The sequence below is a fragment of the Gadus chalcogrammus genome, chromosome 7 (genome assembly GCF_026213295.1).
Source record: "Gadus chalcogrammus isolate NIFS_2021 chromosome 7, NIFS_Gcha_1.0, whole genome shotgun sequence".
Lineage (NCBI taxonomy): Eukaryota > Metazoa > Chordata > Actinopteri > Gadiformes > Gadidae > Gadus > Gadus chalcogrammus.
Window position 1 is genome coordinate 17,369,682 of NC_079418.1, and position 288,358 is coordinate 17,658,039.

At 44.1% G+C, this 288,358-nt stretch overlaps 14 protein-coding genes across 25 annotated transcripts in view; 5 read left to right on the plus strand and 9 right to left on the minus strand.

Annotated features, from left to right (window-relative positions):
* Window positions 1–5,674: 5,674 nt before the first annotated feature.
* pitx1 (paired-like homeodomain 1) lies at window positions 5,675–14,344 on the plus strand. 2 transcript variants are annotated; one of them, XM_056593800.1, is made up of 5 exons: window positions 5,675–5,791; window positions 6,647–6,701; window positions 10,330–10,485; window positions 11,563–11,765; window positions 13,037–14,344. In XM_056593800.1, exons 2-5 carry the CDS (start codon window positions 6,656–6,658, stop codon window positions 13,583–13,585), a joined length of 954 nt encoding a protein of 317 aa, XP_056449775.1. In that variant the 5' UTR covers window positions 5,675–5,791; window positions 6,647–6,655; the 3' UTR covers window positions 13,586–14,344. The 2 variants fall into 2 exon arrangements, with proteins under 2 accessions (XP_056449775.1, XP_056449776.1); XM_056593801.1 differs by lacking the exon at window positions 10,330–10,485.
* Window positions 14,345–21,560: 7,216 nt separating this feature from the next.
* On the minus strand, window positions 21,561–33,945 carry LOC130385336 (pterin-4-alpha-carbinolamine dehydratase 2-like). Its single transcript, XM_056593804.1, has 4 exons — window positions 33,773–33,945; window positions 32,980–33,111; window positions 25,079–25,159; window positions 21,561–22,028 (listed from the first exon to the last, which is right to left on the minus strand). Exons 1-4 carry the CDS (start codon window positions 33,857–33,859, stop codon window positions 21,933–21,935), a joined length of 396 nt encoding a protein of 131 aa, XP_056449779.1. The 5' UTR covers window positions 33,860–33,945; the 3' UTR covers window positions 21,561–21,932.
* A 120-nt stretch (window positions 33,946–34,065) lies between these two features.
* On the minus strand, window positions 34,066–37,665 carry txndc15 (thioredoxin domain containing 15). Of its 2 annotated transcripts, none has more exons than XM_056593799.1 (6): window positions 37,424–37,665; window positions 36,650–36,963; window positions 36,244–36,390; window positions 35,801–35,964; window positions 35,250–35,380; window positions 34,066–34,497 (listed from the first exon to the last, which is right to left on the minus strand). In XM_056593799.1, the coding sequence occupies exons 1-6, from the start codon at window positions 37,512–37,514 to the stop codon at window positions 34,301–34,303; spliced, it is 1,044 nt and encodes a 347-aa protein (XP_056449774.1). In that variant the 5' UTR covers window positions 37,515–37,665; the 3' UTR covers window positions 34,066–34,300. The 2 variants fall into 2 exon arrangements, with proteins under 2 accessions (XP_056449774.1, XP_056449773.1); XM_056593798.1 differs by having other exon boundaries at window positions 36,644–36,963; window positions 37,424–37,659.
* A 670-nt stretch (window positions 37,666–38,335) lies between these two features.
* c7h5orf24 (chromosome 7 C5orf24 homolog) lies at window positions 38,336–43,212 on the minus strand. Its single transcript, XM_056593802.1, has 2 exons — window positions 43,005–43,212; window positions 38,336–41,757 (listed from the first exon to the last, which is right to left on the minus strand). Exon 2 carries the CDS (start codon window positions 41,752–41,754, stop codon window positions 41,113–41,115), a length of 642 nt encoding a protein of 213 aa, XP_056449777.1. The 5' UTR covers window positions 41,755–41,757; window positions 43,005–43,212; the 3' UTR covers window positions 38,336–41,112.
* Window positions 43,213–43,549: 337 nt separating this feature from the next.
* On the minus strand, window positions 43,550–57,330 carry ddx46 (DEAD (Asp-Glu-Ala-Asp) box polypeptide 46). 2 transcript variants are annotated; one of them, XM_056593796.1, is made up of 24 exons: window positions 57,162–57,330; window positions 56,752–56,934; window positions 56,490–56,612; window positions 56,305–56,328; window positions 56,004–56,085; window positions 55,630–55,798; window positions 55,136–55,455; window positions 54,939–55,043; window positions 54,372–54,537; window positions 53,938–54,058; window positions 53,483–53,658; window positions 52,785–52,906; window positions 51,795–51,873; window positions 50,800–50,882; window positions 50,272–50,436; window positions 49,893–50,055; window positions 49,221–49,414; window positions 47,899–48,036; window positions 47,510–47,659; window positions 46,559–46,774; window positions 45,886–46,104; window positions 45,169–45,313; window positions 44,736–44,809; window positions 43,550–44,080 (listed from the first exon to the last, which is right to left on the minus strand). In XM_056593796.1, exons 1-24 carry the CDS (start codon window positions 57,188–57,190, stop codon window positions 44,033–44,035), a joined length of 3,294 nt encoding a protein of 1,097 aa, XP_056449771.1. In that variant the 5' UTR covers window positions 57,191–57,330; the 3' UTR covers window positions 43,550–44,032. The 2 variants fall into 2 exon arrangements, with proteins under 2 accessions (XP_056449771.1, XP_056449772.1); XM_056593797.1 differs by lacking the exon at window positions 56,305–56,328.
* A 1,766-nt stretch (window positions 57,331–59,096) lies between these two features.
* Window positions 59,097–62,333, minus strand: camlg (calcium modulating ligand). Its single transcript, XM_056593474.1, has 4 exons — window positions 61,999–62,333; window positions 61,320–61,783; window positions 60,917–60,982; window positions 59,097–60,685 (listed from the first exon to the last, which is right to left on the minus strand). Exons 1-4 carry the CDS (start codon window positions 62,153–62,155, stop codon window positions 60,494–60,496), a joined length of 879 nt encoding a protein of 292 aa, XP_056449449.1. The 5' UTR covers window positions 62,156–62,333; the 3' UTR covers window positions 59,097–60,493.
* A 1,291-nt stretch (window positions 62,334–63,624) lies between these two features.
* On the minus strand, window positions 63,625–83,821 carry sec24a (SEC24 homolog A, COPII coat complex component). 2 transcript variants are annotated; one of them, XM_056593476.1, is made up of 23 exons: window positions 83,438–83,821; window positions 81,003–81,683; window positions 79,830–79,976; window positions 77,772–77,834; window positions 77,164–77,330; window positions 76,317–76,504; window positions 75,873–75,975; window positions 75,216–75,342; window positions 74,488–74,597; window positions 74,188–74,300; window positions 72,820–72,938; window positions 71,739–71,794; window positions 71,364–71,570; window positions 69,786–69,909; window positions 69,244–69,402; window positions 68,509–68,682; window positions 67,938–68,048; window positions 66,649–66,824; window positions 65,693–65,830; window positions 65,248–65,352; window positions 64,862–64,954; window positions 64,399–64,502; window positions 63,625–64,119 (listed from the first exon to the last, which is right to left on the minus strand). In XM_056593476.1, exons 1-23 carry the CDS (start codon window positions 83,490–83,492, stop codon window positions 64,005–64,007), a joined length of 3,435 nt encoding a protein of 1,144 aa, XP_056449451.1. In that variant the 5' UTR covers window positions 83,493–83,821; the 3' UTR covers window positions 63,625–64,004. The 2 variants fall into 2 exon arrangements, with proteins under 2 accessions (XP_056449451.1, XP_056449450.1); XM_056593475.1 differs by having other exon boundaries at window positions 75,864–75,975.
* A 415-nt stretch (window positions 83,822–84,236) lies between these two features.
* On the plus strand, window positions 84,237–93,241 carry sar1b (secretion associated, Ras related GTPase 1B). 2 transcript variants are annotated; one of them, XM_056593480.1, is made up of 7 exons: window positions 84,237–84,429; window positions 86,780–86,855; window positions 88,852–88,971; window positions 90,193–90,258; window positions 90,440–90,543; window positions 91,880–92,011; window positions 92,616–93,241. In XM_056593480.1, the coding sequence occupies exons 2-7, from the start codon at window positions 86,798–86,800 to the stop codon at window positions 92,730–92,732; spliced, it is 597 nt and encodes a 198-aa protein (XP_056449455.1). In that variant the 5' UTR covers window positions 84,237–84,429; window positions 86,780–86,797; the 3' UTR covers window positions 92,733–93,241. The 2 variants fall into 2 exon arrangements, with proteins under 2 accessions (XP_056449455.1, XP_056449456.1); XM_056593481.1 differs by lacking the exon at window positions 84,237–84,429 and adding an exon at window positions 84,436–86,687.
* Window positions 93,242–103,574: 10,333 nt separating this feature from the next.
* Window positions 103,575–224,196, minus strand: jade2 (jade family PHD finger 2). Its single transcript, XM_056594812.1, has 14 exons — window positions 223,380–224,196; window positions 202,465–202,528; window positions 198,566–198,651; window positions 177,639–177,790; window positions 157,724–157,986; window positions 154,129–154,340; window positions 152,247–152,414; window positions 148,640–148,756; window positions 145,908–146,405; window positions 145,392–145,556; window positions 129,387–129,504; window positions 118,530–118,661; window positions 111,135–111,280; window positions 103,575–110,612 (listed from the first exon to the last, which is right to left on the minus strand). The coding sequence occupies exons 1-14, from the start codon at window positions 223,383–223,385 to the stop codon at window positions 109,779–109,781; spliced, it is 2,961 nt and encodes a 986-aa protein (XP_056450787.1). The 5' UTR covers window positions 223,386–224,196; the 3' UTR covers window positions 103,575–109,778.
* A 15,034-nt stretch (window positions 224,197–239,230) lies between these two features.
* cdkn2aipnl (CDKN2A interacting protein N-terminal like) lies at window positions 239,231–240,540 on the plus strand. Its single transcript, XM_056594706.1, has 3 exons — window positions 239,231–239,509; window positions 239,886–239,988; window positions 240,077–240,540. The coding sequence occupies exons 1-3, from the start codon at window positions 239,298–239,300 to the stop codon at window positions 240,083–240,085; spliced, it is 324 nt and encodes a 107-aa protein (XP_056450681.1). The 5' UTR covers window positions 239,231–239,297; the 3' UTR covers window positions 240,086–240,540.
* Window positions 239,881–247,603, minus strand: ube2b (ubiquitin-conjugating enzyme E2B (RAD6 homolog)). Its single transcript, XM_056594705.1, has 6 exons — window positions 247,337–247,603; window positions 246,227–246,307; window positions 245,012–245,037; window positions 243,214–243,303; window positions 241,989–242,077; window positions 239,881–241,753 (listed from the first exon to the last, which is right to left on the minus strand). The coding sequence occupies exons 1-6, from the start codon at window positions 247,378–247,380 to the stop codon at window positions 241,625–241,627; spliced, it is 459 nt and encodes a 152-aa protein (XP_056450680.1). The 5' UTR covers window positions 247,381–247,603; the 3' UTR covers window positions 239,881–241,624.
* Window positions 247,604–252,741: 5,138 nt separating this feature from the next.
* ppp2cab (protein phosphatase 2 catalytic subunit alpha b) lies at window positions 252,742–262,733 on the plus strand. Its single transcript, XM_056594068.1, has 7 exons — window positions 252,742–253,096; window positions 257,932–258,141; window positions 259,138–259,311; window positions 260,463–260,552; window positions 260,867–261,028; window positions 261,438–261,556; window positions 261,866–262,733. Exons 1-7 carry the CDS (start codon window positions 252,995–252,997, stop codon window positions 261,936–261,938), a joined length of 930 nt encoding a protein of 309 aa, XP_056450043.1. The 5' UTR covers window positions 252,742–252,994; the 3' UTR covers window positions 261,939–262,733.
* Window positions 262,734–263,276: 543 nt separating this feature from the next.
* On the plus strand, window positions 263,277–269,152 carry skp1 (S-phase kinase-associated protein 1). The gene is made up of 6 exons (XM_056594069.1): window positions 263,277–263,387; window positions 264,032–264,131; window positions 264,281–264,354; window positions 265,345–265,488; window positions 268,133–268,273; window positions 268,414–269,152. The coding sequence occupies exons 2-6, from the start codon at window positions 264,035–264,037 to the stop codon at window positions 268,447–268,449; spliced, it is 492 nt and encodes a 163-aa protein (XP_056450044.1). The 5' UTR covers window positions 263,277–263,387; window positions 264,032–264,034; the 3' UTR covers window positions 268,450–269,152.
* A 1,948-nt stretch (window positions 269,153–271,100) lies between these two features.
* Window positions 271,101–288,358, minus strand: part of tcf7 (transcription factor 7) — a 44,859-nt gene continuing 27,601 nt past the window's right edge. The window contains exons 5-12 of one of the 7 annotated variants that reach the window (XM_056594603.1): window positions 285,800–285,887; window positions 281,645–281,734; window positions 278,856–278,975; window positions 278,444–278,606; window positions 278,090–278,197; window positions 276,810–276,854; window positions 274,341–274,389; window positions 271,101–271,201 (exon numbers count right to left, since the gene is read on the minus strand). In XM_056594603.1, coding sequence (XP_056450578.1) covers window positions 271,179–271,201; window positions 274,341–274,389; window positions 276,810–276,854; window positions 278,090–278,197; window positions 278,444–278,606; window positions 278,856–278,975; window positions 281,645–281,734; window positions 285,800–285,887 — 686 coding nt within the window. In that variant the 3' untranslated portion in view covers window positions 271,101–271,178. Of the gene's footprint in view, window positions 271,202–274,011; window positions 274,390–276,809; window positions 276,855–278,089; window positions 278,198–278,443; window positions 278,607–278,855; window positions 278,976–281,644; window positions 281,735–285,799; window positions 285,888–288,358 lie in introns of those variants that run through there. The other 6 variants (XM_056594604.1, XM_056594599.1, XM_056594605.1 and 3 more) reach the window with 6 other exon arrangements.

The window sequence follows — 288,358 nt, forward strand, 5'->3', positions numbered from 1 at the left end:
GCATCAGGCCTGGACAGTCTGGGTCTGGAGGAACCCCCACCCCTCCGGCTTGTTACCTTTCTCTTGGCCTTAGTAGCTGCAAGGGGCTGAGAATCAGCAGAGACAAACAATACATCGAAAAAATATGTACTCTGCATACATAGATCTTTTTTTTATTTTATTTTTTCATTATTGAATAGACTTTGCCTTTGAAAAAAGATAAACACTCACTGATCACTCCATACAATTTGATTAAATAAAGAGATGGTTTGCACGCCCCCCTTCTATAGAAATCTCATTCTTAGATGGGATATTTAGACATATTGGTGACTGGTAAGTTATAATTGATCCAATGGCCACAATTCATGTCCCTCACCCCAAAATATGTCATTAAATTGATCCCCATTTTATTGATACGTTTCGACATTCTCTTCCCATAACTCTTCTCAGCAATTGACATTGTGATCCCTGTTGTCCTCAATGGGACACCGTAGGTGACGTAAGGAAGCTGAGAGGGGAAGGGGTGGGGGGCAGGAGGGGGGGGGGACATTATTTTTCCCTGAGCCAAACTGGATTAAACTGGGAGTAGTGGAAGTGGAGTATGGTGACCTGAGTGCAGAAACACAAGGCCTACCCTCCCCTCCCCCCCCCCCCCCCACCCCCCACCCCCACCCCCAAAAGAGATCAGTAAGCCTGCGCAGTAAATCTCCGAGCAGGAGGGCTCTGTGCAGCGGTGCAGTGTGAATGGCGGGGCCAGTGACCAGATGTTGTAGGGAGTAGGAGTAACGAGAACAAACCATCACGAGTGTGTTATGCTCATCTGCCGAGGGAGAACAGAAAGACCCGAAACATTTGAATATGAAGATACCTATCTGTGTTTCTGCCGTCGGCCACGTCAAGGGAGAGAAGTAGCACCCCACCCTTAGCCTCTCTAAGTGACTGCCGAGGCCCATGCTGAACGTGAAACTGAGTCCCTCAGTACTGGTCCTCCACTTCAATGTTTCCTGCGTCGGTGGAATCAGTGCTTTATGGTGATGGGCAGCAGTGCTGCAGATGTTAGCGCTGTGGTGTACGTCGCGGTGTAGCGAGGCGTTCCAGAATACAGCACAGGGCCCGTTCCCCCAGATTAGCTTTTAGCATGTACAGAGTCCGCTGGATTTAAGGGATAACCAGATATGGGAGTATGGTTGGGAGGCGCGGCGGGCTAGCGAGTGCTAGCAGGTAAACATTGCTCATCGCATGCACCGGGTGCAACTTAAGATGGGGGAGGGTGACAACGGTTGCTGGTGCCAACGGGTTCCTTAATCCAGATCCTGATTGAATGTTGGAGAATTGATCTAACAGAAAGGTACTTGAGCAAATATTTTTAGCAAAAATATGATTTAGTTAAATCATACTTATTTTTGCATAGACATGTGGTACTGGCTCTGTGTAAGCAGAGCTCTCTGTTTCGGTGGCTTGTCATATCTTAACAGCGGACCAAAGGACATATCAATTTAACCAAAAATTTGGTTTACGCTCAAATGAAAAAGTGGAAGCTGGACGTCCGCCTGGCATCATCCCTTAAGCCGCGGAGGCCGGCAGAGTTTGGAAAAAGGGGATGACGGCTCCGCCTGAGACCAGGACTCCTCCAGGAGAGCTGTTTACGTAGGTTAATCTCTGGGCCCAGCGTAATCAAAACACGGCTAATTTCACTGCCGATTGGAAACTGTGACATCTGTGTTTTCAGCACACTTCAAGGGGAGAGCCTTTTCAAGAACAAGGAAGCCTCCGTTTCTCCTAATCGCCCCATGGATGAGATGTTGGTGACTTCATCCCCCCCCCCCCCCCCCTTTCCCCCCGTCCCCGTGCCTCTTCACTCATTTGAAGCCCATAGATATCCATATTGGAAACATTATGAAATGCATATCCCCCTCTGCATTGCGATAGGAAAAGTGGAGGGGGTGGGGGAATGGGGGGGGGATTTGAGTGTGAGGCGCTCGTGTTTTTTGGCCTGCTGACAGACACATGGATGGATGGAAGGACAGACGACAGACAGGCAGAGGGACAGACAGGCAGAGGGACCTTCCCCTCTCTCTTCTCTGTGTGATGTTACAGTGGGCTTCCCATCCTAAGGATCTGCCTGGTGTCAGAGGACCCTGATGGATTCTACAGAGAGGACGGGGGACAATCACGGGGGACGTGATTGTCCCTATATATACCTATATATAAGTTATATATATATATATATATATATATATATATATATATATATATATATACCTTTTAACACATGACCTTGTGTTTTGGTCAAAGCGACTGACGCACTTTTCTATTCACACACTTAAACGTGCAACCATTTTGCAGACCAGCACTCAAGCAAACCAACACACAGCCAAAAATGCCAACACACAGGCATCACAGATTGTTTCGCACACAGACACAGAGTGCAAGAAAACTTGCACAACTAAAACACACATACACACATGCATACAAAAGAGCTGCGGTAAGTTACACACACACACACACACAAACACACACACACACACACACACACACACACACACACACACACACACACACACACACACACCTTCGTCTTTCAGGCACGCAACCCTTGCGGTGGGGTGTGACCTGTTTTGCACCTATTGAGTATATGCATCAGCCATTATGTTGTGGAGAATGACTATTTACTCTGCGGAGGTGACCACCTGAAGTCAGACAGGCCCCGGCCACAGACAGGCAGGCAGTGTGGGGCCCCCACACCAACCTTGCTAAATCCCTCCACCTATTTGCACAGGAGAGATGGGGCCACTGCCTCACCTTCAGGGTAATATTTACCTCCCAGTCACTCGTTGGGTAATCACAGCATTTACTTACCTCCTAATTATAGTTTGTGCATGCGTGTGTGTGCACGTCTGTGTGTGTGTGTGTGTGTGTGTGTGTGTATGTGTGTTGTGTGGGTGGGTGGGTGGGTGTGTGTGTGTGGGATTGAGTGGGTGTATTTGGGTGCAGGCATGTATCTGTGTGCGTGTTTGGGTGCGTTGGCGTTTGCTAGCATCTGTTTGTGTGTGTGTGTGTGTGTGTGTGTGTGTGTGTGTGTGTGTGTGTGTGTGTGTGTGTGTGTGTGTGTGTGCGTGCGTGCGTGCGTGCGTGCGTGCGTGCGTGCGTGCGTGCGTGTGTGCGTGTGTGCGTGTGTGTGTGTGTGTGTGTGCGTGTTTGTAAGTGACAGGTAGACAATTACAAAGACCAACACTGCCTATATTATTACTATTTCTGTGGACACAGTTGCCTGCTCACTGGGTCAGTATTGTCACATAGGTCCTTATTAGGTTGTTTTTTAAGGAGTGTCTTTTTGTTTACGCCCTCAGCAATTAATAGAGGTAATTAGTTTGCCACTGCTTATAAAAAAGGATAGCCGACTTTTAAATCCCATTTCTGAAAGGTCATGTTTCCAAGTTAATTTCACACCATGTCACAATAAACAACATATCGGGGAAATTATATTTATCGTAAACATAAAGTAATCTATTCAGGAGGACAAACCATAAGATCATTTCGAAGGCCTTTGAAATAGTCGACCTGAGGTGCCTAAGTAACATTAAGGGGGCCTCTTATATAACATTAAGATAAATAATAATAAATAATAATAAATAATAAATTAACCATTATACAACAGTCCTGTGTGTGTATGGAGCAAATATTGACGCTTCCATTTTGATTTGGGGTAGCCGACGTGTGAACAGAATAGAGACTTTATGGACTTTATGGACTTTATGGACTTTATGTACTTGATGGACCCGCAGCCCTCAAACTCGAGGCGCGGGAGCTTCGCTGCGGGCCGTCTCAATTCCCGCGCGGCCCACGAGCTCTGTTCTAATCCTCCTTCAATCCATTTACAGAGCCGCGATGTGGTTCATGAAGGCTCTTGGCGGGGTTCAAAAGAAGAATGGGATGCTGGGACAAGTTTCACACTTTCTACCACGTCCGAAGCTAAAGATCATCCTAACCGTAGAGTACCCAGGATGTGGTTCCGCTGAATGCGCCCGCCGCCTCACGCACCGCTCCCGGGTCCTGCATGCTCCCGGCTCCGGCTCCCGGCTCCTGCTCGGGCCCAGGTCATAATGACCGCGTCTCATCGTGCCCATACAAATGCACCAAGCTTACAATTCTAGAGAACATTTTCTCACTAGGATTGGGCTTATAGTCCTACTGCGCTACATACAACCTATACCAGGCTGTAGGCTATGAGCGCCTGATGCTGTGTGAGGGTTTTACTCCCGAGACAGCCGCTAGAAATGTTGGTCTTATTTATAAATGTTGACTACTTAAGTAGGCTTTTAAAAGTCGCTTTGAATCCCCTACACAGCGGGCACTGTGGACTGACTCAGTAAGGCCTCATGACCTCTCGGCCTGTCAGTTTGATGGAGCTTTTATCACATTTAACTATTCATAATATTAGATATGTTCCCTTTATTTAAACTACTTTTTAAATATGTTGTAGCAAATAAAATCGAATATAAACTCACAATCTAGCATAGATGGTTTGCTATTAATTGCTAGGCAAGTAGGCTAACACCTTTGTAGTTTCCTTTTTTCTACATGAAGTTATGGCTGCGGCGATAAGCCTATGTTATCTGATCACAGGCTATAGAACCTGTATGCAAACATATTCTACATTACAGATAACGGAATGGTTGTATGCTATGGGCAAACATACCACGACTTTAAAATAGGAAAATAGGAAAAAGATTAAGATTAAATTAAAATAAACATCATTTTTGATGTAGACACGTGTCGAAATGTAGGCTTCACATGCCCAGATCAAGGCAACGTTTATTTAAAGGACCTATACCGACGGTATGAATTTATTAAGGCCTGTAAGATATGCAAAGTGAGAAACAGCTATGTTCTGTATATATCATTTAGGGCTAATAAGTCGACATCAGGCTATTGCGATTATTAGTTGAGATAAAGTTTATACCGCATGTCTAATTGTTGCCACAATCCGTTTTTCGTGTAACCGACCGTAGAGATCCATTGGGGTGTTTTTAAAACGATATTGAGGTAGGCCTACTGACAGAGGTCATGGAGGGCCCCGTAACCGTTGTTCTTTTATAAGGTAAGTTTGTTTGAGTAGATTGTGAATAGTCTTCACACGCCTCGTCTTTTATGAGCTGTTGTTTAAGGAAATATAAGGCCGTAACATGCTCCCAGTTAAACAATTCCGCCTTTACTAACACTAAAACTAGGCCCGGTCCAAAGACAGGCTATGAAATGAGAGAATAACCGAAACTTAAAAATAATATAAAAACAAAAACACCTATTTGCTCCAAAATAGTTTTGCCATATTTTTTTCATATTAAAAATATGCATTCACCGCTTCATGATTTGGAGCCAATATCCACGGTTAGGGTTGAGGAAATGTGTAGGTATCATTATTATTTAATTTAGTGTAACCGATCACGTAATGCAACTTGTTTACCAATCCATTTCTATTTCTACACGAACTCTTGTCTGGTCCAAACGGCCCAGTATCAGCCGTCCCCCGCTGCGCGTGATGCTGCAGCGCGGGGAGGCTGAGCCGCTCTTCCTCGCTTCCTCGAGAGCTTGAGGACGAGGATGGGCCGAGTGGTGACGTCACCACGAGGTGAGCAGGAGCCTGCAGAAGAAAAGCGAGGCAGCGCTGCGCAGAGGCGAACACTGCAGCCTCCATTATCGGGTGGACACAGCACATGAAGCCGACGCCAAACGTGGATTTATTCAACAGCACCTGCATGGGGATACTCTGAGACTTTACTCATTATCAGGCCTGTACGCTGGGGACCGACCGGTGAGTGTTAACGCGGACCTGGATCCTTTTCTTTGGACATGTTCTGCGATTTTAAGTGCAATCTGACTGACGCGTCGTCAGGACGACCGTCTGTAGGCTCCTTCACTGTGATGCTTTTGTTTCATAACCAAAGCTTGGCTAAGCATTTATAATAGGCCTACCTCGATTTAGATCTTTGTATGGATCGCGGGTCGGTTATTTTATTTTCTGTGCTTGTTCCACATCACAGTCGCGTCCACAGCGCGTTGGACATAACCCACAGACATCATAAAGTTAAGACCACCTGTATTCACCAGTTGATGGGCTGTGTGTGGCGGTGTATCACACATAGAGGGGCAAAAACACAAATTCATGCGTGATTTCTTTCCGTCGAATGAAAGGTGGTCGTGTGTCTCCGTGATGTCTGGGTTCTGCCGGACACTCTTATTCAAGGGCCAAATGAGAAGGTGGAGGAAGGTCAATGTTTTAGTGCCTGGACTCTTGTGATCGGCCTACAAACCAGCGAAATTATGTCCAAATGTATTGTGGACAAAGTGAGGTCGATTCCTGCAGGACGCGGGGTTATGTAGGTTATGTGTGTAATCTGCATTATGCATGGCCAAATATACACTGCTGGCATGGTTTATACTGACGGGGAAAGAGGCTCGCAGGCTGGGGGTTAAAAGATCATATCCGTAAGAATGAGGAAACCATTTGGGAGGCTCTGTCAAGGAATCAGGCGAGGTTATTGATGGATCGGGCTATACTGATCAGAAGTCAACACTGACCTGAATAGCCATTTTACCTCACGCAAACCATAGTGTGTTCAAATATTACAAATGTTTTCTAATGCAGATTGTTTCATTTTATTCATAGTCAACTGGAATGGAACTGAATCTGACGAAGAATGCAGTCTCTTGCGGAGACCCAGGTAGGCATTTTTATTATATTGATTCTGTATTACTGCCCGAACATTTAGCCTGCATCAAAGACTGTGTGTTACAATCATATAATTTGTAAATGAGCTACATGATTCAAGGAAACACATTTTATTTAGCCATTAAAGTTTAATGAATGCGTTATTTATTTCAATAAATTAACAATAGACAAGATGGCAACCACCAATTTCCCATTAGATAGGCTATTTTCAACAATTTGAATGACTGGGTTAAAGGATAACTTTTCGTTAACTTTTCTTATACTTTTTTCAGCATAACATATAAGTATTGCATCCCTCGTGTGCATTCATGCGATAAGGCCATGTTGCAATTCATAGTGATGCCTATGAAAGCACAGATAAATTAAAATAAAAGTATTTGAATCTGTAGACTTAAAGGAACTGAACCTTAAATAAATAGGCCTACAATCCACAAGAACGCATTTGTTTTGCTCTTTTTTTTAAGCGCTTTCCTAAGTCTGAAAGCTTGATGGTGAAGTTTATAACATTGAGGTTCAAATTAAAGCCCTAAAAGGTTGATTGAAATTCATGTTCTCCAATTCAAAGCGTTTTTTATCATCGGGAGATAGGAAACGGTCCAAATAGTTTCTAAGGGCCTACGTTTGTGGTTGGGGGTCATTTGAAGGCAGCCTGACTTATGTTTTTATTCATATAGGCCTAGGCCTACCAGTGCCCGTGAAAAAATTGTCCAACGTGTCCCTCTCTATTAATTGTATTGCCAGCCCATTTGATGGCAATTCTGGATCCGTTTTAATTGTTTAGGGGGAAATTGTTATTTGGATGTTGTTGTTGCTTAGTTGTTGTTTTTTTTAAACTGAGCATTGCAGGCCTTTGACCAAGTATCCACTATAGAGCAGCAAAGGAATCACCAAGGCAATAACGCTATTATCCCTGTCCTTCTCCAGTTACCACATATCCACTTACATCTATATGCCCACGTCTTTCGTTTCTTTGGAGGCCTATGTGCAGACCAGCTTTAATTTTCGATGTTTTTGTGGCTTTCTAAAGGCTTTGAGGTTCAATTGGCCACCGTGGGTGTCAGTGGGAAAACACGACAGGGCTGCACCGGTCTGTGTGTGTTTCCTTTATAGCAAAATAAGGCCGAGGAGTTTATTTTCAGGTTTAAATAAGTGTTTGTGTTGCCACTGGCCTTTCAGCCATCCTGCCGGATGAAAAGGCTTTTGGATCATCCGTCACACGCGAAACCTGTGGCCCCACGATTGCAGTATGACATGCAGGCCCATGTTTTAGCAAAGGACGCCTCGTCGTTCAGCTTCATTACGAGGTCTACTACAATATACACCAAACCGCGAATTAGCCTCGAGTTGTAAGTTTAACTACAACAAACTCGATTTATTTTGAAGCCAAACACCTTGTTGACCCCATCTTGTTGACACGGCCTTGAATGATTCACCAAGTAGGCCTACTCCCAAACAGCGACCCTTCACCGGTCTGTCATCCGCCCAGCAGCACCATCAGCTTGGGCGGGTCAGGTCCTCCACCTGCTGACCACGCTCGATGACCCCTGAGGACCGTGTCCTTCAGTTTACTCATTAGCCCTCATACATGTCACCATAAAGCGAGGCTGGCGCTGTGGAGTCGTGGAGTTACTCAGGTAGATGTCTGAGCCATCCAGATTGAGAAGTGGTGGTGTAATGAACTCCTCTGCGCCAAACTCGGAGAAAGCTCCAGCATCAGGGTTTTCTTGGTGCGTGTCAGTGTTAGGCTAGTCGAACTTAATTATGCCATAATTAAGCCGGTGTCGTTAGATCTCTTTATACGGAATTAGAGGAAGACATATCCTTGAAGGTTATACTATATTATAATATTTATCTGGCGCCTGTGAACGCGCTCGGTTCCCTCAAGAACCTAAATGTTCAGAGATGGCACACTATTTCTCCGATCGCTGGGAGAGGAATCGCTCTGAGGAAAAGGGGCAAGCAAATAATTGCTTAGAGGCTGCACAGAATGCGTTCGGAAAGGGCCTTCGGGGAGCTTTCCGGTCGGACGGGGTCTCCTGTCAAAAGTACCCGTCATACAAAGACTACTGAGCACTGGCGCCTGTGACCGGCTTAAGTCAGACGGCACAAAGGCCCGAGTCCGAGGCGCGTTACAGTGGCCGAGCAGGTCTACACATGCCTCAGGTTTATAACAGCACCCCGTGTAAATACAACTCCATATATATATAGTAGCACGGGAATCCGTATAACAGTAGCACGGGAATGTTCGATCATTCTAATTTAAATAATTTCAACAACGAAAACTAATAATAGGCTGAGCCTGTTATAGTAAAAATAACGTACAGCTATTTCTTTACAAGGAGCCGCTGGGTTTCAGGCTTTAGTAGCCTTGTGTTTGAACAAAGCTCATTTGAGGAATTTAAGAAGAAAGATTTTGAAACATAAAGACCTTTCTTCAGATGGTTAGAGCAAAGCGCCCCAATGACGCTGATAGCGGCTGACGTCACCCTCAGCGCATTCGTTTATCTAAAGTATTGTAACTATCTAGACCAATGACAGGTTTCAGATATATCAATTAAACTATAATGTATAACAGCATCACCGTATGTCATAACATAAGCCATCAATTAAATGGCTTATCCGTCAAAGAAGACTATCTGATTTGGTTATTCAACCAAAATTCAACAACGCGTGGATGAGTGAGTTCAGTCCAAACAGCAGGAATTCCATTCAAAACACTCAGAGTATATCTATATCTATATCTATATCTATATCTATATCTATATCTATCTATATATATATATCTATATATATATATATATATATATATATATATATATATATATATATATATATATATATATATATATATATATATATATAGGCTATATATCCTAATACTGTGGGCCGACGTCGGAGAAAACCATGGAGTGAGCATTTACAATGCCTTTCATTCATACAAATAGCCATAATAGCGCTAATATCATGCGCAGTGATGGAAAAAGAAACTGCGCCTGAATGGCAAATGTTTATTCAGCTCAGCAGACCCATCCGAGACACACACATTGTGTACCAGTGTTTATAGAAGCGCGCAGCTGGCCGCTGCGTCGCACTGCACGAAACCAATGTTGAACATACCTGCACGGAGAAGTGACCCCCCCTCCTGCACGGAGAAGTGACCCCCTCCACGGAGAAGTGACCCCTCGCTTTCCTCTTAAACGCGAGTCCAACGCTGCCTTGCACGCTCCCGTGAGGCACCATTCGCCGCGCCCCCAAATTGCGCTTTTCTCCTCTCGACTCCCGAACCCCCATGGTGGGCGGGTCCTGCTCTCATGTCAGGGAGGTGAACCCAACCGGAGGGGTGTGTCTTCTCTCTAGGAGAGAGAGCGAGAGCAGCTTTGTTCACACTGGTCATATTTCTCTGAGCGGACACTAGGAGCACACGGGCCTCCCTTATCCAACCAGAGGGGCTGTTCTTCTTCTTCCGAGGACGTTACATTCTTGTCGAGAACCGCCGACCTCCTTTATTTTTGCTCATGAATCGGCTCACACTCGCCAGCCCTTTGAATTACCACAGCGTCGCCGCTACGCGAAGCCTGACACACTCCCTTTCCTTTTTTATGCGCACCATTTCCCTCAAGGTGGAATGAATTTGGACAGAATCGCCGAGGCCGCGAGACCCCCGCCGGCGCGCGACGCGGCCTCCACCTTTCTAATGCCGCCGAGAGGTTCGAGCAGCGCGCGGGCGATCTTAGAGAACTCCAGCAGCGAGTCGTCAGACACCGAGCTGGCAGCAGGTATACTGAGCCGCATCGGAGCTTCACCGTCCCCCGCTCTCTCCTCTGTATTCATTTGGGTGTTGGTATCTTTCCTGTGTCAGAAGAGAGGCTTCCCCGGGGTTTAAAAGTGTAGCTCGAGAGTGGCACCTAAATGAGACCGTGAGCAATGGGCTGCACATGGCAGGCCGACCCCCGGGTCCCAGGGACCCTCAGACCCACTTCATAGCCCACTTAATGACCCACTTATGTAAATGTTGGATTTGTGCGTACGTGAAGTAACTTGGCAGAGTACCCGGGTCTGTCAACCAGAGCGGAAGTAGTTGTTGTTTTCTGTCAGCTGATGAGTAAACATCTAGAGAAGACCTAGATGTTGATCTGAGGAGAACCTTTCATTCATCATCTGCCTTTCCAGGGAAATACGGAGGGCCGTTTTTATTCTGCAAGCCTACGCATCGGCCGTGATCTCAGGCTGTTTGTCACACATAGGGCCTGCATGTGTTATTCTCTGGACGGACTGACAGCTGGATGGGTTACGGTCTGGATGGTCAGACAGCTGGATGTGTGTTAGTCTGGATGGACAGACAGCTTACTTATTGCATTATCACGGGCTGGTTGTATGTAATCTGTGACTATATAAAGATTTTGGCAAACGCAAAAATATAAGCTTTTGTTTTATATGGTTGAGGATATTGAGACGAAAGGAATGTCTGAAATGTTTCAAATGACAAAGCAGAATATTATGAGTATGCTGGGTTTGGCTTAGAAGGCCTTCGTTTAATTAGAGCTTAACAACTCAGATCTGAGAATGGCATGCTTATTCTAAAACGAGGAGAGGGACCTGAAGGCCTTATTTTAGGTCGGATTATTTTCCCTTAAGGTCTCCTGACCCCTCATACGTTTAGTCTGCATATATATATATATATATATATATATATATATATATATATATATATATATATATATATATATATATATATCCATGTATCCATATATCCATATATATACATCTACATCCATATATAAACCGATCATTTTGTTCCAACTTGTTCCTCATCTGTGTTTTCATGCGTTCCTCTTTTCCTAACGCCTCGACAGAGAAAGAGAGGATCGTGGAGCACCGCAGCGACGACGGGACCACCGATGACCCCAAGAAGAAGAAGCAGCGGCGGCAGCGGACGCACTTCACGAGCCAGCAGCTGCAGGAGTTGGAGGCCACCTTCCAGAGGAACCGCTACCCGGACATGAGCACCCGGGAGGAGATCGCCGTGTGGACCAACCTCACCGAGGCCCGGGTCCGGGTAAGGCTCCTAAAACACATTCATAAATCTATTGATTTAAATATATTCATATTTAAATCAATAGATTTATCGAAATTAATTACTTTTTTACTTATCACATCAAAGAGAGCAGAAGAGAGCAGAAGTGAACAGGTACACTAATGTATGTCCCTTGGAATTTATTGAGAATAACGAGATTTAATTGGGGGATTAATTGGTAAAATTTATCGCGCTATTCTATCAGCACAATGAGATTATATCGGCATTAATTTAAACTTAGATTGTTAAATGTGTTATTGCAATCGTCGTGAATTGGCTGTGACCTCGGGGCTTGAGACCAAAGATGATAAGCAATAAAACTCATGTTATATGAGGTCTGGGGTCGTGTTGTGACACTGCGTAGCCTATCTGCTAATGAAGGATGTTTTCCCTTCAACTATTCATTTTTTCTAGTTTAAATAAACAAGACATAAAAAACTGTTGCTGCTGGCCTACTCAAACCTGTTCTTAACATGACGGAAACTCTTAGTTTCTTGTCACTACAACACAGTGGTATTTTACACTGGTAAAAAACAGTGGTATATTACCATGGTATATTACAGTTGTATATTACAGTGGTAGGCCTATATTACAGTGGTAAATTACAGTGGTATATTTCCTATAACCAATTAACAATAAGCCTAATTCTTTATTTCCCAGAGATCATATAACATGCGTTTCAGTTCATTTTGAAATAAGACATAATTAATTAATAAATGAAGGAGATTTTTTTCTAAATAAATGCCTAATTTACAACAACCCTCCATTATTAAGCTGCAATAAGGTGTGAAATTCCTCTTTGAGTCAAACTGGTTTACTATGATTAAGAACAATAATATGCAGTGAGTCTGGATTGGTTACAGCTATGATTTGACTGCATTATTGTTCTTTATGTAAAACAGTGCGAAGCAGATCATTATAAAAGTCTTAGTTTGAGTCTTAGTTTGAGAGCACGATGTTTAGTCCACAATTGCAAAATAATTCGTTTGTAAAACGCTCTACATTAAATCCTTCCAAAAATGCGATTTAATTTGTTTAGCTGTAGCCTGTAGCTGGAATAAAAAAATACAAATGTATTATTTCTTTATTTTTTTTCTGTTGCTCGAAATAGGCCTATTTTCAAGCCACACATATAAGCCGTAATATAATTCGGCCTTGAGAAACGCTGATACAAGCGACAAAACAATCCATAGATTTATTTTGTCTATTCTGATTCTCACCGTTAAACTTTATCTTTATCTATTTATCCTCAGGTTTGGTTTAAAAACCGAAGAGCGAAATGGCGCAAGCGGGAGCGCAACCAGCAGATGGACCTGTGCAAAAACAGTTATCTGCCGCAGTTCAGCGGTCTCATGCAGCCTTACGACGACATGTACCCGGCCTACACCTACAACAACTGGACCAACAAGGGGCTCACCCCGGCGCCCCTGTCCACCAAGAACTTCACCTTTTTCAACTCCATGAGCCCCCTGACCACGCAGTCCATGTTCTCAGCGCCCAACTCCATCTCATCCATGACGATGGCATCCGGCATGGGCCACTCGGGGGTCCCGGGGATGCCCACCGCCGGCCTGAACAACATCAGCAATCTCAATGGCATCGGCACGTCCACGATCAACACGGCCATGTCCTCGTCGGCGTGCCCGTATGGGCCCCCCGGGTCCCCGTACAGTGTGTACAGAGACACGTGTAACTCCAGCCTGGCGACCCTGAGACTGAAATCCAAGCAGCATCCGACCTTCGGATACAGCGGGTTACAAAGCCCGGGCTCTAGTCTGAACGCCTGTCAATACAACAGTTGACGGGTCAACAGGCCCGGTGAAAACCCCACGATGAGCGGACACGACGTAAGCCTACTTTTGGATTGGGAAAAAAAATTCAGCTAAACTGGATTAGTTGCAATCCTAAATTTTTCAAAATGGATTATGCGGGTTGTATGTGTTTACCAGTAATTTGCACAGCAATTTAAATGCCCATTTTTTTTTAAGTGATGAAGACGTGTTACATTGTACATACGTGGCATAACAAAAAATCAGACAAAGGGATGTCTGTGCTAATATTCGATTGCGCGCTTTGGAGACGCGCCGCCATGTGAACATGTTGTGGCGCATCACTCGGATTAGGAAGAGAAAACTTTAAAGTTTAACGCAAACACAACACCAATCTGGACCCGGTCAAAGAAGAAAGCTCTATATTGTACATAGTGAAATGACTCTTATTATACCGCTTTATGTGTTTTAGGCCTGCCGATCTTCTATGCAGGGGTGCCAGGGGCCCGTTTAATCCTTTGCGTCCCGTTCAAGACTTTCATGTGTATTGCCTAGTTGTTGTTGTTGTTGTTGTTGTTGTTGTTGTTTCGCTGAAGAAATTTCGTTCTCCTTGTTTATTGAAATAGAAAAACCACGCATGTTTAAATTGAGTGCAACGTGTTTATGTACAAATTGTTAATAATGTAAAACTTGCAGAAGTAATTTCTTTAGTCTATAGCCTACTAGCCTCCAAAGGTGATGCAAAGTCTCCGCGTGTTTATGGTTATGTTTGTTTGAATAAACTAAAAAAATATGGGTTTATTCTGAAGCATATTTTCTCACTGATTTCGAATTAGGCCCGTTTCGTAGGCCATGATCATGAACATCAGTTCCTTTATAGAGGCCTGATATACGTTATTCACGCGACTTTCTGTAAAGAAACAGAAGCCTCGGGCTAAATCTAACCGCGTAAAGTTTGGATTATCTCTGGGACTACGTATTTAATAGGCCTATGACAATATTGTTTGTTATTTGCATGCTTGCCTGCCGACGGAACGGCGATTCAACCCCATTCGGGTTTGATCCATCCTGATCCATGATCCATCCACAAAGAGTTATTAGAGGCGGTTCATCTCAATTAGAGACGGTTCATATAAATTAGGGACGGTTATTAGGGAAGGTTCATATCAATTAGAGACGGTTCATATCAATAAGGGACGGGTCATATCAATTAGGGAATTGGTTAATATCAATTAAAGACGGTTAATATAAATTAGGTTACAATTTCGCTTGGCCAATACAATTCCCTAAATGAGAGAGATATTCGGGGTCGCAGTACCAGCACGCACCTAAATTGACTAAAATAGCGAGCCATTTATGTTGTTATTGCATAGGCCTATAGAAGACACCTTTTATACAATTTAGATCATATGGAAAATTAGAATTTAAACCTTCAATTTATTTACCTTTTTGTTATAACAGTATCGCACTTGTCGTGAAAGTAATCCCATATCTAGTGAGGCTGTTTGCCCTGCGCTGCTAATCAGTTAAGAAGCAGATCAAAAGGCAATCAGCTCCTGGATCATTTTGATCCACAGCTTATATGTACTGCTAAACAGCTCATATACTGTACTGGTGAACAGCTCACTGTACTGGTGAATATTTCAGATACTGTACTGCTAAATAGCTCATATTCTGTAGGCCTACTGGTAAAAACCTCGTAGCTACTGCTATAGGCCTACAGGTCCCTGACCGGGGGCGGGGGGGATGGGCGGCGGGGATCACAAATGCAGAATCACAAAATTATATATAAAAGGTAAAGTTTACATATATTTAGTGGTTAACAGAATAGATCATAATAATAACTTGTTTAGAAGCCTAAAAAAGACAATAGAGCGAAAACGCATCGATCTAGTTAATCAACAGCTCTGTCTAAACTAATTAGACAAAGACCACTTTGGGTACGTTATAAGTGGAACCAAACGTACCAGGTTGGTTTCAAGCCCGAATCCAAACTCTCACACGAACGCACACGCAATCCCACAGACACGTAGCCTACAACACTAGGATATAATTCACAGAAAAACTCATGTTATTCACTCAAACATTATTAATGAATAAACACAATCTCAATAAAAGCTCGAATAGTTAAGACCCAGACAGAAGAAGAGTAAGACATATTACGGAAAAATCTGCCAAACTGCCAAACTTTCCCAACTTGAGTTAAAACAGACTTTCAACCTGCTGGTGTCCTCTCGCGAGACAAATCAGCAACATTTATCCGCAATAAGCAATTGGCGTAAGAGAGAAATTATCCAGACCTTCCAAAAGTGAAGAACCGACAGACCATATCCTCATTGACATTGATATATTTAATTATCTAATTTGTTTATTTATCTTGAAAAGATAGGCCTACATCAATTCACTCGGAAAATCGAAAAAATATAATCTAAAAGAAAATGCCTCCCAGCCTGAACCATGGAGGGACATAATATTTGAAAAAGCTACGAATAGGTAGACGTATTTTTATGTCAATGAATTTTTTATAATGAATAAAACTATGGGATTGCCCCATTGGCAAAGCATTTGGAATTTGTGGATGTACATTCATATTCTGAGCTTTAGAAAACATAAAATAAAATAGTAATAATCATAATATTTATAATAGTGATAGTAATATTAGCAATTATAATATTATATATATATATATATTATTATTTATATTATAATAACTGATTCATGAATCTATGAACAATATCCCAAAATATGTGTGTGTCTGTGTGTGTGTGTGTGTGTGTGTGTGTGTGTGTGTGTGTGTGTGTGTGTGTGTGTGTGTGTGTGTGTGTGTGTGTGTGTGTGTGTGTGTGTGTGCGTGCATTTGGGTGTGTAAATACAATGAAGCATTCAGCAAGACCCTGTAATAATAACCATAAAAACTAGAATTGGGTTATAACTTTACATGATCACTATAATATGCAACTGTTATTCACTGACTGTATATGCAGGGCTAGTTTTAAAGTGATACCCAAGATGGCAGAAGGTCTCGTAAATCCTGTCTTATCTATTGCTGCTCCTAATATGCATAGTATACAAGTTCTCACCTCCTAAAAAGGTTGCCCTTTAGTCCAAAGCAAATATTTAGTCTTTTTCTTGAACTCCTTGATAGCAAAAGCGATGCTCCTCTTGGCTGTTAGTAAAACCTTGGAGAGGTTCAAGAATAAGATTAAGAAATTGACAATGTTTTTAATCATACAGTATAATGGATGACCAAAATAATGAATGCGAAGACAACTGCAAATGTTATGGTTTTGAAGTAGCCTGGTTACGGTAGCCTGATTAAGGTAGCCTGGTTATGGTATCCTAGTGACGGTAGCCTAGTTACTGCAGCTAGCTGCTGATGGTGGATTGTGAGTAGCCCAATGAGCACTTGTTGGGCCGCTTCATGCATGCTGATGCAGGTCCGAATTCAACGGTATAAATTACTGTAATGATGTATACACGTCCTGAGCAAACGGTCATTTTAGGATTAGCGGCCATGTTGAATCTAGCATCATGGCACTTTCAGAAGTACCAAAGGATTGTATGCTCAAGGAGTACAGTACCAGCAACGGTCAACTGTAGTATTGCATGTCATACTTATTTTAATATAGAAGGCGACTTCTTTCATACGTAATATTTAAACCCATAGCATGTACCCTAGCGACTTATGCAATAATACGGTTTATGGAGATTTGCATTTTGGTTGAATATTTAATCAAATACTAACCAAACTAACCGGTATGATGATGTAGTTCCAAACTACCAGTTAGGCGTCTTAACAAATCTCCTCCCACTTTATTTAAACCCTCTCTTTTTTCCTATCTGTCCAAGAAGCTTTTTCTAGCAAATGTTTATTTATTATCGAATGAGCGATAAGATGGGAAGGGATTTGCTTTCAAATTAAATGTACCCTAATGGTGACCTCATCAGCCTCGACTGGACACTGCACTTTTTTATCAGCAGCTTGCTACTGACCATAGCATGAGTCTTGCTGCTTACCCAACATGCTACTTAGTACTAACCCTTACATGCTACTTGCTATGGGTCCTAACGTGCTACTTGCTACTACCCCGAGCATGCTTCTTGCTGGCCTACATGCTACTTTTCTAGTGATCCTAACATGCTACTTTCTATTTACCCTTACATGCTACCTGCATATACCCCTAACATGCTGTTTGCTATTAACCCAAAATGCTACTTGCTACTATCCCTAACAGGCTACTAGCCCTACATGGTACTAGCTACCAACCATAACATGCTTGCTACTGACCCTAACATACTACTTTCTACTTGCCCTAACATGCTACCCGCTACTACCCCTAACATGCTACTTGCTTCTTAGCCTAACATGCTACTTGCTACTATCCCTAACATGCTACTTGCCACTAACCCTAACATGCTAATACTTGCCAATAACCCTAAGATGCTACTTGCTTGTTACTATCCCTAACATGATACATTCCACAAACTACAATGCTACCTGCTACTATCTATCTCACTAACCTGCATGTATTTGGGCGAGCTAGGAGGAAAACCTAAAATGCCTGACCCTGAGAAGATTATGCTAACTCCCTATGCAGGGGATTTGAACCAAGGACCTTCTTGCTGTGCTACCTACAACATGGTATTCTCTCGCTGGATCTCCTGGACCCTGCGTGAAACCACATATGACTACACAGAGAAAATCCTGGTGGAAAGAAAGGATGAAGAAAAAAGCCTTCTTCTTATTACTGGTACCTATTTGACTTTAATACTCCTTGTTCTATGATACTTCTGAAAACCTCCATATGCATCAATGCCCTATATGCTTCACTTTTATAAACCTCTTTAAATGCCCTGTATGGTTTACTTATAGAAGGACATACAAATAATAATTAGAATGAGGTTTGTTAACGTTGTAGGCTTCTGTAGTCTGTGTGATTATTTTGTACTTAATCAGCATTTCACTTGGCCTGGCTATTACCAGACCAAGCCAATCGTAGATTGCACGTTGGTCTGGGGAAGCTGCCGTCATTTTCTTCAGCACAAGAAGAGTGATCAATGGGCCTAGTTCAACTGACTCAGTACGCTTGCCGTCTCTTCCCTGTCATCATTGTGTTAAACCAGCCAATAGCGCACCAAGGGGAAAAGCCAGCCTGGCGATAGGCTCCCTTAAAAACGTATCGGAAGCAGAAATAAATGTATTGCTCTTCTCCAGACCCTTGTGCGGGGCGAACTCAATTCGCCGGAAGAATGGGCAGGGCTACCCAGGCATTTCACTATTCATTTATTATTCATGCCCTTCAAAACAGCGAGCCTGCATTAATTATACTCATATTATAGATTATTATTATTATCTAGATCCAACATTCACCGGTACACACTGCATATACACCCTGGCCTAGACGCACACACACACACACACACACACACACACACACACACACACACACACACACACACACACACACACACACACACACACACACACACACACACACACACACACACACTCACACACACACACACACACACACACACACACACACACACACACACACACACACACATTCATCATAACGCACTGACTTCTTTGACCTTCTTATCTTGTATTTACTATCATCAGCTGGTATCAAGTGGTTCTCCCCTGCACGCGAGGGGAGTGGAACTACTGTTAGCACGCTACAGGAGAAATATCGCTGGCTATCACGCACACTCAGCAGTCACAGAGGAGGGAAAAAACTCAAACAGAAAGACTGCATCTCCCTCTACATGCCGTTCTCTTGTCTCTGAAATGAACGCCTGTCCTTGTACTATGTGTGTGCGTGTGTGTGTGTGTGTGTGTCTGTGTGTTTCTCTCTCTCTCTCAATCTCTCTCTCTCTCGTTCCCCTTCTGTCACTCTCAGAAGCGGCAGGAGAGTTATTATTGTTCCATCTCAAGGTATAAATATATATATATATATATATACATACACACACACACACACACACACATAAAGGGGAAAGCCATTGTGAACTCCCCCAGCTGCCCTCTGTCTCGCCTGTCTCTCCCCTCATCCATTCTCCACTCTCTTCCTCTCCACCATTTGCTCCTGGTTTATCTTGGAGATGCCCCCCCCAAGCACTCACGTTTCCTATTCAACATGTCCTCATTTATTGCTCTCGCTCTTGCTTCTCTCTCTCTCTCTCTCTCTCTCTCTCTCTCTCTCTCTCTCCATCTCTCTCACTCTCTCTCTCTCTCTCTCTCTCTCTCTCTCTCTCTCTCTCTCTCTCTCTCTCTCTCTCTCTCTCTCATCTCTCTCACTCTCTCTCTCTCCTCTCTCTCTCTCTCTCTCTCTCTCTCTCTCTCTCTCTCTCTCTCTCTCTCTCTCTCTCCTCCACCCCCCCCCCCCCCCCACCCTACTACTCATGGGCCAGGCGTGGAATGCCTGCGATGCAGATATGGCAGGTAGAGTTGGAAACAGATTAGGGAGCCAGGGGTCCACAGCACAGAGTGCTGTAGCTTAACGGGAGGGCAGGGCACATTGTGTCTGCAACCTCTGGTCATCAGCTGAGCCCAATTACCTCCAGGAAGGGTACACATCTGGCCGGGCCCTGCTGGCTCTCATTCAGGAACTGTGTACACCAAGACATCACGGCAGGCAGAGGAAGGTCGGGACGGAGATGTGGTGGTCGTGTCTGATCAAAACATAATGATCCAAACAGCATAACATAAGCCTCAGGCCAGTCAGTTGGTTGATTGTAGTTTGTAATTATCTTTCTATAGGCAGTACCACAGGGAGACATGGTCATGGCGAAGGCGTCCGGACACATAGTCCATGTAGACAGGACATCAGTGAAGCATGTGACAGACGGGCCACCATTAAGACAGACACTCACACGCTGAACGATAGAGCGGAATTATCTAGTTCTAAATCCCAGCCTTGGGTTAAATGTTGGAGAAGAAAGACCCAGGGCTTGTCTGAGTACTATCTAATAGAGAACAGATCCAACAACTGTCTCATTTGGTTCATGACGTTCCCAGAAAGACAGATAGATAAGGGGGTCAAAGGTTCAAGGATCCTCCATGTTCTCTGACATATATCAACATTAGCTTCTATGCTTCGTATGACTGTTTGTGTTTCACATGTTCCGTGAAAGTGAAGTCTGCTGCTCATCTCCACATTTGTCCTTGATCTTTCCGTTCGGCTGTATTTCAGGAGCTATTCCGCCACCAAACCTAGTAGCGCTTGGTAAAAATCTATTCCAGAAACTGCTGTTTTATACCAGATATACAATGGGGCAGGATCACACACTATTCAGAACAAATATGTTTTGTTATCCCCTACAAGCATTTTTTTAAATTTAATTTAAGTGTCCAATATGTAAATAGTATCACAGAGTTTCACCTCATGCATCAGTTTCATAAAAACTGCTACAGCCACATCTGTCTCCCCCCTGGACCAGACCGTAAATCTGAAGAACCACCTCCCTCTCTCTGACCCCGTCCCTGCTGGGTTTGATCCAAAGTTGTCAGAAGGAAGACGAGGGGTCTGCTGAATCACTTTGGAGCTAGGTCTTAACTTCTGAACCAGTCGACATCAGGAGCTTCATATGCATCGCGGCATCGTCGTTAATACTTTTTTCTGATTACACATTTTAAATTAAACATTAGAGAATGCTGAGTATGACGAACGCATAATAAAAAGCAATGTCACCGGTGCAAATAGAAGGAACTTGTCTGGACGAAGTTCCCAGAATGCCTTGCTTTCCCAACCCCACCTTCTTATTGACCGGATCCTTACCCTTATATTTGAAAGCTGATATCTATCTCTGATATCTAAGTCCAATTTACAACCAAATGTTTTTTATGTTCACGTGTGTTTTATGTTAAAAACAAATTACAAATGAAAAGGATTATAAATAATTATTTATAAAACACAACGTTATCTCCAAGTCGTTCTTTTCCAAATTCCTTTGCACGAAAATGTTGTTTTTCTTTCACCACAATAAGCAGAAACCCATCATATTTAGTGAGACAATGGAATTTGAATTGCAGAAAGTATTTAATTTTTTAATTCCATAACAAAAACAGTATTCAACAAATGCAATGAAAATATTTCAAATATTTTTTATCGAATAAATCATATAGCAGAATCTTACAAAAAGACCCACAACATTTTTCAAAACCTGCGCTATTGATGTTTTCAACTTCAATTAAGTTATTTTATTCAAAACAATGAACTTCTAGGTGTCTGAAGATTAAACCCAGGCAACCCAGGGACATTTGTTTCTCTAAATCAACTGGTTTTGTTAAGATAAAGGTCTTCAGTGATAAAGATATATAGTTTAGTTTGTCAATTACTAACAATAAGATAACCATGTAATACAAATAGCAACTTTATTAGCAATTTATACTGGTTTTGTCAATAAACTTGGCCATTTTGATATCGCGTTTAGAAAGCCCTCCGCAGTCATGGGTCGTCAGCGTGATCTGGACCTGCGGGAGAACGTTGAGACCCAACGTTGGAAGCAAATGATAATCAGAGGAGCTTGTACTTCTTTTTGTAGCTATACATCAAAGCTACTGCTTATCCACAATTTATATCTGCAACTTGAATTTTATCACCAACCCATTGAACTTGAATCATTCATTAGCCTTTGAATTATTCACTGATCGCAATACTGTAGTTGTTTCGTAATATTTCTAGAAGTTATGTATCTCCCGCAGCGTCACATTGTATTGAAAACCCAATCTCCCGTTTGGTTCTGAAATCTCCATTTAAATGGTCTGTTTATTGTTGCCGTCTGCTGTCGTCGGTTCAGTTTGACCTTTTGAAGAGCTCTAGGCTGCTGCTGATTAGGAGACATACAGCTAAACGTCCCTGGGAATCACAAACCAGACTATCTTTAATCATATGTACATGTATCACATATACGTAGAAGCTGTACCTAATATGCATTCCGTTCAAGCCAAGTACAGCAGAGTTAGAATACAAAGTAGCAAAGAAGAACAACACAGAACAGAAAGAACGAACCAAGCCCCACAGGAGAGGAGCTCTTCAGCTCATTTAGAGACCGTTGGGGTGTCAGAGAGAGAAGGAGAGAGCAAGAGAGAGAGCCAGAGAGAGAGCCAGAGAGAGAGGGCCAGAGAGAGTGAGCCATAGAGAGAACCAGAGAGAGAGGGCCAGAGAGAGTGAGCAAGAGAGAGAGAGCCAGAGAGAGAGCCAGAGAGAGGGCCAGAGAGAGGGCCAGAGAGAGGGCCAGAGAGAGAGCCAGAGAGAGTGAGCCAGAGAGAGAGCCAACGGGGGCACCCTCCTCATTCAGTGTGTTAATGAAGGATTAGGCAGAGCATTCTTCCAGCAGCAGAAGCCCTACCGCACCCCTCGGCAGCCCAGAGGCGACCGCCTTGTGCATGTCGGCTGGGTTTCCGACAGCAGTTCTCAGATCTGCCAACGTTTCACTGCTGAGGTGGGAACTGTGTTCCAGTCTGAGTTGGATCCATGTCCGTGCCATGCGTGCTAACATGTGGGTTGTGTGTGAATGTATGTGTAGGCGTGTGTGGGTGTGGGTGTCCGGGGGGGGGGGGGGGCATATTTTGCAGAGCTTTTCACAAGCAATATGATGGGATTAATTGTTTAAGCTACTGCTCTTCAGCAGTTGCTACGTTTTGGTCGGTCCGCCAGCTGTAAGCCTCCTTCTCTCTCCGTATTTCACACGGAAGATCCTTCTGTCCTCACTGTCTCTGTGTGTGTTGTGTGTCTGTATGTTGTGTGTCTGTTCTCAGTGTCTGTGTATCAGTGTCTGTCCTCAGTGTGTCTGTGTATCTGTGTGTCTGTCCTCTTTGTCTCTGTGTCTGTCCTCTTTGTCTCTGTGTGTCTGTCCTCAGTGTGTCTGTGTGTCTGTCCTCTTGTCTCTGTGTGTCTGTCCTCAGTGTGTGTCTGTCTTTCTTCTCTGTGTGTCTGTGTGTCTGTGTCTGTGTGGTGGTTTTTAGACTTTAGAGTCTGCCTCTGTAACTATACTAACTAGAATATAATCCGTATAGAGCACCTTCGTTTTCAATGTGTAATTATAATACATATTGTTATTTAATCTCTACAATTACATGTACAAATAATAATAAATTATATGTATGATATATAATATAGGCTAACATTTCATGTTCCATTTCTGAATACACATTCATAAATATTACATAGAACTGCAAGAGATAAGCTTATGGACCAGCCTACATCCTTACCTTATTATAAACATTAAACAAGCCTACATCCTTACCTTATTATAGAGTTAAACCAGCCTACATCCTTACCTTATTATAGAGTTAAACCATCCTACATCCCTACCTTATTATAGAGTTAAACCAGCCTACATCCCTACCTTATTATAGAGTTAAACCATCCTACATCCCTACCTTATTATAGAGTTAAACCATTCTACATCCTTACCTTATTATAGAGTTAAACCAGCCTACATCCCTACCTTATTATAGAGTTAAACCATCCTACATCCATACCATATTATAGACGTTAAACCAGCCTACATCCTTACCTTATTATAAACGTTAAACCAGCCTACATCCCTACCTTATTATAGAGTTAAACCATCCTACATCCTTACCTTATTATAGAAGTTAAACCAGCCTACATCCTTACCTTATTATAAACGTTAAACCAGCCTACATCCTTACCTTATTATAGACGTTAAACCAGCCTACATCCTTACCTTATTATAGACGTTAAACCAGCCTACATCCCTACCTTATTATAGAGTTAAACCATTCTACATCCTTACCTTATTATAGAGTTAAACCAGCCTACATCCCTACCTTATTATAGAGTTAAACCATCCTACATCCTTACCTTATTATAGAAGTTAAACCAGCCTACATCCTTACCTTATTATAAACGTTAAACCAGCCTACATCCTTACCTTATTATAGACGTTAAACCAGCCTACATCCCTACCTTATTATAGAGTTAAACCAGCCTACATCCCTACCTTATTATAGAGTTAAACCATCCTACATCCTTACCTTATTATAGAAGTTAAACCAGCCTACATCCTTACCTTATTATAGACGTTAAACCAGCCTACATCCTTACCTTATTATAGACGTTAAACCAGCCTACATCCATACCTTATTATAGACGTTAAACCAGCCTACATCCCTACCTTATTATAGACGTTAAACCAGCCTACATCCCTACCTTATTATAGACGTTAAACCAGCCTACATCCCTACCTTATTATAGAGTTAAACCAGCCTACATACCTTATTATAGACATTAAACCAGCCTACATCCCTACCTTATTATAGAGTTGAACCAGCCTACATCCTTACCTTATTATAGACGTTAAACCAGCCTACATCCTTACCTTATTATAGACGTTAAACCAGCCTACATCCTTACCTTATTATAGACATTAAACCAGCCTACATCCTTACCTTATTATAGACGTTAAACCAGCCTACATCCCTACCTTATTATAGACGTTAAACCAGCCTACATCCCTACCTTATTATAGAGTTAAACCAGCCTACATCCATACCTTATTATAGACGTTAAACCACTCAGGGTGATGGTTCATCTTCTCAGCTTGGAGGGCCACTCTCGTCATGAAACCAAACGCCTGTTAGAAAGAAGAATTCATTTGAATTAAATACGCACACAATAATGACATTTATATAAAAAATATTGATATAACGAGCTAATAAGGAAGGCATCAAGGGTACATTTCGATATTAAAAGTTAAAAATAATGAAGCACATTTCTGACGGTTCCATTAATGTACAAATCAACCAAATGGAGTGAGATTTAGCGACGCGCGCCACGTGCACCACGCGCATTATTGTAGTCATCTAAAGCGGAGGCTTCAACTCCCTCGTCATGCGCACGGGGGGGGGGGGGGGACTGCAGCGAGCGAGTAGGTCGAGTAATTCCAGGGCAATTTCCCACTGCAATCTCAATTAAGCCTCTGAATACATCCTCTCTACCTAATTAAATCAATTGAACCGCCATTGTTTACAGGCTGTCACTGCCCATGCGCTCAACCCGTTCCTGGAACTTTCTCCAACAGAATTAGTCTGCAGGAGGAAATTGCGTGGCGTCCTTTAAGCGTGTTGTTACATGGTTGTAACCAATTTTCTGGGGACCTCCCGTTTGGTCGGAAACCCTCGCGTGTAACACGATCGTGGGCTGCGATCAAATTGGTTATCAAGGAAACGAGCACCTGATCAATTTAAGTAATTGTCATATTCCTGCAACTTGACCTCCACTGGCACCAATTTGAGGGCCGCGGCAGCCTGCTTATTCTCAACTCCCATTGGCTCTAATGAGGGCTGCAATAAGCTGCTTGTCATGTCAGGTGTAGGCGTAGACTCTCGCTCTCTCTCTCGCTCTCTCTCTCTCGGTTTATTTGTGCAAGGTTTTTGAGCGCGTGCCAGATAATGGGTGCCGTTAATGACAGGTTTAGGTTTTAGGGAGCGTACTAGAGGTGCTGATCATTTGTCTCATTATTGACATTATTGATGGTTGTTTAAACCATCATGTTTTACAGAATAGCGTAGGCCATTCATGTAGAATAAATTCAGAATGTACTCCGTCACTTTCAAGAGAATAATATTTTTTCTCACCCCCGAATAGCCTGCCCTTTGTGATTCTCTATTGGTTTCTTTACCTTTACCTTTATAAAATGTCATGAGGAATATTACTATTTTATATTCCATTGGAAGAATAAATGGATTCCTAATGCCAAAATATGCAGTTGTGTTTGACTGTTGAGTTCATTACTGCCTTGGCCTACACTATTCATTACTGCCTTGGCCTACACTATTAGTCCGCTATTATTCCAATCTTGCGGAAAGAAAAAACACGAAGCGTCACATTCACCTTCCGTTTATAGAAGCTCTCCCCGAGCCGTCCGGGCCGGCCGGGAGATGTTTAAACGGAGCGACGCACGGAGTGTAAACTGGACGGGAATGGAATGTGAAACACAAGACACACGGTTCAGCCTACACGGAGGCACGCACGCACACACACACACACACACACACACACACACACACACACACACACACACACACACACACACACACACACACACACACACACACACACACACACTAACAAAATGTATATTAAATATATATAAATACAGAAAACCAATAAGGAACTAATCAAAGAATACATTTATAGCAAAAACAAATGTTTTCGTTATTTAGATGGTTCCATAAATTAACCGCTCGACAAACTAAGTTTTAGCGACGTTCCGCGCGCAGACGTTCCGCGCGCAGCCGTTCCGCGCGCACCACGCTCATAAAGACACGCCGACACCATTTCCCCACCCAAAAGGCGGAGGTCTATGCATGTGTAACCAAGCATTGGTTTCTGATTTGAAAGCCTTTTAAACCCCTGTTTCCGGGGAGTGGACCCGGGTCAAAGTCCTGCCTGGATGAGGGTGTCACCTGCAGGTCAGCTGCCCTCCACTTGGGACATCGGAGGAAATAAAGCAGCCTGAAGTCAGCAGGGGTCAAGGACTCTTATCAAGCCTCTTTGTTTACACGGCTGTATTGTGAGGCTCACACCTCCCAGGCCACAGGTCAGACAAGCCTGCCTTATTCACCAAGTCAGCCAGCCTCCTCAGGTGAACAGCCAGCCAGCCTCTTCAAGTATACAGCCAGCAAACCAACAATCCTCCTCAGATATATAGTCAGCCATCCACCCTCCTCAGTTATACACCCAGGCAGCAAACCAGCCTCCTCAGTTATAAACTCAAGATTCTCAAAAAGTCAGTCAACCCCTCAGTCAGCCAGGAAACCGACTTGTCTGCTAAATGTCCAGCCAGCGAAAGAGCAAGTCAGCTCGACACCCAATCAGCACAACAGCCTGTCAAATCAATTCCAAACCGGAAAAAGAGACAAATAGTCAAATAAATGCAGAGCCAACCAGACAACCAGACAACCAGTCAGTCAGCTACCCTCGGCCGGCCCGCTTTATGCCATGTCAGCCTTACCATCCTGCCTGACTGGCCCGAGTTGCTTTAGCTGTCAAAGTGGGTTAATTTGACTTGACGTTTCACAGAGCCCCATCTCAAATAATCACAAACACCCGCCTGGAGACCACTGATACACCCCCCCCCCCCCCCCCCCCCCGCCCCCCCCGCCCCACACACGCTGCTTTCACAGGGGCCATTTTCTGCTATTATGGAATGATTGTCATATAACTTTGGACGGGACTATTTAGACGTCTCTCTCTCTGCTTGTGGCGCAGGGCTGGAGCCCAGGCCTTGGTCTGAAATACATGTGTGTGTTATTTACAGATCGCCTTTCCACCGCCGCGCAGGCCGGGGGCTTACAGACGCCTACTCCGCCTTGCCAGAGCTAAGTGCATGCAGATTGTGTCTACTCGGACTAGCCTCTGGCACGCACGCACACACACGCACGCACGCACGCACGCACGCACGCCATACGCATGCACGCCATACACGCGCACGCATTTCACACCAACCGCCCACACGTACCCAAGCACGCCATGACACACACGCACAGGTACGCATAAACGCACGCACACCATACGCACGCACGCACGCACACCAACCGCACACGCACACATGCACGTGCAACTGAATTCCTTCACAGATACAATAACAAATTGCGCTAGCATGCGCACGCACAGACACACCAAAGAAACGCACAGCATCAGTCAGAAGATGCACCTGCATCCGTGCACTCGCACACACTCCCCCCCCAACCGGGCGCCCGCCGCAGCTCTGCGCTCCACGCCACCGCAGCGCGCTCGCCAGCGAGTTATCCTGCGAGAGCCGTCATCCCGGGCAAAGCGGTTGGCTGCTGTCTGCACTGAAAGGCAAGACGGCCCGAATCCCACTGTGGTGGCAATCAGGAGGGTGATGGAGATGGTGATGGAGATGGTGATGGAGATGGTGATGATGATGGTGATGATGATGGCGTCCACACCTCTTACATTTCATATCGCTCGTGCTGCCAAGGCGGCACTCCAGATGTCTTCAGCTGGCTGATGATTCCCCCCCCCCCCCCCCCCCCACACACAGACACACACACTCACCCCCAAAACACCCCTCCACCCCCGACAAGCCACAACCCCTCTACCCGCCACAGAGCAAGCCAACATGTAACTGGAGGCCCGAGATCACATGTCTGGGGGGGCTGCTGCTCACTTATTCCATGGAGCCGACGGAGTGTGTCACAATTGCGTGTTCGCAATGTATGCATGCCTTCTCCGCTCGCTGGCTCACATCTCCCCCCCCCCCCCCACCCCCGTTTACATTTCCAACTTGGATCCGAGGTGAAAAACAACCCCAAACGGTTCACTTTGATGCTCAGACCCCGACTCGTGTCGGTGACGGAGGCCACCCGGGGTGTGTTGTTCTCGGCCTCGACTGGTTGGGGACGCGGGGGCTTTGGCTGCCGCACGGGTCCTTTATGAGTGCCATGAATTCATTCATTAGCTGGTTCTGTGATAACGGGGGTCAAAGGACCCTGAAGGTTTGGCTCAGACGGAGGTGCAGGGAGGACCTTGCAGTCTAACAGGCACCTTGTGGACAATGACGATGAGGACATGCCACCGCCACCAGCAAACCACCGCAGGGGGAGACACCAGGGGCTTAACAAGACACGGGGGGAGTTAAAAAGGAGAGGCTTTGACATCTCCCAGATTGTGTGAGCAGCCGTCCTGGCTGGCTAGCCCTCGGCGGCGGCCCGGGACCACGTCATTGGTGGGACGACCGGGGGTTCTCAGGGAACGGCCCAGTCAGAGGACAGCGAGGAACCAAACACCGCTGATCCGATTAACTGCGCACTCTGCTGATGGGATAAGGTGTGTGTGTGTGTGTGTTTGTGTGTGTGTGCGAGCGTGTGTACATGAACATGCATGCATGGAAGTCCTTGGCATGCAAGTGTCTGGATGTCCTTTGAGCTCCGACAAGCACAGTAGTAGCGTGTAATTCTGTAAGTGCCGACAGTGTGTGTGTGTGTGTGTGTGTGTGTGTGTGTGTGTGTGTGTGTGTGTGTGTGTGTGTGTGTGTGTGTGTGTGTGTGTGTGTGTGTGTGTGTGTGTGTGTGCACGCGGGCGAGTCCTAGTGTCTGTGTGCAGATGTGTGTATTGGTGTGCCTGTGTGCATATGGGGAAACAAAGATGGCCTTTAAGAGGTTAGTTTATCCAGGGGCTCAGTTTTTACTTGTAAAACAACGTGTCGAACAAAAGCAGGGCACAGCGTATAACGAGAGGGAACGAGCAGGGCTTGAGAGCCAGGCTGTGTCTGCTGAACGAGGAAGGAGAGCCATGACAACATGGGAGGGGTGTCAGCCTAGACCAATGGACCGTAGGTACACCAGGGAAGGTGGGTTATATGTAAACAGAGCAGTTATAAAGCTTCCCCCTGGGGAAAAGGGCGGGTATTACATCATTGACCATTATTTGGTGACATAAGTAAAGAACTAAAATACAAAGATAGTTTTAGTAATGCATCCAATAATACGCAGACAACCAAACGGACGTCACGTGCCATTTGATGAGGAAAAACCTTTTTAAAGATTGTTTTAATTAATTCAGTGTTTATTATGTTTATTTTATTTTACAATGGTGTGAAAGTCAGTGAAGAAAAAAGCGTAGAATAGAAGCCCAATTTGATCCGAAAGCCACGTCTCTAAGAGAGCAGCGTTCACACCGTGCTCCCTGCGGCGGGCCCCCAGGGCGCTTTAAACCCCCCCAGCACGACGGACCCTGGTTCCAATCCAGTTCAAGACATGATGTCCGACACATGCAGCACCATTTCTAACAACACACACTTCTATTTGTACTCTCTCATCTTAAACACGAGGGTAGGAGTTAGCAATGAGCTGTAGGCCATTATCTTCATTATCATTATTTTGCACAATTCCGACTATGGACGTTTATTGAACGTGACAACGTCATTCATCTGCATCCCGGCCATGCAGACAGCTGTATTATGTTGATGCACAGCATTCACCCAGATATAGGCCGTAGTGTACGTTCAGAAGAGGGGCAACGTCTGAATGATCAAACGTGGCCCCTATTTAAGTAGATCAGTAAGGACAGGTGACTGGAAGACAAAGGCATCTGACATGGTCCATGACAGTTACATGTGGAGTCCCACTCAAGAAACGGTTATATAACCTTTCCCAAGAGACTACCCTCTGACCAGATCTGGCCGAGTGACTGTTATTTGTATGTTTGATTTGAACTTGACATCTGGTTAATATCTTGCGCCTGAGCCTCTTATGAAGACAACTGGGTAACCCGTGGTTGAAAACTTTATTTAAATGTTACGTTAAGCGGAGTTGAACCGTGGGGGAGGATGGCTTGACACTCAGGAGTCCATTTTGGTATATATTTGCCGGGGGGGTAACATTGGAAGTCTTAATGGTGGGGGGGGGGAGTCATTGAGTCATCGAGCTCAGCAAGCGTTGCAAAAGCTGTGGTGGTGCAGCGAGCAGCTAACCTCTGAGCAGCACACACCATCTTTAGTCTTGACGCTTCGTGCCACACGAGAATTTGTGCTCCTCTCTGCGAAACGTGAAGCAGATGGTTGGCATCCTAATAACCGAGACATTAAGGTTTGTGCGTAAACAGCATCAAAAAAAAAATTCTCCCCTTTTATTGTTTATATGACACCAACACCGAGACATAGGGAGGTGAAACCAAATAAAATAGAAATCAAAGCATTAGAACCAGAGGAAATAGTCTGTACAGCAGGCTCGTTTGCACATGTGATTGCCGGAATTCTGATGGACCAAAGGGGCTCCGGAGAAGGGATTGAACCCTTCAAACCCGATTTAGTATCCGCGTTGTTGATGAGGAACCATGGCGCTCCCGGACGGCTCAGACAGGGACACAGTGTGTGCCCGTACTGCCACAGATCAATTACTGTGTTGGATGTTACAACATTACAACATCACAACACTTTCCACTTGCAGTGCTCAAAGAAATGAAGTAAACTAAAAAAATGTGTATGAAACTATCATGTTCTCCTTCTGGCCCACTGGCATCTTTAACTGGGGGGCCCTTGTGTAGCTGTGCCATAGAATGTAAAAAAACATTTTTTTATATATATATAAATAATATTCCACTGAGGCCTTTGGCCATCCATGAGTGCAGTTCTTCCACCCCCTGCAGGTCACAATTGAGAATGCACCCCTAAACAAAACCCAAATTAGTCCAATTAGGGAATTAAGATTAAATCTCTCCAAAGCCAATCGCTGATAAGTACTAAAACCAGCAGGCCACTGCTAATGTTTTCCCTCTAGTAAGGGCATTTAAATCAAAATATGAAAGGAATGGATTAACAATTTGCTAAACAGCTTAAAAACAAATGTGTGTGCACACAAAAAAAGTCTAATATAGAGAGACAGCCAGAAAGACAGACACACACACAGACAGACATGAGCAGTAAGAAGGAACACTGCAACGTGAGCCCCACATTGGGCCACAAGATCAGAAAAAAGAACGGGATTGACAAGTACACAGCGACGGAGAGAGAGAGAGAAACAAAGAGAAGCAGAGGACAGGGTAAAGGAGAGTGGCAAATACACATAAAAAACCCAACCCTAATGACGAGGTGGTTAGTGGTTTCTGTCAACCAGATGAAACATTTTAACCAATTTCATTGTTTGCAAAAGAAATCATTTTGATCGAAACCCCAATTGCTGCCAACTGGGGGCCTGGCATTCCTCAGCCTAATAGGGCCTGACACGGTGGGTAAGAGGAGAGGGGCTGGGGCCGGGGGACCACATGGAGCCCGTCGCAGCGCCGCCCACCTCTTCAAACAGAGGGAAAGTGTAAAAACAGAGTTTGTTGGGGTCTAAAACAACTAGAGGGGCCGCTAAGCAGCCTTGGGAAGGTGCAGTCTACGCAGACCCCTGAGCACGCTGCTTACTGGTTCCATGTGAATGGGTTGCTTCGTTTCACAGAAACCAGACTCTCTCCGCTTTGAAGCTCAAGAGGGATCTCCAGAACAAACTTCAATTACTTTAATAATAGCTACAAACGGGAATAAATTAATAAATACGTTATACAAATACTATGACATACGTTACCAAGGGAATGTTGCCTGTGTTAGGCTTGTTGCTCTTAAATTTTCAAATTAAAGTACGAGCAATTTGATTTCCTTGACTGCCTTTTATAAAAGCAAGTAAGTTTGCAGATAAAATAAATTAAACCAGACTAAAATAAAAATAATCTAAAGGAATTTTAGCAGCTTGTAAATAAATACTGGTGCACGTGTATTTTGTTTGTGTGAACAGTGGTGGATGCAGTATCAGATTCTAAAGGATAGAACACACACACACACACACACACACACACACACACACACACACACACACACACACACACACACACACACACACACACACACACACACACACACACACACACACACGAACACGAACACACCTGGTTGAAGCTCTTGAATCTGAGCTCTTTGTAGATGGCGTCCCGGGTCTCCACCTCCGCCCAGCCGGTTGCCCTCAGCTCCATCACCGACTGCACTCGGTCTGCTGGCGTGAGCCAGTGGGACTCCGAGGCCTGGCGACATAGTACGAGAATGCATAAATGTAATTATTATGAACAACTGTCTTACACTGGTTATAACATGGTGTTGACACAACAGGCAGTAGTAATTATAATAACCATAACATATTACGACACTATTGACTCACATTGTTTTATCTTGGAACAGTTCGGTCTAAATTGTATGTGTGAACTACACATTTGACTACAATGATAATAATAGAAGATGCTTTTTTTATTTAGACTTCAATCTATTATTTATTTCTTCACCGTATATTCACGTTGTTATTGTAGGAGGTTGAAGCAGGCATGCTACATTCCACTCAGTCTATATGTTGTGCGTGTGTGTGTTAAATGTGTGTTCTTATAATACATCCCGGGTGCGTGCAGCAGAATGCCATAACATTCTACCAGATGTCCGCAGGGGGGCAGTGTCTCACTAACAAGATGTCGTCTAAGTCGTTCTGGTTCATGGTTCAATTTAACATACGGTAGGTATACAGTAATGCGCCGGTAACGTCTTCACTTTACCAAAGGTAAATCATAATCGTTCATAACCGTCGAGCTATGGGCCGAGGTTTACGCAATGAAATATGGACATGTGTTGTAGTATGCGCCACTGCAACAGATAAGAGTTGGACGCTACCAACGCACGGTAACCCGAGTTCTCTCTCACCATGTTAGAATGTCTTGATATCGTTGGTAGGAGGCTCCCCAGTCTAGAAACCCTCCAGGACACACTCTTAATGCCAAAGGTAAACATGAGCCCTTCAAACGCTGTGGTGGTCAACAGTTCTGGTTGTAGCGTATGCTTGAGATCATAGGCGTTCAGGATATTGCCTGATTAAAATACGCTTTGGAAAGTAGGGTCTCTTTTAATTAATTTAGGAAAATCCATAACGTCTCCAATACCTGTTAAAGATGTGATATTATATATTTTTCATATCCAAATAACTGAGATTAAGAATCAAATATTGCCTATTGCAAATTTGACAACCAATGTTCAGGAGGACACATCTTTATTTCAACAAATGTACATTCATTTACAATCACAGCAAAACAGTTTTTATAAAATTTCATAGATGGCACGTCATCTCTTCACACAATTTGTAATTTAGTGTCACCATCACCCCCCCCAGCCATCTTTAACTGTAAAATAACTTAGCATCATTATATTTTTTACTACAGATCTAATTGATCTAAATCAGTCCTGGTGCTCGTGCTCCTGTCCTGGTATGAGCCACCGGATGCTGTCGGTCCGCAGGATGGCATAGAACGTAAAACCTGTGATGAACAGGACTGAAAACACAAGCAGCCAATCGATGCTCTTCACCGGCACCCCGGGCAGGGGCCCCAATTGGTCGGAGTCCGTCACTTCTCTGTCAGGGCCCGCCTCGAATCCTGGATGGAGAGAATTCAAGGGGACATCATTTTGCATTGCTTGGATCAAGCATTTACTTTAGACTCATGTGGGGGATATTAAGAAAGAGTGAGTTTTAGTGCCAATATCTGAGATAGGCCAGGGCGGTATAACTGTATACCAGGTTACTTAGAAATACCGTAGGTACTATTCATACCGTCCAAATTACAGACGCTCCTCTTTCTATTTTTCATCTGACATCTTATTGATGCACCTTTTCATTATGTTGACATAGATCTGTCTCTGTTTTGTAGCAGGAGCATTTGCATTGTGGTTGAGACTGAAAAAGGTTTGTTCGCCAATGAAGAGCGTCTGTCCCGCGTAGGCGGTAAGTTTTACAATAATGACCGCCTGTCCCGAAAGTCCAGATATTAAAAACTGAAAGTGACATTTATAGCAGCATAATCACACATCTTAATAGCTTTATGTAGTTTGAAATAATATAATGTTGAAGTTAGAAATAAACTGAGTATGTATTTATACAATCCATAAGTATTTATAACCAGAAAGACTTGACTTAATTTTAGACACACAGCATTGTAGGCTAGACAACATAATAATAAGTTACATTCCTAACTCAACCTTTTAAGTATTATACTAATTTTACAAAAATACGGTCACATACCATATACCTCTGTGAAATGATAGGAAGCTATGAAGGAAAGAAAACATAAATACCGACCACACCCAATCTGAGATTAAATCAAAGTGTATATTTGTTCATGGTGCACACCTGTCTGGTTTGCTATGAAGAAGGTGAGTGCCTCCAGGGTGCGGTCGGTGTGGTTGAAGCGGGCCATGGGTTTCACCCCCTGGAAGAGCAGTATGTTGGGCACTGCCACCGTCCCAAACCGGGTGGACAGGCTGGACAAATGGATCAAATCAGTCATACCACATACACAGGCTTAGAGGTCATGTTGTTCTAACAATTAATAAAAAGCTACTTTGTGGGCAGAATAATTCCAACATAACCTCAGGAACTAAGGACCCCAAAAGGTGTGTAGGCTGTAAACATAATACCAACAACAAAGTTCTACATAGCCTTACATGCCGAATAACATAACATTCGATGTACCCAAGACATGCGTAATTACATAAACAGCTATGAAGCCTGACATGCTATGTACTCTGGCATGCTAAATTAGCTAACTTGTAGGCATGAAGAAAAACACATGAAAAAGTACTTGCTTTTAGGTATTATGCTACCAACCGGGCAACCAACTCGTATGTTTCCTTCTGAATGTGTGTCCACAGGACGTAGTTCTACTACAAGCAATCATGTACCTGCTATGCTGAGAGGCATCCAGTGCTAGGAAATGCATGCTGGGAAAAACCCTTGGCAGGGCGTTGAAGTGAGGGGCGAGGCTGGCGGAGAACTGGCACCAGGTGGTGAAGAAGAGCACCACGGAGCACTCGGTCCCGTTGGCGTTCAGGAACTCCATCAGGTCCTGCAGCACATCGGCAGCAAGCAGGGTTTGACCAGCGCAGACATGACTGCATGATGTTACCGGTGCCAACAGGGCTTACATGGTAACAGTGGCAGGAAGAGGTTTGCATCGCAATAGGTCGCCCAAAGTTGAGAAATCTATGCACTCATTGTTCTGAATAGATGAATAGATCATTATCTGATAAAAACGTTAATAGATGTAGCATTTATGTGTGAAACTACCCTTTGAGTACCCATAGTGCATCAACAAGTCCATTCCTCACAGGAAGACAGGAATTACCTGTGAAGCATTCAGGACCTGCACAGTAAAGTCCTCCATCCCGGTGATATTCCTCCTATCACAGTTGACCTTGTGCGTCTTCGTGGTCTCCGTTGTGTTCTGCTCCTCCGTCACCATGGCGTCCACGTGCACCATATCCAGAGTAACCTTGGAACAGGGAAGAGAGGGCACCGAATGTGAGACCACCCTATACATATCGTTTGGAAATCAAACAACGGAAAATAGAAAGTAGGTAGTGAATACATTTTCAAACCAATATCGATTTAGGGTTATGCCCAGGGAGATGAAAGTTTGCATATGATAAGGTAGGCAGAAGCCACATATAATGGCTGTTGGTACACCGAATCCCCAAATCTTTCAATCTTTATAGACTATTAATATGTAAAGAGGCTTTGTTTACAGTCACCTGCTCTGTTTCCGGGCTGTTCTTCAAAAGTACTCCATAAGGAGCCTGAGAGGGTGCAGCACACTCTGCATCATCCTCAGCACAAGGTGGCAAGAAGCCACTCTGGAAGTCTTTCACATTTTTGGGATACAGGGACTCTATGTCCGATGGATCGATGGGGGTTTCAGTCCCCATAAGGGCATCTGCAATCTCAGCAGTTTTGAACTGCCGTTTCGGGTGAGACTCAAAGTTGTCCGTCTCAACGAATTTAGGGCTGTTCTCCAGGTCGGAGAGGGCATCCTCACTCCATTTTGTCTCTGAAGACTCACTGCTCTCTGTGAACGTGATCAAACAATAGCAATGCATATCAACTATACTAGAAACGTTAGTCATTGATAAAAACCTCCTTAAATATCCAAGCATACATCTGATAGAAAAAGAAAAAAAACAGCTAGTTTGCCATGATATTACCATCGTTTCTACATTTAGCTTGAATTTAACTCAAATGTGTTAAAGCTTTGGTGCAAACATCCCATTGAATAGTGTTAGGTTAATATGTACAGAACTTAACAACAGACGAGGTCAAAATTCTGTCAGAATACCAAAATAACCCATTTATGTTGATTAATAGGGATCGGTGTGCTTCAGATAAAACTACATCTATAGGGCCCTCAGCCTGATTAGATATCCTGCACACAACACTTTCCACAATGTGCTTAACATGCTCATTAACTATATTACAATAATGTTAATTCAGTTAACGTTATGCTAGCAATGCTACGGTCCAAAACTTACCCTGTGCGACCACTGATGAACTGACACTAAAATACAAATTAATGCTTAAGAAAACCAACCAAATATAATTAATACCTATTACCACCGTCATATTGAATTTATATACTGAAGGTATAAAATACGACAAATATTCAAACTAGGAAACCATTCTCTCATAATTTTCAAAACTGTGTAGCGTATCGGATACAGTAGCTTGGCGGACCACACAAACATTATATCCGGTGTTCCGACTCCTGACTTCCGTTCTTCCATGGTTCCGTTCTGGTATTTCTGTGTTTATGTCGGACAAACCTACCAAAAATGTATTTCTCTTTCTTCATATATATATTACATATATAGATATAGATATAGATATAGAAATAGATATAGATATAGAAATTATATATATATATATATATATATATATATATAGAGAGAGAGAGAGAGAGAGAGAGAGAGAGAGAGAGAGAGAGAGAGAGAGAGAGAGAGAGATGTAGATATATTCTTGTATTTTTGTTAATAATTACATTCCAACATGTAAAAAAAATTCATACTTCAGCAAAGTCATTACAATATGCAATATATGTTTGCCTTTATAAATGAAGCTGCCAGACATATTTCATTGCATAAACAACTAGCAGCACATCAATACATGAATACACATATAAATATATTTAATTAAACATGGAATTAAATATTTATTTGTGGCCACGTTTATTTATTTATAGTGACATTTACCAAGTAAATAATTAATATGATTAATTATTTACCTTATGAGGGCTGAATAATTTCCCATACAAATGACGTTATAAATGTATATTAACTTAAAATAGTTTGATCTATACTGCCTTTCTCGATGGACAAATAATTTAAATAATGTAAATGGCTAAGAGTTGGATTTAAAAGTTAAAGTCAATACCAGTTAGTCTTAATTCAGAATTTATTACACAACCTTTAGACATTTCACAACAACCATGCAAGAAATGAAGAAATGCAAAAAAACGTGGGAATATACAAATAATTAAATGTGAGCGTGTTACACAATATATTAATCACAGGGCTTTGCTTCTCCGGATAATACTCAATAGTGTGAGGTAACATCTTAATCAAAATCACTTTAAAACCTGCTGTTTTAAAGTGTAGAAATTGCTGAAGGGTGAGTGAATCAATGAAACATTTCATAATTTAAACAATAATTACCCTTGATTGTGTTGGATTAAAATTGTAAAGGCATATCAAAAAACGTTGCCATTAACTGCAGTCCCTCTTTGATATCGCACCTTGAAAAACTACCAAATATATGGGCTTTCTATTAAACTTAGTTACTCACAGAATATGTGTGAGGTGTATGGTCATTCAACATAAGAGATCAACAAAAGTTGGACGCAACAAAATATATTCACAAAAGCACTTATGTCTTGTAACCAAATTTGGAGATCCTTTGAAACAAGTCAACCCACTGAGGAATAACACTAGACGTGTCAGGGTTCTCCAGAAGTATGATGGGGAGATGGAATCCCATAATTCACAATGTCATGAACAAGGAAGATACTGGGAATTGGAAGTTTTGGAACGGATTTAAGTCTTATAATCCACTATCGTTTGAGTTATAGGCCTACTTTATCCTTGAAAAAAGTAAAAGGGAAAAAAGGATATATATGTATATATGCTGTACAGCACAGACACCATATAAAACCAAACCAGTGTCCCGCCAAGGTCAGTGACATGTAATGTGAACAGGAGCAACTTCCATCAGTGTAAATAACATAAAGCTACATATTGGTTACATAAAAAAAAGGGATGTTATTGTGTCCGTAAGTAAAAACGTTTGAATATAAAATTGTGATTTGATTGTGGAAGCATACATTGCTCCTAGGTATGGATTTATAATGCATTAACAACACTATTTAAACAAGCTATTTATTCATGGTACAACGAAGCGTCTTCATTCGCAGTATGGCATACACAAGTTCCTTGGTCAGATTCAGTTTCGTTCAACAGAGGCCGGAAAACCCTTTTCATCGTGTGGGGAAGGGAGTGCGAAGGAGGTTGGGAGGAGATCAGATCCTGGCTGATAGCTCCTGGGTTTGATAGCCAGCTGTTCCCAGACTACTTTTGCAAACATCCTTGGAAAAGATGAAACCTCCCACACATGCTCCTTAATGACCTGCGTTTGTATTCGCCACATGGGTATCCCCCGAATCACACGATTATAATACAGTAGATGAGTAGTAGTTATCAAAACACTCTAGCAGAGAATTTATAGAAGCTTGTAGAAAAGATACAAATCTTTGGTAGAGGTGGATGACAATGGTGTTTTGGGTCGTAATCGGTTAAAAGCATGTCTACAGATTTCAACCTAAGCAGTTGACAGCTTTGTATACACACACACACACACACACACAAACTAGAGCCATAGAGCCAACCATACACATATTTGCTTCCACTTTACCAACTTTAAATCTCTTATCTGTTCTCCTTAAATGAGCGTTTGAAGAAGGGTTGAGCCATAACTTAGTGAAAACATGTTTCAAACCTGACAATGACGTTTGCCAGAAAATGCTTCAGGGTAGATAATTAATATACAGCAATTTCCAACCTTAGAATAGATAGGGTGGCAGAATGTGAGACATGCCTTCATAATACTCTATGAAATATTATACAAAAATTTAAAACAAAAAACATCAGAATTATAATATTGCAATTGTCTAGAAACAAAAGTAAAAAGAAACAATTAAATATTTACAAATGATGGGGATGGGGTTTCGTGTTTAGGGCTTCTCTTAAAGCAGAATGCTGCCATTTGTCTCCTCAATGATTCATGAAAATGTTTGGCATAGTCCTTTTCTCCAACAAAAGGGTTGGGAAGAAGGGGTTAAATACCTGGTTAAGTATACCCCTAGCCAAACTGCATTTCATGATGAAGTCATGCTTGTTATTTTCACACTTTTTTTGATTTTTGTATAAATTAATGTGATGCAAAACTGCATACGGAACAATAAATATAGTGGGACCATTGTTGAAAAGTTAGGTAATTGAAAATAGAACCCCTATAGAATGTGGAAGTCTATTTATATTCAGGTTCAGGTAATGAATGCATGTTGCTGTATTCAGACCTACAGAAACAACACCTAGAATCAGAAGGCCGTTTGGAAACAACATTAACAACGACAACATGGAAAATACTTGCTTAAACTGGACTGGTTGCTGAGTAGCAGCATGCTCAGCAGAGCCAGCCACTGACAGATGGTGTCACACAGCAGTGGATGTCATATCAACCGACCAAATTAAGTTTTAATGGCTGCACGATCAGATATTAAAATATTTCCCAGGTGAATTTAAAACCAATCGTCTTTTGACGCTGATAGATTCAACGGTGAAATGAGATCCTGATGGTCACATGACCAGAGCACACACACATATGACGACACAAATACAGTTATAAAAAAACACAACAGCAACGGCACACTTCCTTTTCTCAGACTGGAACAAATGTACAATCATGGCCCGTTTCTGACAGCAGAACTATAGCATGCATCTCTCAAAATAGAGCCGATGAGAAGGGCTCACTGACTGGACTGCCCCCCCGAGGAGGTGAGGGGCCGGGGGAGAAGGGCTCACTGACGGGACTGCCCCCCGAGGAGGTGAGGGGCCGGGGGAGAAGGGCTCTCTGACGGGACAAAGCCCAGGTGGGGTGAGGGGCCGGGGGGTTAATCATTAGCTACCTTGTCCTTGCAGGAGGGTTCACACAGGCTGTCCTTATGGGGCAGCGGGTAGGGGAAGGCGGCGCCGCTGCACGTGCCGTAGGCTAGTTTGTTGAGGCGCGACAGGCTCTTGATGCTGCCGGGGGGCCGCCCGGGGCTCACCTTGTACCCCGCCGCCTTGGTGGTGCCCAGCGGCCGGCCCGGGCTGGTCTTGAAGCCCGCCGCCCGCGTGGTCCCCAGGGGCCGCCCCGTGCTGGTCCGGTACCCCGCCAGCTTGGTGGTCCCGGCGGGCCGCCCGCGCCGGCCCGACTTCCCCCCGGGGGGCTTCTTCTTCTTCAGGTCCTGCGGCTGCGGCTCGGCGCCGGCCTTGCCCATGCCCATGCCCGAGCCCTGCGGGGGTCCCGGCGAGCGGGGGTCTCCCAGGGCGTCCTGCCTGTGGCAGGCGAGGGGTTTGTGTGAGCTCTGGGGGGCCAGCGGCGGCATGGGCCCCAGGCCCATCTGCAGCGAGGGCGGGTGCGGGGAGGGGTAGAACTTGTTGGACTGGGAGGCGCAGAGCTCAAAGTGGGAGGCGGGGTGGTGGGAGTCCTCCGCCAGGCAGGACGGCCGGCCGCTCATGCAGAAGTCACTGGTGGTCACCTGCCGCATCATCGTCTGGAGGAGGAGAGGAGCCGTCAGCTGCTGCACACGGACATGGAGGACCTGGGCGTGTGGTGCGGCGTAACCCCAGCCTCCAATCAGGTGGGATTTGAGGGGCTCAAGCAAGCCCCAAAAGTCCCAATTTGTATGTGTGTGTGTGTGTGTGTGTGTGTGTGTGTGTGTGTGTGTGTGTGTGTGTGTGTGTGTGTGTGTGTGTGTGTGTGTGTGTGTTTGTGTGTAATGTCTCTGTAATGCCTCTGTTATTTCTGCTATACATAATGTACGTTAACATAATAGTAAAGTCAATCCTAACTCAAATCAGGGTAAAGATAGGCTTTGTTAGTGGGGGGCAGCCAGATGTATTATTGGCTTTTGTTTATTAGGCAAGCAGCAAATTTGAATGATATAATTAAATGTGTGTACCAGTACACAATGTGTGTACAGTTTGAGCACTACTAGACAGGCCGTGTGAGACTGGGCTGATTACATTGGAGAAACATAAAATCATTAGAAGTGGTAAGCCCATAAACGTCCTGCTATCTTACAACCAAGATCTACACAGTCTTCTGGCCCAAACTCTTCAGACAGCATTAAGGGGGCAGAAGCTGCAAGTCAAATACCACCCTGTTGGCAAAGTTACCGTTCACTACAACTAGACCTATTTCATCTGTAACAGTTATAGGAACCAGCAGCACCTGCTCCTGCACAATAATAAACCAAGCAGGTTTAATGCAATTATTGAAACAACTCATTTTAATAATCTATGGTTTTAAGAATACGTAATAATTAAGCATGGTGGTCTTTGATTAAATGACTAGGCAACGACTAATGTACAACGCAAATACTCCCAAATAACAATATCCTGTTGAAGCACAGAGCAACACTGGGTACCGATAAGGTTACTCATAAAAACAGATTAAACACATGTACAAAAGCCAGGGGGACAGCCCGGTCTGCATCTTGTCTGTCACTCAGACAGGACCAAACAGGGCAGAGGACTTATGGCAGACAGTAGATAACGTTTTAAATATCAGAACGGCTATAATGAACTGCGTCTCTAATAAATAACAATATATGAATATCCCGATTTATTTGGGCTCTGGTTAGTGCCTTCTTGGGATCATCGGACATCTTCTGACACTTCAACACTCTAAGGGTTCCGAGGACATAAAAACTACATTAAACTATGAATTAGTTACTCAAAGGAAGATGGGATAATGAAACGCACACCACTAGTCCACTTATATTCGCACTTACTGTACCTCGATTGTTTGTGGATCACGGGAAGCAGAGGGTTAAAAACAAAAAGGACAGATCTTTCATCCTTCAAAGCATGACTCCATTCATTACTCACAAAGGAACCCGATTCACCTTCCCGGATTGAATTATTACAATATCGGTTTGCTGTATACTGAAATGAAAGGCGTATATATGTGGGATTTCCATGCAGCGGAGATCTGGATAAGGAACGCAGCCATTTCCCATTAAAATTTAATAAGATGGGAAGACCTTCTGAGCATGCGCAGATGAACAGATGCAATTTAACACTTTCCTCCAAAACCACTTTCACATCGGAGCCGTAATCATTTGTTCATATCAAATTAACAAATATCAGATATTTGACAACGAGTCAAAAGTGATTATTGTTCCTCAATGCCGAAACCGATCGAGCTTTATAACAACTGATTTGGTGTGTTTCCACCCTGCCCTTTAAACATTAATACCTATTCCCGTCATACAAAAAGGAAATCTTATAAATAATTTATTTTAGAAAACCAGAATGAATCATATTTTCAGGATTTCTTTGTTATTCAACAGATAGAGGCTTGGTTGAACTAGGAATAGATTATTTTTTTTAAATCACTTTTATTTTTGGGGAAAGTAAAAACATTGGATTTTCACCATACATTGACAATGTTGCATGACCAGTAAAATGTAGCCTACGGAAGACAGCAAACTTCTATTATACAGGAAATTAAAAAAAATATCTTACATTCAGCAAAGAATTGCAGACAATTACATTGACCTGAACTTATTGCAATTTGAGAAATTGCAAAGTAAAATGTTAAATTTAATCAATATATGGTTGGATAAAACATCACTGAACACAAAAGTTAAACAGCCTCAAGACAAGAAAAAAAGCAAACGGGACAATTTTAACAATATACTGCAATTGAAGGGATCATTATAAAAATGTGTAAAATGTGCCGAAACAAATGCAACATCGAATTGAAGTGAAGTGGTGGAAGATGAAGCCGCGTTGCTGAACTCCCGGGCGATACGTTGTTCTTTACAACACCTTGTATCTCCCTTTGCTCGTCGGCTGGTAAGAATTTTGCTGTAATGAAGAAATGAAAAATAGACAAAAGCAACATTAGCAGAAGGCTTGTACTGTTGATCTCTTCCTTTAGAATAAAAAAATAACGTTTTTAAGTAGACAGAGTACGTGTGTACATAAAGCAATGGCTCCAAGAACGCTGATTGTTGCTTCTTGGGCAAAACAACCCCCTTCTTTGCACACCTTTATAGTGGTTAAGAATAGAATAGTTCATATAAACGGCGAGAAATTGTGGTTTTAAATCAGTCCACTCTTAAGATTTTTAATTTCTTTTTTACAACCATACAAATCGGTTGATTAGATTGTAAAACAATAATTCATAGACTTGGGTTATCTATTGGGCAAAATCCATTTGTTTTAAAGATCAAGAAGCTTTGCTATAATTTCTTTAACTAAATAATAAAACATGCAAAAAAGGGGTTGTGCACTCAAATGTTTGCTTCATTTTTAATATCATTCATAATTCAGCCCCTCCCTCCGTCTGGAACTGTGTTATGTCAATCACTCGGGAGAACTGCAGTATTCCACAATGCAAAACCTCTCTCGGCCAATCATCTTTCACATTTAGAGCCATAAAATAGAATAGCGCGGTAGTTGAGACTTTCCAATTTGTAATAATGTGTATTATTATTATTGTGTAATTAATAGCACTTACTAGTCTGATGAGCTCTTCCTTGATCAACCTGGTGATTTCTGCCTTGGCTTTCGTCACAGCCAGTTCATTTGCACCTTGAGACAAACACAAAATGACGATTACACACAGACTGACCACCTGGTCCATATCTAAAACACACCTCATTGGGAGTTTATAAATTATAAAAAATCAAAACCTGTTATTTAAACTACCCTGCCCCCCCCAAAAATAACACCTTCATTCTGCAGTTTAATTTAATTGTATTATTGTTTGTCATAACACAATACGATTACATTTTTTAAGCAAAACCTTGCCTACGTCACCGTCTCCAAACGTACAAGAGTTCCAATAGTAAGGTGTTCCCCTCCATACGAGACCACCCATGCACTGACGGTATTAAAGAGATCAAAGTGGACAGAACATGGTGACTGATGCGTGCGTTCCCATCGCCTACTTTCAATAGCAAGGTAGATCTTGCGCTCCCCCTCCTTGGGTTCCTTCCCAGGAGGAAAGTAGGTTCCCCGGATGGTGATGGCGGCCTCAGAGTATTCCCCGATCCTCTGGAGAGCCTCCTTGGACGTCACCTTCCACCTCGCCGTCTGCAACGCAAGACCCAACCATCAGCAACAGACTCAGATTATATCAAGGGCACAATTCTGACTACATTTCCCATAAGCCAACAGGAACCACGTTATCTTTCAAGGATCCATGCGCCAGACAATGGTACAGAAGTTCTGACCTGGAGGAACATACCGAGTATATATACACACAACGATACTGTGTAATTCGCCCTGAGCCTGGATGAGCTTCGAAATAAAGCAACAATTGTGCTCCTTGCGTCTTTTAAACTTGTTTAAATCTATGGTTTTATTGTTGCAAGTGTGTGATGTGGCCAATTAGCTCTCTTGGAAAAGAGGTGCTTTTCCTCAAGGAGATATAAATAATCTATATATTCATCTATGAATAAGAAAGGCCAAGTACACAGCATGTGTGCAGTTGTGTGTAAATTAGTGCGTGCAGGGGGCTACCTGACCTTGGGAAGTCGTTGGTCTCCTAAGATGCGTCTCGTACCATTGGTTAGTATATCATAGCATTGTGTAGCGCGGCGGTGTCTATCATAGCATCGTGTAGCACAGCATAGCATTAGCATGCGTTGGGGGCCACCACCGACCTGGGGGAAGTCGTTGATCTCCAGCTCCTCCTCGTATCTCTTGACCGTCTCGGCCTGCTCCGCCGCCTGCCGCTCCTCCTCCAGCTTCTCCACCGGCGTGTAGTTCAGCTTGGCGTTGATCTTCTCCGCCAGCTGCTCCGCGATGGTCTTGGCCGACACCGAGGGCGCCATGATGGTGCCGCCGCGCAGGATGGCGTTGGTGGCCTGCTGCATCACGTCCTGAGGGGAAGACACGGAGCATGTGTGAGGGGACAACAGCGACAGGTCTGGGTGTGTGTGGGCGGCCATGGGGATGTTTGATAGATCAGGAGGAGAACAGCAGAGATCGGGACTAACACACACACACACACACACACGACTAATAACAGGACTATGAAAAAGGACTTATAATATTAATATAAATAAGAATTGAAATTGAAATAATAGCACTTTAAAAAGGGAATAACAGGACAATTAGTAGTCTATAAATACTACAACAATTAGACTTTAACTAGTCCAACATCAGCACTATAACAAGTCCAACAACAGGCAGGACTAACTAGTTTAATTACAGGGCTAGAACTAGTCTGATAACAGGGCTATAACTAGGACTAGATGAAGTCCGAGCCCCCAGGATGGGTTCCCGTTCAGAGAGCCGACATGGGGGGGCTCGTCGCCGGACGCTGGGCCCTACCTGAGCCTCGGCCCCCAGGTTCTTCTGGGCGTTGATGCGGAGCGCCAGCCGCTTGGCCATCTCCAGCTTCTGGATGTTCCCTGCGGAGGGCGGGCCCAGGCTGGTCACCCCCCCAGAGGAGGACATGGACCCGCCCGAGCTTCCGGAGGATCCCGGCGCCGAGAGGTCCTTCACCCGCTTCTTGGAGTTGAACATGCTCTCGATCTGCTCGTCAATCTGAGGAGGGGCAGGGTCGACAGGCAGGTTGTCATGGGGACCGATAGTGGGGTTGTTTTGAGGACTGAGCCATAGGAATATAAAGGGGGGCCCTGTGTTTCCCCGAGGTGTACTGGTATCGTTTTGAAATTATTTGACAGACTGCCATGTCAACAATTAATGGCACTGACGAATCAATTAGCATAAAACAAAAATGATACAAAGAAACACCGTTCACACATAAACCCTATAGCAGAGATAGACATTTTCGGGCCCAACACCAAAGTCATGATCTGCTGATTGCTGATCACAGGATGGCAGGGGAATGGGATCTTGGACCGTATATTTTATCTATACACTGGATAGGCGGCAAGAACCAGTTTCTGTTCCAATAAACTATTTTATTATTTTCCCATGTCTGAAACATGCCGCTAAATGTTTGCCAAAGCCTCCGCAAAACATGCCTCCGCAGAACATGTTTACCAAAGCCTCCTAACATATACGGTACTGAAGTGGGCCTGTGCGCATACCCGCAGTATGTGGGAGTGTTCAGCCAAAGGAATGACCGACCGCTCCATCTACCAGCTCAACTAGTGGACTGTACCACTAGCTGAGACTGTTCCATTAGACTTGTAGGCTGATCTATCAGTCACTCGTGGGGGTGGCCCCTCCAACCTGATGCCAGTCACTCTGGTGGTATAATAGGGGTAACCTCTAGCTCTCCTCTCTGGGGGTGGGGAGGTGGTCCATACTCACATCCAGGGGCCCGTCCTCGTCATCAGAGTCCTGCAGGCCGAGCGCGTGCTTCTGGAGCTTCTTCCTCTCGTTGGCCAGGGCGTGCTCCGTCTCGTCGAACTTGAAGCCCTTCCCCGAGAAGCCGCTGCTGCTCTTGATACTCTTCCCTTCCTGGCGGCGTGGGAAGGAGAGAGAGAGAGAGAGATTCAAGTTTGGAGCATAGAAGACAGCTGGCTAGTTTTCGGCTGTCGGAGAATATTGTGTATGAGCATGTAGATAACTATTTAATACACACAAAAATGTATTAATGTTTCATTTATCATCCAGGAACCACAATGGTATCCGGTTTCTAAACCAGCGTCTCCCAGCCATGTTGTGCTGCCTCATTGCGTTCCACAGTGGGTTCTTACAGCCTTCTGCTGGTCTTTGAAGGAGGACCAGAGCTTCTCCAGCTCAGGGGGCACCGGGGACCCAGAGAGCTCCAGGGCCTTGACGATCTCCCCTCCGTAGCGGGCCTGGTCGTCGGTGATGAAGGTGTAGGCGAAGCCCTGGGGAAACGGAGCGACAAGGTTCAACACGGGACCGCGTCTACTCTGCACACACCGTACGAGCCATCATGGCTCAAAAGGGTGGCATAAGGAAACGTATACAAACCAAGGTTAGCCGAGTACGACAAAAACAAAGAAGTTTAAATAAAACCGTAAGAAAAGAAACGTCTGATAAATTCCTATTGTATGTTTCAATGCACCCACTCGTTGGTGGGTGCAGTATAAGAACCACAGGCTTGAGGTAAAACTACTGAAAGTTAACCCTTAAGACCTGTACACCTTTAAAAAAGAAGGGTCCAGGTTTCCCATCGGTTGTCTAACATCAACTAGTAGTACTGCTAAACTCAGAGAGCGACCAAGGGCGTCATGTGACCCGACAGCCAGTTCTGAGTGGCATGCAAAAGTGTACTGTAGGTGTATTGATTAGGTTAACTAATAAGACCAATAAAATCTAATAATTCTCTCATCTAAATCAAGTAACTTGCCCCCCCCCCCCGAAAAACACTCTGTTGCCCTGTTACTATTACTACATTCCATACAGACTGAAATGGCTGCTATTTTACCGACTGATCTTTTTGCACTATTTGCATTATTAGTGTTTACAAATACATCTTACAGAGTTTTTGATGCCGTTATTATTATTATTATTATTATTATTATTATTATTATTATTATTATTATTATTATTATTATTATTATTATTATTAGGGACTGCCTTTCTTGCACTAGCACAACTTAACTTATACAGAAACATATACTGCTACTTCCTGCTTATGCTACTAATATACATAGCAGACACTTATATTTAAACGTCCATCTTTTTAATATTAGTAAATTGCCTTATCTGCGGTGCACTATACTTTCAGTTTTAGGAATTGTTTTGTCTTATCTGTTGTGCCTGTGCACTTTATCTGTTCACCGTGGGATAGTGAGAAACGTCTTCTCGATTCCTTTACATTTCTGGTACATTTGAAGTAATTGACTATAAAGCCGACTTTGACTGACTTCTTATAGATATTGTTGATCTTTGTAACTAACTCACGTTCTGCGTGTGAAAAATCACGAAGGTTATGTGAAGAGTCCCAGCAATAGATCTCCTATAATCCAATCTAGTCGAGAGGTGCTAGAATGTCGCCGGCCCTCACATGCCGCCCCCCCCCCCCCCCCCCGTTCCGGAGCCTCACCTTGTTCCCGGCGCGGCCCGTGCGCCCGGCGCGGTGCACGTAGTCCTCGTAGTGGTTGGGGCAGTTGTAGTTCACCACCAGGATGAGCTGCTTGACGTCCAGCCCCCGGGCCGCCACCGAGGTGGCCACCATCAGGCGGCACGCGCCGTTCTTGAAGTCGTTGATGATGCTGTCGCGGTCGTACTGGTCGATGCCTGAGCGGTCAGACACAACAGACGGGTCAACTGACTGAGATTATTCGTCATGGACGTTTATCTGGGCTAAGAAACTACGTTTTAAAGGACGTAGAACGACCTCAACCATCCTGAGGCACTGTGTCGCAATGAAGAACACATTTTATATAATCCGCGTACATTACATCTGATTATTAATCTCAGCCAAAAGGTCACAAAAAAAGAGCATTGGTTAAAAAGTTGCCGCTGCCATCGCTGATGGGCTGCAGCCGCCATGAGACTTAAGGATGACCCACATGCATGAAGGTATTGACAGGCCGAAGCCCTGACAGAACACGGGCCCCACCCACTACCACTCCTGGAGGCAAGGGCCCTGAGGGGAACATAAAGACTACAGCACAGGCCCCGCCCCCGACAACCCGTGGAGGCAGGGGCCCCCCTACCACTCCTGGAGGTAGGGGCCCTGAGAGGGAACATAAGGAAGACACCACGGGCTGACCTCCGTGCAGGGACATGCAGGGGTAGGAGGCCTTCATCAGGTCCTTGAGGAGCGCGTCGGCGTGCTCCTGCTTGTCCACAAAGATGATGACGGAGCCTTTCTCCTGGTAGTGGCCCAGGATCTCCAGTAGCTTCAGGAACTTCTTGTCCTCCTCGATCACCAGCTGCACATCATGGAGCAGACGTAGAGAGAGAGAGAGGGAGGAAATGTAGAGAGAGAGAGCGAGAGCGAGAGAGAGGGGGTCCACACGGTGGAGGTTAATATGCTTTACGTATCATGAGGTCCCTGACCATTACGTCTCCATAATAACGTGTTGCGTCAGGCTTCAGGGAAGACCCCCCCCCCGGGGATCCCTAGTGACCCACACAGGGACCCTCACCACGTGTTGCTGCACGTCCGAGCAGACCACGCTGCGGCCGCCCACCAGCACCTCGATGGGCTTGGCCAGGATGCGGCGGGCCAGCGCCTCCATGGCCCGGGGGAAGGTGGCGGAGAACATCACCGTCTGGCGGTCCGGCCGCACGTTGTCCACGATGCGCATCACCTGTCGCACACGAGCGTCAGGCTCAAGGTTAGCGGGCACTTTTTCAAACGGTGTCCTTGTGTTGGGTCCTTGTGGTTGTGGATTGCGATGAGGTTGCGGTTTTGGACGTGTTTAGCGTTTGTTTTGGAATGTACTGGTGTTATCATTTAATATGTACACTCTGATCTGTAAATCTTTTTTTTTAATACGATAAAAAAATTACGTTTTGTGACTTCAACTCTAGTCTAAATCCTGAGTTTGGCGTCCCTGCTCTCTCTTCCTACTCTCCCCAAACCCTGCCCCCCCAGCATAGGGTCCCTTTAACACAGGTTGAAGTACATTATCCACCCCCATCCCCCTCCCCCCCCCATGTCCGCGGCTGACCTGCGGCTCAAAGCCCATGTCGAACATCCGGTCGGCCTCGTCCACCACCACGTAGGTGGTCCTCCTCAGGTTAGTGACGCGTCCTGGAGGGAAGGGCAGAGGCACCAGCCGTCAGCCAAAGACACCCCGGATACAGAGCCACACGTCTACATTATACGTCAGGTCAACAGGCATGCAATCTAAACAATAGTCTTAAAATACTTGGATCAACCAAATCTGATAATATATACAGTACATTTAATACTTGGCTAAAATACTTCAAAACCAATGCATTTCCTTCCAGCACAGTATATTAATTGCACACAAAATGACAATTGACAAATAGCAGATGTTTTGCATTGCTTATCCTCTAAAATGCCTTTGCTTTGGGTATCTGTGGTCTTGCGTACCATCTCAGCGGCCTGAGGGAACTTTAAGAGTCAGACAAACAGCCTCAAGACACAATACAAGGAGCCACCAACCATTATGTGGCCAAGCACCCTGTCACCTACAAGGGAAACATATTAGAGATTACCCCGCATGTGTGGAAGATACAAAACCGATTTCCCTTTCTCTTGTTTTGCTTGCTGCAATTCAAGGTTCTAGACACAGGGAAGACTCCCATATTGCAGATGCAAGACGCGGACCTTTGTGGGATTTCTGTATGCAAGACCTACGTTTGCACTAGTCAATGGGCTTCACAAACAGACAACACTGCAGCGTAGCATTAAGGAGCTCACGGTGGGATAATACGGTATACTGCCTGTGAAAGTACCAGAGGATACATTGGCAGGCAGTGTACATTCAGCTTGATGCTGGCCTATCTTCAGTTACTAGGCAAAACAAGATGCACCTACCTGTCCTGGCCCTTATCTTCCGGTAGGGCGTTGAGAAACGTAAACAGTTTAGTAGTGGGAACTTACGCAGGGCAACATGTGATTGGTTCACACGTCCTGCATTGGTATTTTGTGTTTACAAAGATAAAAGGGTCGGAGGGGAGAAGGTCTCTCACTCACCGCTGTTGGCTCCCAACATGTCAATCATTCTTCCAGGTGTGCAGACAATAATCTCAGCTCCTCTCTTCAGCTCAGCGATCTAGAGCACAGGAAGGAAAGGAACAATACACGAGTCTTCATCAAACGTAATCTGGACTTTCTGTGTTGGGCTATGCTTAAGAAAATAGGATTAGAAATAGCACCCTTACGTTGACACACACCTCTAAAAGAGGAGTGTAACGGTTCCATAAAATAATATAAATAATACCAGCCAATACAACAGCATTCCTATGGGTTACAGAGGACCAGTGATGCCAGTAACGCGTTACTTAGTAACGCGTTACCACTTTTTTCAGTAACGAGTAATCTAACGCGTTACTATTTCCAAACCAGTAATCAGATAAAATTACTCAGTCACTGTGCGTTACAATTTTTTTTACCGGATCATCGATTGCCGTTGACAGCGATGGAGTGGTGTGTGTCTGTCTGTCTGTTTGTGTGAGAGTGCATTTGAAGCGTAAGTCTCCAAAGACATAAATCTATCAGAGGCGAGTGTCGACCTTGACTCTCCAGAGTCTGCACCGCCAGTTGTTAATAGCGGCGGAATTAGTCGCGCGGTGCTGCGTGCGTGTGTGTGTTGCGCTGGAGCAACGGCAGCAGAGAGAGCGTGTGGGAGCATCTACGTTAGCGCCAGAGAACTAAACCCATGGGGAGGTCCGAGCAGCTCGAGCGCTAGAACGCGCTGTTTACGTCACGCACGTGGAGATGCGTACAAAAGGTACTGTTGGTACTGGTTCTTAACAGGGTTTCTTTTGGATTACGTACTAAATAACTCTGAATAAAATTAAGTATAAGAAACTTATTAAAAATAAATCTGAAACCAGGCGGACCAGGAGCCGGACGCGGTCCGCTCCGCCCCTACTCTACTAGGATGATAGAAGCACACATGATGGCTTCACCCCACAGCGCAAAGCCCTCCTCCGTGTGATGAACAGCCAGCCAGCGTTGTACCTGCTCGCTGATGCCAGTGCCCCCGTACACGCACACCACCCGGAGGTTCAGCGTCTTGGAGAACTTCTTGCACTCCTTGGCAATCTGCAGCGCCAGCTCCCTGGTGGGGGTCATGATCAACGCTGGGGGAGGAACAACGCATTAGCCAATCACACAGGAGGCTTCACACATGCTCTAAGAAACGTTAGGAGGACTTTTTGAGTGGCATTTGTTAGAAATGCTAACTGTCAGAATTCGTTGGTGAAGAGCACTGTGCGATTATCCGTTTCCTAGGGGCAGTGCCTGCCTCTGTATTAGCCTATTTTGATTGTAGAATGCTCCTATCCCATGTGGGGAAATATTTTCTTACGTTTAACCTGAGTGGTCAGAAATAAGATAGCCTTTCCCCCCCCCCCCCCCCCAACGAGCCCTTTAATCACAGGCTGGTGAATGCAACCCTGCATGGTGGGGGAACAAATAGGGAATAGATGCTTTTCGGTTGTTTAAATGAAGTTAATCTCAAATCGTACCTTCAGCAGAAGTTCAGCCAAACTATTATGGGAAAACGATTCAAGCAGGTTATCCTACAATTCAGATTTCTATAATAAATGTATTGTACCGTTTACTGTCAATTCAACTTAAATCTATTTGACATGACGGATCAAAACACACCCGGTTGAGCCGCACTTTAACATTGTGAATCCAGAAGAGGCCCTTACCAATGGGGCCCTCGCTCTCCTCCAAGGGCCTCTGGTCCATGATGTGTCGGAACATGGGCAGCAGGAAGGCGATGGTCTTGCCGCTGCCGGTCTTGGCGATGCCGATGAGGTCACGCCCAGACATGATGGCAGGGATGGCCTGTGTCTGGATGGGGGTGGGCTTCTCGTAGCTGTGCCTGGACACCATGAGAGAAAGACAGAGGTAGAACATATATTACAACACAAGCGGTACTCTTAATAGAATGGATCAGTGGGCTCTAATAAAAGCACATTCATATGCATTATGATCCAGGGCGGTCCGAATAAATACATTTGAGATTATTGAGTCATCAACACCAATGAAAATATGCACGCTATACACCAAAAAGCCTGCATTGGAAGAGCACTACCCTTTATTATTTGGGGAGTACTTTTTGGACACAAACGGAGGTGGGATGCAATTCATCCAGACTGACCGTTTGAGGGCGTTGAGGATCTTCATGGAGGTGCCACACTGCACCCACGTCTTTATGGGCTTAGGACAGCCCTTCCCTTTGACCGTGATGCCTTCCAGCTCCAGCCTGTAGCAGTGCACATCTGAGCACAGCCAAAGGGCACATCAGCGTTAGAGCAGGAACCATTTCTAAGCTTTACATCAGCACAGTAAGGTCAAAGCTATTATTACTATTTAGTGTTTATTTGATATGGACACAGCAATAGGACAGACCAGATGCATTGTTTAAGTGCTTTAGCACAAGTGCTAATTCGCAACACTTGTCCATAGGCAGCTTAATGAAGAGGGTTTCCCTTCAAGATGGTTTAAGAGTTAATGACGAGTGATGTACAAACTCTACCCTTTACACTATGAGGGGCCTTTGCTGGGACTTTTATTTAAGTCAACGGCACCAACCTTCTGGAGTCATCCTGGCCAGCTCGGGGACCTCCACGTAGAAGTTCTTGCGGTAAGGCTCGTACTGGATTTTCTGGTGGTCCACTGGCTCCAGCACCTTCCTCTGCTTGGTTTGGTAGCCTGTCAGAGCCGTCTGCAGGTCCACTTCCTCTTCCTCAGAGGAGTACTGCAAGCACACACATGCACACGCATCTTAACACCAGGCCAAAGAGTTGGTTGAGTGATCTTACAACTATGGATGGTCTTATAGCAATGCTGATTAGAAATTGCAATCCAATAAAAAAAAAAAAACTCTTGGACAAAATGGATGTTTATGTAACATAAAACAAAAAAACGTATCCATATCCACCGGAGAGCAAACAATCAGTGGAACTATTGATCATTCATGGCGAATAATAACCAAAACTTGTTTAATGTAAAATTAGATTTAGTTCAAAAGGAGTAATCTCTCTTAGGGTCCTACAAATTCTGAGTGTGCAGGTGCACTGCCAAGACAGAATTGGCATCTTCAATCAGAGATAATGATATGCCGGTCCTTAGCTTGTTTTAGTACTCAGGAGCGCTCACCTCCATGGCATCCTGGTCATTGATCATCAGCTCGCCCTTCTTCTTGTGGGTAAGAGACCCCTTCTTGGATTTTACCACCGTGACGTTGGTCACCATCATGCCTCTCTGTACAAAAATGAATGGAATTTTTTTTTTATTGCAAATTAAACCATGCAGAGAATTTAAGATTTCCAAATCATACGTCCTTCCGAGCTCACCTTGTCGTTTCCCCGCATGCCTCCCATGTTGAACTTCTTCACCTCCTCCTTCACGCCTTCCATGTAAGCATCCAAGGGGTCCACATCATCCTCCTCCTCCTCTTCCTCCTCCATCGCCTCCTCCTCCAGCTCCATGGGAGTCTCCTTCTTCTCCTCCTCCACCTCTTCCTCGGGCTTCTCCTGCTTTACATCGCTCTCCTTCTTAATTTCGCTCTCTTTCTTCATCTCGCTCTCCTTCTTCTCCTCCTTGCCCTCACCCTCCTCCTCCTCATCCTCCTCATCTCCTTCCATGGGAATGAGACCTCCTTCCTCATCGTCATCTTAGGAGGAAGGTTTTAAAGAAACAATCAATTTTCAGAATGTTTCTTGTTTTGACGCAGCTCGGGCATTGTCCCGGACTCAGGTCATTGGTTTGCTAGGATAGATGCCTGTACCAGGAACAGCAGAGACCTATCGGTTAATGAGATGGATGGATGCATGGTGCGTTTGCCTACCTTCATCGTCCTCCAGACTCCACTTCTTGCCCTGCTTCCTCTCCTCCAGCTCCCTCTTGATCTCGCCAATGTTCTCGATGGCCTTCTTCCTCTGCTCCTCCCTCCACATCTCCACACGCTCCTTCCTCTTCCTCATCTCCTCCTCCAGCTTATTCTGGTCAAAGTCTTGCTGCGAACACATGCACAAAACACAAATAGATCAGTGGTCTGTGAGTTCATAATTATATAGATATGATGGCTCACAATGGCACCTTCAGGTACTCATTGGAAGAGCCTACCCTATTACTTAACATCATTTATTTTTGTCTAAAATGTTGCCCTTCTTTAGAAATACACTTACAAAACTAGAATGAAAACATTGCTTTCCAACTTACATCTTCAACTTTTTCGTCCTCTTTCTCTTCCTTTGTCTTTTTCTTTTCGGAGACATCGATTTCTTTCTCTTTGCTCTTAGACCTGGCAAAGACATCACAAGAACATAACAAGTCAGCGTCACAAGTTAAAGTTTGGATGACTTATGAAATATCTTAATCAAATGAAACCAAGGCCGAACAAAACCAAAAGGAAAACATGAATTATGCATTGTAAGTACATGCATGGGTGGTCAAACAGCCTGTGAAATCTATATGCTCTGGGTGATGGATGGATGGGTGATCTGCTTTCCTAGATACTCACAAACCATTATCTCCACCTTCCAACCTGCACAGAGCAATTTCAGCATGCAAAGTCAACATTAGTCTTGACTCTGCTACAGTTTGAATCGTTATTGATGCGTCACAGAACCACTGTCGAACAACCACATGGAATAGTAATGGACATTGAGGTTGAGTCGCACCAGATCTGATTACAACAAATCTTACTTTTCATCAGTCTTCCTGCTTTTGCTTGGACTGTTGCTTCGAGACCTACGACCCCGGTTCCGACTGGTTGACCTCTTCCGCTCTCTGCTTCTAGACCGTCTCCTTTCCCTGCTCCTAGAGCGCCTGTTTAAGACAAAAGTTAAATGAGAATAAAGCATACAATGCCTAAAGTTACACGAACGGGGTGCTGGGCAGTGGTAAACCATATTATTGTTACAATACATTACTTTTGTCACCACCACACTTCACTCCGAATACAGACCTGGGCCGCTTTCTGTCTCTGGACCTCGACCTGCGCCGGTCCCGGCTGCGGGAACGCTCCTTGCGGTTACGGTCCTTGTCTCGGTTCCCGGAGCGGTCTTCCTTCTTGGATCGTTTGTCCGGAGAGCGGCTCTTGGACCGACTACCCGACCGACCTCTGGAGGACGACCGTTTTCTGTAATGCCTGCGGATCAAATAAGATCCTTCTGTTAGAACACGTGCGCAATGACATAGACAAATTACATACGTTACACGCGCTCTGTTGATAGGTTGTCAGCTTTAGCTCCTCGTCCGTTTAGAAGTGTCTGCTAGCATGCATGTTAGCCATTCAAACGCACTTTATAATATATATCTCAGCGTTGACTAAAACCACAATAACATAAGAAAACGGGCTGCGCAATTCAGCCATACCGTGATTCTCGTCCCATAGTGGTTTTCATGAGGAAACGATGATAGAACGCAGTTTATTGACAAACTTCCACGGATGTTCTCTCCAAGAGACTGCTTCTGCGTGTAATTCATGCGACGAGTCCAAGTTGTTTGGACGGCATTGTGCGCCACGTGTGGCGGGAGGCCTCAAGCACACAGAGGAGTGGTGTCGTCACCTGGCTGGCCACGTGGTGCTCGCTGCAGAGACAAGTGGGCGGAACTTGACCTTGATCAGCTGATTGGGTTTCAAGTTATGGTTAGGGTTATGTTTAGGGTTATGTTGAGGCTAAGGCCCTAAGGGTGCGGTGAGGTTTGGCGTGCATACTTCTTAATATTACTTACACTGCTGCAACCAGGGCAAGTTCTGTTCACTTGCATATTTCTTAATACTTGCCCTGAAGTATGCAAGAGAACCGTACTCGCCCTGCTAGCCGGCCTGTCCTCCCACCTAAACGACGGCCCATATCTACTGTTTGAAGACCCAAGGATGACATTTATTATTCTTTATGACAGATTAGGAGGACGTGTTTTAGTGGGACAAAACAGAGGTCTATGGGCGCGCGCTTTGCTTCCGCCGAAAGAAATCCATTCCAACGGTTCCATGTATGTGGGGCCACAGAATTATTTAGGAGATAGAGCCATCTCTTTCATATGAATCGGGGCATTAAGGTTTAAATAAATGAGTAGATAATATACTATAAATCCTAAAGGAAGTTATGGACACTTGGGAATGAGCTATAGACCTGGGGATATATATGATGTTCGGTGCCTCTAGCCCGACTGAAAGGGCTAGAGGCACTGGAAGGGATTCACAAAGTATCACAAGAGTGCCAAGGTTCGGTCTGGGGGTCCCAGTCAGGCCCTGGAACAAGGTTATCAAGTCTCGGGGCAGTGTACCTCCTATCTCAAAGATGGCCTTTTACACCCCATTCTGATGGACTAGGTCTCGCGGGCCACACCACTGGGAGGCTCCGTCAAAAAGATGTGGATTGTGGCATTGACATTTGCTACACTGGGCCATCCAGGAGATCTCCTTGAGTTTGTGTGGTGATGGCAAGTATAACCTGTGCTGATCAGTCAATGTGCAATAGGTTTTCAGCCTCAACAATCACAGAGGCCAATCAGACTGTGAATTTAAGTGTATTTATGTTTATTAGCATTTCCTCAGCTCAACTGCCAACCAAAAAATCCTATGATACATTCTAAAGTACAAGCCCTTTTGGGATATCATTAGTTTTGACACAAACTATTTTGAAGAGATAAAGGGATCTCTGTGGTCCCTTCCCTCCAGCCAAGAGTGCCACAGGCTCAAAGGATCCATACCACGCCGCATTTAGGCAGTAATTCATGCAAAAGGGGCCAAAATCAAGTACTGAGTACATATCGCATGATTATACTTTTCAGAAGGCCAACATTTCTGTATTTAAAATCCTTTTTTTATTGATTTCATGCAATATTCTAATTTTGAGATTTTAAATTTGGGGTTTGAATAAACTGTAATGGTTTTCTGCACAACTGGCAGGTCGGCAGTCTTCCCCATGATTGCGAATTCTACTGAACCACACTGATGGACCATTTAAAAGCTCAGGAACCCGTTGCAGGTGTTTTGGATTAATAAGCTGATTAGATGTGACACTGAGCCTACAAAATTTAACCTTTCACATTATTCAAGTTTTCTGAGAATTAGAATTTTGGGTTTTCATAAACTAAGCCATAATCATAAGAATTATAACAAATAAATAAAGGCTCACATGCCAGGCTCATATGGCATGTAATGAGTCTATACAATATATTAGTTTCACCTTTTAAGTTGAATTAATGAAATAAACAAACTTTTGCACGATATTCTAATTTTTGTATTTTACCTCTAATGTTCTCTGTGACGCTTCTGGTCTCCAACCTTAATTGCCTAACATGGTAAAACAAACAACATGAGAGCTGATGGCGCCAGCCACATCTTTATTTGGTTGCCTTCATTTAAATTGTTTTAAAGCAAACTGTACGATAGTTCTTAAAACGATTACGGTTGTTCACAATTATACACATTATCAAAAACAGTCAGAAGTAATTGACTGGAATATCACACAAATATATGAGCCAGGCTGGTTTAGAGCAACAAACTACATTAACTTTTATTACCAGATAGATGAGCATACCTAATCCGCCTCACACTGAATATGATATATACTGAACGGCCACACACAGAAAAGCAAAACATACGTACATACATTCACCCAAAACATTGAACATTCCAGTATGCTACATGAATATATGTATGGTCATTAATTGTATATGTAAGCATTCATCAGTTAAATAAATACATCCCACACACGACCCTTTGTCGTCAAGATTAACCTACTGCCATGATAGCATTTTGGAGAGGTTTGTCTGAACTAATCCCAGACAGGAATGTTTTTGGACGAAGCAGTAGGACTACCTAGCCAGAACTGTTACTTTGGGTTTAGTCAGGGAAGATTATATATAGAATCCAAATGTAGGTAAGATCAGTCAAAGCGATAACCAATGCCATACAGTATAGCATAGATATCTTCTTTGGAAAAGAAGTCCCATCAGTCAGATAAATAAAATGTGAACGCTTGTTCCTTGTTGTTCTTAAAAGTTCCGATTCAGACCTACTGCTGAGTCAGCAGTGCTGATCAAGGTGGCCAGAGCCCTTGGCCAAGTGACCCATCTATGAAACAAGAAAGTAGTTACAGAACGATTAAATAAATAAATTAAATACGGTTGTTAAAGGCGATTGTTCCATGTTGGTGGTTAATTAAGAATGAACCTAGTTAAAAGGTGCTGTAGGTCAGTTGTAAGAGCAATTATTTTACTGTAATTTAAGAAATTCCAAACCCATATATTACACACAACCTCAACCTTTTGTTGGACCTTGAAATAGGAAACAAAATATTACTCATGGTGGTATGGCAAGTATAAAGACTGCAGTGTTTCGAGCAAAGTCCAAATTATCTACCAAGATTGGTTTGAAGAGCAAAGTTGTGTGGAGAAGTATTGCATGTGCCTAGTCAATGGTAAGACCAAATGTGTTATGTGAATGCATCCAGTTTTATCTATGAAACAGACATCCCACTGGAGCTTCCAAGGAACATTCATGAAGCAGTAGCTCACTTTCCAGTTTATTTACATCTTAACTAGTTGGTTTGGCTTGTGCCCACACACAGGATGCTGCCACTCCACCCTGATTATAACACTAGTAGCCAGGCGCAAAATAGCATGTTCCAATATAAATCAGGAAAGGGGAGGGGGAAGTAGACAGGAGGCTGGAACTAAGCTTGCCCCCCCGCCAATCACGGAGTCTCTGAGCCAACGATGAGGAGAATCTCGTGAGACAAGACGAAAGTGAAGAAGTAGAGGCAGAGGTCGGCGAAGACGTCGCCCATCCTCCTGTAGGTGTCCATGGAGCGGTTGATGACCTCCGCCGGGATCCCCGACAGAAGCAGGGCGGCCGTCAGTACCGTGGACTGGGGCTTCCGTTCCACCTGTGGGAAAGGTTAAAGGTCAGGTAGGTCAGACTCAATAACATACAATTTGGTCAAACCCATGGTCAAGTGTCCCTCAAAGGGGTTCCTAGCTGCCGAGTGTATTTTCGTCGTACGAAAATACCAAGATTCTTGCAAACAAATATTTGACAAGCAATCACGTATGTACATAACTTGAGGTATGTACGAAAACAACACAAAAGGAGTGACGTTTATAAGATGGCAACTCACCTTTGGAAAGTATTTGTATAAGCCCATGTAGGCAAGTTCCAGGGTAAGAAAGGGAGCGAAAATTGACTAGAAAGTAGAAAGAAAAAAAAGTGATTAGTAAAATTAACAATGTAGCAGCCAATGCATGCACCCATCTAACCAACAAGTATTATAAAATGACCAAAACACAGACTACATAATTATACTTGTTTTAAAAGGGTAGGGTAGGCATTTTGGGCAGAATGCAGCGATTGTAAGGGCTTATTACCTCTGTAATCGTATTCTCTAATGGGTATTTTGCTAGTGTAATTTTTGTACGAGTATTTCATTAAATTATTTTCTGTTTACAGATTGTAATACAATAAATTCATCACTGATGGGAACAGCCCATGGAACCTGTGCACTCGCAGTGGCCCAGACTCACCAGGTACTGGCAGACAGAGACCCTAACAAACACAGCCAGGAGTAGGCTGCCGATCAGCCTGAACATCCTAAAGACATCGAACTCCTCCGGCTCTGAATCCCCTTCCTCGGCTGCTTTCTCACTGGCTACTGCCAGCTGTCCACGCAGCTTCATGGCATCATCAAACCGAGACAGGTACGTCTGTAGACCTCTTCGTGGGGAGCCACTTGGATCGTCTGAAGGCCTCTCTCCCCTGGGTCTCTGTCGTACCCCTGCTGCTACTCCTCTCAAATCCTCAAGGCTCCCTCCCACGGGATCCCCCAGGTCTGGCAGCGGGGAGCCTCTCCTCTCTGGGGTGGAACTACGGGAGTGGGCGGATTCCTGGAGGAAGGGAGAAGGCCTTGGGGAGGAGTTGGCCGGCCACGGATCTGTCCGTTCTAGATCCAGGTGAAACCTGGGCTCTGCTGGACGTCGGGGGGTGCCAGCTGCGTAGACCACAGGATGGGGACATCAGGTATGGCAGGAGTACAAATAAATACATATATTCTCACGTGGGGGACAAAACCGAGAGCCAATAAGCAGCTCAAATGATTTAAACGTCAGTGTGACAGTTCTTGGCGATGAAAGCGAAACACAAATATTGCTTTTATATTATAATAGCAATAACCAAATATACGTTAGAGTATCAATCATGACATACCGCTCTCTGGTTCAATTTTTGTGTAACCAACTATCCGGTTCATTCTGTCCTCAGAATTCATGAGCAGTTTCCTCCTGCGGATCTCAGCTCTCCTTTGGGCTGCAGATAAAGTCTTCTCTTCGGTGCTTGTTTGTCCGTTATCTTCGGTCGACTCCATCGTTGAATGAATCAAAGGATGTCTTCCACACAGTGCTTAGAAAACAATAATTGGCAATGCAGGCTACGATCAACAGCAGACGAAGCCTATCCTTCGTCGGCTGAGCCAGGGCGCACAATGATGACGCCAACTAGATGCGCGCCACCGAGGATTTTCGATACACGCGCATGAAGAAAGTGCGACGTCAGACACAGGAGCCCTCATGAATAAATGAATTGTACATTTCAGTCAAAAGGAATTATTTAATTATACAAATGTTAAATATTTACTGGTTTAATCGTAACACATCAATGCCATCTGTCAACTAATATGTTTTTATTATAAAATAGGTTCTGATTAGGAAATGCTTTGTAAATTCCTTTTTGAGGAATGGAATTATTCTGAGGTTGAATAACTCATTGCAGTCCGATACAACCTTTAACACAAAATAAATCTACAACCCCACGTTGTAAAAATTTATAGATTTAAGTATTTCATCCTGAAAAGCACTTGCATTCACATTCCTTATGAAATGTAGTCATTGATGTTGAACAAAAAATGTGTATGCAGATTAGAAAACATTTTTGCATCTGTTTTTACCAACAATACAAACTACATTTAAAAAGTCCCAAATGTTTTATTTCCTTAGTATCATTTCACCTTGTTCATATTAAAATCACCAGCAATGTATTACTTTTATATAGTCTTTAATATACAAGTATCAATAAGTATGATTAAAAGATAACAATGGCTTTGTTATGTCTGTGTTAAAGAATTTCCCATATCCTATTATATTAAAATATTTCTTATATACGGACTGTTTTCAAACAGAGGCTTGATAATAAAATGTGACTTCCCATACAAGGCAATTACAGAATTTAATCACATTGGGAGTCTCATAAATTAAACAAAAACAAGACATCATCCGAGGCGATCTGAATCTCTAGAGAGAAAGAATGCACGTGTTTGAGACAGAAAAGGACAGATCTAAACCAAGTGCTGGGAGACAACTTTCCATTGCTTAATCAAACAATCAAGGCAGCGAAGACGGCTGTTTACATCTGTACGTACTTGGTCTCATCCCTCTCCTCCCCCAAACCTAACAAAGATTCCTTGAACACACGATTATAATGAGGAAATAAAAAGCACACTTGCCCTCCTTACAGGTAGAACCAGGGTGTACCACTCACAGACAAACAAGCACACTTGTGTCATAACAGTCTTTGAACGCCCAAATACTCTTTTATCATCCTCCTCCTCCTCCTCTTCTTCTTCTTCCACCTAGCTGCATTAGTCTGTATTAAGGAAAGACAACTGTGCTTCTGGAACAAAGTTACATCACACACCAACTGCTTTTTGAACAACGCCGGTACACAAGATTGTTCTTAGAGCATGAACACTGATTCACTTGACCATTTACAACCGGAGCCGTAATCATTATAATTATTATTTTTGATTTTAATTCTTGTCCCCACCCCACCCACCCCTTCTCCACAATTCATTATTCCAATGAGTGCGATGCGTTATGATCCACGTTATTCATCTCTCTGTAGGTGCTCAATCCATTAAACGTTATTTGGTTTCTTTGAATGAATGCTTGCGTTGGATCAGGTTGTTGAGTCACGTAGGAACGGTTGTCGTTGTGGTTGCTGAGCATTTTCATGGATCGGAGGAAAAGAAAGATGTGAGACTACAACTGGAGGTGGCGCAGGAGCTTACCCTGGAAACGAGCGCAGCCCTCGCCCTGCCAACGCACACGCACACACATACCACACACACGCACGCACGCACGCTCATGACACTCACACCACACATACGCAAGCACACACACACAGCCTCCGTGTCTTCCTGTGGCTCCGGCGAGAGTCTATTACTTGGAGATCTGCTGTTGGATGTGCAGCAGGAACTCGTAGTAGGACAGAGCCGACTCGGTCCGGTCCTCGATCATGTTTTGCATGAAGTCCCCCTTCTGCGGGCTGTCGTCCCTGAAGCCAGAGGAAACACAACCACAACTCAACAGACCCGCAGAGGGAAATAAGCGTATATTAACATCTCCTGTTGTATGGTGTTGCACTGAATTCCCCTTGGATGATTCATTTTTTTTTTTTTAAACAAAATTAACATTTTAACGTATTCTTCTTTCAGACACCCTTTCATAGAAGCATCTTCCTTATCAGTGCACTACAGTTACGATCTGCTTAGCACAGTAGTTCCCCTTTGAGGCGAACCGGCCAGCCGCCATGTGGATGGTCAACAGAACCTACCTGATGATATGGAGGCTCGGGTAGAAGGGCCTCTGCTCCCGGAGCCAGCCGATGAATGCCCTGGTTCTCTGTGACTCTGCCGTCTCCAGCTCGGGGAGCTGGTACTGGTGGGGGGAAAACAGAAGGAGAGGTGGGATGTGGGGAGAGTGGGTGTGTTATTTAGTGGTGCCTTTACGGAGGGCTTTCGAATACGAGTGCGTTGTTGTACCCTGAGGGAGGCTTTCTGCTGTGCAAGTATTGGTAGTAGCATATCTACTGAACCCACTCTCCTCCTTATACACGTTAATCAGAAAACGACCAACCACCAAAACAGAACCATTAAAACAGAGACTCTACAGCAGAAAAAACTGCTACAGAAGGGGAGAGTCATAAGAAGGGCTTGTAAATTATGTTGTTTACGTTAGTCAGTTAAGATTACTCAAGCAGGAAGACTTTTTTTAGAATGAATTGCAAATTTTCGTACCATGTTCTGAGGCAAGGCAGCATAGTCCGGTACGCCCAAGACCTGAGTGAGGAAGGAGGGGTTGCAGCTCCTTCCTACCCATAGATGCATCACCTATAAAGGACAGGGAATGGTCCGAAAGTCAAAACATTTACAGTAAAAACATCTCATATAATGGATCGGAGAACGTCTTGGGCTATCGGTTGACAGGAGGACATGGACCTGTAGTCTGGGGGGAATCAGAATAAATCATGTGTATATCTCAACCATATTGATGAGAAATTCAGTTTTAGAGACGTTTGGTGTACATCTTCATTGACGGAGGCACCCCATGTTAACCTGAATAAATATCCACATCAGCCCAAGGCCTGATGTGTCTGGAGGCTGGGGAGCGGGCCTCTACTCACCGATCCAGCGTCCATGAGGAAGGCCCCTTCCCGACACAGCTTCTCCACAGAGAGCTGCAGCTCCCGGGGCTGTGGGATGGTGCGCTCGCTGATGTTCAGAGCACCCTGGCCGCAATAAAGAGAGGGCGAGAGACAGGGGAGGCGGAGAGAGAGAAAATTAAGCCGGTGAGATGGCCGTGACATTAAGATAACAAGGGGCATTGGATTCCGTCTGAAGGAAATCAAGACCCTGGCCCCGAGGAAATGTATATATTCTTGAAAACACAGTATTTTACCCTCTCTCCAGAAGGTTTTCAGTCACTATAATAACAGCAAGCGGTTTTGTTCAAACACCTTCTGAAATTCTGGTGGTCGTGTTGCCATCACACCAAGTGTTTTATGTTTGAGGACGAATGCTGTGGCTTCCTCACAGGCCAGGGATCCTTTGTGCAGATGGAGGGCTCACCTGGTCTGAGAGGTCATCCACGCGGTAGAGGGTGGGATGGATCATCAGCATGGCGTACACCAGGGGCTGGAACTTGAGCTGACACATGGAGAACACCCGGTCATCCAGCCTGGTGCTGGTGCCTGTCCTGAAGGCTTTCTGGAACACACACACACACACACACACACACACACACACACACACACACACACACACACACACACACACACACACACACACACACACACACACACACACACACACACACACACACACACACACACACACACACACACACACACACAGCCTTGTGAATTGATGTTTGTATTAAATATATACATGATGGGGAAACCAATGAATAGATTTGCTGACTCTGTGTTTGCATTTGTCAAACAAAGAGTAACACGGTGCCACTCTTCTAAATCCACCAGCCTTCTGCTGCATTCACATGGATTCAGGCAGCAAACATCCCCTTCTGGACCAAGGAAACAACACTAGATGGTCTGACGTAACGCCACGACGCGGCACGATAAGTTGCTATGGTGATGTAGTATATATATAGTAATATTACAACTTAGAGGGAATGCCGTCTATCCTTAATGTTAACAGAATTTTCTGTCGGCCTCTCCTTTTTCTACCGTCCTGCACTCGTCTATTAAAATGGTATCCAATTTCAAGTCTACCGCCCGTCTGAATCCATGAGAAAGGAGCATTAAGTCAAATCTTTTAAACCCATTCCCCCCCCCCCCCATCTAGGTTCCTTGTAATTTCCTCCTTTATTATTAGGGCTTATATGGTGCTGGGGTGGACATCAATTATGAAGTCCAACTTCAACCTCTATCGGGGAATGAAGTGCCACTATGATGTGGGGTGCATCCGAGAAGGCATGCTTCTGGATGTCTCTTCAAATCAAGAGCGTCGCTGTCAGCCTCTTCCTGGGTGAGGGGCTACCGGGGGGTGAGAGGCAGGGCAGCTACCTGTTTGAGCAGCGCGAGGACGTAGAGGGGGAAGAGGCGCAGGCAGGCGGGGGCCAGCAGGCCGGGCTGCTGGATGGTCAACGCGGCGTGGCGGTACGACGCCAGCGAGTCGATGGCCGCGTTGGTCATGGCGTCCCGGGCGTCGCCCAGACTCGCCGACACGGAGCGGTCCACAGCTAGAGCACAGAGCGATAGTATGGGGGAGGGGGGGAAAAAGAAAAAGAAGGAGAAAGAGAGAGAGAGCACAGAGAGACAGTAAGGAGAAAGCACGGAGAGAGTGAGTGAGAGAGAGAAAGGAGAGACAGTATGGAGAGACAGTATGGAGAGACAGTAAGGAGAAGGCACAGAGAGACATTAAGCAGAGAGCACAGGAGAATGGAGAGAGAGTATGGAGACAGTAAGGAGAGAGAGAGCACAGAGAGAGAGATTAATAAGAGGGAGAGAGAGTGCGGAGAGGACGAGAGAGTATGGAGGGGGAGAAGGAGTATAGATGTTAAACCCAGCTACAATAATAGTCCGCAGTCAACTCGTGTTACAGCCATTTAATTCCTCTCTCCACAGCATTAACATATCACGCCGCCACACCGGCGGTCAACTCCCACGGCACGCGCAAAAGTACATGCTGGCTGCGCGCTCACGAGTCACACCTTAAAAGCAATACAACTAAAAGAATACAGGCGCCAACAAATTAAACTTAACATAGAGAGAGAGATCTAGCGAGAGTATAGAGACAGGATATTGTCTCATTGACCCTTAATAACCGAGAAAAACAGGAAATCTATTTTCATCAAGGTTAATTTATCCCCCAAGAGGTTCCCAGGCATTGGATTGGCCTGTGGGGGCGGTTACTAGGCGACCTGAGCCAATCGCTGCCGACTATTAAAGGTAATGAAGGTCTTGGGAGTACTATGAAAAAACTTCAGTCATTATAGCATTAAGCCCAAGAACGTCTTCATAATAGATAGCTGGATCAACAGTAGATTGATCAACAGTTTGAATAGGCACTGAGGAAATGGTTCTATGAAGGAAAGGATTTAACCCCGTAAAGCACTGTGAGCACAACCCCGGTGGATACTCTTCTCCTTCAGACCAATAGGAGCTTCATGGAGGGAAAGGGGATTTCAAACTGGGCTTCTGCCACTGAGACACCACCAGCTATTTCCCCAAGCTTAAGTCACTCTTAACATTACGTCAGCATTAAGGGTCAGATTAAGGACTGGAGGCTAATACTATAATCCATAGAGTCACTGGTCTATCCGTCCAGCCCCTTCATGTGGTGTGCTACGTACCCATGCTAGCCAACAACCCGGTGACAGCCTGAACGTCCGCTCCAGCGAAGACATCGGTCAGGGAGTTGACCACGGGGAGACAGAGGGTGTGGACGCGGATCCTGCGCTCTCCTGGGGAGAAGGGAAGGGCCGTCAGATACAAGTCGTCTTTGGTCTTTCCTAAAAAACATTCTGTCTTTAAGATTTAGGGTCTATCATTTCTGTGTAATTGGTTAGAGATGCCTAAGCCATCTGTCAGCTATTAGGGAGTGAAATGCTCTGTGGGGACATCTGTTTTGAGTTGACAGCATTAGGCAATTTTAATTTTAGACCGCACAGGGCCTGTTTGTGACCAACTAGGGCAACACCTCCCTGATTGGTCCATCTGCCTGTCAATCACATGTGTTTGAACGCAACACTTCATGGTGGAGATAGATAAGGATAGAGGGAAGTAGTGGGCAGAGAGGGAGGAAGTGGGCAGAGAGGGAGGAAGTGGGCAGAGAGGGATAAGGTATCGCCCCCGTATGTGTAAACATACATAATCTTTCTGATCATAGTACAGTTCAACGATGGTCCTCTTTTGATCCCTCACCTTTGCTTGAGGTGTAGAGCAGCGCGGCCTGGAAGGACACCACCTGCATGTCCACCAGGTTCTCCTCGATGGACATCTGCACCGCGAAGCCCGCGTCCGGGTTCACGTTGGGCAGGGACAGCAGGTCCGTGGAACGCACAAAGAAGTTCCCATGGAAGGTGTGAATGGACAGACCTGGGAGAGAGAGGAGGGGACTTTACTTATTCATGGGAAATAAAGACAATATATCCCAAAAAGAGACTTATCCGAAGGGCGAATACACAAGACTGCACCGCAACACGTCTAGGATTAGGGCTTTGACTCTGAACTTCGTTATTCTAATATAATTAGAATATCAAAAAATAAATCAAAATTCGAACGAATATTAGGTAGCCCTTAATAATCGAACCTGTTATGGGCAGGCCAAGAGGGAGAGATGTCGGAGAACCCGACGCAGTCTATTCATAATATTGTAATGACCACGGAAGAGGCAGTGAATGAAGTATTGATTGATTGAAAAGTCAAAGCCCTATCTAGGATCTCAACAATTATAAAGGACGCAAAGTGTGAAGGCTGGAGATATGCAGCTTTTGGTGACCTGCAAATCTCTAGTACACTAAAACACTATTGGAATTCTTGAATTCTTCGCAAACCTATCCACCAATTAAAAGACAATAATGAACCAAGTGACTGGGAACACAGCTCTGCTGAAGACTAGGGGCAGGGTTTTGGTGGTGAAGAGGACCCCAGGCTGACCTTTGGTGCAGCGTATCCTCATCACGGCCTCGAAGCCGATCTTGCGGGTGAGGTACCGCTTGAGGTCCTTCTCGAAGCGCTCCACCTGGGCGGGGTTATGCTGGTGGTGGTAGGAGGGGTAGTAGTACACGCTTCCTGCAGAGTACCTGGATATGCATCCTGTAGGGAGGAGGGGAGCGTACGGGAGTTATATCATGATATCTGCTCAGATAATAACTTCATGTATTTGTATGGGCTGTTGTGCCTTTATGGACACGGTAAGCCAAGAGATGGGAAGGATAGGAAAGTGGGTTGAAGGAGACATGACATGTAGCATGAGACCGCGATGGGAACTGAAAGTCAGGTTGCTACCAGGTTAACACACTTCATACACAAGGACGTTTCTGTGGTGTATTGGTGCAGAATAACAAGACAACACACTGTAGCTGCACAGGATATACAGGACGGAAAATGACGATACATAAAAAAGAGACGTTATACAATACGAATCAATATGTTAACCAAAAAGATACAATATCTGTGAGTGTATGCATGAGGCTCACCTAGCGATGCCAGGTCACAATACTGAGCACTGAGGAGGAACAGGTCCACGGCCACCTGCTGGCCCGAGCAGTCCAGAGCCAGCTTCTTGTAGAAGTCTGTGGCGGGGGCTAAGTGCTGAATATCCTGTTCATACCGATGACAACACACAGCACAACTTTCTTTAAACCGTTTTAAAAGGTTCCACTGGTTAAAAGGGGCAAAGCTAATAAGAATAACGGCTTTACATTGGGTTTTTCCTCAGAAGCATTCTATAGGAACATGCATAATGTCCTTGCATGCGTGCGTTAACCTTCAATCAGTGCATATTGCATTTCAAAGCTTCTCTGTCCAGTGAGAGACCAAATAATTAGCAGTCTATCTTTTAATAGGGAAAAAAATTCTGCGAATCCCGTTAAATATGCAAGGTCTAGGAACTGTGGAATTTTAAGAAAAGTACAGCACGACAACATTTCAGATAATGAGCACATGACTCCCCATGCTCTATATTGGTTGACGAGCTGAACTCGACAACGCTGTCTCTAGAGGTTCGGTCTAGAAGACAACCTATCCCTCGTCGGTCTCGAATGAATGCAGTGCACATCTACGAGGTTGTCAACATCTGTCATACAACCGCTCCTGCCTGTGTAGAACATCTCTCTTTGCCTCATAACCCTCCACACCACCAGAACATCATACGATTCGAAGAGAATATCTTGCACACACAAGGCCTCAACTCCATGCTTGATGGGACATGCGCTACCAATGAATAGGCTAGAGCTGGCTCTAGGATGGCTCTTCTAGGCCTACAGCCATCTTCTGTAATACAGTAATATCTGTATGCCTCCAACAGCCAATCAGCACGACCACAAGGGCTCTGAGCCAATGCGAGCCTGCCATGTAAGCGGTAATGAGGTGGAAATATTCTGGTTTTTTTCAGAGCATGTTGCGTATCTAATATGCCTTTAGGCACAAATTGACTTATTCTTTCAGAAAGGTTACATATATTATAGCTCTAAAGGAGAGAATGCTAATAAAAAATGATCTACATTTTCTCTTGTGAAATAAATAACATACTAATAAAGTTGTATACACGGCAGACTTTGCTTTTAAGGCCACAATATTAGTGATGAGCTCTGGATTCAAACGCCAGCAGCAGAGAGACAGCATTTCAATCTCTGAAGGACAGCCACAGAATCATCACATGATGTACGCCCTATGTATCAGCTCTAGTTCTAGCTCTTTTTTACTTATAGAACTAGTTCAAAGAGAACTAATAACCTTGGACATCACTGCATTTATTGCAGAATAATTACCCTTTCAGTGAAAAGTACATCCTTCTCCATTATTGTAACATTTTGTGCAAAAACAATATGTTTTTATAATTCATATTATCACTTAGATGATAAATTACTTTATTGTATTTACTACTTAGTAGCTCCACTGTCGAGGAGCGCCTGGAGCACTTAAATTTCAGTGACTGCTACTCCATGTTTGTTGTGCATTTGGCTTTGAAAGAACTTTCCTTCGCTCCCTCTGCCATGAGCTGATTGGGTTCAGTGCTAGTGCAGGAGGGAAGTGCCCCGGCCCCACTCCCGTACCTTGGCAGAGGCTCGCTGGTTGGGGTCTTCCCTGGACTTGAGCGCCCCCACGCCCATGCTTGGTAGCTGGGTCTGGAAGACGGACACGCGGCCGCCGGTGGGCGACAGCAGCTTGAAGGCCGCCTGCAGCGCGGGGCCCAGGGCCGACTGGGTCTCCATGGTCTTCTCAAATATGTGGGGCAGACTCTTGAGCAGGTCCTGCACCAGCTGGGAACACAAGGGGGGAGTATGGTCCATTGGATGCGTTTCAATGAGGAGGAAAGGTTTCCTAATGGACATCGATGCTGACGAGGCTGCCAACACATCCACTCACAGTAACAATACTGGGGGGGATGGGGAATTTTTAACAGTCCACGTATCAAAGATGTTTCTTACCTCTTTGCATTCATTGAGGTTCACTAGAAGGCTGTCTGGCGTTGGTAAAAATATTTCTATTGGAAAGAGAAGGGTTATGTTCCCATTATGCGTTAAATTAAGATGAATGAACTGTGCAAAGGTAAAAATCATAAATAATATATTCCACAAATGTCAATAATAATATAGGATTCAGATTGCTGCAAGGGAAAACCTTATTGCATCCTCTTGATATTCTGAGCCCAGGTGAGGGTCCTAGGGACGTTCAAATGAGCTCTACTTTTGGCTAGGGATGGGCATTTGAAGGCATATCAATATTTGAATAATCAATAAAAAAAAAGAAATCGAGTAACCGTTTAAACGAACTATGAAAAAAAGAAAGAAAAGTGTAGCGCACTCATAATGTAGCCTGAAGGCTTCCGTGATCTGGTCTTCACTAAATAAATGAATTAGTTTTCCATATATTAGTCAAATAAATAAGGAAATCAAATCCAATTTCTTCAATTCATTGCGCATTTTAGAAGGAAAAAAACAAAATCAGTATGCTGAATCGAAACGAGTTGAAACGAAACCATACTTTTTTGACAAGAATATGAATGAACAGTATTGCACACCTAAGGCACAAACTGAAATTAGATTCAAGTAAATTTAAGCACAACAGCAAAAAGTATAAGTACTGGTGGGTTTGGATTTCAACAGAACTCCACTTGCAGCGCATGGGCTTGCCTCGCATTACCAATCTGGTCAAAATATTTCCACACTTCGCTTCTTTTGGTCGCCAATTCTTTTAGTGTGCGCACTGCCTGCAAGTTTAAACTATGTAATGCGCAAAGGCACAAAAATGTATCTAATGTATTGCAATTGTGTTTTTTCTTTCTTTCTACTTTACATATTTTAAATGGCGTTAGTATACACGTTTAACGAAAAATATAATATATATAGCTAATGAATAATATTTAAATAACTTCAGGCAAAAATTTAAAAATCTGCTTAAGTCGAATACCCACGTCATTTCGAATAATCGAATATTCGAATAACCCATCCCTACTTTTGGCACGGCAATAATTTGCCTTTGCTTTGCTAGCCTTAGCCTCTGCCTCACCTTCGATATCCGACACGATGAGCATCTGTGGCTGGGACAGCCCCTCCTGGAGGTTGTAGAAGTGGATGGTGCTGTCGAAGGTGATGAAGCCAACCTTAGTGCGCGTGTCGCCGGGGAGCCTGTGGCACAGAACATGTGGGCAGTGAACACAAGGGACACGAAATACAGAGCGAAGCCATCTCAGCTGGGAGGCTGGGAGCACTTTGAGCTTCAGCAAATAATCAATGGGGTCAGGGGGTTCTGCTTCTGATTTGAACACATATCAGCCCTCATTGTGCTTTAGGTAACCCCTTCTGGTGTTGTTGATTAAATTTACTTTGCGTTTCCTTTAACCCATTTAGGCCTAAAAAGCCTGCTAAAAAAGGCCTTTTTATGCCTAAGAACTTTTCTGCAAACCCCTTCTCAAAACCTGAGGGTTTTCAGAGCAATATTCAAAATTTGTCAACGCCTACTAAAACCTTAATTTCTCAGGCTCTATAGCAGATAAAAACATGAGGTAAAAGGCATTTGAGAGATTAATTCTTTGGCTGTCAAGTTGACTGACTTGCTCGGCCATAAACTTCAACTGCATATTTTAAAAAAATCATTAATCATTAAAAACATCAAGAACATTTTGAAAATCAATACAGATCTGCTTTTATTTCATACTTTTGAGGTACCAAAGTGACAAATGATAGACACTGAAACACAGATATAGAACAAAACCAAAACAAACCAGAGGGTTACTTCTTCTTTACCTAATAATTTCAATTTTAATCAATGTTAATTTTCTTTGTTGTATTATTTTGATGGATTAAAGCGTCTTGAGAAACCATATAATCATAACTTGGTGGTGAGTGTACAGATTAACAGAACAGTACAGTCTCAAGTCTAAACACAACTCATAATTTACTGTTGAGTGCTGCGGTAATGCTTTCCAAAGCATTACCGATATATCATTTAGGATATCATTTAAATCTGGTCCTGTGTCATCCTGCATAATTTCATTAAAATCCGAATTAATTACTTCGTCAATATCACTTTCCTCACTTGAATCAGCCATGACGGATCGCTTGCAGTGTTTCGAACCGAGACATTCTCCGCGTGTATGCTTATTTCGACCAATCACAGAGCATTTTATTAGTCGGTCAAAAATCCCTAATCATCTCGGTCACTCACCCCAAGAGTATTTCAGCCAATCACAGTGCATATTATTGGCCACGTGCCTCGGAAAAGACGACACCGCTCCATATGACACAGACGCGTTTGCCGGCATTAATGGTAAATACGCATTGATGCGTGATCCGGTCTTAAAGGTAAACACGCACACATGCATGATCCAGTCTGAATGGGTTAAAGGGCGCCACAGCGCATTGGGGCGGTACGTACGCGCTGATGTTGTCCAGCAGCGATTGGCAGACCACGTTGAGGTAGCCCGTCTCCACTGCGTTGTGGGACACATCCAGCACGAAGAGGTAAACGGCAGGCTGGGGGGGCCGCAGCTGGGAAGCAAATGCAAATCGATTACAAACAGCAAAACAACACAGTCCGAATCTTGGACTTCAGGTTTGAAGTCCCTTTTTATACTTCAGACACAGAATAATCTTTTAGACTCCAAGGTGGGACTTCACCAGTACTAAAATATAGTATTGATGATAATATAATACAATAAGAAACAGTTGGTGGTACCATGTATTCAGAGGGCGCTATGAACTCGATGGTGGCATTTTGGACCTCGGGTCGTTTCTGAGGCTCGCCGTAAGACCTGCTGATGGGGTTGTACATGAACTCCTCCGGCACTGACGACCAGACCAGAGGGAAAGGGAGAGACAGAGAGACATAGAGGATTAGCATGCACTGCTCTCCATTCACAGAGCTACCACACTATCCATTCTGAAACCGGCCCCGAGGCCATCATGACACTCATGGCTGATCATGTCATGTTAACATTAGATTAACAAAAAAATGATGTGAAACATCATTTGTATAATAATCTATTGTAACAGGCAGTTACAAATATAATTCAAGATTTATTAATCTACAAAACATAAATTATTTTTTTATTAAACAACGATTTAGATATTCTGGAAATTTACTTAAAATGATAAAGACAAAAAACTGAGTCAAAAGCAGACAGCCGTGTTCGGAGAGACTCAAAATAAATAAACGTTTCCACCTCCCAAAGAGAGTTCAGTCAGAAAAAAGCCAGAGGCACAGTGCATTCACCCTGGGTGTATTTTACACTGTTATTAATATTATTCTAGTTCTACAAATACAAGGCTTAATTCCCAATCAGTATGCTTTGGCTTTCAGTTTGAAACAAGGTAAAGGGGACTGTCGAGTAGGAGAGCTTTCCCCTCTTCCTGGCCGTTTGGTCTGTCACTAGGAGCCCTTCCCTCCAAGCCAGCCCTCCTCACCGTCATTGACCCGGAAGCAGAGGTTACACTTCCACCTCCTCTGGTCCAGGAAGGACACGAAGGGGTTGATGTAGGTCCTGCAGGAGCGGCAGCGCACGATGGTGCTGGACGTCACCACGGGGAGTTGCTTTAAGGGAGAGACGGACAACGTTAGAAATCAGCCCCTGGGTTGGCACTGATTTATTCAACAGGAACAATGGACAGTGGTTGACTGTCCCAGGGTTAGCTAGGTAGAAGCTAGACGGCAAATGGCACGGTTATACATCTTCAGACAAGCCATCAAAAACACTGGGGCTAATAATGAAGAGGGTTAGGCAACATTAGTACATTTCTTTTCTATTTAATCCTGCTGAGGAAGTAGTTAGATTCTACGTATATCCATTTCACTAGCAAGGGGGGGGAGAGATTGAGTGACCATGCAAAGTCTGAAGAATCCCTTCTCAAAGCACCTGACAGCCTGACATTAAACATTGATCATTTCTTAAATCTTGGTTTACAATAACTTTGTGTTCATATGAAACAACAGTCCCAGAAGTCTCCTACATTAAATGAAGCCAGATAGATGGGTTTTTATTGAAGCCACCACCGACTGAGACCCTGTGGATAGGGTTAGGTCACAGGCTATCCGGATTAGAAAGAACCAGAGACCAGAGTTACCGAGAGGTCTTTGAACGGGTGGAGGAGCAGACCCAGGGGCAGCTTGGCTTTGTTCAACAGGCTCTGCGTCTGAGGGATGCTGGACAAGGTGCATCGGAAAACTCTGTGAAACGGAGGGGAGGAGGGAGACGGGAAGGAAGGAGAGGGAGAGAAGTCGTTAACTCTTCGGTTTGCCTTCATTTCAGATATCTGCCGTTATATATACTCTAACTGGCATGTCACAAGGCTTTCCTAACCACATCGCAACTAAAAACATAATACAGTATGTGTAGTAGTTTATAAAAGTGAATCTTAAGTTGGTAAATTACGATTTTAAAACACTAACAGGTTCCATGTTTAACAATAATGAACGAAGTCATGAATAAAACATGTGCTTGCACTGAAGCAAAATAGCCTAAGAGGTGAAGTTGGGGTGCTGTGAATGTAACCAGCAGGGGGTCTTACTCTGGGTTACAGTTGACCTTCTGCAGGTCCTGGGGCAGGGGGGGCGTGGGGGCGGGGATGGGTCCGGCGGGCAGCAGGTTCCTCTCCTGCAGGAGGTTGACCACCCTCAGGGCCTCGGGCGTGTTGCCCTGCAGGCTCAGAGAGGCCAGGGAGGAGCTCATCTGTGCCGGGCCGGGCCCACCTGGTGGCTGCAACACACACACACACACACACACACACACACACACACACACACACACACACACACACACACACACACACACACACACACACACACACACACACACACACACACACACACACACACACACACACACAGAGAGAAAGATTAGCGAGCTACAGCAAGTGTGGAACGGATATAAAAGAGTCACACCTGCGTGAACCTCAAATGAGGCAATCTCGGGCCTTGATTTAAAAGTAGAAATTTTTCCTTAAATCCATCACATATGATGGAACGCTTCTCAATGCTGGTGAATATATGGATGGAGGGGCGTTTTCTTGTTTCTTGCTCCAATCAAAGCTCCGCCAGCTTTACCCAGCAGTGGATGGGTGAACCTCAACCACAGCGTTATGTAAAAGATCAGAGACGGAAATAAAGAGCATTGGTTCAGTGAGCGTTGGTTTCAGTGAGGAAGTCCTCAGACAGACCATAACTCATAAGTCTACAGTAGTAAGTACTACATGACCATGCAGTCTGCACTTTTGAAACTCACACACTTTTGTGAAACCTTAAAATCATTTAAAAAGCAGCAAATCAAAGACCTATAGGGCTCATCTTTGACGGTAAAGAAAAGCCTTTGGGTCATTGAGACATAACGACCACATCCTGACGGGAGGCTCCGGTCACCTGCTGGTAGAGCTGGGGCTGCGGGGGGTATTGCGACGGGGCCGTCTGCATGGGAGGGTGCATTGGGGGCGCGGCGCCCTGGGACGCGGGCGTGTTATTGTACCCTGGAGGGAGGGACGGGTAGTGGCCCAGGTGTCTGCCGGGGGGGCCGGACTGAGGAGCGCCGGCTGGGACAGGGAGAGAGAAGAGGGAGCTCCGGCTCATTTACATGGTTCCATTTTGTGTCATAATACACCTTTACTAAAAAAGACAACGCTCAGAGCCAAACCACGAAGAAAATATGACCAGTTAATCTGGCCTTTTTCTTATGCTTTTCATCAATAACAAAAAATTATGTAAGAAATGATAGATATTTAATGTTATTTCATAAGATGCATTGCCATATGCATGTCTGTAAATGTACAGACATGCAACGTCAGTAGGACAACATTAATCTGGAGGATTGGAGATACGTGTTCTGCCATTAGTTCATGTAACCTGACACAATCCGATATTTTAATTCAGACAAACAAATAACAAACATGGAACACAGAACAACAATACTTGTTTCTGTTGGCACTACAACTTCCGAACAAAGCCTTGTATCACTGTCTGGCGGCAACACTTACCCATTTTGTTCTCCAGATGATTAAAGGCGTATGGAGCCTGGTGGCCATTGCCGGCTGAAGGGCCTGCGACAACGACACAACAACACTGTGAAATAACCATCTCTGACACACCATCGCTACCACAGCAGCTAGCCACAACACACCAGAGGGGACGTCAGCAACAAGGGAGACTGGGTTATATATTCGGAATGAACATCAGATGACGTAGGAAATGAATGACACCACATTCTGACACAGGATGACTGGGATGGGTTTGTCTTTGGAGCGCTTTCTTGGATGTGCGTCTTGTCATCACATGGTACGTGACTGGCCAATCCTGGTTCCAAAGCAAAGGCTCCGAACCCTTTCACGTTTCGAGTTGTACACTAGAGTTATCCAATATAGATCAGTTGTTGATCATTTCAAATCAATGTTTGAATGACTGGCTGGTAGGCGAGCTATGCTCAAAGCGTGTTGACCTTGCAGCTAGTGATGAACGGATCAGGTTTTTAAAGATGAAAATGATCGCAGATAAAGGTTATTATTATTATTCACATATTCCATTATAACTTACCCTTCATTAAACCTATTAACATATTATGGTAGATAATCAAAATTATTTAATAATAATGAGATAAATAGTTTTGTATTTATTATTATAATTAAGCTTTTCATATCAATTTGATTTGCATTCTAGGAACAAAAATAGCAAATTGAGAGATCAATTAACTGTTAATAAACAAAGTTTGGAGCAAAGATTATTACTTTCTGTATCCCTGAGTATTTAAATTGACTCCCAGGTGTGAAAATAGTGTAAGCATTGAAACAATGTGTTTAAATAAAGCTGATACAATATTTGTACATAATTACGCTAATTATTCTATAACAGCCTGAGGTGGTCAATAGTCAATAATTATCCACAGAACAACAATAGTGTGGCTTACTTTCCAACCATATTAATAATTAAGCCAAAGAATAGCAATTGTTGAGCGCTGAATGCAGCACTCAACTAATCACCAGCATGCAAAGGAAGCGATGGATATATTCTGCATATTTAAGAACTAAGAAATTATAATGGAGCTACTTTCAAGCAACATACTGACTCTCTGTGAAATCCGTGCCTATGAAAGAACCTGGGTCCAAGGCTTCACTCTCTCGTTGAATTATATATTTTATCACTGGGATATTCAGACGACATTTTAACTAGCCTTCTACCCACAGTCACCTAATAGGCATAGAGGTTAAAAAGAAATCCCTTAAAATAATTAAAACTTTAGAATACACTACAAACAAATATCCGGATGATCGAATATTCGGGCCCTGCCCTACCTGAATGGGTTAGCCAACACAAGTGGGGACTTTACCGATGGAGATGTGGAGATCTGCCTCAATACCCCATGATACTTGAATTAATCTGTGGGGCTAAGCCCATGAACCACAACAAAGACGACAAACAAATGTACCTTTAGAAAGAGGAATACAGAATGATAATGAAAATATGCATTCCGAGGTACATGGAAGGGTAGCATGCAAAGGGGAGGGTTCGACTACACCAGGACCACTACGAATGCTAGTGAGTGACGGACTGAGACGGACTACACCAGACCTGGACACTCAATGTCCCCCTGCTCGCTGGGGGGCTCAGTGCTCGCTGCACTCCCCTCGCACTGAGCTGGCATGGAAAGGAAGGAGAGGAGGCAGCAGTCAGAACCAGAGACGGGAGGCAGGTCAGGCCACACACTGCTCCTCACCCCCAACTGACCCCATTGCATGGTGGGTGAGGTTGAGGCCATGCGACAGAGTGCCGGTAGAAATGCATGTGTGCAGTCTGCACTCACACTTTCCCAATGGGTGTAATAAAGTTTCAAGTTGTATGACGTGAAAATATTTCAGTTTTAGCATTACATAATTCAGAGCAATTATGACGAATACAATTACATACATACATTGTTTTTGGTACAACTACAACAACCAATTAAGACCTCAACATTGGATCACTTTCCTGTAATCAATACAGATGGAAAACGTTGACAAATTATAACACAGATATATTAAAACTCGAAAGGGGTACACACTTACCCTCGGCCTTGGGGGGTGGAGGGGTAGCATTGCCCATAGGTGGGGGTCCCATAGGAGGCATGGCGTGTCCAGTGGGCAGGGCCCTGTAGGGGGCACTGGCTGGTTGATATGGATGGGGGGCCATGGGGGGGGGAGTTGAAGCATTTCCTGGTAATGAACAAATATATATATTCAATTCCTTCCTTATACAGTGCCCCACCCACCCACCACCACACACCCACACATGGCCGGTTTGCGTTTTGAATCGGGTGAAAGAAGGGCTAGGCCATAAAAGCTGGATCTGAACACAAAAAGCATCTTGTCAAAATAACGGCAAGACGGTAATTTAGATCAGCTGGTTTAACAGGGCGGTTGTGTATCGTGGTGACATCGTAATTAGGAGGCCGTGTTGTAACATGAATCTGAACTTGAGATTCTGTGAACTGGTGTCAGCAGCATGCGGTGTTGACACCTCTTGGTATGAGAGGAGTGGTCCTTCCTTCTTTAAAGACTACACCAGCAATGGCAGGACTCCAGCTGCTTATCTCTGCTGAGGGCAAAAGGCCCTTTAAAAAAGGAAGCATGGAGCTTGTAAAACACTTGATTCACAACTTTCCCAGTATGCAAATTGGTTGTTGGCTCCGAGGAAAAAACAAAACAAGGCCAAATATTTGTGAATTTGGTCATTCTAAGCAGTTCTTCCGTGGTTGGATTTCCATCAGTCTTCCATGGATAGAAATGCATAGGGAGAATATCAGTATTTTGCCCAAAAGAAAGATAGCCGATACAGCAATCACCACATACAATCAAGATAGGGCATGAGAGAGTTTAAGGCCCGCTCAGCCACTCTGGAGGCACAAAGGTCAATGTCCAGGGCCAACAGGAAAGCAATCAGGCTGCTGGACCTCAATCGGCAGCATGACGTGGCAAGTAGACTGCCGCACCAAAAGCAGATGACCTTGAAAGTGTAGTACTACAACTGATATTGCCACAACGCTCAGTTAAAACATACATGCATGTGTGTACATGTAAATAATACAACATGCTGCTAGTAAGGAGCCACGCAAGTAGCTAGCGCTGCTTAGCTGCTTTCGTGTTACCAGAAAGAGTATCCAAAGTTGACTCTGGGATACATAGAGGATTACTCATAAGCAGCATTACCCCCCCCCCCCCCACCCCTGGCTTTTACATTACCTGGCTGAGTGTATCCGTGGAGGGGGACAGGCCCCGGTCCGGAGCCAGGCGCAGTGCTGTGCGGGACGGGAGCTAGTGGTGTGGGTGCATACCCCGCCGATGAGGAGGGCGACGGCTGGGGAGGGGGTAGTGTAGCCGCTGGGTTCATCGGCCCAACGTGGTTACCCACCGGGCCGGACGGGGGTGCCCTCATGGCTCCGTGTGGTGCTGCGGCCGGGGGGGCAGCGGCGCCGTACTGCCAGGCAGGGGACGGCGACTGCTGCGGCGGCTGGTTTGGGTAGTAGTTGTGCGACATGGCAGCAGGAGGTGGAGGAGTAGCCTGCGCGTGGGGCATCCTGGGAGCGGGGCTGCTGGACTGCGGGGGGGTGAGCGTTGGTGGCGGACCTCCCATTGGGGGTCTGGTCAACGGGGGCTGGCCTGGAGGAGGATGGTATGAACTGACGGGTGCAGCCGGCTGGTAGGGACCCGCTTGGGGGCCAGGCTGGAAGGCCCCAGCAGGGGGCCCGGGCTGGTAGGCACCAGCAGGGGGCCCGGGCTGGTAAGGGCCTGCTGGGGGGCCTGGCTGGTAAGGACCAGAATTGTAGAGTCCAGCTCCAGGGGCCACTGGGCCCTTGGTCGGCATTGGACTGTATGGCGCTTGGGAACCGATGTTGAAGCCCATTCCTGGGTTCTGGGAAGGACCTTTAAAATAGAGGGAAACAATAGAGGCTGGTTAGAAGAACTAGCATCAACTACTTTACGTGAAATCGACTAGACACGTCAACAACTCTCAATCTAACTAATAGATGGAACGTTTTCCCAACTGTGGGCAGAGAGACAAATGATTTTTCCAAGAAAAGAAAATAAGAGTAACGGAATAGTTTAATATTCTTTTAAGAGCCATTACCTATGTAAAAAAATGGATATGCAGGAATAATCTAGACGTTATTGCTTTCCAGGGAAGGAAAATGGCTAGGAAAACCTCTTCATGGTCTAGTTGTCCAGTACTAAACAGTACTAAACTACAGTGCTGCTACACGGGATGCATTGAATGTTTTCTGTATGTTTTGTATGAAAAGCAAAGAATCAATCAGATGCCAATACATGCCAATAAAATATAAAGATCTGCTGAAGCTAGACTTATGTGAGAAAGCTATGTTGTTGGGTGCTGTATGAGGGTTTGATATCGGACCCGTGTTTTCAACTACAGGTCCACATGAGCTGGTTCCTGATGTCAACATGCATGTATTTTGCATGGAAAATAGGTAGAAAAAAGGTATTAGAGTGGGAGAAAAAATTGGGCCTATGATTTAATTATTCCAAGTAATTTAAAGGGAAGCATGAAGTTATATAAAAAAACAATTAATACTTACAGGAAATAATTTCAAAGATAACCACATATGGTAGCGTATTGGTGGTGGATGTTATATGATAGCTTCTTTAATAAGGCTAAAGACGCCTTTTTCAACTTAACCTCAAGTCGTTGGTTTTGAGAGTTAGTTTCTACTCTGACGTGTTTGATTTAAATTGATCAGAGTACAAAGGACAGCAATAACGCAGCTGTTTAATAGACTTATGTGTGGCGGAGAGATAAGAATATAAGTGATATGAGTGGCTAATTGCGAGATGATTAGTCAACAGAGACTCTGGTTAAATTACAAATAGTCTCAAACTGCTAACTGTTATAGAAATGCCAACATTCCTGCCGGCATTGCTTGAAAACACCGAAAAGCAATGATTTAGACATTGACCCTAAAGTCGTTCGTGATATCAATTAAAAAAATATATAGAACCAAATAGGGATGTGGCAGGAGCTCCGAAATGAACAAGGTTATGGTTGAGTAACGATAACGTTATTTGGCATACAACACATCTGGATCTCCCCAATGTGCCACATATACAGTGAAAAGTTAAATTGAATCCCGCCCAGGGAGTTATATTCCAATTATATCTGTAAGAAATTAGTGGAACTCACGGCATAATTATTAAATGGATTTGATGTTTTTAACTTAGGGAAGTGTCATTAATAAAAGAAGGGCTATTATCTCAATCTCATTATCTTTATTAAACGAAATAACGTACAGAAACAAATTAGTATGGGTGTACGTATCGATTGCTTCCTAAGAAAATTTACAATGGAATGTGTCGCTGACAGTCCTAATCAAGTAGATAAGCCCCACCATCACTAACAACAACCACAAACTAGGCAACGTTAACACTGATTCAATATTTTCTGACATCGGGTAGTTAAACATCAACATTAACCCAACATGTTCCGTATTGCCAACTTCAGTAAAAGAAGCTTACGGACCACAAGAAAAAACATTAAATTAGGAAGTCACGTCAAGTTTGACACACTTCATACTAAGGTTAGCGGAGTTAGCTTGCCCCCATAAGCGACCCGACTAGCTAACAGAGGGGCAGATGTGCTTCATATGTTCACCATCACCACTTACCGTTTGCATAGGTCTGCCCTGTCCCGTTACGAGAGTTGAACCCCGTACTTGACATCTTGAAATAGACACCGGGATCACAATTAGAGAATCTTAATGCGAACGACTAGCGTTAGCTTGCGCCTCCGGCTAACAGTGTAGCCGAATTAACGCAAACCGGGTGACAGCAGGACGTCTAATTAAAGTGCTGGCTTTGTTGACGTCCTGTGATAACTTACTAAATAAACTCCCTGACTAGTTAGACATCACAGGGTGACGAGGAGAGCCATTGCCCGTTAGAGTATAAACGTAGGCCTCGGATAGATAATCGTGTAAAACACTTCTCTCCTTCCACAGGAAGTCGGGATGGTCTGGCAGGATCAACGTATTCCCCGGGCATGCGCAGTACTTACACGTGGCACTTCCTCTGGTGTCTCTGTGTTTTCAGTGTACTGGAAACCAAAAAACAGAACCACAGTCACAAGTGTTCTTTTTCAAATGTGGGGACCCGTTTGATGTTACTGAATTCAGCTGACATTTCAATGCTGAAGTATGAACCATTAGCTGAACCAAGCCCACAGGTGATGAACACGGCTGGTTATAGAAGAAAAAGGTACAGGTGTGACGGTGAAGCCACTTTACGTCTGGCTTTATAGCTAATGATATCACCTCTTATGTAACAAAAGTGATAGATGTATTAAAACGTGACGCAGTTAAAATTGATTCAAGCTCATCAAACTTCATTTCTGTGTCTTATATATTTTGGAAGAGATTATTGTCATAGTTTCTGGTCAACTTGTTGTGTTCCTACCGGAGAGGTGAGTGTGGAACACAGACCGGAAGCGGCTGGGCAAAACGGGGAGTTGTTGAACAGCCATTGCAGTGTCGTGGCTTAGTAACAAAACACGAAAGAACGAAGAAGACCGACACTTAAAGCTTTCTTTTGTCTTCAGGACCAATTTTAATGGTTATAAAAGTGTACAGACTAGGTGAATTTATCTACACATAGCGAGCGGGTAAGTCTGTCCATGTATTTGCAACGATGGGATCTACGCCTTAACCCTCGGTGTGAGAGCTGACGCTCAAAAGCTCTCACAGCTAGCGAGTTGTCATGGGGGCTAATGGAGGGACGCTAGCGCTGCTAACCCTGAGCTGTACGGCGTAATATACGACCCCGGATAACCATACAGCTGAATAACGTCACATGTAATATACATTTAGAACAGAATCTCACCGTTTGATTAATCCAAATGTATGTAGTATTCCAGTGTGTATTTTAACCAAAGGGTTAGCTACCGTAGCATCGCTAGCAGTGCTACGTAGTATCGGGACGTGACACGTAGCTAGAAGGTTCAAGTTAGCGACCCTGTTAGACGGCCTCACCTTAATGTTTGAGGATAATTGATCTACACGGGCTTTATTATAGAATTCGAATGTGTTTCAGAGTTCACGAAAGCTCCCTTTATGTGCAGTAAAGGGAACTAGCGATGACAACGCGACTACCGGCTGTAATGTCACTGGTTTGACAGTAGAATCATCTGGTATATGCATAGCTGTCCCCATATGTGGCCTTTAGCATTTTGTGTATTTAAATATGTCGACTTTTACTGCACACGTTTAGTTTTTAATACAGCTCTACGAATAAACCCTATACATAAGAAATTATTTAAGAAAAAAAAAAAACTGGACTACAAGGGCTGTTGTCCTTTTATTTATAGTTATATCTTTGATTATATAAGCCTATTGTGTAGATTGACTGGGGCATCATATGATGTGGATGGGAGATCATTCTTTCTCAGAATATAGACCCTGACCCTATTTTCAGTTTAATAATGACTGAAAATCGTAATATTACTCGTTGGAACCTACCTATGTCTAAGTCACTGGACCATGAAAACTATTTTGCTCTCTACACTCTGTTGGTAACCGGTTTGTTGTGTTGAATATCTGTTCTCTTGAATTCTTATTACAATTCCCACCTTTTGACAATTTAAAACGTCTATGATCATCTCACTTGTGAGTCAATAGTTATGGAAGGCACAATCAAACCATAATCTTCTTGTTTATTGTGCTCCCAATACCCAGGCCAGTTGGGCAACTTTAAAGTAATATGTTGACATAAGGTGCTATGTCCGGTGCCGTAGTCTAGTGCGAGCGCCTGTTGGTAGACAAGAGACTGGTTGAACGTGGATGTCGGTGCCCATCTCGCCAGCATATGCAGCTGACTTGGCTGCTTCACAAGTTCATATGTTTGAGTCTCAGCCTCTTATGCCGGCCCACTCTTTCACAGCAGTCATTCTGGGAAGGAGGGGGGAAGCGATGGGAGACAGGAGCCTATCTCCTGCTGACGTGTAGCTCAGCTGGGTTTTGCATGGCTTTCACCTTTGCCTGCTGTACTCTTTAGTCCCTGACTTGTTTGCATGTTACTCAACATGACCCCACACTGCTCTTCACTTGTGGGTTTCAGATGTCAGTATGTAAGGAAAGAATAGAGGAAGCTTACATACAATTAGGCAGGGGACTGGTTGGTTGTCCCTTGTTACAAACATATTTTTGTTTGGCAGCCAAATGTTTTTGTGGATTAAAAGTTTTTTTTATAATCTTTCACAGATAAACAGTGATTATCAAACTGTATCAATGAATTAGTTGTCAAATTCTGAAATGTTTAAGCCCTAGTGCTAAGAGTTGTGAATGGTTTTATTTTAAATGGTGTTGAAAACACAGATCTCTGATTGCTTATGGGAGGTATGTGAAGCCTATCTGATAATCATCCTTGCTCTGAAACTCCTGTCCAAAGAGCCACACTGATGCAAGATAATCACTGGCTGCATGTTCTTGTAGAATTCCATTGTTTTTATCACAAGTTGATTGAAATTCACTCATGGTTCTTATGGTAGAGCATTATCTCTTGTCAGAACTCCTTGATTGGCGTTAACTAGTCCTGGGGAGATGGTCCCAGTTTGGGACATTAAAATAGAGTATACCTCTAGACCCTCCAGTCATCTTGTTCTGTCAATCTCAAGGTGTTAACCTCCCATGTTGTGTAGGCAACACAGAATTTCTAATCTTCCAATCAGACCCCAGTTATATTATGACCCACCTTGTTGTGTAAAGTGATCCTGACTAATGTTCAAATGATGAGTCACAACCCAAGCACTTATCTATAGAGCTGCATATCATTTTATTTGGTTGGTAATCTGGTAACAAGTACTCCTGACAGTACTACTCACTGAGTTGCTGTACTGAGACTGTTTTTGTAGTGGCCCAGACCATTGTAAGTTCTAGCTTTATGTACTACAATTTATTCCTACGATTGTTTTTGATAGTATTTTTGTGATTCATTTAGTTTTTTCTTCTCCCCTGCAGGATTCGACAGCTTTGGATATGTCATTCATATTTGATTGGATTTATAGTGGTTTCAGCAGTGTACTGCAGTTTCTAGGTGAGTACAGACACACACACACTTGTCCTGTTCCTCTGGGTGGCAATGTATTCACGTTTAAAAGCATTTTGGTTGATTAATTGTCTTTTGTTTTAGCAACTGCAATGTCATAAGGTCAAACGATCGTTTGGCCAGAAACTTATAGTATACAGCCATGGTTCATGGCACAATTCATTTGCAGCATTTCTCCTTATGACGCTCCTGCGCAATGAGGGTTCTAAGAACGTATCCCAAAAGGGTTGTGGCCATTGGGAAACCTTTTCAACTTTTAGTAGAACGATTTTTTTGATCCGGCAGAGCAGTGAATGAGTTTTAAATTCACTTCAGTAACCCGAGACGTTCTAAAGGGGGCTGTCCCTGTGAAGAGCTTTGTATGAGGTTTTCCAAGATTTCTTTGTTGCAAAGATTCTGCAAGTGTTTTGCTTTTGCCCTCCTGCCAGGAATCGTAACAATGACAATATAGCTCTTTGGTCTTTCAATGTGCGTCAGAGGGTACAGAGTTATGGTCAAAATAGCAGGATATTGCCAAACAAAATGTCTGATCACAAAGAGCGATGTGCTATAATGCTATGATTCCTATGAGTGACAGGGGCACTCTTTGGTAGAACACGATGAAGTGATTTGGACATTAGATTGGTTAGAGATGTTTTTGTGAAGCTTGTTTAGTATGGTCTATTAACTTTTACGGCTTCATCTCTGAAGCGTCTCCACCAAAAAAGTTTAGCTTTTAAATGTAGCATTTTTTTTGGCTACTTTCTAAAGAGACAAACCTAATTCCACATGAAGATGGAAGGACTGGCGGCCCTGGGCCCCGAATCGCCTGTTGAGTCTGTTCTTTGTATGTTTTTATCTAGAACACTAAGTTTACGTGTGCTCGCATTACTCTTGCCCGGCCCGTCGATAAAATGGCACACCTGACCTAACGATGCGTTGATCAAAAAAAGCCTAAACCACATTGAATGTGTCAGGAATTTGAAAACTCCCCAATCTAAGCCATGACATCCCGGTTCTCTCATGTTACCGCATGGCCATAGACCTCTCTCTGCCTCAGGAAACGGGTGTTTTGTGCATACATGTCGATGAGAGTGCAGAGCCGCTTCTCCGGCTCTCCCTGTCCGACGGGTCGCTGCCTTGTTATCCAGTGAGCCGTCATCGCCGGCAATCCCTGAGTCAGCCAACTTGTGTCATACGTGGACTGCTGCAGTTTCACATGAGAGCAAAGGGCGTCTGGGTGGCATCGCTTCCTCTTTTGAAGCACTTGCTAAGGCTCATTATTTGACTTCCTCACATAACTGTATTAAGAGGGGATGACTTTAAGATTATCAAATAAGATACCTCACTCCAAATGTCCATATTCTTCAACATAACGATCCTCTATTAGACAGTTTGGATTTTGAATTCATAAGTACACTTGATATGAATTGCTGTTGTTTAAAAATGCTCATAATCATGTATATTTCCCAGATGGCTCAGTCCTAGTTCGGTACTAAGCCTTTTGGCTAGCTAACAATTCAATAAAGAAATAAAGTCAAAGTCAGAGCGAAATATACAAGTTATTATTTTTCTATTGAAGCTGCCTCTGCAGTATAACTATTAAATGCCACTATGCTTCAAGGTTTTTGTGTTAGAATGATCACGTTATTCTGTAAACTGAACCCTATCACAATGTTGAAAGCATATATCTAGTGACGAGGTGTCCCGAAAGCAAAACATCTCATTCTTATGTCTTGAATTTCTCTTTGTTTGCCAAGAATATGTTTCTGCCAAAACTGTAGCATGGCTTCGTCAAGGACATCACTGTCACAATTTTAATTTTATTGATGGATAAGCCAGTCTTTCTAGCGCTTACTGCCTTGAGCGTAATTGTGTTTTCTTTCGAACCCTTAAACACTGTTCCTGGGAACGTTCTTTTGGAACTGGTTTCAATCTGGATCTAAAACCCTTTTTGTTTTTTTATAACACTGCCATGTAATGCACATTTCATTTTTTTTTATAGGACTGTATAAGAAATCTGGCAAGTTAGTATTTCTTGGCCTGGACAATGCTGGCAAGACAACGCTCCTGCACATGCTCAAAGATGACCGACTGGGACAACATGTGCCAACCTTGCATCCAAGTGAGTACATAATCACACGCGCAGGCTCTTAGACTGATGTTTTTCTTGTTTATGGCCAATCTTCTATTGTGGTGATCCAATACGATATGGACTCATGGTTACGCCACAAGTACACTGCACCAACGCTCTGTTCTGCCTGACGATAACCGATGAGCTGAGAAATATATATTTGGTTTGGTATGGGGACATCTCTACTCTAATGTTGAATCCCTAAAATAATTATTTGACTGTTATCCCCCGACCCCCCCCTTCCATTAATCTCCATGAGAGGTCATCAAAGTGTACTCCTCTTTAGAGGTTTGAGGGTATAAGTCAGTCTTCCTTTGATGGTTAGCTCCATATTCAAGTAAACCCGCCACATAAATGTCCAGGGTTAGAGCCTTTTCCCAGGGGTGTAACAATGTACAGTTCCATACCAACCTGAGTGGTAGGTGGGGTGTCAGGCCAAGGGTCAAGCTGTGTATTCTCATCACGGACGGATACATACAAGCTAAGCTGTCGGTGCTCGTGTGTGTGGGTGATGTGACGAACGATGTGACGATCTGATGGTATTATTTAATAGTCCCTGTCCCTCCAGCACCTTGACAGCCAGTTATTGTATACCACAGCTACGGTCAATACATGTGTCATCGTAATAACATCATGGAATGGACCGGAATGTAATTAGGGAATTGTTTTAAGAAATTGGTGATTGTTGAACAGGCGAATGGAGTTTGTGTTCTTATTGGCTCTTGTGAACCAGCTGGCAGAGGCAGCTGCAGACTGCTGCTCTCTACGCTAATGTCTGTCCACCAAAAAATAAGGTCTGATGAAATCTCACCATGCACCAATACAAGGATGCCTTGCCCGCTAGACCCTGGTTGCTTTTCGTTTTGGTCAATATATTTTCTAGCACCCTTACCATTTATTTGTCAACATCGATCATCTGTCTTAAAAATGCATTTGATTAGTTTTTTACATTATGGAATATGCTTTCTTTTTGTGACCATTCGTTATTCAATCGTACACATGCTCTCATAGCCATCCCCTGACAGGGATGTATCTTGGATATTGTTTCTTATCGTTACTTTTTTTTTTACTCAAGCTTGACGAAGTTCCCTGTTGTGATTGTGATAAAGGGCTATGCAAATACACTTGACATGGCAGCTTCAAGTATTTCATAACACCTGATCATCACCAAGTTTGAACTAAAGTAACCATGCTCCCGTGTTTTCCCATCAGCGTCTGAAGAGCTGACGATCGCTGGCATGACCTTCACCACCTTCGACCTGGGAGGCCATGCACAAGGTGGGTGTCTGTGAAAGCAGGACAATTTAATTTGTGAGATGATTTTGGATGCTGTACAGAGACTTCCACCTGTTTATGATAAATAAGTATCTGTATTCATGTCATCATGTGTAATCTGCATACATAAAAAAATGTAACTAACATGAGGTGATTCACCTGCTCGGCCTTTTTGTGTCCCCAGCTCGCAGAGTGTGGAAGAACTACCTTCCCGCCATCAACGGCATCGTGTTCCTCGTGGACTGTGCAGACTTGCCAAGATTGGGTGAATCCAAAACAGAATTAGACGTGAGTACCTGCTATACTGACCGACACACTTTCTTAGGATGGTTTCAGGACATCACGTAGAGAAAGAAATGGTAAAAAATAAAAGTTATAAAACGTGAGTCTTTTCTCTATAATAATTAGATAAGATACATTCATTAGGCTATATTAAAGGGGACATATTACACCAGGTGTGAGTGTGATTAGCCATTTCAAGACGGATAGATGAGCAACGTTTGCCACAGTCCACTGGGTAGTCTGGTAGACTGATCTATCCAGCACACATCTAGGTGGACACGCCCACCTGTGTTGTCTGAAGCTGCACAATTTCACAACGGCTTGTAATGGCTAATCACACTCACACCTGGTGGTATAATATGTCCCCTTTAAACATAAGTATGCTACCATTTATTGACCCTTTTACGAGGGCACTTGACTGAGAGTGTGTGTGTAAAGTTCTCAAATGATTTCATCCTGTGTGCGAACACAGTTCTTGTTGTAACGTGATTCTTGCTTTCACACGAGTAAGTGATGATCTGATGGAATTGAAACCGTTATGTTGGTTTTAATATGGGTAGTTTAATATTGGTCATAGGAAAACTGTTGTCGGAATGTGATGCTTGAAACAGTGTGGTTCCTCCAGGTCATCTCGGAGTCGTGATGCACTGATTGATTGGCCAGCATTACATGCCCATATATGGCTTGAACATGTGATCAGGGATTAGCTGATTAAGCGGTTTTTTGTTTTTTATTTATGTTTGCGCTAAAAAGAGTAGGCTAACACTTTAAATTTTACATTATTACCACATCTCCATGTCAGTTGAAACTATTGAAATATAACCTCATGGGTCAAGGCTTCTCCCCATGAATTCCTTCTGCTTCATGTGAAGCTAGCTGGCTTCCACATTGTTTTAATGGGAGACGAGTGACTCTTTGGAGACGCCATAGGGAAAGAAGAATGCAGCCATAGTGCTTGCAAGTTCCACATATTTGCTCCAACGTGAAGCCATGGCCTCCTTGAACCCTACACTATGTAACAGTGTTCAGCCCCAGGGCTGAGCTCGTGAGTGAAGCCGTGGACAGCGCTCCTAATGGGCGCGGATGGCACAAAGACTCTGTGTTTCACCATGCAGTCTGTCCTCATCAGGAGGCTCAGGCCTGGTTAGGCTGTGTTTCTAAATGAGAAACTCTATACGCTTCCTTTGCATAATGGTAACTACGTTTAATACTTGAACTGTAGTTTTGGCAAAATGCATTCGTCCTATTTGGTGTTATTTGCCGCTCGATTGTCAGTAGTCCCAAACGAGCGCGGTCCTTTTACAGTGTGGTCATGTAACACACTGCCCTTCCGTACCCCCAGGCACTTATGACGGACGAGACCATTGGAAACGTGCCTATCCTGATCCTGGGCAACAAGATTGACAGACAAGAAGCCGTCAGTGAGGAGAAGCTGAGGGAGCTGTTTGGACTGTATGGACAGACAACGGGCAAGGTGAGTTAGAGGGGCCGCAGCGGGGGGGGGGGGGGGGTAGCCCTCTGATTCAGTTTGTGAGCGATGGGCTCGGATTGTGGAGATGGGAGTGCACCCCACTGTGCACCCACCCGCTCCAAAGGGGTCCGTTACTACGCTGGCTGTCATCCAGCGAAGCGGTTTAGATGTCAGTTCAGTTTTGTGGAAAAACTGGAAGAATTCCACGTTAGCGGGGCTGGCTGTTGGCTAGAGCACTAGCACCCATGGGTCACATCTTGGGTTTAACCGCCGGGTGTCCGAACGTATAGACCTTGAAATAACCCCAGCCAACGACATCAACAGTAACAGCTGCTCAGATCCAGCTGCTTTGAGTAGAGGGATCTAGCTTTTGCTTTGCCGGTTCACCCCCATGTTGGCTGCCGTCATGTGAATTAAGAAATGAATCCATGCATTCATATAATTGTCTTAATGTATGACGAAAATATGACTATATTGAGGTAATGCTTTTCAAAAATACTTCTGATAACCTATTAAACTGGACCGAAAAGCTTCAGAGGGATGCAAAGTAAATCTTCCATTACAGTGACGGTGACGATGTGTGTGTGTGTGTGTGTGTGTCTCGCAGGGCAACGTCCCCATGAAGGAGCTGAACACGAGACCACTGGAGGTGTTCATGTGCAGCGTGCTGAAGCGCCAGGGCTACGGAGAGGGCTTCCGCTGGCTCTCCCAGTACATCGACTAAAGGGCCCCCCCCCCCCCCCCCCCAACAACACGACCAAGGACCGCCCGCTGCTGCAGCCACCCCCCCACCACTACGGGGAGGGGGAGGGGGAGGCGCCTGACCCACCAGCCGCCCCTGCCGTTGCCACCAAGTACCATAGCCAGCCCACCACCCCGACCCCCCTCAACCACGCCCATGTTCGGTTAGAAACATCTGCCTCCAGCTGCCGAGAGAACGCAGTACAACCTGAACCCAATAGACTTTTATTGGTCGAACATTTGGTTACACACACACACACACACACACACACATACACACAGGTACAGACACACAATCACACACACAGACTGACACGCATACACCCACAAACACCAACTCACACATTCTCGCACTTGCGCACGCACACGTTTACTTATTTATCTCTCGTTAATCTCCTGTTCATATTTTTTTTTTTTCTCTTTTCAAAGCGGTCAAATTAATATGGATTGTGCAGCAGAGGCGTTTCCATTCACAGGCTTGAAATCTTTATACTAATCCATTCCCAGTTTCTTTCTGCCTTGTCCCATTCCGCTATCCGTTGAGTGTGTTGATGAAATGCATCAGACCCTGTCAATCAATTCCATGGCTCCATTGGTAAAGCAGTGTTCCCTCCCACCTTCCGTCTCATGGCCCCGGCTCCCCACCATCAGTTTGAGCAGCGAGGAAGAGCAGTGTCGTTGTATACATCGCAATACACTTTTTTAAACCGGAAAGAAATATGTGCAGATACTTGACCCAGTATTTAATTGTCGGTCCTAAATCTTTTTTTTTATTTTTTTTTTTGCAGAACATTTTTTTTATTTTGTATCACCTGTTCAATAAACATAAAAAAAACTTTATGTGGCCACCTCTATAGCTTGCACCCTAAAGATGTGTATGTGTGGCTGTTATTTTACTGAAATAGAGGCGTCCATTTATCTCAATGTATTGAAAATAAGGACTTTAGGGTTTTCTTGTCAGGGTAGCTGAAGGTTGGGTATTTTCATTATGTTAAAGTTTTCTATACTTTTAGGCACAGGGCATTGAGTGGCTCCAAGCATCTTGATGGCCTTCATATTTGCTTAGACTGTATGCATTTACGTAAGAGATTTTAAATACAAAAAACTATCATTGGCTATCACAATTTTTTTACCTTTTTCAAGGTTTAAAATTGAATATTTATACAGCACAAACTGTGATCAGGCTAAAATATAAGGAGCTGGCAACTTGATTATGATGACATGCAGTAAGATACAGTGAAGAACAAGTCAGTCCTTAGCTCCCCCTAGAGGTGAGTATTGGACAGCACCAACGACTTCCCCAGAGCAGCCTCTACCGCTGGGCCAGAGACACGCTACGAAGGGACCACATTATATATATATGAAGTGTACTGAAATAACGTACATGGATATTATATAGATAGACATATATTTTTTTCTTTAATAAGCGATATCCCTTAATCTATGTGCATTACCAGAATCTATTATGCATGCCTTCTGTAGGGTTTTGAATACCAATATTCCAGTACAACACAAGGAGAGCAGATGCCAAAATATGTTAAACAATGTTAACTAATTGGAGATGTGTCCGTCTTTTGTTTTAAGATTTTTAAAGGAAACATAATGGAATGACGATTAAGAAATACACTTTTTTTTGCTTTTTGTTCCCATCCCTGTGTCTCTATTAGTCCCCTATGACATCTTAATGAGCTGTTCCAACAGAAGGGGACTTGCTGTTTGCATCATTAAAACAATATTGTAATAAATGTTTGCAATGAATATCAGGCTGGACACGAACGTGAATGGTTTGCTTCTTTTCTTTCTTTTCTTCTTGCAGTCGTCACATTAAGACCTACATGGTGACCATTTAGCATGGATTGTGTAACTTGTAAACCATTGATACATTTAATCCACCAAGGGAACAAATGCATCCAAAGCAGGAATGTCATCCACGAGCAGATGCCCAATATCAGTGATCAATAAAATAACGTGGGTTATGGTCATCTTAGGAATCCGGTTGATGGGTAATTTTAATTTTCGCTCTAAGACAAAGTAGACATCAACACATGTTTACTGGGTACCTTGCTCATTTGGTTTGCCTACATAACTACAACCAAATTGTATTTCAGTCTGGTCGAGACACAAAGAGGAAAAATTACCTAACTCATCAATGTATTTGGGGTTGAACCACTGCTCTCCACTTATCTCTTTCCCACTTTGGCAGTGGGACGTTTGTTTTCCATCTCCGTTTTGCGTACCTTGTAACCCATATAATTTGCATACACACTAGGCTACAACCAAATGAAGATCCAAATGATCTATTCAAAGCCAGGTCACTGACTACCTGGCTGAAAAAAAAGCAGAAAGATAATCAGATCATGTTATTGTGGTCCTCACCAATAGATTTGTTTACTTAAAAAAAGGTGAGGCTGGGTGAGGCTGCACACCTGCTGTGCATTGAGTGATCAGGTTAAACCAGCCCTAACCACACACACTAGGTTCCTAAATGGCAGCTTGGATCACCTTCACCATCATGTGCTTTTACATGGGACAGCTAGATCGGAATAGGCCTTATACCGATTTTACTACTCGAACGGACCGTGTCAATTATCCTAACATACATGGTTATAGAGCCACTTCTGGTTGACCTCTATGTCCCAGCAACAACAAACTCAGGGAGCATTCGAGAAAGGTGTTTTCAGTAGACAGCTTTCAGTTCTCTTCGGGTCCCGAATCTTATTTAAAAAAAAAAAAGAATTAATAATCAACTTCTTTTTTTTTTGTGCTTGCTTTAGAAACAAACATGGGGAGTCCAGGGGCATCTCAAAGTAGCCTAGTCCTTCTGATAGTCCTTCCGGCGAGAGAATAAATGATTCAAAAACATAACCAGACTGTTTAACACCTCAAGTGAATTAACCTATTCTATCTCCAGTCATGTATATATATATATATATACATATATATATATATATATATATATATATGTAAGGTCTGTCTCACTTGTATTCATTTTACTCTTCAATGGAACTTTAGATGTCTGGGGATAAGCAGCACAGCAGTCTGGAAGCTATTTATTAAAGCTATAATAAACTGTGTATTTTGTATATTTATGCAAAGCATTCTGAAAAAAAAATTGGCCTTTTTCCTTTCCCTATGGGCTAAGCCCCGGATATTTCAGAAAACTCCCCTGACATGGACCCGAGATGAACTGAGCTGTCCCGCATATGGCAACAGTCCCTTTCTCCTCCATGTAGCGTTTCAATCTGGACTTCAGAGGGTCAAAGCCAAAGTTCCTTTCCCCCCAATTCCTTATCCACCATGACCGAGATAACCCCCACTACAAGTCTTTGTTGTGGAAGTACCAGGGAGTTGGAGAACCCGACGCAGTCTTTAAGATTCATGGATAATATCAGAAAGTATCCCGTAGGGATCGGACTATCATCGAGTTATCTAGGTGTTCTTATCCGATCTCGCGTTTCCGTTCGGTCCGAGTTAGATCGGGTAAAGGTGTCTAGGCCTACATGCATTTTAAAAGTCTGCTTAAGGTCTTATTCAAATTCTTTATCCGAAAATGACTGCATGTAAACGCACAGTTTGTCTTTCAAACTCTATAATAAATGGGTTTCCAAAACTCACCACCCTGCGTCCTTGTTCTGGAGGAGCCCAAAAGAAGCCACAGAGGTGTGTGGGTTCAGCAGCCACTTGGCTGATGTGAAGCATGGTCATTGTGGCACCTGCATTAACACTGCAGACATGGCCGTCTTTAGAAAGCCGAAACTAAACATTTAATATACCCCTGTAAACATTTCAAAATGCACAAGGCCAAAAATATAACGTGTTGACACAACATATTGCTTTTATAGTCAATTCCTTTGGATGGCAGCAGAGTCTTCCTCTAAGAAGTATTCATATATATGGTTGACATATTGTGATAAATTAAGCCAAATGAAAATGTATGTCCACTAGGTGGCAAATACTTTAAATTGAAAATCCACATTCACACCCTTAGTCAAATAGGAATGTGAGGCAAACAATGTTACCGTCTCTTGCATTGAAGTTCCTCATTCGGGATGAGGCCAGTGTGTAGGCCTATGGGGTGCCGTTTGTAAACATTTGCTCTCAAAAACGTGCTTCACTTCAAGATTTAGTTTTACTACATTTTTACTATTTTTCCCTGATTCAGCAATTAAACACCCCTGGAAGCGCTTTAACAATTGTTGGTATTGATTTTATTAGCCTAGGTAAATTATTAATGCCTTTTGGTGAAACAGCCACACTGAACATCGAGAAGAATAGATGTGGCCTACAATAACACAAAATTACATTTACATTGAACATGATCGAAGAAGGCGGAAATATACTCTGAGAATTAAAGCGAGACTAAACGTTGATTAATGACGTGAACATGGGTTAAACACCCCGTAGGCAAAGTGAAGTGAATCCACAGCATGGACGTTAAAAGGATCAGCAATGGCCTAGTGAGGTATGTGTTTGGTTATGGCTGATTGGGTGAAGATGGTTCAAAAACTCAGCATTGAATGCGCTGTTTAATGAGTTAAATAGGAAATTAAAATTCCCCTAATATCGGCTTCTTTTATGACATTTCAGAGTAGTGTTTTATGAAAGTTAGAAAAACAAATTTTACACTAAATGATGATTACAATTATTTTAAATTAGAATCCATACACGTCTACAGTAAGGCAAAGTTGTGACCCTTTTGGCTTCCATAGCCTACATTCCTCCCTGTTAACAGGTATTTTAAAAACGTCTATAAATTACCTGGGCCCCGTTTCTTGATAACGATGGATCCACGCTCGTACGATCATTCTCACGATGGATCTTGCAAACCATCGTAAATTTCTTTGGAGCGTTTCCCGAAACTCCTCTTAACATGAACGCACGTTCACTGCACTCAAGACGTTCGTAGGATTGTAACTGTCTACTGACACGGTGCTGAAATGGGCTCTGTAGGAGTGGGAGGCACAGGAATGTCACAGGAAAATGGGGTTGAAAAGCGTTAAAATATCTCCCCATCAAGGCCAACAGCAGAATAGCATACGAAAAGAATAGACTGCAATAATATGAATGCTAAAGACATTAAAACACAATTGATTAGGCCTAGGCCGATATGTATCACTCCTAATCCTGAATGCAATGTGCATACATTTTTTCACGGCATTTCCCCCCCTGAAATAATTCCATAGGTATTAACAGAAATCTAAAATAGCTTGTGTGACAACAACTACATTTTATCTTAATGTGCTGACTTCTGAAACATGCTTTGCGCAGCAAAGAGAGCCGACTTTATCTGATTCACGGAGAAGGCTTTCTTGGTTCACTGGAGAAGGCGGGGCAGCGCACGGAATGACCTCTTTAGAATAATGTGTATTATTGCATACTCCCGAATGTTTTCATTTTTTTACGAATGAAGACACCCGCATGCAATAGTGAGTTCACGTCTGAGTGTAGACCACACACGCGATTGACTGTCTATGGTCAGGGATGTTCGTTACTGTCTAGACACGGACCAATAAATAGTGAACTTCATCACAGCCTCACCGAAGCGCCTACAGTGCTTGAAGCAAACAATCGCAACAGAAAACGCCTGCAGAAATTCTCCGACACCCGCTGGTCTTAGCATGATGCATGTCTAGTAGCCTATGTCTTCTGTCATTGATCAATATGAGGACATTTTAACCACGATGTTTTATTCTTTTAGGTTTATTATTTGTGTGTGATTGGTTGGAACTGGCATGGCCGTTTGTCATCTATTACTTGAGGTCTGACTTTGACTTGAGACCGCTCCTGGCTAATTTTTGGTCAATGGAATCCAACTTTTTTGTCCATCCCATGTATAGGGGGGGAGGGGTTGTTGAGTCTCTCTCTCTCTCTCTCTCTCTCTCTCTCTCTCTCTCTCTCTCTCTCTCTCTCTCTCTCTCTCTCTCTCTCTCTCCTCTCTCTCTCTCTCTCTCTCTCTCCTCTCTCTCTCTCTCTCTCTCTCTCTCTCTCTCTCTCTCTCTCTCTCTCTCTCTCTCTCTCTCTCTCTCTCTCTCTCTCTCTCTCTCTCTCTCTCTCTCTCTCTCTCTCTCTCTCTCTCTCTCGTGGTGCATAAAGTTTATGCACCACTAGCCTAAGTGGAGTGATCCTTTTGTGGCAGTCATGGTTTCCTCCTCCTTTGGGTTTTTGCAACGGTTCTTGTTCAGGGTGGGGCTGTTATATCTCTTGAATGGAAGTTTGTGGAGCCTTTTGAGACAACAGTAATTTTGCCAAGAAAGGCAAGACACTTGCCTGAAACTACATATATTTGTTATCCTTAGCCTCTGTTCTATAGCCACAGAATATCTGCCACGCACTCAAATTGCAACCAGGAGCAAAGGGTAATTACAAACACACACGTCATTGGGGATGAGCACCCAGCATTACTGCACTGCATTGTTCAATCCAACCCCTCTCTCATTAAGTCTCTGAATAGCTCTCTTCTCAGACCATTCCGACGCTATTATTTCTCTCATATTGCTCACTTTGTGGACCCCCTTAAATCTCTCGCCCTCCTCAAGCATCTCTCACACACCGACGGGAGCAGAGCCAACTGCAGCAGCACAGGCTGCTAGTCGTGGTGTCAGAGAAGAGCGGGCATCTGCTGCTGCGGAGAAATCATGATATCTGCAGCACACACTCATGGAAGTTTGAACAGACACATGAACCTACGCACACAGATACACAAACACATGAATATATCTACAAAAGGGAACAATAACCTTGTTTGTGCACGATATGTCCATGATGCAGACGCATATGTACCACACACACAATTCACAAAATCCTTCATGTACGCAAAAACGGACACCCTTGACTGTTGGTCTGCTTGGCCTACATTTTCCTCTCTAGCAGAAGACACTTAGAATATAAACGTAAACCAGTGAAGAGCTCTGCCAGCAGAAACAAAGAACTACACAACAAGGCAATGTAAGTCAATGGCATAAAATAGTATAATCCAGTTTTATAATACGACGACAATATAAACTGCAAGTGCACCTTGGTGACGTGTACACAACCTCAGACCATTAGCTTAAGTATCATTCCACCAGGGGGCAGGAGAGGAGGGCATTTGACTTGGATGGTCACCTACACTTCTGTTGTACGCCAATCACGAATAAGAGACCTGTGAGTGAGCGTTGTAGTGACGGGATATATTAACCTTCTTTGGCTGATAATGGGTTATTTAAAGCCCTGATTATAAAAAGAAGAACAATTATGAAGCACCCCTATCCCACCACTCTTATTTTGTCAGGTTTAATTAATATGCTCCCTGAGTCGCCCCACCTCATCAGGCTGTATTCAAGGTGTATAGTACGGGACACACAACGGCGAGGCCGATTGCCTGACCCAAGCAGTAACGGGGTTGTGTGGATGACCCGAGGACAGGAAAGTGACGAATGCCTCCTCCCTTCTATAGCAGATGAGGGTTTCACAGCAAATACGCTAAATGCCTCTGATCAGAACACACGGCATTTATCTCCATCTGGAGGCCATGTGGTGCAACTGCGATGTGCAATTGTGTCATTTGCCGTGACCGGTCAATAGAAGGGTCGAATGTCTTGATCAATGGCTTCTCGAGATGTCAACCGGTTTGTGTCATCACGTTCATTTTGTAATTTTTAAGTTGGATTTACTGTTTTTATTTGGAGACTGCCAAACCTCTGACACTAAAACCTGTCATGTTTTGCTTTACTTTATTGGGATCAACTAGTAGGCCTACTCATAAGATGTTGTCCTTTGGCCTTCAGTAGTATAGGGCTCCTCACCGACAATGCAACAGGTCGTATTCACTTTAAAAATCCACTCTTCATTTATGCATTGTAGGCTACCAGGTTCATGGACAAGAACTGTCACAGGTCTCATCTTTATGTTGCTACAAAGAGAACATTCGACTCCTTTTAGATAGGAAATATGTGTACTCAACTTACTTTGGGTATGTTATCTACCAAAAACACCCAAGAAAGAGGCCTAGTCAAAAAATTGTATCAAAAGTAACTATCAAGCCAATAGGCTTCTTCATTATAAGTAAGTGATCATAAGGTAGGCTTTCAGATGAAAAGATACACAGAACAAGACCGTTTGGTACACAGAAAGCACTGCTTTATTGACTGCACTGGGCTGGATTGAACTGGATTGGACACCACCAGATGAGGGCGGGACTTCAGGGGATGAGACAAAGTTTGGGGAGGAAGGGGAGGGAGGATGCAGCCGTCGTTAAGGCAACACAAACAGCATGCAGATACAGTCACAGGAAACATCATTTGTCGTCAGCATCATCATATTGCTCTTTAAAGTTTCGCTTAAACATTGAATTTGTACAAAAAGGAAGAAAATAGGTTTTTCGCACTAATGAAAAATACACTTTTAGTTTTTCCCTCCTACAAAGAAGATTCTAATACAAGAAAATAAATATAGCAAAAAAAGCCCAAAAAATAATTTAAAATAGCTCTTTTTAATATATGTTCGATATTTCTCTTAGCTATTAACAAATGGCACAACATTCTTCGAAACAAAGAATACAGAAGGATGGCCTCCTGCAACATTCATATTATCGTGTTGAAGAAGTGATGCAGAGGGGGGAGGGTCCGGAACACCTTACTGAAGAACGCCTTATCGAAGAACGTCTTACTGAAGAACGCCTAACTAAAGAACGCCTTACCGAAGAACACCTTACCGAAAAACGCCTTACCGAAGAACGCCTTACTGAAGAACGTCTTACTGAAGACCGCTGGAGGCGGAGCCTGTGCCAAGCTTGCTTTTACTCCCAAAAGGAAGCTGATTGATATTGATAAATAGCTCGTAAATAGGACCAATGATATTGAAAATGCATGATTATGACCAAGGATAATGGAAATAGTGCATGAATATGACCAATAGGATAACGAAAAGCAAATACGGTACACTTACAAAAATAAGAGACCTGCTGATAAGAAAACTAGAACAGAATGCAAACTAGCTAAACACGAGCAGTGCATGGTTGTTAAAACAGTTCTAAAGATAGGATCACTACCTAAAACAGGCCACTCCCAGCCTGCAACACTAATAAGATGATCATTCAAGTGCTTACACTCAATCCAACTGAGGAGATCAACAAAATCCAAACGAACAAAACCAATAAAAACGTTTTGGAAGCCAGAACTTCTGGGAACTCTTTAAACCTGAGGAGAGGGACTTGGCAACCGCAGGTCGAGGGAGACATGTCAGAGAGTTTCCTATTAAACGGGACAAACAGCCAGCTCCTCACTGGCCTGACTGGGCCTGGAGGTACTGCAGAGGGAGAGGGAGAGGTGTGTGGTGGTGGAGGGTGGGGGGGGGGGGGGATGGAAAAAGCAGTTGACAACTAGGAAGAAGCAAGATAGAAATGCATGAGAGAGAGAGAGAGAAAGAGAAAAAGAGAGAGACAGACAGAGAGAGGAAGAGATTATGGTGCAGTGTGAGGGAGAATAAATAGTTTGAAAGAATGTTCCAGATCTCTGAAAGAGGGGAGGGAGATTATCTCAGGGAGACGAGAACGCAAGCTGAACACGTTTTAACCGCAATTAGCCATGGAATGGACACAGCGCGCACACACACACACACACACACACACACACACACACACACACACACACACACACACACACACACACACACACACACACACACACACACACACACACACACACACACACACACACACACACACACTGCAGTTTTCCCGATTTATGTAATCAAAGCCTATATTTCCTGGCTGTGCTTGTGAGGTTTGGACACTGGAGTCCGATAAATAAACGGACTCGGAGGAAACAGACACATGTTTGTTCTCCAGTTGAAGGCAGGGAGAGGAAAACAGAGGGGGGCGAACAAGAGGAGGAGGCTCGGGGGAGAAGCAGATGCCAAGGAGAGATCAGTACAGGGGAGAGCAATCAAGCAGAGTGGGAAGGGCAGAGAGAGAGAGAGGGGGACCAATGGGGAGCAGGCTTTACTTCTAATGAACCAACAGGCTAGACGACCCAAGGCCCGGGAAGCTGCTGACCGCCACCACATGTTCACACACACACACACACACACACACACAATGATCACACACACACACACAGACACACACACACACACACAGTACGTGGTCTGCCTCTGGAAGGCAGATTCCAGCAGGCCCTCCCCCTCCGTCTCTCGGCGTGTCTCAACATTAGCATGCTGCGGTTGTTGTTTCTGGACAGATGGTCGCGTGAAGTGGCACAGCAATTAATGCCAATTTCATAAGACACTTCATTTGACTGTTCAAAACACTGGAAGGGGGCCGTCTTCGAGAGGAGAGAGTCTGCACGACTCATGCAATTACAATAACTCTCATTGGCCTTCAACCAAGAGGAACCTCCAGGGTGTGGATGCTGATTGTCGTGATTGGTTGAACCAGCATGGATGGGCGGGGCTCCGGGGGAACTCTTGATGGTTGAGACACCTCTCCACCACCCCCCCGCCCCCCCCCCCCAAATAATGCAAATATGAAGGGAGAGGAAAGGGAGGGAAGTGCCGAACAGAGAACATCTGAAAGCGATAAAGAGCCCAGAGAATGGCACGGAGGGAGCAAAGAAGAGCCTGGTGGAGTTTATATTAGCTTCTTGTTAACTCGACAGTATGGACGGGCTACAAACAGAACACAGGGGAAAGAACAAGCTGTCCTCTCTTCTCTCTCTCTGGCTGCGGTACAGCACCCGCCTCCCCCTCTCTCTGCATCTGTCCTTTCTTAACGCCCTCTCCCTCCTCTTCTTCTGGATGTCTCCTTTCCTCCTCACCCCGTCCCCCCCCTCCCTCCCTCACCCCAGCGCTCACTACCTCACTCTCTCTTTTTGAGTTGAGCAGAGAAGTGTCTCACACACACACACACACACACACACACACACACACACACACACACACACCCTCTCAGTCAACACACAAGTCTATTATTTTTCCTTAAAGCAACAGAGTTCCTTTTCCCCACCGATTGTCCTTCACTTTAATATCAAAAGAGGATGGAGGGAAACGGCAGCAGTGTGAGGAAGGAGAGGGAGAGGAGAGGGGGAGATAAGTGGGTGAGGGGCGAGAGGGAAGGGAGGGGAATCACATGAAACGAGGGTGGCGGGGTGGAGTGGTACTTACAGGGAGGGTCAAATCAAGGGCAACAATGGTGACAAGGTTATGCAAGAGGAGGGAGAGGCAGAGGGGGAGATGATCTGAACGGGGAGGGGAGCTGACGGGTGTCTGGGTTAGGGTGCGGAAGAGGTGAAGCCAGGGGAGTGGAACGATCATGATATCACGCTGTGACGTAACCGGGCTGAAGCAAAGCAAAACAAACTCAAAGGGTTGTGGGTGGATCACCACTCTGCCATCATACCAGCCTCTGCGGCCAGCTAAAGCACCGGCCACAAACAGAGGCGGAGAGCAGCTTGCTTTCCACAACACGGCTATTCAAAAGAACTGTACGCCTCTAGTAGTAGCAGTAGTAATAGTAGCAAGCAGTGCAGTCGTGCAGTATTAAACGTTATTGAAGGTGTGTAGAAAGTCCAGCTAAACGGCGGAGTGTGTGTGTGTGTGTGTGTGTGTGTGTGTGTGTGGAGGGGGGGGGGGGGTGTTGGGGCTGGCGTTGGACAATAGAGTAAGGAGAGGACAATGATGGCAGACAGGAAGCAGACCCGTTCTGTGTCGAGTCAGCGGTCCTCAGCGTCTTGTATTGGATGACTAAGCTTTTTTTTTTTGCATCCTGGCTAACCAAACATTAGCTGGATACTAAACAAATGAGTCTTGTGGCTGTGTTATCTAGTGTGAAGCTGATTGAGGCATAAACTTTGAAGCCCAGCCAACTTGAAAAGTGCATTATCTGATAAATCGTTTTTATATCAATCCTTAAGCTACTTATACAGTGCATCAAATCCATGGTTTAAAAGAGTTATCATTTGGCCAGAACATATCTATAATAAATGATAACAGCTAGTTTAACTTGCCAATATTGGGTTTCTTTGCTACGTTTATGTGTTGCTTTTTGTTAAAGGTGAATGTTTTGGTCCACAAAAGTGCCATTGAGTCAATCTTTAAAGACAGGGAAAACGTTAAATCGGAAAGAAAGAATGCTTGGCATTGTTTCCTATTTATTCAAGACAAGAGAGTCTGCAGCATTGGCCAATCAAAACTCTATTTACAAGACCTGAACCAGTCTCTACTGAATAAGCCAGCTAGCACATAGGAAAAAGTACCAGACAGAATCCAAACGATCTCCAGGTGCCTCCAGAAATCAGGCCAACGCATCACTCTGTTTCTCATTGCCTTGGACCAGGGGACCAAGGTAAACGAAAGGCCACTGCATCCCCAGGGTTCCCCAGTAGACACGGTGGCCTTCTAGCATGTCAAGCTGTCAGACTGACCAACAAGCCCAGCTGTCCGCTGATGGGCATTAGAAGGCGGTTAGGGGAGAAGAGTCTGAAACTGGCCGAGGGACGGCCTTCATGACATCATCTTTTCCCAGGCCAGCCTAACATCTTCTACGGCATCTTCTGTCCAAGGACAGATACTGTACTGAGATTTCCTTCCTCCGTATAAAGAACGTACACAGAGCCCTTGACAATTACAGAAACAACTTGTGTGCTGGGCTTCACCGCACAGAAACTGGTTCAGGAGAAAACACTTTCAGACGTGGGCGTGCAACGTGAGAGCACCAAGTTACCAAACCTGAAAGCCTCAGCTCACACCAAGCGGTGTCGTCCATACGCCCACACCAGCACTTTAACATGACCCACCCCTCCCTGGACACTAGATGAAGGTGGTTCGCTTGGAGATATTCTGAGAGTCTCAGCGGTGAACTATGAAGCAGAAGGAGAGGGCATTGAAGCCACACTGTAAATATAATATCATATCATATAATCTATGTGTATTTACTAGGGCTGCACAATGTCCCAGAAATACTCTGAAAACATTGCAGTACTCTCATGTAGATATCATAGAGGTTGTTCATAATGTTCACACACTTATGGGGTATAAAAAGTCTCGGGGGAACATCAACAAAGTCCTCTGGTGCTCGGTGCTATTCCTAGAACACAGGCTACAAAACCAGAAGCGTTTGCTATGTTCAAATACAAAGCTGGAATCCCCACCCGAAAACTAGCGAACAACCTTTGTGAAGAATGGCAACCTGTTTCAAAAGGGCTTTCCTTCATCCATGGCGATAAATCAGCTACATGAAAGAGTTTAAAAGTTTCCTTCAACATTGTGCATCCCTAGTTTTGCTACTAAAAAGGTAAAGGCTGTATATGAAACACCTTTTTCTAATAACACCGTCTACAAAGTCAGGCTACTCTGAACATTGAATATTGAAACCAGGTTTACATATCACTGTCTAAGCAACACCGAAACAAAAAATCTAAACTACTAAACCACACGGTGGAGTATTCTGTTGGGGGATTGACTCCCACCAACTCCACCTTAAATCTGTCTCCAAACCACGAGTATAAGTATTATTGTTGTGGTGTGTGTGTGTGTGTGTGTGTGTGTGTGTGTGTGTGTGTGTGTGTGTGTGTGTGTGTGTGTGTGTGTGTGTGTGTGTGTGTGTGTGTGTGTGTGTGTGTGTCTTATGATGGTTTCCATTCATATGGGGTGGAACCGCTGAAGTAAACCCAGTAAGCTGTCCACTTCCTATATCAGGTCTTCATCCTCGGAGGAGAAAGGAAGACGTAAACTGTGACGAGCTCATCGTGTGATTGGCCCCTGTCGGTAAGCTCAGACTAGGTGTCTGCGGTGGGACAGGACAGTTGTGTTCCGTGTTCTTCTGCTGCAGAGCGGACCGGCACCCACTGGTCAACAAAGGTGCAACGTTTTTTTAATAAATAATCTTCTACATGACAACCCTGTTATCCAGCTCTGTGTGCATGTGTGTGTCATTGAGTCATAAGCGGTGGCATTTTATGTCCGTAAAGTTGTATTATTGTGTGTATGTCTGCAGTGTGATTAATTAATAGTTCAGTGAAGCTCTGGGCCAGTGTGTGGCCCACTGGGGGAGGGTGGTCTGGAAGAGTCCAGGATGGGGGAATGACGATGGTGGAGTGGACATTATAGTGGAGCAGCACCCCCTAAAGGTTAGGAGGGCACACCGATCACCAAGTACGACCAATGCCCGAGCTTCTGACGGAACATGAGCCGACGTTGGATCAATGAGTAGTGAACCGGTCTAAACAGGTTTCAAGGAGAAGTGAACCGGTCTAAACGGGTTTCAATGAGAAGTGAACCGGTCTAAACAGGTTTCAATGGCAAAGGTTTGGACAGCACGAGCAGTTGCAGTCGCCCAATTAAACTTTGTGAAAATAAGAAAAAGTGTTTTTGTGAATTGTGCTGCCTTATCCCGCAGATCTGTACTATGTGGAGGTTGTTTCTGAACACAACCAAACAGGGAAGCCACCACTCCAGATGATTAGAGGAAGAAGACTGTGTCTACGATACACTTTGGTCTACAGACCTGAATCAAATGGCAGTTTTTTCTGCTTGATTTAGCTGAATCCGGTATCAGGTGAGGGGGGTTGGATGTTAAAATACACATCAGCTATCACTATACTTAACAAAGTAACAGCTAATGTCAAGCCAGTGCTGATTTTGTTCACCACCACCTCGCAGACAAAATTCATTTGGCGGTTCTTGTTAACCCCGCCCGCCTGGAACGCAGCGCAGAGTAAAACATCACCGGTTCTTCAAGAAGACTGTTTAAGGGCTGACAGTTGTCAGGATTGTACTAAGAGAATTGACATGCTCAGTAGTAGTTGTGTTGGAATTCAAAGTGAAGTGTGCCAAATTAGTAAAGTTTAAACACACGCACACATTGATTTATTTATATATATATATATATATATATATATATATATATATATATATATATATATATATTTATATATATATATATATATATATAAATATATATAGTATAAAATATGTATATATGTATCATCTTTATCTTTCTATTTTCAATAAACTCTTCCACCATTTATTAATTTTAAAACAAGTTCAACCCCTGAGAAGATACCTTAGACTGCTTAAGTACAAAATACACCTCTTTAAGAAAACAAAAACACAACTAATCGGAAATTCAAAAAAATGTACAAGCAACTGAAGTTCAGAAGGTAAGCTCAGGCCTCTGTGGATGATATGGGGTACTGGGGTTGGTTCTCGGATAGGACATTCAAAGATAGAACGGTTCACTACCAGGCCATGCAGTTTCCAAACCTACTGGTTCCAAAATCCTGCACCATGGCTGTTGCTAAGTAACTGGTGACTGGTGCCAGCGGCACATTGAGTGTGTATTGGCCTACTGGATTACAATCTTATGACGGCCATAGATACACTCGTGTGTCCTTTCTCCGTCTCTCATCTAGCCTTTAAGACGTGATGTATTGAGATATAGATCTACCCTTGATGAAGTCCATCTGATCGTGCTCAAGACCCTACAGGCTGTTTTGGGTTGACTCCGTTTGACAGCATTGTTTCTGTGGTCGCTGCCGACACGTCGAGTTCGAGGAAATGTGAATCGATGCGGCCATTGTAGTGCAAACGCTCTCTTCCAAAGGCTCTGGATGCCAGTAACCTACTTGCAATGGGGCGGGGGAGACCAAAAAAAAAGAAGGCAGCACTTTGCACTTATAGAGAGGTGTGTGTGTGTGTGTGTGTGTGTGTGTGTGTGTGTGTGTGTGTGTGTGTGTGTGTGTGTGTGTGTGTGTGTGTGTGTGTGTGCGCTGATCAATGACGAACGCTGCTCTAACTCCCTTATTTTAGGCACTAAACAATCATTAAGGAGACTGTCGCCGCGGCGACCCGTCAGGGCTCCTACCAGTTTGATTGGAGCGAATCAGATTGAATAAGGACTGATTGACTCACGTGAAGATTGATTGTTTGATTGATTGAAAAGGTTGCTTTGTTTTGTGTGTTGGGGCGTGGGGGGCTGTGGGGACTCGCGGCGACGAAAGGCACAGAGTTTGAATGTGTGTTCCCCCCCGTGATTCAGGAGGACAAAGCATGAATCCCTGGAACCCCAGCCGAGGGGATGGGGACTGAGTGCATAAGAAACATAACTGCTGGAAAAGAGAGCAAAGGGGCTGGCTCATGGGAGTATCTGGGTCAAGTGTGTGTGTGTCTGTGTGTGTGTGTCTGTGTGTGTGTTTCTGTGTGTGTGTGTGTGTGTGTGTGTGTGTGTGTGTGTGTGTGTGTGTGTGTGTGTGTGTGTGTGTGTGTGTGTGTGTGTGTGTGTGTGTGTGTGTGTGTGTGTGTGTGTGTGTGTGTTTCTGTGTGTGTGAGACGGTTTTAATTGACAACAGGATTGGGGCCAAGCCAGTTTTCTACCCAGTTGATTTGGGGATGGGAGTTATTTTCCAAGTTGATTTTGCCATAAAGGACTTTGGATAATAAATATTGAAGGTCCTCTGCGTCTATTGAGAATAAAGGCTACATAGCAATCACCACGAGTAGCAAACAGGTCCATCACTGAATGAGTCTAGATGATAAGTTGGGGTTTTGTTCAAGCTAAAAGGCCCGGTAAACGCCGCTGTCTCTCACAGATCCTCTCAGCGGAGCTCAGCTCTGAACCCACACGCCGTCAGGATCAACACATCCAAGAAGACAAAGATTCCACAAAGGTAAGAAAAAAAAGGCCAGCTTAAGGAACACTTAGTCCCCCCCCGAAAGTGTTCAGATCCAAACTCAGTTACCAGGTAACATAGGAGGCTTCTAGAAAGATGCATACTTTAGACACTGGGAAAGGTAAAAAGGGGGCAAAAGTTGAAATAATAAAAATGAACAAAGTCACCATTTCCTATTTGTCTGAAACGTAGCTTCTCATGAACGGCTTAGAACAGGCTGGAAAGAAAGAAAGAAGGTATGGATCATCGAAGGTTTCCCCTCGGTCGTATGCCTGTGGCCGGGGGATAAGATCGAGGGTCTAAACCTGGACTCCTTGATGTGTCAGCGTCCGGCTGCTGCCCAGTGTGAATGTGTGTCCAGGTCGGTACGGGAGTGTCTCTGTCCCTTATGACGCCAGCACGCTCCTTCTCAGCAGGTCTTCGCTCCCAGAATGCAACTTGGCCAGCTGGAGCTTGCGGTCGGCGGGTCGCGTCTCCGAGTCGCTCTGATCGCCGTCAGAGAAGAACCCGTCGGTCTCGGCAGAGTTCAACCGGGACGACTCCTTCGCTGGGAGGGGCGCTGCCTTCTCCCTGGACCCCACCCTCGCCACGAACACCGCCCCGCCCCCCCTCCCCCTGGATTTACTCTGGCGGGAGAGGCGGAGCCGCAGGGCCCCCGCGCGCGGCGGGAGGGAGACCGCGCCGGGCCCCGGGGTCCCGGCGCTGGAGGACTTGGACGGGGTGAAGGCGGAGGTGAGGCCGGGGGCCGGCGCGGCGGCGGTGGCCCCGGGCCCGGTCCCGTCGCTGGCCTGCAGGCCCTCCCGCGGCCCCCGCTCGAGCTCCTCCGAGATGTGACACGAGTCCATCTTGGAGATGGGGGGCTGCGGCGGGGGGTCCCTCTGGGGCTCCACGCTCCGGCTCTGCTGGGGGTGGGGGTGATGGGGCGTCTTGGAGGACGCGCTGCGGGACCTCTCCCCCCTCCGGGCGGGGCTGGGCTTCTCCTCGCCCAGGGCGGCGCCCCGGGGGCTCTCGGCGGCGGGGAGGCCGGTGGCGCCCGTGGGGCCGGCCGTGGCGGTGGCGGTGGCGGCGGCGGCGGAGCGCGGGCTGTGGGGCAGGGTGGGCGCGGCGGGGCGGGGCAGGCTGCGGGAGCGGGGCTTGCGGCCCAGCTGGGGGGTCTTCCAGGCAGAGTGCATGGAGTTCTCCATCATCAGGTTCAGCAGGCTCTCCTCGCCCTGCAGGAGCTTGGAGAGGGGGAGAGGGGGAGAGGGGGAGAGGGAGGGAGAGAGAGAGAGAGAGAGGGGGAGAGAGAGAGGGGGAGAGCGAGAGAGAGAGCGAGGGAGAAGTGCGGGTGAAGATCAGACGAGGGGAGGAGCAGAGGTGGGAGGTGGCAGGGGGGGGAGGAGAACAAAGAGACCAAACCCAAAGGAAGGATTGGGAAAAAAATAAAGAGTATAAGGAGCATTAAAGGGGTTAAAATCAGCGGAGGAAAGAGAACATCTCCTAAGGGGGAAGAAAGGCTGGCACGTTCAACAAAAACTAATTGTCACTGTCGTTCTAGTTGAACAAGTTTTTACCAGTCTATAACCAGAAGTATATTGGATGCACTTTAGTTTTAAATTCAGACAGACGCTCGATACGTTATTTCCTTGCAATCAATAGACCGCCAGAGTACATTCCAGAGGGGACAGCGAGGGCCGGCCAAGAGGGGCTCTTAACATTGGAATTTGCAGTTTGTTTTGAGTTCATCGTTCATCGGTCCATACCTGGTCAGAGAGCAGGCTGGCGCTCTTGTCTTGGTGCTGGGAGCTCAGGGCCCACCCGCTGAGCATGTCGTCCGCTGTGATCTGAACCGATTGGGCCAGCCAGCTGTCAAACAGAGAGTTGTCCAATGGGAAGGACTTTGGCAAACCTGCATCAGTGAAGTGGAGCAAAACGGAGGAATAAAAGAGAGTTACGTGATGGAAGGAAGAAGTGGAGGAAGAACGTTAATACAATTAAAGGCCTGCACGTCAGTATTTTACCAGAATCGTATGCAGAGTAGCCACCATTTACATTTACATTTTATAATTAAAACAATAGATCGAATTCTATCTAAGGGTCAGAAACAGAACATTATATAACACACATACTTTGTACTTAGTTAAAGAATACTGAGGTTCTACCGTACAATCTGCTCTGCTGTGCAAAGGAAAATAGAACATGCTTCATACTGAATGATAAAATGCTTTTTTATTTCAAGATACAGATCAAATCAACCAACCATCCAACCATATTTCATTATATGGCTAAATGTAGGCTAAAATCATCAGCAGATTTCTTACATCTGGACCCTGAAGACCTTCAGGCCTACCACTGCTGGACGTTATGCCCATTGCTCCCATGTCTACCAGAAATAAAATATACATCAACATTCTGGACAGCCAGGGTTCAAACACCATGACATTTACATTACAAAGACAACCAGACATCACTTTCCAGACACCTCATCCATAATGAACTACTGAGAATGAAATGTTATTTTTACAGTTGAAATATCTGTCACTCTCTTTCTCAACTCTCTCTCACACATTTCTCTTCCACTTGAGCTTTCCTTTCAAGCCCTCCCACACACACACACACACACACACACACACACACACACACACACACACACACACACACACACACACACACACACACACACACACACACACACACACACACACACACACACACACACACACAGAAACACACGCGCACACACGCACAAGCTTTGTACAGAAGACGATGATTCAAAATGACAGCTGACAGGCTCAGTGTGTGTATGTAAGAATGTATGTGTGCGTTTAAAAGACAGATCAGAGAGCGCTCCACAACTCGCATGTTCTTATAATCTCTCAGACCATTATTAAACCGCTCACTTTGAGTTCAAGTTCAAGTTCATCTTCAAGATATATTCAAACAAAGCAAGCGGAGGTCAGCGATACAAAACATTATGAACATGGCTAGAATATTGGAATAAGCCCATGATACTATTAACTCATCTGTGAGGCATATTGTGGTTATTCCCATATGTAATATTGCAATAATAGTATGATTGGGACAAGCTTTCTCTACCACTCTCTATATCTTTAGGTTAGTTCTGGGAAATTGGCCTACACGACTAGACAGTTGGACAACCATACCACAAACTTAGACCGCTAATAACTTGTAGCTCTAAGACTAAAGAGGCTATAGACTGAAAGTGCTCATACACACACGCACACACACACACGCTGCTATTTCCATGACGCACCAGGTCACTGCTGGACTACTGAGAACACAGCAGGAAATATGTGTGAGTGAAAAAAAGAAGGAGAAGGAACAAGAGTACCAGCAAGAACGAGAGTGAGAGTGCGATAAAACGAAAGAAAATGATAGAGAGAGCGAGAGCGAGAGCGAGAGAGAGAGAGAGAGAGAGAGAGAGAGAAAGAGAAAGGATAACCAAGAGAGAGAAAGAGTGAGAGAACGAGAGTGAGACGAGAATGAGAGAGGGGAAATGGAAGGGGAATTAATTTCTTGGACGCAAAAGAGTTGAGTTAATAAATAAATACAATTTGTAAATGATGGCTGTCCAACAACGACAGTGGTGCATCACCAAGGTGCACGGTTCACTAACTCTCATGAATAGAGTTTTAATACGCCACAGGGCGGACTGCAGAGTCAATATCCCAGCAGTGATTATTATTAGACAGCCTCAGGACTCCAACCGCATGTAACTAGCTTTGGGGGAAAGCTTCCTCCTCTGTTTGGAGGAAAGATAGATTTAACCATTGAGAAGCAATAGAGTTGTGTTTTTTATGCTAGATATATCACCAGCGTACAACTGGTGCAATCGTTTTGTGATAGTTAGCATTGGACAGAGATGCAAATTGCTAACCCTCTGATGAGCTAATTCCCCGATACATTAAACGCTACACAAGGTTCAACCGAGTGAAAGCAATAGGTTGGATTTTGCCCCAGCCTGGTTTCGTTGTGCTGCTATGACTACAAGTTGGGACCAGATAGCTGAGAATGACACCGGCACCGCTAACCTAGGCTAGGCAGCTCGCAAGCTAGCGCTGCTAAGGTGCTGCAGGCAAAGGAATGCGCTGGCAGCAAGGAAGGGCACTGCCCAGACCGAGTCTGTGTGTGTGCGCATGTGTGTGTGTGTGTGTGTGTGTGTGTGTGTGTGTGTGTGTGTGTGTGTGTGTGTGTGTGTGTGTGTGTGTGTGTGTGTGTGTGTGTGTGTGTGTGTGTGCCAGCGAGCGAGAGAAAGTATGTGTGTGCTGTTGCTAGGTTAGAAACCCTCACCAAAGTCTCACAATTGTTGTCAAGTGCCAACCATCTCCTTAGCAACCCCACTGAAGGGAGAGGATAATATAAGGGGGTAAAAGATGGCGCAGAGGACGAGAGGAGAGGAGAAATAGATAAGGTAGAATAAGACATCACCCTGAAAAATAATGATATCCACCAGACAGAAAAAATAAGACTCAAAATCCGAAAGAGAGATATACTGAACCAGACAACTTGACAAGTCCAATAATGATGGCCACTCAATAGAATAACAGATCAGCAAACCAGCCACAAAAAAGCTCTCTGGAATCTATCTGGAGTAAGTAGGTTTTGTAACTCAAATATAATAAAACAGTGTTGTATACGTGTATGTGTCTGCCGCTGTTATATAGCAGGGTACTGGGGTAATGACTTTTGAGTAGTAAATAATGCTATTCTATTAAAACAGAAATACATTGCGTTATATTCCTCTGTAATATGATGAAAGGTCTCCAACATTGAACATGGAAAATAAGTATCCTATATTGTAAATCTTATGGATCTAACAATGTGCCATTCTGCATGACATACATGACATAACTGTCAGTTAAATAATGGGAATCAAACTAATCTCAGAGTCAAGGAGTTCTAGAACCGTTCTCCAGGCCATAACCCCCAGGGATTAAGGATGACATGACAATATTAATATTGCTACATGAGACGAGGGGTTGGGGTGTTTATTATTCGCAATACACACGAGACTCCCAGGTATGTTGGAAGTGGAATGGGTGGTAGTGAGTAGCTCAGTGTGTTTATGTTGAGTTGTCCTAGGATGCTACCTCAAAAACCAAAGTATTTGGCAGCTATTTCAATCTTGAAACCAAGCGAAAAAAAAAAAAAGGTTGACCTTCTAATAATAAAAGGTTGGTAAAACAGGTAGCAATGTTTCTTCCTTTTATGAACGTCACCCACAATAGAGCCTCAGTGATTTCTCTTAGGGTTGATCAATGCTTTGTCCTGTCGTGCGGTTTTTAGAAGCAGGTCTACTCTCCGACTATGGAAGCTGGGGTCCTCAGAAAGTCCTGCTGCAACTGAGTCGGCCTAGTGCCAACTTAGGGAAAGTGCCTTCACCACTGGAGGAGGCGGGCCGACCAAAATTCATGGCTGATTTCCTCTGGACATAGACAATATAAACATTAACCCGGGGTCTTAAAAAACACAGAACATTGTGTCCTGAACACCAGATGTGTGGCTCCTGTCGTGCTACAGACGTGGTGGGTGGAGGAGGTCGATAGGCTACGCTGCGCTGCACAACGCAATGCTTGGACGCTCAGTGTAGCTCCAGGGTAAGTGTTGGGGTGAGGAGGACATGTCAAGGAGCAACAACAGCTCATGACCAAAGCGGGAGGTCACACCAACGCCCAGAATGAGACATTGCTGAACTGCATAATATAATCTCCTTTCCTTGGTTGCAACACACATGCTGTTCCCTGGATGGTGATGAATCACTATCTTGCGTTCAGATAGACGGGCCTGGGCTTGGTGCGGGTCAGGAGAGCACTATCTTGCAGTCTGATGGACGGGCCTGGGTTTAGCGGGGGTCAGGAGAGCACTAGCTGTCGGAATGCAGAGGGCCCAGTGAAGTTCTAGCGTAAGCCCTACATTTTTTTAATAAATTCCTATTGGAGTTCTGGGATTGGTTCTTGCTGTTTGCTCTGAGACCGTCCGACGGATGGAGAAAGATCCTGGAAGCACACGGGCAGGGAGTACAACTCCACATTTAAACCCCCGCTTCTGGTCGCAGCCATAACATCCGTTGCTGAAGGGACACTTCAGGGACTAACATTAAGTGAATAACATCGATCATCTCGTAAAATGGCCTCTGTCAAGGGCTTAGATATATTAGGTAGCAGGTGAGCAGTCGGTTCTTCAAGCAGGAAAAATGAGTGTAAGGATCTGAGCGACTTTGACAAGGGCCAAATTGTTGTGGCTGGACGCGTTGGTCAGAGCATCTCTTAAACGGCCAGTCTTGTGGTGTTTTCAGTGCAGCGGTTAGTACCTGCCAAACGCTGTCCAAGGAAGGACAACCGGTGATTGGGCGACAGGCTGACGGGCCAAGGCCTATTGATGCACATGTGGAGCAAAGACGAGCACGTCTGGTCCATCCCGAGGAAGAGCTACTGTGGCACAAATCTCTATAAAGAAAGACTGAATGCTGGCTATGACCAACAGGTTCTAAAAACACACAGTGCAGGGTGAAGGTATATACAACCTTCATATTAGTAACCTCCAGCTCATGATTTTAACTGAGTCTGAGGTAGGTCGCCTGTGTAGCTACAGAGCGGTCGGAGGTGCTGAAGTAAAGGTGTGTGTCAAGACCGGGCCCATGGCAGGGCCTCCGGTATTGCAGTTTGCAGCTTTCTCGAGAAATCCCTTATCCAAACATCTTTTCACTCGTCACGTCAATGCATGTCCTTGGGTCCTCAGCAAAACACCCGCCAGTGCAGTGCCTGTTCATTGCCTGCTCAGAACGTCACACTCAACACTGCAGTCCCTCGGGTCCTCAGCAATACACCCGCCAGTGCAGCGCCCGTTCAGACTGTCTGGAACGATCGCTTGGTCTCTGCTGTTGCTGCCTTCCACATTCTGGAGAACAACTCTTCCAAACTTCAATGGGGTGAACGGTTGTTTAGACGGTCGAAGGACATGCATGCAGACAGACACACAGAGACTCATCTTATTAAAGACAGACGGTAACGCCTTCACCAACATCCCCCCTATATGAACTGTAGAAGAAAAGATTAAAATTAACTGCCAATAAATCTTTTCATTTCAGGTAATAAAGAAATAGCTTGCGTCACTTGTTTACAAGCGGGTCTGGTGTACCGTTGTCCACCCTGGGCCCCTGTCCTCCCTGCGAACCATGCAGGAACACACCTCACGCTACAATTCATTCAGTCACAGGGCTAGCCAAAGGGAGTGGTGGAAGCACTCGACGTTGCTGACATGAACCCATGACCTCCCCTGGGACGGACAGGCTGCGACGCCTGCCAACCAGACCCCTTCATCCACCAGCTCGTCCGCGAGGAACACTGGAGCGAAACGCACAGAATGAGTCATAGAAAAGGGGAATTTGGTGTTTTCCATTATGAAACTTTCAAAGAGATGACAACAGCGATAAAAGTCCCTGTTAGGCATCTTTAAATCACCCATGTAACGGGTTCCTCCAGGACCTGATGAGCAGAAGAACATACTTCTCTGATTCAACATGGAGACCCAAGCCTCAGGGTCAGTAGCAGACCTGACAGGGAACAGATGGCTGCACGCACACCTTCACACACACACACACACACACACACACACACACACACACACACACACACACACACACACACACACACACACACACACACACACACACACACACACACACACACACACACACACACAATGAGCCCATTCCGTCAGACCCTTTTCATTAGCCCTACGAGTGAACAAGGCATGTCTCTGAGCAGCCCACAGCGTGTTGGCGGCCCGGTGCAGTATGAATATTCATCAGCCCCCAGATATAGATGCACGTGGAGATCAGACCAGACCGTGTTTCCGCCCACGCACCAGCCTGGGTCTACAAGGCAAGCCATCATGAAAGCCCTTTCCTGAGCGGAGCCACAAACACCTTGTGGCGCTGGAGGTACGGCGCTGTGTTCAAACCCTCATCCCGGGTCCACACGCACCCTCGGAGGTCGTCTCGATGTCTGATGCAACCACACAGAACCACAACGCATAATCTCACTTCAGGCTACACAGAAACTCTCATTTTCTCCTTTAATGTTTTCACTGTCTTGTGTTTTTCTTGTCTGTTTTTATTGTTTGCATCAATCTACATGATTTTTCTTTTGCGCTCACTAACCCGTACCACATGCTATCGCTTAGGACAAAAGCAGGATTACAGAGTTCCAGGGAGAAGGAAGCTTTTTGGAAAAGACAAATCTTATGAGGGAAATTAGTTTATACAATCTATTTTGTCTTATCAAAAGGCTGTTGCGCCCCTCCCCACACACACAAACACACACACACACACACACACACACACACACACACACACACACACACACACACACACACACACACACACACACACACACACACACACACACACACACACACACACACACACACACACACACAGTAATGGCCATGGCTTCGGAGGCTCCTAAAACATATTTAACACTCCCCTTCAGCCTTTATGTTGAATAAATGTTTGTGCTGCCAGCACAACCCCCAAAGTGTGTGCTCCATCTCTCTCAATTTTGTCATCACAGTTGTCGACCTCGCTCGCGTTGACAGTGAGAGCATCTCCTCCTCTTCACTTCTCGTCTATCCATCACTCCCTCCCGTCATGTCTGCATGTCAACCGTTTCATCACCTTATCTGGCTTCCTCTACATCTTTCAATCCTCCCTAAACGTTCCTACCCCGTCAACTCCCCCTTTCTGTAAAGCCCTCTCTATGTATCTCCATCTGTCACCCCTCTTGCCTTCATCTCTGCATCTGTCCCCTATAGCGCCCCTTTCACTCTCTCTCTCTTTCCAGAGCCTGGCTGGGTCCCCTCGGTGCGTGTCCATCTCCTCATCTTGGTTTTATCTCTCATGTTTAACTTTGCTTTATGTCCCTTAGTGTGTGTTTCGGTCCTCTCTGCGCTGGTGGACTCCCTCTGTATGTAGTTGTGATATACACTAATGGGAGGGCCAACATGTGTCACATCCAGCCACTGGTCCAGGCATCTGCTGGGAGCACACACACGCGCACACGCACGCGCACACACACACACACACACACACACACACACACACACACACACACACACACACACACAAAGAACGCTACCTAGCTCTTTGAGTAGGGTGCTGTTGCCAGACTTCCATCTCTCCTTCTTCTTCTCAGGACTCCTCCTCCTCCTCTCCTTTCCTTTCTCCTTCACTCCGACTGGTCTCCTCTTCTCCCCCTTTGGGTTTTTCTCTGCAACACAGAAGATGTGGTCAGGATGTTGGACCAGCACAGAAAACCCACCCTGTGTGTGTGCACATGCACACAGACACACACAGAAACACACACACAACTATGTGGCAGACCACTGCTCCTAGTGAGTAAGGAAGGATTAAATGCAGAATGTGAATAGATTATTGTTTGACGAGGTTGATAGAGGATCCATGTGCATGATATCTTGGAAGGTTAACACTTTCCTGAATGCACACAAACATACAAAATAAAGAAGAAATGCACACAGAAAGGCTAATCAAACAACCGTATTGTACTTTTGTCATTGCGTTGAATGTGTAGAAATCCAGATAAACATTCATGTTCCCGTTTGCTCTCCCACTGCATAAGGTCTCTAAGAGCCGAGTAATAAGTAGTGGTACTTTATTTAAATAACAGAACCTTCTCCATCAACGTCAGCTTCAGTGACGCTAAGCTATTGTCCTTCTACTGTGAGGCTGTGTACTTGCCAGACTGGGCCATACAGCCTCTACAGGAAGTTCACTGGAGCTTTGAACCATACTGTGTCATTTAATGACATACAACTATCATTGCAATTTTCCCTTTGATCAGAGACACTTGATTAAACTAATTATACACCACTGTAACCTTATCAGAACACCTTATGATGATAGTTTAACACTACCCACACGGTTCCCCCTACTGACCACATGATTAGCGTTAGCATCTCCCCTTTGACAAGCAACAGAGTTAGAAGAAGGAGAGCGGACAGCTCAATATTATCTCACGCTCCCTAGTTCTACTCTGATGCACTAGGAATAATTACATACGAAGGCCATACATAATGTGGCTTTGGTGTCACATTGCATGGTTATTAAAAAAAAAGATGACTTAAAAAGTGATTGATTTAGTGACAAATATTGTGCATACTGGAGACCAATGAACTATGTTGAAGGCTTAGAGAAAAGGGGGATGAATAAGTGATTTATTATTTTACTTAACCCCTTTTCAGAGACAATGGGTGAGGGGTTGATTGGTTTGTGTTCATCAATGATTCACAGGAATCCTAGAAGTCATAATAACTTTAAAAACTATAGAAATATTCTACCTATATCTAGACTATTATTATGTCCCACCAAGTATGAAACATGCCTAACATTGTATTCAGTGCAACAGGTTGTTGTTACAACGGTGTTGTAGTGCGGAAACACAACCTAATTCAAGGTTTAACCCAGAGATCAAACAAGGCTTTGATCTCGGCTTTGAGGATTTGGTGTGTGTTTGTTTTCATACAACATTGTCAGTCACTCTGTCTTTCAGCAAGTAGACCTGCACATACAAAGGCATTGTAAATCAATGTAACTGTAAATATAGGCACACACATGTATGCAAACACACACACACACACACACACACACACACACACACACACACACACACACACACACACACACACACACACACACACACACACACACACACACACACACACACACACACACACAGTGATGTCAACGCATAACTTGCACTTATCCATGCAATATTGACAAAAGTATCTGCGATTGTATTACAGAATTCAATACAAACACTGCGTGACTTGGGCTTTGGAAGAGGATGCCAGAGCCAACATACACACACACACACACACACACACAAACACACATAGTGCCCCCTATGAGAACATTCCTGTATATGTAAACCCACACACACACTATGGGAACATCTCATGCAAACACACACAAACACAGCCAACATGAGAACATATCATATACCCACACCCACAAGCTTTTGCTCCGTCCTCTCACCAAAATATCCTATGTATTCAGAGGTTTTAATTATACTGGAGTTTAACTTCTTGATCCAATAGTTAAATATTTGAGTGGCTGTTTTGAGATGAGGGGAATGATGAGTGGGTGTGTTTTGGACACGTTTGTTTCCCTGTTCAATAACTAAATAGGCTATCACCCTTTTCGTAGAAAGTCGACAACATGAACTAAACTGTCGCGATACAACTACACATCTTCATGTTATCAAAAGCAAACTATGTACCAGGGTGCAAGTAAACATTGGCTTGAAGAACCAACTCGAGATTAATGATCAATAAATATAACAGATAGTGATAATTGTGATAAACTGTGTGGATAACAAGTCGAAATACATTTGAACAGAAATATGACCAGGCCACACCAATATGCCATCTCACCACCGCCTCGTCCGTTTAAGGTTCATGGGAAACAGTGCAGGGTCGCGCGCTGCCCGAACGGACATGCACGGGCACCTTGGTGTGTTTGGGGGTTTGGGGGGGTGGTGAGCAGAGTGATGGCTCACACCCTGGGGTGAGCGAGTGCGACATGGGGCATGACCTTGGTGCCGGTGGGTAAGTGATCCAAGCTGTTGTGCAGTCATGCGTTTATGTGTGTACATACATTAATCCATGCGGGAGTCATGTTTAACTGTGCATGCATGCAAGTGCTTCTTTGGTTAATGCATGGACCCATTTGAAAGTCGAGTTGCATGTGTATGTGTGTGTGTGTGTGTGTGTGTACCTGCTGTGTGAGTGAGTGATTGAGTGAGTATATTGATGTGCGACTATGTGTGTATCTATTGATATGCGACTGTGTTTGTATGTATGGCTATAAGACTCTTTGTGCATAAGTAATTTGTTTGTGTCCGTCTGGGTATTTGAATGTTCCTGAGTGTTTAGGGGGATCTGTCATAGCTTGTATTTTTATGTTTGCAAATGCATAAATTCATGCATAAATTATGGTAAACTGTGCATAAACAAAGTATGCGTTTTGGACCATGTGTGTGTGTGAGGTAGAAAATAAGTGTGTGTGCATGCAGGGTGCATATGCGTGTGGTTCAGAGTACGTGTGTATGTGTGTCAGACTGCCTGTATGTATGTCGGAGTGTTTGTGTCTGTCTTATAGTGAGTGTGTGCATGTGTGTTTTGTGTTAGAGTGTGGTGTGTCAGAATGCATGTTTGTGGTGTGACAGTGTGCTTGTGTCAGTGTATTTGCTTGTGTGTCAGTGTGTTTGCGTCAGTGTGCGTGCTTTTCAGTGTGCTTGAGTGTGTGTTTTGTGTTAGAGTTTCTGCGAGTGTGTGCGTGTGTGTCAGTTTGCATGCGTGTGTGTCAGAATGCGTGTGTATCAGAGTGTGACTGTGTGTCAGTGTGTGTGCGAATGGCTAGGGAGATCTGCAATAGCCGACAGTAAAATGTACTCATACTCGCTTTAGCATGGAGTAGGACATGCTTGACTGGAACTTAAAGAGACCTGACACTTATACACACTCAGTCACAGTGTTGGTGGGCGTGCATGCGTATGGAAGGCCTCTCAGAGTTTACTCATTGGGATCGAGCTGATATTAAATCTTCAATGCATTGTATATACATTATAATATGTTCATAGGAATGAAATATGTCTCATCTTACGCAGGCTATGAAAGCATGATCTTGTGATGATGCTATTGATGCAATTGCTAATCAAACAACCTATTCAGTCCAATTGGAAAAGCTTCTTAGATTGTCAGCCCCTCCCTGAGCAGGTGGCCAAAGCTAAGGAGCCCTGTTCTAGTATTTGACCCCTCAGAATACGGCTTTAACCCACCTTTCATGCACATCAGACTGAATGCAAGTTTTGGAATGCAGTCGTCTAGTACAGTGAGACCGCCTTGACTTTTTTAAAACATTGGTAAACATTCGGGGGTATTGATCTGATGAGGTAAATTATGAGTCGGCCATAGGTAAAACTGCCGCACCGAGCATCATGAAGAGAAGATGTAGGCCTACAGTTATACACAATACATTCGGAATTTGAACACGGTCAGAGAGCGCGGAGATATGGATCCATACGCTGCTTACTGAGACCTAAAGAGTGTCAAGACCTGGCGATCGCAGTGAAAATAATGGATGGCTGGATTGAACATGGACTAAACACCTGATGGAGACCACGTCTGCATGGTGAAGTGATTTGACCCTCCACACATGCGTATGTGTGTCCTTACACACGCACGCTTTGCTATGTTGTCTATTGGCATAAGTAAGAGTATTTTGACTACAAGCTGTTTTTCAATTAAAGGCACATAAACTCAAATGTGCAGAAACTAGGCCCTAGCATACCAACTTAGGGGAAACTGCCTTATTTGTCAACCTGGACCCTATGCTGCATTTATTTTGGCTGCAACGGCAAATGCAGACAACAATTTTTGAGATTGGTACAGCATTGATCAAGAACGCAACAGCACTAATCTGTGAAAACAGCCTGCAATATAATCATGTTGGGTAATAGCTGCCCGTTAGGGTTAGGGTTAGGTGTGCAGAAGACCCGTAAGTCTTCTAAAAGTGCTTGTTTATGCCACTGACAGGCTCAGATTATATTCAGTAATAAAGTCATTATTAAAAGGATCCCTACAGTGACGTAAACTTGTGTATTCAGCTTTAGCTCGATCCGGTCTGATTCTCGCCCCTGAACCATGTTGTTGCGGGGTATTTCCATGTCATTAGAATTGAACTAGCCTTTACCCGAACGTTTATAAAACACTGAACTACGCTTACTGTAGTCAAACAACAAACTCTCAGACTCTCCTCTCTGCTGCTCTCACTCACGTTCCCACTGTTCTCTTCCTGCAACAACTCCCCCCTGGGGGGACTTCTCATTGAGCGAGACACGATCACAGACAGACAGTGATGAAGCGGAATCGAAAGAAACAAGTTGATTTTCTCTGTAGGGATTCCTTCCATCAATGAGGAAAATCCCGAGGTTTTCCTTTAATGAGGGTACATCGCGATGCATCAGGGACTCCTTAAGATGGTGAGTCAAGACTGTGAGAAGATCAGAGTGTCCCATCACTCTGACTGAGAGGGTTCTGAAGGGACGTCCGCCACAGTTAAATTGGCTTACATTAGTAGACCCATCAGTCATCAGGGACACCAGCTGTCTCTTGGGGTGCACACAGTACCTGTGAACCCGAGACGTAGGTCCAGGTCCTTAAGGCCATCCACAGTTCATAGAGCCGCAGTGGCAGGTGTAACACATGTGTGTGAACATTAGCTTGCCGTTTTGAGGTCTTAATGGGGCCTCGCACTGGATATATTCACAGATAACTTATTATGTCTAATAACTAAATCATTCTAAATCATTGTGTTTCCCAAGAAAATCTGTTCCCCATGCTGCCACCGAGGGCCCACAGCTATTACTGAGTGCATCTTCGCACATAAACGTTTCCGATATTAAACCCAGAACCAGAGCCTGAAATGAACTTCATATTAGATAGCTGCGCATTAGTGGTTTTAGTTATGCCTTAACGCACTGCACTTCTGCAGCAATGTATATTTGGTACTGCTATGTACCCTCTGCATTAACCAAGTACCCATTCACTGAATAACATACATTTTTATCTAAAATATGATTCACTAAACTAAATCAACAATATGAGATCATAATGTTGTATAATTCTAACTATTGTAATCTGAATCTTCATCTGAAATGATCGAACAGTTCAAATATTTGTATGGAAGTTAGCGGAATTGTTGCTCTCACTTGTAGTAGAATGGGAGCAGAGAGAGTGACACTTTAACAGCTGAAGTGCTATGAAAACATCTTAATCAATTGGGATAGTGCATAACTGTTTACCCTCAGAAGTACAGTCTACCCGTAGAAGTGTCCCACCTACTTACTGAATGACAAGGTCAGGTCAGAGGGAACAGTGTCCAGGTGAACAGTGTCAGAGTGAACAGTGTCGGAGTGAACAGTGTCGGATTGAACAGTGTCGGAGTGAACAGTGTCCAGGTGAACAGTGTCAGAGTGAACAGTGTCCAGGTGAACAGTGTCAGAGTGAACAGTGTCCAGGGGAACAGTGTCCAGGTGAACAGTGTCCAGGTGAACAGTGTCCAGGTGAACAGTGTCAGAGTGAACAGTGTCCAGGTGAACAGTGTCCAGGTGAACAGTGTCAGAGTGAACAGTGTCAGAGTGACAGTGTCAGAGTGAACAATGTCCAGGTGAACAGCGTCCAGGTGAACGGCTTGCAGGTGAACAGTGTCCAGGTGAACAGAGTGCAGGTGAACAGAGTGCAGGTGAACAGCGTCCAGATGAACAGCGTCCAGGTGAACAGCGTCCAGGTGAACAGCGTCCAGGTGAACAGCGTCCAGGTGAACAGCGTGCAGGTGAACAGTGTCAGAGTGAATGATAAACACAGAACCCCACTTCCGTTGCACTAGCCTGCCTGGGCACCGTTTGTCTCCTCCCATCAAACGTCTTCTAACAGGACATATGTGCACAATAAACACAGAGGGAAGTCTGGTTTGATGCTATGGCATGTGCGATTGGGGAGGGCAAGAATGTTTTCTGGAGGTTGTGCAGTGGTTTCTGCCGTCACCCAATAAAAGGTTTTGACAGTCAATTCCTTATTATTCCTCTTCAACAACATGTTGAACTAAACACACAGCTGAAACCGATTTGGTTCAAATATAAAATGAGTTGAAACATAATAAAGTATATGTGTCATTGTTGTGGTTATGACATGGATATGACCGGTAGAGCTTTGATGACTTGTCCCATTGTGGTAAGGATATGGGGTCAGGCTACGGGCTAGCTCTCTGGCTAGCTCTCTGGCTAGCTCTCTGGCTAGCTCTCTGGCTAGCTCTCTGGCTAGCTCTCTCCTGCATAACCTGAAGCACCACAACTTATAGCAAAGTATTTCCGGTACAGGTAAGACAGACTAAAATACCCCCGCCCCAAACCGCTCTCCTCTGCTGTCAAATTTCCAGCATCTCTGCGGTGCTGAGTGCCTGGTACTGCCCTCAGCCCCCCATCCCATCCCTCGTTTAGAGCTGCCAGTGCCTGGGGATTAGTCTGTTTGAAGTGGGTGATTAATTCCCACACTTTTGGGAGCAGCGAACTGTGAGGGATGTTTGTGTGTGGACATCAATGTGTGTGTGTGTGTGTGTATATGTGTGTGTGTGACTGTAAATATATGTGTGCACAAGTGTGTGCGTGTCTGCATCGTTCGCACAAATACACAGTGTCCCCATTCTCTTACCTGTGCTTGTTGGTGAAGCATGAGAAAGCTTTTCTCTCAGCCCCTCTCCTTCAACATACCCTTGACTCCATCTTTTGACTCTCTTTACCTCCACTCACCCATTTCCCCACCCTTCCCGTTTATCTTTCACTTTCCCTTCTTTCTTTCACTTGTCTGCTCCCTACTTTACTTTCTTTCTCACTTTGAAGTCACTTCCCGACCCATTACCCCTACATGTCCCCTAGTTCACACACACACACACACACACACACACACACACACACACACACACACACACACACACACACACACACACACACACACACACACACACACACACACACACACACACACACACACACACACACACACACACACACACACAGACGAGCTTAGCACTAACCATTGTCAGGTTGGCACACATGGATTGGAGCCAGAATGTAAATGAAGACCTCTGCTGGAACAATAGAAGTCATTCATTCTCCCCTTTTCCCCCTTCTCCTCCCATATCTGTGCTTGTGTATGTGTGTCCAACGTTGTTTAGCTCAATCTAAACACATGCTAAACAAAAGGATTGAGAAGCTAGTGTTTCATATTGCTTACACACAACACTCTAAGAAGTTCACTTTTAGCACTAGGGAGGATCCCGATGACTAAATTCCCTGACGGTTAAATGGAAATGTTGCAAACAACTACTAAAATATTTTTTATAACGCAGAGAAATCTGTTTTATATTATAATAAGAGTCATTTGACATGCTACATCAACTTTCAGCCCTGGGGAAGATACTTAGAATAGGATTTTTTTTTTAAATAGCAAAATCCTATTTTAAATGAGCCCAGAAAAAGTGAGACTTTCTGCAAAGCCGCCAGACTACTTTAGAAACTTTTGTGAGATTTCCTAAACAGATTAATTAGGGGCAAATCTGCTTGGTAAATTCAAGCCTCTCTCAGTAATTTGTGACTAGTCTCATTGGCGTGATGGTGGTAGCTAACAGTTAGCCCACTCATGATGTCAAGTCATATCTTGTTTTCATAATAGTAATCACTTCTATTCGTTACTTGAAAATTCTTAAGATTGCACATCTTCATTTTCTTGCACTTTAGTGCCTTTTGAATCCGACAATCACAGAGGCCTTTGAACAAGTGCACTACCTCAAGAAGAATATTGTTTCCATTGATGAAAAGAATATGTAATTATAACGTTTACTGCAGTCATTCTGCTGCAGACCCTCGTAAACATGTTATTGACTTTTTATATTTATCTTTAAATAAATCTATAATAAAAAAATAATGTTAAGCCCTGTTGGGCCCAATGTGTCAATTTGTCACTGTTGAATCAAAATTACATAAATTGCAAACGTGAAATGATAATTATTGAAGCAACCGGCTTGAACTAAATCTTAAAATTGATTGAGAAGTGCAAGTAATCTTTGATCTGTACTTAAGTAATGGGGCATTTAGTGGACCAATGTACTTCTTGAAATGAGTGTTTCTTGAGATTGTTTTTTGGTCTTGGGTGTGCCATGAGTTGTGATTTGAACATATTGGTAAATGCTTCAGCTGTATTGGTCCCTGGATTCTTTCAGTCAGTTGTTTGGTGTTAATGGAGGAAAGGTTTACACTTCATGCTGTTACGTTTGCCTAAAGCAGGCATATTTTTTCCACTCCCATGTTGACAAGAGTATTAAAAACGTGTGATCTATTTGCGATTAACTGGACAATCATGTGATCGCTAATATATATTTGGATACTTTCTTGACAGAATGTGTTGGTGTGTGTGGTCACAAACCTCTGTGATATGTTGGTGTGTATGGTCACATCCTTCTGTGATATGTTGGTGTGTGTGGTCACATCCTTCCGTGGTATGTTGGTGTGTGTGTGGTCACATCCTTCTGTGATATGTTGGTGTGTGTGGTCACATCCTTCTGTGTTATGTTTATGTGTGTGGTCACATCCTTCTGTGATATGTTGGTGTGTGTATGTGTGGTCACATCCTTTTGTGATATGTTGATGTGTGTGGTCACATCCTTCTGTGATATGTTGGTGTGTGTGTGGTCACATCCTTCTGTGATATGTTGATGTGTGTGGTCACATCCTTCTGTGATATGTTGGTGTGTGTGTGGTCACATCCTTCTGTGATATGTTGGTTCATGTGGTTACATCCTTCTGTGATATGTTGGTTTGTTTGGTCGGATCCCTCTGTGATCTGTTTTTGTGTCTGGACACATTCCTCTGATATGTTGGTTTGTGTGGTCACTGGTCACATCCCTCTGTGATCTGGTGTGTGTGGTCACAATTGATCTGTTGGTGTGTGTGGACACATCCCTCTGATATGTCGGTCTTTGGATACATGTGATCTGTTGGTGTGTGTGTGAACACATGTGATCTGTTGGTGTGTGTGTGTGGAAACATGTGATATGTTGGTGTGTGTGGATACATGTGATCTGTTGGTGTGTGTTGACAAATGTGATCTGTTGGCCTGTGTGTGTGTGTATGGACACATGTGATGTGTTGGTGTGTGTGGACACATGTGATATGTTGGTGTGTGTGTGTGTGTGTGTGTGTGTGTGTGTGTGTGAACACATGTGATCTGTTGGTGTGTGTGTGGACATGTGATCTGTTGGTGGGATTTCCAATGGTTGATCCTGTTGTCCATTACTTTAAGTATTGTGTGAAGTACCTGATAAAAGTGGATTTGAACTACAGAATACACTTCTTTAGATGAATGATGGATACAATGTCATCTACAAGGGAAAGAGGGATAAGGAGGAGGACAGAATACGATGGGGATTCAGAGAGAAAAAGAGAGAAAGGGACAAGAAAAGATGGTAAGGGGGGTTGAAAGAGAAATGTATACGATTTGAAAAATGTGACTGGTCATTAAAGCGGACAGCCTCATTCCTCACACTCAGCATGCATGTACACACACACACACACACACACACACACACACACACACACACACACACACACACACACACACACACACACACACACACACACACACACACACACACACACACACACACACACACACACACCCTAATCCAACTCCTGTGAGAGTGTGAATAGATATGGCTGTTTAGTCCCTGCTTCAGCGCCCACTACCTGATAGCAGCAAACTGCCGAGTCAGAGGCTGTGTGTGTGTGTGTGTCCGCCTGAGTGTGTACGCCTGAGTGTGTGTGTATGTGCCTGAGTGTGTGTGTACGTGTGCGCCTGAGGGTTTGTGCCTGAGTGTGTGTGTGTGTGTGCCTATGTGTGTGTGTGCCTGTGTGTGTGCCTGTGTGTGTGCCTGTGTGTGTGTGTGTGTGTGTGTGTGTGTGTGTGTGTGTGTGTGTGTGGGTAGGTACACTAGGCTGTGAAGATTCAGCTTCAGAAGTGATGAACACGGCAAATTGAACACCAGCTGGGGATGGCACACACACACAGACGCCCACACTCAGTCGCACCAACCTGCCTGCTCCGTTATATATACACATCCGTAGCTAAACAAAAGGCTAAGCAATTAACTTTATGGAATTAGCCCTGCAAAATTACCTGCAAAAGATAAACAAGTGTGGCCGACTTACAAATGGGCTCACAAACGATTGTTTGCTAGATACATTTGCAAACGATTGTTTGCAAATTTGTCTTCAGCCCGCTTGCGTACATGCAACCACACAACAAGGTAACCATACATAACAAGGTAACACATCCAGCCATGCACACAGCCTCTCCTGGCCTACCTCCGGCCACCTCGTCCTCCAGCAGCTGGATGTGCAGGTGCAGGATCTTCTCCTGCAGGTCACACAGGCTGTGCTTCATCTTCTCCCGCCGGCTCACCATGTAGCACAGGTTCCTCACCTGAACGGGCCCGGCAGGGAGAAACACACACTGGGTCAGCATGAACACTTACGCTCGGACCCACACACGCAGGTGGGGGGGGGGGGGGGGATCTAGAAGCCCCGTATTAACCCGTGCTTCGGCTCAGATTAAGCTCTTCATCACCGTCTGGAAGAGCCCCCCCTTGACCTGCCTTAGGTGACTAAGCCCCAAACCCTTCTTCTGCCACCCAGGAGCAACCAAACAGCTGCAGAGCGAGAACACCTCTGAGAGAAGTATTAGGATTTGATGAGGATAAATATTCATCTTAAAATACATTTATTTTTGAATTACAAAAGTGTTGTTAGATATCTTCAACCCCGGACAGGAACTATTCATTATATCGAACAAAAACTTTTTAGCATGCACTGAGAAGTAAGGACACACCTTTAATATATATCAAAATCTCTGAAGTTGAAGCCAAGTTGCGCATAATCACATGTTTTGATGTCCGTCTCCGTCATTTGAATTGCTATGATAATGACTATTCATAAGAACTATTCATTAGTGCATTTGTTCAGAAGAGTGATGATGGGCCACAGCATTGGCGGCAGTGGCTGGAGAGATGGAAAGGGTTCAGTCTTGTTCAATGCCCCCCGGGACCTTGATAATGGTGTATCGAGGTCTGGATAATTATATTCTTAAATTTTTTTAACCAGTATTGAGCCCTGCAGACATACAGATGGGCAATTGCGGCGCAAACAGCGATGATGGGAAGCATGAGAGACGAAGCAGAAGGTGGAAAGACCACAGAAATACAGACTCAGATAGACACAAGGGGACAACAGTGGGAAAAATAGAAAGGATAAGACATTAATAATAACCTAGAGGACGTACCCCATTCCAGGGTGTTGTGCACACATGTGCACAACACATGTGCACAACACATGTGCACGCCCGCCCACATACACCTTCCTTTTAAGAGGATCAATAAAAATTGAATCCTACACTGTACTTTAATAGTGATGAACACAAGCAGACATCATAAACCCAGTCCTGCCCCTCCTATTAAAAGTGTGTGTAAATATGGCTTTTATGTTGAAACAGGATGAGCAGCAAGAACACACAGAGTTGTGCTGCATAAATCAATAGTTAAAAAGCACATAATACTGCACACACAATGATTTAAAAATCGGTGAAATAGTAAATAGAACAAGTAGCAATGTAATAGTTTATTTATTGAGCAGTGTTTGAAAAAAAGTGCATGGGGGAAAGAATGTGCAGGAAAATGCTCAATAAACGATACGCTTACATTGCTACTTTTCTAGTACAATTAATTTCTTAGAGAAAAATGCATTAAATAAAATGTGGATGAGGAGACATTGTGCATTTCTGTGATTATTAATGTGTTTATCCTATGGGCTTGCTACCTATCTGGTGGCAGGTAGACTTTGCTCCTGTAACAAGTCAAATTTTTTCTACCTCATCTTAAAGAGACACAGGTTTACCAACCCCACTGGAACAGTGTGATAAATCTTTGAGTTTGTGTCATTTGTTTTGTGCCGGAAGTCCATTGTGTTTAAGCAGTTTATTTTCAACACACACACACACACACACACACACACACACACACACACACACACACACACACACACACACACACACACACACACACACACACACACACACACACACACACACACACACACACACACACACGGATCAGCCAGTTTTCTTTAACCCTCTAGAATCCATCTAGAATCTGGCCCTCAGAATGTTATTTTATCATCATCTACAGATAGTTCTATTTAAAATCATCTTAATCTATGAACAGTGACTAACGCTATTCATAGATTGATTCAAATCATATTACAAATCACACTCCTCCCCTTAATAGTCTTCATCATTTCCACTGTTACTGAGCCATTTACTCATCCATCCATCAGTAATTGCTCTTATAATCAAACCATCCATCCAGCCATCAACGCATATTGAAACATGCTGCTGACATATGGTCAATAAATAGTCAGTTAGTTAGTACATATCCATCGATTGATTTATATTGTCCCTTATTCAGTCAATGACATCAATTGCTTTTTTTTGCAAAAGATCATTGCATCCATTGACCCATACATCTAAATGGCTTCATGAGGTTTTGTCTATTCACGGATAAACCCAGACACACTCACACAGACACCAGCAGACACACAGAGACACAACTCTTGTGCCAGACACCTGTGCTAATTAGTTGTTGATGACAGCAGATGCTCCTCTGACCGCTCAAGGCGTGCGTGAGTGTGTCACCGCTGAGAAAAGCCTTCTGTGCAGATCTCTTCATCTTTTAAAATCGTTATCCAGTCAATTTTGGATAGAAAAACTTTGGTCGCCGCCATTTTGTTAGCTTATTCTGTGGGCTGTGGCGCTCCTCGCTACGTCATGGACTGAACCTCCCTCACCAGAGCTGATTGGTCCTAACCCTTTGACACTTTTGGAAAGGCTTTCAACGGGTCGAAGCCAGGCTGACCTACAGATAGAAACACAACGGGAACTCGAAACATCAAGAAGGTCTCCCCAGGCTGGATCTTTTTTCTAACCCTAACAAAATGATCAAGATCATAGAAGACCCACACGGTTAAAGAAACCAAAACTGATTTTTGCTTGAGGTTCCTCCTCCATAACGTGCACATCTGTTAGAATACCAAATGCAAGAGTATCAACAAAGGGACTTTAGGTGAAGGGAGATCTTTAGGTACCTTTTACCAGTGACTGTATCGTGACTTTGCCTGAAACAAATGACTTGGTGAAAGATCAGGTGGTTAAAGATGTTTCATAATTAACTGAATATATTACTATGGGGACTTTGTGATAATACCATAGTCTAGTCTGCAAGGAAAAAACAACAGACCAGACCTGGGCCATGATCAGACATCTAATTAAGACCACAGTACAGCAGTACTGCACTGAATGAAAGCAATAAGCTGGGCTTTATGGTTAAATCAGGAGGCTTTCCAGGCTAAGAGATGAAGAGTGCATACATGGCTCAGACAATAACAAAGAGCTCCAGCGAGAAAAGACATCCAAAATGTAGACCTAGACAGGCTTGTGATTCATAAAGCATTGAATATAAAACATAGACCTACAAACTTTTGGCTACTAGATGAGACATTTCTTTGGAATAACTAAGCTATGGAGACTGACCGATAAACTGTACACTGGTATGTAGACATAAAGATCTAACGCAGACAATAAAACAAACAAACAGAAAACGGATCAGAAAGGACAAAGACGATGGATAACATGGGGATGAGACAGAGACAAAAGGGGGGAGGGCAGGGAGTGACGAAGGGAGGTTGGCCATAAAAAGAACAAAACGGGGGATAAAAAAATAAGAGAAATTTGCCTGAGGGAGCAGGGAGAGATGCCATGGCTGTCAACTGACAACATCAGCCTGCCAAAGGAGCCCTGCCCAGCCAATCAAAAGAAGCACAGGGGACAACCAGGAAGAGAAAGGGGGAAGGAGACATGGGAGATAAAAGGAGAGAGAGAGGGTGTTGAGGGGGGGTTGAAAGTGGGTCAGACAGACATGCAGGCAGACGGTGGTCTGTGTCTCCAGCAGCTGGAAACGCTGGAGTTAAGCTTCCAGGTCCCCAACTGGGAATCACATCCACCAGCACACACACACACACACACACACACACACACACACACACACACACACACAAACCAAACACACACACTCTCTCACATCCACACGCTCTCACACACACACACGGCAATTCAAATGTGCACACACACCATGGTAGTCATCACATAGTATACTGTAAAAAGCACAAAGTGGTTCAACTCAGCCAACCCCCCACCCCCCCCCCCCCCGCACTTTATGATTTATTAGTTTGTATATTTGTGTGCCACTGACATCCCCAGCACCCGCTAGGATACCATGGCAACATTACTATCCAATCAGAGCTCCCACATTAGGGCTTTGGGCTGATGTGGTTGGTTGTGTTGTGTGTGTGTGGGGGGGGGTTTGTGTGGAAGACAGAACCTAAGAGAGAAAGAGGAAAATAGAGATAAAGAGAGACTAATTTAAGAGCCAAAAAAAAAAAGGGACATGGACACACATGGACACACACACACAATTTAATTAAAATAAGAGGCAGTATGTATACCGTGCAAGATAGCAAATATTTTAAGATCAAATCCAGGTTATCAAAATCCTATTACTCCTAAGCCCCCTGGCCTGCTACGGCCTCAGGTTTTATTGGACAAAGTGTTTCATGTCAGCAAACACAACAGGACTCTGGGAAAGGGATTAAATTGTCTGCGCCTCTGCTATTGACAGTGTGTTAACCACGGTGCGGTGAATAGAGCCAGGCCTGCATGCAGCACCCATGTCTCCTGGCATGCTTCACAACATACACACACATCTGAGCTGTGGGTGAATGATGTGCTCATTAGATTCACACTGCTTATCCAGCAACATGGCTGCCTTCATATTTAATAAGCAACTCTTTCTTCATGAAGGCACTCCTCTTCACATCCCAGTTAGCTGCCCAGTAGAACAATATTGTTCTAGTGGTAAACATTGGCAACAGCCCAGAAGAGCCCCAGTGCTCTGAAGACGTCCACTGGGCACTGCTTGCAGCACCATAAAAGATGATGCAGTGATGTGATTCTAGCTGTTCACAACCACAAAATAGCTTCAAAAAGCCTGACCAACTCTGCATTGCCCGCTTTACCTTACCTTTCCTGTGTGTGGGGGTTTGAGTTTGTTTTAAAGCCGTTGTCTTTGCAATGTGGGAGTGTAGGCTTAATTTGTACTTACAACTCCTTATTGAAGGTCAACGCTGGATATATATACTGCATTTACTCCATCGTTAGTCGCGATTAATCACCCATTTTTTTATCTGTTCAAAATGCACCGTAGGACAGTTTTTAATACTCTCATCAACAAGGGAGTGGATAAAATAATAATAATAATAATTGATCTGTTTTTTATAGCGCTTTTCTAAGTACTCAAAGACGCTTAAATAGGCTAGCTTTCTGCAAATGTATTTTATTGGAAGTGCCACAAGTAACACAATGTACAGTAGTATGTCCAACCTTCTTTCCAACATTGACAGAAAACAACAGACAAAAAACCAATCCAGGGAACCACACAAGTTACGCATGTACCAACATGCTCAAATCACATCTCAGGGTAATTAAAACGATGATTAGAAAGACATTTGGTGATTTAAAATCCAGCTGCTTCCCACATCCTGATTTTATTTCCAAAAAAAGCTCACAAATGTCAGTGTACAGCTCAAGCCCATGCAACTGTTAGTCAAAGGTTGCATTCACTCTTCATTCAATATTTTGGAGGATTGATTTAAGGAGTTTGGCCAATACGGAAACAAGTGGATCAATGCATCTTTGGGACGAATCAATTGAGCCAAAACGACAATTAAACTATTAAACAACATAAAGAACCAAGTAGGGAAGGAAGCATGTACAGCTTCAAGTCTCCCCTCACGCAGCCTCAAAACTAAAACCCACAGACGAGGTGATTGAAGCCCGCTCTCAAGAGAGATGCATGCTGGTTAATCCTATAACCCAGTTTAATGAAACAGGCTGTATGTTAATGGTTCAGTGTAGCCTACCTCTATTGATTTAAAGAGGAATTACCTTAAATGCAGGACGGGCATTAATTGCCTCAGTGACTGAACTTAATGACGGCGCGTCTCGTCCACAAGTCTTCCTGTGCACAATAGTTTGAGACACATGATTGGCTCCTGTAATTGCTAGTTGCCATCCAACAAAAAGTTGCTGCTCCTTCACGCCCTCATGGAGAATGAATGTATATACATGTACATATACAGTCACAAAAACACACACACACACACACACACACACACACGCACGCATGTCTTCATATAATCGTCCCTGTGACTCTTAAAGGTGATAATGTAGCTTAGTGGCTATGATTGCAGTTCAGTAGATGTTTTACAGATGACTTCCCTCAGTGTCTGGTCTGGCTTTGGTCTGCTTTGGAGAGCTCTTACCATTAAATATTAAGGCCCCGGTCAACCCAGGGCCTCATAACGCTGCTGCCATTACTTATTGAAAAGCCATATCACTGGGCAACCCAGTAACTGTTGGTCTGGTGTGTGTGTGTGTGTGTGTGTGTGTGTGTGTGTGTGTGTGTGTGTGTGTGTGTGTGTGTGTGTGTGTGTGTGTGTGTGTGTGTGTGTGTGTGTGTGTGTGTGTGTGTGTGTGTGTGTGTGTGTGTGTGTGTGTTCTCTCCGTGTGTGTGTTTGTGTGTTCGTTCTCTGTGTGTGTGCGTGTGTGTTCGTTCTGTGTGTGTGTGCTCGTTCTGTGTGTGTGTGTGTGTGTGCGCATGTGTGTGTGTGCATGTGTGTGTGTGCGCATGTGTGTGTGTGCGCATGTGTGTGTGTGTGTGTGTGTGTGTGTGTGTGTGCAACTACCGTGCTGGCAGGTGGTAGACAATTGTATGAAAATATATACAAGTCGACACAGATGGGGCAAAAGCCCCCCTCCGTCCCCACCCACTGCATACAGTAGTAGAGTGATGTGGATCATCTTACTGTCAGGTACAGTTAAGATGGAAGGAGAGATACACACTCAGAGCTGCCTTTTATTTTAACATCAAACCTTCTAGCATGCTTAAAAGTGACATTGAGATTGATCAACTATCGTTCTTTATACAAGAGACCTCATGCACTTCTTAATGCCTGCTGTATGTGATCTACACACATGAAGGTCAAAGTATAATTATATAATACCAAGCCAACATGTGAGGGTTCATACATACACATAAGCAATGTGTTTGGATGTGAATAGGTGTGCACAAGTGTGTGTTGGCTATGCAGAGGTCCAGCAGTGCCATCATTGGCACTATGGTAACTATAATGTAACGGCTTAATATAAGTTTAAGATGTATCAGCAAATATATTATTTATTTACTAACACATTAACATACTGGCCCAAGTCACTGCATTGGCCAAGAGGGTGAAACCGTGCACGCACACAGTTACACACACACATACACACAGTGTCAGGACTTGCATTGCCTCCACAAAATTATACGGCCGTAGAAGCTATAAATATTTATGTGGCTCCTGCCTCATATTTATTTCATCTCACAGAGCCTGTATCAGAGAGACAGCGGGGTAGTAGGGATACTCACGTGTGCGCACACACACACACACACACACACACACACACACACACACACACACACACACACACACACACACACACACACACACACACACACACACACACACACACACACACACACACACACACACACAGGGAGGAGAAGAAGAGAGTAAGGAAGAGCAAGAGCGAGATAGAGAAGGAGGGAGAGACACAGATACACAGAGAGAGAGTGAGGGAAGTTGGTGGGGCACAGTGACTGGCGACAGGTGGAGAGAAGTCAAAAAGTAGTGAGAGTGGCTGGACGCTGGTGTGAGGCAAGAGGGGGAGACAAAGAAGCAGAACGGGTGGATGAGTAAGAGAACACAATGGAGCCAACCATTGTGAACTGTTGAGGAATGAAGTTTAAGACTGGGGGAACCAATACGAACGGGGACAGAAGGAAGACCTCGGGGGCGCCCGAGGTCTGGACCGTAAAAAGAAAATACACCAAAACAATATTGCTTTTGGAAATATCCTATCTTTCAGGAAAGTGTTAGAGCTACTGTGAATAAGAAAACTATAAACTGGATGTGGGCCTTCCCTTAAAGACTTTCCTCCAATGTATCTTCAAATGGTGCAACAGCTCCTTGAGTACACTACTCGAGATGCAATCCCTTTTTTTGCCCCACATATCGTTGGAGCCAGTATTTCATGCCATGTTCCGTCTGTTAAGATATGTTTCAATAAATGGTATAACTAATAATAAAATCAAAAGCCACAGCATAACATAAAGCCTCAAATTCTCCAGGCCAGTCCGCTGAAGACAAGTGTAGAGACAATGTGAGATAGCAGAGTGTCTTGATAGCTCACTTCAGCAGAGCAATGCAATTCCATGTAGAATAGGTTATTAGCAAGAGATCACATGCATGGAAGGAATAAGCTTTAGATCCTTAGAATTTGAGTGGATTCTGAGGAGTGAGCCAGGGGGAGGCTTTTGTAAAGGTGGAGATGTAATGCACTGCGATCTTATTCGGTGAAAAGGTTAAGTCTGCAGGCGCAGCCAAATAAGAGTAATCTCGTTAACGTTGTTCAGATGGTAGAGAAGGAAGTTATGTTGATGACATTAGGCTGGAACAGAATAATTCATAAATAATAAACAGAATTGATTCAATTAGTTTATGGATCCCATATTTTATTGAAGAGGCGAATAATGGGTTCTGGAAAAGTAGTCTGTCTTTAAAAGTGTAGAGGGAGCTGCAGTGCCCCTCCAGACCACTAAACTCACCAGCCAGGTACAGCAGGAGTTATTCTTTCACTATCAGACATGGGCTATGGCGTTAGTGTTCTTACATCTCTTGCGGAGAGCAAAACCAAGTGAGTGAGAACTGGGATCACCATGATATTCTGCATGAACACTATAGACAAACAAGGTAGTATTGGAAATATGTTAAAATGTCATTGAATCCAGTTGGAATAAAAAAGTGTATACACGTATTTATATATGTATATTTATGTATATAAACTCAAATCCAAAATAGTTTGTTGCAATGGTTTATGTTCTTAACATGCAAGGCACTTCCAGTGGACTATGATGGGGGCTACTGGAGCGCAGACCTCACACTGCGCTCACACCACCAGCGACCGGTCAATGACGGTACACTGGGAGACGACCAGTTTCAGAGTCAAGGCCAGACGACCAGACCTGAAGCAGAGCCCTTTGCCAGGTGGTTCAAACAGGAGACCCATGAAGTAATCCCAACCTGAAGGGTTACCTGGCCTCACTGGCGACCCCTGACCTCTGATGGAGAGCGTTTGGCCCACAGGCCAAAGCTGGAGGGTTATGCCCGAGAGGAAACACCTTGGCTGTGAGGCCGGCCAGGTGGCCAGCAGAACGTTGCTCATGGGAACAGGCAGCATTGAGATTCTTTCATTGGCTTTTTTTACAGGTTGAATTCTGGCCCGCTAAACAATTTGCATGTGAATGTCGAGAACCTGAAACCCATACCCAAACAAACCGTCATGAATTCATCTTTTTTTATATTCAAATAATGTCGAAGTCTTGGTTTTGATCAAATAAGGCATGATAAAGCATTAGGACCAGTCTCCTGGCCCTCCTCGCTCTAATGTTCTCTCTCTCTCTCTCTCTCTGGCCCTTCTTTGACCCTCCTTGTTGCATAACACCAACCGTGGCTTCACGCCAGGCCACGGGCTGCAGCTCCGTGTGGGGAGAGCCAGAGAGAAGCGAGCGAGAGAGAGAGAGAGAGAGAGAGAGAGAGAGAGAGAGATAATGCCTGTTGAATAAGTACATGTGTTCTGACCTGAAGTACATGCATTACCTTGTGTAAGAGGCATATCTCCCATAGTAATGAGTGATGATGAATATACATTACACACCGTCCTCCAGGGAGGCCTGATGCTTTACCTTGAGGCGCTGAACGAGCTACCGAGCGATTCCATCTTCAATATTACCTCTTAGGCTCAAAGGGCTCTGAGTGGAGGCTGTTAATGCAGACCAGCAGCAGTGTTTATCAGAGGCATGCCTGCCCGCCAGTATCTTCCTTCAGTCCTCCTCCTTCCACTCACATGTACCTTGGGCTAACTTCCCATTCCTCTTATCCTTCGACACACCTATGTTTGCTTGGTGGATGTCATACCAATCACATGTTCTGAAACTCTGCAGCAGCCGAGCAACACCCACGGATGTGTCTTACTGCTCAGCCCTCAGCCAACAAGTCATCATGGATCTCTTTCCCCTAGCCTAATTGGTGTTATAGCGTTATTCTGTCACCTTTAAGATGATTTTCAAAGCTCTTAATACTAGTGATCGACCGATATATCGGTCGGCCAATATAATCTATATATTTGCGTTTTTAACGTGTATCGGTATCGGCCGATTGCTCATTGGGTACCGGCCGTTTTATTTATTTTTTCCGGCATGATTTACAGATGGTTCAATAAATGTTAATTTTTTTTAATTAAGACATTGTAACATTTGTTATCATCATTGTGTCATTTTTATGACATAAATTGAGTGAGGCTTAGCCTGGAAATCCAGACCCACATCTAGAAAGCTGTAGGGTGTGGCAAAGAGTAATGAAAATGGCCCAACTTGAGGGGCTGCACCAAGCATGCATTTGAAAATCTCACTGGATAACACACATTAGATAACACTACGACCAATCCGAAGAATACAAGGGGTGACGTATCCAGACCAGTGGAGCTAACCAATAGATAAGACTCTTGCCGTATCCGGTCGGTAAAACAGCAACGCTTTTGGCCCGCCTATATTGACACATCAATGTCATTGATTAATGTTCTGGGCCCGGGGAGGCCCAGAATATACATGAGTATATTCGTTCCCAGAGTGACTCTCTGAGCAAATTCAAAATGTGCTTTAGCGAGAACTCTGGATTTCCAGGGTAGTAGCGGCTACAAATATCAGATCAAGAAAATCGGTATCGGCGTATCAGTTATCGGCTAGGGCTGATGAAAAAAAATCTGTATCGTATCGGCCCTAAAAAATCCATATCGGTCGATCCCTACTCTATACATGTGCTGTTCCCTGGAGCTCTCTATCTTGCTTGTGTGATGTTTTGACAAGCTGTGGGCCTCGTTTCCTGAAAACAAAGTTCGATGCTCCGGGTGCCTACAGTGTCTGACTTACATTCAAACTAGGGAAGAAAACAAACCCTTGGGTGTTTTCATTAATTAACATTGATTTTCAGTTTATCTCTAAACAAACTAACCAGACCCAAATATATGGTCCATCGTTTTCAGCGTCTTAATGAACCTCTTTCTTTATTCTACTGTATAAATGGGGACCATATATTTTATGATGTAATGTGTCTCTGCATTTATGGTCACCTGGTACCGGAGCCCTGTCTCGTCAAGAGGAAAGACAATGCTGCTGCCAGGGTTGCCTGTTTCTCTGCAGGCGCTTGATGACTTGAGCTGGCCACTGCATCTCTTTGTGCGACACCCGACATTCATCTGCATGTCTCTGTCGCAGATGCTGGAATACAATTGGGTGTGTTCCCCATAAACGTGGCAGTATGTCTTATATGATTGTGAACATGGCATTATCCCAACTTTCTATCACTGTCTATCACTGTAACTGAAATAAGACCTTAATTTATAAATGCCAACAAGAGCAAAATTTCACCAAATCACGCTGTGAAGGTTGCATTCTTGCTTTAAAAGCAAGGAACGTTTTTTCATGACGCCGAAGTGCCTGTTCGACGTCACAACATGCCGTTATGGAAAGCCGTTGATTTTGATGTTCACGTCCGAGAGAGAGTGAGTCTTCCCGGAGACTTCAAGTATAATGCTATGGTGATTGTTGATGTGTGGAGCACATCAACAATCTTTTTTTTCCTTCTTTTTGGTTATGCTTCATAGTATGAAGCCAGTGATCGGTACATATATGCATCACATGATTTTTTTAATAGTGTTCTAATCCCAGCTGAAACAGCGGGTTCATCTGCTCTTTAAGGCCAAGAAAAGAAAAAAATAATCTGCAGAGTCTAGAACTTAAAACAACAACAACAACAAGGTTTCGCGGTTCAGCCATTTCACATACCGCAGGAAGGCAAAAATGCTTATTAATCAATTAAATCGAAAGAATCACCCACCCGTAATTCAAACCCAATAGCCCACACACACCTCAAACACCTTTGCTGATGCACAGATGCACAAGTATGATTATCGCAAACACACACACTGTGGAAGCAAGGACGGAAAAAAAACACCCAATCGGTGAGCCACACATGTCTGCATTGCGCTACCTCCTGATTGGTGGTGAAAGTGGCGAGGTGGAGGTGATGGGTGGAGGAGATGGGTGGGGGGGGGGGGGGGGGGGGGTGGGCAGGAGGGTAGTGAACTCAGAGCCCAGTGAAGCAGGGGTGACAGTGGAGTGAAATTGCTTCCTTTGGCAGAGCTTCAAAGACTGTGGTTATGGTTGGGGGGGGGGGCTGGTAGGGGGGGGAGCAGCCCCCAGAATCTCCAATCCAAACACACACACATACACATCCATAGTCACACCACAGCAACAGCAAACCATTTAGACTCGGTAAGCTTAGCTACGTGACATGTCAGTGCATACAAACACAGACAACACACTACAGAGTGTAAAGGCAATTCTCCAGAAAAACAGCGATTATTGTAAAACATGTGTGGCACACAAACCCACAGACACACACACACACACACACACACACACACACACACACACACACACACACACACACACACACACACACACACACACACACACACACACACACACACACACACACACACACACACACACGTGTCTAAAGATTCAGACAGGTTGTTCGATTCCAAGTTCCTCATTGTGCGTCCAGAAGAGGAGCTGCTGGGTTAGCATTTGAGTTATGTTAGCCGCTTCAATTGACTTGGAGGGTTATAGTAGCCTAGCTCCTGTTCACATGAGGCGAATACATTTCTAATAACTATACAGGGATTTCCAATGTTTTCAGATTAGTCGCTTATTCAAAAAGTGTGCAAGTAACCTGAAAGTTGAACCTCTGCGTAGACTACCAAGTCAGAAGCAGCTGATAATATAATGTGTTTTATGACAACTACACGTTGCGTTGTTACTGTTTTAAATAAGGAACACAGTGGAAATCGTAGGAAAGTTATGAAACATGAACCGGAGCTAGGCTGCTCCTACTCTGAAGCCAACGGAGCAGCTAATGAAGAGAAAAAGCTTACCAAGCAAACTCAACATGATGAAGTTGGAATTAAAGTGTACATTTACAAACATTTACACAGATATCTCGGCATATCCCCTTAAATGTGAATATAGGTCAACCATGGAATACAAGACTACTATTGAAACTCAATCTGTAATTGATGCTTGTACTATTTCAGTGGAGTCACCACGTGCTGTTGTTGCTTTGGTTAAACATTTAGATGAAAAGGCAACTACACTGGAGACGTAGGCTTCCTCACTATCAAACTTTAATAGAGGGTCAAAGTGGTTCTGTTCTGTGTGTAACAAGGTCGAACACAATGCTACATATTTGTTTGACCATAGAAACATTGTAAGGGAGAGGTTGGATATGGGTGTCTGAGGCGCCCAGTGACACCACATGGTTGCTGTCTGACAGAATACATGTTGATGTCCAACACTCCCCCGCCATTCAATAACTGCATTGAATTTATTTGTCTGTTCATACGAAAGCACAAGCTGAATATTATGTTGACTGTGTCGTTGAATACAACCGTGAGTACAAACAGCCATTAGACATGCGATTTTTTTCCCAGGTATAAAGTCCATGTCAGTGACATCGCCAGACCTAACTGTATATAGCGGTGGGACCATGCTAGCAGGACATCTTAAAGAACATTTTCATCACAGAAAAACAAGGAAAAAGGAACCATTTGCCTTTGAAAGCCTTGGATAAACACTATGAAATATCCCATGCATTTCTCCCATTGAGAAATCAACGTGAAAGCATGAATTGTGAAAATCACTTCCCAGGTTTACGGTTAAGCCTTTAAATAGTTGCTAGATAATTCAGCCAACTCTATCTACATATGGATCTGCCAATGTGTATCTGGCGTAGTGTTGTCAACGCACACGTTAATAGTGAAATGTAAACAGACACAGACACACACACACACAGGGAGAGATAGATAGCTAAGAGTTTGAAAGACAGGCGCTTGAGGGAAGCTTGCGCTATCGACAGCCATCCACACTTCCTGAGCCAATAAACGACTGATCCATGATCAATCAGCAGTCAGGCTCACGATCTGCAATCAATATCCTCTTTATGCTTTCAGGGGGGCCACAGTGCCCCAGAAGGGGCACCGTCATCTGATACAGACTCAGCGTTACATAACTGCATAATGCAAGAATATATGCTGCAAATCTTTTTGATAGATGTCAGTAGACTTAAATTGTCATGAACACAACTGTGGGGATTCAAAATATACGGTCAAAACAGATTTTTGCACATTAGTCAATGGTCAATCTGCTTCATAGTGTACAATAGTAAATCAAAGTCCAAGTATAACACCGAACGCTAATAGAGGAATAGAGGTCATGCCAATGTAACTACTGGCACCAGGGACTGGGAGCAATGGTTTCTCAGTTGCCCCTAGCAACCCAGGTCACTGTCAGCCAGTTCATTTTGGTCTGATCCACCACTTAGCCCCATTGAAATCAGCTTCCTCACAATTTAAAAAATACTATAATAAGCTTTAAAGTAATGAAAAACTAACAAAATATACAAGACAGCTCATAATAATATGATAATATCCAATTGAAATAATTGGTGTTGAAAGTGGGGGTTGGAAGAGGCTACAGCAGCAGTGAATGGTGTGGCTTTGTTTGACCGGGCTAGGCTCCCTGAATTAGTTTGAATTGAAGTGGCGTTTCCATTTGGCAGAAGGTTTGAAAAAGCCAACTGGAAACTTGAAGAGACCTAATCCTTCAACACACACACACATCCCTGTACACACACGCTCTCGTTCACAGCATCCTCATAAACAGCCATCGACACGCACCCGTACACCAATGTGAGCTATGGGGGATAGACCAATCGTAGAATACACAGTGTCACTCCCTATAGGTTTAGCTGGGACTGGAGCAATCAATACAGATAGACCCCCGAGACGGGGACAATAACTATGCTAACACACACACACACACACACACACACACACACACACACACACACACACACACACACACACACACACACACACACACACACACACACACACACACACACACACACACACACACACACACACACACCTTTCCCCCCCCATCCTCAAACCAGGTCAATCACGTTCTGGGAGCCACAGCGTTTACAAGCCTTTTGACCAATCAGGGTTTCCCCTTTGATCCACCAAAGGTCACTGAGGCCTACCTGGAGTCAGGTCAGTGTTATTAACGTGTTTCCTGCCCACCCCTCCATGGGGTGAACATTGATAACGATGATCACACATCAACAATACCACACCCCCCCCAACTGGGAGTCCACTTTCAATGAAGAGGAGAGGGAAAGATTTGAGAAAGGTACTTAGGACCCTGGGCCAAGAACAAGTACAATATATTTAACCTGCAAGACGCGAGCACAGACAATTAGGGTACAAAGGTAGGAATACTGAGTAAAACCAACAAACAGAGCACCCGGAGAGTAATTTAAATGACGAGAATTACACCTACCCCTGGTCATAATGATATTAGTTAAACTGTGAATTGTCCCGGATGTGTGAAGGGAGCAAGGCACCCAAATCAGAACAAAGGGAGGCCGTCATATCATATATTAGAGATATACCATTCACTCCCCCCTGCCAACTACAGCCGAACCCCAACAGCTAGGAGCTAATTACCTGGCTAGGCACACAGGACCACTACTGTGTCAATATTACATATGCATGTGTCCGTTTGTGTGTCTGTGTGTGCGTTTGCTAAAATGACTAAACTAAAAATGTATGCAAAGTGCAAACCCTAAGGAACAGCTCCGCTCTATCCACTGATAATTAATCCCCCATTAACTGCTAGTTAGCACTCTCGCTCCCTCACCGATCTGCTCCATTTCTCCGGTCCTCGCACGGCCAGCGGGGAAACACATTGAGTGGAAATGATTGTTAAATAAGGCAGAAATAATTATTTAGGTTGGATTTCCATACTGCGGGACCATGCCACAGTTTGGCCTGTGATCTGTATGTATCATGTGAACACACCCAGTTGTGACCCCTCCTGGGCCAAACACACACACACCCCCCCTCCCTGGGGTACGCAGACTCACCCTCTCCAGGTCCTGACGGAGGTGGGTGAAGAGGTTGAGGCGGCGGTACAGGACGTCCTGCTCCTGCTGGGCCAGGTTGTCCACCTCGTCCCTCTTCAGGGTCACCAGGGGACGGTTGCAGTTGGCCTTCCTTCGCAACTTCCAGAACTGATACAGGAAGTCCACCTGCGCACGCACACACACATAGACAAGTATGGTTTCTTATCGATATGTAACATCCGGTAGTTTCACTTCCTTTCAGAGGTTCCAAAGGATGTTTAGTTTTATATTAGAGCAGTATATAATCAGATAGCCTGTAGCATTCGTTGTGATATGTTATGAAAACCAGGCCAGTAATGGGTCGATTATCAGTCCCATCTTAGCTCGACCAAATTGTAGGTATGCTAACCAAAACATTCAGTCTTAAGATTCATAATATTAGATCATCTATTCCATGAAATCTACTTTAGATCATTTTCAGTCTATGTCATGTCCCTGAGTTCATGTTATACAGTAGATGTTAAGCAGGGGTCCTACCTGGCTGTGGGGCAGGTCCAGTCTTTGGGCCACCTCTCTGGGGTCCACCAGGCGGTAGAACTCATCCTCCAGCTCCTGCAGCTTCTGCTTCCTCTGGCTCACCTTCTCCCTCTCCAGCTGCTCCCGCTCCGCCCGCTCGCTGGCCGACAGCCCGGGCCTCAGCTCCGGGTCGCCGTGGCGCCCGTTGGCCACGCCGCCGCCTCCTCCGTGACCTGCGCCCGGGTGGTGGGCGGTCTCCGGTCTGAACCGGTCCGGCGTGGTGGGCGTGTGCGCTCCGTTGGCGGCGGGCGCAGTGGCTGTGTGATGCTGCTGGCTGCCGTTGGCGTGCGCGGCGGCGAGCGGCGTGGTGGGGGGCGTGGCCGAGGAGTTGGCGCTGTGCTCCAGGCAGAAGGACTTGAAGCGGACCTCGTCGTTCTCCGCCAGGATGGTCCTCATCTCCAGGCCGTGGTCGAACGCGCAAGTCACATGGAAGGCCACGATACAGGAGGCCATGGAGCACTGGCGGGCAGAGGGAGGGGACTCAGCACTCATTGGACGGTCACTGGCAACTTCAACTAGAGGTGAGGGTGAGGTTTGGCTAGCTCTAGTACCCAGCACCAACTGCAGCAAAAAGCCCAATAGAGTGCTTTGATTTGGTCTCAAACCTGCCGTTTTATCTGTTCAAACACTCCTTAAATGGGGCTAGAAAGAAACTAAAAAAGGATGATCTCCAAGCATGAGCTTCAAGGACAGAAGGGAGAGGTCTCATCACTGTTGCCTGTCTCCTGCCTTGTTAAAAAAACAATGAGATTAAAACGCAGCAAAAAAACAATCCATTTTAAATACTGGCTTGGAGCCATCGTTAATTTCGCCCTCTCTTTATCAGTCTGTCCCTCTACCTCTCTCACAGACCCACACACACACACACACACACACACACACACACACACACACACACACACACACACACACACACACACACACACACACACACACACACACACACACACACACACACACACACACAATAAGCCTCCAGCTCCAGAGACAATCTGGGTACATCTGTTGTTTTCTAGTTTCTTATCTAGTCTGAGAAGAATCTCTTCTTGCGCTGTCAAGGTTTATAGCAGTGTAAGGTAAAAGCACACAGACAACTGATGCAGTCAACGTACCGCTGCTGATCTCCCAAGGGTGGCATGATATGCTCTGAACGTTTAAGTGTGAGTGAGTTTGTTTGACAGTGATCGAAAACGGGTCAAAGTTGGGGTCAAAGCTGAAGTCCACACATCGATAGCTTAATTGACTGCTGTGTGTGTCTGTCTGTGTCTGTGTGCATTAATTAAGTTCACTCTAAGCCAGCACCGTTAAGTGACCATTTCTTAACACACATAATGCTCTTGCTTCGGGTATGGTTCAAGGAATTAAGGTCAACACTCTCACACTAACACACCCTGCTGCTGAGTAACACCTTTCTGAGGAAACGTTGAGGTGTTATGATGTCCCCATGTCTGGTCGACAGTAAACACAAAGTGTCTCTGTGTCACGTATTGATTTGCTTCCGCTTCAACTCTCCTGTCACCAGGGCACACCGAAATAATGTTGTAGATTCGTCTCATCGATCCAACACTCAATGGCGTCTACAAAGTGTTTCTTTACTGTGTACAACTGTAATTATTTGGTTTGAAGTAGGTTTACAATCAAGACTGGATGCAGTTGTTCTTTTTGTAATGCTGCACTTACAGCACAGTTTTAGGTTGTTATAGCTGTGCTATCTATTGGTAAATGAAAATGTTAATCAATGATTAGATGATATCAATTACATTCTGCCCTTATTCAACAAATGTTCCTGGATTTGTCATTTACATGCTTGTGATAGACATACAAAATGAGTTCCCTAACCTAATCAGGGAAGAAAGGCTCTGATGGGTCATAAATGAGTCAGCAACCATCTAGAACTGATCTAGAGGCCAGCCCATATAACAGACACAGAGCCTTTCACTTACTTAGAGCTGAACGGGGTCAATTTATTAAACAGGTATAGCCCTTAACCCTTACCTACAAGACCTTTAACATCCGTTTGTCATAAGGTATGAAATCAATTATCTTCTCTCACAGATTAGTGACATAAAAATGTATTAAACATTATGCCCTTAAATAAATGAAAAATACACAGAAAAAATGATTTTATTCAGCTCTTCATCTAAGACCGTAAGTCTCCATTTAACCCTTGGTCGAGGTTATGTTCCCTGTACGGCTGGATGTGAGCAGAGTGAGTGGGAGCCGGTGGAGCTCAGCCTGCCTAAGGCTACAGAGTCAGTGGACTGACTCCCTGCCTGCTGAGGCTCTGACCGTAGGATTTATTCACACTCCTGCTAATCTGGAGCATCAATACTGTGGCCGAGAGGAAGCCCACAGCCAGAGGCACATACAGACATACACAGACACACTAACACACCCACCCCAACTCACGCAAACACGCCGGTACCCCACCACTCACAAACACGCTGTTACCTCAACACACACACAAGCAAACTTGCGTGCGTCCACTACTTTGCGCTTGAACGAGAAAGGACATTTGTGTGTTTGTGTTTGTGTGAAACTAAAAAGTGGCCCTCTGACCAAGAGCCTCTTTTCTATAGATAAACATGCATGTGCACAAGTGTGTGTTGGCTTCTGGGCTTGTGTGTGCCAGTGGTCATCTCATTCCAGCAATGACCATGTGTGCATGCGTGTGCGCGCGTGTGTGTGCTCACCTGTATGCATGTGCCTGTGTGTTCTCGACACAAGCTGCAGGACAAGGCCCACCGGCTGGAGGGGATGAGGGACACCTTGGTGATGGGCTCCATCCTCTCAGGGCAGCCTATACTCACCTTGAGGAAGGAACAACACACGTCAAACACTATAGGCCACACTATGTTACACTTACTACGTAATAGATAGGCTGTTTGGTAGAAGCTTTGTTCATAAACATCACACCAACACCATGAGTACGTTAGTTCCTTAGCAGGGCTGGGGGGAATCAAACCGCAAACACCGGCAGTGCTAATGCAATTCTCGATCAATTTCGGATACACTGGACCAGAGTGGAGACTGGGAGAATGGTATATTCCGCCACGGCCAGCCATAGTCAGCTATAGTCCGCTTTGGCCAGCTTGACTCAGCTCTAGTAAAATATCGTCAGCCAACTTTGTTCATCTATCGTCAGATAGTCAGCTAAAGTAAATTATAGTCGGCTATAGTCAGCTAAAACTGGCTAAAGCCAGCTATAGTCAGCCAAGACAGGCTCCAGTATCCTGACCCGTGACTAGGAATAAGGCACAGAGAACACGATGGTCGGCTCTAAATGAGGTGTGCTTTAAAGAGGACCCCTGGGTCTGGTCAGACCATAGAGTGATACCACTTCAGAGAAAGAGGGTTAAGAACTGGTGCTTTGGCCCGGTCTACATGGGCTGCTGAATGCCTGCCCTGCCTCTCTGAACCCCAGCATACAGAGCTGCCTTTCCAACGCTGCTCCTTCCTCAACCTCCGTCCGTCTGTCCGGCCCTCCGTCTACATATCCTGCCGTTAATTGATCTTCCCCCTCCTGGAAAGATGTTCTTTTCTTGAGGCCCTCATTACGATGCCCATCTCTTTCCATCCTTCTCCCTCACCTCTGTATTTTGGATTTGCTAGCATGACAACCCTGCTGTTTGACAGTTACCCTTTCCCTCCCTCTTCATCTCTCTCACCCCGTCCCTTGCCTCCTTCTCTCCTGTCCACTCTCCTTTCGTTCGTGTCTGCAGTCTCTCTTTTGTTCATGCACAGGAACGACCCCCGGGTCCGTTTCCCGCCAATTCACACACACGGCTCTGCTATTTGGGGACTGGGGACCAGAACGTTCCAATGGCAAGAGAACCATGGTGGATTGAATGTTAATGATATAATTATTGACAAATTAACATTTCTACCAAAATGGGTAAATAATGTAGTATTTCGACACACCAAAGCAGGCAAACGTGCAGAGTGTGTTTTGTCTGTCGGTGGGCCATGATATTATGTGTACAATAGGACGATGCCAAATGTATTCCTCAGTCTCGTTTGCTCTCATCCCTGTGTGACTGTGTGTTTTCTTCATGCCCACATGCCTGTGACGCATTTTCGGTACCAAGATGGGGGATGCAACAAAAAACAATTTAAATGTCTTGAATTGAGGTGTGCGTATGCGTGTGTGTGTGTGTGTGCGTGTGTGTGTCCAAGTGAAAAAACGTTTTTCATAATCACAGGCCTTGTTCGGATGTTGCTTTCAATGTCACACTCACACACACACTTTGTCATTATGTCACCGAAAGCTCTCAAAGCTTGAGAGTCTCTGGGGGGGAGGGGGGCTGAACTGTGAGTCCTTGTTCTCACTTTACCAGCCAACCTTGTAATAGACAAACACATCTTTGTACAATTGTGTGCAGGATTACTGTGTGAACGCAGGTGGCATGTGTGTGTGCGTTAATGTCTGCTGCGTCACGACTGTGAGCCCTCCTGTTTAAGTGTGTCCTTGTGTATTTACATTGTCTGCCATCGGGCAATTTACATCTCCTCAAAAGCCTGCGTGCGTGCAGAGAAACGACAGCTGCTTCCGTGCACAGTAGAAAAGGTGACACATTCGAACACACAAGCACACCAGACACCAAATACAAATACAGTGCAAATAAAACACAAGCTAGTACCACAATGCAAAATGTTAATGTAAATAGAAAAGTCACACATAAGGAGACATACATTATGGCAACAACAACTTTTGGATTGAACACCAACCAACACAAAAATACCCAGGAGCCTGCACACATGCAAATTGTTTCATAATTTTGTTGGCTGGAAGAGAAAACAAAAGTGTGTGTAGCAACAGAAAACAATTAGCCCAATCAAGGGTGACAGAAGGTAATTAGAGTTGGAGAAAAAAAAAAGGTTAGGGGACACGAACAGCTACTTCATTAATCTGTATTCTGCTGTGGGGAACACACACACACACACACACACACACACACACACACACACACACACACACACACACACACACACACACACACACACACACACACACACACACACACACACACACACACACACACACACACACACACAATTTTGTTTTTTTCTTTGTTTAAATTATTTTGGATTCTTTTTGCACGGCAGCATAAAAAAACGGTGCTTTAGAAATTTTTGTCGTATTTGTTGAAATTGTCTTTACACCTAAACAATCAGTGCATAAAATGTTCTGAGAAAATTATGAAAATAATCTGGTGTCGGTGGCTGTCGCAGACCTGTAGCCTGTCCAATTGTCCCAATGGAAATTATTGGAGGGCTTACCTGTCTGTCTACTCACCTACCCGCGTGCACTCTGCCCGGGCACTCAATGAGCATGACTGGAGCCTTCAGAAAGGCTAGGCAGGCCTATTGTTAAAGCTAGCGAGCTAGTCAAGGGTTTGCAGGAGTGGCTTAGGATCAACCTGAAGTTAGTACATCCTGAAGGGATGGATGGGACTTTTCGGCTGAATACTATCGAAAATCAAAATTACCCTGGCTGGTTTCCATAATTTAACTACGCTACCTTTAAGTCAAGTTAAGGTGCATTGGCAGATGCAGTACATGTTTTACTAGCTTTGCGCCGATTTCAATAAGCTCCCTTTCATGTTGATAATGTGTGCAAATGGAATTAGCTTTCACACATTTAACACACTTGAGAGCGGTTAGTACAATCTTGTGAATAGTAATTAGTTTATCTTTAGTTTAACTGCGATTACTTTCATACATATTTACGACTGAACTAAAATACTTTCAAATGTAAATACTGTAATACAATCTGCATTCTCCCAATTGCCGCATCCCAAGGATGGGCCAAAGTATCTCGTGGCTTTGATTGGACGTTCAATGATCAAGCCATTAATGCAAAACAAGCATTCCAACCCAGATTGGAATACACACACAGTCAGTGTGTGTGTGTCTGTGATCCAGCAGTCCTGCTACGCTATAGAATAACTGATTGGGGAGGACGTAACCGAGCCTGGGCCGACAACAAAAAGCTGAAGGTTTCGGTACAGGACATTGGATGAAGCATTCAGAGGGGGACTTCAACAAGGGCATTCTAGAGTAGCCAGCCTACACTGTATTTATTGTAACACTATTACCGAGAATATGAGCGTCCGGACCAGTAGTTTCCGATGGTCGTCGCTCCGGGAAAAGTTTGCTAATGCTGGCAGAGAATGTGTTCGCTGACCGACAATTATGAACTTACAGATCGCGGCCTCCAGCAATATGATTGCTTGCCCCACATATAGGTGAAAGGTGTGCGATTTGGTCTTTAGACTGTTAGGGACTAGTATATCTTACCTCGGGGATCCATAAGGCACAGCTGACGTGGACCCACTTGGTCCCGCTGCGGGTGGGCTTCAGCGCTCCCCCTCTCTTGGGGCAGAGGAGGCACTTGGGCTGGACACCCAGAGCGCAGGTCCGGCACAGCCAGTTCCCCTGGGGCACCTTCAGGATCCCATAGCAGGCCTGGGGGGGGGGGGGGGGGGGCAGAGGTTACCAACAATGCAGCACGATGGACTCATCTAGTTTGTACTAGTTGGTCATCAACTATATTCTATTGGTTTTCTAACTATTTTATAAAAAGAGAGGAACGCCAAGATCAGAGTAGCAATACTAGGGGTGGAACGGTTCACAAAGCTCAAGGTTTGGTTCACGTCACTGTTCTCAGTTTCGGTCAGTGCTTACGGTATATACATTTTTGGATATACATGTATATATAAAAAGGTTCTCCCCAAACAATGTTATAGTGGCGCTGGATAAACATGTAACATTTTAAATGGGGCTGTCACGACAAAGACATTTCATTTCTAATTGGTTTTATTGGAATAAGTCCTCGAATAGCTAAACGGCATTATCACATAAGTGTTGTGTGGGGGAAGTTAGTGTCTTTCAGATCCCCTCTCGGCGCTGGTGTTCGAGCGCTCAACGGAAACACGACCCTCGCAAGTTCCAATGAAGACACACCGCTTTGAATGTACGGCGGTACTTCAACCTCGGGGAACTCAAACTGGTCAAAGTGCATCAAAGGGCAGCTGAAACCGCCAGACCCCTGGAGCCAGCCAGACAGCAGACACCACCCAGTGGAGTCTGCAGTGTCCCAGCACTGAGTGTGACCCTCCCACAGGACTGAGGTCCTGCGGGAGGGTCACACTCAGTGCTGGGACACTGCGGACTCCACAGCCACGCCCCTCCAGCGCCGTCTCCTTCTCCGTTAATGGGAGCGCCACACCGGATCAAACTAAGACACTTGTCAGCCGGATTGATTGATCACTCGGTGGATAGTAAATGGATTTTGGGAGAGCGAGGGGTAATTAAACACTTCCTGGTTCAATTCCTTGTATCACATGTGCCCCTGAGCAGAGGCAGCGTGCCACGGGAGTGAGCTGGAGAAGGAATAATAGAAGGGTTTTAGTAGTAGTGGTAGTGTTAGTGGGAGGTAGTAGCAGCTATCCTATCCCATCACATTATTGTTATAACATAAGTGGTTCATAGAACAACCTGCCTTATTACTCCGTCAAAAGAGGAGTAGTAAGGAGTAGAATAATTCATATTAGTTATAATAAATGAACAATTATTCACCACTCCTATACTATTGTTATTCACTACTATTATAATGAGTTCTGAAAAGTTGGGGGATTCCTCCTTAACCGTGTCCGCCCAGCAGCAGCTGAAGGCCACACCTACCATTCTGATGCTGTGAAAACCCTGGCTCATTATGAAAAGAAATGGGTCTGCGCCGGGCAGATTTGCAGGCTTCTGCTCTGATTGGGAACACAAGGTAATCAGGAGGACGACATTGGGCCCTGAGGGGCTCTGCACTGAGCCAGATGACGCTGGCTAAATCCTCACCATATCTCCTAATGACTTCTTAAAACCCTCCACCTTTTTAGAGATGGTTTTATGGATTGTATCATCCGGTTTTGCATCCTTCTTTTGATTTCGGTTTTGTTTTGTTCTGCCACATTCATTCTGCTTTCTATTTGTTGATTTGTCGAGGAAAGATCAACATTTCTGTATTCTCTACGTGGCAAGAGGAGGACATATGCTGACATCCAGTGAGTGCGGAATATACCGACACGGTAAACCCTGAAACCACACATCCTGCATGTAGACAACGCACAAACGCATCCGCACACACACACACACACACACACACACACACAGGCGGGCCACCGCTGACCTGGTGGACGCAGATGTTGCACTTGTCGCAGAACACCATCTCGTTGCCGTCCTCGCCCTCGGGGGAGTGGCACACGTCGCACACCACGTCCTCGTCGTACTCGATGCCCAGGCCCTCCTCCGTCTCGATGGCCTGCTGCATCTTCTCCTGGCAGACGCTCTCCAGCTCCACCAGCACGCTCTCCATGGTCAGCTCGTCCAGCTCCGGCAGCGCTGCAGCCAAACGGAGGGAAGCACAGGGAGCTCACAAGGTGCTGAGCGAGGTTCAAACAGGGGCGACGGCAGTCCAGCAGATACAGTACACACAGCAGTGGATGCAGTGGCTGGTGTTACTGCGTGGATCATTTCGTATCACGTCCTGCAGTGTCCCTACTGCTTGCGGTCATTTCACTGTTTGTTAATCATGTGGGGTGCAGGCCAATGACACCTAGCCGCACGCACACACACACACACACACACACACACACACACACACACACACACACACACAGAGCTTCTGATGTAATGTGATGCAACCGTTTGTTATGGTGGTGTTTACTTCCAAGCAAAAACAAGAAAGGACACTCTAAGGATTCTCATCTGGCTATTATAGATAAGGGAGTAATTGTAAAATAGCATGCAACGCATCTCTTCCACCATCTCGATATGGGTCCGAAATAGCACTACCTATTAAGACTGAACTCAAAGCAATTGCCAGAGGCAGTAGAATACTGGAGGAGATGGGTTGAACATCAGATGTCTTCCACATAAAACAAAGAGCGGCCAACAGTGAAGGCACTAAGAGTATGCTTCAAACGGGTCTCTGGAAGAGCAGAGCTCCCTTGCTCCAGGTGTAAGGTAGCACATGGGATTAGACTCGGTTGATTACAGATAAGTCATCTGTAATGCTTCCAGTGTTTATTTTAAAACACATGACTGCAGATGAAGGCACATTGCTAACAGCGGGAAACAGTTTAATGGCAGAGGAAATGTACCGCAGAGTTTTACATAAACAAGTACTGCTCCAATAACTTGCTGGAGATGAGCAGCCTTTTACTATCTTTCTGTACGTCTGAATGCGCTGAGTCCGCTGCACTTTTACACACAATTTGCCTTCAAGAGCAAAGTGCCAGGTTGACACCAATGGTTAATCATGGTAGAAAAACGTAGGTGAAAAGTATGCAGAAAATGTAAGTAGAAACTATTGTCATTATGTGACACTTGCTTTCATAATGCAAAGCGCACGCGCAGAACAAAAGCTTGTGTTGAGAGCACTGAGCTGGAGACCAGCGAGGGAGGAAACCCTCTGACCAACAGGCACGATGGCTGTAACCTGAGAGATGTGTTGCATTTTTGAGAGCCAGGAGGGATGTTTAAAGGCTGTATCAGCGACGTTGGGTGACGTCACTTCTGTTGGTATTTGAAGCGAGATCCCAAACAAACAGAGCCCGCTCGCCCCTCCCTTCCATGTTCCGTGCATCCAGTAAAAACCATCATGAACGCAGCGCCAAACCCCACAACACCCACCCCCCTTGTCGGTGATTCTTTGGAATACTATTTATTTTGGTTTGAGTGGTTTGTGATTTGGTTTGAGTTTTTGAGTATGATCTCGGAGCATAGGCTGCCTACAGAGACACGTTTTTTTGACGGGCTGCTTATTGGGCGGGCAGCTAACGGATCGTAAGGAAAGAGAAGATGAAAGTGATCATTTAAGTTTCGGCCTAGAATCGCTGATACAACCTTTAATGGGTTTTAAGGTTTGAGTTTGGGTCCTCTTGGCCTCCACTCTAGCTGTATCGCTGGCCTAACCCTCAATATGTCAGGGTCAAGGTGGTGTTGGGTCTACACGTGAACGTTGAGTTCAGCTATAATTCTAAGTATAAAAAAGTACAACACACAAGTTGCACACCAAAACCTTTTTTAAACCTTAATTAAATAATCTAGTGAGATTTTGTGTCAATGTTAAAGAATAGGGAGTTAGTTCCAGCCTGCTGGTGGCTGGGAGACTGTGGAAACAGTACAGATTTGAGGAAGTCAAGTTGGACATTAACTGGCTGTGACATTTACATCATGTACCGCTAAACACAATGAAGAGAACAAGGCAGGAGGGAGTGTCCTGTTCAAACAGAGCTCCTCTACAAACTCGGGTGTGTCTGCGCATCTGCATGTACACCAGTGTGTGGGCGCACACGCACGCACACATGGAAAGTGTGCGCGCGTGCGTGTGTGTACAGTCTGTGAGTAAGCGTGCTGGCCAGGACTAGGGCTCTTTGTATTTGCTCATCTGACTTTGTTTGTCTGAGGGGAACAAAACGACAAAGGGCAAAGAACACACACACACACACACACACACACACACACACACACACACACACACACACACACACACACACACACACACACACACACACACACACACACACACACACACACACACACACACACACACACACACCTTTCAAACTGCACGCCTATGGAAAGGCAAAATAAGATGTCTCTGATTGGACAGGCAGGTGAAGGATAATCTCAAAAAATGAGTCACACACACAGAAACATCTCTTTGTTTACCTATGTTCAGTGTTTAGTTTCTTCATAGTTCTAAGAACAGAAACAAACTGGGCTGTGGATGCGCCAACAGTATGTATTTTACGTGTGTCTGTACATGTGTGTTTAATTCAAGGGCAACAACGATGATAAAGAGGCAGACAGACAAAAAGAGAGAGATATAGAGGGAGAGCATGTTCTTCATCATGTTTTGTGGGTGAATTATCTCAGCCCTGAAGAATGAAACAGGGGTAAAAGGTGTTAGGAGGTCAACATTTTGTTTACTTTACGCCATTTTATCTCACACACACACACACACACACACACACACACACACACACACACACACACACACACACACACACACACACACACACACACACACACACACACACACACACACACACACACACACACACACAATTGGGGGGGGGGGGGGGGGTGGAGTCGTACTGCACTGCCCAGAGCACCCTGTCCCAACACAGCCAGGCTATATGAAGACAACAGCCACACAATTAAGGAGATCCATAGAGAGAGTGTGTGTGTGTGTGCTGGACTTCACTGGTAATGGTAATTGCTAAGATCAAGTCTCTTCTTGTGCTTAATATCTGAAGTAATTAAAGTGGCTTTAGGAGTGAGAGGAGATATCAGAGACCGACAAACCTCTCTGAGGTGTGGATACATTCTTAAAAAAGGTCTCCATTATAACCGACTTGGTTTTTTCAACAAAAACCCACCAGTGCTTATCATCTAGTAAGGAAGGATCTATTAATATGTTAATCGTATGCCGTACACCCCTAGAAGCTACTCAAGCTATGCGCCAAACCCATAGACTTCAGCATCGATTTCTCAAAACACTAAATTGTACAGATTGTATAAAATCTATGATCTAAAAAAAGATTAACCACAGGAAAAAAACACATTTAAAAAAAGGTAGTGACTGCGTTTAGTTCCGAGAACTTCCTCTTAACACGTAGTCGAAAAAAGGCAACAAAACATCAATCCAAGTGCCAAGATCTATCACTATGGTTCTTCAGCGCCTGAAGACGCAGGTTGCTGTGTGGTAAACGTACCCATCTGTCTGAACTCCTGGTTCACCAGACCCAGCCAGGCCACGTCCAGCTCATCCAGGTCATACCGGCTGTACAGCTGGGCTGGAGGGGGTGGCGGGAGGGGGGTTCTCATCACCTTCATGACACTGCCCTCGCCCTCCTCGTCATCTTCCTCTTCGTCCCCCTCCTCATCCTCCTCCTCCTCGTCCTCCTCACAGGCAAACCGAGGGTGTGTCCGCCCTGACGGCCCGCAGAGAGAAGCCACGCCCATCTCTGGGAGGAGACTGGGGGAGAAAGAGAGAGAGAGAAGAATCATTGATGACATCTTTATCACAATTAACCTCCATAGTCAAATCCGACGTGAAGCTAAACGATGGAAGAGGCACATGAACGGCCAGCAGGGGTTTAGAAGACTTTATTAGTTGAGGATTTGTTCTGTTTAAAACAAACATGGGAGTTATTTTAACAAAATAGTTTATTTTGAATTTCTACACTTATTATTATGGTCCGGTGGCATAAGGAAACCTCACTATCCTAATTATTTTTAGGCAGCTGTATCCTTACTTTTCAAACTAAATGACTCTTTTTCTGTTCTACGCCTCAAAGGCCCATAGTCAGCTCTATCAATGTTGTTGATGTTCTGGTGTAGTGAATTTATGATTTGGTATCGAACTCGGACTCGTAATCAAACAGAGGCCTTCAAAACAGACACGCGCAATGTATTTGCGTGTGTGAGACAGGAGCTAAAACCGGTCTTCTTTGACAGAGGCTTAAAGCGGGTCTGCAACAATGAACAGTGTGCGAATAATAAGTTGCATTTTTAACATTAAAGCATGCAAACCTAATCTAGCAGTACCCCCAAATTAAATTATTAGACACGATAAGTGCAAAATATGAATGCTTTAAGTTTCTTGGATACTTATAGTGTAACCAACAATGTGCGGTGCATTTCAACTACAACATCTCAATGACGGTACGAGCTTAAAATAACCATGACACAATAATTTTGCCCTGGGTCGTAACCATGGAGACAACACCTCTCACCTCCTTCCTAGAAGTACAGCCCAAAACACTTGTTTTTGAATCTCAGTGTTTGAATGCAGAGGGTTTACTTGCACTAAAATAGAAACAAAAACGTGTTCTTTGAAAATGACCTATTGGGCTTCATCTCAGCAGAGACATGTGAAAACTGTGGCCTCCTCAACAAGCAACCTGCTTCAGATGAGTACAAGTCTCCGGTTCATCCAGTACCAGCGCTTCAGGCAGTCCGTCTGATTGTTCTGTGATGCAACTATAATATCACATTTAACATTGCTGATGTGGTTGTCTACCGAGCATACAACCACTACATCAAGACAACCAGGGTCTGCAGCAGGGCAGAGTTCATGCAGATCCCAGGTTCATATTATCGGAGGGACGTCCGTTCAGGGTCATGACCCCGCTGCTGGGAAGACATGATTTAAAGTTACACCGTTGACAACCCCACTGAAGCACATTGAGTCTTGGGCTTGAGGAGGGTGACAGATAGTTTGGTCCCTGAACCCTCGGGCATTACTGCAAACAACATCCGGAAATGGGGTCAGGAACTTTGCTTGACCTTCTGAAAGCAATTCAATTCCACAAAGAGACACACACACACACACGCAGAACAATGTGCGTTCTCACACACAGACACACAGATTCTCACTCTCACATGTAACATTGTGTGTTCTCTCCAACACACACACACACACACACACACACACACACACACACACACACACACACACACACACACACACACACACACACACACCTGACCCTTTTATGAAAAGGGGAAGGTGATGTGCTGGATCATGTGAATGAGAGCCTCTTTAAACAGACCTTTGAAACAAACATTGAAAACTTGCTTAATTTAAAAACATAAACCAGACAAGGGACTTGTTCAAATAAAAATAATTCCAAAAACACTTTGAGAAGACTTTGAAAAACTTTGAGAAGATTACCAGCGAGCGCGTTTGCTATTGTATTGCCTCTCAAATAATCAAGTGTTGGTATTTTGTTACACTCGGTGTCGACGTCAAAATGAATTCTGAATGATTTAAATATTGATACGAATGACGATATGGTAAAATGAGATTAAACACAAATGCATGGCCTCACAGACGATGTAAACTATCAGGTACCTTCTAACTCCAGGCTTCAGGTAGGAGTGTACATGTGCTCTGGAGGGAAGGTTCTGAATCCACATGTGCTCAGCCCCCCCGCCCCCCTCTCCTGATATTTATCAGGAGAGCTCAGCAAGGCTCCGGCCTCATAAAATTAACCGCAAAATAACAACAACAAACAAACAACATCCCCTCTGTGGGATAAGATGTTTTTTTACAAGGGTTTATTACTAGGATGTTACTCTGGTGAGCCATGCGGAAACTATTCCAGATAGCAACCCCAAATGTATGGCTCAAAATAAGAGGAAAGGATGTAAAGGATATAAAGATGAGGCAATTAGGAGACGTGAGATAAATAAGGAAAAATAAAACTTGTTCTTCACAACATATTCAACACATCTTTGTGTCATCAACTGTGTGTGTGTGTGTGTGTGTGTGTGTGTGTGTGTGTGTGTGTGTGTGTGTGTGTGTGTGTGTGTGTGTGTGTGTGTGTGTGTGTGTGTGTGTGTGTGTGTGTGTGTGTGTGTTTATGTGAGTGAGTGTGAGTGTGTGTTTGTGTGTGTACTTGCTTGACAAATCAGTGGGACAGTGCTGCAGCTCCAGTTGTAACTAGGTCAAGTATCTAGTAAATAAATAAATCATTAGGTTCACAACCAAAGCAAACCAAACAAGCATATTCAACAATCTCTGTGTTCTTTGAGTGTTCAAATGGATTACAATGCGTGACAATCTAATATTAACATACTGAATGAGGTTATGCGTGCCACAAATAAAAACAAACAAGTGGAGAGATATGAAGCCTGAGACGCAGACAGGAAAGCCCGCAGACAGACCAACACAGACGGATCATTATTTTGACACTACTGTTCTGACCTAATAATTCAGACTCCCCGCCCCCCCGGCCCCATAAATCTCTGTTTCCTCCTACCCTCCTAACGCTGCACACTGTACAGCCGGGGGCTGGACGGGCCGGCGCTCGCTGACACCAAGACCTTTTCTTTCCTTTTTTCCCTTCTCGGCTGGGCACCGAGACGTTTAGCTGCTCGGTCTGGCCGCGCCGGCCTGCCCAGCGGAAACCTCTTGTGTAAACAGCCATTTAACTCTGAGGCACTATGTAAAACATTACGGATGCTCCACGGACGGCAGAGGAGCAGGAGGCCCTTAAAACGAGCGATAGTATCCATCTCATTAATAGGCTTGCAAGCTTTACGATATATGCTCTACCCTACTGATATCTCAAAACAACATGCACCCATCTTCAGTGACATTGCATTATCGAGTTAGTGTTTATTTCTGATACCTAACCAACTTTCAAAATGATGTGTGACGCGCGCGCGCGCGCACACACACACACACACACACACACACACACACACACACACACACACACACACACACACACACACACACACACACACACACACACACACACACACAGACACACACACACACACACACACACACACACACACACACACACTGAAATGAATGCAAAAGTTTCCCTGCATACCAACAATGGATTTCCCAAAAGCAAGCGGCTAGACAAATCCCCTCGCCTTGGACAGAAGTACATGTGTGTGGGTTTGTGTGCACAGAAACACGCACACACCATTCCTTTCACACTTATGGATTAGAATTTGATACTCTATGCGCCACACCATGGTCTCACAATTGGCCCCTTGTGTGTGTGTGTGTGTGTGTGTGTGTGTGAGGGGGATCTTTTTTTTTGCCTCATTCTTGACATACCTCTTGTCAGTAAGAGATCAAGAATTCCCGCTTTTCCATGTAATCCCTCCAGCTTTCCCACCAGTGTGTGGGGTTTTGGTTTGAGGGTTTAGCCCCCCATCCCAAGTTCACCCAGTTAACAGAAATGAGTCAGACAACAAAGGGGTGTGTCTGTCTGTCTATCTGGGTAACCATTAATCAGTTTATGAATTTCGATACAATATGTTTTTACTAGTGCTGTCAGTTAAACGCGTTATTAACGGCGTTAACGCAAACAAATTTTAACAGCGTTAATTTTTTTATCGCACGATTAACGCAATTCTTATTTTTTTTCTATTTTTTTTCAAAACAAAGAAGCAGTAGCCTGACTGTTATGTTCAAGGCAGTATGTTTGTATGTTCATCGTTTAATTGCACTATAGGCTTTTATTTTGTATCGTCTTTTATTTTGTATTTTGTATCAAGGGATATTTAGCATAGAAAAAACATTTGCGATTAATCGCGATTGCTCGCGATTAATCGTGAGTTAACCATGGCATTAATGCGATTAATCGCGATTAAATATTTGAATCGCTTGACAGCACTAGTTTTTACCAAGAATGGAGGGTTGGATCATTACAAAAACTTGCCACAATATATGTTTTAATATTTATAATATAAATGTATTGACATGTCCTCAGCTGGGGGCTGTATGTGCGTCTGCGTGTGCATGTATCAACTATGGGTTAATGAAACCTTTACAAATGTATTGTAGTTTTGATACAGTGAGCTGGCTTTTTTTTCCCTGGTAAAAAATGCTAGTGTAGTCTGCCCTGGAATGCCAGGCTTGTTCTCATGGATACAAGCCTTGCAGACAGGCTACGGGACAAAGCAGAGGCACACACGCACTTAAATCTACACTAGCAACATGGTCGTCTCAGCCTTAAGTTTTCTCACTTTCAAGTAAAAAAATAAAGTGTTTCTTCATTCTCTATTTTCCAATGGTTAGTTGTGAGAAGCAGATGTTGGAGATGAAAGGGCCGAGAGGAGAGAGGCAGATAGAGCATGATATGAGGTGATAGAGAAACAAAGGAGTAGTGGGGACAGACAGAATGAGATGTTTGTTTGACACCCAATAGCTTTGGCACAGTTTGCACTACATCTTTTTATTTCACTCTCTTGATCTTCTACGTGCACGGGAGCAGTCGAAAGTTTCCCGGACCGTTTGGGACAGAGAATCGTCACACTTTCTTTCCGGGCAGACTACATTGACATGGATTTTGGATCAAACTCATCAGCATCGTTTTCAAGCCTTAAGAGGCTTTCTGTTCTTAAAGGCACTCTGTGTAATAGAGGTTATAGTGAGTGAGCAGAAAGGAGCACAAGAGAGCCAGATTTTGAAACTAAACAACCCAAAAAACATCCCCACCATCACTGCCCCACCCACACTGTGATCCATTTCATGCACCCGTGATTGACAGGCAAGATGATTCCAGGATCACAGAAGAGATGCCCTGATTGGTCAGAAATGACCCAGGAGCGTTCTGAAATCTAAACAGACTCATACTGAGGCAAGAACAGTCAACTCCAATCAGCCTGGCAAATTTCACTCACCAATAGCTGACCGATGGCAATGGCATTTTTAACAAATGACACCGAAATAATAGTGCTTAAATCCTTTTGTTGGGGTGTGTTTATCTACTTACTAAGTCAGTAATCATTTTTGATTGGTGATTGCAACCGGCGTATATTTTACACTTGGCATTGGAATTTCGAACCACAGAAATGGCGGCCGGTGACGGCTCGCACAGGGCAGGTGTCAAACACATAATGCCCATGGTGTCAGGATGCACAAAGTCAAAAGTCTTATTTGCAGGTTAAGGTTTCCCGTTATTTGTTGTATGGTGCTACGGAACGCACAGAAACACATTTTTACAAAAGTTACACTTTTTGACTAGAATTAGGACCTGTGTGCCCGCTGCTGGAGCCACGGTTTTCAGGAGCAGGTCAACGAGCCCCAACCCACCTGGTTTACCCAGGCTGGAGCCACGGCGTTCAGCAGGAGACCCTACCTGGAGGGAGCGCACGGCTGCTTCCACTTTATCATGAGAGGGTGCTGACCCCGACCATGTCGCTCCTCTCAACTCACCACCCTCGAGGCAGGGACAGTGAAAACGCGTTAGAAAGAGAATGATCCAGTAGAGGATCCAACAGAGAGTGAGAGATCCGGCTGCTACACGGAGAGAGAGAAAGAAAGAAAGAAAGAGAGATATGAAAAAAGATGAAAATGAGAGCAAAGTGAGACAAGGCAGAGGGACAGGAAGAGTGAGATAAAGAGTGAAAGAGCGGTTGGGAGATAACAGAACAGCAAGGCGGGGTTTGCTCAACGTTTTGTGTTTCCATAATCAGCATCAGTGCTGATCAGCAGATGAATATCTCCGTCCTGAAGTCAACACATTTTGCGGATAAATACACACACACGCTCAGCATCCTAGCTCCAGAGCAAGTGTGTTATAATGATGCCCCCCTGCTCTGGGCCACAGAGCTGTGTCGCCAGGGGCCTCCCCACTAGCAATTAGACGTTTTGCTTAGCCCGGTTTTTAAGACTCATTTATTATCATTTTCCCTTTCTGCTGCATCATCATTCACCCCAAGTTCCACCTGAATATACAATGTGGAACAAAATTCTGTTAAACAAACAAGAAAAACTACAAGAAAATGAAATAAAACAAAGAGGCTCCCTGCTCTTCTCCAAGCAAGACAAATGTACTGGCAGACAGACGGACAGGAAGACGGACACGCCGATCAGTCATGTCCTGCCAACAAGAAAAGGTTCAATACGAACTGTCTCCAGGGGCATTAGAGAACTGCCTTAACCACGTTTGGGAGTTCAAACAAAGGCTTGGGGAAGACTTTCCCCAGCAACGCAAGATTTAGCCCAGCATTACGGGTAGTTCCGACCCAGCAATCTGATTGATCAACTGGACATTTAGATTGTGATCCAATCAGCATAGCAACTGACCTAGCCGTGCCAAAAATGAAAAATGTTCTCCGTCGTTGATTACTGCTTGATTTGTTAAAAATAATTGGTCAAAAAACGCATGCAATTTGAGGACTTGGGAGCAAAATCTTTGCCTGGAAACCAGAGGAAACTGCGAGCTCATGTCATATTGTGGGGTATGAATCCGGCCACTGTTCTGTTCGGACAGATTTCTAGAAGAACTGGCCCCGGGTCGGGCAAATAACAGCTGTGCATCGTATATTGCGCGTGCTTAATACGATGATTGCGCAGAAAAGCACTGTTGTGGCGTCATAAACAACCAAGATGGCTGCGCTGATTGAAAATGGTCTGAGAGTTCCTGACTAATATCTTTGCGAATTGGTCTGTTGATGGGAAACTAGCAAAATCCATCCATTGAGAAAAAACATTCCATTCATACTGCATGTGTACTGTGTCTACTATTTCCACCTTCAAATGTCTACAAAGGACTGGACCTATTTTATCTTGTCTGTGGAGTTCTGTGTACCGGCATTATCCAAATTGTTTATTAACAGTAACACTACGTTACATCTGGAACATGTCAATGGCTTTATATGCCCATCCGGGTGGTAGAAATCACCTTCTAGCCTATACCTTTATGCAAATACTTTATACATTTAGGTTATTAGCTTTTGTAGCTTCCATATTTTATAGTTTTTTCGTATGAAGATCTTCATAAAAGATACCTTATTTAATATCCATGAGTTCACTATAATATAACACACTTCTCATTCAACATTGTGAATTCATTTTGTGAACTTCTAACTACAAATGACCCCTGCTGCTCCCCTCTCTCTCTCCCACACACTGAAACAACACCCGAGCCCACCACATCCCCTACACACCCACCTCGAAACCAACACACACACACACACTCACACACACACACACACACACACACCTGGCCTGTGGTTAGTATTAAAAACTCGGTGGAGTTGGTTGTAAAAAGCAGGATGTGGAGGAATGGAAGTCTGAAGCCTGGGGGAGGGGGAGAGGGAGAGGCCAAGGAGGAAAGGTAGAATATTATGGGTGGTATGGCTCCTCTCAGTGTGCTCTGTACCCACCGACCCTCCTACCCTCACACTGAGCACAACAAACACAGCACAGTACTGCCACCAGGAATCCTGCCACCAAAACATAAACCGGCTGACCACCCAACCCCCCCACACCTGTTGAAATAACTGATAACCCTACTGTTATTCTGCTAGAGCAAGCTGCAGGGATTAACCAGCACACACACACACACACACACACACACACACACAAGATCCATGGCTGCCTACTACAGACAGTGTAGCACATACTACACAATTGCTTTCTCCCGGTGTGTGGTTCAGAACCAACAGCAGGTAAATGTATTGACCTACTTTGGATAGACATTGACACAACATGTGATCTCCGACAGCTAGCTTAGTACAAAGTGTTGAAGTGATTGAATTAACAGGGAAATAAACTATAAGTGGAGCCAATCCATTTCAATACATGAAAAGATAAAGGATTTCATTGTATCAGTGGGGTATTCTTCCAACCATACACAAATACTAGAGTGTTTGAGGTGGGTATCTCTTGTCGATCGATACCAGACATTTTCAAAAGTACAACAGCAAGAAGAATCGTGAGATACCGAGCAGCAGTTTGGCTCATACCCTGGGTCTGGAAACAAAGGGCATGGAGATCAAACTTTTTAGGATTTTAATGAAATACCTCCAGGGTTACTCAGTTATTTATGGTTTTCAGTATCAAATCCAAACTTGCCAACACATCTAGGTAAGGCAAGAAGACACCGCAGGGGAGGTCAAAGTCGTGGGAGGAGTATTGGTTTTTTGGATCATTCTGTACTGCTTTGTATGTACTGCATGCTTATTGGTTGCAGTGGGCACCTACAAATGCAATGGTCTTCTTAAGAGTGTAGCCACCTTTGGGTTTACATGCAGTCTGCGTTCATACCGTCTAGGAGCTGAAACAAGTCCTGTTGGACCCTGGCCTCAGCCCAAAGCTATTAGTCAAAAGCGGACAATAAGTGCCGAGCATTGCTGATATCAATATGTACAACATCTGCCAAAATGCTCAAACCCATGGACCTTTAGTGTGCGACAGAAAAACACTTACACACACTTACACACTTACACACACACACACACACACACACACACACACACACACACACACACACACACACACACACACACACACACACACACACACACACAGACACGCAGACACACACGCAAAATACAAAATCACATTCCCACCCTATTCTCTGCATTCCTCAGCTGTCTGACACACTTCCAGTAAGCCCACAAACAGACCCGGTCCCCCCACCCCCTCTCACCACCACGGCCGCTGATCCAGACAACAGGGCCTGTAGAAAACATGTTCACCCTGGCCCTGCTCCACCACAACACACCAACACACATACACACCGACACAACAACACTGAATGACACAGAGGAAAAGTATGCATTTAAAATTGTAGTAAAAATAAAATACTGAATCATTGAAGTGTTCACACCAACACACAAACCCTGAATGATGTTCAGAGGAAGAGTATGTATTAAAAATAAGATACTGAATTATTAATTGTAAGTGCTTACAGCTCAAAAGATGGCAGATCAAACCTTTTTTATGAAAGAGTTTGGGGATATTAACTTTGGTTTTATTGCCTTTAGTTATAAGTGGGAATTTAGTTCTTAGCCCTCAAACGTTCCCTCAAACGAACGATTCAAGGCTAAATGAAAGTTTTCGAATATTTTATGCGCCAATAAAAAATTAACATAATAACAGGTGGATGGAATTGCACCTCATATCATGTGCAAATTGCCACCATGTATTTCTGAAATAAACTTGCAAGAAATACCCCAAAACTCCAATCTAATACACAGCCTAAATATCAATGAGAGCTGTCTGCGAGAGCTTCCACCAGAAACCAAAAGTCAGCTGAATCTGTATCAGTTTGACTGTTTCCACCAAGGTTAACAGAGGTGAACTACTCCACAATTTAACTCGCCACATGGCATTATCTACAGCGGTTTTGGCTGTCGAGTCGACCCATCTAATGGTTAGACAGCAAGGTAACCGTACGGTACTTTCGGACAATTCATTAGAATGAGGTGACATAATGTTATCAAATGGGGACTGAACATTACGTCAATAAAACTTGAATACATTAAAACGTCCATGAACATAATTTCTGCCTGAGTCACATCGGTAGATATTCAATGGCAATTGTGGAGTAGACAACAACTCCCATAGTTGTTTTAGTTCAATGTCAATAAACTATGTCTTTTTGGATTGTTTTTATTGAGAGACCCCTAGCGACAGCCATTACGTTTTAAACCTTAAGAAATCGGTTGGTAGACCTTGCTAATATAAAATTGTTTAGTTCTAATTTTGCAAAGAAACCATGGACCTTGTACTGATAACCAATTTAAACTGCTTTCAAGGAACTGTTTTGCCGGTTCTTCTATTTTTGTTGTACAGCTCAAAGCCCCCGACAGATGCTTCAGTTAGCCGGGACAGACGCAACATAATGTTTGCGTCCAAAATAGAATTGCGCTACATGTGCCTTACTCCGTTCAAACAATGCAAATCCTTTTCTTATTTTGGTGGTGATTCACATATCAACCAAAATTTGACAAATATTTTGGCTAATTGTTGCTTTTATTATTAAAATAATTATTGTCTGTAAAGATGTGAGTGACTGCCCACCGACACGGCACAACTGCTAGCAACACACTAGTGAGGTTCATTGACATGCAAGGTTTGTCAGCCAAAGCTGTAATTCTATCAGCTTGACAGATAAAACCGCTCCATTAGCGAGACATTTACACAAACAGCATCCATAGATTTGTTTTCATGCATGTGTGAGTTGGTGCAGTGTGGTAGACACTAAACTATCTCCGTGTCCCTCTCACTCCCAGGGGAGCAATAGTCCTGGTAGTGTTCCACTTAGTCATATCTGTTTACTCCTCACCCTGGGCCTCCTTCAGGTCCTCAGTGGATGATACATCCATTTAATCTTTCAGCCGTTTGCCTCCTTCATGCCTGGTTCCCTTTCCCCCCCTTCTAGTTCTTACTGCCAAAGTCCTTCTGAGAGAATTTTTGAAAATTTTTGAAATACCCACCATCTCCATCAAAATGCTTGAGGGTTGTTTTGCCGAGCCGCGGTCTCAGCCAAGGGTCAGCTCCATTCCTTCAAATCCAATCAGACACTTTTTGCTTGGCGCTATGCACGTCTCCAGAATCCATTTAAGACCTCATTCCATCTGGCCGTCTTTCACTCATCCATCCTTTGTATGAATCCATCAACACCTCTGTTCAATTCATCCACCCATCCATTGTATTAATTCCTCCAGTACCCCCCCCTAACCCTACCCCCCCCCCCCCAGTATGCCTTCACCCATCCATTAAACCTGGAAGAGGAGGACTGCAGGGAGAGCAGATGGCAGAGCTAATGCTTTGTTTTCATTTCAAACAGGATGAAATTCTCTCCCTAATCATCATCAAACTCATCATTATAATCAATGGCTTTACTGCCGTTTGGGATGGCAACCGGGTAGAAAGAGAGCCGGGGAAGATGTGCGGAGAATACGCAGTTGGATGATTCTAGAGACGATTATCTCCGACCCATCTGTAGTCTGTGTTTTTTCAAATAACTTTTTGGTATCCTCCGCTCGCCTGGAACCTCAACAGGTGATACAGAGAAAAAGGAACAGGTACCAGGTAGTATCAATCCTTTCTCAAATGGAAAACTAAAACAGACGAGGACAGCCGAGAATAGTTCAGCAGTAACATGTGATGGAAAAGAGCCTTAAGAGAGCATGGGTCAGCCACTTAAAAAAGGTAAATGGTGGGAGATCAGAGAACTGAAATAGAAGTAGAGAAGACAGATGTTGCTTTAGACGGAATGACAATTCCCAAATGAGCAACAACAATGATGCATTGTATGTACTGTAGTGGGCTAGACTACAGTAAATACAGTCAGACTCACACAAAGCCACAGTCTCACAAAGACTTATTCACAGCTAAACAAAGACGCACATAAACAACACTCATCCAAAAATAGTGTCAGGACGGCCATTTATCCAGAAAGCCATCAAGGCTGGGACTAGCAGGTAAACTATAAAAATCTCATCACATGCTTTGGTTCTCTAGTTTTTTTGTATATTCTTCGGCTCTGTACTGCTTCTTGAGTGTCTGGGCTTGGTTGGACCTCATCCCAGTTTTCCCATGTAACATTACAATACGGTTTGCTTTTTGCTGTTGAAAACTTGCAAACATCAATTGGTTTCCTGTTATTGGCCAGAAATTGCAACGGCTCCTAGGAAGGCAGTGTAGTAGATGTCATGGCAAGAGAAAGTTATGATGTTAACTACATATTCTAATAAGGGCTGTGCCAATTATTATTTTAATTTTATTTCTTTAATGGTCTGACTGACAGTAAACGTTGGTCACCAGAAACTAAAAGAAATAACCCAAAGATTACTGTGTCAAACTCCTCATCCCTCCTTTTCTCAAAGTAAGCGCACTTAGATCACACGTTACACTCACCGTAACAGAACAGGAGGGGGGAGAGCTATTATAATATATTGGGCCTGTTGATTATCAATGCAAGTTATGATAGGAGCAGGCCTCACTCAATGTGTATTTTCCAAATTGCCTGCTCCCCCCCCCCCAATCTACAAATGTGATCACTGAACAAATCAAAGAGAAATCCTTGTTTGTATTGCCCATCAAAGCCTGTAGGATATAACAAGCTGATTCAAATAGGCCCAGACTAGAGTCAGCCGGCTTCACCTGAACAGAGCGGTCACTTCTGCACAGCTTTGTGACCTTACAATCAAATTAGGACACTCCCCGGTCTATGCAGTGATAAAAAAAACGATGACTTCTGAAAGTAGCATTGACTGGTATAGTAGAGTATCCACTTGGCCTGGGGACTGAAGCTGTTTCTGGAATATGATGGTGCAGGTCCAAATGATTGGACTTAAATGCATCAAATACATGTCAATTGTGTCTTAAAGATCCAAACATGTATATTAGGGACAACACTCTCTCACAATCTGATCTTGTATTTAAACGGTGTCTGAATGATTTTGGAAATTGATATTTGCGCTGTTAGGCTTCCCCACCCTGAAGACGTTTCTCCCCAAACGTCCCCTGAGGAGGTGACTGGGTTTAGCAGGCTTCTGACTCAACCCCTTTGGAAGTGAACGGCCGACTCGGGTTCTGGCCCAGACCCAGTCTCTGTGGTAGGGGAGCCAGGCCGGCCAGCCAGCCAGTCACTGGTCTAGTTAGTGTGCTTCGTTCACTGAGCTCAGCCCTTTTGCCTGTCAGGACACTCGGCCAGAGAGGGACGCCTGCCTAGAGTGCGGTCTGAGGACGGACGCGGTGACACAGTCCAATCGGCATGGTGTGTTTTGGACCAACTGTTACACCACACGGTTTTAATGGCTCAGCCGTCCGTCCAGTCATTCACTGTTGTCGGTAACAGAGCCAAGCGAGCTTCCCCTGTGATGTGGTTCATGAAGCAACTGACCCAGAGCAGAAGCGCCTGGCTGATCTCGTGGGTTTTCTGTAAAAGGAGAAAAATCCTGATTTTCAACCCACAATTGATTGGGCTGACAGGCATCCGTTGGACCATTTAGCTGGTAACTTAAAAGACGCAACTCAGTCGATAAGTCCCTCGGCTAGCCAAAACAACCCTCGGCAAGTTGGCTTCACAGTCAATCAGATAATCAACCCTGCTATTATCTTCTGTACCAGATACGTGTGCACGTGTGTACATGTGTGAGGCTGTACAATATGGCCCTGATGAATTGGCCAACAAACAAGGACATCCAAGACTGCTCTGGATATACTGCCTAGTTCTATCCACTTTTCAGCACCCGCAAGAACGCATAACTCAAACCCCCTCTCTGCCCTCAGGATAAAAAGTTATTTCTTATGACAACATATTATTACTCTCTCTCAGAGTCTATAGGCCTGGGCACGGAGCCTTTTTGGGTCGTGACCCTCAGAGTTAAATAGGACATTTCTAATGTGTATTCAACTAGCCATCAATCTGGCAGGCAGCCAAAACACTGCGTTAGCTTGCTGCGGTCAGCTAGCGCACCCTTTGAACCCGAGTCGTCCACTTAGTTTCGTAGTGAACATCATCACAAAAGAGTGTATACTCAAACAGACAGGTTCTAGACGTTGGTATCTGATAACAATTGGATTGGAATTCCAACATTATTACCGTGGCATGCGTTTGCCCTGCCATAGCAATTCAACAAGGGCTGAATGTGATTCGGTACATTCGTTACTCCATGTACGTGCATGCCTTTGGGGTGCTCATCAGATAATCAGTTACAACACTCCCAGTAAGAGCGGTGGAGTGCATCATGCTCACCAACACAGTAGTGTAGGCGTTTCAGCACGGCCAGACAACCCGTCCACCACACCATGATGACTGAGCGTGTGGAGACATGGTGTTATCAAAGGCGGCCGGGTTGCTGGTTATCAGGCATACATCGAGTGCATGTGCAGAGCAGCCCGTTTGCGGCAGGGTTTTAAAGTCCATTACGAATGGAAACTATTAGTGTTCAAGCCCTGCTTGTACATCTGTGACATGGAGGATTCTTACTCATCTTATCTGATGGTGGGGCTTTCCGGAAGAACCCGCAGAGAATGCGATGCAAAACCGGTGCAAGGAGCTGTACTGTACTGCGTGCAACACTGTGGTGTCAGGAGACGCATGTACATATTGGAGCGCCTCAGAACTTTCATGCAACTTTTCTCTCATGTCCTCATTTCATCTTTCAAATGTCGCAGTTCATCGTTTCAGATTTTAGATGCTAGTTGCCAATGGGATTTTTTTTTTTTTTTTTTTCTGCAGACATTTGGCAACGCAGTGCTATTTTAAGAAACAATTAACATTACTGCATTCCATCATATTGTAGGGCAAACAAAAACCAAGGAGCCAGCTAATGATCCGATTAGCTACTGGGAATAGAGCTGAGAGTGGAGCACAGTGAAGTAGAGAGTATTGCATTTTCATAAGTGAATAGAATAGACATTTTTATTATTGTTACACAAAAATGTATTGTTGGAATCTTTATATCAATGTATTGATCTAATCTGTTTAACCAATACAGCCTGATGTTTCTAACATGATCATCTTCATGAAATGAGAGTTCACCTAACAAGAGTCAACCTGATCTCATTGTATCTGAAAGGCTCTCTGCTCTTCCCTTTCAAGATTGGAATGGTTACTCTGAAACTAAAGCACACCACAAACATTTCCTGCCGTCAAGTTCTCTACCGCGGCACAGACAAAGTTGGCAGAAAACAAAATATACCGGTATATTCTGTATACTACATGTCAGATATCAATTTCAAAAACCATTCCTAACCCTGCCTTGGGCTCTCCTCTATCCATTATTTTCTGTAGTGTGTGTGCATGCCATCTTTCTTCAGTTTTACCAAAGCTCTTCAGATTGCTTTAGTATACAGCCCCTGGTTCAGCGCTGATGGCCCTGTCCATGCTGAACCTTATCACTGGAGAGTAATACAGTTTCAACCCGTCTCATTCTGGGTTACTGTTTGCAATCAGCATGAATGATGGTCTCCAGGGACCAGAGTTCAGTTATAAAACAAAGAACCTACTGGGGTTTTTGGTTTTGTTCCCTTATTTGGCTCAGAAATAAGTCAATATCAAGTGTAGCAGCCCCAGGCCTGGAACAAGCCAGAGTGAGACTATTGTGTTGCATTGTGTTTATACAAATAGAGTTGACTTGACTTGAATATAGACATATCGTCACATTGAATTAGCTGTATGATTTCAATATAAACTTTTATCCCCTTGCGTTTATTTGCCAAGCATTGTGTCATTGTCGGAAGTCTATGAGGGCTGTACAATGCAACAACAACAAAAATATAGATGTTAGCTAAACCTGGAGAAAACTGCTGCAATAGCCAGGAGGGTAAAATTTTCTTAGGCTGGAGCGTTACCAAACATCATGTGCCAGAATGTAATACTGCAGTACCGAGAACTGATCTCAAAGACACAAAGTCCTTAGCTTTGTACAGAGCCCTACACAGCTCACCGCTCAGGATTAAGCAGAAATATCATTCCCTCCTCCATCTAATGCTTAGGAAGCGTTGTTTCCTTACAGAGTGAATGTCAGGTTGTGGCTGGTGTTGCGGTTTTGCATCCCAAAAGCTTGACACGATGCTAGGAAAGAAAAAACGAAGCATTGCCAGGTGATGAGGAGGACACAGGAGAGGAAAATGTAATCAAATAAATATGAAAATAGACAAAAGGAGGATTTCATGTTTGTTGACCCTGCTGCCATATGGCTGGTAGCGATGAGCCAATACATTCAAATAAGCCCCATCTTGGCTGTCTCGTTGAGAGCGAAAAGAGAGAAAGGAGAGAGACAGGAGAGAAGAGAGAGCGAGAAGAGTGTGCGAATGTCCCAATTGATCATAAAAAAAACTATAATCTCAATAAAAGAAAAACAGTTAGGGGAGCTGGAAAGAGTTGGTGTGTTGATAAAAGGTTACTATGCCTAAAAACAATGACAATAGATTCACTAAATACATTTTAATAAATTATGGTCTACAGATATCCCGTGACTTCAATTTCCCTCAAACCTCCGCTCGCATGCACACAGGACTGTTCCAAAGGGTCTTCAGAGAGCACGTAGCTGTTTTATCAGTGTGGGTAAACCCATTCAAAAAGGTCCATTGTCCAGTGTTCGCTTCGTCAGCGAGCTCTCGTTTCCTCCGTCTGAGGTTTGACAGGTGCTCTTTGGGTTAGGTAATCTGGTAGTGCCCTCTTCCTCTGCAGTGGAATAATGTCACAGAGAGAGCGAGAGAGAGAGAGAACTCCTCATGTATGTAATTATTTTCCATCCCTGAATCCTCACTGGGGACGGAGGCTGTGGACTAGCAGCCAGGGCCTTTATCCACTGTGTGCACAAACCCAGCGTTACACAACATCCTAATAACTTCCCTTTGGCCCTGGCCAGCCCTGGGAGAGACGGGCCGGGGGGAGGGATAGACAGAGAGAGAGAGGGGGAGGGAGAGGGGGGAGACTATCAGGCACACTCTGGCTGTGTCTTACTCACAAAGTGAGAAGGGGAGGAGAGGGAAAGGGTAGAAGGGATACACAGAGAGAGAGACAGACAGAGAGAGAGAAACAAAATGCAAAACAGTTAGAGCAATAGAGAGATAGAGCGATAAATGGGTAAGGGAATTATAGTGATAGACAAATGAACAGATTATCATTGCATGACAATCTGTTATACAATGCTTTGGCACTATAACAATGCATCATATGGCTGCCAATAAAGACAACTTGAAATTTGAGAGAGGGAGAAAGGAGTTCAGAGAGAACATATTTTGAGTGAGACAGAGAAAGAGAGAGAGAGGTGAGGGATAGAGGCACCGAAGAGAGATGGACAGGAGTAGAGAGAGGGAAGAGAGAAGAGAGGATTAGGGAGAGAGAGACAGGGGTTAAGGGACAGAAAACTTTTGAGATGTAGAAAGAATGATAGGACATACAAAGAAAGAGAATCACAGAAGGATGAATGAAGGGAGGGAGAGCAAGAGAGGGTTGGGGGGAGATACTGGGGTGGTCTGAGTCAGACAGACCCCGCAGCCTTTTTCCTCTCCAACCATTTTTGGATGATGATGTCATTATTCATATAAAAACACACGCCGCCAAGGAAAACTGTGTCTGAGCCTCAGGCTGAGAGGAGGGAGAGCGAGGGAGGGAGAGATAGACGGACAGAGAGGGGGGCAGAGAGGGGGAGACAGAGAGGGAGACCGAGACAGAGAGGGGGAGACAGAGACACAGAGAGGGAGAGACACAGAGTGAGAGACTGAGACAGAGAGGGAGAGAAAGAGTGTGAGAGACAGAGAGTGAGAGCGGGAGACAGAGGGACAGAAAGAGACAGACAGAGACAAAGAGACAGAGACGGAGAGATATAGAATGAGTTTCCATCCAAATGTATCGCACATTTTTACAGAATATCTGGATTCAATTTTCTCCAGCGCTACTTTCTGCCGGAAAACATGGAGAAGAAACGACCTGTTAATGTTCCCGTTTCCGGCAGCTATAAGTCTGTTTGTCTACCGGGACACACACAGAAATGTGATCTCCATCTCGTTGTTTTTTATAAAAAAAAAAAGAACCAGGTCACATTCATTATAAGTGGAAACGATACGATTTTGATTTGATCATTTGATTTGAAAATATGTAACCATACATCATAGGAGCCACGGGCAGCCAGGGGCCACAGCGAACACAGGCACAAACTCAACTTATGTGGGACCGTAAATGTTACCGATGCAGAAGAAGAGCAGCAACGAGATGGATGAGAGCGCTCCAGCATGAGAGCGCCAGTCCAACCTCAGTGGACAGAGCGCAGTGACGGAGAGCGCGCAGGACACCAGACATGGTTAGAACCTATAGTATGACAGCGATGAGCTCCTGGAAGAGTAGAGGCGATAGGCCCGTGTGCATACAGGTGGATCTTGATGTAACAAGCTTTTACGAGTAGAAAGAGCTCAGAAATAAGGGGGAATAGAGACGGTTGTGAGTAGTGATGATAAACAGCAAGAACTATCCAAGGAAAAAAACGAGCAAGATAAAGACTTGTTTAAGACTTAAAGCACAGACCAAAGAGGTTCAAGGGATAGCAATGGAAGATCGCAAGAGAGAAAGAGCGAGAAAGGTGATAAGCATAAGAAGATAGCAGCACCTGTCACAATCTCACATATTCCCACCCCTCTATCTCCTCGTTCATCCCATCTGTCTACTCATCTGTCTATTCATTTCCCCATCAGTTTATCAGTCATTATGCTATCGCACTCATGGCATTGGCATATACGCATCCATCCTTACAATCTCTGACAGTTTTCTCCTCTTCCTTTCCCCCACCTACGCAACCGCTCAGCTGAGTGTGCGTGCGTGCGTCTGTGTTTACATGCCGCTATTAACATGTCGCTATTAACATGTTGCATGTTTATGTGTGGACAACACTACGGCTGAACAGATACACATGGGCAGACCCAATGCAGATAGAGTTGGCTGCTTCCTGACTTATCTACCATCTATTTTAAGTCTTTACCGTATATCAGGTAGGTGGTTTTCACAATTCATGCAGGGCTAGATGGGAGAATTGCATGGAATATGCGTTTGTGTCATTACAAAATAAAAGCTAAACAGGTGATAACTGGGACTTGCAGTGAGTAATCCCTAGAGTCAATTAGACGTATTTTTAAAAGTTAAGTATTAGTTAATATATCATCGGTGTGATGTGGTAAGAGTTGAAAACCTTGGCAGGACAAAGGACATGAATCACTGCAAAAAGCACAACAGGATGGGCTGCCTTTTGTTTACGTTTAAAAATTCACGTGTGTGTGTGTGTGTGTGTGTGTGTGTGTGTGTGTGTGTGTGTGTGTGTGTGTGTGTGTGTGTGTGTGTGTGTGTGTGTGTGTGTGTGTGTGTGTGTGTGGTTAATGAGTTGGTAAAACACGTGCACATATATAATGCGTACATGTGCATGTGCAGCCCTCAGAGTCGTTAAGAGGCCGTCTGACTCTGAACCCTTTTATTAGTTCCTCGAGTGCCAGACTAACCACAAGGACCCTGACCACAGCTGGATCACAGCAAGATGGCCACAACACCGTGTCCGGGCTCTCCCAGTCTGTCTGTAAATGCCTCATCGCGAATACCCCTGTATATGTGAGTGCATCAGAATGCATACCCCTGTGTGTGTGTGAGTGCATCAGCGTGCACCCCGCTGTGTATGTGTGAGTGCATCAGTGTGCACGCCCCTGTGTGTGTGAGTGCATCAGTGTGCACGCCCCTGTGTGTGTGAGTGCATCAGCGTGCACGCCCCTGTGTGTGTGATGCATCAGCGTGCACACCCCTGTGTGTGTGTGTGTGTGTGTGTGTGTGTGTGTGTGTGTGTGTGTGTGTGTGTGTGTGTGTGTGTGTGTGTGTGTGTGTGTGTGTGTGTGTGTGTGTGTGTGGGGGGTCTCCTGCTTACCGGACCACGGGCTGGGGGATGGCCTCCAGGTTGGCTGGGACCTGGACCCCCTTCTCCCACTCCTGTCTCCACGGGTCCGAGAGCACGTAGAAGTCGCCCAGCTGGGCCGAGTCCGCCAGCTTCATGGCCGTGATGAAGTCGGTGCGGAACACCTGGGGGGACGAGGCAGAGAAACGAGACCCGGTTAGGACTCCCTGAAGGAATGATGTGGTCCTGTCCTGGCGTTTGGTGGTGGGATCGGGGTATCCTCGTTCTTAGCGCATCTTGCTCTCTAGGTATTACCGGTTCCTTCGTTGACTTTACACTGCATGCAGGAGTTATATCCCATTTCAAACCAGCACAATCATAACAGAACATCTTAATCTCAGACTTTGATTTTGATCTTTTCTACATTTTCTTTGGGATTTTACTAGAGCGATAACAATAATACCAGGCAAACATTTCAGATGCCAAATTAGTCCTTTGTTTTGCTTTGGGTAAACAGAATAATAATCAGCCGAGTGAAGAAACATCAAGCAAGAATTTCCAAACAACATACGAGTGCTTTGTGCAGCATTGATGAATAAGATAATAGCGCCAATACGAGAGATAATAGTTTACGGACAGTCCCAGAGCAATTATTTTCTAAACCACGGACGCAATAAAAAGCCATTACTCCCAGACTCTTCTGAGTCATCTGCATGTTTCAACCCCACAGACATCCCTCATGGTAAATATCTGTAGGTGTGTGTGACCCGTCCTTCACTCAACCGTGTGAAGGACAGGATGGCGAAAGGTGGAGAGAAGGGGTGGAGAGAGAGGTGGCGATGGGGAAGAAGTGAAAGGGTGGTGGGGGTACAGGAGGAGAGAAAATAGATTGGATGAGCAGTAGGAGGAAACATTGGAGGTAGGGGAATGGCGAGGTGGAGAGGAGGGAAGGCTGGGGTGTGAGGAGAGAGGAGAGAGGGGGGAAACAGGCAGATGAAGAGAGGGATGGTGGCTGAACAGGGAGGTACAGAGAGGGAATGAGAGGAGAGGCACGGAGGTGGACAATTAACAGGGATGTATGGAGACAGGGAGATGGAACGAGGGATGAGGGGAGAGGCAGGGAGGAGGAGAGAGGGAGGTGAATGAACAGGGACGGAGGGAGAGGGAACCAGGCAGGGAGGTGGAGAGACAGGGAGGAGGAGAGAGGGAGGTGAATGAACAGGGACGGAGGGAGAGGGAACCAGGCAGGGAGGTGGAGAGACAGGGAGGAGGAGAGAGGGAGGTGAATGAACAGGGACGTAGGGAGAGGGAACCAGGCAGGGAGGTGGAGAGACAGGGAGAAGGAGAGACAGGTGCTGCTGTATTGAATTAGAGGCGTTTATTTTGAAGTCAGAGGACATGCTGTTGTGACATTCCTTCTACCAGTGGGAGACATAAGGCCTCTGAATGCAGTGTTAAGGCTTGCTGCTATGAAAAAAACAAGCCAATCATGCCATGGTTGTAACAGTTACCCCCTGACGATAGAGCGGAGGATTCTAGAAACCTGGTTATGATTGAAGTGTTGGTAAGCTAACACATTTCCTCTTCTGCCAGCAGTAAAAGGTCATCTGCAAAAGTATGACTGCACTGATAGCAGGTTTGTGTGTTTATGTGTGTCTTAAAGTGTAAGCACACAGGTATGGACACACACACACACACACACACACACACACACACACACACACACACACACACACACACACACACACACACACACACACACACACACACACACACACACACACACACACACACACACACACACACACTTTAAAACAATTACACACAAATTAGACAAACACAGTCCCATGTTTTATTAGCCCTCGATCTCAATCTGTATGTCTCCGTACTTCAATTTCCTTCTCCATCCATCCACACCTCCCTGTCCATCAGCGTCTCCATCTAGTGCTAATCCTACCTCTGTTCTTCCACCACACCCTCCTCCAACCTGTGATGGCCTCCACACAACCCAACAGGGTGGAGCCAAATCAAACGAGTTGAAACAAACCGACCGAGAAACAGGGGATGAAACCGACTAGAGATAGAAGGGCTTTGATTTGCCAGGTAATATTTCATAGTAATAATAGTAACAGTGTCCTCACACGTATGTACCATGGATACAACGAGGGCGAATACACCTTCTGGAGGACAAACAGAAGGTGCTGCAGCAACATGAAGAAGGGACACGCTAGTAATGCAGGAGGGAGGGATGAGGGGAGGCGAAGGGTGAATGCATGGTACGACGCTGTATGTCACCGTCAAATGAACTGGAGAGAGAGGGATGAAGAGGCCGAGAGAGAGCAAGGTGATGCGTCACTGTGCTAAGGTTAGATAGTGGTGGCAACATACTGGAAGGGACGAGGGATGAAAATGAGGTCGAGGAGTATGTTAAATGGTTGTGTTGTAAAGGCAAAGTGACAGGCAAGGACGGTGGTGTGTGTGTGTGCGTGTGCGTGTGTGTCATGATTGCAAATAACGTTACCCAGCTTCAGTTGCCTGGCTGCTGTTTAAATACAAATAAAGAGTGAGCTACAGCGTGCGTTCGTTAGCGCTGGACAAAACATATGCAATGATATCAATAATAACGTGCCCACATAACGCCATGTTGCATCATTGAAAACGACTTTGTGGATGCACAGTTGACGCTAAAAAGAGGTGCGTGCCATCTCGCTGTAGTGTTCAGCTAGCTTGAAATGGCCATTCTCCATAACCACATGATAAAACAACAGAAACGGGCCCCAGGCCAGCAGTCGGTGGGACCAGAGATACACCCTTGATGGAGGAGAGAGGCTCAACCCAGATGAGTTATATCCCAGAGGTGGCTGCCTGGTTGTTGATGTGGATTCCAGGTGGTAAAGAAAGTTCCACAACCAATCAGTTCAATTATCTCTGTTTGAAACACAGCAACGGGTAGCAGAGCGAGTTTCCACTGCCCGAGCAAAATCACTCAAACTCGTCTGCCCAAATTGTACGAGGCCACTTATGATACCATGACCCTTCATTTTAAAACCTATATTTCCATTGAGATGCATTATTCTTTTATACACCTTCAAGGCGTTCATGGTGTCATTATGTTAAACCTGGTCTAACACGGGGGTCTCATCCTCCCCTTGGGAGCCACTTAATTTAAACAAACCTTCTGGTCTCAGCAACAACATGTGAAGACAGAGGCTTTTACTATACAATACATCCTGCCTCCAAACATGTCAACAAATAATAAAACATGTTTAGAGGAATTTGGGGAAAATCAACAGAATTTGACATAAATGGACAAAGGATAGACAAAGCTAATCATGTTGACTTCATATATCCTCTACCGCTATTGTCAGTCATCAGATGGTGTTCATCTTGGAAATCACACTTTTCGCATTAATTCCAGAAAATGAGCAGCACAAAGCATTTTTTTATGATGACAAAGCCTCTTCATGTTTGGCAAGTACCCCGTCCTCATAGCAGTCAGCATTTCTGACAGGTTTGACAAAAAAAGAAGTCCCAAATGCAAAAGATTGATCGTGGAATAGAGGAGATGTATGAGCAGTGAGGGCCATTCACACAGTCAGGTGAAGCAACAATGATGGCTTCTGTACACCACCAGTTTAGGGTGTCAGACTGTAAAACTCTCTCCCTCTCATTTTTGTAAAATCCTGGTAAAATAGGTTATAACCTTTATTACTAAGAAGTGATGATGAATCCTATATTCATGCCACTGTGGGATTCAAGCACATTTCCTAAACCAAAGACTTATAAGTAGAGGACCAACAGATATACAAACAGCCAGACAGACAGACCAATAAAAATGATGAAGATCCCCTATTCCTATATCCCACCAACTCAGCAACCTTTAAAAGAAGAACACACAATTGTACAATCTCACATACTCCCATAAACACGTCTTGTCGAATGATAAATTTATCTCTCTCACACACACACACACACACACACACACACACACACACACACACACACACACACACACACACACACACACACACACACACACACACACACACACACACACACTTCCATAAACAAATTCTATCAGCACACATTCACACTTCTTTTTCTGTCAGCAGCTGTGTTGTGCTGAGTTATGAGCTGTGCGGACGCGGGCCCCTCATTAAGTCCAATCTGGGTCGACAGCGAAGACGCGTAGAGGGATGCCAGCTGACAGGCTGACGACATTAAAAGTCGCATTGGAGAAACACTGGCCTGCGTTGGAGATCATTAAGAGCAGATCTGTGTATAATAAAAAAGCAAAAAAAAAAAAAAAAAAAAGCAAAATGGTGTATCTATAAGTCTTAGGAGCACCAGTCGATAGATGACGCATCCATCACTCGGCAGGAATTACGCTCGATGGCTGATGTGCCGCTACCCTTCAGCTCCAGGGAGAGCAGCCAGGAGATGGATGCTTGTAACCAGGCCGTCGAGGGGGGCTTGAAATTGATGAGTGATCATTGATCTGAATCTCCTGCTGTTGAAACCGTCACGTATTATCGCCCTCCTCTGTGGATATAGTGGTATGGAACAACAGCCTTTAATCGTTATTCAACTGGCCTCATGAAGGAGACTTTATATTAGTATCCCCCTAGTCTGATGCAGACTAGCTGAAATCTGGGCACACGGGACGTTTCATTTCGGTACACTTCATCTTTGTTTTGACCAGTCATGTTGCTGGAGGCAGCATCTGTAGTTGAACACAAACTGTCTCAAGGCATCAGGTCAGAACCGTGCAGACTGGCCACTGTGGAAATAAACTTATTAAAATCCCTTTTTGAAAGCTTCGCCCACTCATGAAATAAATGTCAACGTAGAATTTCTAGAAACAGGAAACAAGGCTCAACTCCATCTCTGCAGTGTGTGGTTCCTGGCCCAGGCTCTGAGCCATATCCCCCAAGAAGTTCTGCTTTAACAGAGGACTGCTGACGAGCCGACGTTTAAACCTACAGACAAAAAAAGGAGCTCCTGTATATGTATGTTTTTAAAGTTCCTCATCTTCATAAAAGCTGGTTGGGAGTAGGCATGGTCTTCTTATCCGGGCCGTCTCTGCTTTCAGAGTTCTGGAAGCCCTTCAAATGTCAAACCAGTCTTCTGCGGTTAAAGTAACGCTGATTAATATTCTCGAGTACTGTGCCATTTACAGGGTGAACGCACATGTCCTAATGTACCTTCTATTCCTTGTGGAGCGCAACTCTTGAGTCAAATAAACGCTAATGTTGCCGATTAGATGTACTTTAATGTGCAAGAGCGATAGGTCAGGATAAACACTGAACCATAAGAGGCTAGTCTATATTTATTATCTGCCTATTAATAAGGTTGGTGCGCAGTGCGCACAGACAAACACACACACACAGCGACAATACCATGCCATAAGACCTACAACAGAGAAGAGGACAAAACGCACACACACACTGACATTACCATCATCAGACCACAACGCGTCGCACACTTAAGCATACACACACAAGACACACACGACACACACGACACACACGACACACACACACACACACACACACACACACACACACACACACATGGCTTGATGTGATACCAGTCACAAGATAAGGCCGCTTTCTGTCTGGGCCCCACACCTGACTCTCCAGGTGGTTATCCACCAAACAGCCTCCTTCCTAGATGGCATCAGCCGAAAAAGGTTAAGAGCAGCCAGAGAGAAAGCTTCTTCGCCAGTCATTACCTTCGCAATCATGCAAAGGAAGGTAGCGTTTACAGGGCATTGTGGGTAGGCCGGCGAGGCGGAAGCAAAGTGGCTCCAATCATGGTGAAAAAGACTCTGAGGAGCGCTTTTATGTGAGCAGCTGCTCCACTCTGAAGACTTCCAGGCAATTAGCGTCAAGATGCTCCTTAAGATGACAGTGTAAAGGCTTGTACACACAACTAGGCCAATACATGAAATTGAATTACAAAAAAGAATAATGATGGAGATGTTGGAGATTGTTTTGATTATACCGGAGATCCACTCGGGTCGGAAGCTGGGCATATTTTGTATACATCCTCATATTATCATTGTTATTGATATCTTTGTGTAGCAGTTCAAGGAAGATCCAAACATGTGGTAGAAGATGCATTGACATTCAGCTCAATTCCTCTGTCTATTAAGATGATTAGCTCTACTAGCCATCACAGCTGTTTAAATAAATAATGACTGCCCACTTGCATGGTAAATGTTTAATATTCACCATGCGATCATGGTCATAAATATAGATTTTATTTTCTTTATTAACACATTTTTCGTCTTAATCATATTAAATCTTGTGGAATAGAATCACATTACTCCTAGCACGCTTTTATTTCCTGGAAACATCAGATAGAGCAAGTAAGCTCTGAATGCCATCAGTTCTCTTTTAAAGGTTAACTGGAAGTGGCAGCTGGTCACAATGACGCTGTGCCTGGAGTGACGTTTGTCCAGGGGTTGGCTCTTTAACCCCTCTCTCATAGTCTCTTCTCATCTCCGCTTGAGACGAATATTTGGCTTTTGTAGATATGGTCTTTCCGACTCTATCCGCGATAAAGGAGCTTCAGCGCCAAAGCTGATACTACTCACAAATGATTCACTCACATGTCTGCAGACATGCCCATCTATAATACAACAAGGTGAAATCCTCCAGCATCACCGCCTGAATATCATGGCAGACAGGAATGAGGCATAGTCAAGCTGTGCTTCAGCATTCAAATAATAAATAATATAGCTGGAACAGGCCTGAAAGATCCCACTGAAAGGATTGCACATGCGTCTGGTTATTAGGCAGATTTACAGCAGACATTATCCACGTCAGAGCAACTGATTCTGGCAATGACGCATGAGGGAAAGAGAAGAGAAGGAAACAGAAGGAGGGAAGAGGAGGAAAGGAGGAAGAATAACAACAACACTTATTCCCCAAGTGGCTCGATGACCCGGCTCTCAGTAGTGAGTCACAGCAGATGTCAGCTAATTTTAGCACCATCACAGATGCAGGCCTCACTCTAATGATTGGCGGTCCACAGGAGCCTGGGAGAGGTGTGCGCTCGCGCGTTATTTTTAGGCAGCATCAGCATCATCACTATGAATCAAGAGATGCAAGCGGGTTGGTGAACAACACACATTCAGCCCATTTCACACATTCAGCCCATGCTGGACATTTACAGGCATGTGGGTCAAGTGTGAGTGGGAGCCGGTAACAAAATGCCTTAAGGTCCATTCCGCAAATGTCCCTGCTAAAGACTTTGCAACATTTCCGGTAATGTTCCTGCATAACCATATGTCTGAAGAACAATGCTGTCACATTACCGGCATAAGCTTGAAAAATGTAGCAGCTTGCTCTGTTGACAACTGTGTTAGCCAATCATAACATTTTTCAAGGAGGTGATGCGTTAATTGCCTGCTCTGCAGTGTAAACAGCGTTCTTGTTATACATACATGGGAGAAATATAAATCAGTGTAAAATGTTTCCTTACAGTGGATTGGAGAGCTCACCAGATCGGGTTATGACACAGGTTTAATCAAAGGAATGGTAAAAACTTTACGAATAGGACGGATATTGTTTTCAAAATGCATTTATTTCGGAGCGATAGAAACACGTAATTTCTTGGAAATTATGACACACATTGCCAGTGGTCTTGTGTGAACATAGAAACTGGTAATTTCACTGGTAAACGTAGACTCGCAATTTTAGCGCATTCATGTGTGAAAGGGGCTGGCAACCTTGCCACCCTTTCTTACACAGTACTCCCTCTAACAAGTCATACTCGTGCCTATTGCTACAAAGTACCCGCAAATGTCTGGCATGGACACATAGATAGATACAGAGGAAGAGAATATTCAGAACAGAAAGGCACCATGCAGGCTTTTTACTAACAAATATGATCATAAACTCTGACAATAGTCAAAGGTATGTGTGACAGAGGTGTTGTATCAAAATAAGCTGTTGAAATGATTATCTATAGAAAAAAGGGGAATTGCTTTTACAATATGAATTGAGAACTTTGACCACACAGCTTTTACCCCACCCTGAAAGCTTTGGTGGTAATATCACAAGTAGTGATATCACAAGTAGTTTCAGTCCAAAACGGTGGGATATACAAATAAACATCAGAAACAAAATCGGTTTCCTTCAACAGCGGGACATGTGGTCATAAGAGTTCCAAAAAACGACACATTGAAGAATTGTGTGGATATTAAACCAAAGACATTACAAGCAATTAAATGGTTGTAAATAGTTTTGCCATTCTTCATGGATACATTTAGCATAATATGGGAAATGTGTAAGGGATTCACATTTGGCCCTGGTAAAGGTGAAGCAAGCATGCAATACAGCGTGTCGCTGGAGCAGTCGCACAATTCAGCTTCCAGGTGTGTAACTATACAAATATGAACCAGGGTGTCGCTGGAAAAGGAGTGTGCATAGTCAGCAACACTTCTGTGGATAAAGGTTGGATTAAAACTGGGGCAAGAGAGTGAGCAAGCGAGAGCGAGGGAAGATAAACTCAACACTCCCTACTCACACTAACGAGCAAGCACCAGCACACACATGCACGAGTATGTGCGCGCACGCGCACACACACACACACACACACACACACACACACACACACACACACACACACACACACACACACACACACACACACACACACACACACACACACACACACACACACACCTTGATGCAAATGACTTTGCCAACACAGCACGTTTCGGTAGAGGATCTGGTGAGCCGCCTCAGAAGGGGAGGTGTGATGCTGGCTGTGACCTAGATATTCCTTCTCTTTTTTTTTTTAACAATCAAACACTGCAATTACGATAAGATTGTACTTGGTTTTTCAGGCCGAGTGTGTAGGGTCTTGTGTTTACAGCTTTAACGCTTAAAAACAAGGCATTGCGGGTTTACTCCTGGGCGCCGTTATTGGAAGCTGCTGCACTTTGAGGAACAAGACCATCTGAGACATTTGTGAGCAGTGGAGTGGAGTTCCACTTGCCATGTAATGTCCCCTATCATGGGGAGCAGAGAACTCAAGTTTTATTCTTAGTACACAAAACAAACTTAACAGCAGTCTTCGAACACAACATATTGAAAAAATTGTTGATGCGTTTGTTCCCTTAATTTGCAGTGTACCACATGTGTGGAGTTTGTCACGGCTCAGAGGATACCACAATGAGGGAGGGAAGTTTGGCGATGCTTGTTTTAATCACTCTCTGTTTCTCTGGCAGCTGGGAGTCCCAAGTGCTTCTTTGGTGATCACTGAGTGAGACAGAGACAGAGCGATAGAGAGCGAGAGAGTGAGAGAGCGAGAGTGAATGTAAGAGCGAGAGCCAGAGTAGTGGACAGCTCTTTGAACCTCAGTTCACACCTGGCATAAGAATGCGCCTGGACTGACTACTTGTGATTGGAATTCCCTTCACCGCACTATAATCAAATAAAAACCTACATCATTGTGGTTTGCAAAGACATAGTGCGTTGATTTTAACCTGCGGGACTGAGGCAGCAATGCAGTTCCACACGCATAGCCTGCTGCAAATAATACAAAGAAGAAGAAGAAATCAAAGATACAGGCCGAGTCCGATTCCTTGGTGAACAAAATCAGCCAAGATGTTTGACACAAAAAAAAGTGTGTGATGCCATCATACGCTATTTGATGATTTGGATTTACTTAAATACTTGGCGTACACACTGTTAAAAGCATGTGCCATGATTGTTGATTGAAATTGTGTTATTGAAACCCCTTTGATAGAATTCTTGGTGCGCAGCAGAGTGGATCAAACAGTTGTTTGAGATACCGAAAATCAATCAATTTATCCATTGTCCGTCCCTCAGTCAAATCCCCCCTCTGGCTAGAAGCACAGTATTAAACACCCATGCTTCTGCCCTTTTATCCCCTCTCCATAACCCCCTCGTCCATCCCACAGATGGACAAACAGACGTGTGTGTGCGTGTGCGTGTTATGTCTCGGCTGGCAATTGTCAACAAGCATGACGAAAAGAAAAAATAATCCCAGGATTCTTAGTGTTTCACTAAGTTGGCACCCTGTTTGTGTGAGTGAGACAGTGTAACATAAACTCCATGTATTTCTCCAGATGTTTGCAACTGGTTGCCATGGAGTTTCACAGCTGTGTCTTCTAGCCTCTAATGAGGTACTGCAGCTGTCAAACTGGTAAGATACTGAGGCACACACACACACACACACACACACACACACACACACACACACACACACACACACACACACACACAAAGAAGTGCCAGTGAAAGTGCAGGTGTTAAAGAGGACAGAGAAAAACATTTCAACCGATTCCACCAACACCACTTCCTTCCTCCCAGGGTGCATTGGGGTCGCATGAAGCAACTTTTAAATTCATTGTTATATTTGATTACAATAAAAATGAAACTATGAGGAGAAAAACTAACTACGTGTGATGTCTCCAAAGGGCAGATTCTGAAATGGTTTGTAAAGGCCCCAAAAAAATATCGACCATTGCCAAATGTTTATACATTATTATAGATACAGCAGTTCAGCAAAAATAGAGGAGACGTGATGTCTGTCAAAGAGAACAAAAGGAACAAACATAATGGGTGTAGCCAGGGCTGAAAGTGAATCATACCGAACAATAAGATGCTCTATGCTCAAAATAGAGCATAGACATGAAGGTGATGTGGTTCTCATTGGATGATGAGATCACAAGACCCCAATCAGTGTGACAAGACCAAATGCACCCTCTGATCTGGGGCATGTGCACCATAGAGTAGCAAAGTGGGGGGAGCTCATGTGATGTGTGCACACCGTAGACTAGCAAAGTGGGCGGAGCTTATGTGACATGTGCACTATAGTGGGCGGAGCTTGTGGTTCCAGAAGCAAAACCCAAATAAACTTTCCTGTGCGAGTTTCTTTTTTCTTTTTTTACAATCACTGTAGGCTCCTGGATTATGTCGGGATCATATTAGGTTGTACAATTGCTTTCCTTTTTGTAAGTTCTTCAAATTTTGAGAAATAACGTTTTTATTATTTATAACAAACGTGTACCGCAATACTGTTTTTTTGGTACAGTCTGTGGTTAAATAAGACTCAATAGTAGATTGATTATTAATCCTGTAGCAGCTATACGGACATACTCCATAGCAGGGTACAAGTGCAGACAATGTTGTTTATTCAAAGCTTGGCAGAAATACAAACATTAGGAACATCACGGAGGAAACTGTCTGCTCGAATGCGGTTAAACCAATGAATTGTTGGCAGGGGTTACTCTGCAACACCATAGGCATAGTCGCTGTGGTGACGATGTAAGAAACAATGTTCCAGACTCTCGTCAGACACTCTCGTTGTACATGTGCAGTGATATACATACTATTAAGAACGGTAGCAGTCTAGTTCTGCAACAAAAAAAAAGTATCCCCACGCACTATGGTTGTTTGGTTCTGACTGTTGATAAAGTGCATTTGATTGTTTGAGTTAAGCTGAGGGGTTTATGGAGAAGACCAAAGAGAAGCTCAACGCATGGGAACCAAGTTACGTTCTCAACCCCGGCATGGAGGGCAGAGGGGGGCAGGAGGGAACCTGTTTTAAAAACCATGATTGGTTGAGATGTTCAATGAGACTCGAAGTTGTCTTCAGGTCACGACATGCTCGAGGCCTCTGCAGAATGTATGCAACCCGACCAGGGGTCTGCCATATCAACACAACCAGAGGTCTATGATATCAACACAACCAGAGGTCTATGATATCAACACAACCAGGGGTCTGCCATAGCAACACAACCAGGGTCTACGATATCAACACAACCAGGGTTCTGCCATATCAACACAACCAGGTCTGCCATATCAACACAACCAGGGGTCTATGATATCAACACAACCTGAGTCTATGATATCAACACAACCAGAGGCCTATGATATCAACACAACCAGAGGTCTGCCATATCAACACAACCAGGGGTCTATGATATCAACACAACCAGAGGTATTTGTTGCAGATTACAGCAGACCTACCTTTGCTTTGATTTAATTGACCATCAAACTTTGGTAATTGTTCTACTTTTGAAAGATGTTCAGTTTGTACAGTCCAATAGTATACAAAACGTAGACTTTGTGTTCACCGGTTGCTGTTTGATGCCTGGTACGTGCATGTATGCTTTGGTCAAACTCCACCGAAGCCTTTTGAGCCCTTTACTCAAAAATATGCATGTACACAGTATTGTAACTTTGCCTTTTTCTTGATGAACAACAATTTTGACACACTATTTCAAAACTGTTTGTAGTAATGAATAATCGAAGAGAGAGTCACGTACGTTTGAGTTAAACATGACGGGCTTTCTACTTCTGGGAACTAGGACCTTCCAGTAAAGCTCTGCACACTTTGCAACTCTATGGGCTCATAGTTATGTACCATGTCATGTATTTTGGTGTTCAATACTATAAAAGATCATGACCCCATATGAATTTATTAAATTAAAGAGTAGAATCATACCATATATTAAAAAAAAAACGAAGGTGTATATGTATATCACCTAAAGATTCATATTTATACATTTCTTTTAAATGTCACATTGTTTTAAAGGTATTCATCCATTTAAATCTCAGACTCTAATATTACTGAATTATGCAGATTCAAACCATGGTCTTTTTTCAGGCTGAAGTCCCACATAAGCTTGATGACTTTGGGGGCTCTCCTTTAATTAAGCACTTGTTCAAGTGCACCAACACTTCAAAAACATGAAAATCATGCGTAAATCACTTCTCCAGAGGCTCCATTCCTCCTTGCTCTATGGGTATAGATACATTATTAATACTCTTATATTGTAGGTCAAAAAAACATTACACAAAATAAACCAATATACCTATATATTTCAATAATCATAATATATTTTTTTTATTAAATCTCAAGTAAATATTAATATAAATATATATCTATATATATATGACGTCTTCAACTGCTGAATATGGCTGCAAAAATGATGAACACACCAAAGCTTTCAGTCATTTCCATTTGTCGATCGGAGCTTGAAGAAACATTTCGGCTAAGGACTGAATGGAGAGTTATATCTTATTTAGGGCCATGAGCGCTTTTAAAGTCAGGCCAGACTTCGGCAGCACAAACTTCATGATAATCAGAGGTGCATAGCTGTCGGGTCGATGGTCCACACTAGGGACTGGGAACATGTGGGGTACACACAAAAAGACTGTCCGCACCTTCTCAGAAAACACGCCAAATCCGTCAGGAACGTCTGAGGTTCATCACATAACATGAATGAGCACAGAGGTTCATCACGAAACATGGATGAGGACAGAGGTATATTTTATCAAATATTATTATATATACAGGTCATGCTCAGAAAATTAGAATATCGTGCAAAAGTTCATTTATTTCAGTAATTCAACTTAAAAGGCCAAACTAATACATTATGTAGACTCATTACATGCAAAGTGAGATATTCCAAGCCTTTATTTGTTATAATTTTGAAGATTATTGCTTACAATTTCTGAAAACCCCAAATTCAAAATCTCAGAAAATTAGAATATTGTGAAAAGGTTCCATATTGTAGGCTCAGAGTGTCACATTCGAATCAGCTAATTAATCCAAAAAACCTGAAAAGAGTTCTTGAGCCTTTAAATGGTCTCTCAGCCTGCTTCAGTAGGATTCACAATGATGGGGAAGACTGCTGACCTGACAGTTGTGCAGAAAACCATCATTGACACCCTCCACAAGGAGGTAAAGCCTCAAAAGGTAATTGCAAAAGAAGTTGGATGTTCGCAAAGTGCTGCACATTAATAGAAAATTAAGTGGAAGGGCAAAGTGTGGAAGAAAAAGGTGCACAAGCAGCAGGGATGACCGCAGCCTGGAGAGGATTGTGAGCAAAAGGCCTTTCAAAAGTGTTGGAGAGCTTCACAAGGACTGGACTGAGGCTGGGGTGAGTGCTTCAAGAGCCACCACACAAAAACGAATCGGTGAAATGGGCTATAAATGTCGTATTCCTCTTGTCAAGAACAAAAAACAAACGTCAGAAGCGTCTTACCTGGGCTAAAGAAAAAAATAACGTCTTTTGCTCAATGGTCCAAAGTCCTCTTTTCGGATGAGAGCAAATTTTGCATCTCATTTGGAAACCAAGGTCCATGAGTCTGGAGAAAGATTGGAGAGGCACAGAATGCAAGATGCTTGAAGTCTAGTGTGAAGTTTCCACAGTCTGTGTTGGTTTGGGGAGCCATGTCATCTGCTGGTGTTGGTCCACTCTGCTTTATTAAGACCAGAGTCAACGCAGCCGTCTACCAGGACATTTTAGAGCACTTCATGCTTTCTTCAGCGGACCATCTTTATGGGGATGCTGACTTCATTTTCCAGCAGGACTTGGCACCTGCCCACACTGCCAAAACTACAAAAACCTGGTTCAATGACCATGAGATTACTGTCCTTGATTGGCCAGCAAACTCGCCTTACCTGAACCGACATAGAGAATCTATGGGGCATTGCCAAGAGAAAGATGAAAGACATGAGACCGAACAATGCCAAAGAGCTGAAGGCCGCTATTGAAGCATCCTGGTCATCCATAACTCCTCAGAAGTGCCACAGGCTGATAGCATCCATGCCACGCCGCATTAAGGCAGTAATTCATGCAAAAGGGGCCCAAACCAAGTATTGAGTACATATGCATGATTATACTTTTCATAGAGCCAACATTTCTTTATTTAAAATACTTTTTTTATTGATTTCATGTAATATTCTAATTTTCTGAGATTTTGAATTTTGGATTTTCATAAACAGTAAACCATAATCTTCAAAATTATAACAAATAAAGGCTTGGAATATCTCACTTTGCACGTAATGAGTCTACGTAATGTATTAGTATGACCTTTTAAGTTGAATTACTGAAATAATGAACTTTTGCACAATATTCAAATTTTCTGAGTATGACCTGTATATATTGCTGAATTTATCAACACCTCTCTTAGGTACGGCATAATCATTTCTACTGAAACAAACGTTTGAAGCACAGTTCAAAGCTTGCGTTTAGACAGTTTAGACAAAAGGACTTGTTGATCTAATAATTGAGCAGCGGTTCAAGCCATTTCAAATTACAAGGATGAAAAGCATTGGTTTATGTCTGAACGCAACATTTTATACGTACTTTCCTCGTACTTGCCATTGGCTGTTGCTTCTGTAATCAAAGATTTCAGTCTCAAACCACTGGACACGAAGCAAATCCGGCCCAATACAATCAAACCAAATCTTAGCCCTCCCAACTCTACGAGGTCCTCTTGAGTCCCCCACATTCCATGATCATCAGAGCCCACTTCAGACCGGATGGCCCCCCATCCAGGTTTGTCCCTGGTGGGAAAGGAGCCTTTAGTGTTCACCCCCCCTACCAGCTTCACACCCCTCGCGCTAGGCAGAGTTATGGCGATTGTGCAGATCTGGAATACATCAGGGAGCAGCTCGGTGCCTTGAGTCCTCTCACTGGAAGGGATGGTTCTGAATTAATAGTGGTATACACCATGCGGCGAGTACGGTGTTCAACCCGCTTTAAATCTGGATGGTGTCGCTATAAACAGATCATGTTCTCCGTCCTATCCCTTCATGTTCTCCGTCCTGTCCCTTCATGTTCTCCGTCCTGTCCCTTCATGTTCTCCGTCCTGTCCCTTCATGTTCTCCGTCCTGTCCCTTCATGTTCTCCGTCCTGTCCCTTCATGTTCTCCGTCCTGTCCCTTCATGTTCTCCGTCCTGTCCCTTCATATTCTCCGTCCTGTCCCTTCATGTTCTCCGTCCTGTTCTCCGTCCTGTCCCTTCATGTTCTCCTTTCTGTACTCTGTCCTGTCCCTTCATGTTCTCCATCCTGTCCCTTCATGTTCTCCTTTCTGTACTCTGTCCTGTCCCTTCATGTTCTCCTTTCTGTACTCTGTCCTGTCCCTTCATGTTCTCCATCCTGTCCCTTCATGTTCTCCTTTCTGTACTCTGTCCTGTCCCTTCATGTTCTCCATCCTGTCCCTTCATGTTCTCCTTTCTGTACTCTGTCCTGTCCCTTCATGTTCTCCTTTCTGTACTCTGTCCTGTCCCTTCATGTTCTCCATCCTGTCCCTTCATGTTCTCCTTTCTGTACTCTGTCCTGTCCCTTCATGTTCTCCATCCTGTACTCAATCCTGTCCCTTCAAGTTCTCCGTCCCGTCATCTCTGTCCTGTCCCTTCATATTCTCCGTCCTGTCCCTTCATGTTCTCCGTCCTGTTCTCCGTCCTGTCCCTTCATGTTCTTCTTTCTGTACTCTGTCCTGTCCCTTCATGTTCTCCGTTCGGTCCCTTCATGTTCTCCGTTCTGTACTCCGTGCTGTCCCTTCATGTACTCCTTCACTCAGCACCTCCAATGACGGACGTCATCGATAGTCCTGCTTAGTATCAGTGTTTATAACAATAACATGGCTGTGCTCAAGCTCCTGGATCCAACCGTGCACATTTGTGCGTCCAGACCAGGCATGTTTGTGCACCAAACCGCACACGTCATTCCGCAGATTGAATTCTGATGGGGATCATTACATTCCTAATATATTGCTCAATAGCTATTACTATGTATATTTCTATGCATATATGCATCAAATATAAGGTTCTATGGCTGACAATATATGTCTATTTAACTGACAAGATCCCAGGATGGCCTTGAGTGCAACTTGAACATGAAGCCAGAGGCCTACTTCATGTATCTCTCTACCACCCCTTATGGATTATATGACACCAGGATGCTGTAGGTCAGGGGTGCCCAACCAGTCGATCGCGGTCTACCAGTAGATCGCCGACAGATCCCAAGTCGATCGCGAGGGGTGAAGAAAAAAAAAAAAAAAAAAAAAAAGATTTTTTTTTTTTAATGAAATTAAATTTGCGCGGGACATATACGCGCGGTAGCGCATGTGCTGTTAACAGCAGTTGAAAGCCGTCAACAGTAGTTACACACTCCTAAACGTTGGCATGGCTGAGGGGAAACAAGCTAAGACCTACCATTTTCACCCTGAGTGGGAGGAAGATTATTGATTATCGTTGAGAAGGTGCCGTGCGCAGACGGAATGAAACCCCCACTGAAGTCCGTAGGTTCACGATACAACCCCCCCCCCCCCCCCCCCCCCCCGTCAACAATTGTTCTCTACCCCCCCCCCCCCCCCCCCGGCTTGAAGGTAGGTTTGCTGGTAGATCTCGGGAGGTTGGCTACTTGAAAAGTAGATCTTGGGTCAAAAAAGGTTGGGCACCCCTGCTGTAGGTTAATCCTTTACGCTGCCTGGTGCCACCACTTGTTATTTACACCTCAGCCATCCATATGCACGGCAAATCAATCTGGGAGATTCAAACAAACAAACAAGGATATTTAACAAAACCTGCTTTGCAGCGACTGTGGTAGATGCCAGCCTTCACCAAAATGAACCCCTTACAATTTCGGTCTTCTGGGGTTTTCTTAGTACACGTGCATGTATCTGCGTCTGTGCGTGCATAAGTGTGTGTGCGTGCCATGCATGTATTTTCCTGTCTTCCAGCGTGTGCGTTTGCTTGTCCGTGTGTGTGTTTGTGTCCGGCTGTCTTTCTGTGTGTGTTTGTGTGTGTGCATAAGCATTTGTGCCTTGATCCAGTTCTTTTCTTGGGAGGGTGTGAGAGTGTATCCTTTCAGTGTTTTGACAACTGTCACTTGTTCACCGGGAGGGAAATGTTAAGCAGAAATGTTTTTCTTATTGAGGAAAGTGTGTTTTTTCATGTGTTCTGATTTACCCTCATCTAAATAAATAACAATGATTTCTTAGCTTGTACCTATTATTATGGCCTTGTGAATATCGGAATGTATGAAAAATAGGAAACATTCAGACGGGAAGGATAAGAAAGGAACTCCTTCACTATGAAGACAACTAATGAAATCAAAAACCAACATTTGCGTCAAACTATGAAACAAATGCAGACCCATGGTCGTTTACATGCCTGGTGCGATGTTGTGTTGGAATTTTTCATTTAATTTACATTCCCGTATTTCCCCTGCCTAAATAAGACAGATACAAATATTACACTCTGCCCACAGTTTAATCAAATGGAAACAAAATAAGAAAGATTAAAGCCACTTGTGAGGAGTGATGACTGAAGGGGAATTCTTTCATAGTCTTAAATAGAGGCTTGTTAAAAGGAAAGAAGCAACGCTGTCATTACAGTCACAAGAGTTTTGTTGCGTTTCACTTTCAGATCTTTTTTTAACCCGCCTTCTCGCATTGAACATGGTTTGATTTCACCTTTCAACAGGCGCATGTCCTTAAATGACACGTTCCAACCGCCTGCCCTTGGCATTCCCCCCGCTAAAAGCAGAACTGAAGATTGTTAGTGAGGTAGATACAAATAACAACTGCTAGTCGGCGTCGCTACACCAGAAGAAACACCTGCAGAAAAACCGGAAGGCTTTATAAAAACCAACAACAAAGACATCTTCTTCCACCACTGTGGAAGAAGATGTACCACTGTGGAAGAAGACAATTCTAGTGTACCTATTAAGCCGGCCTCAGAAAACAACTTTAGAATAAACAACGACCTTAAGAGAAAACTAAAGACGACTTAAAATTAAGACCACTTTAGGAAGAGAAAAATAGTAGCCTCATACCAATTTTAAAAACTAGGTTTAGGTTTTTCACAAAGTGCAAGTAAGAGAAAGTCTCAAAGAAGAGCTCCTCATCTCAGGGCTCCTTCACAGAGGAGAAGACAGGGTCAGTCCATGGAGATACAGCTACCAATTACGGTCTGAACCGCAGCCCGTGGTTAACTACAGGCAGCGCTGCATAGAGCAGGTCTCAACCCATGCCGACATCTGCCCATGACCTGGCGTTTGGGGCTTAATTAGAAAAAGGTGTTTTCTTATCTTATTCCTATCTTAATCTGTATTCATGTCACGTTTACATGGTTACTTTAACATTAACTCTGGATTCAGTTTAACTGTTTCGGGAATTTCCAAACAAGCACTAGGAGCGACATGATTATTAGAACCTTTTAATTCCAAATCATCCTCAAAAAGTAATTCCTTGTGTGTGGTATAGGGTATCAAACCTGAGACATAAGATTTGTTAGTCTACTCATGGCAAAGGCCCTCTTGTTATCCAATGGATGAATTGCATTTCCTTTCCAGCAACAGGCCAACAGTTGTTTACAACCTCAATTATGTCAATTACTTTGTGGGAACTACGGCCTTTGAGTCGCTCTCAGAAATGAAAGTAGATGGCTTGTAGATGGGAAACAGACACGCTTCTCCGACCGAAGCTGGAGGAATCTGTTATTTGGCAGAAAAGAAAAACACCACAAAAACTGCCATAACCCGGCATTACAGCAGCGTTCCTCTCCTCCATAGAGCATAGCACGCTCCCCTTTCGGGGGGGGTGACTGAGCCTCTGAGGGATCATTTATCAGCGGCCTGTTGGGTGTTCCACAGCCTAAGACTCCGGCCGACCTTATCTGTGCCGTCTCGGCGTTGGGCTGATTTAACTGTGGTGGAGCGCGTCGCCGCATTTGCATCGGATTTCCAGTGTTTTGTTCCGCCGGTCGGATTTACGACCTCCGCCGCGGGATCAGGACTTTCCACTCGTAAAACATTAGAGAAGCCGACCGCACGCGCGGCTCGGTGGCTACGGTGTGACACGGCCGCTGCCAGGGCTAGGCCTTTCATTCAGCGCAGCCCAGAGCCTGAGGGCGCCTCCAGCCCGAGGCGGGCCTCTCCCCAGTGGGACCAATTATGAAAACATGAATGGACACACAATACCATTTGACACCAAGAACAACATCCCCTACTGTAATTACGGGAATATAGGCCGCGGCCTATATACACATTTCTCAGACAAATTGCAGTTGTGCGGCCTATATACACACACGAGTGCGGCCTATATATAAAAGGTGTGTGACCAGAATCTGTCCAAACGATCTTGCCGCGCAGCGATTTTGCTCCCCGGTGATTATGCCCGGTATTCTATACAATACCTTTCAAAAGGTTTGTGACACGATCAATATTGGCTTAATGGTAATCCCCCACTGGCACAAACAGGTTGAACACGTTACCAACCTAATAATAATAATAATAGCGATGACGTGCGTGCACACAGTGCTCCACTAATAAGCCGAGGGAAATCCCCCTATGGAAATCCCGGTACTTGTTCAGGTAATTTTGTCTGCAGAATGAGTGACCCTGACCGGGGGAGTTGACCTACGTTTCAGGCCCCTCCCACTCACAACAACTCACGATGAGCCCCTGTGTGGAGGAGCGTTCTGCTTCTCAGAAGCAATTGAGCAGAGGCGAAACAGAGTCGCCAAAGACTAATACATTTTACATAACAAAGGTCATACCACTTCAGTTAGAAATGGTTCGGCTACCTGAAGTCTGACGGAGCAGATTAGCATTAGATGCAATATATGTAGGCGACCAGACGTCTGTAGAACAGGAAACACCCCCAACCTGTTCCATCATCAGAATGGTTCCACCAAGAACTCTGAAGGCTCGAGTGGGCACTATCATGCCGGCCTCAGCCTCAGCCCAAATAGCAGCCACCAGGCCCTACTGACGTTCGAAAACCAACAATCGGTCTGCCATCCCAGCCATTATCCCAAATGAAAATAAATCGTCACAATACAAATGAATAACATTTGAAACAAGGCATTTGATGCGGTTGTGGTCACAGCAATTGTATATTATAAACCATAAGTAACCCTCTGGTTTCTTTAGGGTTCTGTCCCAAGGAGAATACTATTAAACTGGTTAATTTAGCATTGTTACTACTACTAGATTATATTATTATTATTATATTATGTAATATTATTATGTGGTTTTATAAAGTAAGTGAAAAGTTGAGTAACCTTGAGAGAAATTTTGCACGTTTTTGTTCGTGGTTCAATAGCAACTTTCTGAAATTATTTTCCAAGGTTAACCTTGGCATGATTCAGAAACGAAGAGGGAACCTCACCTCTGATGGCTTCTTGTGCTGGAGGCGGACCCAGGTGCTGTTGGTGCCCGTGTTCTTGGATGAACTGGACCAAGACATCACCTGACCTATTGGGGAAACACCCCCACAGCAAAGAGGTCAGTGAGACATGAAATACCACCACAAATTACTATTAGAATACCAGCATGATAGAAAACGTGTAGTTGGTTGGAAACAATGGGCATAGGTTGTAATGTAGTATGTAAAGTTTGCGGTCATTCTTATAAGTTACATTTCCCAACACTGGACAACACATTGATTTGAGAGCCACTGAGTTTTATAGTTTTGCAAGTATCAATTTTTACTCCTTCCCAAGTAAAACATGCCTTGATATGAACAGCTTTGCAGAATTATAAACAAAATACATGTATTTGAAGAATCAAGATACATTATATATATAAGACATTACATGACATTTTGATAGAGCTGTTGATCTGTGCCAGTGGGTCCAGACAAAGGCTATGGAGAGGCGCTGGTTATCTATAAAGAACCTAACAGGCAAGGGGAGCACCATATCTGTAAAGTTTTTAATAGGCTATGACAGTATGAACTAAATGTTGTTAAGCAGTCACTCTAAAGTGCTCTTTAACAACCTCATTCATATACGACCTCAAGGCTATTAACAGGATAATGCAGCATCAATCCCACCTAGTCGCTCCGTCAGCTGCTGTGTCTGTGTCTGAGTCTGTCTATTAATGATGTACATTGCTGTTATTATGCATTAACTATTAAGGACACTGCACTTATATATTTGAAAATTGAACTCATTTGGGCCCACTAACATTCCTCGCCTGTGAACCTATTAGTCAACCAGGTGGTAATATTGAGCGCATTGCGGGGATCACGTGTGTAACTCCCAGCCACTCACAATAGGTAACCACTACACAAGTGACAATGTGTACGCCAGCCACAGTCAGTATTTATTCAGTGTTGCGTCAGTCAACTTGTCATCTACTGGCCTTACGGCGGGCTGGCATTGAATATAACCCTGGAGCGATAAGAAAATTGCACACATTATTAAACTTCCATATTGCACACAACATCACAGTGTGCTGTGATTCTTTGTGGGAATTTTCGTGCACGTGTTTATGCAGAAGTAGAGAAAATTACCCAGCGTGAGCCAACATGAGTTAATGACAAGGTCTTGAAATAATAGCCCCAGAGTGAGAACTACCTTCAGTCCTTTCTCAAGGATAACTGACAGAAATGCCTACTTACACACACACTGCCTCTCTCCCTCACACACACATAAGCTGCCGCAGGGGCAGGAAAAGTGGTGTGAATTGACAGACAGAGTGAATGTAATCAAAAGACGTCAAATTAATCCTGCACTCTGTTGGCCAGAGAGACAGAAAAACTGTGTGTGTGTGTGTGTGTGTGTGTGTGTGTGTGTGTGTGTGTGTGTGTGTGTGTGTGTGTGTGTGTGTGTGTGTGTGTGTGTGTGTGTGTGTGTGTGTGTGTGTGTGTGTGTGTGTGTGTGTGTGTGTGTGTCGTTTATATCCCTATTTTGATGTCATTCTGACCCTGCTCTACAAAAAATAAAAATGGAAACACATTCAACGGAACGAACAGTCTGAGACAGAACAAGAGTCAAAAGATGCAATCTAAATTCAAGGGAAGTGTGGGGGTTTCCGCCTTCCAAGAAATACTTTTTCAGTGTAAACAGCATTTTGCTTCCTTCTTATCTTTGTCTCTATTGAAATGAAGCTAATCCTTTGACCGCTTTGAACGTTCAGCCACCCCATCAAGCAACTCATTGACCAAATTAGAGACCAAGCGAACAAGGGCGTGAGGCAATTGAAATCCTTGTTGTTTAGTCCAACGGCGATTGGCAGGCAATTTGCCGTGAATTCAATACATTTACTGGGCAATCGATCTATGTATATGCACCGATTATTTGATTTAAATGGCAAAACTCGTCTCAAGAACCGCTAGAATCGATAACAGTATTGATAAGCTCAGACCTGATAGATTTTAGGGTTTGGAGAACTTTTGAACGGGGTCCCTACAAAACTGGATCTCAATCCCCATCCCTACTGCCGGGCGCCTCTCAGAAGCAGCATCTCTGACCAGTGTCACCGCGCCACCCCAAAACATGTGACCAACCACGGGCGTGACTGATATCTTGTGCTCACGTATGTACAGCGGGAGGGGCCATGTGTACGACATGAGCCAGCTGCGCGGCCTCCAGCTAACGGCCGGCTTACCTCCGCCTGTGCTGCAGTCAGAGGTTACAATCATGGTTTATGTGCTGATTAAAAGCCTTGCCTGAGCCCAGAGCAGCCAAAATTACCGCGGGCGCTTCAATGAGAAAGCGGATGAGAACCAGTGAGTCGCCCACAGGAGCGGCTGCTGTGGTCTGCTGGAGGCTCACAGCCAACTTAAAATTATCCAATTTCTCAGCTTTTCTCCTCATCACTTTGTGTCACGATCCGACAAGGACATGTACAAAAACAGACGGTTGTGTGTTTGTGCAGCTTCCCAATGGGCCTTCTAGTAAACTCAACCACCTCACATCTTCATATGAATGTGCATAAGCATGCACAGCATCAAACCTCTTCAATAACCCATTCAAAATGTAGTATTATGTGTACACAGATGTCCTTCTGTCTGAGCGCTCGGCGTTGGCAGTGTTGCCAATGTATTTCTACAGAGCATTCAGGCCCAATCCCTCACATACCTCTGATGCTACCCTTGGCATTGGGGGCCGCTTGGTTACTCACCTTGACGCTGCGCTCTAATAAAACAATTCAAACCATGACCTGGGTTAACCTAGACCTCTTGAAGCGCATCAAATAACAACTGTTTTTGCTTGACGTTCAGAAACAGAACCCAAATGGCAATGGCTTTCTTCACGTCCACCCTTGATACACGTTTTAGGAGTAAAATCGTGTTGACCTTCCGTCTGCACCCAACCCAGCCCCGTGTTCAGTGCTTCCCTGGTTGAGATAGTATCAAAGATTTACAGTGTGTTTGTAATAAAGAGTATAAAGCTAAATGAAGCAATGTGTTCCCTTTTCAGTGTAATTAATGAAGATTTGTTTCCTAGGATCGTTTGTGTACCATATTGCCCCGGTTGCTGAAAAGCTAAGAAACTAATCATTTAACTTCCTGTCGCTTTTCACACAACCTGATTATAGATGATGGTGTTAAACACTGTGTGATACACCATACGTGTTTGAGCATATGCAGGATTTAGTTTGATTAATAACACTATAATATACGTCAAATCCCATGGTGTTGGTAGCTTAAGTAATTGCGGAACACTAGGTGACAAATGGGACATTCATGATAAATATTTGATTCTTAATCTTTATTTTTGTCAATCTTTTTTTCGACAATTGCGCATGTGTCGTTTTTTGGGGTGAATAGTGCTGTCTTATAGCCCTGTCTTTCAATTACATCAAAACTTTGCACAATGCTCAAATCCAAATATAGAATAAAGATTGTTATCTCCAACTATGAAAGCATGTGTCTTCAGAGAAGCTCAGCCGTTAAAGAATCTGATTAAGGCCGATGAAAAGGAAAAGACGATCAACTAATGAAGAGTTCTCAGAAGACCATGAACCAGTGGCAGCCCTACCTGATTACATACTTCTTATTCACTCTCATAGAGCATGATCAATACAAAGTAGAACTCTGATCTTAATCATACACACAAAATCAAGACACAAAATCAACATAAAATAGGGTCCAGGTTGAAGCATCCTTCCTTTAAGGGCTATACAGAAACAATAAACCTGCTAAATTCCTTTCTTACAATGACCTTATAGTAGGTTTTCCTCTGCTTTCTTTCTGTGCCGTTACAAAATGAAACGTTCTCATAGCCCCGCATACGTTCACATAAACAAAAACACTGTCTGGCTCTCTGTCCAACTTACTGTCAGTGGTGTCAGAGTCATTACTGCTGGTCGAGTATTTCCTCTTCTTCCTTTCGCTCTCCATCTGTGGAAGAAGAAACAGAATATTTACCGCGCAGAAAAAGAGGTTCATTGGCATCAGAAGTCTGTTTGAAGGGAACCCACATTACCAGTCATCTTTTTTAAATGGGCAGCATTATGGACCTACATCAAGGAGCTTGTGAACGCAAAACCGTTCTTCTAAAATGATGTGGTAATATGTCTTACATCATCATGGTAATCAATGCTATTTTGTCGCGGTTACTAAAAAATGAGAACGCAAGTCTCGGCCAAACAGTTTGTGAAACTTCCCCTTTGCTCTGAACTCAATTGGCACTCTTTTTCGTGACGTCCAATGACCTTTTAGTACACTCTCTGCCGTCACGACAAAGGGACACAAGCGGCGAGGTGTGTGTGGATGTGTGGAACTCTGTTTGGGCAGTGGATCCTTCTGACTGTTGGGTCCAGTGGAGGGTAAGGCTTCCCGTACAAGCACAGAATCATGGTGTGTGTGTGATGTGTGGAGCTCCGTCTGGGCAGCGGTTCACTTTGATGTTCGCGTCCGAGAGGGGTATAGGCTTTCCGGACACATAGTAGGACACCACGATGTGTGAAGCGTTTCATACATAGGCTCATTATTACGCTCATAGACAACGATGGTACTAAAAAGTATGAAAGTTGCCATGGGTCGTAACCATGGGGATAACATCCTTCCTAGAACTCTCAGTCCAGAACGCTTTTTCTTCTTTAAATCTCAGTGTTCAAATCCCAGCTGAAAGGGGGGGGGGGGGGTCACTTCAATTTAAGCCAAGGTAAGAATCCTCTTACCCTTTATGAGGCAAGGGGAGCAACTTACTATTGTTGATGGGGCAAGCCTCACCATTGTATAAACAGCATTTATCAAACAGTCAAATCGCTTTATTAAAAGTAATGCATTGCGTCTGGAAAGTGAAAAGATGAGACAGAGATTTGGCATTATATGAGAGTTGGGTAACAATCTTACTAATCCTAAAGAAAGAACGAATAAAGGAACGAATTCCTAAGTGAGTCAGAGTGAAGAAATGAGGACAGGCTCTTGGACAGGGAGTCCGTCCTGGAGCAGGAGAGCCCGCTAGACTCTGGCCAAGTGCTACTAGACCAGAGCACAACGCGGGTTGTGGCCTTGGGCGTGCGGAGCAGAGATTTATGGGTCCATAAAAGGGGGGCTATTCCCTCTAATGCGCGGCTCTTCCTGTTCCCCTGAACCCGTCTGCCTCATGTGCACACTCTCCACACTGACGTGTGCTGAGAGAACACAACTCTCTCCATCCCTCCCTCTCCAGCCCTTCCTCTGCTCTATTCATTTACCACTCTCTGGAGACCATCTGTCTCCATCTCTCTCTCGCTGCGTCCATCGCCGAGTCCTTCTATTTCTGGTCCACCTTCCTCAATAACTCTTACCGCTCCATCTTTCTCTCTCTCAATTTTCTTTATTATGCCTTCTCACGCTCCCCTCGCTCTACATTCATCTTGCCGTTTCGGTGCCCTCCTTCTTCTCTCTCCCGATTCATATTCTACTCATTTCCCCCCAAACACATCCCTCGCTGCGACTCGATATCCTATCCTGTGGTCATGTGCTGTTTACATGTCGGATGCTCACGTTCTTTAACCCTTTTACACCTAGCCAACGTTGCCTCTTCTCTTGACTAACATGCTTTATGTATTCCAACTAAATAGCTTTCGCTCGCCACAGCTGTTGATCAGTGGTGCAGTACTAAAGACAACACTACAACCCTGCCTCATGGGTTAAAACTCTCGCTCAGCCCACTAAATCCATATCTAAACTGCCAATCCCCCAGGCTTAAACCAAGACCGCTCCACCACCCCTAAACCAGGTCCCCCGCCTGATCCAGGACTAGGACCCCCACCCCTAAACCAAGACCCCCCAACCCTAAACCAAAGTCCCCAACCCTAAACCAAGACCCCTCAACCCTAAACCGGGACTCCCAACCCTAAGCCGGGACCCCCCCCCCCCCAACACTAAACCAGGGCCCACACCCCTAAACAAAGGCCCCCACCCCTACCCCTAAACCAAGACCACCACCCCTATACCACGACCTCCAGCCCTAAACCTAAACCAGGACCCCTAAACCAGGACCAGGACCCATAAACCAAGCCCCCCATCCTTTAACCAAGTCCAAGACCCCCAGCCCTAAACAAAGACCCCCTACCCTAAACCAAGACATCCAGCCCTAAACCAAGACCAGGACCCCTAAACCAGAATCCCCATCCCTAAACTAGGACCCACATTGCGTCCGACAATATAATTGAAGGAATGGCTTTTTCAATTGTTAGCTTATGTCCATCGCTAAAAGCTAAAGTAAAATATCTTATTGTGCACTCCTACATCTTCTAAAACTGCATCAGAGCTGTCTGTTCTGGTCATTACCATTTCTGTTGATCCGTCTCAGCTGGCTCTGAGCTTGATGTCTGCTTTCGGTCCACATGAACAAAAGACACACAAAAACTACGATTCAAAACCTAAAGAATTTGAGAATTTTGATGATTTAAGTTGGGGTCTGCAGTTAAGCCTATGTGCAGGTCGCTCTGCGTTTCTGGTCCAATTGCCCCCTTCAAGTGCTGTTCTTAGGTCTCACTCTCAATGCATCCATGAAATGAGTGTCTAGTCTTTACTTCCTTTTTTCACAGAAAGAGTGATCAGAGACAGGGGTTGTTAGTAAAAGTGTGTACACAGTAGGTTCAGATAGGGTCTTGGTCACGAGATGTGGCCCGTCATTGTCTGACTTATTCCGCTCTAAATCAAGAGAGAAATTAAATCAAGAGAAGATAAAAGAGATGAGACGGAAAGGATATAAAGATTAATAGGAAAGATAAACTGTGTGTGTGTGTGTGTGTGTGTGTGTGTGTGTGTGTGTGTGTGTGTGTGTGTGTGTGTGTGTGTGTGTGTGTGTGTGTGTGTGTGTGTGTGTGTGTGTGTTAATCAAAGGAAGGAGACATGTATTATGAAAGATGAAAGAGGACATGCAAGATTAGCCCAGACTAAAGGTTTAAAAGTGGTATATTAATAAGGTATAATGGTGTATTTGCAAATCAAAGAAATAAAGTGAGTGAGTGAGACATATATAAGGAGATGAAGTGTTTCAGAGCAGTGCTTGTTGAACCAACATGGACGCATACAAGGCCAACAGCGCTCATGGCATGTGGCACTCTAGCCGCGCCTCCACAGATAGATGATAGTGACCTCTGGTCTTCTTCATGCATGGATCTCATTAACTGCACTGTCTGTCAATTGTCATAAAAAGCAGCCATGGCTGAAAACTGTTATTACAGTAGTTCAAAACAGTGACTTGCATTTTTAAAAGTTGAACTGTGGAGTACACTCACAAAAAGCTTAAATCTATTGAACTATTCAATACAACAGCATAAATATTCATATTTTTCCCATTGTTGTCGTGTAGAGTTCCTCACCGGTCAGGTTTTATGCAGGGAGCAGACATTAGACCAGCACTATTCGCATTTGATTTGAGAGAAAAACAGTCTTACACAGATAAGCCTATCCTTACACTGTTGATTTGTCCAACTATGGACAGGAACACCCGAGCTCCTCAATCACCTTAAAGCTAACCGTAACAGATATTTAACCTCGGATTCAGAGTCATATCAAGTTTATCAAAAGCTCAAAAGCTAAATACAATACACGCAAAGTTGATTGACCGAAAACCAAACCAAAAGTCATCAGGTCCTGTCCTATAAGATAGAACTCATAGAACTAAAAAATGTGTAAAAGATAACTGCCTGTTAATGCTTGTATGGGCCACTTTCATTGTCCACTTTAGTTTAATGTCACATTGAAGCATGTATCATTATCCTGACTGCAGTAAACAATAGCAGTGCATGCTGGGAGAGTGGAGTTAACTGGGGAGCAAATTAGATGGCTGTGCGTGACATTGCCAAAAATGTTGCTACAATCACTGAAGGACTAGAAATCCAGGGTTGTTTAAACAAACAAAACAGTCAAAATAACATCTCAAGATGGACTTCTAAATGATGTCCCAATAACAATTGATCAAAAAGGAGCTAGAGCACATCATTCTCCTCAGTACAACCATATTTCCAATTGTGTTTCACAATGCAAGAAGAGGCAAACCAGTAAAGACAGAGAGGGCAGGGGCAAAGTCAAACTGCGTAAACAGCATGGCCATCTATGCTTAGCCAAGTTTCCTTGATATCCATTAGTGCAGGACCTCTGAGATTGAATACATTGGAATTCATTTTCTTCTCTCCACATTCAGGTTTCTAAAATCTGGAGACTGTTACAATGCACATACCTAAATCAGCTCCTCCAGCAAAGATTAAGCATTAATCTGTTTTATATATTTCATATATGCCTAATATTTGCAACTCCGATAGAAACACTTGTTCAGCTGGCAATGCAGTAGACAGATTGCTACCATGGTAAATGGGCTCATTCAGCACATACCTTGGCTCTTTAAAGACACAATTCCAGCCACATCTTTCTGCATTAAGATGTGGCTCAGTCCTTCAGTCTTTTTGATTTGTATACGTTTCTCTGTCTTGCTTAGATAGGTCAATCTGCAAACGTGTAGGCGTAATGTATGCCAATATCTATATATATGTCCATCTATCTACCCACGTGTCGGTTAATCCGTCTCATCCGTCTTTCGTTGTCAAGCAGAGATAACAAATATGGTACTGGTGGGTTTTTGTATTAGGATTCAAATGAATGCATTTCTCTTGGTCCAATCCCAGACAATAATTCAACTAGTTTATTGCTTCTTCTAAATATTGTTAGAAGTAAATAGTCAACATGAAATAAAAAAAATACGTACTTTATCCATACGGAGGTCTTGGGAGACAGGACAGTATCAACACTATTCTCGTACTATTCTTCATACAACCAGGAATGGTGCCCGTTGATTCAGAAGTTAAATGATAAGATTGGGTTCCAATCAGTTAAAAAAATTAAATATCAACGTTGACTTATTGCAGTGTTGCTGTGCACCTAGTATTCAGGATGAACCCACTGCCTTAAACAAAGCCACCATCTTCTGACAGAATCCTAACTACGCGCCTCGGTCTCTAGGTCTGTGAGCATTCGATTCGCGTGGAAATACTGAATCAAAACCTGTGGATTTGCTCGTTTTAGGACCCCATAGGAGAAAGCTACTAACCCAAGTTAATGTGCTCTTATGTACGCGGACAATAAAAAGATACAGCAAAAAAACAAAAATCTTAGCTGATTGACATCTTGACTATGTCATTATTATCCTCTCTTAACAAACTGGCCAAATACTAGAGATATAGTCTACAGTCAGCGACACACACAAACTAGAGCCCGACCGACACAAATATTTGGTGATCAAAAAATCCAATATTCCGATATATTTTTAAAAAAGAAATACCAGAAACGTTACAAAACATAAACAGATTTCCCTAACATTGGTACTTATTTGTAGTTGTTTTTGAGTTCTCAGAAAAGTACAAACCCGTAAAGGGACATGGGGTATTTTTTAAGAAAGTATCTGGTGCTCACGAGAAAGTATCTTGTGAGTATCTCGTGAGGTGCCCGCGAGAAAGTATCTTGTGAGCACGAGAAAGTAGGCCCACCTCGTAAATATGTCATTGGCGTGCGTGCGTGTGTGTGACGGGTATACGTGCTCCAATTGTGCGAGATAAAAATAAAGCACATTCATTTGAATGATTTTTGCTTGTGTGTGTGATTTATCGCGGGCAGGGGTCGGGTAAATATTAGCGGGTATCAGCGAATGCGGATTTCTTTTTGATATTAACACGGGTGACGAGGCGGATCTGGTGCTGGACATTGTCAGCATCATGGACAGCATCGTAGCTCAGCTGACGTGAAAAAACATTTGACCTACCAGATCTATGGATATACCATGCGACAATTCCTTTAAAGATACTTTCTCGTGCGGACCCAACCACCGTGCCCAAATGCGGCTCAACCAACACTGCTTTCCAATATTTTGTTTATTTCCAATAGTCTAGGCCAGAGTCCTGCATGGGTCCACTGTTTGAGTCCCGCCCCCACCCTACCCGCAAAGTGTGCGGCCCGTCACGTGATAATATCAAAATGAAATCCGCACCTCTCCGGACCCGTTAATATTTGGCCCGTTAACCGAACCTTGCCCATGATAAATCGCACACAAGCTAAAATCATTAAATTATATGTGCTTTATTGTTAACATGCACTATTGGAGCACGTATACTAGGGGTGGGTATTGCCAAAGAAGTCACGATTCGATTCGTATCACGATTCACATGCCACGATGCGATTCTATCACGAAGCATCGCGATACTTGAATTATTGCGATGCATTGCGATGCATTGCGAATTTTCACTGAACACTTAAAAAAAAATTAAGCCATTACCAGTGGCTGACTGGCTGTGTATGATCTGGATAGTGTGTTCAATTGATAACTCAAAGCAACTCAATTCATACATAGCTGTATTTATTGAAACGACTATTACTGGATACACTGACAAGAAGTGCTAAGGATCTATAAAACTTAAAATAACAAAATAAGGATAATCAGTGCCGTTTACATGGCCTCAGTGGTCCTTTAAACCAATGAAATGAAAACATTCAAACATTTCCCCTTTTGGAAGTAGCTGCCATTATAACAGCAATATAATTTCATAAACATAAGAGGACAAACTGATGCCACAAAAAGTGAATAGGCTTTATAAAACTATATAAAAAAAAATAATAAAAAAAATAAATACAATTTAATTATTAATTTTTTTTAAATTAATAATCGATTCTTGGCGTCAACAATCGATGCAGTAGATCGTGAAAATTAGAATCGCGATGCATCGTCATGACGATTATTTGGCACACCCCTAACGTATACCCTCTTGCGCTCCGCCTCCAACTATGAGATGGTTAGTGTTACACCTTTCCTGCTGTCGGCTCCCAGACCGTAGTCGAGGAGCACAGGTGAGACGTTCCCTCCAGGGCCGATGCCCTCTCAGGGGCAACACCCTTTATTTTGACCGGCAGTTGGTCTGCGGTCAGAATATGGTTGGAATATGGTTGGATTGTAGCGGCCACCGTTTCGTGATAGGCTGGGTACTTTATTCTTCTATTATCACAACCAGACTCGTTCATTACTACACTAAACTGACACACTAGCGCTCGCTCTCCTTGCTCGTCCACTCACTCGCTGACGTCACACACACACAGATAAATAAAATGTATAGAAATACAACTTAAGATATGAAACTCAAAGTCCTTTCTGCCATCTGCCATTTTAAATGCTGATACCGATAGCTTGGAAAATGCCTAATATTGGCCGATAATATCGGCCCGCCGATAAATTGTTCGGGCTCTAACACACACACACACACACACACACACACACACACACACACACACACACACACACACACACACACACACACACACACACACACACACACACACACACACACACACACACACACACACACACACACGATTGATGACATCAATGGATTGGGAGAAGACAACACAAATCCAGCCCTTAGCCCATACTCACATGCACACTTGTGCTGTGAACTCACTGAGGAGCCATAGGTCAGTCAGTTTGATTCAGATGCCCTGTATATAAATTGCCTAATAACAGCCCATCTCTGAGGTTTATGTGTTTGTATTTGTTTACCCGTGTGTGGTGTAAATCCTAAATGGTGTAAAGTTTTTCTCTTTAGAAGGTGTGCTCGGGGCGTGCGTGTGCAAAAGCCTTGGAATCATCAGGTAGTCTCACTTCTTCTCCCCATCCTTCTTGTTCCAACGTCCCTCTTCATGTATTCTCTCTTTCAATCTCACTATCCATCTCCCTCTAACCAACTCCTCTTCAACCCTTTAGCTCGCTGCCTTTGCTCCCTCACTCTCAACTTCTATTAATCTGCCTTGATTATCATCCATCTATTCTAGTCTCCGTTATATTCCCGCGTTCCCCTCATCCTGGTCTCTCTCCCCAACACACTTCCCCATACTTCACACTCCATTTACCAATTCATCTTCCCCCTGCCTCCTCTCGATGCTTCAAATGCTTTGTTTTTATTCTGCACTGGGGATCCACCTGGTCCGTGACATATCATCTACTTCCCACAATCAGTGCGTTTACCTTCAGTCATTTTCGGATAAAGAAACGAATAAGACCTCAACCGGACTTTTAAAATGCGAATGAATTTTGGCTTTGACTCTGAGTCCAGATTGAAACGCTACATGGAGGAGAAAGGGATTGTTGCCGTACGCGGGACAGCTGTCAGTTCACTTCGGGTTTGTCATTTCTCCGACGCTCCATTGTTCCGACCTCTCGGTCGTATGCAGACTCCTGCGGCTGAACTCCTCCCGCTGCTCCCTCGCCGGAGGAGTCCGCAAACGACCCAGAGGTCGGAACAGTGGATCGTCTGAGAAATGACATGGACGGTGGACCCGAAGTGAACTGGTGAACTTTCTCGAATGCCACCCGTGTTTGTTGTTGCTGGGACGTAGAGGTCAACCGGAAGTGGCTCTATAACAACTTGTTGTAAGGGCTACAGCGCCACCTAGGGCAGCGGAATCAGCCATGCTCCGGCCATTATCCGATCTCTTAAAGGCCATGTATGTTAGGATAATTGACAGGGTCCGTTCGAGTAGCAAAATCGGTATAAGGCTTAATCCGATCTAGCTGTCCCATGTAAACGCACTGACTGAGATGCTGCACGGCTTTGGATGTTCTGCTGAGGAAGCTTCAACAAGTCGGCTCTTTTTACATCATAAAACTGATTATGAGGTTGATTGCATTGAATCTTTGTGTCTGAGATTCCATCTTATTAAAATGCCTATTTTATTGCATGATCAACAAAGATCTAGCCATGTATATCCTTTTCCAGAGCTTAGCTTCGGAAGGACAACATTCATTCTATCATTAAAGATAGTATAGACTTTTAGTTTAAAGATAAAACAAGCATCAACTAAATGATTTACTCCTTTAGAAATGTCATGTCAAAATGTCACCTTTAATTAAAGTAGGATGTTGGTGATGATCGTTTTTGTAATCAACCAGGAAACGGACCAATAATGTGACGGCATTATCCATTAATATTTGGGTTGAACCAATATAAATTCAGATATCTGTGTATCCCATCATATGAATTCAGCGGGTTGGTATTCAAAAATTATTAAAGTTTTGAATTACTTCCAGTGGCACTTTTCCATGTAATCAGTGGTAGGAAATACTCCAGATTCTCCAGAACTCAATAATGTAGATCCATTATGAATACGACAGAAGGATGGCAGACTGCTTCATTTAGAAACAAAGATAGAGTATAACGGAACCAGGCCCTGTTAACTTCATTACCATACAGGGGAAACCGCTTTTCTAATGTGTATTGCCTTTACTGCACATAAAATGAGCCTGCTTCTAAACATACATGCTAATAATAACCCCTTTAATTAAAGGTCAATGTTGGAGCAATAATAGGCCTTAAGTAGAGCATAATAATCACTATGGTATTTTATAATAGCTACGTAGACTTGGCCCTGAAAATATAATTGCAGAAGCACGAGTTTTCAAAACCACCCAGTGATAAATGTAAAGGAGATAGGGAGGAAGCAATAACAAAGTTTAATGCGACCATAATATGCAGGCGGCAATTATCAAAAGACCATATCTGCAAATGACAACGCAGAATATCCTCCCCAAAACAGTTGAAATATAATGACCAACACAACAAGGTGTGCAGTGCAACAGCATCTCAGTAGACATCTGGACGTCAGTGGAGATGGAGACCGTCATGAAGTGCATTTCAATGCAAAACATTTCAGTAGCTACTAGGCCTGAACGATTAATCTGGTTAAAATCGCGATCTCGACTCATAACCCTATGTGACCTCATTTCCAAATGACAACGATTCTGCTGTATTTTCATTATGGCCGTGAGCTGCATTAAAACAAGAGAGAGAGCGAGTGAGACAGCGGCAAGTTACTGTCAGACAGTGTGAGAGAAAAGCTGCGTAAGGAAAGACAAATAGAAACGACAAATAAATCAAGAACAAAACCCGCTGTTGATGGAAGTGAGAACAAGACACTATCCAGGCCGACAAAACAACCAGGTATCTTTGTCATATTCACCATGGTCACTCACGTTGTAGGACATGGTGAAGGTAACAGCCTATTTCCGTCTCTTACCCACAGTCCTCCTTTTGCATGATAAACTACATTCATAGAGCTATCATTATCGCTATCGGTTATAGGTATTGATCATTTATCTCGATAGCAGTCGGCACAAGAAGCCACGGTTTACCTGAGGAAAACGGCACGGTGACTATCATTATGGGGACGCCACAGACATGCTCCTTCAACAGAGTGAGGGAGAATAAACACTGTGATTACTAGGCTACCTTGCATTATGTTATCCGAAGCCTCTGGCTGGATATAGGGGTAGGGTTTAACCAGAGGGTTACGTCACGGAGGGTCATGCGGGGGGCAAACAGCGGCGCATCACAGGGACCCTTACAATCACAGCGCAGAAAATAGATCTGAATGCGTGTTTGTACTGTAGACACATTTTTGGAATGTAAATATAAATGTATTCCCCTCACGTGAACCGTAGGCTACTATAACGCTGCAGGTCAATGGCAGTGGCTAACGGAGGGCAAATGCTAACCAAGCAACCCCCCTTCTGGACGCACAATGAGGAATAAAGAATGAAAGGTCTAGTCTGAATCTGGGTAAGACAGGCAGGGTAATGCTAGCTTTATGATAGCATTTAATTGTAAGATATTTTAGATACTTAGGCTTACTCCTCTAACTAACTACTAGTGCCTCCTCCATGTTGGAACGTCACAATATTGGGCTGGCCAGTAAGGCAGAGATTGCATTTGACGGCTTCACAATGGTGAATCCCCTTGGACCTCACCCCGGAGCAGAGGGCATGGCCATCCACGTCCCGATCCCCCGTCTCCACCAGAAAACGCATCGCAGTGAATTACAGATAAACGAAATCAAAACAAGATGATTCAACCAGAGCGGTGAGCAGACAGTGCTGGGGCTTTCTGCAGACCCGGTTTTCTTTAAAACAGCAGAAATGTCTGGAGGATGACGAGAAGAAACCTCTTTACACAAAGTGTCCAGTGATCACAACATCACAACCAAACAACATATCTGTTGGACGATTTTGGAATGAGGGACGCACTGATCGAGAAAGAGCTTGACATTGTGATGCTTTTGGACTACAACGAAGATGCATACGTTACTGGATTATTTTCGAGAACAAAGATTCCCTGGCATTTTTCCACTAAACTGAAATACAGAGGAAAAGAAGGGTGGCTGAAAGAGTATCAGTAAATAAGTGATAACCCTTAGCCTTCCCCTTCATGACTCAGTCATCTTGGTGGAGAAGTGATTAACACAGTGGAGGACTGACGCTCCATCCATCCTCTATCTATCCATCCATCCTTCAGGTTGAGGTGGGCCCCATTTGGCTATGGAGTAATAGCCAAATAAAGTAATCCCCCAGAGGGAGGGATCAAAGTAAGGAGGAATGACGCTGGGGAAGGGATGGGATACGGAGGGATAAAATAAGGGGTTATGAGAAATGTATTGCTGGACACCCACGGAAACAGTATGATGTTGGAACAAGAGTGAAAGATACAAAGATTGTTTTTCTTCCAAGAAAAGAGAAGGACGGATGAAGAGACGAGGGCAGAGGATCGCAGAGAAAGGCAATGCACTAAAAAAAATACCTCAACAGAGGCTCATGGCAGTGTGATATACCAGTGGAATCTACTCAAACATGAAAGCACCAGCAAAACTTGCTTGTGTCGTGGGTGTTTCAATTTACCACATACCTTTTCTAAACAGACGCACACTGCTTCAACATAGAGGGGTACCCCGCCATCAATCATATGAAGAACTGGATGATGTCGTTTATAATCATCCCCAATTGCTACTCATGGAAACATATACTTAAACTGCGATATAACAAGGTTTGACATGCCGTGAATTCGGATATAACACGTTGCACCCCAATTTGTCGGCACGTGAATTTTACAGTGGTGATTTCGATAGCATTCCCTTAAATTAAACACTAAACACTAATTTAGGATCTAATTAGAGATCTAAGGATCTAATCTATTTACCGCAGATATGAACATCAGAGCAGACACTAGAGTAGATGAAGGTCTGTCTGATGGCCCCCTCATTGCAGCAGCAACAGGCACACCATCCACCACAGAGGTAGAAGAAGGAGAGGAGGTTTTATCAACTTCTTCCTTTCTTTAACAACACTTAAGGTGAAAAGAGTGTTTAAACGCACTCCTGGGTATAACGCGGTCATATTTTGGTGGACCCAAACAACCGTGTTACATCTCCGTTTGAGTATTATGTAGAGTAACATATGGCCCTTATGCAAGAAAATGTGTGTATTTTCTCATAATTGTTGTGTTTTTTTTGTTGGTACATGCAACTCTTTCGAGTGTGCCAGGCCAGATCCTGCAAATGCTCCAAATGCTATGGAGTGCAAAGCTTGTCCGAATCCTCCTTTTGGGAACTCAAATAAGACCATTTATATCATTAAGCAGCGTTGGTTGCAGCATTGGAGTCCAGACTACGCATGTTTTGTGTACCTAAGACATCAAATTCTACATCCAAGGATTGGGGAATGCTACAAATGCTATTTAAGCACATTGTACAGATAGTTGAAGTTCCACGGATAAATATCAGCCAAACAAAAATCATAACAGACTTAAAAACAATACAGGACATTAATTTCTGTGCACAGGAAAAATATTGGGAAGAATTGGGCTAGTGTCAAGAAAAGGTATTATTTTGGAGTACATCCATCTGATGATATGAAGTTTGCCCTGGGAGCCACAGACCGTGCAATCCTAGCCTGGGCCTTGTCAGAAACACACAGAAAGTACCATGATATGAAGAAAAAGGGTTGTTGTCTAGAGTATGTGCTGCACCGAAAAAATCAATAGTCCTACTTTATTAGATCAGCAGCCTTCAACTCCACACACACACACACACACACACACACACACACACACACACACACACACACACACACACACACACACACACACACACACACACACACACACACACACACACACACACACACACACACACACACACACACCTGAGTGATGGGAAGCTATGGTGGGGAAGTGGTGAGTCATCAGCGTCAGTGTTCCCATAAGGCCCCCCCCCCCCGGACACCTCTGGGAGCAGCTAAAATGGAAATCAAGTGCTCTGTGACGCAGCCAGACCCAGGCGTATCTGTGAATGATCTCTGTAAACATGGGGAGGAAGAGCTCACCAAAGGATACGGTAAGACCATGCAAAATGTAACCAGGGGTCGCCAAGACGCAGAAACAAATAGTTGAGAGAGGCCAGCTTCTCTCCAACTAAAGACGCGGTCCAATCCCTGTGGTTAATCAGGCTGAAGGATGGCAGTAGACCTAGATTATGTGTCTATATCTAGCCATCTATCTGAATTCACATAAATTTCCTGCTCAAAAGGCAAGACGGGTCACAGAGAATCTCTGGCATTTTGGAACTTAATTGATATTGTACGGTGATTGGGTTTACCGTTTAAAAGGAAAGTTTAATGAAAATATATACAGTATATATTTATATATATAAAGTACAGTCTTTACTCCCTAATATGGGTATCAGCCCCTGAAATCCATTAGCGGTCAGGCGCCAATTTATGCTTGTCATTCTGGGTGTGTTGTTGATAAGAAAATGACAGTTTGCCATGTGTGATACAGCGCCTCCAGTAACACATCCAACATGCCAGGTCACATACGCGTCACAAAGGAAATAAATAAGTGGAAGGAAACACATTTAGTCCACCTTCTATTCAAGCTACAATTAACTTCAAAAAGGTACTAATAAACTTACAGTGGCAATGAAATATCTAATGCAAAAGGTTTTTGACGTAGAATTTGTAGCCTGTTTTAGAAGACTGGATCACAGCAATTAAACACGGACGGTGTTCTAGTACAAACGTTTTACCCACGCTGTATAGCAACTACAAAAGCACTGATTGAGACGGACCTCGAATGAAAAGCCTTGACAAGAGATGTGTTGACGTCAAGAGCAAGAGGGAGTTGTATCACGATCACAGCTCATCACATGAAAGACCAGTGGGGAAAATAACACCCAGTGCTACAAACTCAAGAAATGTATGACGCTCAAACAGGGGAGAATCAAGCAGAGGTGCTGAGGGAAGCAGTGGCGGAATGGCAGTTGTGTAGGACAAACGTCACCATCCCTCGGGGACAGGTGTTGCCAGGAACACAGTGAATGCACTAAGGAGGCTGGTTTGTCACCACAGATACAGTGTTCAGCCCATACAATAAATCTGGCCCCACAGAAGGAGCTGGGATTTAACCAGATGTCTTGTCTATCGGTGAAAAGTGAGGAAGGTTAGGCACGTTTGGCACAACTGTAGCAGATATCCTCAAGGCAAACAAGAGACGCTTCATCTCCAGTCTCACAAGTTAATTCCGGATGAGCCCACAAGGAGGAACTCAAGTTATGACATGCTGGAGCACTACATGGTGCAGCAAACTGCTGTGTACTCAGCACTTACAGAGAAGACTAAAAAAAGATTACAGAGGACATAATCACCCTGACTGAGCACAATGTAACTGTGATAGCAGATTTGATCCAGGTACTCCCAATCTGGCTGAGCGCTGAATTGTAACCAACAGTGTCAGTAATTCTTCCTCTAAAAACACATAATACGGACATTTATGAAGTGCAAAAGAGCAAGACTGTGAAGGACGTCCAAACCGGCGATAGCATCAGCCTAGAGGAAAGGTGTTCTGACCCTTCAACAGTTCCTGGAAGAGAGCAGTGCCCTAGACCCCAGGTTCAAGTATCTCACCACACTTTAATGAAACCTTAAGATGTTTTGACCCTTTTGTCAAGAGGGTCGCCGACACAATTCATTTCTTATGACAAATGTACTTATTGCAATTCACTTTGGATAAAAGCTTCTGTTAAATTCCCTAAATGTAAATTGATTTCATAAAAAAAAGATATTCTAAAAATAAAAATATATAAAAATATTTTATTTAAAACGTTTAAATACTTAATCAAACTACTGTATTTTTCGAAAATAAGGTTGTATGCCAGGCTTGTATCCAGGTTTTAAGAACCAAAACTGTCGCTGCAGCTTATTTTCCAGAGCGGCTTATGGTAGATTTTGCCAAAACAAACACAAAGACGAAAATAATCTGTATTTTCAGGGATTTGGTTTCGGGTGATAATACATGAAGTTCCTACCGCAGTCTCGATGTGAAGCCTGTATGCTCATTTATATTAGAGGTTTGCGAGTAAAAAAGATACCTCTAAAATAAAAAACATTTGTGTCACTTTATCACTGACAAAATGATAGTCTAAATGAGTTGCTTGAAAAATATATGCCTGGTTTAGTCAATCTGTAAAGAAAAAGTTCAGGGTTTTTCTAAAGGTTAAATAGGCATCAGCGACTTCGAATTAGTCACGGACGCTCACTCAACCATCAGTTGACCAGCACCGCGGCGTGGACACAGACCAAAGAACATTGAACTATTTAGACTATTTAGTTATGGTTCCACGCCAGTATTGGGCGGTATTGGGCGGAACATTTGGGTTGTGTGCAAAGAACATTTTAGAAAAAAATATAATGCAGTGGGGTTTAGTGTTGGCTAAAGCAGTCTTTCAGTCCCAAGTTGTCTTCACTTGCCTTTGGAGCTCTTGGCCTATGGCTTGCATTTGGTACCAGCTAGTAATGGAACGGTTCAAGTAAAGAATTTGAACAATTCAGTTCGCTGGTCAAGGGTTTCATTTGGTGGCACCGTTACAAATGTGGTTGCACCCCTTGTTTCGCCACTGTATCGGCATGTCATTTGTCACATCAATAGCAAAATATTTTTATCACACACATCAGTAGAGTGGTCAAAGCCAACGCTGGTTGGAGATGATTTTGAAAGAATTTGAATAGGAATCGCTTCTGGATAACAATTTTAAAGAGGATAGTTATTGAGAGCTCGGTTGTGACTGACTTCCTCGTTGATCTTATTTGACAATATAAACGCATCACATAATGAGCAAGGCATTGACAGTGTCAGGGTGAATCCACAAGGTGTTGCAATGTGTGGTAATGGTCTCCGTCAGTTCTTACACACAAGCAGAGCCCTTTCACATTGTAAGGCGGACATTCTCCGGATTATACCAAGAGGCGGCACTGTATGTGTGAACGCAAATGTCCGACACGTCACACGCCCCTCCGGAGTTTACCCGGCCTCTAGTATAAAGTCAGAATCGGAGAGCATGCCTCCGTACAATACGTGTGGTACAATAGATTGTGTACTCCCAGTGCGGGCGACTCTGCTGACGTCAACGTCTCTGTGTTACAACAACTCTTCAACGTTGACTATGTACAAAGTCGGAGCTTCTTACCATAGTAAAGAGTTGAAAAAGAGCAACAAAGAAACCGCTGAACCACTGGGACAACACCAAACATTTATGACCCCACCGCTAGGCAATGTTTGTTTGCCAAGCCAAATTATCCGGCACCTTTTTGAACCAATCAGAAACCGTCCTTTAAAAAGCTGTGCTTCAACAGAGCTGGGGCTGGTGCCATGTTTGGTTAGTCTGAGCCAAGTACACATTATGATAACTTAAATACCATCACTCATCCAATAGGACAAGATCTGATAAGATGAGGAGGTAAAGAAGCGATAACAAAAGAGTCAGTAGGCTAAAGGAAGGCTGCAGGAAACGATGCAGTAACTAAGAAGTGCACACATGCACACACCTGGTTTCAGAGAGGACTGTGGCCCAAACAAAGGAGGCAGGGCAATCACAATTTCCATTATCATCTTGCTTGTTCCAGGACATTAACAGAATATTTATTGATGCTGCCACAACACTACTATTGCTGCTGCATTGTGGGAAGAAGAGCGAGAGAGAAACAAGAGACATAATAAATAACCCTTACTACTACATTAAAGGAGGAAGAGAGAGAGGGAAGAGGCACAGAAAAGAGGGATTAATAACAAGAAAAGATGAGGCTGCGATCCAATTGTTTTTTTCCTAACCAAGCCATTTTTTTGCTGGTCTCTGGAAATCTGCTGACAAACGGGGAGAGATTGAAGCCCAGCCAATAAACCTGCAGAGAAGAGGAGAGGGGGAGAAGAAGGAAGGAGGTGAGAGAGGGAGAGGGGAAGGAAAGAGGACAAAGCAATGGAAAACAGAAATGAAGGAAGGAGATAATAAAAAAAAAAAGGAAAGAGGACAAGGAGAGAAAGACGGTTGGCTCGGAGTTGGCTCAAAATAAAGAACACACAGACATAGAGACAGAAAGAGAAGGCGTAAGAGACGAATAGATGATTAATCTAGCGGTAGGAGTTCATTAGCTACTAGGAGCGAGAAGAGAGAGATGAGCCAACGGAGGAGGTGGAGGAACGAGGGACTTGCCCTTCACTTCTGTTGACCCTGCGCCACCTGTTTGTTTATCAATCCATCCCCCTCTCACCGTCTCACACCTTCTCTTGTCCTACCTGAATATCCTCCTATCTCTCCTCACTCACTTTGCAGTACCGTCTCCTCTTCCATAAATGTTCACCTGCAGGCTTTGTTTCCCCTTCTTATTCTGTATGTCTGTGGTTTCATTTAAGTGTAATCTTACATGACCATGCTATACTATCAAGCCATAGAAAAGCTCAATAACATCACTTGTTTTCAATCCTAAATCAATATCCATGGTGATGCCAGAATCCAAAGGTGTGAATGCATTTGCTTCGTCTGAAAAAAAAATTCATTCATCATTATGATCTGACACAGAAAAGCAACCAGTAAGTCCATGCCTCTGAGGCTATGAGCAGATAGTGCTTTATTCTTCATAAATGAGGAAACAATGTTCAGAGAATGAATGAATGAATAATCAATACATATTATTTTGTTAGATTAATCTACAAATTCCATATGAGGAAACCTCCTGTTCTGAATATACATCTGCCGGTTTGATCAATCAACATTGATCCGAGACTGTGATTATGGAACCAATGCCAAAACAGTGACCTCACAGAGACCCAACTGCACCGTTGTCCATCTTCACAATACCAAAAACATATGGAAAGACTTGGCATCTTTATGTGCTTAGATTTTACAGAAGTAAGGCACATTACATGTTCTATGATATATTGAGTGACATTGTGAGAGTCAGAACTAACAAACAGACAACACTATATATTCCACTGGATTCTTCACCAATGTACTTATCATCGCAGCACTCATCGTGCTGTTGGTTACCCTAGCACAACATTTTGTCTATAGGGACCAGAATAATAAAAAAAAAAAATAGACAACCAATGTACAGCCATGAAATTAACAAACTAAAAAGGATCAAACACACAAGGGAGGCATTTCAGTCACCCTGAGACAGTCCTCTCTAAACATAAGCCCAGGGGCCAGGGCTATAGTATTAACAGGCTTGTGGCCAGCATGCTGGTGAGCTAGTTAGTAAGCGGAATAGTGTGTGGCACAAGCTGGTGACATGACAGCCAAGCAACCAACCCGCCGCAGGGCAGCAACACATGCAATCCTCCACTCAGTTGGAAAATGCTTCTGATCTCTCATATTTCTCGAGCACATACACTGAGTTATGCACAAACACATGCACATTGAGGCTGCAGTGTGTGGATGCGTCATGCATCTTTTATGCATCTATGGACTATTAGACATTCAACTATGCATGCGTGTGTGTATGTGTGTGTATGTGTATGTGTATGTGTATGTGTGTGTGTGTGTCCAGTAGGAGCAGTCCATTCATGAGTAACCAGCACCACCCCCGCCACTCACACAACCCCCCCCCCCCCTCCCCCCCGCCCTACACCCTCTAGCCGCTAATGCAATACTACGTGTGACGTAGGCTCCTTACCCCTTTTTCTGGCCAATCAGGGCCCAGGGCTCAGCACAGTACATACGCAAGAGGCAACACCGGCCCACTGGCTCTCTTCACCCGCTCCCTCCCAAACACACACACGTGTGCGTGTGCACATGTGCCCTCTCAGGGGCGAGTCAGTGCCACGCGCCTGCCTCCACAAACACTATACATAAATCACGCTGCCCAACGTGTGCACACACTCACCTAGCGCCAAAAACAGAACCCACAGAGCAAACATACAGATATTTAACGCGCCAAACCCGATGATTTTAAGAGCCGAAGATGTGGTTCATACCACAGGGGGTTGAAAGAGTGAGAAGGGGGGATTGTTTTGATGGAGGTCATAGGAAGAGGAAGATAGCCTGAAAGAGGAGATGTGTGTAGTTTAAAGATGGATGGATGAGTTACTCACTTGTAGGGCGGTAGTAGCAGAGAGGAAGATACAGACACAGCATGGGATTAAGAAAGAGAGAGTGAAAAAATATACACTTAATGAGGAGACATTTGAGTCACAGAAAGAGAGCGCTTATGCCCACACACACACACCATGACTCATCTCCGGCTTCATACCGAGCTGTGTGTGTGTGTGTGTGTGTGTGTGTGTGTGTGTGTGTGTGTGTGTGTGTGTGTGTGTGTGTGTGTGTGTGTGTGTGTGTGTGTGTGTGTGTGTGTGTGTGTGTGTGTGTGTGTGTGTGTGTGTGTGTGCTGTCACAACTGGGAACAGTTAACAAGTCCCAAGACACTGCCGGCTTAATTGATTCAAGACTGGAGCCTGTTTAGTCTCATTTATAAGCACCATCAAGAAATAGTGAATGACTATGCCTATTGACTATTTATCATAAACTAATAAAATAGGGGAGGCGAATATCTTTGGGAAAATACCCAAGATGAATGGCTTGGGACTGCAGGTGCACATTATAACTACAAAATGATATTACATGCAGCAGAGATGTGACCCACGGTATAAGGCATCATACATGTTATAGGACGGACCCCCCCTCCTCCCTCCCCGTTCAAAAACGCAAAGGTGAGGGGCGCATGAGGCGCGCGCAGAAGTGAGCGATAGAGAGTCCCGCCCCGTGCGCTCGGAGAGGCAACCATGAGGAGGTAAACAACGGCCACTCCCCCCTCCACGGTGAGCACAGCACGGAGCGGAGAGAGGGGAACGGAGAGGGAGAGATGCTCTCATTCTTTTATACGCGTGTGCGTGATCAGCCTCCCAAAGGAAATAGGTCCTCGATTTATTCCCCTTGGCCGGGGGATAAATCGGAATGCACGTGCGCCACATTGGAAAACACTCATGAGCCTCAAAGTTCCAGAGTTAAGTTTTTGCAATTCATGCTCAATATGACGCTCATCTCCGAGTGGTCCTTAATTCATATAACTTCGTGAGCGTTTGCGTGAGGTATTTTATGTATCCTACAGTCTACTGTGATGATCACCTCCTGCACTCGGACATCTAGTCGAAATGTGAATTAGTATATAGTGATGTACAGTAGTGATGTACAATATTTGTGTTGTACAGTATTAGTGATGTACAGTGTAAGAGATAAATAGCATTAGTGATGAGCAGCCTTCATTCGGCTTTACGAGCCCCTGTTCGCTGTTATTCACCAATTCCCAAGCTGCGTCTGTGACACTGAAACTGTAAGTGACCCTCCACCCCGGTCCCTAAACACAATGTTTTCCTGGGATCTGAACCTGTGCCTTCAAACTACCTTCTCCTTCAGACCTGTTCTCCCTATGGAGCCGCATGCACCCGGCCACATGTACCGGGCACTGGTGGTGGAGGAACACACACGCACCGGGTGCTGGTGGAGAGTCACACCACCGGGACTGACGACCCGTTTCAGAAGTGCGTGCATGCTACTCCCCCTGCTAACTAGCATGCGGGCTAACAGCAACTGTACATGTCTGAAAAACACAAACCCTCGCCCTTACCTTCATGTATGTGTGACCCCGTTCAGTCGGCGTGGAGCGGGGAAGCGTCCTCGGCTGTGGACGGCGGGCGGGTCCGGGGGGTTTAGGAGCTCATTTGAAGCCGGCCACATGTAGTTTAGAGCAGGACCCTGACATGCACGGTGCCCGCCTGCTAGCGCTGCTAGGCGGTGGAAGCCCTCCTGACTCCCCGGCGGTGACAGGACCGTCCCTCTGTCCGCCGTGACAGCACGTCACATCGATCTGCGGAGACGTGGAGAGTCCTGATCCAGAGGTTAGGGAAAAGTAGAGACGGCCAGAAGGTATTTTCTCTGGTAAGCGGCGGTAGTCCGTTACGATTTCGCAGGTTGCGAGGTGCGCGCAAGATGTTCAGAAATCGTGTCGCATTTCCATAACAGTCCAAATATGGTGTGAACCCGACAGGTCTGGTATCTGCGCCCCGACTGGTTTCCTCCCAGTGCCGATGAAGGGTGAAGAAGAAGAGATGCTTTCAGGGAGATGACTCAGAAAAAGATTGCGAGCCAGTTTCGCAACGGTCCTCCGAAAAAACACAGCGCCTTGTTTTAGTTGCTGGGTCTGTCGCTCCTGAGCCCGACCTGAACACCGCTATCTGCACGAACACCCCCAGACCAGTCCCGCTTCCTCACTCGATCTACCGGTCCTGCTTCCTCACTACATCTACCAGTCCTGCTTCCTCACTAGATCTATCATCAGCCTGTGAACTCTTTTGGCGCCATATTTATGGCGTACTTTTAATTCCCAGCGCTGAGTGTGTGAGCGCTTCCTACTTTACGAAGACAGGGGAACGACGCCTCGAACAGGACGACAAGGGGATAATATCATAATGTATTGCAGCGAAAAAAGTTAAACACGTACAGCTTCTTCATTTTTTAAAGATGGAAGAAAACGTAACAGAAACATCTCAGTCATGTTCTTTATCTGATGGGAAGGCTTGTTTGTTAGGTTCAAAGTATTTTTTTATTATTATTATTTATCATACGCGGACTATACGTAAGAATACAGAGATCGTTGTAGCCTAGTACGACCATGATAAAATAACAAAACGGTTGGTCATTAAAAATGGAATATAAACATCTTTCCATCTTCTTTCTACTTGACCGTTTTCGTGTGTACTTTGGATTTCTAATTTGAAAGCTGAATGAATCTTAATAAATATATAGGCCCAGGGAAGCATATAGACACAACTGAGTGTGATATAGTTGGTAGGTAGGCCTATACATAATCTTCAATATCGTATACATTCTATATAAGGTCTAAAAAGTTTTTAATTATTAATTTAGATAACTTTTTAAGTTATCTTAACTTTAAGTTCGCTATAACCCTAACCCTAAAATGTTACTTGGGTTGTATTCTGCCTGTTTGGGACGAAATAGTTTAGTTAAGTTCTCTCAGACTTTCTGTGTTCGAGTGGGATGTCTGCTCAATGCAACGATAAGTCATTCTTATTTATGATGTAATTGATTGTTTACCAATGTGGGTATTATGAACTTAGATTTCAGAGGAGGGTGGAAAATATATATTTTTAGGGAGGAAACATGTTAGGCTTAGGAAAGATACAGAGGCAACTAAAGTAACAACATAGACCTTTGTATGTTGGGACATAATTGTATATATCGTATTCATTTTATAATGCTTATAAATAATAAATATCATTAATGAATTAATGCAACTTTTTATTGGTCTTCGTATATAGTTCACTATAGCCAATCCTTGACTGATATTTCTTTGTATCCGACCTATTGAAGTCTGAAGAGTTGAATAGATGTTCGAGTTGGAATCCTGCAAAAATAGAAGAACTGGAACCTCTCCAGAGACCGGAGAACCAAGGCAGGTAAAGGTCAAAGGTCATTCAGAGAAGAAAGTGGAACTATTGGAACTTCAACAGTCACACTGAAATGCAAGTGCGTCTACACACACAAAAGCAGTCACACACACGCTTGCCGAAACAAACACACATGCAACTCTAAGCCTGTGTGTTCAACAATCTGACTCTCTTTATCTCCTCATACTCAAATTTACAACTCCATAAAGTCTTGATTCCCCCCCTCCCCCACTACCAACACACGCACACAATCACACACACACACACAGATAGATATCAGATTAAAAAAGGCTAATATAATCCATATCAGGTGTCACTCAGAAACAGTAGAGGTGGGTGCACTAACATCAGGCAATGAAGTGGGTACTGTGGAGGTATTACATGTGTGTGTGTGTGTGTGTGTGTGTGTGTGTGTGTGTGTGTGTGTGTGTGTGCGCGCGCGCGTGTGTATTGAGATGTAATATGTGTATCCATATCGTGGGGGGCGGGAGTAAACAGCAGCAGTCTCCTGAATTGTGATGTCCCCCCAGGGCAGATGTCCCCCCAGGGCAGGTGCCCTGAGTCCACTGGGAGAGCAGTTTGTGGCCTACACTCACCGTGTTTATGAAAGCTAATGGAGCTCACCTGACCAGGACATTAACCTTTAGGGACGGGAGCCGGGCTGTCTTGAGTCAAATGTCAGTAGGAGATAATATGATATAATATGATAATATGCGCTCGTTCACAGTATAGGTGTGCAGGGGGAAATGGTGGAGGTGGGAATTCTGAACTCACTGTTAGACGTAGGACACAATGATACGCTATTTCTCAGGGCGTAAGATTCAGAGAGATAAAGCTAGATCTAACTATCTCGATTAAGATAGATCTCTAGTTAGTGAGAAAACGTAAACACTGCAGACTGGTGACTAGTTCTGAATAATCGTCCTCATGAGAATCCAACCTGTCTGCACAGCAATTTAGAAGAAAAAGGCACATTTTGTAATTCTATACAAAATAATGTTTTAGTTGACTAAGTCATTGATTTATTAATTTAAATCTTTATTTAAGCCTCGAAGACCTTGAAAATCCTTTTTTATTAAGGAATGTAAGAACTGGAGAAGGTCAAAAGATTTAAGCCATGTACAAACACACACACACACACACACACACACACACACACACACACACACACACACACACACACACACACACACACACACACACACACACACACACACACACACACACACACACACACAAAGTGTAGTACAGCATTGTGTTGATCCTGGCCCTAAACCTCAGATCAGCTTTAATTGGGCTAGAGACATCCCAAAAAACATTAGACAATAGGTTGTGATGCAGGACCTGAAATAGCTGGCATGGCTATTGCTGGAGGATCCTGACATGTCAAAAGTACTAGTTTTAATTAGTCTGGATCCCAGGGGACACACTACATTTATCATTTGTCTCCCAAGCCTGAAACGTTTCAGAGCCCTTTGCTCTGATGGGAGCCAAAGTCATTGCAATGGCATTTTGAGCCCTGTTAAGATCAAAGCCTTGAACAATGAACTTTACAAAATGAGCATGGACAATTTTCAAAAGTTTGATTGAAGACAATAGAAATGTACTGATAAAACATTTTCCTTTGCTGTATCATGGCTGTTTGCTATGTTTTACACATTTTCCTCGATGAAGTCTATGTGACAGAGACATTGGAAGCTGGCCACATTGTGAAAGGTTAGTCAAAGGTGAATATAGCACTTCTATGAAAGTATCATAGGAAGCTTGTTTTACCTCTTCATGGATTTTGCTCTCTGGGAAGATAATTAGTCAAGGGGAAAATACCTAAATTGATAGCTATTTGATGTAGGATACAATCAGTTAAAAAGAATAGGATTACTGCCAACCAATTATTTTATTTTACACCACTAAAAAACACAGCAGAGTGAAGTCCATTCCAAGGCAAGGTAAAACCCTGTTTCATACGATAACCTCAATTAACACCTCACCTCATCTCCTGCTAACTGTGAAGCTTTCTGAAACCACTTTTTAAAGGCTCTTCTGCTCGCACCTTTTAAAGGCTCTTTTGTTCAACATTCAGTTGCAACTGAATGTTAAGGAACTGGGAGGTGATTGCAATTCTAAGCGGTACGACATGCACACACACGCGCACACACACACGCACACACACACACACACACACACACACACACACACACACACACACACACACACACACACACACACACACACACACACACACTCTTAACTAAAAGGGCTACCTGTTGTCTCTGTCTCTCAATGATAGTGTTCTCCGCTTTCTCTTTCAAGTATGAGCACCCCCGCCCCACACACCACTCACAGACACACACACACCCACACACAGACACACACTCTACTCCCACACGGCTCTGACTGAAAGGGTTACCTGTTGTCTCACTGTCTCCCAATTATAGTTTTCTCCTGAGGTAGCATACATTAGATGACTCATCTGAAACAGGCCTCGGCCAAGGCTGGCTGGAACACACTCTATTATTTCAGTGTCAGTGTAATTTTCAAGCTGACCAAACTAGAGAGAATGCAAGAGAGGGAAAGTGAGAGAGAGAGAGAGAGAGAGAGAGAGAGAGAGAGAGAGAGAGAGAGAGAGAGAGAGAGAGAGAGAGAGAGAGAGAGAGAGAGACAGAGAGAGAGAGAAACAAGATAGACAGAGAGAGAGGCTATTAAAATTAATGGTTTGGTTCACTCTATAAAAGTTGTGACTTGGTTGGCTTGGAAGCCGCCCAACATATAGTGGACTCGTAAGTGCTGCTCGCGTTCGCTCCGGGGAACCTGAGAGGAGGGCTTTACTGCTGTTGTGTAAATGTGTGTGTGTGTGTGTGTGTGTGTGTGTGTGTGTGTGTGTGTGTGTGTGTGTGTGTGTGTGTGTGTGTGTGTGTGTGTGTGTGTGTGTGTGTGTTCGTGTGTGTGTGTGTGTGTGTGTGTGTGCGTGCGTGTGTGTGTGTGTGTCTTGTGAATTGTAAACAGTGTGAGGGGGGGGGGGGGGGTGACTGTCCTTGTGAATTGCTGTGTGTGCGTGCCTGCATGTGTGTGTTGATGTGTGGGTTGGTGGGTAGGAAGTATATTATTGCAAATTGCATATGTGTGTGTTTGTGTGTTTGCATTTGTCCTTGGGTATTTCTAGTAACTGTGTGTGTGTGTGTGTGTGTGTGTGTGTGTGTGTGTGTGTGTGTGTGTGTGTGTGTGTGTGTGTGTGTGTGTGTGTGTGTGTGTGTGTGTGTGTGTGTGTGTGTGTGTGTCTCTCTCTCTCTCTCTCTCTCTCTCTCTCTCTCCCAAGTATTCATATTATTATAAACCTCTGCAGGGATTCCCCATCAGAATAAGCATTCACAAGACAACCAAAATGTAAACTGAGTGTTCCTCCATGCCTGAATGACAGTTTTTTCTGAGAGTGTCTATTTATGTTTGCCCTGTTTATAAACAAGCGCTTCTATGAAAGTGTGGTAAGCAGCCACTTTACACAATGAACCAAGATGAAACGTTTATTAACAAGACTTTACATATTTATCCCTAAGATAATCATATTAATAAAGAGTCAAACCTTTTTTCGACATGTATGCTCTCTTTACAGTTTGTTGTATTGTTAGTAGTGGTGGAGGGGCTCATCATTCGTGGCAAAATATTGAGTATAATGCAATCAAATAATTTCAATGATTAATGTGAATTGAAGTTAAGGAACTTGGTTTAAGGTCAAAACAACTTTTTGTAATCACTGAATCACGGAAAAACTAAACTTGCAGGTATAACCAATTCCGGATTCCGGATTCCTCAGGATTGTCAATTTACATCAAAAGGTCCATTTGAATATTGTCCATCTCAGTAATTGACCAATTAGAGATGTTCAGCGCTGCAAGCCCCGCCCCAAAGTTCCTGTACTTTTGGAAAGGGGGAGGGACATTTATGGAGGGCCAAATACACCTCGTTGCTGCATGGGGAAAATTCCTGCTGTCGAAATGTGTCTTGAGTTTAGGCCAATAGGAGCTCTAACATGATACAGACTGAGTTTGAGCCAATAGGAGCTCTAGTATGATACAGACTGAGTCTGAGCCAATAGGAGCTCTAGTATGATAGAGACTGAGTCTGATCCAATAGGAGCTCTAGTACGATAGACTGTGTTTGAGCCAATAGGAGGTATGACAAAGACTGAGTCTGAGCCAATAGGAGCTCTAGTATGATACAGACTGGGTCTTAGCCAATAGGAGCTCTAGTATGATACATTTCTTACAAATTTGTCAAAGTCAGCATTAACCTTTTACTGCCCTGACAACAATAAAACAAATGATCTGCAATTACATTGCTTTTATAACCACTAGGGCCATTATGGCAGTGTTCAATGAATGCATCCGATTTAAGCACGTAACACATGGCTGCAGTAGCTCTGGGAGATTAGTTGTTGTTAAGGTGCAGAGGGGTGGTTAAAAACAAAATAAAAAATGTGTTAAATGTATATAATTTACATTTACATCATACATATCAAAACAACATAGCCTCATTGGAAACTTTTTTACATCATAATATACATTGTACTCATTCCGCTTAACAGTACTGTAAGTAAGATTTAAGGGCTCTAATTTGTAACAAATGGCATAGCTATCCATGAGTGAACTGGTCTGTGAGAATATAGGTGCCTGTCTCTGTATGAAACCATTTAGATTTTAGACCGCTACCGTCTAATTTCTGCCCAATCAGGGCTCCTATTTTTTTATTGGTCCAGGGAATCTGTCTTGCATGTCAATCACAGTTGTCTGAACACACTTCTTAATTGCTGTTTTTAGATTTGGCTCAGTTGTTTCCTCATTCCCAATACTGTGAACACCATTTGCAGTACACAATGCAGGAAATTAATTGATCGAACTATACTACAAAATGTCGACACAATTAACAGTTCTATACAGGGCAAAAATTGACAAATTCCAACACAATCGACGGCAGAGACTCCCAGGGGTTCCTCCCTAATCGCTGCACCATTGAGACCTGGTAGTGGACTAATTGAATCAAGACGAGGTTCAGGAGAGAAGGTTGTGGGAGGACCTTTTGGTGACAGGGGTTGGGGGGCAGCCTGGGAAATGTGGGTGGTCATTATTTTGGACATAAGTATTTAACAGTGTGTGTAAATGTTCGTTCCCTAACCTTTCTCGCTGAACTGGACTAAGAATGGTAAGGTATTTTATAGATAAAAAAGACATTGTGGAGCAGCATGCGTGTGCAAATGTATCAGGTCACACCTTAGAGTGGTATGTGAGTGCAATGAATAGCATACAGGGAAGCTCCTGCTGTGTGTGTGTGTGTGTGTGTGTGTGTGTGTGTGTGTGTGTGTGTGTGTGTGTGTGTGTGTGTGTGTGTGTGTGTGTGTGTGTGTGTGTGTGTGTGTGTGTGTGTGTGTGTGTGTGTGTGTGCATCTGTCTGTGTATGATTTGTGTATTTTAAGGCAAAACAAGTGAGTTAGAGGCAAGATGGATTCCATTGACCTATCAGTGAAGAGATTCCCTTGATTGGTCCAAAATGGGGCGGGAGCTTTCTAGAGTCTTAATGGCCTTGTGCAGAGACAGGCGCAGTCAACTGGGATGGAAATTCAGTGAGCACATTTCAATCACTAATAGCTGACGGAAGGCCATGGTATTTCTAAAGAGTTAAACTGAAATAACAGCTATTGAATATTACCTCTGCACAGTACCTTTAACAGATTAGTTTGGAGAGGCATTTTCCGCTGTGGCTGAAAAGATAATGTGGGTTAATGACAAAAGGTTGGAGGGGAGGGGGGGCTGAACCACAGAGTGACAGCATGTCACATCACTGCTGCTCAAGGACGCAGCAGCACTTTTTGACAGGCATGGAATATTGATCCAGCCCCATACATTTGTCAGTCTACCTGCACCTGACATTCATTACTCCATTCACAGTAATGGGAATCACCTTTCTGTCATTTAAATGAGCCCAATTCCCTGTTTCCAGTAAATTCCATTTCCCACCATTCTAGGTATTAGGAATTCTAGGATTATGGAGAATGCTCCTTTACCCTGAGGAAATGTGTGTGCGTGTGTGTGTGTGTGTGTGTGTGTGTGTGTGTGTGTGTGTGTGTGTGTGTGTGTGTGTGTGTGTGTGTGTGTGTGTGTGTGTGTGTGTGTGTGTGTGTGTGTGTGACAATAATCATTCTCTTGTTTCCATCATCATAACGTAAGACAATTATTTTTTGATCTTGTCCACAAAGGGGACCATACATTATTAAACATACACACATACTCACAATGATCGCCACCCACTAGTTGACAGACGTGGTAGAGGGCCGGATGTGTGATCCTGCTCTGATCTGTCCCGCCTGTCCTGAGTTCATCTGAGCATGTGCAGATGTTGCCCCAACCTGCCTTGATATTATAATGAAGGTTTTCCATAAAGATACTAGATACTCTCAAGGGTGGTAAACATGATCAAGCTCACATTGCACATCCTTTGTAACTATATAAATTGTAAAATATACTAGTTTATCAAAAACATTATTAAGAATAGTTACTAAATGTCCCTTTCATGAATCGATATGTGTGTTTGTGTGTGTAGGTGTGTATGTTCAATTGAAGGTGTGTGTGTGTTCAATTGAAGGTTGCCATGTTGAGAGAAACGCCAGGAAGAGTACAATAGTGTCGTCTGTCTGTCTGTCTGCACCCCGTCTGCCTGCATGCCTCTGGAATCCCAACTCATAACAACCTACAAAACCACAAAATCAAGTTTGTATGTTTAACACATTTGCAGAAAATCATGAACGTGAACACACTGACGGCCATGGAAAATCCCTTAAAAGGAAGGAGGAATTACACATGTTTGTATGTGTGTGTGTGTGTGTGTGTGTGTGTGTGTGTGTGTGTGTGTGTGTGTGTGTGTGTGTGTGTGTGTGTGTGTGAGAGAGATGTACAATTGTGAGTCTTAATACCAAAGAAGAATCTTGTTTGCATTCATGCCGAGACATGGTTGTGCACATGCACGCGTGTATATGTGCACAGATGCTTGTGTGTTTGTAAGTGAGGAAAATATATGACAAAATGTGGGGGCCTGCAGCTGTTTGATTATGCGATGTGCGTTTACAGAGATAGGCCTGTGAGTGCATGTGTGTGCTTGTTCGTGTGCTACCATACTAGCTATGTATGTTTTCTTTACTTTAGAGATGAAAGTACACTGTTTCTTTCTCATCTTATTCCTGGCACAAACATAAAGCAGAAACAAAAAACCTCATGGTCAAATAGGAAGGGAGTGTGTGAATGCATTATGGAAGAATTCAGTTTTTTCTCCCCCTCAGCTGAACAACAAACTGGAAAATGCATGCAGGTAGACCCACTAACTCACCAGCACCTGCTGGTAGGATTCAGACTATAGGCTGCTAATGAATATGAAAAAGATAATTAAGGAAAAAATTGTGCGAAATCCATTATAAGCCCCATTATAATTTTGTAGTAGAGCACAGTATTTATGTAGTGGCTCTATCTTAATTTGTCACACAAGTCATTCATGTTAAGTATTTAATCTATCTGATATCCTGCTTTAGACTGTTAAATGACGTAGGTATACATGCTTTACGTCTGCTAAACTAAAAAAATCTAGGTCTGAGCAAGGGGGTGTATTCGCGCCAAGAGAACCCCCCTCATGTGCCATGACTGTTCATGTGCCATGAACGTTTTTTTCCCCCCGATAAAAAAAGTCTGAACTAAACAGAACTCAGTACGATCAGTTTCAAGTTCAAACGCCTTTATTTCCTTGTAGCCTATCACCTTTTATCCTTTTGCTTTTATTTATGAGAAGCACATACAGTATTGCCACAGCATGGAAGGCAACACTTGCCCTTATCTAGAGCTGGTTTATTAGTACACCAAAATTGATGCCAACAGACGGTTACGATGTAAATCAATAGTAAAGTATGTGATATGATGTTTGATTCTCTTATATTGAGTAAAACGTTCATGTTCCGCCATGTTCATGCGCCTCATTAGTAAACCATACGTCACCAACTGAGCAACTCTTTTATCCAAATCTGGCCCCAGTTGCCGAACGGAAGTAGAATCATAGGAGCGTCATGAGCAGGCCCCCAGGAGTAGTGATGGGTAATTCGCGACCGAATCTGTTCGAATGAACAAATCTTTAACAAGAACGAACCAAACTGATTCTTCTGTCTCGTTCGTTCTCAGACTCGACTCCTCCCAGACCCACTAGTCACTGACTCGCTGTTCGTTCACTGACTGTGAGTGGTAAAGAGAGAAGAGGCTTAGTGAGCGAGTGTACGATAATACGATTCAATATCAGTGAAATGGTAAATGCATGCTTTCTTTGTACTTTGTGTCATGCGGATTAATCAAATATTTGAATGTCTCGTCAATCTGTCTCATTCTTTCATGGTTCGTTCTCCACCCGGGACCCCCACCATCATTGCTAAATCAAGTCTATTATCTTATTGATATGTTAAACATCCAATGATCAACTACAACCCCCCATCCCGCTGCGTTTGGTTAAAGCTGTAATGTTGATTGATGACTGACTTCCACGATCGTTTGAGAATGAGAACGAGGGAGGAGCTGAGTCTGACTGACTCAGCTGAGAACCGTGGATTCCATGATTCGATTCACCGCTACCGGAAACTTCGACTGAACGAATAAATGAATGAACGATTCTGAACGATTCTTCTTGGCTAACTGACCGACGCGAAATTAATCAAGGAAAAGAATCATCGACTCCATCACTACCCAGGAGCAGTGCACTTCCGCAATCCACCAGTGCTCAGCGGCCAAGCCTGGTATTGCAGCTGTTTTAGCGAGCTGTGGACTTGTGCTTCAATTCATGGAGTCCCAGAAGTAGATACCCCGTTCACTCCAATTCAAGTGGGGAACAGGAATATGTCCTCGCAAAAAAATTCTGGATATAAATCAAATCATAATAATCTTTATAACATGTACTAATAAAATGCAAGTTTTCTCTTTTCAAAACGCCACCTCAAGCGTTTTATTAGCCATTGTTTGCTGGAGAAGGAGGGGTGGGCAGATGAAAGGAGTCGTATTGAAACAAATGTTGTTTCCGCCCGGAATCCGAGAGGGCTCAATGCACGGCTCCGTTGACTCTCGTGTTATTCTCAAGTGGTAATTAATCCGCTGTCCTTTCTTTAATAGGTCCAAGGCTCAGACCTCTCACTTATGATGCTACAATGCTTACAATGCTAGAAAAGGAGAGTATTTAGGCGCCCATGATGCGGAAGCAAATCTCTCCTTGATGCTGCCCTGCGCCATTGAGCAGTTTTCAAAGGAAAGAATGGGCGCCATTTTTTTTTTATCCGCTGTCCTTTCTTTAATAGGTCCATGGTCATGTGGTGTCGTTCTCGAAAACTTCCGACGTGGCAAAAATGTTTTCCCCATGATTTCCAGTGATGTGAACACACCATAAGTGCGTGAAAAAGCTTGTTTGCGCTCAAACGTTACTTCCGTAATAGACTGACGTTCAAAAGTGCATAAGTCGCCCTCCCGGCTATGCTCAATAGAGTGGCGAAGTCACGTCCCTTTTTCCGGTAGAGCCCATGGGACCTATGAGATCGAAAAATATGAATGGGTTTCAATGGACAGAAAGTAATTATTTTCTGGTACCTGTCTTTATATGCCCCGGATTACTCATATGTTGTTTGTGGATTTTAAATTATACTTTTTCATTTCAAGAGTTTGACCATTTATTGTGCCATTGTTCAGTTAAAGGCTGTAGAAACACAATGAGAAAGACTACACGTCTCGTATGTGACGTAACGCTCCCTGCAACTGGCGCGGACAAGACCGACCATCTCCCCATCGGCATAACTGAAACCCTCCACATTTTTCACCTCTATTGCATTTTCTCGAAGAAAGTTGTCCAATCCCGGGTTGCTTTAACTCACTTCATTTATTATAAAGTCGTCGGCATGTTTCGGCATGGTAAGTGAAGCTATACGGAGGGAATTCTAGGAATAAAGAGTGGAACACGTGTGAGAGATAATAACTCTGGCTACTATGGGCAGAGGCCCGTGACCCTTCGCGGGTGTCGCTGAAAATCTCTGGGGCTTTTCCCATGGCTTTTCCCCCCCGGTCCTCAGGTAGAGACCGCCTAGTGGGCGTGGCCGGGGTGCTGTAATGGCTTCGGCTTCTTCGTATATATAAAAGTGCTTCTATCTGTGGCTGGAGCAGCCTCCAATAAGGTATTGCTCCCCTTGTGGCTATGTATAGTATTTACGGCTTATATGTTTGGTCCTGCTTCATTTTGGTCTATGTGTGGGTAGCTTCGATTCTTAAAATACGTAACACCTCTTTCGATGCTTTTATCCCATGGACCTATGAAAGATTTATCCTCCCCTTGGAAAAAAGCTGTGAAGTGGACCAGAGAGATCACCATGTCTGTACCGGAGTTCCAAGTGCGGGTGGTGACCCGTGGTATATAATTCGGGTCGAGAGCAGCGAGGAGCTGTAGTTCACAAAGCGGCCTCACACAAAACCTAACATTTTCAAACTTCTTCACGAAAATGTTTAGTTTTCTTTGCATGAAAAATTATCATTTAAATCCACAAACAACACATGTGTAATCCAGGGCAAATAAAGACTGGGACCAGAAAATAATAACTTTCCCCATTCATATTTTTTGATCTCATAGGTCCCATGCGCTCTACCGGAAGGGGCGCGACTTCGCCGCTCTATGTTAACGGGGTAGTGAATATTCAGACACACGCGCAAATCATTCGACCAATCAGGACTACTCGGGAGGGGAGCGTTAAAGCGACATGATACAAAACAGAACATTTTTGAAAGATGCTGAAATTGTATTTTGCAGAAATGAACAGTGTGAGAATAATAAGGGATATTTTTTAAATACAGGTATATAGTACCCCCAAATGCAATTATTACACCCTAAAAAAGCATTATGCGGGATCTTTAACCCTTTAACTGCCGCACCAAGAAAGCTGCTATGTAAAAAATACTTTTTTGCATTTTTGTATTCCCTTGTGTTGATAATAATCAGAATCAAAAAAAGAAAATTCAACAGGACCCACAGTTTTTAAATATCAGCCTCTACCAAACGGTTGAGATGTCACTTAATGGTTAAAGTACCGGAACTCTGACAAATACAACAAATTGTAGAAAAAGTCAAATATTTTAGCATTGGATCGAGTTCATTTCTATATTGTCAGTATTGCAAAACACACAGGAGATTGCAAAATTGCACCTCTAACATATCTCATCACACTTTCACTGTGTGGTGGTGCAACAGCACAATTATTTTTGTGGCGAAAAATGCACATTTCTAGTTGAATACCAAGCTGGTTTGCATTTAAACATTAGAAAACAATGTAAAAACTGGGAAACACAAGGAAACATTACACTTTTGATATTCTTTATCTCAACACAACTCTTCTCTGTGGTGGGGTAACAGCTGCAAAGCATTCCTGGTTTGCAGACAAACACAGGAAAACCTTGCATTTCTGACATTTCCATCTTGACCCACCTTTCGGACAGAGGTTGCATCGCCCCCGCTTGTCTCTGTGAAGTGGCAAATGTCACATGTTGTCATAGCGCACATCTGGTTGGGGTTTTGGTCGTGAGGGTCGTGGGGTGTATTTTTGATTCTCTGGTGGGGGAGAGCTGAATGATGGTCGACCAACTTTGGTTGCATACTTGTTGACTTTGATCAGACTGTGGGCGACTGCCAGGCGAAACCTTTTTGGACACAAGGGTTTCTCGTTCAGTAGGCCACAGTCCCTTTTGTAGACCAGCAATGAATTGGCGATGCACAAGTCAAGGATATATCCTTGACTTGGCTGGGGTCTTGTACAGGTGCACAAGAATGTCGGACAGATCAATCCCTCCCATATGCTCATTGTAGGCAGGGATGAGTGACGGGCATGGGACGGCATTCTTTGCCTTAGACTCTATGCTCCACCGTTTGACCGTTGAAAAAGGCATGATCCCACAGTTGTTGCTCAGAAGATTGACACATTTGTCATCAGCAGACATGTAATCACATGCTCCATGCCCTCTCTTCATCAGCTCTTTGTCTGTCATCAAGGGAGCTCCACCAATGCAGTTTGGTCGGACGGTGCCAATGCACTTGACACCCAGCAATGTGTGCAGGTCTCTGACCAAGTTAAAACAAAAGTAGTTGTCACAGAAGACGACAGAAAGGCGTGGCTGTGCTATGGTTTTGCATAGCGTTGTCACTACTTTAGCTCCCAAAAGTAGCGTCTGCTCCTGCTCACCGAGGACAACATTGAAAAATGTGGATGCCCCTTGGTACATCAGCAGGTCGTGGATGATACCAGATGAACTGGCTCGGCAGAATATCCTAAAGCCCCATTTATCTGGCTTGTTTGCAATATATTGGCGGAGACTGCCAGCCCTTGTGCCTTTATATGCGACCATGACTTCATCCACACTGTGTTTGTAAGTGGATGGAATCAGAAGGCATTGCTCTCGAAGCATATCAAAGAGGGGACGGATTTTGTAGAATCGGTCTGGACTCTGATTCCACTTCTGATTGTCATTGAAATGAATGTAACTGCGTAAAAGCTGTAATCTCTTCTTTGGCATGATATCAGCTATCACGTCGAAACGTGACTCATCGTGCCAGTAGTCCTCCAGTGATGGGAAGGTGAAAACACCCATGAAGAATAAGATTGCCAGGAAATCTTGTATCTCTTCAGGGCTTGCCTTGATGGGATCCCCCAACTCTTGGGCGGAGTAGAGATTGGTATGATGGCCAACATGTTTTATCATTTCATCAGTGAAAAGCCTTTTGAAGTACTGGAAGGGTGTCTGTACAGCCTCAGGGGGTTCAAATCTTGAAACCGGAACCTCAAATTCCTCAATGTCCTCATGCTTCCAGGTTATCTCTTTTCCTTTGTTTGGACCTGAGGGCGAACTTGGGTCACGGGTATCCCCTGTCTCCTCCAAGGAAACTGTTTTTAGGGCGCTTTTCCATTTCTGTTTTTTTTTACGAGGCGGCTGTGTAGTGGAGCTGCTTGTTGAGAGAGCCTCTTCTTCTTCCAGGGATTCAAAAGGACTGTCACCAGCAACTTCTGCTGGTGTGGGATAATACTCCGGATCCTCTATTGGGTCATCAATATCACTCTGATCAGCATCAGAATCTTCAGGACGTTCTGGTGCAAGGGCCAGGAGAGTGCGTTGTCTTGCACCGTAGAAACTTTTAGCATCCAACTAGTATTTTAAAACCAATTAAAAAAATGAAATAACAAACCACATTCTTCTACAATGGTATTCATTATCATTAATTTGGTTAAATTGGAATTAGTTGTGATAGTTAGGATTTTCACGTATTTTTTCTCGATATTTACCACATTTATTTTGAAAACAACTCAGAATGTGTCAAAACTACATAATTAAGAAATGATTTCAGCACATTTATGTTGGAATAACATTAAATGTTCAGTATTTAAAGCAACAACTGATAAAAGGTTTTGATTTAATAGCACATTGTTTATTATAAATTACATTAGCTTAATTTTTCTATGTCTACCATAAAGTGCCAAATCAACCGTTTGGTTAATGTAGTTTAGAAATGAAAATGTAAAAGCTTTTATTTTGTGGTATAATTTAACATCATTCTGTTCAGTAAGCTTTCTATAATATGCTGAAAAATGTACCTACCTTTCAAATTTTAACCAAAAGCCGTCCACATGTTGGGAGCTATTTTCTCGTTTCAGATGTCCTGTTTGAGTGAGACTTAAAAGGCGTACTATTGGAAAATAAGTGACATCAAGTGGATTTTTTTAGGATAACATACCTAAACCGAATGGTAAAGATGGCTCAATCAGGTTGAATTAAAGTTAAACATTCCTATCAATAAGATATTGTGACGTAAAATGTGCTCTACCAAACAGGTTGAGCAGGAAGTTAAGTGTATAAGTATCGATATATAGATAGATATACACTAATTCACCACAGGATGGCGCTACAATGACTACTACCCATAGAGGTTTCCGGTACGCCTTCTTAGAGTAGGAAGTGGGATTTCCTTCGCTCACCAACAAAGCAGCTGAAGCAAAAATGGCAGCCACCGATGTTCAGGAGTTTATTCAGCAAAATAGAGCTTTAGCCGACCAGGTTGAAAACCATCGTGGTATTTCAGAAACCAATAAGCAGTGGGACGCTAGGCGGGAGTTCGTCCTTCGAAATATAAACGAGTTTGAAGAGGCGCAGATTGACCAGCTGCTGGCTCTGTCGATGGTGTGGGCCAACAACGTGTTCATGGGCTGTCGGTATGTCAACAAACAAATGAACATGCTTGCATGTATGCATACTATGTATGTATGTATTCTATGTATGTATTGTATGTATGCATGCCCGGCTGAAATGTATGCACACATACATGGTGCCACTATTTAAGCTGCATCAAAAATAAGACAATCAAAAGTCTTATCTTTTGAATAAAATCGCCTATATGTATGTATGCATGCAGCCAAATGATAGCCTTTTAATCGTGGCATTTTAAAATCTGTATTCCAATGAAACCTTAATCATAGATTTGTGTATCCATTGTGTGTGATGTTATTTCCCTCAGGGATTAATGTAAATAACCGCATGTTCTTTGAGTTTCTTTTCCATCCGATTTATTGGTATGCTTTGAAATTGTAGATATAACACCGAACTTCTGGACAAAGTAAAAGAGATGGCTGACGGCATCGTAGTGGAGGATGCCCCGGTATTCAAAACAAGAGAAGAAATTATGAAGAAAGTGGTACGTGTGAAGACATCCATATTCCCCACAATGCACAACATGTTTTGAACATAAATGTAATGACTAGCATTTCCGTTTAATGCTGCAGGGTCGATGACCGGAATGGATGAAGAGTCGTCTGGTATCGATGACAAGAATGAAGAGTAATTGGACAATGATTACGGTTTTAATCAGTTATCCCCAAGATAACCTAATATGTGTGGTTCCTCCTCAGATTTGACATTGTTTTAAATTGTTGTCGGCTCTACAAACATGTATTTTAAAACGTTTTTATTCATGAAATATTGTTCAGAAGGTGATTACCATGCTTTGTATAGCATTGTTTTCTCTACGTTACTGTCCTTTGGTATTGCCTTCTAGCATTGATGTTGATCCCTGTCGGCTAGTAAATAAATGATTTCCATGATTTTTCTCAATTATTTTGATACCAATGCAGAAAACCTTAGTTTCTTGACAGCAAGAACTTTTGTTTAAAATACATTTGTATCAAGCTTTTCTGGTCAAGAATGTAACCAATAATCAAATTTAACCACTGGAACAGCTGTCAGTCTTTTATATTGGGTAGCGAACAACCAAAAGACAACATGTGATTTGAATTGATCAGATGCCAGAAACAATTTCTAGTTTTCCTAAAGATCACTCTTATGTAATTAACTTTTGGGATACACCGAACAGGCAACAAATCAAGCCGTCGGTTTGAAGCAAGCCATTCAACTCAAAGTCTGAAAAATGAGATTTTATTATGTTTATACAGCATATTGTCATAAGTATACATTTAAAGTTTCCATAAGGAAATCCTCCACCTTTTATAGCATATCCATTTATCTTTTCAGATGAAATATCACTAGCCACACTATCCAGCTTTTAGAAAAGGTCAAGCTTTTCTGTAATTGTCTGCAAATCTAGATCTTGCTCCTACATTTCACCACTTATTAATCCAAAGGGGGAACAATTTGATATTCAAATAGGATCGCGGCCTGACCAACTTCAATTTCAAAAAGCTTATCCGGAGATGAAGAAAGCTAAATGAAATGGTGTTTAACAAACTTGATAAATGAGCGAAGATGCATCGAGTCATTAACAGGTGTAATGCCAATTTTAAGTAAAATATAGTTATTGTATTTATTTGAGACTAAGAACACTGTCTTTATAACTATACGTTAAGAGTGGACCAGTCCCTCAGTTCATCGGACAACCAACCTCCTAGAAAGTACAGTCACGTTTGATTATTTTGCATTCTAAAATTAAAAATAAATGCTCAAAAATTAAGAAACATCTAAAGCCTAACAGTATCAAACCAACCCAACGAGATATATTACAAATTCTGTTAGCAATAACTTATTTCACATCATGCAATAAAAATATAAAATAAATTCCCCCCTTTCCCAAACACACACACACACACACACATTGTTCCTTAAAAGTGTAGCTGAGCAAAGTGTCCCAATGAGTTTTGGTAGATTTCTGGATCCCGGCTTGTTTTTTACCACAGGCCTTAGAGTCATTTTAATTTGCCATTTTCTTTATTCCAATGAGGCAAAATGAAACATGGGAGCACAGGAGTAGCTGAAGCATCGATGCAGAGTGAAAGAGAAGAAGCGAGAGGAAAGGGGGATATCTGCAAGCCTCTGGTGTTTTAAATGTCCACCCAGCTCTGCTCCACGATGGCAGACACCCTCTTCTCATACTCCCTCTTGTTCTCCTGGTACAGCTGGGCGGCCTGGCTGTTGGCTGGGCTGTTTGGGTTGGGTTCATCCAGCAATGACTGGGAGGAAATATGGATTAGACAATTCCCTTTACGAGTTATCTCTACCGCTCTTATTTTGCCTTGAATTAAGCACATTTAGTTGAAATCAGCAATTGTTGGTTTCTTTTGAATTCCATTGAGGGTTTGTTTCATGCGAGCATGCATGTGGAAATAGTGTGTGCCACCACTGTGCAACAGACAAACACTTATGTAAATTATTTTAATTACAAGACACAATTGTAGGTCTACCAACCTGAATAGAGGTGAGTATAGATGACACATCATAGGTGGGGCTCCAGCGATTCTGCAGGATGTCTAGACATATACTTCCATCTGCGTAAACTGGAAAGCATCACAAGGGGCACGTTAACATCACTCTACCAAAAGGTCCCCGGGATCAAATGGCGAAAAAACTATTCAGACGGAAGTCATAGGTTCTTGAGTATTGGGTAAAGTGGTGAGGAGACAGGCTTGTTCAAAGTTGGCATTTTGAAACAATGCTATATCACCACCATTCCACCAATCACTGTACATTTAAGTATTTGGACATCTTTAACTAGCTTCTACCATCGTATAAGGTGTCATAAATGATGAATGGTAAATTAACTGCATTAATTTGACACTTTTCTAACCAGTGGCCACTCAAAGTGCTCAATTTTCAGTTTTATAACTGATTGTCTTATTTTGTTTACAAGTTACGGATGCAGTCTGGAGGTGATGTGGGGTACTTGTTTACATCTCAGATTACACAGTTCAGGCTGTTGCAGCTAGCTCAGGGGAGAGACTGCCTTCTGCATTTTTGTTTTTTCTTTTCCCTTCATTGTACCTAACCATGATGTCTGAACCGAGGTATGATCCAAACCGTGACGTCAGTGTACCTTTACAGCCCTAGATCGAAATAGCAACCTTCCGGTTACAAGTAAACCCGCTCTACGAGCTGAGCCACATGCCGCCCGTCATAAGCTTGAAGAGTTATGGCCGGGTATTAGGGCTGGGCAATAATTAGATTACGATTATTAATCGCGATAAAACTAACGTCGAATACGACGATACGCATTAGACATAAATCGATATTATTATTTTTTTTACAAAAAGAAAGTTAAAAAAAGGTAAAATACAATAAAACCAGTTCTGATATGGATTTACCCAACAGCAGAAATAAACCTCTAAAAACCTTTGAGATTGTTGCCTCCCTGCCAAAGGAGTTTGAAGTGATAGTCACTCACAGATCTTTTTTTTTTGTTTTAAAATGTTTACATCGCCCAGCCCTACGGGGTAGGTGTTCTTGTGGGATAATAAAAACATCTACAATCAGGATAGGGCCTCGCACTCTGTTTTTGGCCCCCTCATAAGCAGAGCAAATAAGAGCACCCCAGAGGGTTGTGTGTGTGTGTGTGTGTGTGTGTGTGTGTGTGTGTGTGTGTGTGTGTGTGTGTGTGTGTGTGTGTGTGTGTGTGTGTGTGTGTGTGTGTGTGTACCATTTGGGTGGAACATTCTGGAGACAAACCGCACCGTCGGGGGCTTGTTAGGGTACTCTTCTGAGAACTCTATCACCAGTTTAAACGTTCCTATAGTCAGACACTCAGACACACACACACACACACACACACACACACACACACACACACACACACACACACACACACACACACACACACACACACACACACACACACACACACACACACACACACACACACACACACACACGTTAGGGGAAAAGGGGAGTCGTGAGGTGTTATAAACTGTTCAACAACAAATAGGAGTTCCTTCAGTTTGCTCAGTGGGTAAAAGATGGACCAGAACAGCTGCAATATGGACATGAATTGAGTTTGTGTGGTTCTTTGCAGCTGCATATAGAGCCGGGCCATTGTGGAAGGTGCCAGCACTGCAGACCAATCAGAGGCAGCGGATGACTAATGTAGAAAACAGTGTGGAGGCCTGACTCGGCACTCAGCAGCTCCAGCTCCACGGACTCTAGCACCAGGGTTGCCAGGTTTTTGGCCGGCCAACTTGGCTGAAACCATTTTTTATTTGACAGCCAAATGTAATATTGAACGGCCATATGTCATACAAGTGCCGCCGCAAGTGTAATGATACGTGTGCAAAAATACACGTTAAAAGAAACAAGGCCCAACGCATTGTGTTGAAACAAAAGTATTGCATTGGAGATTCAAGCTCATCTTACCACGGTCTGCCTCGACAGCTCAGGTTACTGTGGCTACGACAAGTACAGTGATCATGGTGGCTATCGGGGACTACAAAGACACCGGATTGGGATGTTAAACAGAAAAATCGACCTTAGTGCGATCAAAATTTAACTTTTTCATAAAAACGAATTATTTCATTGACGTGGGAAAAATGCCAAAAAATAAGCGTCTATTGTAAAAGGCTTTTTCTGATTGTTGCGAGTGTGTTGCAGAAAAGCAGTAGCAGGTATGACACTCAGTAAGTAACGATGTATGATCATAAAAAACCTTTGGTTGTTTTTGTATTGTAATGTTGTGCTATGTCATTTAACACATTTAATAAAAATATACCAGCCGAGTTGGCCATCAAGATTGATATTTACCGGCCAATTGAAATTCTAGTCTGTCAATGGCTGGTAATTGCCAGCGTACAGATGCCGGTCCAGTACACACCAAAGGGGATGCCTATATTTGTATAGAGTGCTTTCATATTCCCTTAAAATTCCAAATTCAGATTATTAATGTCCTTATGCTTTCCCAGACAGTGATTATAAGCATACACCTTTTAAATAAAACATATTGTCAAATCCAATAAACCTTGAAGTTCAATCGTTTTTGGGACTGCCTTAGATGTCTTGAGTTATCCATGTCCTGTAGCTTCCCCTCTAGTTGGACTTTGGAAAGCATCATGGTTAATTTATCCTTATTAGTTAGTGTAGTCCTTCATATATTCATGTCATTCATACATTCATTGTGCGTGAAAATGTTATAGTCTGCCTTTTCCCTGAATTAAAGGGGTGATATTATGCCACCAGGTGTGAGTGTGATTAGCCATTACAAGCTGTTTGAAAATCTGCCTTGCCTGTCTTTTAGTTTTAGTAATGCAAGTATTACAAGTTGGATTGTCCACCTAGAAGTATGATGTGGCTTATAACCACACCTGGTTGCATAATATCACCCTTTAACAACATGACGGCCATTTAAGTGATTACTGACACCCAGAGCAGTTAACTTGATAGTAACCAGCACGGACCATGTGACATGGAGTCACCCACTTCAAATTCTTAAATAAAAATGCTAAACTTACCGTCTTCAAATGGTGTCGCCACAGGCCTACAAAGGAGGGCCGGATATAAAAGAGCGAGAGAGAGAGAGAGGGAGACAAGGGAGGAAAAGAGAGAGATAATCAGCAAATTAGATCCCTGTGGCGTGCACTTAGGCATCGACCCATATGAAGAACAGAGCAGTAACAGTTGCAGAACAGAATAAAACTAACAGAAGAAGAGAACAATACAGTTATAATAACAGAACAACACTAATAGTTAAAAGAACAGAACTAATAGTAAAAAAAAACAGAACAACACTAACAGTTTGAAGAACAGACCAACACTAACAGTTTGAAGAACAGACCAACGCTAACATTTTGAAGAACAGAACAGCAGTACGTTTTACTGATGCGGTCCTTTCAGACGGACACAAACCCACTTCCCGTACTGGCTCTTCACCTGATGAATGAGCCTCTGATAACGGCAGAGAGGGTCATTTGTTTTTGTTATTTTACATGATTAGATCTGTCTGGAGCCGTTCTGGTTTGGTTTAGCTCTACAGTCTTTCGAGACGAAAGAGTCAATCAATATGATTAATAATTGTCAAACTGAGAGCCATCGTAAGCTAGATTGACACGTCTGTGTGCACTCAGTCCCCTGCTGGGTTTATCTACCTCCTGCTCTCCTCTATTCTTTGTTTCTACGGACTCACAGATACAGATGCAGACTGGAATTGAGGATAGATCATACCTTCCTCCCTTATTATTTATCCTTGTGGCCCCTACCAGCCTCAAGCCCAGCATTGGTTAGCCCAGCCCCAAAACAGCACGTACAGCAAAAATGACAAAACTTAAATGACAGCCTTCATAAATGTGATAATTGCTATTTGATATTTACTCATTGTGGCCGTGGGTGCCCACACATTCACACACTCTATTTTCGTTAATTAATAACCTGTTGTGATGATGCTGCCAAGGATCACATTTTTTTATGATATGAATATTATAGTTTAGTTTATTTTTAAACATTAAAAGCATTTTACCAATAAATGGAAACGATTAAAGTGCTTTCTTTTTCATTAAGAAAAAGTATATACATATAATTCTGATTGGATCTTTCGAACTTTTGCTGAAACTGAACAGAGAGGCGTCTTTATTTCTAGCTTTTCAAAAAAGACTGATCTCCCATCCCTGCTTCATGGGCTCCGTCCTGCTCGAATGTTATAGGAACAAAGAGAGATCAGGAAACGGACTCACCCGAAAATAACCGCGTTCCATAGCATGATGTTGTTCTCTGAAGGCGCCCCGCTTACTCCCGTAGGAGGGTCTTCTTGAAGTCTGGTGTAGGGCGGTGGCAGTAGGAAAGGGAGAAACTGGACATTAATACAAACTCCAACATCGTACCAACCAACAGCCTAGCATGACATGAGAGGGCTAGGGAGGGCACCTTTAATCCCAAATAAATCACTGTCTCACAATGCCTTACTCTTGCTAATGTGTTGTGTTTTCTATTAAGCTATGTCTCTGTGTGTTATAGGCCAGGCTAGGTAACCATCAAACACCAAGAACATTGTAACTTCTAATCCATTTAAATCAAAGTTACTATATCAATTTATTGGGTTTTCTTTGGGAATCCAAATCCCAAAAGTAAAAAATATGCTCCAGACATCAGATAGCATGGCATGGGAAAGATTTTATCATGTACATAAGATTGTGGGGTCTTAAACTTCATCTGTGTGGGTCGATAGCTCCATCAGCTAATGTATTTGGTAAAAAGACTTCCATGAACATTTCACTATCATGTTTTCCTCTGATGTTACTGTTTACAGATTACCATTGCTATCTTTGTCCAACCCATATGGTCAGTAAGATACCTGGGCACTGTTCAATTGGCAGAGGTCCACACACACACACACACACACACACACACACACACACACACACACACACACACACACACACACACACACACACACACACACACACACACACACACAGCAGCCCTTGACAGAGTTAACAGCTTGCTATAATTGTAGATTGACTTGGTTCAACTGCGATACTATACTATACTGTACTATACTAACAAGACTACATGAAGTCATGTCTACCAACTAGCCGGACACGTCTTGTATTTACCACAACAGTATATTCATCGTCAATTTAAATCTATGTTTTCATCGTAAGCAATGAAGGGACAAACCTCAAAGTTGCTAATCTGAAAAAAAAACAGCCTCTTTCCCAGGATCTGGCCCACACATTGTCAATGCACCATCGTTTAGCGCTATGCTAGGCGAGCTTAAGATGCTAGCTCTCTGGCTAACCGGAGCCAAACACACCACAAGAGATGGTCCTTAAACGTTACGTTACCTCTTAAAATCCCGCATAAGCCGTCTTCTAGCCGGGGTGGACATGGTTGAAGCCAAAATGAACTAAATATCGACCAGAAAATCGTTAGAAATATAAACTGAAAGTGGATCTTCTTCAACTGACACCCCTTTCTTCTCTCAAAACAACTGGTTGGCGTGCTGCTGTCGTGACGTCATGCGCGCACACTTTCGAAGAAGCGCGTAGGCGACTGGGACCTGCAGACAGAACTACGGTCATCTCCTCATATGGCTCCTCAAAGAACTACAGCCCTCTCCTCATATGGCCCCTCAAGGAACTACATCCCTCTCCTCATATGGCCCCTCAAGGAACTACATCCATCTCCTCATGTGGCCCCTCAGAACAGATGAGATGGGGTCCATGAAGGCATCACTTCCTGGCTTGGTGAAGCTGAATAATGAACTTATGTGTTTTAGATTGATTGAATCCAATAGAGTAGAGAGAGGGAGGTGGGTTGTATCATTGAGTATACTAGGTTATTCCCGCACATCATATAAATTAGTCTGTATGAGCCAATAGCTAAAGTGTTGGCGGCAAATTTTGGCGGCCGCTTAATGGCATATGGTATGAGCTCCAACAACATCTAAACAGTTGTTAGTGATGCAATCCAAATTGAGCCGATTATGCACAATTCTTGTTTAATTAATAAGTAATTATGACCAGGAATTGGAAAGACAACGGAAGATATTCCAGCTCATGACAGGATAATTGTGAATCATCTTGATGTCACATTGATCATATTTTACCATATCTTTTCAGAGTTACAAGATGATAGATTTAATATATATATCATAAGCTTTTTCCTACCAGGGTTTAAATAAATCAATAAAATCAAATGTCTTGATTATATTTTATGAGTTGAATTCTGTGTATGCATTAAAGGCACCCAGTGCAACTTTCGAGGCTTAAAAATAAACATTCAATTTCTAGTCTTTTTTACACGTAGTAAGTTTCAATAACTCCATACCATTACATACCGACATTTAAGCAGCAAAGATGAGACGTCGTTGTGTGGTGAGAACTGATACAAAATCGATAACAACAACAATGCCGCCATTTTCTTTATTTTTTGTAACCTACAATAAATAAAGCAGGCTTCCAGTCAATGGAAAAATGGCTTCTCCCCACCGGCGATTGTTGTTGTTTACGATTTTCTATCAGTTCTCACCACACAACGACGTCTCATCTTTGCTCCTTGAATGTCGATATGTAATGGTATGGAGTTATTGAAACTTACTACGTGTAAAAAAGACTAGAAATTGAATGTTTATTTTTCATTGAATGTTTACATAAAGTTGCACTGGGTGCCTTTAATGTTCTTGACTGTGTACTTTGAACATTGACAGAAAAAGAAAAGACGGCCTAGCAAACATGCAAGGGTGCCACTCTGTGGTCTCCACGACATAGCTGTGTACCTTAGACCCACTGTAGGCGTATGGACATTACACGCAGGGCTGCACAACATGCATCAATAGACCACAATGTCAATGTCACATTTTGCTATTGTGAATATGTAGGCCAGAGTGAGATTGCAGGGCTTTGTCCCGGACACAAATAAGCCTGCACAAAGGGAGCCAGAGACTAGGTTTATGAATAGATGTTTTGGTAATGGTTCTGTTTGTGATGTGTGAGAACCTTCACTTCATGTGTTGTTCTACTGGTCAGGGGACTGAGTGTGCCATAAGGGATTGGGTTTCATGCAGCTAATCACTTCATTCAATCTGTTGACATGGCGATGACGCATGGGACGGGAGATTGAGAAGGATATGAAAAAAGAGACACAGGTTTGTGTGATGATTCTTTGCATGATGACGGTTCCATTCATCAATAAACAATACATAAATAAAAAAATAATAAAAAAATGTATTAACTCATTTTTAATACTTTCATCTGCTCAAACTCAAAGATAGTGAGTTAATTTCACCTGACCAGGTGTGCTTGATGCCCATTTAGATGAACAAGAGACTGAATATATATGGAACTATTCAGTATAATGTCTTCAGGTCTGTTCACTAGTAATGTTGACCTCCCTGTCCTAACAAACCCTTCCTTCTCCTTTTTTATGTCACATGCATCTAGTTGCTAATGTGCTGAAAGATTAATATCCATGGTAACCAGATGCTATATGTGGCTTTAGAGCTACAACAGGGGGCCATGACATTTCAAATGACCGTCACTGCCAACTGACGCTGTTCAAATTATATGTTTAAATAGTAGGGCGGTGCCTTAGTGAAGTGATGCAAAAGGTGAACTTCAATGTCATATGATGTGAATTCAAATATTTCAGCTTTCAAAAACAAAGTTAACTATGAGCAGGAAACGGTATTCAGTAGTGTAAGAGATGGCATGAGCAATATTATTAAAATCCACACATCCACATTCTCCTTGTACTTATAATATTATAACACATCACAGGACTCACTTTGTGGTATATGGGTGATCAAAATAAATAAATGCTATAACAATAATGCAAAATGTAGGTTTCCTATTAGTATGCCAGTCCTTGCATATAGCAGCTCCAAGATGTGCATGGTATTCCCTTAATTAAGGGCAGAAATAAATTAAAACACTACTAGTACTGGGCATGCCCTAATCCGCCTGATATTAAGAATGAAATGATGCATTGGCTGAATTACTTTGTATCTGCAGTATTGTAGAGACTATTCTGTTATATGTTAATTTGTTGTAGAGTTGGTTAGTTAGATCTTGTTGAAAAGATAGAATTATTAATATATACTTTTCTTTTCCATACAATTAAGTACAATCTAGTAAAATTGTTCTTCCTTCTTCCTAGTGCCCTCATCTGTGTTACTAATAACTGCCTACACCCCACCTTCAAAGTGACAAACCTTTGGCCAACAAAGCCCATAGAATCGTACGTATTATTCAGTTATTTTTTTCTATTTACCAGCAACATTCAGCCCTTTTCCCTGAGTAAAAATATAAAATAGGAAGTCAATATTTGTAAAAAATGTAGAGAAAAGATTATTCATTATCATAACATTGTTGTTATTCTTGATTGATGGGCAATGATATAATCATTTATGAATGGAAGAACCTCTATGTACTGTTCTATTGTGGCAATAATAAAATAATAAAATGAAATAACAGATTCATAAAAATATTGGGCACAGTAGGTCAGGAATACAGACATTAACTAATACAGATAGTTCAATTTACACCACATTAACCTCACATGTCTCATTTGGCTTACAAAGCATCGACTTGAATGGAACTTAATCAATCCAAAATTAAAAAATCATGGTCATTAATATTTCAGCCGAAATCTTCAAATATGGTGGTCGGGATAAAGTGGGGGGATAATTTAAACCCTAAGATAAATGTATAAAACCATGGGGGTGGATATTTGAGATGAAACTGTAAATTAAGTGAATTTGTAATTTCATTAAATTGACAGCAGATGGTGCCCTGTGGTATGAATCTTGTTCAAATCGTAAAAAGGTAAACACACTGTCGTCATGGTGATCTGACTCTTACGAGGTGGAGAGGCATTTGACCTTCTAGTTTGCCTTTTTTACTCTATTCAGGCTTGTTTGTGTGTCTGTCCGTCTGTCTGTCTGTCTGTCTGTCTGTCTGTCTGTCTGTCTGTCTGTCTGTCTGTCTCTCTCTCTCTCTCTCTCTCTCTCTCTCTCTCTCTCTCTCTCTCTCTCTCTCTCTCTCTCTCTCTCTCTCTCTCTCTCTCTCTCTCTCTCTCTCTCTCCCCCCCTCTCTTTCTTTCCGTGCGACCACCCAGTGTTTACTCAAGGTTATTGGATGGGTGGAGACAGAGGGGTTGGAGGGGTCTCATGAATCGACAATGTGCCTCTGATGTAATGGTATGTAAGCCTGGTAAACAAAAACTATGTGTGAATCAAGACGCCGTTTTGTTTTTCATAGCATGTGGGTGAGTACAATGTCCCCATTCCTGCCAACATCCCTATGACCTCACCAAAGCACACAGCAGCAGTCACACTACCCAGCTACTTTTATCTCTGTCCGTGTGGACATACCAACAACAATGGCAGACCTCTGATACCGGTAGTTACATGGAAGTTTGGCTATTTTTTCCTCAATTGCTTGCGACCAATCTCAAACATGTGCTCTCTCCATCTGTCCATTGCGGATTAACATGGGGCTCTCATGTGATACCTCTCTGGCCCTGCAGGAGAATGTCATAGGCCTCTGCGACGGCCCGTTGAGACAGACAAGGTCAAAATAGATTCCGTTAATTGGAGGGTGGGTGAAAAGGGACTGATTCGAAGCTAACTCAAACCCTAAATGAGCGCTCACTAAAGCCCTAATGAAGCGCTGAGCCACAGGGGGACGCCACTTGCTCTGCCCTGCTGCTAGCAGATTTGAGTGCCTGACATGGCCCAGGGCATTGTTCTTCAAGGTCTTGATGTAAGTTATTACATCATACCAAATATACTTCTCAATGATAAAAATACTGCTTATATTTGTCCGATGATAGGGAATGCTTATTTTATTCACGCACGTGAATCCTTTATCGAATCCATTGTTTCATATTACAGTTAAGAGCGAAGATAAGGCTTTAATATTCGACATATATGTCGACCTAGATGGTAGATATCAACAGTCCAGAATCTATGCCTTTAATCAAACATATATGGGCGATATCAGTATCAGTATTCAGCATTCAAATAATAATAAAATGCGAATATTTTGATGTGATGTGATCACAATGAGGAAATGTGAAGTAGCACACACACACAAACACATTTTCTTTACTCTGTGGCATTAGCAGAAATGTCATTTTTATTGCTCTAAAGTTAGAGCCAGTCACAATGATTTACCAATTGGTGCACACAACTCTTTTCTTGTAGAAAAGAGTCCACAGGACCCAGAACTTACGTTAAGGGTTGCCCTGACCACACACTATTGCCTACAGCTTTACTTAATATAAAATATTGAAGAACTTGTCAATATTGTGATTATATATTGTAAAAATGGAGACTTCGATGACTATTGTCAGTGCCTCCGGTATAATGAAATGTCTGTTCAAGCGTCTTTGAGTACTTAGAAAAGCGCTATAAAAAACTGATCAATTATTATTATTATTATTCAGAAAAATACATGTATCTGGACTTAAAGCTCTGTGGATACCTGTCTGTATTTATTATCATGAATCCTTGATACCACCAGTCCATTAATTAGGCATATATTTCTTTATCTCATTCACATTTTGTTTGATCATGAGTGGTTAGTGGCTCTAAATAAACATCGTTCGTTGAAAACGAAATGGAATTCTCTGCTGTGATTGTTGTCATTTTCTTCGGCTATTCATGAACGAGCCAATTAGACGTCACAGAGCCACCCAGGGAACCAATCACAGCCCAGCAGCCCTCCTAGCCGGTGTTATTTTGCGTCTGATGGATGGCATGCGGGCGGGTCAATCGGATGACGTCTGTTCTTTTGGTGTAGTCCGCGGCCCCTCCAGCAAGTTTTTATCACCCCCTAATCCTATCTGCCCACTCGGTGTTCTGGGAAATTGAAGAGCACCAGTTTGGATCCCGGTCGATGCGTTTAGTGCGTTTCGGATACCGAAACCCCGTGTTGTTGAACCACTGTCTTTAGGAGAAAGCGGGCCGCTGATCAGACGGAAGACTGAACACCACAGAAATGGACGAAAAGGCGTTCACGAAAGAGATCGATGTCTGGATCGAGCAGCTCAACGACTGCAAGCAGTTGTCGGAGAACCAAGTGAAAACACTTTGCGAGAAGGTGAGGAAATATGAACGATGTTACATGAAAGTTTCAATGCATTATTTTCTTCTCGCCGCGCCACCTTCCAGATCTTCTTAAAATGGCGTCCAGAGTGTACATGTCTCTGGACTGTCCATAGTTTACATGTCTCTGGACTGTCCATAGTTAACATGTCTCGGGACTGTCCATAGTTTACATGTCTCCGGACTGTCCATAGTGTCCATGAGTCTGGACTGTCCATAGTGCACATGTATCTGGACTGTCCGTAGTGTCCATGTCTCTTGACTGTCCCTAGTGTACATGTCTCTGGAGTGTCCATAGTGTACATGTCTCTCGAGTGTCCATAGTGTCCATGTCCCTGGACTGCCTATAATGTACTGTCTCTCTGGACTGTCCGTGTCCATACTGTACCTGGACTGTCCATAATGTACATGTCGCTGGACTGTCCATAGTGTACATGGTTCTGGACTTTCCATAGTGTACATGTCTCTGGACTGTCCATAGTGTCCATGTTCTGGACTGTCAATAGGCTACATGTCTCTGGACTGTCCATAGCTTACATGTCTCTGGACTGTCTAAAGTGTCCATGTCTCTGGACTGTCCATAGGGTATATATCTGTGGACTGTCCATAGCTTACATATCTCTGGACTGTCCCTAGTGTCCATGTCGTTTGACTGTCTGTAGTCTCCATGTCTCTGGACTGTCCATAGTGTTGTTCATATCCTTGGCTGCCATCCATGCTATGAAACACACTCTTAGCGTTTATCTCCTCTTTTGTGTCTTCGGGGATTCATAATGTCCTATATTTGACTGCTATGATCTCGGATCTAATACACATGCAGGGCTGATGATGCATGGCAGGTAAATGAGGAAGTCAAGGCACACAACAATTGACTGCCCTGCTCATAAACACTGGTATGTTGAGAGCAGCCTCTCCAGTCAGAGCTCCAAATATCTGATGCTGAGTTGTATTGTTTAATGCAGAATAATATCGTATAACGTTTGTAACACTACGTTCGGTACTAGATAGTTCCAGAAGCATCATAGGCCTTGTTCAACAGGTCAAAGGTAATGCAAATGAAGTGGTTAGGCTCGCCGTTATCAACATCATCCTCATCCTCTTCGTCTACTTCATCATATTCGATATAGATGTAGGCCTACTTGATGTTGACACATTTTCTTTTTAGTTGATAATTCTGTAAAAATATTACTGAATACTGTATTGCATAACCCAGCTTCCATCTCTAGCATGAATAGTATCCAGTATGTCTGATTCTCAGAAAATCGAAAGAAATCATGCCAGTGTTCAAATGACACTATGTTCATTGAATTTAAAAACGATTTAATTTAGATCTAACTGTTTTTAGATGATGTCCATTCGTCCTGTGTTCGTTGAGTTGGCTGTTACTTGAAAGAGTTACAAGTCATTTAAAGTGCAGTGTTCAGGGAATGTTTACTTTTTCTGGTCTGATCCGGCCTGACCCCAATCTTTCCCTTAGATCCCTCTCCATCTCTCTGTTTCGCACTGTGTTAACCTGTTCAACTTTAAATCTGAATGGGTTTCTAAAAAACATGATACTTAATGATATTGCATTGCATGTTGGAGTTGGCTTTAAATCGTCTTGCAGTAAATGTGAAAAAAACATATAGTGAGTTTAAAACTTTAAATCCTCATAGACGGCAAACATGATACTGCAGCATATCTAAATCCACTAGTATTTACCCCTGTGCCCACCTAGTAATCCATCTAATCCCTTCTGAATGTATGTGAGAATGTTGAAGCTGTTTGAGGCTGCATAAAGGATAATATGAATATTCTAAAGAACTCCAATATGAAGTTGGCAAGCGAGGCATCATTTTTAACACCCCCTCGAGACTGATTCCGACAGACCCAATGGTCATCTGATGTGTAAGTGTGTTTTTTAGAGAAGGCTAGTTTAGCAGGTAGCAGGGGACTCAGCCAGTGCTGTCGGATAGAGCCAGGGGGGTTTTTAGATCTACGGGGGTGTGATGGAAGAATTCGATATACTGTGTAAAAAGCCACCGTGCCAATCGGTGCATTCAACGCGTCCTCGTGAAGTGATGCTGTCCCTCCACCTAAGGGAAGTTTATCCACATTTTTACTAATTGCTTGACTTAATAAGATGCAGGATTTCTACATGGTGCCTGAAAGCGATCGCTATACCAAGAGTTCACGTCTCGGCTCCTTTTTGAGTATTGCTTGTGATTTAAGTTGCCAGGATTGAACTTGGGTCTTAGATCTTTTTATGTTCTCTTTTTAACAAACAAACATGCATCTACTTTATAAAACTTATAAAAAATGAAATATTTATTGATTTATTATGTATAGTTAGTAAGTCTTAGTCCAAGGCCTTTAGCTTTATCTATGATGTCATGGCCATGAGGGTGGGTGTGTTATGAGGGTGGGTGTGTTATGTTGTTGTCATCGTCTACTGTTACAACGCGATGCAGTCATACATTTGTTTGTTTTAGTTATTTTAATCAATCGTATTATATTTTGAAAATCCAAAACCAGTATGCTACTTTCTTGTTAACAATTTTACACTAACCAGCCACCATTGTCCACAGAAAAGTTGGGTAATTTAGACTAATTTCCATGGGGTCTTATGATATAATATTGTATCACACTATATATTCACACGCTATTTTTAAAGGTTATCCACAAATAGCAGATTCCCACTTTAAGAACCATTTGGCTGTAACACAATTTTTGATAACCTGAAACAATCAAAACACAAACGTTATGCATAAGTAAGCGGGTGTCTGTTAAGACGTCACTGTTCAAACAAAAGTGAAAGTGTGAAATGCAGGAGTCATCATTTGAAGCACCTTTGTCCATGTAAAGTGAATTGAATGGGGACAGACCTACCTCACTTTACTGGGCAGAGTGAATAAGTATTTTTTCCCGCTACTGCTAGTCAGTGGTGGTCCCACATCTTATGTCATACTTCAAGTCATCCTTTTCTTTATCCTGCTGCTGCTGGTCCTGTACAGCCCAACTGAAATTTGACTCTTAGGTTGCGAGCAATGATTGGTTGATTATTGTTCCTGGTAGGAAACTGAGACTTTCATTGGATTATCACGATCTCCCATGAACGGTCTCTCTAGGTTATCCCGGAATTCATTCCCTGTGGTGATTTTAAATTGTAAAACGATGTTTCCAGGATGACTCGCTGTATCATTGTAAATTACCTCATATGTGAGTTGCTGATTAACTCAAAATCAAGGAAACTGCAATGTCATCTGTCATAAAGAATAGTTTAGGTTAGTCACTTGTCATATACCAGCAACATACTGCAATATGCATGAGCAATGCTGTCATGGGTGTGGATTTGTGTTAGTGTTTTAACATTAACCCAGCCCATGAGTCAGGAGTCAGGGTTCGGTTTGAGCCATAGACTGGCAATGTCAGGTTCTGTGGCTCCTTCCTTGTTTTGCCACAGTTATATTCATGTTTCAGGTATATGGACCACAGTCTGGCACTGGGTAATTCAATTCTGTGCCAAAGGCTGTTTATTGATAGGCTATTGTACTACATACCAATCAGTGTGGCCAATGATTGGTCAGCGCCACTTATCTCGATATTTCCTGAATCCAGAAAATTTGTTTAGTATGTTATATTTTTTAAATTTCCATCAAAAAGGCCGGAGAAAAAAAACTGCTGAGCAATTTCATGACGGCCCAAATCTCTGATATTCTCTTCAGTTTAGTGACCTAGTGACATCAGAGATAAAAGTCATGGGCATTCTGTCTGTCTGCCTGCCTCTGTACTTAAATGGCCTATTGCCGCATGGGGGCATCGGCATGTGTATTGTGTTGTTTTTGTGTTTTAAATAGGTCAGCAGCCCTGAGTGGTGTTTTTAGTTCTCTCGTTGGAATGCATTCTGGACACAGACTATTCTCTGTCTCTCTCTCTCTCTGTCTCTGTCTCTGTCTCTGTCTCTGTCTCTCTCTCTGAGTCTGTCTATTTCACTGAGTCGCTTTGTCCGTCTGTCTATGTCTCTCTCTGTCTATCTCTCTCTGTTTGTACTGACGGTCCCATCCTAGCCTTCACTCTCCATCATTGTCACTTGGTTCTACAAGTTAAAATGGTATGCAAATATTGTAGAAAGGAATTTTATTAAAATGTAATTACGCATCTACGATACTGTCATCTGTGTGTATGTTTGTGTTTTTTTTATTTATTTTACCTGGTGGAAGGAAGTTCTAACTAACTTACCCTGTGAGTTATGCCTTACCAGTTGTTACTTCAATCGACTATTGTGGCTGGCCTTATAACGAATATGATGTAACCACCCAGCTGGTCTGGCGGGGAATGACTGATAATATTGTTGCTACAAGTAAGGGTAATTTAAGCTCGGCACTTGGTCAAACATCATCAACCACACGTCCATATAGAAATGGAAACTATCAGCTTCAGTAAATATATGCTCCGTCCTCACTAAATTAAACGTTGAGATAAGGTTTAACATTAATGAATAAAATAAGCTTCATACTATCTCTCGTACAGTCCCTTAAGTTTGGAAAGCGTAAATGGTTTTGTCAGAAAATTCACCTTTTGTTCAATGATGTTTACTCACCAGATGTTTTTTGGACATAGTTATAATTATCTGTATGTATACCTAGTTCAGTATATTGAATTCACATAGTATTTTCTAAACAAATCAACTGCTTGTATTATCTTTCCTTTGTCTTAATCGTGATTAAAACCAAATTTGGTGATAAATAAACCCTGCGTATAGATATCAGGCGATGGATTCTTCTCCCTTATCCCCGAACTCCAGCCACGCCCACGCCCCACCCTCAACATGCCTCTTCCTCTGGTCTGCAGGCTAAGGAGATCCTGACCAAGGAGTCCAACGTCCAGGAGGTGCGATGTCCCGTGACGGTGTGCGGGGACGTCCACGGCCAGTTCCACGACCTGATGGAGCTCTTCAAGATCGGGGGCAAATCCCCCGACACAAACTACCTGTTCATGGGGGACTACGTAGACCGTGGATACTACTCTGTAGAGACCGTCTCTTTACTGGTTGCACTTAAAGTGAGTAGTGGGGGTTGTGTGTGTCATTGACGTCATGCAAAAACATTGTCATCCTATCTTTGGCCTGTTTCTGTAATAACCAGTCATTTTGTAAGTGCTCCTATTCATCCTGAATAGCCATTTCAAAATCATTCCCTTTGTGACATCATAATGTGGGATTGCCGACCAGCTCAAAGGAACGGACGGACGGACTGACAGCATCAGCTGGTCGAGATGAGCTCTGTGTCGTACATCGGAGTGGAAACTTGTTATGTCACAAACATAATGTATTGGTTCTAATGGCCCCTCAACATTGCGAGGACACCTGGTGGTAACGTAGTGTCCCTTTTACTCTGTAAGGAAACACTCTGGCCTCCACCGACTACATATTGTCTTCATGGTCGGCTCAATGTAGACCAAATACACACAATTCACACAAACCAAAGTCATGTGTAACAGACACTCCCACTTCCAGTGATACAGAAAATACTACCTCATAAAGTTTATTTAATACATGCCGCTTGCTACAAGCAGCATAAATCCCATACATACAATTGTACCGTATACCTTATATATTGTATCTTTAAAATAATGTCTCAGTCGAGTTCCATTAAGCCCTCCTTGTAGTTACTAAGGGGAGCGTGCTTCCCTGTGTAAAGGAGTACAAAGCAACAGCCAGTCACACCCTGTCCCACAGCAGTAGTTGCATGCTTGGCTGCTATGGCAGAACTTGCCAGCGTGGACAAAAGGCCTAAGTGAAAGTGGATAGGAAAGTAAACGACGTAAAGAAAAAACTGGTTTATTATAGGATGTGAATGTGAGAGATGCAGAGAACTGAAGAGCTGTTGTGAGCTGAGGTTTGACTAGACTTTAGCATGTTGTCTTTGGCAGCTGGTTTTAATTATTGTGGCCCCCTGAGCAAATAGCAGGGCTAATAAGGATTTTAGGGAAGAGGTCGCAGTTCTATTCAGTGTCATTCATCTACATTTTGACTTATAAACACTATGATCATCTCAGGTGCGCTACCAAGAGCGCATCACCATCCTCCGGGGGAACCATGAGAGCAGACAGATCACGCAGGTGTACGGCTTCTACGACGAGTGCCTTCGCAAATACGGCAACGCGAACGTATGGAAGTCCTTCACCGACCTGTTTGACTACCTCCCGCTCACCGCCCTGGTGGACTCTCAGGTAAAAGGAGGGAGAGCTGCACCCACGTTCACCCTCGCCCAGCCAGGATGGGCCTGCACTTAAGATTGACAATTGTGTGTATTTGTATTTATTCATTTAGCTGTAGGGCATTCAGCAGACGCTATTGTCTAAAGCGACTTAAAACCATTCATACCAACATTCACACACCGACGGCGGAGTCAACCATGCAAGGCGACAGCCAGCTCGTCGGGAGCAGTTAGGGTGAGGTGTCCTGCTCATGGACACCTAGAATCTCAGCCAGGAGGAGCCGGAATTGAACTAGCAGCCTTCCGGTTGCAAGTCAACCCGCTCTACCTCCTGAGCTTAGCCGACCCTCACTGTTTTTATTTCTTTGAATAAAAGAGTGAATAAGTGTCAAATTGGATAATACCATTGCATTGTAATTCTGTTCATCGATTTGGTGTAACTGGTGGTTAGACTTCGCTGTTCCCAAGTTCCGGCTGTCAACTGTCTTGTCTCACACATTTTGCTAGTTATTTAGTTACCATGATTGTTTTCTATTTTTCTATTTCTATTTTTATAGGCATGGATGAATAGAGAGGAATTCAGAAAGGCAGGCTCAAGGTTCTTTCGCCCCTAGTTATAGTGTTTACCCTTAATTCTATAGTGTCAATTACTGGGATAACCTTTCAGGCACTGCTAGGGATTTTCCCCACACATGCAGCTTTGTTCTGGCACATTTCCCATCTTGCGCCCTTTCACACATGTTATAGCAATACTGTAAATGATGGGCCAAGGGACCATCCAGCAGGTGGCGGTAATGCAACCATTATTGAAGCCATCCACCCCCTTCAAATACAGAGTCTTGTGATTGGTTCGCCCGCTCCATGAGAAGGCGTACCGCACCAGATGGACATAACAATTTGTGTGCCTCTCCAAGCATTGGCACTGCCTTAAGTCACAACACAGCTGTACTGGCAGTGATCAGGAAATTATATTAGGTCTTCAGCAGGGATACGTTCCATTAAAATGCAGGGAGGGACTGCACGTGTGAGAGGGCTTTAGGGGAAATCCCTGCAAGACATTGATGATCAAGATGGACAACCATATAGTCTGTGCAGATTCATGTTTATTAATGAATTTCCATGCTAATGACTAATATTAGAGTTTTTACGTCCTCCTCCTCCCAGATCTTCTGCCTCCACGGGGGCCTGTCGCCATCCATCGACACACTGGATCACATCCGAGCCCTGGATCGCCTACAGGAGGTTCCCCACGAGGTGAGATCAATGGTCCTTCAGCCAAACCATCCCTCACCAAATTAAACCCTTCAGTAAAGGTGATGGGGACTGTTGGATATGACATACCAATCTCAAGTGAAACTTTGAGAAAAGTAATCATTTAGTGTGGAAACTTTCATCACAGAAAGATACTCTACTCCTACTGTATACCCAAGTAATTGTAAAGATTTATTGTGGCCAGTTACTATTTCTAATTCGGTAGAATTTCCCATTTCCAAATTGAGGTGAGAGATTTATAAAATGGACGATTTGTTCCCTATTCTAATAACCCGTGCTCTCTTGCCCCACCCCAGGGTCCCATGTGTGACCTTCTGTGGTCGGACCCTGACGACCGCGGTGGCTGGGGCATCTCTCCCCGGGGCGCCGGCTACACCTTCGGACAGGACATCTCGGAGACCTTCAACCACGCCAATCGCCTCACGCTGGTGTCCCGTGCCCACCAACTGGTCATGGAGGTGGGTTCCAGCCCCCCCCCCCCCCCCCTCCGTCTCCTCTCCTCGTGTTCACCTACCAGGGGCCGTGTCTAATGGATTGTAAAATAGATTTATGTTCAAATACTAACATTTCTCAATTGTATCAGTCCACTATGTTGGGCCTCCCCTTGGTAATACCAAGGCAGATACAAAAATATTACTGGGATATATGGGATGATGCTATTTTTAAAGTGAAGATGGAAAATATTTTGACTGCGAGTGAGGAACTGTAACCCACACTCGCACCACTCTATTAAAAGTGTTCTATAAACAATCTACGAATAATGAGTCATTCTCACTTCCTAGTTGAACAAATATTTAAGATGATATTACGTGGAATATCATATTATCCCTGAAATATCCAGTCATTGATGTGTCTGCTTCACAACAGGGCTACAACTGGTGCCATGAGAGGAACGTAGTGACGATATTCAGTGCTCCCAACTACTGCTATCGATGTGGCAACCAGGCGGCTATTATGGAGCTGGACGACACCCTCAAGTATTCCTTGTAAGTTTAATCAAACAAAGGCTGGAGGGAGAGAGGAAAGCAATGTCATCTTCACCAAATGCCTTTCTTTAATATTTCTGGCAAATATTGTATCATGTTTTATACTTTAACCCAAATGTTTTAGGTCATAACATTTGGTCATGATTGTGTTGTTGGGGCGTTCTGGTTTGATGCCATGATGCCCTGTCCCAACTTACCTAATTACCTCTCACAAAGCATCTCATCTGCATAAATTCAGAGCTAGTTTAATTATATTAACTGATGTTTCTCTTTTGTTTCTCTCCCCCCCCCCCCCCCCCCCCTCTGCAGCCTGCAGTTTGACCCTGCACCTCGCCGGGGGGAGCCCCACGTCACCCGGCGCACTCCAGACTACTTCCTGTAGACTCTGACCTTTGACCCCTGTATAGTCCACTCTAGTATTGCCATGATGAAATATATAAATATATATAAAAAAAAACACTTTCAACTGCTACCAGGAAAGACGGACAGTAAGCTAATGGTACAAAGATTTATTGTGGGGGAGGGGGGACTTTACATAGTGTTGAATACTCAAGAGTTTTCTGAGCAATCGATTAATTTGTCTTGACATGAAAGTGTCTTGTGTCGACGGATGGACCAAAAGGTGTGTGCCATAATCACTACTAAAATCATTTGTTTGAATGATTTTAGCCCCCCAGCCCTGTCACAACAGAATGCACACGTCAGAGACGAACGCGACGCAACGTTACTGCGAACACGACTGTTTCAACCCACATGGTAATGGATTCTCAATGCGGATGCCTTTTCATTTTGGGATTTTTAAAACATGATTTATTTGCACTTTTGTAAATCGAAAAACGAATGGAACACAGGTCAGAAGATGCTGACAAAATAGCTTGTAAAGAAAAAAATATTTGAATCTTTATTTTTTCTGTATGGCTCCAAAGTTCTCACAGTTATTCGTTGGTATGAAACATTTTTGTGTTTTTTTTTCTTTTCTTTCTTTTTATTCCAGAAAAAACTTCTTGTATTCACCATGCCTGGGGTGTATTTGTATTTTGTTTTTTGCAGAAAGAGATGGAATGTACTTACACATCCACTGACTGACTCCATCTTAACTTAAGAGTCTGTATTAACCAATCCATTCAAATAAAAAAATAAAAGGTACTCCCGAGTGTGTTTTTTGAGCCCATATTTGAAGGAGAACATGGTAGTCGCCAGATTAATTTAGCCTTTTTTCTGCATAAATCGAGCACATTTACTAGTCTTTTTAGACCATTTTCATCTTGTTGGTTCATAACAAGTTTCTCTGCAGATTATTTCGAAACACAAACTAACTTGAACACGAACACACACACGCATACTAGGCTACATTCAATTTCAATGTATGGGATGGTTGCCTAAATTATAGCATCTAAAGAACACATACGTTTACTAATTCCATAAGGGATCCCAGGAACATGTTAGCGCCCTCCCATGGTTATTATTATTACATATACACTAACAGCCGCAATTTTTTATCTAAATATTGAACCCGCAAGATTGGACTACAATTTGGTAAGCAATAATATAGCGCGGTGTTATACTACACTCATTCGTATAAAAAAAAAATCGCAACTACCTTTACCCATAGCAAAATAAATCCGCTACTGCCTCCTGTCTTGACAAAGTACAGCGCCCCCAAGCGGCTGACGGGTTTCACAGCAGACTCCCTGCTTTGAGTCATAAAATCAAAGCGCCCCAAGCGGTCGATGGCATTAACAGCAGACTCATTACCGGACTGCTGCAGACGAGTCGGTTACACGGCCTACTGTTGTTGGATATCTACCTTAGGACTGGTCCAAAACCTGCGGTGAGAACATTATCGGATATTTCTGTGGCGACATTTGAATACATCTCTATAATGAACGGATCTTTCTGGTATATACGTTATATATTTTAATCTGAAGAACACTAATGCTGTTCATATCAGGAGGCCTCGTTGACTGTGACGCTAACGTTAGCACCCAGAGTTAGCATGGGGACCAACGGCGGCAGCGTTTCAGCTCACATTTCAGGCTTTGTTATTCAGTTTTACCCGGGGATGTAGGGCTGTTTTTTAGGGTGTCTTTAGGGTCTGATGCAATAAGTTTATTCCGTGCGGTTCGTCTCGTAATGTTTATTTCCACAGAGCTAATGCTATCAGTCATCCCACACCGACGTCATCTGTAAAGCTTTGTTTTCACCATACTTTATTAACTGCTTACATCATTCTCTAAATGTTAGCTCATTCACATTTTGTCAATTTAGTTTACACACTTGAATGTATTTTGTCATATAAGTTAATTCAGTTCGTGATATTCGGGCCTTTTTGTGAATACAATGTGTAACCTGGTGGCTGGTTAGTTAGACTAGTTTAGCCGGGACCTTTCAGTAATAACCCGTAACGTTACAGCAAACGGTCCTAACGTTTAACTAAGTCATTCAAAAACTTATAACCATTGTGCTGTGTTTCAGATAATGCCGACAATAAAACTGCAGAGCTCCGATGGGGAGATCTTCGAGGTTGATGTGGAGATCGCCAAACAGTCTGTCACGATCAAGACCATGTTGGAAGGTGAGCGCTTGTTTTACAGACGGCTGCTTGTTTTTGTTTCAGAGGGCTAACCATCATTATACTCTTGCCTCTAACCCCCATCATACCGGTTTAACCTGTTTCCACTGAGTAGATTAATCATGCGCCCTCCTGTTTATGATCTTGACCAGATTTGGGAATGGACGACGAAGGTGACGATGACCCAGTGCCCCTTCCTAATGTGAACGCTGCCATCCTCAAAAAGGTAAAACGGTGAAATGTAGCTATCAATTGTTGTAGGACAGGACCCAGTTAAATAAGGCCAGCATACTTCTTGACGTTAGTTTACCACAGTTAAGTTTAAAGATGGTACATTATTCAATATCAATATTTTTGTATTTATACAGTCGAATGCAACGATATTAGTATCGAAAAACGTACTAACTAAATATATATTTTGTGTATTTTGGATACGTTATGGAGCAGGATGTACAATTAATTGTCAAAAGCCTTCACTCTTGCACACTTCGTACGCGGTCAAGAGTTGTTGATAAGAGTATGTATCAAAAAAACACATTCAACAAGCAAGGGACATCACACATTTCGTCACAGATGTATGATAGGCAGAGCCTGTGGTCTGAAATGTCTGGCAGGCTGTTCTATCCCTGTCGCCCGAGTCCCTTGGGTCTGTCGCTTGGTCAATATTTGTACACAATCTGTGAATTAAAAAGTACCTTCCCCTGCCCTAAACAATAATCTAACAACCTGACCTTGATGCGTCACGTTTAATAATGTCCCTAATGGATATAACGTTAGAATCTCTGCTTAGTAGTTGATCCTTCTAGCTCTACAACAGTAAGAAGCTGGTATATACACTGTGAATAGCCAAGCTCCTACGTGGGTGTGACTGTCATGGACTTTATAAAAGACGGGTGAATACTGACTTTCCATATAAAGTAGTGGAAACCATGGGAGTGAATAAAGCACCGCAAAACGGACATCGGTGTGAAGAATGCATGTTGCTCTGATGAATCGGATGTCTTGAGGTTAGGGTTGGGTACTGTTCACATCTGAACGGGTAATGGTAACGGTACCTGGGATAACTATACTGAACCATACTCTCTCATTCACCAGATGCGCTCTCAGCCTCTGAGCTACTGACATTTGGCCCTGGTGAATTGAACTAGAATTGGTATCACGACCGGTATCCAACCCTACTTGAGGCTCCTTGTTGCTGTGACTTTCCCCTCGGCAGGTGATTCAGTGGTGCACCCATCACAAGGACGACCCCCCTCCCCCCGAGGACGACGAGAACAAGGAGAAGAGGACAGATGACATCCCCGTGTGGGACCAGGAGTTCCTCAAAGTCGACCAAGGCACCCTGTTTGAGCTCATTCTGGTGAGACATCGTCCGACACTAACAGTTCTCCTGCTGTGCGTGAGTGTGTGTCTCTTGTCAAACAGGATGGGAGGCCAAATGAGTGTAAAGGGTTTCCCTGATCTTTAATTGTTTTTAGTGTGAAAAAAATAAGGAATAATTTGCCTTCAAATGGTCTTTGTGGCGTGCCTGGGAAGCAGCCCTGTTTCAGGGTTAGTTGCAGTGTTTACCATGCATAGACCAATGTGTGGCGCAGCGCCACAGAATCAACACCGAGCGCCACAAATTGATTCCGCTTCTTTTTTCTTTCTTTTTGCTATTTTCAAATATTAATTTAACGGTCCCTTCATTCATCTCCTCATAGCACTCTCCCTGACATTCTCGTTGGCACACGAACTCAACACGCACACAGAGACAATCGCGCATTCATGCCAGTGGTGAGCGGGTACACCTATCAACAGCTGATTCGCCCGCACCTCTCAACGTGCCTATCAAAGGAAAACCCAAAGCAGCGGGACATTTGGCACAGAGAAGACAGTCAGTTCAGTATGATATACTGTGCCCAAAATTATTGTTAACTCAGAAAAGATGTTAGCCCTTATGAACGCAACGTTATTTATATTGAACATCCCGCACCCTAAGTCAGCATAGATAAAGTTGGTAACGCAGCAAACGATGCGAATAATATGAAATGCGGTTATAGTTGAGATAGGCTTCGGTGTTAGATTGGGTACCCTCAGCCTGTTCTACTGGCCGTCAACTAGTTGCCACTGAGAGCTGAATTATTAGTGGTAAAGGCTTGGGCCTTCTCTCTGCTGTTTTACAAACCATGTAAGACCAGAGCGATGTGCTTAGTCATCCAGCGACATTCACATATGCATGTGGACTGACGCAAGTGTTGTTGTGGACGGTCTAGCCGGACAGCTACTAAGTTAGAACATTCTTTCTTTAACTGTCACTGGAGACATGAATGTCTTTTCTATTTGATACATGTAATGGCCTCTTAAAAGATACAAAAGTTGTATTATCAAAGGCTGCCCCACGCATTCAGAAGAGAAGCTTGGCGAAACGAGGGGGCTGTATGCCATCCACGGTTCTTGTTTCTGACTTGATGGTTGTTTTTTTTAATTCTCCAACTATGTAGCTAACTTAGTTGATCGTAGGTAGACTCGTCACACATTTGGAATTGATGGGATGTTGTCACTCATGTGCAGAGATGGCGCAATAGATTCAGCCTAAGGGGTAACACAAGTCTGAACGGTCATCTGAGAGGAGCTGGCTCCAGACTCGGTTCAATGAAATGTGTCAACACGCACTTGTTTGTTGTCCAACAAGGAATACTACATGATATTACACAGCAAGTAGTTTTTTATTGAAAGTTATTTCTTTCTGCAAAAGACCTTGGATTGGTTCTCTTCTTATCAGAGTCTCAAAACCAGTTTTGGGCAGTTTTCAGCATGATGTTTGATGGCAGGTATGAGTGCGGCTGAAAATTGTGGCCTTCTTTGCTGCATGCATTTATACGTTTGGAAACCTGTTGGGAGGGCGGCATTGTCTTCAATGCGTCTTATTGTAAGACCTCAGTTCTGTAAATCTGCCAACTGGTACAGTTTATTTTCATAGTGCTCTGGTGAAGGTTAGTAGCTCCTCCCCATACAGTTCATTGGTTTCCAAATTGAGGTGAGAGATTTATAAGATGGACGATTTGTTCCCTATTCTAATAACCCGGTTAATGCTATGTTGCTGCATTGCTGGAGGGGGGGGAGAATCAAATCCCATGGAGCTGCTCCACCCCAAGGGCGCCAACATATATATATATATATATATATATATATCGAGCCGATAAACAGCCGCTGGTTTATTGCAAAGGTTTGATAATTAACCTGGGGGCTACGTAATGGCTGGTTCAACCTGTGCACACTTCAATGTGAACAGGTGGGCAGCCTTACCCAGCACTAGAAACCAATTAGGCTTTGCCAGGTGAGGCTGCTTAAACCAGCCATCATCCAGACGCACTCCCACAAAATCAATTTCTGCCCAATATCGGTATCTGCCACTAAAATCCAGCGGTCGGGCCTTTATTCTTTCACTACAGAGCTTTTGTTAAGCATGTGGGACTAATAATCCCCTCTAAACTTTTCCCCTGGCAAACACTGCTATTTTTCCTTTGGCTGCTTTTGCATGATAATACATATCTTCTTGTACCTAAGGTTCCCCCTGCCTTTGAACTACAAGTGTCTACCATTAAGGAATTTGGTCCCGTTCTGGCATCTTTTTTGTTAGAAGAAACTAAAGAAGCAAATTTCCCCTAGCAAGTCATAGCAACGCTTCAGAACGGGGGCCATGGTGTTTCTATGTGGTGCAGAACCTCTACATGAACACTCATACGAAAGGGCTGGCCACTGTAATGTCTGTTTATAAAACTGCTACTTTCATATGTAGCAGTTCATATGTGTGGGGTTGGGCTGAAGCCAGTTTCATAATATAATTTCAAACTCTGGTCAGCCAATCTCGGGTCCCAAATGTATTAAGAGATATATTTTGACTTGTTTTACTGATATTTTTAAGACTTTTACGGTGTTAAAGTATTTTGTGAACACTGTCAGCAGGTGGATTGACGTGCTGTCACTCACCCGTCATGTATTGCACATCTCTTTTCATTAAGGCTGCTAACTATCTGGACATCAAAGGCCTCCTAGATGTCACCTGCAAGACGGTGGCCAACATGATCAAAGGCAAAACCCCAGAGGAAATCAGGAAGACGTTCAACATCAAAAATGACTTCACAGAAGAGGAAGAAGCCCAGGTAAAACCAACCCAGATCCTCTTATCAGGCTTTGTTCTCTGGAACCATGAACGTAAAGTATTTGGATGCTAGTAGCTATAAACCTCCATTTATGCTTCAGAATAGTCCCAATTCAACGCGTGTCTCTCTCTGGTCCTCAGGTACGCAAAGAGAACCAGTGGTGTGAAGAGAAGTAGGAACAGGAGGGATCCTGGCAACACTACCACACTGAAACTAAACGGCTTCTTCAAGTTATCTGGTTGCACTGGCGTTGTTCATACTTGTTAATATTTCCACTTAGTATATTTAGTGGCCTCTGAGGCATCCCCTTCCTGCCCCCCTTTGCATTCCCTTTACCCATAGCATGGACTTTTAACTTCCTTGTGTGGTGCAAAAGGCCTTTTATTTAAAAGACGACTGCTTTTGTTTTACCCCTGTTCTGAGTTTTGCACCATGATTTGCTTTCTGTGTATTCAGATCACACCTACTGTTTGGTTCCATCTTGTCGTTTAGCTATTCAGATTTTTTTTTAACAGGACATTAAAACGTTTTCCACTGATGAAATAAAATGGTGTAATTTTGGGACTCCGGAAAATTGAATGTTCAACTGAGTTTGTTTACACCATCCCCCTTTCTCGATTTGCGCGCGCGTGTGTATGTGTGTATGCATGGTTCAGGCTTGTATCAGCATGGCTGAGCATTCGAGGAAATGGTCAGAGGTCTGAGTGGGAGAAAAAGTGCATAATGTGGACTAGTCCTTGGAAATCTAAATGTGTGTTGTGCGACATTTGGTAATTCCCATTCCTATTCGTACTGCGTTGAGTAGGGAGTTTCTGATCCACGGTTGTATTTAGAATTATCGACCATGTAATAAATGATTATGAAATCAACTGTCATGTGTCTTGTAGGATGGATCTGACAAATTATGCTTGTGTATAATCCCAAACAAATGTATACCATTTGTTGTTGGGCTTGATTGTATTCCACACCTTGAAATATATATTTTAGTCTAGTATAAATAGGCCACTAACTTAAGCATTCTCAAAAATGAAAGTATTTTGTAATGAATCGATAATTTAAACTATAATGACAAATCAACATGACGCATTTTTTAATACATCAACCAAAAAGTATTACATATGCGGCAGAGTTGTTCAGTATGAGTCATCACAACAGCAGTTGCTTGGCTGCACGGTTTGGCAAAAAAAAGGTGGCAGTAATTCGGACACATTGGCTCCCTCTGGTGGAACAAAATAAGGAGCGCAGTCTTGCTGTATAAATAACAAGTTTGATGTTGCAAGCGGAACAGTAAATTAAAGCTTTGGATTTTTCTGTACATGTATATTTGGCACACCATAGTTGCAACATGCACACTTTGAGAGAATAACATAATACTTGTTCAAATGCTGCTTCGGTGGCACAGTACAACTTGATGTAAACGTATGCTCTAAAGGAGTTTCTTGTGGAAACAAACACACAACATGAATGTATTTCTTAAAGAAACGATGTAAACTAAAACTAAAACAGATTTTTTTTTATTTTACAATTTTATACATAAAACATATAAAAGTTTTATAATAGATAGGTAACTCCAAAATGTATATAAAAAAACAACTTTACAACACAAAATAGTACCAATTTGGTCTTAAGATTAGTTTACAGAGCTGCAGAAGGTTCAGTCATAAGGAGAAGCCAAAATACGTTTTTTCACACAGCAATAATAAAACATCAATGTGAAGTTAAAAAAATCCTTGAACATTTCTTTAAATGGCTGCTATACTATGATACTGGCGTCTGGAAGTGCCTTGAGCGATTTAAAATACTAACAAATGGAGGGGGTGAAAATGCAAACCCATGTTTTAATCAGTCTGAATCCTCTTGACCTATGAAACTAAACTGCCATCGTGATTTCATATAAATATGTTAAAACCGGCCAAGGCGTCACTTAAATACACAAGAATTACAAGAATTCCAGGACGGGTACATGTGAGAAAGAGAAGTCAAGGTATTGCTGCAATGGAAACAACTGATTGTCATGATCGTCAGGCCAGGAGCCCAGTACTGTGGACTGGTTCGTAAAAAATAGTCTGCAGGGTGGGGGAGTAGACTTGGGTGTACATCACCGGGTGGAGATTCTAAGTCGAAGTGGAGTAAGCTCTTTCTTTGGTTCATCAGAACCACAGTCTTAGGGTGGGGAGCCCCCCCCCCCCCCCGGCACCGCGGCCGGCAGCGGGGACACAGCGGACATAGCTGACAGATGTTATGGAGCGCAAGCGGTAGTGTGACTGAGGTGGTGGGGGAGGGGGGCGGGGGAGGTGAGAGAGGGGTGAGGGGAGGGGTGAGGTGTGAAGGAGGTGAGTGAGGGGTTGGGGAGGAGTGAGGGGTCAGTGTTGAGAGAGAGGTGTGAGTGAGTTGATAGAGGTGGGAGAGGGGAGTGAGGTGGTGGGAGGGGGGGGGGGGGGGGAGGAGAGTGAGGGGTGATAGAGGGAGGGGGGGTGGTGAGTGAGGATATAGGGGTGGGGGAGGAGAGACGAGGGCCCCATTGGGTTTCACTTCTCATATCTGAGACTCCGTCAAAACCCGGAGAGAGAGTCCAGTTGCTTTGGCGATGGCCGCTGAGGAGGACGAGTGCACGTAGGCGTGGGCGTGCGTGTGCACGTGGGGCACGTGCGTGTGCCCTTGGGGCCTCTTGGCGGGGGAAAGTTCTGTGCGCGCGTGGTGGGCGGGGGCGGGGTCCGACGGCGAGGAGGGGAGGGGCGGGGAGCGGCGTGGCGGCGGGGGCGGGGCCTGGCGGGGGCGGGCCGGAGAGGAGAAGGGGGAGGGGGGGGCGGACGTGGGGGGAGGAGAGTCTAGAGCGCTGCCGTCGGAGGAAGCGGGGCTGGGGCAGCCTCCTCCCTGAAGGTAGCGAATACACTTCTTCTTCCTCCTAGGAACAGTCAAGAGAGTTATCTGTGAATAGATGCGGACGTAAGAGGGGTCACCAAGGGGGTCACTGCAGAGTACACACACACACACATTACAGACACAAACAGACACACACAGGTTCAACACGGGTTCAACACTGGACCACAGGTTGATAGATCGATCAAAACATGTGAATGCGATCTGATTTGTACTCAGTGTTAATACACCTTAGTACAACCTTCAAGTGCTTTATGGGAGACTGGAATCAATGGGAAATGGAATCAATGTTACAATGGAAACAATGTCGCTGAATAAAGATGAAATGTCATTTTGTCATGATTAGTCGTTCTTCAAAATGCTCTCCTATGTCCTGGCTCTGTCCATATATTCTGCAGGCGTAAGAATCAAACGGTGGATCTCTAAAACACAGTAGGTATTCTGCACACGCCGAGAATGCAGTTATCAGCTACAAAGCAGTGAGCAGGATCTCATTATGGATAGCAGATTGAAATGTGACTCACTGATGATCGCCACAAGGACAGGCGATATGGCAGAGAGAGAGAGAGAGAGAGAGAGAGAGAGAGAGAGAGAGAGAGAGAGAGAGAGAGAAGAGGGAGAGAGAGAGAGAGAGAGAGAGAGAGAGAGAGAGAAAAGAGAGAGAGAGAGAGAGAGAGAGAGAGAGAGAAGAGAGAGAGAGAGAGAGAGAGAGAGAGAGAGACAGAGAGAGAGAGAGAGATCTAGGGAGAGAGGGAGAGGCAGAGAGAGAGGGAGAAAGAGAGTGAGCGATGCAGAGAGGGAGAGAAAGATGGAGAGAGAGAGAGAGAGAGAGAGAGAGAGAGAGAGAGAGAGAGAGAGAGAGGGAGGGAGAAAGAGAGAGAGTGAACGTTGCAAAGAGAGAAAGAGAGAGAGAGAGGGAGAAAGAGAGAGAGAGACAGAGAGAGAGAGAGATGTACCGAAATGTCATAACCTGAGAGATTCAGTCTGACTTTTTATTTACTTTATTATTGTTGTTGCTATTGTTGTTAGTGTTCTTATTGTTGTTATTATTATTACCTGTTATTTGTACAATTAATCTTGTGTAACGTGAATATGCTTTGGCAATTCTGCATTCAAATACTGTAATGCTAATAAAGTACTTTGAATTTGAATTTGAGAGAGCGAGAGAGATAGAGCGGAAGCCAGTGCAAAATAGAAAGTCTGTTTTAAATGTCAGAAGCAGCTTCGCCTTCTTGCACCACATGAATAGAGAAAGTGGAGGAAAGATGGGTATGAGAACTCGGCTCACATCGGCAGTGCGTAGGAGTGTGTGTGTGTGTTTAGTGTTCACCCTCCTGTCTCATTTTGTTATAACACACGTGCGCGGGGGCGCCAGTGGTTTCCATGACGTGGTCAGAAGATACGGTGTCGTTCACACCATCACTTCCTGTAGAGTCAGAGCTTTAGTCTCCGACTGGGGAGACTTCATACTGTACTCCATGTAACCAACATGCTACATCTTATCTGCTTTATAGTTTATCGCCTTATATTTGATTGTAGTCTCTAAATAAGTTCAATGCTTAGGTGGGTTTACTATCTTCGTAAGCTGAAGATTGTACTTGACCAAAAGTACAACCAAAGTGAATAAAAATGATTATGTTTGTTTATATATAATCAGACCAACACCTGCAGTTCAAAGAATATAGTGATTGTATAAAGGTTGCAGACAGATCCAGTGTGGGTCTCTTCTACGATGATCTGGAGCTGTTCTTTCGTCAACTCTACGCTGTGCTAGGTTAGGTGCGGAGTGTGGCAATGGATTAGACAAACACAACATGTACACAAAAAGAGTTAAGTATGAAGTAAAGTATGAAATATATACGGCCTAACACAGACTAGAGTTCGGCTGCTAGCTAGGCAGGGTCCCATGTGAATCAGAAACATCGATTAAATCCACGGTAACTCAATAGATCAGATGGAGTCTTCATATGGTACAGATGTTCATTGATTCCACCTCCCTCCACCACATCGACATGACACTGAACTGTTTTGCCGGGATTTGAGAGATCAGGAGGACCAGGCTTTCCTTAGAAGACGGGCCACCTACAGCCCTGTTTAGCCAATGGCCGCTTCATTACCCCCCTTCCGTTTGTAACGTGAATCCTTTAAACAGTATCCCACTACTGGGAGACCAGAGACGTGTTGTTAGTGATGAGACATGCACACAGGGTCAGAGGGACGGACTGATGGACGGATGAAGGGACGGGAGGAGAGGATTGGAGGAGGAAGGAGGTCGAAGCGACACAGGCGGGGGGGGTGGTGGCGATGCGGACAGGGTTTCCGGTACACACCTGCAGGGACCACACCAGTCCGTTTGTTGGTTGAGGCCGAAGCGAGCCCGGCATTTCTTAGGAGAGCCCGGGTCTGAGCGCAAGGCACAGCATGCAGAGAGAGAGAGAGAGAGAGAGAGAGAGAGAGAGAGACATAGAGAGACATAGCGAGACAGAGAGGGAGAGAGACATAGAGAGACATAGAGATAAATAGAGAGACAGAGAGGGAGAGACGCAACCAGTGACAGAGACAGAGAGAGAGCCAAAGCAGAATTGTAGAGCAAACCAAAGGTGGGGAAATAGCGAAAGAGAGATGGTGAGGGAGGGAGAGAGAGGGAGAGAGAGAGAGAGAGGGAGAGAGAGAGAGAGGAACAATTGGAAGAAAGAGAAAGCTTTGTTTTCAGGACAAAAGCGTTGACAAAGCTATCAATCAAAAGGCAGCACATGTGTCAAACTGTTAGTGGGCAAAGTGCAGCACATGGAAACAGTGCAGCAGACTACCTCTGTGTTGAGACAGGTCTCTGGTCCGAGGAGAGAGACAGAGAGACCTTGAGCGGCCATCATGCTTTCAAACGCAGTTAGTAGAGGTCTCTTAATGTCAACTAGTATATATATTTCGGAAGATTGTGTACCTTAAATCAGAGATAATGACGGGCATTTACTGGCACAATTGATTAGAAGTAGATTGAACCTTTTCATAGTTCAACGTGTCACCGCCCCAGCTGAGCAGTCTTTATTTAAAAGGAAAGGGAGGCAGGCAAAGGTCCCCCTGCAAAGGGACGTGGAAGCTGTTGGATTCGGATTCTGTTTCTTGGTTTCAAAAATTAGGAGGAAGAGAAAAACAAAAGGGGAGACACAGGAAGAGGGAGATCTTGTACCTGTATTGGAGTCCTGTTGCTTTTCCCTTTTTCTCCTCTTCTTCTTGCCCTGTTGGAAGAAAGCAGACAGAACGGCCTGCATCAGACCTCCACAGAGACAACGTACCACACACAAAAGACAAAGACTTGTTAAGAAGGAAAAGGCAGCCAACACCATAACGCTTAAACCACCAGTCACCACCAGTCAACCTCAATCAATCTGGATGAACCCCTCCCTGAAATCCAATACAGGTGTACCTCTCAAGGTACTCATATGACCACATGCACCCTGATATAACAGGGCAGGGCTTCTTCCAAAGGGGAATGAGGAAACCTCTTTGATATTCAAGTTTGAATGCCTGTCGAAGGTTACAGTAGTATAGTATTTGGTATTCAAAGCCACAAAGTGCTCTACGTATTAAAGGTCCCATGAAATGCCACCAGATGTGGTGTGATTAGCAGTTACAAGCCGTTTTGGAAATCTGCCCCTTAATACATCACTGGGCGTGTCCACCTAGATGTGTGCTGGATAGACCAGTCTACCAGCCTACCCAGTGGATGTATTAAGGGGCAGATTTCCAAAACGGCTTGTAACGGCTAATCACACCACACCTGGTGGCATGTCATGGGACCTTTAAAAAGTGGAACCATTAGGCGATCAAAACAATAAAGCTGACCTGAGGAGGTGTGAACCAAAAGAATAACACTTGTTTTAACAAGAGTAAACAGTAGTACATCCAATAAAAGGTGCCCTTGCCTCACATGAACTTTTTATTAATCCTCTCTCTGTTAACTTCTTTGATTACAGTCCCGGGCTTTCTGCTGTGAAACCCTCATTTCCTGTGTGGTGCTATAAAGTATATATTGCATCTAATGTGTCATCCAGCCATGAAGTGTGATGTAAACAACACCACCAGGTAGGCCCTGACGTAGGAGAGTAGAGATGAGGGCTGCGCTTCTTGTGTCTGCAGAGGAGGAAGTGGGTAAAGATAACTAACGCCTACGCCAGAATATTTATACCCTGCCATGGCTGCGCTGTCTCTGTGGTTGAGATCTCTCTCTTGCAACTGCAGCCTTCTGAGTTGCTGGGCATGTGTGTGTGTGTGTGTGTGTGTGTGTGTGTGTGTGTGTGTGTGTGTGTGTGTGTGTGTGTGTGTGTGTGTGTGTATGTGTGTGTGTGTGTGTGTGTGTGTGTGTGTGTGTGTGTGTGTGTGTGTGTGTGTGTGTGTGTGTGTGTGTGTGTGTGTGTGTGTTTGTGTGTGTAAGTGAGTGTGGGAACGAGTGGTGGAAACCTCCATCTCTATAGGTATTATGCGTACTTGTGTGTGAGCCATCTATGTCACTCCCTGTATTAGGTTCACATTGGGTTGCGGGGTGTTTCGAAGTGGGGAAGGATGGGAAGATGTACGTCTGTGTGGGTGTGTTTGTGTTTGTGTGTTTGTGTTTACGTCTTGTGTTGTTTTTTTTGCATGTGTGTCGGTGGTGTGTGAGTGACGCATTTTTGGCTTAGATTAACCAAAGATTATCAGCGTTTTGAAGATCTACCACCACACACACAAACACACACACCCACACACACACACACACACACACACACACACACACACACACACACACACACACACACACACACACACACACACACACACACACACACACCCACACACACACACACACACACACACACACACACACACACACACTAAAACAGACAGACAAAACATGCACAGGTGTAACCTGTACAATATGCATCCCTTAGAAAGTTATTTTCTGCGTTTTTTTCAAAAAATGTGGAGACAATTCAGGGGTGACAGGGGTGGCTCTTATTTTGAAATAGTTACGTATGATAAAGCCGCCAGTACCTTGTGGCAGCCTGTCATTTGATGCATATGTTTACGTGTATCTTGAAATAGAAGTTCATAACAAGCAGAGGGTCGCTCTGTTTCCCAGAGAGGGCATTTAAAGTCATCTTCCTGATCCTAAATGCAGATTAAGCAAAGACAGAAAAATCCAGGAAAAAGAGATGCGGAAAAACCCTGGCCCCCCCGAAAAGAAGAGTAGGCGTTCCACCTGGAGAGACGCGGCCCAGCCATGCCTGGGGGTTAGTAGAACGGGATCAACCAATCAGGTGAGAGAAGAGAGTGTGGTGCAGCGGCCATACGCCGGCGGCCCTCGGCTAAGCTCCTCAGACGTGTCTTTAGCACATGCACACGCTGGGCCTCCGCATCACCCCCCCCCCCCCCCCCCCCGCCCCCCCAGACCCGCCTGGGTCCGGGGACAGACGGACACACCCGACGCACAGGCGCTTAAAAGAAACCCAAACAGCCCAGAAGCTTCCGTGGGCACTAGATGGGCAACCACAAGACCCCGCCCCCCCCCCTGCCATTCATCGTGCATCTCTCCGCAGCCCTCACTCCCCCCCCCCCCCCCCCCCATTCAAACATGCAAGATGCCCAGAGGTAGTAATCAGCCGTGAAGACGATTCCCTACCCAATCTTTAGTGTTTCCCCCAGCGCCCCCGCTACGGCCTGCCTCCTGCAAGAACGCAACAGCAAACTGACAAGTCAGAGGCACACAGCAAAAAAAAAAATAGAAAAAGAAAAAAAGGGCATTCTGGGAGATGAAAAAAAAGGGCGGCCTTCGGCCTGTGCCTTACTGACCTGTCAAAACACAGAGTTCAAACACTAAACGACTGGTTCGGGTTTAGTCCGCTTCCCAGGTGAGTTCTGTTCAGTTATTACATTTCATTGGGACACGAGGAGCCCGCCATGCGCAGAGACTCGTCCCACAGCTACTCCAGGGTTTACAAAGACTTACAGTGACGAGTTACACAGTAGTTACATTACAGATCCTGACCTCACAGAAGACACAACATACATCACCGACACCCCTGGCTCTCTCACCGTGCAACTCAGCAACTACATGTTTACTTTGCACATCGCCTGGCCCCTTTTATCGCGTGCCCCCCCCCCCCCCCCCCCCTCCCACTAACTTGCCACAACACAGTGGATCCATCTAGCTAAGCATCATCATAGCGAGGAGCTCCGTCTATGGGGGTGCGCTGAAGGGGCTAAGCAGAGTGAGCCTCAATGGTGAGCTCCTGTGTTTAAACATGACTGCTGCTGCGCCCGGGTGGGACTCTTCATACAACACCATCTAGCCTCACGTTGTTTCTGTTGTCTCCCCCTCAGAGGCATGTGTGCAGGCTAACCCATCTTTCCGATCTGACGGCCAGGGGAACGTTTTAGCCTTGTTTCCTTAGTGAGCGTAGCCACAGGCGTTCCTCCCTCGTTTCCCCCCTGCTACACTGGGGGAGGGGCTAACATGATGAGGGTTCAAGAGCTAGGGTCCAAGAAGGACGCCAGACCATAATGATGTCATTAAAAACAAGAATGCCAACCATCACACCTAAATAAGGGTCTTAACTGGGGCTGACTCGTAAAAGACCCCAATTTTACCACCTGGTACGATCCATTCCAAGCCATCACATGCCATGCACCCTGTGGTGACATCACAAGTGGAAGAGTCCACCCAGATGATGTCCAGACGGATCAGCCTACCAGCCGGTGGGCTGCACCTACTGGTAGGCTGATCTATCCGTCACTCTGCGTCTGGGGCGACGCCTCCACTTGTGACGTCACTACAGGGTACATGGCTTGTCGGGGCTTTTCAGCATCCCACCTGGGGTACAAATAGGGGCCCCTTTGACCCTGGCTGCTGTCAGCAGGACGGGGGGGGGGGGGGAGGGGCCGGGCGAACAGGGTTCTTACGTAGTTGTCCCGGGCTGACCAGCTGGGGTAGAGCTGCATGTGCAGTTGTCTTTCTTTCCTGGCCAGCTCATAGTACTTGGCCTGCTCATCACGGGTCAGCGCATGCCACTGGAGACAGAGAAGGAGGAGGACACGACACACACACACACACGCACACACACACACACACACACACACACACACACGCACACGCGCACACACACAGACACAGACACACACACACCATCATGACATTAGATTGTAAGCCTTGATGTAGTCCATAGAGAATTTGCAAGATTTCAACAGATTTGATTTGTTGAGTGTGTGTGTGCGAGTGTGTGTGTGTGCGAGTGTGTGTGTGTTAAACCCCCTTACCCTCCTCCCCAGGATCTGGTTGATGGCGGCGCTCTCCTTTAGTGTGCACTCGGCGATGACCTTTGCCCTCATCTCCTTCATGTACAGCATGAAGGCGTTCAGGGGCTTCTTGATCACCGGCTTCTTGGGCTCCTTCTCCCTCTTGGCCTCGCCCTGGGGCTTCCTGAGGGACCATAGGAGATACCGTCAGAGGAGATACCGTCAAAGGGGAAACCGTCAGAGTAGATACAATCAGAGGAGAGGAGAGAGGAGGAGAGGAGAGAGGAGGAGAGCAGGAGAGGAGAGAGAGATGGAAAGCCTTCCTTTGGGAAACAGAAGAGATATCATCAGAGAAGAGGAGGAAAGCAAAGCTTTGAAAAAGACATGAGAAGAGATGAAAGAAAGAGATTAGCAGCGATGGGACAGTACTCACGCGTACATGCCCCTGTCATAATGGTCATGCTCCTGTTTGGCTGAGGGGGGCACAATGGCCGGGTGGGGGATCCCCGTGGGGTGCATCCCCGATGGACCCAGCATCAGAGAGTGAGGGAACCTGGAGGGAGACAGAGAGAGAGAGAGGCAAGGAGAGAGAGGGGAAGAGAGAGAGAGGAAGAGAGAGAGAGAGGCAAGGAGACAGAGAGGAAGAGAGAGAGGCAAGGAGAGAGAGAGGAAAGGAGAGAAAGAGATACAGATAAATAAAGAGAGAGGAAATTTGTGCGAGAGAGAGAGAGAGGAGAGACAGGGAGAGAGAGAGAAAGAGAGAGCGAGAGAGAGAGAGAGAGAGAGAGAGGATAAAAAATAAACATAGTTAGCTCAAGTTCCATGTCGCTTGTTAGTGGCTGCAAGCGACATCAGACACAAGCGCATGAAGCGGGTCACATGGTGTGTTCTCGGGGCGAAGCGGTAAGCCTGGAAGCGGGCCGTGGGGCCGAGAGGTCAGGGACTTTAATGTACTGTGGCGAGCTGCTGGTTGGAGATCAAGCTCTGGTCAGAGGGCAAGAGAGTACAGGAAAAGAGAGAGAGAGAGAGAGAGAGAGAGAGAGAGAGAGAGAGAGAGCGAGAGAGCGAAAGAGAGAGAGCGAGAGGTTTCCAGCCGGTCAACAGAAAGCATCTGTACCCAATTTGCCTCCAACCCTCCGTTTGATTATAACTTCTCCTTGGGTAGTCGTGCGCTGGGCGCAGGCTAAAGGACCCGGAACCGGAGGCCCGCATGGCTCGGCTGCAGCTAAGCCGCTCCGCGTACTGTATTTATAGAAACCGGCTCTCGCTCCTCACGGGATGCCCCCTTCACTGAGCTATGAGTTCAGCTGCCTCTCAACTTGGACCCCTTCATAATGAAGGCACACGCAGCTGTAACCTGAAACCTTCATGGTTATTTTCATTATCCGATTAAATAGACGTATGCAAACTTAATGCAACGTAGAGGCTTGTTATTGGCACTAGAGGGCGACCTAGCCCCGGTGGAAGGGAAACATCAGGAGCATCTTAGTAGCAGGGTTCACAAGTGAAGAAGGTTAACGCCATTTCTCTGCTTAAGATCGCAAGAAAGCCCCCGAATCCCTTCCCGTACCCTAGATCATTTGAATCCCTGCGGTCTAAAGAAGTGGGTGAATCTCATATTTAATGACTTTTAAACTGGATCCACATCCACCCGGTTCAGCTGGGTTTGGAGTTGGCGGGCGGCCATGTTGGTTATCAGGTTTCTCTGCCAGATCACACAGTGTTGACGGAGGTAGAGAGAGCGGGGACAGATGTGAACCGTGGGAGGCCTTTGTGGCGGTTTTGCATCTTTTCTAAGTCTCTTCCCAGAAATGACGGAAAAAAAAAACCTGCACTTTATATGCTATTTTCTGCATTTGCTTTGATGTGCAGACCCAGATCAAATAATTAACTAGCAGCAAATGATGTTTTTTTTTTTGTTTTCAAATCAATATGCTGTTTGAGATGTGGTCTTTACATGGTGACAGTCCTGGCGGAGAACATAATAAATGTCTCTCCAGTAATATAAAAACATCTAAATCAAAAACAAATAAAAATTATTTGTTTAAAGTGTTTGCTTGAGGGTAAACACATTGAGCTTACAGTCGTTTAAGGGGCATGGAACATTTACCATCCCTCAAAAGAAAAGGAACATATTTACGGCTGTTCTCTTATATTGTCCATCACTGTACTATGCTCAATCTCGTCCTATGCAACACAATGTTTATATAAAACACACAAATTACCACCAAACACGCCTCTCAGATTTCTGGTGTCCACATGCGTGACTGTTTGTTTGTTATTGTGTCTGATTATCGTCTCTTCGTTTACACAATGGAAAAAGAAAAATCATTCATATTTTAGACAACCACACACAAACTCACATACAGACACAGACACAGACACAGACACAGACAGACACACACACACACACACACACACACACACACACACACACACACACACACACACACACACACACACACACACACACACACACACACACACACACACACACACACACACACACTCACGCACTCGAACACACACACAGGTTTGAGATTGGAGTCTGGTTCCGAACAACAGAGATCTACTTTTTGAACAGACACTGAAAACCCAGGGATTGTTTTACAGAGTGAAAGCCTGGTGTGAGGTAATCGGTGTGGGTGTGTGTCTGTGCTCCTGACTGTGTGTGTGTGTTTATGGATGCGTTTGGATGCAACACACAACATGGAGCATGGAGCTAGCAGCAGGATCCCGGGGGCCTCTCTGTGCTGTGCAGCAGCAGAGTGTGCAGAGTGCAGACAGTAGCTCCTGGACTTGGCCTCCTCTGCTATAGAAGCACACCAAATAGGCCGGCATGTGCCTCACAGCTGTCACACTGAGGCCGTCACGAAGGCTTCAACTCCAAGGGTTTGTTCCGAAGCCAGACCAACAACAGCATATTGTGCAAGAAGCATGTTTAGGATATTAAAACAAAAACATTGACGACAACAAAAAAACTGGCCAGCGACAAAGATGACAACATCGGCCGTTCTTCCAGTTTGAATGCGCAGGAAGCAGGGGAGGGAAGGGGGAGAGGGGAGGAGAGATAGCGTGAAAGCCTTGTGGAGCCGCGGCCCAACCCTGGTTGGGCCGGGGGGGGGGGGGGGGGGGGGGGGATACGATTCCCGGATCGGGAATAACGGTTCCTGGGCCGGGCCGGGGGGGTACGGTACCTGGGCTGGGAGGGGGTTACGGTACCTGGGGTAGGAAGAGGAGGCTGACAGGCTGCTGGAGTAGGTCTGCCTGAAGCCACAGGAAGGCAGGCCGGGGTAGACCGGCTGGCCCTGCCTGCCACCGCACAGCCGAGAGGGAGGAAAGAGGGAGGAGTGGGGGAGGAGGGTGAGGTCGGTGGGAGGCAGGGGATGGAAGGGGTACACAGCCACGGTTGGTACATTTATGTCACTTCGGGGTCCTGGGTCCCTTTTTGTGCCACTTGTTTCCCTTCTGCCGCTGACACTTAGAACCCAACAAATGTCTGACCAAATCTGTGCATGCTTGTTTTCAACAGATTGAGAGCAAAGTCTATGTGACACACAGACTACCGTCGCATATGATTTAGGTTAACTTTCAACCAAATGGTCTTGGGAGTCATGGAGATTGGTCAGTGATGTGTAGGAAGTCCTGACTGATATGTGTGTTGGCCGCCAGGGATGGTTACCCCACACACGTCAGACATCATCGTAAACAACTATTGTTCCCTTAAATCGTTCATTTTTCTCTACACAAAGCTCTGAAACTGCCACCTTCCCTACAGAGACTCACTCACACACACACACACACACACACACACACACACACACACACACACACACACACACACACACACACACACACACACACACACACACACACACACACACACACACACACACACACACACACACACAGGGTAGTGTGTGATAGGGTGTGCAAACAGAGGTCTTTGATAAGTAGAAGACATCTGCTTGATCACCACACTCACAGCTGCTTCTGATTATTTTACGCTGACATGCATGGACATGGACACACACACACACACACACACACACACACACACACACACACACACACACACACACACACACACACACACACACACACACACACACACACACACACACACACACACACAGACACACACACACACACAAACACACGCACACACACTATTTTACTTTAATTCACCTGACCCTGCTAAACAAATCACTTGCGCAACAGCTCAACACGTCAACAACAATACACAATTCAATTTAATTTCAATTCAGCAGATTTTAGCATGGAAAATGTTCATTGATATTGCAAAGATGCTAAAGTAAGGAAAACTTAGAGACAACTAAAGCTTAAATGATGATAACGTAGAGAAACCTAGAGAAATCTAAAGATGAAGTAAGGACAACATAGAGAAACCTAGAGACCTCTGACACTTAAGTTAGGAAAACATAGAGAACACTAGAGACATCTAACACTTAAGTTAGGACAACATAGAGAAACCTAGAGACATCTAACACTTAAGTTAGGACAACATAGAGAAACCTAGAGACATCTAACACTTAAGTTAGGACAACATAGAGAAACCTAGAGACATCTAACACTTAAGTTAGGACAACATAGAGAAACCAAGAGAAATCTAAATCTAAAGTAAGGACAACAGAGAAACCTTAAAGACATCTAAACGTTATATCCCCCCATCTCCCAGAGACCCCTTCTTCCCCTCCAGCCAGCTGCGACGGTGGGCAGGATCTCGGGGACCATGGGGTCCTCTCTGTAGGACCCCATTCATGTGTTAATCCCCATAGCCCAGCAGTGGAACATCCAGACGCGGGGAGGCTACCAAACCCTCCCCATACCGTCACTCATGCTTTTATGCCTGGATGTGTATACATATCGTTTTTCTATTCCAAGAGTTCATCTCTTAATAAACTTGCCCTGAATTTCCCTGCCACGTGTTGGGAATGTAGAAGATGTGAACGTGTCAATCCCTGACAGCAGGGCGATACAAATCAATTAAAACGGGACGGCTTCTTCTGATGCCAGGCTCATCATCGTATTCCAGCCAACGTGTGACTATCAATCTGTCACTTGATGGTTACAGATGTTGTTTTTTTGCAGCTAGTTTCCCCTGGCCACTGGCCTGTCCAGTGATACACAGCTTGCCGAGGGGGGAATGGTTCAGGCTTATCTGATGTTGAAGACCTCAGTGGCAGGCTAATTATGTGGTCGTAAAGATAATGTCTGAAGGCCTTCCCCCCTGTTTGTATTCCTCTGCTTTTCATGAAAGGGGAGGGTGTGTTTCATCATCTGCACTCCAATTATAGAGCCGCACGGTAGACTGTAGGTAGTCACCACGCAGACACTCATCGCTCGATAACCTTCACCGAGTCCTCCTCTCATTCTCTACATCCTTCAAAGCTAGCCAACACCGAACGGTACGAACCAACACAGCAATAATGCTAAACCAAGAAACAACCAAACGCATTGTTCAGCCAACCAACCAGCCTTCAGGCCGCGACAGCATGGTTTGGATCAAATATTGTGATCCGTTCCGATTTGGTTTTCGATCTTTGTTCTTTAACTTGGATATTGCAATGCAAAACACACCAAGTCTTCCAACCAAACAACTAAACATCTTACAAACCAGCCAACCAACTAACCACAACCGATCCACCCAGCAGCGGCTTACATACCCACAGGAGGCGGTCGGGACGTAAGCCGGGGAAGAACAGCTTTTGCCTGAACAATGGACACCACAGATTGACATTTGACTGTTCATTTGCTGCTCTCCATCCTCTCCCTCTTCCACCAGATATAGATAAACCACAAGCAGGGGCGAGGCAGATAATCTGGGCTGAAGGAGATTAGTAGTTAATAAAGAGAGAATAAAGAGCCATAGGGGGAGCGATTCTGCTTGGAACATGATGAAAAACGCTCTGGACCGTCTTAACGCACAACAACGGAACATCAGTGCAGCCCAGTGTCCGATAATGGGAACACTGGTACACGCGTGGAACGCACGGTTGTGTACAAACGTGTGCGTTCAGTGAGAGAGACTCTCTATTTCACATACACAGGAGTTCGGGTCTGCAATCACACACACAGGCGCGAGCAAACACACACACACACACACACACACACACACACACACACACACACACACACACACACACACACACACACACACACACACACACACACACACACACACACACACACACACACACACACACATGAACTCTCCCACTCTAAATCTCATCATGAAATATCATGCAAGTCCTTAACTGTTAAAATAATGTATTTGTTCGTCGGTGAAACAAATCCTAGTGTTGCACATAATGCATTGTGATCGGTACTGCTAGTTCCTAAAGGGCGGTCATGGTGCCACAGACCTTTACAGCCAGCTCTCAGTCCCCTAGTGAAGTATTGTGTGTAGAGAAACAGAGAACCCAAGTGTTTAACTTAAGCAGCCCTTGCTGTCCAGCTTATAATTTCATTGTTTGGCTGCCATTGGGAATGTCTGGAAGAGGCTCATTGAATACAGATGTGGCCAAAGGGGATGAAGGTTGTACATAAATGTCTCAGTAAAAACCCATCCATATCCATATCTCTAGGTTACCTTACAGGACTTCGCAGTAACCCTTGAAATGAATTGCTAGGTGGAAGCACAAAGTTGTTTTGTTCACAAAAATAACAATATCTTCTCCTTCTTTAATTTCAAATAATATAAAATAATTTGATAAGGAGTCATACAAATAAGAACCCTGTTTAATAGTGATCTACGGTGCAAAGAGCATCGATTCAGGACATTCCCAATAGAAGAATCATTTGGCTTTTTGACAAGTGATGCCTAAATTTCCAAGAAAGTTGCACATATTATTATAGCCTAATGTTTGCATAGTAAAACCTGGTTCATTCAAAGTCTGTTTTCTTAAGCCACTCTTTAATCTGTTTTGGTAGGATTTAAAGTAATTGTAATTCCCTATTCAAATGTATTTCAATATTGGTCTGTCCAGTTCTGTCTGCGCATTAGGTGCTGAAGTGTGGTTGAAATATCATGGGGTCACATGGCAAAGATGTCAACGTTACACATCGATAATGGACACAAGACCAACCACTTACCTGTTCCATGGGAACAGGTAGTGTTGTGAGCAACCCTGACCACATTCTTTGCTGAAATGTTAGATGATCATGATTAGATAACTGGCCTAGGTCAACTTGTGTGTGTGTGTGTGTGTGTGTGTGTGTGTGTGTGTGTGTGTGTGTGTGTGTGTGTGTGTGTGTGTGTGTGTGTGTGTGTGTGTGTGTGTGTGTGTGTGTGTGTGTGTGTGTGTGTGTGTGTGTGTGTGAGTGTGTGAGTGTGTGTGTGTGTGTGAGACTCACCAGCCCATCGATGGGGAGATTTGACCAACGCTGCCTGGGGGGAGAGAGTAGAAGCCTGAGAGATCCTGAGACTGAGGCCTGTGAACACCTGGAACACAAAAATGCAAATACATAAAGGGTTAGTTTACAACCAAAAGTATCTCTCTCTAGCTCTTTCTCTCTCTACATTCCATTTTGTGTTTTGGCTTAGTTTTAATTTGGCTGTGTCCGTGTGTCTCCAATCACTGAGCGCTGTTGGCCCCTGAGAGTTCTGGTTCTGGTGACCACTTAATACACTATGTCGAATCACCACCACATTTACCATTCGTCTGCGACATGAGGGGCCTTCTTCCCACACACACAAATGTGAAAAGGTTTAGTTTTGAATTGCTTGGAATATACATCATATATGTATTATAAATAACAGAACCTCTCCCCCTCCCTCTCTCTCCTTCTCTCTATCTCTCTCCCTCTCTCCCTCTCTCCCTCTCTCCTTCTCTCCCTCGCCCTTCAAAGGAAGTCATTTGTCAGCAGGCAGCACCTACCACTTAGCGAGGCCCCGGTCCCTAACCTGTCTTTGCTGCAGAAGAATGCTGCAGATGACTGTAATTTGGCCGCTGGCTCCAGGGGCCTCTCTGAAGTAGGGGCACTGCCTGCCGTAAATCTAGCATGGGTGGGTAGGGGGTGGAGGAATGCTACTGAGTCGGTTGACCTGATCGCGGCCCTCCTTGTTTCTCGCCCCGCCCGCCCGCCGTCGTGGCCGTGACGACGTTATGTCTGTGCTCCGTCTCAAACCCAGCTCATCCTCAGCATCCCGTCACTCCCTCTGTCTCCTTTGTCTCCTCCTCCTTTTATTGTCCGCTCCTAATCCAGTCTTTTCCTCCCCACTGTACCTTCCTCCCCCGGTCTTCCTCCTCATCAACTCATTAAATCAGTTTTACTATAATTGCTACAGCCTGTTTTCTCTTTTTCTTCAAACTAACTGACTAGCTAACTTACTCACTCACTACCTTACTAACTACCCAACTCAAGAACTCCCTACCTACCTACCTAGAAGTATTTTTTTTTTAAATGCCATTGAAGTGTGATTACTGGAAGGCTCTTGTCTCCTTCCCTGAAGTGATAACAATGTGTCTGGTGTGCGGCGCAAAGAAATTACGGGGGAACATTTCTGTGATCATAATAGCTCAAATCTAATACCGATGTCAAAGTCATTACCAACAGTTTCTAAGTGATACATCTTATGAAAAGAGCGTTTGAGTCAAACACTGCCCACATTATTATCATAATGTGGGCAGGGTCCCAGCCACTAAAAAAATATCTGTGTGAGAGTGATAGTGTTTAACAAGTCATTGAACCAGAAAGAGACCGAAAGTGAGAGCAATGTCAACTACAGTAACAGAAGAGAATCGTCCACGAACTATGGAATAGTTAGATAAAATACAAGAAGTTTATTATAAGATAAAAACATATCCTAACATGCATGCATCTTAATGTATAAAGAAATTGGTAAAATATTATATAAAATGATGGGTTAGGGTTAGAACATACTGTATAACATAAAACCTTTAATTTCAGCAAATTAAATATTTTTAAGTAAGTAAAATGAAGTCTTGCATTGACTTGACTTATTTGAAAGAGTAAATGTATTATTGGCCATGAGGGCTGTCAAAGTAATGCTATGCATGCCCGCCGGGAATTAAGGCTGTTTTGTTTTGGTTGACTGATTGACGTGGTGATGACTCAGATCAGAACTGGGTGAGAAACCCCACAAACATCTATCACACAATTTGGTGAAATTGGTTTTGGTAAACATTCTTCTTGGGAATAAACACTAAATAATACAATAAAATACATTCATGGTACCTATTGGGGGAAAACAATGAGTTAGGATGGGTCAATTCTATGCAAAGATTGATATTTCACAAGCTGCCTAGATAAGGAAACCTTCACAGCAAGGTCCGGGCTAGTTTCAGAGTGTTGAATGACGCAAGCAGGTCTCGATGTGACACGCGACAGCCTTTTTTTGCCATCATATCTACCTCCATCTCTTCTCTGAGAAGAGAAGAGAAGAGATGAGATCTCTTCTTTAGTGTCATGTCCGCCGGTATTACATTGAATCATGTCTATTGCCACGTCATTGCTACGTCAGTGCTACGGTCAACCACTACATTTTTTTCTTTTAAATTCTTTAGGATTACATTATTTGCAGTGCAATTTTTGTTATTAGATTTGATTCCAACATAAAACTACAAAGTAAAACAGTAAAATCTTCAATTCAGAATTGGCTTCAAACTGACACATCTGAGAACCCCTTTAATCCTTACACTTACTCATTTAGCAGACGCTTTTATCAAAACCGACTTACAATACATGGCAGGACACTAAATGCACTTAACATTTATATAAGTATTGGGCAGACGTGATCACTAAGCACATACAAATCCAGGTGTAAATGTAGCCAAGAGGCCTTAGTGACCAGATCCGTCAAACCACATCAGGAGGGGGGACCAATGAAAAACAAGTGTCTCTTCCCAATACGCATAAACTGTTCTCTCTAGGAGCAGGATGTGAACGTGT

Coding starts and splice junctions, on each gene's coding strand:
- ppp2cab (XM_056594068.1), top strand. CDS start 252,995: ATGGACGAAAAGGCGTTCACGAAAGAGATCGATGTCTGGATCGAGCAG. Junction 253,097..257,931: donor TGAAAACACTTTGCGAGAAG/GTGAGGAAATAT, acceptor TCTGGTCTGCAG/GCTAAGGAGATCCTGACCAA. Junction 258,142..259,137: donor CTTTACTGGTTGCACTTAAA/GTGAGTAGTGGG, acceptor TGATCATCTCAG/GTGCGCTACCAAGAGCGCAT.
- c7h5orf24 (XM_056593802.1), bottom strand. CDS start 41,754: ATGATGCGGCAGGTGACCACCAGTGACTTCTGCATGAGCGGCCGGCCG.
- pitx1 (XM_056593800.1), top strand. CDS start 6,656: ATGGAACTGAATCTGACGAAGAATGCAGTCTCTTGCGGAGACCCAG. Junction 10,486..11,562: donor AGACACCGAGCTGGCAGCAG/GTATACTGAGCC, acceptor ACGCCTCGACAG/AGAAAGAGAGGATCGTGGAG. Junction 11,766..13,036: donor TCACCGAGGCCCGGGTCCGG/GTAAGGCTCCTA, acceptor ATTTATCCTCAG/GTTTGGTTTAAAAACCGAAG.
- LOC130385336 (XM_056593804.1), bottom strand. CDS start 33,859: ATGTTTACCTTTGGCATTAAGAGTGTGTCCTGGAGGGTTTCTAGACTG. Junction 25,160..32,979: donor GATTCAAGAGCTTCAACCAG/GTGTGTTCGTGT, acceptor TCTTTCTAACAG/GCGTTTGGTTTCATGACGAG. Junction 22,029..25,078: donor GGTTTAACGTCTATAATAAG/GTATGGATGTAG, acceptor GTTCTCCCGCAG/GTCCAGATCACGCTGACGAC.
- camlg (XM_056593474.1), bottom strand. CDS start 62,155: ATGGAGTCGACCGAAGATAACGGACAAACAAGCACCGAAGAGAAGACT. Junction 60,983..61,319: donor TCTCTGTCTGCCAGTACCTG/GTGAGTCTGGGC, acceptor TCTACTTTCTAG/TCAATTTTCGCTCCCTTTCT. Junction 60,686..60,916: donor TATACAAATACTTTCCAAAG/GTGAGTTGCCAT, acceptor CCTTTCCCACAG/GTGGAACGGAAGCCCCAGTC.
- txndc15 (XM_056593798.1), bottom strand. CDS start 37,514: ATGACGGTGGTAATAGGTATTAATTATATTTGGTTGGTTTTCTTAAGC. Junction 35,965..36,243: donor AGGTCCTGAATGCTTCACAG/GTAATTCCTGTC, acceptor GATGTGCTGCAG/GACCTGATGGAGTTCCTGAA. Junction 34,498..35,249: donor CTTCATAGCAAACCAGACAG/GTGTGCACCATG, acceptor CTCTCCATCCAG/GATTCGAGGCGGGCCCTGAC.
- jade2 (XM_056594812.1), bottom strand. Junction 152,415..154,128: donor GCAACATCTGCGTCCACCAG/GTCAGCGGTGGC, acceptor CCCCCCCCCCAG/GCCTGCTATGGGATCCTGAA. Junction 146,406..148,639: donor ACACAGGCACATGCATACAG/GTGAGCACACAC, acceptor TCTGCCCGCCAG/TGCTCCATGGCCTCCTGTAT.
- sar1b (XM_056593480.1), top strand. CDS start 86,798: ATGTCATTCATATTTGATTGGATTTATAGTGGTTTCAGCAGTGTACTG. Junction 88,972..90,192: donor TGTGCCAACCTTGCATCCAA/GTGAGTACATAA, acceptor TTTTCCCATCAG/CGTCTGAAGAGCTGACGATC. Junction 92,012..92,615: donor ATGGACAGACAACGGGCAAG/GTGAGTTAGAGG, acceptor TGTGTCTCGCAG/GGCAACGTCCCCATGAAGGA.
- ddx46 (XM_056593796.1), bottom strand. CDS start 57,190: ATGAAAACCACTATGGGACGAGAATCACG. Junction 50,883..51,794: donor CATGTTGGGAGCCAACAGCG/GTGAGTGAGAGA, acceptor CCTTCCCTCCAG/GACGCGTCACTAACCTGAGG. Junction 50,056..50,271: donor CGGACGTGCAGCAACACGTG/GTGAGGGTCCCT, acceptor CATGATGTGCAG/CTGGTGATCGAGGAGGACAA.
- ube2b (XM_056594705.1), bottom strand. CDS start 247,380: ATGTCCACCCCGGCTAGAAGACGGCTTATGCGGGATTTTAAGAG. Junction 245,038..246,226: donor TGGAACGCGGTTATTTTCGG/GTGAGTCCGTTT, acceptor CCTCCTTTGTAG/GCCTGTGGCGACACCATTTG. Junction 242,078..243,213: donor CAGAATGTTCCACCCAAATG/GTACACACACAC, acceptor GATGCTTTCCAG/TTTACGCAGATGGAAGTATA.
- skp1 (XM_056594069.1), top strand. CDS start 264,035: ATGCCGACAATAAAACTGCAGAGCTCCGATGGGGAGATCTTCGAGGTT. Junction 264,355..265,344: donor ACGCTGCCATCCTCAAAAAG/GTAAAACGGTGA, acceptor TCCCCTCGGCAG/GTGATTCAGTGGTGCACCCA. Junction 268,274..268,413: donor CAGAAGAGGAAGAAGCCCAG/GTAAAACCAACC, acceptor TCTGGTCCTCAG/GTACGCAAAGAGAACCAGTG.
- cdkn2aipnl (XM_056594706.1), top strand. CDS start 239,298: ATGGCAGCCACCGATGTTCAGGAGTTTATTCAGCAAAATAGAGCTTTA. Junction 239,510..239,885: donor AACGTGTTCATGGGCTGTCG/GTATGTCAACAA, acceptor TTGAAATTGTAG/ATATAACACCGAACTTCTGG.
- sec24a (XM_056593475.1), bottom strand. CDS start 83,492: ATGTCAAGTACGGGGTTCAACTCTCGTAACGGGACAGGGCAGACCTAT. Junction 66,825..67,937: donor CGGGTTGTTGGCTAGCATGG/GTACGTAGCACA, acceptor TCTGTGCTCTAG/CTGTGGACCGCTCCGTGTCG. Junction 65,831..66,648: donor TCCTCGCGCTGCTCAAACAG/GTAGCTGCCCTG, acceptor TGTGTGTTCCAG/AAAGCCTTCAGGACAGGCAC.